Below are 235,377 nucleotides of genomic sequence, written 5' to 3'. Positions count from 1 at the left end.
ATCATAGAATCATAGAATCATAGAATCATAGAATCATAGAATCATAGAGTCATAGAGTCATGGGCAGGGTCACCAACCAGCAGACCAGGCTGCCCAGAGCCACATCCAGCCTGGCCTTGAATGCCTCCAGGGATGGGGCATCCACAACCTCCTTGGGCAACCTGTTCCAGTGCGTCACCACCCTCTGGGTAAAAAACTTCCTCCTAATATCTAACCTAAACCTCCCGTCTCAGTTTAAAACCATTCCCCCTTGTCCTATCACTGTCCACCCTCGTAAACAGTCATTTCCCCTCCTGTTTATATTTTCCCTTCAAGTACCGGAAGGCCACAATGAGGTCTCCCCAGAGCCTTCTCTTTTCCAAGCTGAATAAGCCCAACTCCCTCAACTTTCTTCACAGGAGAGGTGCTCCAGCCCTCTGATCATCTTAGTGTCCCTCCTCTTATGGAGTTCAGACACTACTGCACCAACATGTAACACATATTTACCAATCTGGAGGTAACACAATTATTTAATCGTATTTTGTTACAGCTTTTGATGTTTTAACAGCCAGATGCCAAGAGCACACATTTTGCATTTAGATATGTGAATTGCCATCTTACATGAAGTGATTGAAGGGTGAGATCCAGCACAGCAGCCCAGTGAATTAGTGCCCCTAAACTTAGTTACACAGAACACATCTGGAACTTTTTTCTGTTGACACTCCCAGTGAGGAGACTCAATTGCCTTTTCACAAAAGCAACTGTTTTTCTATGCATGTACAATTAAGTAGAAATTAATCTTAAATGAACAGGCACTGTTGATGAGGCAGAGACACAATGCCATGACCAATATTTAAGGACTCAATCAGCCCAATTATTTTTTTCTGTTACAAATCTGCACCTTCTTACCAGTCGTTACTGCCCCAAAGATCTTGATTTACTGCTGACCTGTGTTTGCCAAAACATAACAACACTGACAGAATTATTACATGCATCCATTAAAACTGTTCAAATTGGTCAAATTTAATTAAACAAAGCTGTTGGTAACAATCCTAGGTTTGCCAAGGAGTAGCTATAAATGCATATTTCTAGAAATACAACATACATTCAATAAGACATTTATACTGATCCTAATTCATTTGTTGCATAATGTTTTCTACCGTGATGATTATAAACTATGTATTATAAATTAACAAGTTTAAAAATGTACTATCCTAGAAGGAAGGGAAGGGAAGGGAAGGGAAGGGAAGGGAAGGATGATGGGTGCAGTGTCTAGCACATGATGGAAGGATAAGGCAGCCTTTAATAGTCATGCAAGACCCTCCACAGCTTGACAGAAAGCTCACACATTGCCACTTCCGCAATATGGTGATGTTTTTGATCGCCCAATTATGAAGACATTTTTTCACTGGATAACAGCTGAGATGATTCAGGCTTTGGATGATGATCGATGTTATTTGGGGCAGCAGGAGAAGACAGCGCATCTTTGAGCAGGAGACTGAAGCAAATCAGTAGGAAAATGATCACTGCTTCTTGGCAGTTTAAACCGAGAAAAAAAATTGAATAGATTTTCATACTAATGCTGAAGTACAGAGCTTTAAGCCACAGGACTTGCAGTGATGTTTGTCAGGATGAATTAAATTTTTACCTGTAGAGGAACTGCCCAGTTTACAAATCAGGTCATCGTAGAATCATAGAATCATAAAGGTTGGAAAAAGATTCCTAAGACCATCTAGTCCAAACGTCAGCCCATCCCTTCCATGTGCACTAATCCATGTCCCACAGAGCCACATCTACCCTCATCAGACCAAAGCATTACACTGACGCAGAACAAGTCAACCTGCCAGCTTCTTTCCAGTAATGCTGAAATGGAGATATCCAAAACCAAATGGGTTTTAGTAAACCAAAGACCTACAGAGGTCTCTGATCATATAAAAGCTATTGTCGGTTGTATAAATAGTCAACATTTACACCTGAGAGAAAGATTAGGAAGAAGAACTTTCAAGCCTTTCTGAAACAAAGCACAGATATTTATAGAGGTTTCTATAAATAAGGTTGCAGAGTTCATTCTTAAAGCATCACAGGCTGTTCATTGCTTCAGCACAAAAACTTAAAGGATGCTTGCCAGTAACATGGCCTTTAGTGGAAAACTGCTTCCACAAAATCAACATTTTATGCAAGAAAAAATTAATTTTGCCCAAGGCATTCAGGTTTCCTTTGGGAATATCAAAGCAAAATATTTTCTCCACTACACTGACTTGACCAAAATCAAATGTTTCACTTTATTTTTTAACTGAACAAGAATATTTGATTTCAATTCAGTTCAATGTGAAACTGCCTCTGGGCTTGCTGCTACAATGGATATAAATCGTCCCAGAGAATAAGGGAATAAGATAATTTGCATCACAGCCAGGTAGCTGGCTCACAAGAAAACATTTTTAATTCAACAATATTAAAATACTACATTTTGTTAAAAAATACTGAAAATATTTGTGTACCTTCAGAAACTGAAGCTCTTCAGAGATTTTCCTCCTGTGGAAAAAAAAAATGATATGAAGAAACTGTTTAAATAGTCAACATTTCACAAGACAGGTGTTTGGTTGTTTTTTTTTTCCCACTGTGATTTCCAGCCCACAAATCATTACACAAGTTTTGTGACACAACAACTTCACTGAGCTGTGCTGGAATCACATCAACATGGAAGTGATATCAGGTGTAGTGATACTGGTCCCAGTGGACATCTCTAGGCAGATATATGCCTTAGAGTGCTGCAGTTTCTTACACTTACCTCCTTGTTGGGACTGTAAGTATGCAGAATGGCCTGGGGATCCTGAAAGAATTACATGCAGTGAGGAAAGAGGATACTGCGTGTCACCAGGAATGCCATACATCCATCCACACCTCATGGATACATGAGCCAGTGAGGCTTTTGAAAGCAGCACACGAGGACATGGTGCTGGTGCCACAGAATTCAGCTTGTTGGGATCTTCACCCATGGACTGCAAGCATGAAGGATGCTGGTCCTGCGTGATTTTTGGAAAGGTGGTGACAGCTGTTTCTACAACAGAATGGGTTGAGAAGATCAAGAGATCCAGCCTGAGCTCAACTGTGGAGCATGTATCATAAAGAATCAGAGCAGCACCATTTAGTTATTTGTTCTGGTTTATAATAACTTGGCTCTGATTCATGTCTCCAGGCACCAGAACATGAACTGCTCCAGCAGCTCCAGTAAATGTAAACAGAGAAACCAGATAACTGCAAGTTCAACCATGATGAAAACTATTCATGCTCCCCTGGCCTGACTTCTAGATATCAGAGTGAATGATTAACCTCTGCAGTTTATACAGTTACTGATTACACTATCTACTGAAAACATCAAAGAAGGCAATAACAAACTCAGAGGCCTGTATACCTTGAATTATCCTAAGTTTGAGTTACGTAAATGAACTGATTTTTAAAAAACCTGTCCCCTATCAGAAGACATTGCTGAAAAGGAATACATTTTCAGGAAGCAGTAACACACCACGCCAATCATAAAAACCCTGCCCAAGTGGGCAGTTTAATGGCCTACAACGTTTCGAAGCAGGGCTGGGGAACAGAGGAGGGGCTCACATGAATGCCATACATTGGTCTCTACCAGAAATTACAAAGCAGTATGTTCCAGTGCCTGCTTTGTTTCTGAAGAATGCTTAATGCCTAGCTGCAGACCACGTTATCACCACTTCAAGCTAAGATTACACTTAATTTACATAGGCTGTAGCAGACTGCAGCTGTCTTTGTTTTCAGTACAGACACTTCCTGGGATTTCAGTTTTCCAGAGCTATTCACCTTTAGGAAAAACAATGGTCAGCATTGGCTTTAGACATTGAAAATAATGCGGGAGTTGTATTCAACTGTTGCTTCAATGCAGAACACTCTCAGTTCTGCGAGGAGATGAAAGCACATGGGAAAGCCCAGGTACCCTCCTTTCACTGAGCTCAGCATGGGAAGGTTGTATGTTTTGGGTTGCTTGACACCTGTAGTGACATTACATGGAAGAAAAGCCATTTTCAGGTTTTCAGGGGGTAGTAGTGTTAAATCTGGAGGTAAATAACAGAATATATTTTCACCCAGTAGAACACCCAGCACACTTTGCTAGAAGACATAGGATCATGAGCTTGTTTCTGACATACTGAGCTACACAGAAGTGTTTTCTTGGCCATCCATGCTTCACATGCAAGGAAGGATTTTTGATGTGACTATGCCTCAGGCTCACATCTAACAAATGGGACAGAAGACTGCTCAGAAGACACTCAGACAAATGTGTCTACGGCAGACAAAAGGAGATGTTGCAATGCTTACCTGAAGATCTTATGACTGTATCTGTAAAGGTCTCCATCATGGAGACATCCAACTTGTTAACATGTACTGTGTATATTTCTGTTGTCCAGAGTTACATTCTCAAAAGAGACTTTGGATCCAAGAAAGGTTTAAGTATCTGGGTGAGAGTTATACTACCAGAGCAAAGAGAAGGTGAAGTTGCTCAGTGTGGACCAGGAAGGTAATAAATTCCTGCCTCTTTCTACACTTCAGGGATCTGCTTCAGGCCTACAAGGAGCTGCAGATGTGAATCTAGGGTTCACAAAACTTTTACACACAGCCTACACACACTATTACACACAGTGCATTCATGCAAGAAACTGGAAGACCTTGTTCCAAATCTCCTTTCTAGTCTTGGAGTGAGAAACAAGTGCACAGACCTGTCTGGTACAACTTTGCTGGTGTAACCAGCCTCTGACCCACAGTTGGGGTATTTACCTCCCAGAAAGTATTTCCCATTGAAACTATTACATCAAAGAATCATTTGAGCTTGGAGGAAGCCCTATGAGAAAACAGCAGAGGATGTCTGGTCTCCTCAGAAAGAACTTACACTTACCCTTAGGCGAGGGGTCTTGGGTCCCTCTTTGCAAGTACAGAATCATAGATTAATGGAATCATCAAGGTCAGAAAAGACTTCTAAGATCATCCAGTCCTACCATCAGCCCATCTCCACCATGCCCACTGACCATGTCCCTCTGTGCCACGTCTACTCATTTCTTGAATACCTCCAGGGATCGTGACTCCATCACCTCCCTAAACAGACTGTTCCAGTGCCTCACCACCCTTTCTAATAATTTATTTTCTAATATTTAACCCACATAGAATCATAGACTCATTAAAAGTTGGAAAAGACCTCTAAGACCACTAGGATTATTTAGCCCACTAAGTAGCTATGTTCAGCAATAGTGGAGCATATCTACAGCAGGTTTGCATTCTCACACCAAGGGCATCTTTATGGGGATAGCTGCTAAAATCTCTGGAGCCGAGATGTTGAATTCCCTTGTTAACTGTAGTAACCCAATTCAGTTATCATGTTAAAGGAGGGAGGGAAAGAGCTTATTTGGGATCTCACGTGTCACTGTTAGGGTTAAAATGTTTCATGCTAAATTCAGCACTATCAGCCTTCTTTACCAGCTTATGCTGTCTGATAGTCTCCTGGGCTATTCTATGGGACTGGGAAGCTTTAGTGTTGAGATGATTCATTTCTGATTTCCAAGTAGGAGCTGCTCTCTGGCTGCTCTGTCCTGCTCTGGTAGCTGCTGGTGTGGGAGTAGATTGCAAAACTGATCCCAAAGTGACTTTACTGTGAGAGGCTTTACCGTAAAAAATGCCTCATAGACATGGAGCATGTGCCCTGGGACTTCCTTTGATAAGTCTTTGACCGCTGATGAGATCAGCACATAGCAGAAAAGTTGTGGCAAGTCTCCACGTACTTGCAGCCCCCTGAGATGTGCAGGAGAGTTAGAGATGCTGCATGCCAACCTGAGCTATGGGAGCACACACCCAACTCCTCTGCTTAGTTTTTGGCAAGAGTAAGTCTTGGGGAATTTCTGAGGAGCATTTCTGCTATGTGGAAAATTTAAGAGTTGCTTACTTCATGCGGCAGAATGGACTGTGAGGGGCTGATTTGTCAGAGAACACAAATCCCCCATCTGCTGTGTGCTACTTTGCTTTAGAGACCTGCTTCATCTGGGATGCTTCTTTGGGACAGGTTGCTGGGGTTCGCTGTAACATCCCCTCCTCACAAATGGGAGGGACGTCAGGCTGACTTCACATTTTTATAAATAGCCACTGCCAGTTTGATAAGCGTGCCAGCATAGACGTGGAGTTAAAACTGAAGGGGACTGATCATTATTTCTTCCTTGTAAGGCTTGCATAATTTCCCCTGTAGATGGAAAAAGCTTTGCACTTATGTTTTTCACTACTATCTACCACTGTGAGCCTTAGATTTCATCTCTTTAAGCCTACATCCTGTGAAACGCTGTAATTGCATGCAGCTGTGTTTGCAAGGCATCCTCTGCAAATGCAACGTGTGCAAAGTGTGTGAAAAAGACCCAAGCTCAGGACCTCCAAAATATGCCATGAAAAACTGCTGGTTTGCAAAAAAAATAAAAAATAAAAAAATCCCCTGCTTGGACTGCCCTCCTCTGCCGTCGCTACCTTGCAGTTTGTGACATCCAAATAGTGGGAGGTCTGACAAACCGAACGAGGCAGCGAGCAAGAAATTCCATTCCTGTCGAAATCTGTAATTCCTCCTTGCTGGCTGCTTTTCCTCGTGTGCGTGCTTTCTTCTGTGTCACTGTGTGCGAAGGGCTTTGCTATTATTATTATTTTAAATATAGCTTGCCCCGGGGCGGGGGAATCGCACAAGGAAAGAGCCGGCGAGCAGCCTATCTCTCAGAAGAAAAGAGAGAGCCTCGCAGCACAGGAGCTGGCTTCACTCGAGTGTGCAGTTTAGAAGTCAAAACAAAACAAAACAAAACAAGCAAACCAAAAGATTTTTTCCAAGTGCCACCGTTTTGGAGGAGGCTGAAGAAAAAGAACCCCAAACTGGCTAAATGCTGAAGGATGCAGGCAGACAGGGGCACAGAGCGAACCCAAACGCAGTTTGAGTGTGGGCTCTGAAGTGCAATGTAAGTCTCTCTTAAATTGTCTTGTTTTGTTTTGTTTTGTTTTTAAAATCATAGTATCTGTTTTTTTCTTTTCCATTTTGAAGCCAGGCTGGGCCAAAAGGTACAGTTAGTGACAAAAATCAGCGTGGAGCAGAACGTGTAATCACTGATCTGGGGCTGAAAATGATCCTGAAATGCAACAGAAGTCAGAAATGCAACAGAATATCAGGCGTATTATGGAAGATGCACTATAAATAAGAGCATATCTAATTATTTCAAGAGAAAGATGCCGGACAGAATCTTTAATCAACTTTCTTAACAGGGAAGCAAGAGTTCTGCTGCTTCGTATGGCAAGCTATTTTAATACTGCTGTGTTCAAAATTGTGTGATTACAGTTACCAATGGCAATAAGATGTAGCTCCAGAGGGGAGTCCTAGTGGCTGCAAAAGTTTTTTCTCTCTTATTTCTACAATATTTTTGCTCTCTCAAGCCTCAAGTCCACGGTCTCTGTCCTCTAGTTTGGCTTTGCTTTTTACCTGGGTTTTCAGTGCCAACTCTGGACTTCCTATGGAACAGAAAACAAAACATTTCGGCATTTGGAGTAATTCTGGTATGTTTTTCTACATCGTGCTAATGGTAAAAATGCAGTTGACAAAGGATTGGGCTCCACCAACTTCTGCCACAGACAGCTGAGGAATGCAAAGCCTGATGGTGACAAAGGGTGACCATTTCCTATTTTTCACCATTTATCTCACCGATTTCAGACTTAGCAATGGATACCCTTTGTGATGAGGAAAGCTCTGTGAACCCAACTGCAAACTCCTTAATGCAAATAAATCATGAGAGGAGACTCTACAGAAACGTTTACGGACCAGGAGAGACTAATGTGTCACATTTCTGTAACTTGACTGCGGACTCCGAAAACCTGACCAATCTTTCATGTGAAAGTCCTCAGTGCTACTCGTCCCTCTTTCAGCTCTCAGAGAAAAACTGGCCAGCTCTGCTGACAGTGATAGTGATTGTTTTAACCATTGCTGGGAATATTCTTGTCATCATGGCTGTGTCACTGGAGAAAAAGCTGCAGAATGCCACTAACTATTTTCTCATGTCACTTGCAATAGCTGATATGCTGCTGGGTTTCCTTGTCATGCCCGTGTCAATGTTAACCATACTGTACGGTGAGTACGAGCTGTGGAATCTGCTGCATGTTGAGGGAAGCTTTAAACATTGCATGCACGTGTTGGCATTGTTCTTATTTCATTCTTACTGTAATGACTCCATGCGGGAAGCATGTAAGTGGTTAATGGACGTAAGAACAGATTGATAGATATTTACTTATTTGCTGATGGAATTGTCTCAAAACATGCATGAAGACGCTTTGTTCTCCTTATTCTTTCATTGTTTTCCCTGGCTTATAAATTTCAGTAATTCTGGTGGGAATATAGGGTCCTGCCAGCTACTCTGCTTTGCAAAAATGTGTGGAAGGACTAATGACTGCCTTTAGAGTAAAAGCTGGCAACCCCTTTAATTTTTTTAATGAAGTAATTCAAACTTTAAAATTCCCTTAGCACCAACATCTTACTTAGACCTTCACTTACAGAGACAGGCTGCAATAAATACTGTGGGAGTTAAAAACTGGATGGGAATTAATTCTGCCTAATTTTTACTAACATTTACAGAAGCAAAGCTAAATATTAGCTACAATTCCATAAGATATTTAAGAATTAAGTGGATTATGACTCACAGTTCAGACCCTTGTAGGTGATTAATATAGCAGACCTTTCTTCTCATTTGTGCCGAAATCATTTGCAGCACAGCTTGCGTAGGAAAAAGCAGCAGCCTGTGTGTTCAGTGTCAATATTGTCAGGCTATTATCATCCCTAAACTTTGAAAAATGAGTTTTCCAGTACCACAAGCAAGTGGCTATATTTGAAAGAGAAGCCGAGGAGGAAAGCGAGGTTGTTTGCAAAGGTTTCTATAGCCGCATGGTTTCAGGAGTAGAGCTCTCTGAGTGCGAGGCTGTAACTTACAAGAGGTTTCATCCAGCACACTAGAAGTTTATTTCCCAGTACCACATTTCTGCATGGTGCTGACACCGCTGAGGGTATGAGGCTGTGATTCATTGCACTAATTGTGCAATCACTCTGGCCGTTGGAGAAGCAGCGTAAAGCTGCAGAAACCGTCCATTGCGTAAGGTGAACAAAAACCCTTCCTGACACTGCCTGCTTCCCTGAGACAAGCAACAGGGACTCCTGCTGGCCAGGCTCTGCTGCCGACGAAACCCCAAAGTGCCCCAAACCCTAACGGCTGAGAGATATCTGGCTGGGAGATGAGGACTGGGATTCCTACAGGCAGCCCTGCAAATCCACAGGCAGCAATCAGACAGGTGGTATCACGTGGTAATAAGATGCAAGAGGATGGCCTTAAGGCATGCCAGAGGGGTTAAAATGGATATTAGGAAGAATTTCTTCATGGAGTGTGTGGTTGAGCATTGGAATGGGCTGCCTGGGGAAGTGGTGCTGTCCCCATTCCTGGATGTATTTAAGAGATGTGTGGATGTGGCACTAAAGGTTATTTAGTGATGGAAGGAAGATGGTTGGACTGGATGATCTCTTCAAGTCTAAATGATTCTATGATTCTATGCCACCTACAATGGTAATCCCCAGTCAGAATTAGGGACCTCTGTAACAAGGGACTTGCAATGAGGTTGCTCCTCCACTCACTCTTTGCAGGGAAATTTTGACAATTTTGCTAGAAACAAAAATGATTTCTTTACCTACACCTTATCACTATTTTGTGCAATTCCCATTGGGATGCCTTGACCAAATGTCCTGCACAACAGAAGCCAGGCAGGCTTTTCTGTCCACCCAGCAGCTCCAGCTTCCCATTGAAAAGACATTCTGCAACACTTTCACAGCATCCAGGAAAGGTGAATGTGCCCACAGATCAGAAAACACCCAGAGTTGAGCAGTACTTTTTCCCACTCAAACATGCACTTAGTTCTGAACATCTCTTGGAGATTTGCCCCATGGCAGCATGGAGATGTTGTTGGGTTTATTGGCAGATGCTTCTTCCCTGCTGCAGCAGAAGGATCAGGTGCTTCAAAGGGCTCCTGAGCAGCCCAGCACTAACTCTGAGGCCTCAGCTCAGGTGCTTCTGACAAGGTACAACAGTATACAAGGCCTTTTCAGCAACCATGCCTGCCTACAGACTCTCCTCTTTCCTTAGCCCTTCATCACTCAGTTTTCGCATATCCCTTGTTACCAATCCTGGTCAGCTTCACTTCTCCACCTCCTCTCCTGAAAGGCCTTGGGAGAAAACACTTCTCTTCTTCATACTATCTAGGTACAACAGGAGAAAAATCTTGTCTCTGTGTTATCTGCTCTCCCTTTCAGCCTCACAACCTGACCATTAGCAGATGTGCAAGCATTACTTGCCTCTTCTTCGGATGGGTCTCCCTCGTGTGAGCTCCTAGACATCAGGAGCTCTCATGAGCCATGTTTTGTTTTACTTTGTTTTGTTTTGCTTTGTTTCCCCTGGATAAGCAGAAGGGTGAATTAGGCAATGGTGAGAAGATGGCACAAGACCAAGGTGCCCCATCTCACATGTCACTTAACATGTCGTAAGGTCAGCCTGGAGGAGGCTGCACCCTTCTTGACTTGCACTGCATCTGCAGTTGGCTCCTCTCATCTGTCTTCCATTTCATGGCCATGTAGTCTCCAAGGTGGTTTATCTGAAGAATGCTGCCTATCCCTGCCATATCCAGGTTTAGAGCAAGGACAAGAAGTCTAGAAGGGTGTGACAAATCTGTTCTGAAAGAGAACAGGCGCATAGTGTTGAGCGCAAAAGTAGTTTCTGCCTTTTCCCTGTGCAAACTGTCCTGGGCTGACATAGAGGCTGCGAGGAAGACATGCTTCAGAAATTCAGCCCTCATTTAGAGCTCTCCAGAGACTGGCTTCCTCTTTGGAAGAGCAGGAAAAAGATAAAACTTATCCATAAATACCGTATGGCTTATTAGAGTCAGTCACATTACAGCCATCCAAGAGCACCAGGAAATAGGTCTCTGCAGTGCTTAGAGAGAGTAAATGTAATTAGGCACAGACCTAATTCCTCTGCCTCTAATCCTTCTGTTGCAAACTTGGTTGTACTGTATTTCCAAAAGAGCCAGGCACACCCTGAAAAACTAATATCTTCTTACAACATCAGCTTTACCATTGTCCTATGCAACACATTCTTGGGCAGCTTGGGTAATTAACGTGGTAAATTAAATCACCAAAAGACAAGGGAAGGTTAACTGCAAAACTTGCCCCAAGAAGACTTACTGGTGGTTCCCTGCAGGACTAGAAGAACCTTGGTATGACGGTTTTGCAGGGCTCTGCTTAGCCTACGCCTGCTTAACAACTTGGATATACTATGAGCTTACACAATTTTCCAAAAGCCTGAAGTGGGAGAGGCTACAAGCACTCAGATGCCCAGAATCAGAATCATCAACCCCAAAAGAGAAAGTCTAAAATGAACAAATGAAATTTAGTGAGGATAAAAGCAAAGTTATCCACTTAGGAAGAGATATCAAACCAACGCCTGCTGGGGAAATTAGTCCAGGCTTCAGAATCTTGAAACAGATCTGACTGTCAAAATGAATCATAAGCTAAGTATGCAGCATAAGTATGATGCTTTCATACCAAAGGCCCTGTTCATTCCAGGTTAGATAAGTAAGAGCATTCCTGCAAGACCCGCGAAGCAGGCTCGTATTTCACTTAGCAGTCAGGAGGCCTTTTCAGCAGCATCAAGAACAGGATCCAGCATTGGTCACTGCAGCAAGATAAATTAAATAGATTCTGGGGCAGAGAAACAAGAGGCATAAAAGTTCTGTAAACATCATCTGCAAGCAAAAGATAAAGGAACTGGCTTTGCTTAGTCTGGAAGAGAAAAAGATAGACAAGACATGATAGCCATCTTCCAATAGCTTTCAGAAAGGACAGTAATCAATTATTCTTCATTACCAGTGGAAAAAACAAGGAAAAAGAAAGGCTTAGTTTGCAGCAAAGAACGTGTAGGATTGATACTGATAAACTCTCATGTATTATCTTCGGATTGCTTTCTCTGTAGTAGCCTGACAATATACACTGATGATATTAGAATATTGTCCCTATCTAAATATGTGGAAATAAGTTATCTAAAGATAGGTGTCATAAACATCACTGATATGCAACTAAATATATTTCTTTCTCCAGCTGCCACCAAATCTGAAGTTTCAGTTTCAGAATTTAGAAGGCTTTGTAGATCAGCAGGTGTTAATAATACAGTAATCACACTAATGATAATTTCTAATGGAAAACTGAGAAATTCCACACGTGCAGTAACAATTTTTTTTCTCCTTCCATAGATGTTGATTACAACATCAAGCATTATTCACATAGAAAAGAAAAACACATACCCACACTGCAGCCTGGGAAAAATAAATAAATAAATAAATAAATAAATAAATAAATAAATAACCCCAAAAAGCAAACAGAGCCTTTGCAAGAAAATTGAAAAAAAAAAAAAAAAAAAAAAAAAAAAAAAGATTTCCTAAAAGAGAAATAGAGAAGCTATCAGACAGCTTCCTTACTACCAGCATTTCCTAGGAATACATGCGCAGTAAGAAAAATGCTTCGCAACAGAAGATGTGACTACGTCACATTATAGCTGATGTCAACTTTCTCTTGCTCAGAATACACGTGGCCTCTGCCTAAGGAGCTGTGTGCCATTTGGATCTACCTGGACGTGCTTTTCTCCACTGCCTCCATCATGCACCTCTGTGCCATCTCATTGGATCGTTACATTGCCATTCGAAATCCCATCTACCACAGCAGGTTTAACTCAAGAACAAAGGCTTTTGCAAAAATAATCGCTGTTTGGACCATATCAGTTGGTAAGTGAGCAATACTTCAGCATGTAATTGCAGATTTCTAGCTTTTGAGATGATGGGACAGATACACATTTCAGTCTAAAACTGTGTTTTCTGACTGCAATACTTTCCTTGCCACAGTCTAAGAAGTGCTGTAATGTAGTAATTAAGCAATACACAATCAACAATGACAACACGAAATGGAGGTGAAGCTGAGCAGCACAGTTATAGAAGGAATACACATTAGCACTAAGACTGTTAGGTTCAGTTTTGTCTTAAAAATGTGTTTATTTCCCATATTGATTATCCATCATTACCGTAACATCTGAAAACAAAAAAATAAAGATACTGACAAAGATATTGACTGAAAACATTTTCCTGTAAGTCAATTGTTCCAGCTTCTCATTAGGGTAGTTTACTTAGAGATCTTCCACATGGTCAGATATTTTCTGTTTTTTCCTGATATCAGGACAGGGTGAGGTTTGTACAATATCCCATTTAGGAGGCATTAGATGCTCTGCCTATACCATAGACGAGAAGTGTTTCCCAATGGAGAGCCCAGAGCTGCAGCCTTAAGGAGGTGCCCCGAATGATTCACCTGAAAAATCTCTCTCTGCATTGGTGTAACCCGGAGACTTGCAACCACATAGCAGTGTCATGTGTTACTGTACATGGTAACAGCACCTTTGGTCCAGAGCTGTTTCATGATGTGGGAGATGGAAAGAGTTTGGTATCTGATGCTATCAGGGTTTTCTTCACAAACTTTAAGCGTTGGTTCCAAGCATACTGAAAGCACCACTCCCTTTGGCTCATCCATTTTTTCAGAGCACCTGTGCATTGGCAGCTCACTTATTCATTCACTGACCTCGTTGCAGCCTTCCAATACCTAAAGGGAGCCTACAAACAGGAGGGGAGTCAACTCTTTGAAAGGGTAGGTAATAGCAAGACAAGGAGAAATGGTTCTAAGTTGAAGGAGGGAAGATTTAGGTTGGATATCAGGGGAAAGTTCTTTTTTTATGAGTAATGAAGTGCTGGAAGAGGCTGCCAGAGAGGTTGAGATGCCCTGTCCCTGGAGGTGTTTAAGACCAGGTTGGATGGGGCCCTGAGCAATATAATCTAGTATTAGATATGGAAGTTGGTGGCCCTGCCTGCAGTAGGGGGGTTGGAGCTTGATGGTCCTTGAGATTCCTGGCATCCCTCTTTCAGCCCAGTCTGCACTCCAGCATATTTGTGGCTTAGAATAGCTGAATCTTCTGCAGAACATCAAGTGATAGTGGTAGCTCTCTCTCTCATCAGACGGGCAGCTGTGCACTCTCCAAAGTACCCCATACCTAGCAAGGTGCAACAGCATCACTTACATGGGGCTCATAGTGTGTCCAGCTGACCAGATGTAGATGTCTAGCACAGGACATGTGAACTCCACCCTAAAAACACCTAGCTCTCTATAAACTATTCAAAAAGCCTAGGCCAACTCATTTTGGTGCAGATGTTCCCCTTTAGATGACATGAATCATACCTTATACCTCTATAGCTATAGAATCATAGAATCACAGAACTGCGTACACCATAGTCCCTTTGCTTATTAATCCAGTACAAAACACATTATTTTGTCTTTTCATTTTTTTTCCCCAGCCTCAGGCACTGCTAAGTGTAAGCATTTTCTCTGCATGACATAAAAAAGTGAAGTATTCATTAAATTTGTCTGTACTGCATTTGTTGGTATTAGTGCGTGGTGCCTGCACTAACAAACTCATAGAAAGTTCAGAATGAGCAAATCAAGGGTCTGTGCACCTCAACAACTTTCCGTAGACAGTGACTTGCTAGCAGAGCTTCCAAATAAGATCACTATTCAAATGAATTTAGAAAAAGAACCCTATTATTTAAGCTCTTCTGGTTAGAATATGGTTTATGTCCTACAGAAGGAGGAGTTTGCTCTTTGATATCTTGAGCCACAGATTTTATTTGTTATCACTGTGGCAAGTGACAGAAGACAGACCTATTTAAATCTGAAAAACACAACTCCTTGCTTTACTGGAAGGCACACAAGTGTGGCATGAGAGAAGGTGGCATCCACTTTTCTGCAGATGGATAAGGACATATGTAAGGCAGTGGTGGATGTTTGAAAGATAGTTGGGCTGATAGGATAAAGCTCCATTTCGTTCACAAATAGCACATCATCAGTAGAACATGTAGGTTATAGATACAAATGAAATCAAAAAAGGACCCTGAGGTACGCATGAATAAAGCACTGCTCAGCTGCTGTTAGTGCCATGGAAGCAAAGGGCATGAGAAGATGAGCTGAAGGAAGACAGTGTCAGTTCCCTGCCTGGGAAATGAGTCAGGAATGATCTATGGAGAATGTGATGTGCTATAAAACAAGCTATAATGGAGTTTCTGAGCTGCCCATTGCCAGTCTGGACTGAGATTGCAGCATGGCATGTTGCTATATTGAGTAAAAAACAAGAAACTATGAGGAAACTTGCTAGATCCCGGATCTTCCATGCAACTTACTGGCAGTTGGTCACTGATCCTGATCCTGTCTTCAGTCATCACAACATGACTCAGAATAGATTGGAAATGATTTCTGAAGAATGAGGTCATTTATAGATCATTTAGTAATAGAAAAGGGTTTCTGAACAGAGGTCTCTATGTATCATTTACCAATCTTCAGGCTCTCAGTGCTACTTAAGAGTGGCAGTGCTATAAATTATTTAACATCTTGCATGTTCACATAGGAACAGCTAACACAGGCAAAAACAGTGCCAGGCACAGCACACTTTCCCCAGCTCACAGTGTGGCTGAAATTTCAGTGACAAATTCAGAGGGACGGGAGTTTCTCAAGGTTTTGCCCTCCAGCCTCAGTTCAGATAACCTTTGGCTCCCCTTGCCTGTACAGTTTGCAGCTCAGCTGGTGTCCTGTGAACTAGCATGATGCATGAGATTGAGAGTAAGAAGGCAAAGAAAGAAATGAAATGCCACATGTTCCCCTGAACAGAGGCTCATTTTGCCTGGAGTAAGCGGGAGAACCTTTCAATCAAAGAGCTTAAATAGCTTCCTCACTGTCAACATTCTTAGTTAACCCTCTTGCATAGCCCTCTCTAATAATTTATTTACCAGGCTGAGTCTCAATCCATTTTGGATCTTTTTGCATGGAAGCATCCCATGTCCAGGTCATCTTTGTATCCGTCTCTGAATCTCTTCTAGCACTTCTAACATTTTCTTTGAGACAGGTGGCCAGACTGTAATATTCAAAGCGTGAACACATCACAAGTTCATCCAATATTACGTTTTCTGTCTTGTTCTCACTTCCCACCTTAATAAGTACTACCATGCTGCTATCCTTTAGGACACACTAAGCTGAATGATTCCAAAGTCTCTTTCCTGAATAATGCACATATGGGAAGTATTCCCCTCCAACTAACGTATAACACTTTTCTTCCTGATGTTGCCTTGCTGCCTGTTGGATGAGACTTATGAGGATCCTCTACCAGTTCTATCCAGCCAACGGCTGCCAGTGTAAACCAGTAAACACTCTGTTCCAGTGTCCACACAAACAGGTCACAGATGAGCTGACTGGCACTGGCCAACACAGAGGGCTGCTGCATGCTAATTTCCACTGCCATCATGGTGGGAATCATTCACCAAATCCTACCGCTTGTTTTCTGTGGTTCAACTCATCCTTTACCTGTGAGAAGATCCTTTTTCCTCTGCAGTCATAGCTTAATTTCCTAAGCAGTTTTGGATCAAGCAGTGTTGTCAGAGCTTTCTGGAAATTCAGAAATGTTATACCAGCTGGGTCACTGTCATACACCTACTTGCTCCTACTTGCTAACTCCCGTGAATGATTCTGTCTGATCTGTGGGTCATGGCATTCTCTCTCTGCAGAAGTTCTCCTCACATTTCCCAATCTACCCATATCTCTTTCATTATGATTTCTAAGTTATGTAAGTAATGAATTTTCCATTCACTAAATTTTTAATTTTCCCTTTATTTTCTAAAAGTACAAATTTGTCCAGTGAATCTCATCCAAAGCCCAGTTGATCTGTGGTCATCCTTCTGTTAGCTGTTAGCTTCAATGAAGTGTGACATATTTAAAGAGCAAATTGCATAAAAAGGGACAGGCAATTTGATTGACTTGACTTCTGAAATCTCAGTTTTCTTAGTAAAAAAAAAAATACTGTGCTAACATTTATTTTTTGCATTAGTAGAAGAGCATTTAGCCAGCAGCCTTTCTTTCACTAGACCATGTAATGCCACAGGCAATTGGTTTAAAATGGATTCTAATTACTGTAACAGATTCTAATCATGTCTTTAATTCTTAAATCATCCAGTACCCAGGGTGGCTAGATAATTAGATTATTTGTAGCTGTTGAAGGCAAAAGCCCATTAAACCCTGAAAATTATTCCATTTGTTTTAAAGCACAGAGGTCATTAGTGAGAACAGGTGTAAAATGCCCAAGTGTTTTCTCTTCCTAGAAAAAAAAAAAAAAGTGAAATGTATTCAAATCTATAGAACTGCAAATAGAGCCTACACTGAAAAAGACAGGTAAAGGACCTTCTAGTCCTAGGTGAGCCTAGGAAATGTGCTATGCAAGAGGCCAAAGTCAGCATCCTCTCCTTTGAAAATTCTTGATAGGGCCACAGGAAAGAAATCATGACTGTTAAGCCCTTATAGATCTCATTCCTCTGCCCTTACTTCCCTCTATCCTTCTGTTAATGATGAAGTCTGATGAAGCTCAAATCCTCTTAGTCTGAGTTTTCTCTTTGCTTATAATTTCTCACTCAGCCTACACATCTGCTCACTGCCTTCAGGCAGTCTCTGCTCTCCCCAGTCATCACAGCTTGGATTTATTCTGTGCTTCTCAGGCAGAAAAAAAAAAAGCATAAAGTTGAGTTGGACAAAGTTGGAGAAATAACCCTCATATATCTCCCTCTTAAAGTTTTCTGCTTTGTTCAAGTCTAGTTTGGGGATGGCTTGATATAGGAAAAGACCGCTTGTTATTACATGGAACATACTCATCCCCTCATATGGATTTTCTTTGTTATATTTTATAGACACACCATGAAGCTTAGTAGTCAGCAACAGTTATGCCAGTAAAGAATTCGTCGCCTTACTAATGACCTCACCAGCAGTGACATCTAACAAATAAATGAGTTCTTCATGTGCATGCTGTCTGAGAAAATCTAACATCAAATGCTGTGATGCCCATTTCTGAGTTGGCTAGCACATATATTCTGGTTATGAGGCACTACTTAAGATGGTTTTGAGATACATAAATATTGTATTTCCCTATTGATGTACATTATTTTACCTTGTGACAGAATCCTTTGATTTATTCCTCCCAGAAAAGTGAACACTTCTCATCCACCAGACCAACACCTTACCTGGTATCTCTCTCTCATAACTGTGTACGTTAGAAAAGCTTGCATTTCAAGTTCCTGCATCTTTTTACATTATTTGGCAAGGAGGTTTTACTAACCCTTTACTTGAAAAAGAAAAAAAAAAAAACAAGTTTGAATAGAGTAGTGTAGAGCAGCATAGAGTAGAGAAGAGTAGAGTAGAGTAGAGTAGAGTAGAGTAGAGTAGAGTAGAGTAGAGTAGAGTAGAGTAGAGTAGGATAGGATAGGATAGGATAGGATAGGATAGGATAGGATAGGATAGGATAGGATAGGATAGGATAGCAGTAGTTCAGTCGGAAGGAACCATCAAAGACCATCTAGTCCAACTGCCTGACTACTTCAGAACAAACCAAAAGTTAAGGTATGCTGCTGAAGACTTTGTCCAAATCCCTCTTGACCATGGCCAGGCATGGGACATCAACCACCTCTCTAGGAAGCCTATTCTAGTGCTTGACCTCTCATACAGGAAAGAAGTGTTTCCTAATGCCAAGTCTGAGCCACCTCTGGTGCAGCTTTGTGCCGTTCCTGCCCTGTAGTTGTTCCCAGGTGCAGAGCCCAGCACCTCTCTCTCTGCTTCCCATCCTCAGAGAGCTGCACAGAGCAATGAGGTTGCCTCTAGGCTTTCTCTTCTCCAGACTGGACAACCAAATATCCTCAGCCTCTTCTCACAGGATGAACTCTCCAACATTTTTGCAAGTTTTGTTGCAATCCCCTGGATGTTCTCGAGGACCTTAATACCCTTTTGATATTGCGGAGCCCAGAATTGCACAAAGCATTTAAAGTGAGGCCACAATAAAGCTAAATTCAGTTGGAAAATCACCTCGTTTGACTGGCTGTCCATGCTGCGTTGATATTAATGTATGTCTTTTTTTTCTGCTTTGGTTTTATTGCTAAGGGCAACTTTTACACAACAGATGTGTATTTTTAATAGCATAGCTATGTGGAAGGAACAGGGTTAATCAGTGTACTGATGACATAATTTGTTAATTGTCCTTTTCTTTATTCTTTTGAACTTTCTTCACTTAGAACATCATGACTACAGTGTTCTTGTCATTGAAGCTACAGGCAAAAAAAAATCCCCATTAAGTTCAATTGGTCCAAGCTGGTCCTATTATCAGGTTTCTTTGGATGAATAAGTAACTGTTCTTGGTTTGCAATAAGCCCTATAATCAGACAGTCTCTCTTCTATAGGACATTTCAGAGTAATTGGAATGTTTTAAGAAAAAGGGCAGTAACATTACAGCTACTATTGTAAGTTATTCCTCCTTCTCTGAAAGGCTATATTTTTCAGCCAGTTCTGTACCCAGCACTGTGAGTAATATGTGGAAGAATCTAGAAAGGATGGAGAGGGAAGAATGGATTTACGTCCTTCCCCAGGCCAACATTTCTGCATGTGGCGCTATGTGAGGTGTTGCAAAATGCAAAAGGGACATGTACAAAGGCTTCTTTGATGGATCTGGTAGATCTCTACAACTGCATACAGCTAAGAGAGGATCCTGGGTTGACCAAAAAATTATTTGAGCATGTCTAAGCAGAAGAACTGGGATTTTTGCATAGCAGAAGGCACTTGCAATATAAATGAGCAGGAGAGAAGTGCAGAAGAAATCATGTCAGGATTTATAAACTCTGTCATCTGTACCCTGTAATTGTATTTAATGACCTTATAAATTAAAAAATGGTGTTAAAGTAACACTCAATAGCATAAAGAGAAAATATCAATAAAAAGAAATTTGAAGTCCTTTTCAAATTGCAGAGCCATTTCACAGCACTTTTTATGCATTTTTAAGAATGAGAATTTATTAAAACCGGATTTTGCATTTTATAATGTTAGGAAAGATAAATGTGTCACAGAATTGTGCTTTAAAATGAAATCTATACATTTACCCCACTTAGCATGAACATCACAAACTACCGCAGACTTGGGCTTCAATTAACCTTCCCCAGCCTGTTCCATTGGCACCATTTCTTAGCAGAAGCCCAGCTAATACATGTCATGTCAGAGCTGAGACAACATATTCCTAATTTCCTGCAACAAAGTTTGAGATTGATTATTCCCAGTGTAAAACAAGCCCTGCTCTTTATGCTACTGCAGGACATGAGGAGGTCCCTCCAGCAAGCAGAGTAGATGTTTTTTGCTACAAGAGTAGTTCACAATTGGTTTTTTTTTCATTATCAAGGTGGTTTGTGACATTTACCAGAAAGATAAGCCTAGGGATTTTTCTCCAACACATACATTGCAACCTGTAGGTGGGAAATACGGGCAGATATCATCTACCACTTTTCTTCTAGTCTCTAACTCTGGTATTTTCCAGATTTGAGGAGAGCACTGCCTGAACTGAGAAAAGAGCAATTCAGACAGTGTGAAGGGCATTACCCATCAGGTGGGCAGTGAAGTGTGAAGTAGAGTACCCTGAATCACTATGTTCAGACCAGTATATGTTGGTAAGCTGCTTTATGCCCCATTTTTCTTTCCAAATTATACACTGTGGTTGGGACAGCTATCCAATAAAGAGTCATTGGTGCAGCCTCTCTGTATAACTAATCGAAAGCCGATCATTTGCTTGGTGAACAGTCTCTGCAAGAAGCCACAGGAGGCTCAAAGAGACGAGACAAAGATTTGTGTTACAGTGGAACCTTGGCACAACAGCTCAGCCAGAACCAGGGCAGTGAGGTACAGATCATGGTCTTAAGGAGGCAGCAGGCAGCAAAAATAAAGTGCCCAAGGCCTAGAAATTTCAGACGAACTACAGTGGTAGTTTTCTATCTCAGTGCAAAAATGCCATTAAAGAAAATAAAATATTAAACAACTTATTTGCCATTCAATAGCTTGCTAAACTACACGAGATCAAGCCAAAGTGCAGGGGAAGTCTCAGGTAGATATCAGCAGAAAGTCTCCAGTCCATTGGAGGGTCAAGCCAGTTAAGCAAATTACCAGCATTTAACAAATTGTACGAAGTAATAATTAAAAGCCCAGAAGTATAAAAACTGGGATAGTGGAGGATCTTGTCACTTAGGCTGCTCCAGGAGCCATCTCATTAGTTGCTTATGATAGTGGAATATCTGAGATCTGACTGTGATTTCTAGCTTATTGCTCCTATATTTTATAAAGCATTACTGCACGCTTAGCATGTAGAGTATAATAAGTTAGCCCTGAGGAGCCTTCAGGAGCTTCACAGCTGAACAGCAGATTGATAACACATGAGCAGGGAAGGTCTTGATAAAAATGTATTATATTAAATGTATATTCATTCCTGAAGTACAATTATACCCAAATCTGTTCTCCTGGGGGGCTGAATAGCAAACATGGCAGGAAGCCACCTGACATGGAAGAAAAAAAGTGATTTGCTAAACAAGAGGAATACCACAAGCAGATTGATTTGATCCCACTTGGAGCCTTTTGTTTTTCAAAGAGTAATGTTCACTAAGCCAGTGAAAACTACAAATTTGTGACTTCTTCCAAGTGAAATTAAGCCATTGCTACAGGGAACTTCAAAACATCAATGTGATTTAAAGAACATTAGATATGCACACAAAAAGGGAAAAGCAGGTTTGACCTGCTCTGCTGTATTTTTCTGGGATAGTCACAATCTCACCCAGAAATTGTTATTGCAAATAATACTGCAGATAAATTACAGGTGGAAGGTCTGAAAAACGTGTTATTGATCATAGAATCATACGATCATACAATCATAGAATGGCTTGGTTTGGAAGGGAGTACAAAGACTCCAACCCTGGAAGACTCCAACCCTACTGCAGGCAGGGTTGCCAGTCACTAAACCAGGCACTAGATCAGACTGCCTATGGCCTCATCCATCCTGGCCTTGAACACTTTCGGGGATGGGACAACCACAAGATAAACTTTACCAACCCATAGATTTTTGGAGCTGCAGTGTGATTTCCCTTAGGCCTTGTGTAATGTGGCAAAGCACTCTCTTTCCCTCCTGGGAAGTTCACCTTGGTTGGAGGCAGGGGCTGAAGCACAGACAGATGTGCAGAATAAACCAAAGTTCATGTAGGAGAACTGGCACATGGGACCACATGCCCTGCCCACCTCACCTGAAATGCAATGCTACTGGAAAGGACAAGAAGACTCCAAGAGATCTCACCAAACCCATACAGAAATACAAGCTTTGTTGTCAAACTGTAGGGCTATCAGTTTTGCAGAAGCTAACCTATACCCTTTCTTCCGCCCTCGTGACAGTTTGAGATAACAGATACAGCAGCACTGATGCATTGCCAATCTTCACGCTAATGGTCTCACAGCACTGGCCCCACTGATCTTCAGGGCTGGTCTTAGAATCACAGAATGGCTTGGGATGGAAGGGACCTCAAAGATCATCTAGCTCCCCTCCACACCACAGGGGCACCACTCCCATTGGTGTGGAGGGGATCTAGATGATCTTTGAGGTCCCTTGCATCCCTCTAGTTCAGGCTGTAGATCAGGTTGCCCACTGGTTACAGTGTTTGTAACTACCTACACACAGAGCTGTCAAAACAAGTCTGATGCAAGTTATAAAAAGCTTTGGATCATGAAAATGCAGCTCGTAGCTCAGTCATTTAGAAAATTCGGCACGCTTGTTCAGCAGGTGTGTGTTCATCTGTAGATGTGTGTGTATCCATGTGAAATTAATGCTTATTTTCAGCCCTACTTCATTTAATGTGATATATTATGGTATCCACATGCCTGTGAGATGAGTAGGAGGTAAAGAATCATCAGCTTTCCACTCCAAGAGATTTGAAAATGCACCTGAGGTCATAGGCAGGTCTCTCTGTCCTCCCCTACCTCAGGCACTTCCCAGTTATAAAGCAGAAGGAAAAAGTAGGTTTAGAGAGAGCTAATGAGAAAGAAAGCCCATTTCCATATGCAAATCTAGGCTGGCCCTGCCCAAAGTCTACCGAGAGAGGCTGTGGGGTTTTCTCCTTGTGGCTCTTGTAGTGTCACCTGGATGTGACCCTGGGCACACTGATCTGGGTGTCCCCACTGGGGCAGGGGCTGCTACAGAGGGACACAGAGGCTTCCAGGCTCAGCTGGGCTGGGGTTCTGTCCACGAGTTCTCAATGTCTGGGAAGATGGGACTGAGCATGGAAAAGTAAGTGTTACTTCATCTGAGATGTGACACAGTAACGGGGTGCCACAACCTCGTGAATCACAAATATTTCTTGTAGACATGGAGTGGGTTCCTGTAAGGATGAGCTAAGGTGTCATCCTGTGAGCAAAGGGATGGTTCTTGTTGAGGTGAACACGTCAATGCTATGTGCCACCATAGAATCATAGAATATCCCAAGTTGGAAGGGACCCAGAAGGATCACAGAGCCATGAACACTCCTTATTGGAGATCAGGTTGAGTAGGTTCCTATGAATCAGTAAAGAAGAATACAATGTTCAGGATCTTTCTTTCTAGTGTTGGTTTTTAAACTTCTATATATCCCTGGAGCCTTCTGCTTCAAAAGCAAAACTCAGATGCATTCTTGCTTCCACTTTCTTCTCTGCAGATGCATTTATAAATACTTGCATTTGCACAGTGATCTGCACAAAACAATGAGATCTACTTTTTATCTAAACATTGTCTCATTCTCTAGTCTAGTCTTGGAGCCTATGACAACTTTTTCCATGACTTAACATCACTAAAATATTCAAAATAACCGTGAGATCTGGCTGAGCGTGGTGAAAGGAGTATCCATCAAATCCATGGGAGACCTGAGGAAGAATCCAGCATGTGGTATATGTTACTCCATTCTTTTGCTGTGTACAAAAATTTACTTACCAGGCAATTTGGCCTTTCCTATTAAGTTACGAAAATTCTGTGCTTGAATTGATATAAATGTTATAGTAAACAAGGAGCTGCAATTGAAGTATATCTGTCATCTAAAAAGGAAATTTTTATATAAATTGATAAATTATCTCAATCTTCTGAGCTTTCCACTGCTCAAGGAGAACATTATTCTCTTTGCTGTCTCTAGAACTTTACACGTAGGTGCCCAGTGCTGCAAGTCACCAGTGTGCTAACTCCATGGAGAAGGGCTTTTACTCTACAAAGACCAGAGATTCAGTTAAAATGGGCCTGAGAGAAGTGAAAAGTGATGGCCTTAAGTTGAACCAGAGGACGTTCAGGTTGGATATTAGGAAAAATTTCTTCTCAGGATGAGTGGTGTGGCATTGGAACAGGCTGCCCAGGGAGGTGGTGGAGTCCCTGACCCTGGAGGTGTTCAAGACTGTGTGTATGTGGCACTGAGGGAGGTGATTAGTGGGCATGGTGGGGATGGGCTGGCATTTGGGACTAGAAAATCTTAGTGGTCTTTTCTAAATGTATGATTTGCAAGCAAGGGCCAAAGAAAGATTAGGAAATAACTAAAAAAAAAAAGTAATGCTGAAATTAGATAACAAGAGTAGCTCTGGGAGACTCCTCTCTTATGTTGAGGCAGCACAGGTTACTCCAGCATTTCCTTTTGCCTTGGAGGCCTCCTTTCTGGCCATCATAGTGAACAGAAAGGGAAGGCCACCCATGCATACCCACCAAGGTAACACGGTTTGGTTGCAACAGCAAGAATCTCTATTTCAACTTGATCAATCAAACTGGGGTTTGTTCCTCATTGCTCCTTGTTGCATGCATGAATGGAATCTGAATCTGAAATCCTCAATCCCTTAATCCTTTCTCACATAGGTTTCTTTAGGACGTTTATAATTCTTTATTTCTTTCTAGTCATTTGACAAGTGTAGGCTTCTGTTAGTCCCCTTAGTGAGTGGATAATCATATTACACAGAAGGATAACAACTTCTCTTTATCTGAGATAGCTGCCGGGAGCCAGTCAGCACCCTGGCAGAAGCTTCTGCCCAAAGCAAAGATAATGTCACTAGATGAAGAGCAAAGAGGACTGGCAAAAGTGGAGAAGCTCAACTGGAAATTATAATGCAAAAATGTGTATCTTTTCCTTATATGCTCAAAAGGATGAGAAAATACAGCAAGGAAATGAGAATGACCAGACATGAAGGACACACAGTTGTCCTGCCACACAGATAGCAAGTGGGTGTGTATGGGGTGTGTAGGGCAGAAATAGCACTTGGAATTGAAAGCAAGGAAAGTGCTTCCCACTGTTTGATTCCTGCTGCATCTAGGAAATAGGATAGCATGTACATTTTGTAAGGGAACAGGATTATATCAAAGCAGTAAGCAACTCCATCAGCAGTTTCCTCTCATAACTCAGCCTACCCTGGAGCCCTTGATTTCTAATCACTGGGGTGATAAAGAGGCAGCTGGCCTTCAATTCTTGTTCTGTACTGCTCTACTAATTCTGTTTCTATTTAAATCATTATCACACTCCTGCAAATTAACTTGGACAGACAGAACTCTGCACTTTAAGAAATAGGCTTCTTTAAGAAATAGGCCTCAAGATCAAAAATACCAACGACAAATATACCAGGAGGACATCGCTACTTTTCTGATTTTATATTTCTAAAGTGAAATAGACCAGTTATGGCATTATATTATTATGAATGATGATTTACAATAATTTTTTTTCACATGAAAAGAATTGAATATATCTCCTACTAGGCTAAATAATATGCTTTCCAAAAGATTTTCTGAGCTCCCATCAGCAAAGCCATTTCAAAATTTATAGAATAATCCAGGTATTAGCTGTTGCCCAACTAGATGAAGTTAAATGTAGCATAGCTTTACTTTTGGTTGTATTAAAGAGAACATGTTACCAAAGACAGTGTTCCAATGGAAAGCTACAGGAAGCCCTCTGCGTGTGTCCTCTAACAAAAAACTAAGCTTGACCTATGGACAAAGATAAGGGAAATGTCTGGACCTGCTCTAATTCCAGCCCTTTGAGGTTGATGTCTCTGGGATGCAGAAAGGAGATGCTCCACCAGCACTGTGAATTGCTTACCTCTCATGGAAATCCATCTGAAATGATTACAGTATGGGGGTTTGTGAGAGAAAGCTCCTCATCCATCCCCATCCCCACCACCATGTGTATCTGCCAAGGAGAAGTTCCTGCTGGAGATTCTGGGAACCCTGACTAAGAAAGGAAGAGATTTCATGCTGAGTTACATGGAGACTCACATGGCGATTCCCAAAATACCCACAGCTTTTCAACATATTCTTTCCCTGGTGAAAATTTCTGCTTCTGTATTGCCACCCACCAGCAAACTGCACAACCATGCTATCAGCAATATGTCTGGGACAATTTGGGCAGCAATGACACTGCAACAGTGAAAGGTTTGTCATGACTTCAGATGAGTCATTTGGGAAACAGCACTTTCAGATGCATGCAGAAATCAGCTAAGTGTTTGCAGGTCTAGGGAAACAATTACCTCCTTGGGTTCCACGTGTCAAGCAGAGACATTAAGCCAGGCTGCGTGGCTCTCCTGTGAATGTGTAAATGGAAGTGCACAGGTAGCTGATATAAGATCCAGACACATTTACATCCTTGATGTGCAGAGGAAGACATGGTTCCCCTACAGTCCCCCCATGAAGTCATTCCCTGGGGTCTGTTCCTGGAGCAAGCAGATACATCCACGCGTAAATCAAAGAAATAAATCTTATTTTGTGTGACTGTTCTGGTCCCAAATATTAAAAGTAATGTGATGACCACATTGCCCCAAAGCAGTGCTGCAGGATTTGGCCCTTGATACGTCTGAATCAACTGGGAAGGTTTCGTATCTTTTTCATGCAGGGGTGAACAAAGGTGCTGACTTTTGTTGAGATCCTGTAGTGACATTTCTAAAGGTATTTCCTACTCCTTGGACAGTTGTTAGAGTGCGTAATAATGCTCATTTATATTCAAATCAATCAAAATGAGACATGCAGCATGATTTACAGTTTCTGCTTGAAGGAGACTTTATGAATGGAACCTTGACATTGTATGTTCACTACCCCTCCTTCTCTTCACCCTAGGTAGCCCAGGTTTGTCAGTTTTCTGGGCATGTTGTATATTCTGGCTTTGATTCATTATAATCTCAGCAGCTCAAGGCAGTGTCAAACCTAGTTTAGCTGTCCACTTAAAGAGGTTTTATGGCTGCTGTGCACCTCTGAAGATTTGCAAGCCAGCAGTGTTTACCACTAAATCAACTTTTGTCAGTTTTACCAGGCTTTTGGAGAGAACAACAGGAAGGATGCTATTGCTTTACTTCTCAACCTTTGGTGTTCTTAAGAGCCTTTTGTCATTCTGAAGTTGTGCCCAAATGGTGGAGTTTTAATACAGGATTTATTACCCTTCTTCACTGTTTTTGTTCTGTCTTGTGGTTTATTAAAGTCTATCGAGTTTGAAACAGCCACCTCTGTATAAATCAAGTTGTATAAATAAATCATCTTATACTGGAGGTACATAATATTTAGGGTTTGTCCACAAAGGAAAATGTTCTGATTTAAGTGGGAGTATTAACTGGAAATGCAGTAGCTAACGTACCTCCAGAGCTTGAATGGATGCTCCCATTCTGTACCAAGAGCTTCCTTGTGCCTTTTATTATGAAGTTAACTGGTGAATCAGCATAAATTTTTCACTTATCAATGAATGCGTGAATAAAGCATAGGCTGGGAGCTTTTATTATCTCTGTCTGCACTATGAGTTCAATCTTGTCCAGACCTCAGTAGTATGTGGCTGACATTCATGGCCACGTGTGATACCTCTTAAAAACCCCCTCAGATTGGTGAACTTGGAATGCACATGGAAGTTTCTTTTTATTTACATTTTAAGAACAACTGCCACTGAATTTTTTGTCCTCACTGGGGCACATTTGCCATTTTCATGCCACTCATCAAAAAGGCACAAACTCTATTTCATTTAGGAGAGAAGAAGCTTAGTCCCCAAAGATATGAAAAAAGTTGGGCTGGAAATTAATTTATTCCACACAAGAATGCCACAATATCACTTGTAGGATCCCTCATCTGGACTAGTAAGTACACAAAAAACAGCTTACAACTGTCAGTGCTCCCTGCTACCAAGCTGTGGCGTCTCTGGTATTTTCAGATTTCACAGTGGCCAACTACCTGTGGCTGTAGGGCTGTAGGGCTATCAGCAACTGCTACAGCTCTGCTGTGAACATCTCTTTTGCACTTGAAGGAATCACAAGGAGACATGAAAACTCCAGCTACAAGCTGAAGCTCATTTCCAATCGGTCACATTTTTAAGCCAGAAATCTGGATGTGAGATTCTAGCTCTTCAGAACATGCTCACAGCAAAACAAAGCAGATGGAGAATTGCTGCCCTAGTGTTTTGGGTGAGGAGTTGTAACTGACTTTGGCCTTTTCCTTGAAAAAACTTTCAATTACACTAAAATATTCCTCTTTCTAGTGCTGCTGACTCTTCTCCCATGACTCTTGATTCAGCTGAACCATAAGGTTCGTAGTAATGAAAGGCATCTTTTTACTCTGCCAATATCGTTGCTTATTTTATCTCTGCAGCTCACACTAGGTCCTTGAATGAACTGTAAAAAAAAAAAAAAAACCAGCCCTGCTGTTATCTGTGTTGGGCAGAAATGGAAGGAAAACCTGTGGTATTGCTCTGAGTAGCATTATATTTCCACACAGCTGAGATGTACTGCTAGGAACATGGTGCTTTCCGTATCCCTTCATCTCCTCCCATAAAATAAATGGGGGATTTGCAGCTTGCCTGAGAGGTGTTCATCACCTTGAACTATTTGGGCAGCGTGGCACCTGCGGGTGACCTCTCCCTTGGTGCCATCAGCCAAAGGGCAACTAATGTAGGGAACCCGCTTTAGCAGGGGTGTTGGACTTGATGATCTCCAGAGGTTCCTTCTAACTGCTACAATTCTGTGTTTCTGTGATTTTGAGACTTCAGCTTTTCTAAGCAAGATGCTTCCCAGAGCTGCTGAAGCTTTCCTCGCCCTGGGAGCGCAAGTTTGCATCTCACATGTTGCCTTCTCAAAGCTCAAGTTCAAGCATGTAAGCTTCTGCAGCCTTGAAACAGAAATAGAAAAAGCAATACCGCAGGCTCTTCGTTGGTTTCTGCCCTGGGCAGATAAGGAGGGTACTCCTGTAAAATGGCCAAAGGCACTGCCATGACTCACTGCAAAACTGTGCAGATAAAATAAGCTACACTGCTTAGAAAAAGAGTGAGCCTTACAGAAGCCCCAGAAGAATGGAACATTTGAAGAGAACAACAGCTTAATATTATTACTATAATTATTGTTTTGTGTTGTGCCTGAACTGCAGAGCCTTCCTGTAGGATTGGAGATCTGTTGGCACTGTTAATGCATGAAATGAAGAGACAGCTCATGCTTTCACAGGACTCTCAGTTTGTGCACTGGGGTTGGAAGAAGAAGAGGAAGGGACGTAGAAGGCAGGTGCCATTTAAGAGCTGGTGGTGTGAAGACGAATGTCAGGACTCATCTGGGAAACAGAAAGGACATTCTGGGACACATAAGGGACAAGGGAGGGCACAGTATCATGCTGTCATGTCAGTCAGATCACAAAATATTTAATTCATTTTTTCCCTAAAAGCCAAACACCCAGGGTTTCTCATGAAGATGCAGAGGGGCTCCTGAATGACACTGACTTTCCACAGGATTTGGACTCCCAGCTGCTTTTGTCCAAGCAGGGCTGTACGATCACAACTTCACTTTTGCTGTCTTCATGTCACATCATCCTTTTGCTGGCTGAATATTGCCTCTCTTGAAGAGACAGCATCCATCTGGGGGGAGGGGAGGAAAGAAAAACACAACCACAAAACAGACGCACAACAAACAGCAGCTGTTCAATTTCAGATGGGCACTAGCAGCATATGCAGAAGTCCCCAAGGAAATGTTTGAGTGGACTTGAGTGAGGAGAAAGGACTTCATCACCTGGCTTTGCTGTTCCTTACAGAGCAGGAACACAGCAAAAACTCCAGGGAAAGATGAGGTTCATGCTGCTGTCGATGCCCCTGGGGCTGTGTTTTCAGAGGGCAGACTGCGGTAGATGGCTGGCAGTACCCAAGAGGGATCCTGACACTCTGCAGGGTGCACTGCTTCTCAGGCTGTCTCATATCCATGTCTCTCAGTGCTTAATTTGTCCCCATCTTTCCTCTGGCTGTTGCCATGGAAAGTTTTTTAGCATTTAGACTGTCAACTGTATGGAGATTACAGGGAGGGAAGAAAATAACCCAGCGGATGATTACATTCAGACCTGCTAAAAATATATATATATCTTTCCTCCTAAAATCAGCATTTTACAGTACTAAGGACACTTTTAATCCTCATTCAAAAATAATAATAATAATGATAATAATAATAATAATAACAATAAAACAGTCCGAGATAAGACAACTCTTAACTCTGACCTTGGAAAAGAAAGACAGGATACCATCTTGATCACAGCTGAGAGAAGCCTTTGCCAAGGCAGTAGGACCAAAGGTCAAGTGTGGAGATTTCTGCAAGGGGACAAGACCAAAGAATAAGAATTTATGCTTTTGTTGCCACCAGGTGTTATGTGACAGTCTGGTGGAAGAGACGTATCTTACTAGTGGATGAGTTTAGGTGTATGGGAGAGGGAATGGAGATTAGAGTAACTGCAGAATCCTGTGTAATGCCATTACTGCTTTTCACCTGCTCTTCTTTGCTGGGGTCCTCGAATGCACAAACCACCAGATTCAGAATCCACAAGATCAACATTTCACACTGCATCCTTTCTTAGCATGGCCCCATTAAAAGTGGCCCAAGGATGGGAGTTGTATCGTGCTGCTACCAAAACTTAAAATACAAAATTTTCCCTGCCCCTGTTTAAAATGAGTTTGCCTTGGGACATCTGTCAATCATGGTTCTACCTGCTAGCAATCATTTATGCTCTGTAACTACTATTTCTTTAATATTATCACTATTACTCTAAGAAATAATCTGTGTACAGTTAAGGTTGTTTTGTTTAATTTTTCTTAAAGATTGGAAAATGGTATTTTTTTGTTTCTGTGTTTAACCTTCCCTTTCTCTTAACCACCTTCAGGTATCTCCATGCCTATCCCTGTCTTTGGACTACAAGATGACTCCAAAGTGTTTAAGAAAGGCCACTGCCTTCTTGCAGATGATAATTTTGTGCTAGTAGGCTCCTTTGCGGCATTCTTCATCCCTCTAACCATCATGGTGGTCACTTATTTTTTAACTATCAAGTCACTGCAGAAAGAAGCCATGCTGTGCGTGAATGACGTTGGCCCGAAGACCAAGTTTGCTTCTTTTAGTTTCCTCCCTCAGAGCTCCCTTTCTTCAGAGAAACTCTTCCAGCGTTCTTTGAACAGGGACATGGGGACCTCTGGGAGGAGAACCATGCAATCCATCAGCAATGAGCAGAAGGCTTCCAAGGTCCTTGGCATTGTCTTTTTTCTGTTTGTTGTGATGTGGTGCCCGTTTTTCATCACCAATGTGATGTCTGTAATCTGTAAGGAGTCGTGCAGTGAAGAAGTCATTGATGGGCTACTTAACATATTTGTTTGGATTGGGTACCTTTCTTCAGCCGTCAACCCACTCGTGTATACGTTGTTCAATAAGACCTACCGCTCAGCTTTCTCTCGTTACATTCAGTGTCGCTACAAGGAGGAGAAGAAACCTTTCCAGCTGATTTTAGTGAATACTATCCCAGCGCTTGCGTATAATTCTAGCCAGCTCCACCTGGCTCAAATGAAGAGTTTGAAAAAAGAGGCAAAATTGATGACCAAGGATTATTCGATGGTCAAGATCGGAATACGCCATATGGATGGTACCTCAAAGGGAAGCATCAGTCCAGGGAACGAAAAGGTCAGCGGCGTGTGAATCTACCAGCTGTTGGCAGCTGCCATGACAACCCCAAGCATACACTGAGAATTTCATCTCGTGGTGAGATGCTCTGAGAGTGCAAGAAAATCAGCCATGTCTGAGAAACCCTCCAGTAACATCACATACGCCTCATGTTATCCTGTTGATGAAAAGCAGGGTGGAATGGTATTAAATGTGCAATTTTTTTTCATACAGTACTTTGGCTGTTTTAAGCACAGGCTTTATTAAAATTATTTTTTTAATAATATAAGGGATATATTTCTTAAAGAAAAAAAAAAATGCAATTTCTGGTATTATAATTATGGGCTGCAAAGAAACCTACGCATTTCTCCTCTCTTTGCAAATGAAAGCTAAGCTGTCCTTTGATTTCCTTGCAGGGTAGGCTCCAGCTAGTTCATCTTCCTGCAGTGGGATTTTCTTATCATTAACTGAACGAGCACTTTATGAAACTTTAAATAAAATGATGGTTAATTTACTAATATATATTTAAAATACGTTTTAAAGCATTAAAGAAAAATCTATTAAAACCTGTATAGATGAATTATATAGAAATTTTGGTAACTGTTTTTATGGCTGTTTTTTTCTTCCAAGTGACCATTCTGAAATGTTAATGGACATTTCCGCCGCTTGTTCTGAGTTCAAATTTGCAGTCTTCAGAAGTAAATTATACTTGAATGATCCCTTGTTTCTATCACCATTCTTAATCTTCTGTTTCACATCTTGCACTTTATTTCCATTCTAAAAAATTCATCTGTTCTAACATAAAACTTGAAAGTAATTTTTTCAAAAGTCATTATTGGACTTGATTCTCTGCTCCTTCCCACTGCTGTTGACAGGGAAGTGAAGTGAGAGAAGAGTGGAAAATCAAGCACAGGACTGCTAAGTAATTTCAAGAATGATTCCATGCCTCTGCTTGATTCCAGCAGAGCTTGATTTAAATAATATCAGTGAAAGTTTTGCATGAGAAAATCCTTTAGTGAAAGGTTTCAGCAGATTCTCTCCCACCATTTCTCTTTGGTTAAAAAGGCCATTATGAAGGTGCCCTTCTAGATTTCTTTTTTGTGCTCATAGAGTCAGAATTATTCAAAACCTTCTACTTGTTCAAATTTTTTTTCCCTGGTTTCGCTGTTTTGCTGTTATGGTAGATTGCTCAGGAATGATAGGTAGCTTGCACTACTAGGACTCAGCCTTAATGAAATACGTTTGGGCAAATTGGGCCCACTTTAAAATACCAGGACTTATCAACAGCACCATATTTCACCCGCACAGCTCCAAGGGCAGAACGCATTACATAAAGAACATCAAATACATTTTCTGGAATAATGTTGTGTGATGACTTTCAGGCATCGTGGACATTTTAATTAAAGTTAGTGGGACTGTGCTGGAGAGCAGAAGCACAAACGTTGCATCAAAACTTCAGTCCAAGCATTTGATTCATTACATGAATTTTACGGTCATAAGTAGGATGCATTCCAGTTTCAGATCCTGTCCAATCTGCAAAAATAGTACTACCTAAAAATAGTACTACCTATCCAGAAGCCAAACTCCAATGCCTTCATCATTGAACAAGTCCTTCTCTTGAAGCTGATCAGTTTCTGTAGAAGAATTAAATATCCACCAGGGTAAAGAAGGGGAGGTAAACGAATCTTATTCATCCGGCAGGGTTTGGCTCAGAAAAGGAAGACCTTCAATTTAAAATATTGAATTCTGTGGTAAAAGAAGACTAAACCTTGAGTGGTTGTTCGGCTGATTTCCAAGCAGCCACTTTTATTATTCTTCTACCTGTTACCAGTAAGTTAACTAAATCTGATGGGGTTTGGGGACAGTTTCCTCCATAGAATATGGATAGGATGGGATAGGTCACAACATGTCATTCATGGGCGTGTGGCCATTAATGGTTATCACCCAAAAACTGGGACCTTTGGATCGCGTGACATATCAACTGGTACACCATACATTGTGCTCACCAAGATGACTGATGCAAACATTCGGACACCAGAATCAAAGCAAAAGAGCTTTAGCAAAAGGAAAAATCAGCTCACTGTTTCTCCCTCTCTATACCCTCCCAATTCCTTCATAGCACATCAAGAGGAGTGCAAGCTCACAGCTCCACACAGGCAGAGAAGGGATTTCATGGGGAATCTGCAAAACATAGCTGAGCACAAGGACAGCTACGAATCAGGTGGGAACAGTGGGTTAAGTTAACCCACTTAACAGTATTTGTTAAGGAGTTTGATACAGACCCTAAATCAGCAGGTTTGAGCCAAGGTCAACCACCAGCTCTTATTACACTATCCAGCCAGCATCACTCCAGGGTACCCCACAGAACACAGTGTTCAGAACCTCCTGGTGCCCAGACATCTCCTCTCTGCAAATGGAAGATGGTTTTGAGAATTCACCCTTGAGAACTCCAGGGGAAAGGTAGGGAGCAATAAAACCTAAGTCCTGTGAGTAGGGAGCTCTGGATCTGGCACTAAACCAGATTGCCTTCAAATGAGGAATACTGATCAAAATACCCCGAGAAGGAGGGGAAAGGAAACACAGGTGCTAGTAAAAGTGGAGGGAAATGCTACCTTTAGTACAATTTTGTTGCATTTCTTTCAAGTCCTTTCAAGAGAAATGAGGGTAAGGGACAGAGAGCCCTTGTCCTGTTGACCATCTGTGTCAGGGAGCAGAGCTGACCTGTGTACCATAAAATGTATACGGGCACCCTGCACTTTTCCACAGCTCAGTTCTTCCATATCTCCTGTTGCTGCTCAGCACAGTCTCCCCTACTCAGCTGCTCTTAATAAGCTGCTGCTGAACATTACACATCCACTGCCGATGCTCTCTGCTTACCATCTGCATTTCACCCACATGGCACTGTAAATCAGCCTGCTGTCTCTCTTTCCTTTTACCTTCTGTTCCTCTTTCACAATGTGAAATTGCTCAGGTTGCAAATACTGACAGGGAATGTTTCAATGCAAACAGAAAGGGTTTCAATTACTTGCTTGATGTTTCATTAGAACTCTGAACATGAAATCCTTTCCCACTTATTAAAACAAAACCTGTGTTTGGGGCCTAAGAGACTTGACAGTTTTTCTTTAATTAACAGCTGGAGGCAACATAACATTTATTTTTGGTTAGAAGCGGGGATATCTGATGCCAGAGATTATAACACTGCTAGCACTCAGATAGATGGCTTTATTGAGAGAGCAGCAGCTTCTGCCCAAGAAACCTCTCTAAGCCAGGAATGTGCAGCAAATGAAAACCACAATCTCCAGCTCCTTATGAAGATATCTGACAGTTTTGGAAGGACCGATTCTGCCACTTCGCACCAAAATTGTAATAGATTTTTTCTCTGTGGTTTGCCTTAGGGATGATGACAGAGTCAAGTCCGAATTTGTAGCACCCACCGTGCCAGTTCTGCAGGAGGCTGTTAATCAGGAGATGGCAATGATAAGTCATCAATGATAAGTCATACTGCTGCCAGATCTCAAAGTTCAGCCATTTTCAACCAGAATTTGTTGACAGGCTTGGGACGAACACTACTGTTTGATATGACCAGCTTCAGAGCAACAACTCCATCTTGTAAAAAAAAGAGTGAGTGTTTTCATTATGCACCAGACCAGAATGGAAATTGTGAAAATTTCCAGGAAAAAAAAAAAAAGAAGAAGAAAAGAAAAGAAAAGAGACATTCACACTGACTAGATCAGAGGTCAGGGCCTTCCCCTGCTGTACAGGAAAAGCATGATGAGTCAGTCTGTCACACCCACATCTAACAGAACTGCTGCATCTGAAAAATGCTTTAACTGACAATTTTTCAAGCAGTTCTACATTTTATTACTGCTGAGACTGCATCTGAGAAATGCCCAAAGACATGAAGCTCACCATGTATCTCCTAAGCTGGTGTGCATACTTTATACACTTCAGGGTAAAGCATCCTAAGTATCGATCCCATCCAGCTGATCATGCACTGTACTTATGTAATTATTGGCAAATGGTGAGATGCATTCTATTTTGAATACTTGTATCTTTGCTTATGTAAATACATAGAGAAAAATGTTTGCTGTATTTTGTAAATGCTAATGTAAAACGGTGTTCTAAAGCTTTATTGTTTTGCCAGATCCCACTGCTCATAAAGCAGATTAAAATATTCAAATTCCATCAGTTGTTTTATAAACTGGAGGTTTGTCTGAAATAGTAATTTTCATAAAATCATAGTATGGCCTGGGTTGAAAAGGACCACAATGATCATCAAGTTTCAACCTCCCTGCTATGTGCAGGGTTGCCAACTACTACATCAGGCTGCTTAGAGCCACATCCAGCCTGGAATTTTAGTTGGGTTTAATCACCCCTTATATGTACATAGTATAATATCTGCTGAAAGTGAAGGTCGTGTTAAAGCACTCACTGAACTGGCAAAGACAAAAAACATGTTGTGAAATTTAATTCCATCCCTGTAGTAGTCTGCAGTCCACAAGGAGCCATTGCAATCATTCTTTTTTTTTTTTCTAAAATAGCACTCCTGATGACAAAGGATGCATTTTTTGTACAAATACATATAGCTTAAAATGTTGAGTCCCAGAAACAGCGTAATAGTAATAAACCAATTATATAAATTTCCCCAAAATGTCACACAGTGAGATTAAAATTAATAAGCATCATATACAAATAGCATTACGACACTTTGCAGACATAAATAACACCTGAGTCATAGAATCACAGTGCCATCTATTGGTAATATTTCCTTTCTCATAGAGAGTATTACAACAAGAACTCAAATTGGACTTTACTGCTACGTGATTTTTTCCATGGTAATCCCAAAAGAAATGTATTCCTCCAACCTGATCTTATGGCACACATGCTCTTGTTCACAACTGCAACATATATCAGACTAGCAAGGCTGGTAATAAAAAGTCTCCTTCAAACCTAGATTAGTCCTAATGATTCATCAAGCTTTAAAATGTGTAAAAGAGAGCATACAAAGACATCTTTTTTTTTTCCAGAAGTTATCTAACAGAGGTAAACACTATTTTTGTTATAAACCTGTGAGGCACCATAGAGTGAAATGCGCCTGGTAAATCCCTGGCACTTTACCACTCATTTGTCTCTGTAATGCTAATCTACTGGACACAGGCTCCAAGATACGATTATTACTCATATTAATTGGAAAACTCACTGCCACATTTACCTGTTCTGACAATACTTTGCACTGATCCTTGAAATAGAACAAATCCACCTTACCCATCTGACACTCCAAGCCCTAAAAGCAAAGAAGATATTTGGAAAAGAGAATATTTGGCTTTCACGTTTACAGTGTGATCATCTGAGGCTGCTTGAAATACAGCAAAAGGCTATTTGTAAATTTTATATCATGCAGTGACATTCCTTGATTTGATCGTATTCTGTTCAGTATTGGCATTTGCAATTTGTACAAAGACGTGCCATGTTATCTGACCCTGAAATAGCTCTAGCAGTGGCTCTGCAAACCACAGTGACTTCCACTGAGCATTATTTAACCACACACACTCACAGTTTTTCAGTTCGACTGCAGTCCAATTTTTAGGATGGAGAAAATCTGTCAAATTCAAAGGTTTCATTCAAATTCTGTGCATCATTTTACGTGCATCAGGTTACTCAGTCTTCACAGGACATAAATTGGAATTAACTCCATCTAAATCACTTGAATTACAGTGCTATGTTTCCAGTACAAAGCAAGGCAAAATGGATGATGGCTCTGCAGGAAAATTAAATACTGAAACAAAGAATTTTAGGTGGCTGTGGAGAAAAACAAGAATGGCCAGGCACCGTGGTTTTACAAGTGTTGGACTTGTTCAAGCTTTATTTAAAACATGTAAGGTAATGTTTTACCAGTCTTGGTGTGAAATAAGTATGGCAAATCAGACCTAAGATCTTTAATTAAGAGATCCTCATACTTTAATAGAAAAATCTTCCTTTTTTTATTAACATCTGTTTTCATGATGGGGACACTTGGGAAGGATCCTATGCCAGCAGGCTTCCTTATGGCCCTACGCCAAAAGATTTCCTTCAAATCAAATCATTAGCAAAGAGATAATGAAGTAGAAGAGCACAGTGTTTATGTAAAGGATGTACATTAATCTATGGACCTATGTACCAAAAAGAGTTGATGTGAATCAACACAGTCCCTCATCTAAAGCTCTTAAATCATCAGTGTTCTCCACAGTGGCAGGACACCAGTCAGTCCTACAGGGGACTAAATTGGGCCTGTGGTATTTTGCCTGTAGAAATCTAAAAACATATGTGTAAAAAGGGAGACTATATATAGCGGAGAAATTCTTGCAAAGATAGTGCAAAGAGGTCATAACGGCTCTGGAAATGGCAGATGGAATTTTAAATAGATAAACCTAAGGTGGTACAACTTAAGGTGATTACTTGAAGGGGAAAAATCAGTTCTAGCTTTACATACAGAATGTTATGCCCCAAACTCATCAGTCTGGAATGAGATTTTTGTGTTATGGAACTGTGTAAAAATTGAGTACAGCTTTAAAAAACAAGAGAAAAGCAACATGGACAATCAATATTAGAGGAGGCGTCCACATTTCTTACCCAATTTAACAGGGATTCTTCAAGGATTGTGTGAATTCATGAAGGAAAAATCTAAAGAGGGCTCTTTATCATACAGGTTATACATACCTCCAGCCAGAGATCTCAGTGTTAGCAGGGTGCTCTCTGAAGCTGCCTGCCAAATGCTTGAGCACATCCTTCTACCAGGTTACAGTACAAAAAAATGGAGTGTTGAGCTGAATGTACCTTTAGTTTTCACCACTACAGTTGCTCACGTTCAGACTTCAAACAAAAAAGGTGATCTGTGTACGTATGTAATGAAGCAATTACCATTTTTCTATTCCTGCTCTTCCATAAATGCTTGTGCATGCGCCTAAAAGATGTCAAGGAGTCAATTCACAGATTCTTAAGTCACAATTCGCTGACAACATAACTATTAGTAGTTCATGAGTTCACTTTTGTTTTTCCTGTTGTATGATGAATGTTCTGCAGTGGCAGAAAGATTGCCAGCTTGACTATCCTTACACACTTTTTCACTCTTTCCAGGAACCCAGAAATAAAATGCATCCAAACAACTGCAGCAGGAAATCAACACAACAAAACAGAAATTAAAATGGCGGTTGCTGAGCTTCAGAGCAACTTTCAGGCTGGAAAGCCTGGAGAAAAGAAGGCCCTGGGGAGATATATGATAGTAGTTTTTCAGCATCTAAATGGGGGCTATGAGAAAGCAGAGGACAGAGTCTTTAGCAGGGTCTGCTGTGATAGGAGAAGGGGAAACAGTTTCAAACTAAAAGAGATGAGATTTAGATTGAATATAAGGTGAAAGTTTTTTACAATAAGGGTGGTGAGACACTGGAACAGGTTGTCAGAGAGCAGTGGATGCTCCATCCCCAGAGACATTCAAGGTGAGGCTGGCTGGTTCTCTGAGCACCTGATTGAGCTGTTGGTGTCTCTTTTCATTGCAAGGTAGTTGAACCAGATGGCCTTTAAGTGTCCCTTCCAACTCAAATGGTTCTATAATTCTATGATTCTAACTTTACAAAAATCCTGTTGTGTAAAGTCATTAAAGTCAGTCATTGAGGCTGGGAACTGCTGGGAGTCTGCTAGTTAAGGGTCCATGTCTAAGCTAGCTGACAGCTCTGAAATGAAATGGGGAAAGGGAGGGAGTCTAAATGGACTATTTACAGCAAATGGAAAGTATCTCCTATTGGAATTGCCAAGAGAAAATCCTTCCCTTCAAATCCAACCAGTAAAAAACAGCTCAATTCACAACAGCTTTGTTGTTTGGTTTTCAGTATTAAATAGCTGTGGCTGATGGGCCTAAGGACAAGCCTGGAGGTGTAGTAGAGGGGATAATTTTCCCGTTGCAAGGGAATGATTAACAGCCACACTTAGGGTCCCCAAGAGAGAACACAGACTATTTCCTGAATGTGTCTATTTAGCAACAGTCACCCAGGAAAGGATGAAAAAATTGAACTGTGCCCTATTCTAATGTATCTAAGTAGGAGGTGGATAATGCAGGTGGGTCAGATGAAGGCAGAAAATCTCAGAATTTGGAAGCACTGTTGTCCAATAGATACTCCACCAGAATATTTTGAATGGTTTCATGTAACTTTGTACAGTGTCACTGACAAAGTTTTCATGTGAGCAGAAGTCCCTGTGGCTGGACTCAGGAAATCTGTCCTTCAGTTCTTCACGTTCTCCTTTTAGTCTTACAGTCAGTGAACTCTTCAAGTCAGAAGGCTAGGCTTTGAACATGGTTTTGCAATTTTGACTTGATCACTGTAACCACAATAAGTTCTTTCCTTTTTTTTTTTCTCATTTTAAATAGTCTATATCATCAGTAGTGCAGAAGAGCATCGCCCTTCTTTACTGCAACTTCAATTTTGTTATTTACTCCAAAATCAATTTCTAAACGAAAGCCTCTTCTTTTCACAAAGGCCTATTATTTTTGTCTCTGTATATTTCCTATTGCAGGAAATACAATAATCTTTTTTTTTTTTTTTTTTTTTTTTTTCCCTTAGCTGTATATTTCAGACTTCACTTCATCCCATCACCCAGGTAATTAATAAAGCCATTAAATAGTCCTGGCTTTCATATCGATCCCTGAGAGGTGTCTCTGCCACCTGGACTCTGTACTGCTGATCAATACACTGAGCTAAGCAAGCCAGCCAAGCTTCCACCCACTGACTGAGCCTGTATCTCACCAGTCTGACTTAAAAAAGACCAAGAGAAGTTGTCGCAAAGTCCTTGCTGAAGGCAAAGTATTCATCAGACATTACTCTTGCTTTGTTTACTGAGGGAGACTTCTCATCACAAAATGTAATTAGACAAGTCAGATATGCGATGCTCTTGGTAGATCCATGCTGGCTGTTCCCAGTCATCTTCTTCATGTACTCAGGAATGGCTTCTGTGAGGATTTGTTCCATAACATTGCAATGGACAGTGGTAAGGATGACGAGTTTTTAGTCCTTTAGTTTGCTGGATTTTCCTTCTTAGAATCATAAAATGATTAAGGCTGGCAAAGGCCTCTATGACTGTCTAGTCCAACTGTCCGCCTACTACAAATATTGTCCACAAAACCATGTTCCTTAATACCACATCTACATGTTCCTTGACCACTTGCAGGGATAGCAGCTCAACCACCTCCCTGGGCAGCCTATTCCAGTGCCTGATCATTCTTTTGGAGAAAAAGTTTTTCCTAATATCCAACCTGAACTTCTCCTGGAGCAACTAGAAGCCATTCCCTCTAGTCCTATCACTAGTTACTTGAGAGAAGAGGCCAACCCCACCTCACTACAATCTCCTTTCAGGTAGTTGTAGAGGGCAATAATGTCTCCCCTGGGTCTCATCTAGACTAAATAATCCCACTTCACTACTCCTCATAAGACTCGTGCTCCAGTCCTCTCACTAGCTTTGGTTCCCTTCTCTGGACACACTTCAGGGCCTCAGTGTCTTCCTGGTAGTGAGGAGCTCAGAACTGAACACAGCACAAGAGATCTGGCCTCACCAGAGCTGAGCACAGGGAGATGATCACCCCCCTGCTCCTGCTGGCTGCGCTATTTGTGATACAAGCCAGGATGCCATTGGCCTTCTTGGCTTCCTGAGCACACTGCTGTTTCATGTTCAGCTGACCAACACCCCCAGGTTCATTTCTTCCACACTGTTTTCCAGTCACTCTGCTCCAAATCTGTAGATTTGCCTGGAATTGTGACCGAAGTACAGGACCTGGCACTTGGTCTTGTTGAACTTCATCCCTTTGGCCTCAGCTAGTGATCCAGCCTATCCAGATCCCTCTGCCATCTTATCCCCATGCAGATCAACACTTTCTGCCAACTTGGCATCATCTGTAAATTTACTGAAAGTGCATTTAATCCCCTTATCCAGGTCATCAATAAAAACACTGAACAGGGAAGGCCCCAATACCAACCCAACACCACTCGTGACCAGTTGCCAGCTGGATCTAACTTCATTCACCACCACTATCCATTCTAAGCCCTCCAGCTGGTTCTTTACCTAGCAAAGAGTGTACCTTCCCAGGACAGGTCTGCCAACTTCCCCAGGTGAATACTGTGGGAGACAGTGTCAAAGGCTTTGCTGAAGTCTAGGTAGACTACATCAACATCTTTTCCCACATCAACATCTTTCCCTCATCCACCAGGCTGGTCACCCAGTAACAGAAAGACATCCGGTTGGTCAAGCAGGACCTGTCTTTCATACATCCATGCTGGCTGGGCCTGATTTTCTCCCTCCACATCCTAACGACTTCTTTGTGTTCTCCTTCCAAGTTTCCCATCCCTTCTTCCACAGGAGGTAGACCCTCTTTTTCTCCTGGAGCCTCAGGAAAAGCTCCCTGTTCATCCATATTGGCCTTCTTCCCCACCAGCTCACCCTGTGGCAGGGGGGACAGCCTCCTCCTACGACTCCCTTCTTGAGGAGCACCCAGCCTTCCCAGGCACCTTTACTCTTCAGGACTGACTCTGGATGAATTCCCCCTAGCAGTACCCTGAATAGTTCCAAGTCCTCTGTCTGGACTACCCACATCACATCCTTCTAAGAACCTGCACCCACCCTGCTTGCTCCGAAGGGACCCAACAACTCTTCTGGAGATGTTTTGCCACATTTTTACCTCTGCTAAGGGTTCGTATGACATCTTTGTTGAAAGGCCTTATTGAAGATTTGGAGTCACGTTTCCCTTCTCTCTCTCAAGAATAAAACTTAAAAATAAAACTTATTTTAAAATAAATATTAATAATAACAATAAACCCGGACTGTTCTGACCTTTTAAACATGATATGAGATGGCTTTGCAGTGACATTGCCAGATCTCCGAGCTCCACACAAGGCATTTGTTTGTTCTTTTCTGTAATTCCACTTAGTCATCATGAATCAAATGGAATGAGGACATTCAGAAGATCAGTCTCTTCTGCCCTAATTTTTCTTGGGACAACACAAGCATCTTATTCCACTTTTTCATCTTAAAACATGGTTGGAATTTTCTAACTCTCTTCATTATCAATACTTTCCTTATGACCCATGCGTGGTATTAAAATAAATTTATTCCTGCTGGGATTCTGTTAGTTGTTCCAAAGCCATGTAGGCATGTTACCATACCCAGTCTTCGATGGCAGTAAAATCCTGTTTTTTACTGAACATTTTTAAAAGCTGTGCACTTCAAAATGACCAATCAGACCAGAGGCAAAGAGTTAAAAAAAAAAACAACACTACATTTTTCCAACTGCTTAACACAATTGGCTTATTTCTGCAACTGCAAATGTTCTGTCTATGCATTTCCTGCAGCCACTCTGCAAAACGATTCATGAATATGCCCAGCTTTACAACAGTTCAGAGCTATAGAAGGGCATTTCAGCTCAACAGTGCAGCACTATAGAAACACCAATACAAAATACGGCTAAATTAGAAAAGTGGGGGAGTTATACTGGTATCGGAGTGACAAAACACAATTGCCAATCTTGAAATCATCTCTGAAAACAGAAGAGATTGTGTAACTTGATCAAAGGCAGATAACAAAGCTGTCCAGTGGAACTCCTCCATTTGCTAATCTGTTTAATCAAACACAGTTCCTTCCAAAGACTGGATGTGTTTTGTTTTTTTTTCTTATAGAATGAGGGAACTTATAAAGAACACAGAAAGAGGAAACAGCACTTACAACACTGTGTGCATTACATTGCAAGCAAGACCAAAAGACTTATGGACTCAACTGCCTTACTAAGTCTCTAATGAACAAAAAAGAAGCGATACAAGCAAGAAATGGATAAAAGAAGAAAAAAACTGTAATAGAAGTAGATAAAATAACTGAGGGTGTTTAGTCTCCAGCCTCTGCAATGGGCTTTGGTGGAGAAGAAACAGCTTGGGCAAGTTAAATAACATCACAAGTTACACCAAGGTGAAATCTTGACAGTATGGAAGGAAAGAGAAGGAAATAAGCTTTAGGAGATCTCACTTCTATTTTAGACAAAAAGTAAGATAGATGGATATGATAGAGAGGGGGAAATTGGAAAACAAATCAATAATAATGAAGTGGCAGATAAATTCTCCCTGTGTAAAGCTTCTGCCTTGAAAAGCTGAATACTTGAAGCAATACTTGAATACGTCAGTACAATCAGCTTGAAATACACTGAGAAGTAATATTGTTAACATACATATACGCTGCTTCAAAATGACCAATAGGATGATATTAATTTAAGGCAATTTAGAAAGTATGGCACTACTATCATAAATTACTAAATTATGAACAACTGCTATATGAGATTGTTATATCTGTGTTGTTGCTTGTTTTCATGGCAGCTATATGCCACAAAAACAGCTCTCTGGAGGGTGTAACACAGCCCTCACACAAAGAGATAATGAGATCACATGCAAAAAAGCTAAGAAAAATATATATATATATGTGAGAAGCCCTAGCAGGAGATGGAATTGACAGCTATTAGGTAAAAGAGATTAGCAACTAACATCCTTAATCCAAACTACCACTACAAAAGCCTCAGAAAAGTATGTACTCAGGTACATGGCAGAGGGAATGGCCATGTGTACTGAAATGAAGATGGAAGAATTGAATTTGGTACTACACACTTATGGCATACAAGTTGCTTGCCTACAATGTGTAAGTTTCTTGCTGGAATCCTTATTGCAAATTTGTTTGATTGGGATGAAGCTGGTGGTAGATTTCATAATAACAGGTACCAAAAGTATGTTTAAAATGTGGTGAAAAGTCAAAATGTGGTGCAAAGTCAGAATTAATCAGTGATTAAATGCTTGAAAGTGCTGACAGAGGGAACATACAGCAAATACATTAAAGTATGTCTTATGCTTGGAATACAGTTGTAATACATAAGGCAAGAGTACATGATCCATGAGAATCTCAACAGCAAATTTCTGACCATCTTTTTAATATTTTTCCTTCTACTATTTGCCATGCTGCACCATATGAAGAAATGATTTATGTGGTTTCACCATTTGACGATGGACAGGATGCCCATTTCACATCTTTTATGGATAGTCTGAAATGAAACACAGAACGATACCAAAATCAGTTCAGTGGTGACAGCTGCAGGCATTGTCAGGCACAGTCTCTAAAGATACAGGAACTGCATTGGGGTTAAACAAATGTGCATAACCTAGGGTACTAACAAGATCTATACAAAGAGCACAGAACAGACTGCACCAGCTTGGCAGCTCTGTTCACCAAATTATCCTGGTGTGTTTTCCACTTTACAAGTTCTCAGACCCAGCACACACTCAGCTGCATGCCATGAGAACGGTCCTCTGGAGGGCTGCAACACATTATTGGCCTAGGGGGTTATTTCTGTCTGAAAAGACATACAAAATAATAAAGTCCTGACGTCAGGGGGATGGGAGAGGTCAGGTAAGCTCATCAGTGGGCTGCCAGTTGGATGCTTCTGAATATATCACTCTGAAATGGGAACAAATTGAATGGAGGTTATCTAAGAGACTTGGATAGGAAATCAAAATCTTATCAGCATCAGTGCTGAAATAGGCAGGTTTTATACTGCCAAGAGAGAAATAGCTAAAAACAACTGCAGATACCATCCAAAATGAGATGTATGTAATGACTGCTGACTATATGTATGGGAAAGAAAATAGCCTGGCTGAAGTTTGGATCAAGTAACAAACTAACTGGGCAATACCTTGGTAACAAGACAAGGGCATTAAAAAACTAACAAAACATGCATAGATAGAGAAGGAAGAAGAAAAGGGGAGAGTGTTGTAGAAAAGCTAATGAAGAACTGTTAATTTCCTTAAAGGCAAGTTAAGTCCAGCTTGCAAAAGAAAAACTGAGAAGGAAGTTCAGACAGTCCAGATACAGATTTGGATGAGATATATCAATGTACAAAGACAGGACTGGAAAAGCAATTGTGAATGCGGAATGAGTAGCCAAGGTCCAAGGTCCAGCAGCTGCAATACAGATGGATTTATCAGCTCTGCTGAGAAGAGCAAAAAGTAATGGGAGGACAAAGTTGGCAGTACTCTGTGCTGTTAAAATGAGGGATTATAAATAGAGAAGAATTGTCACATCGACAAAGTAACAGATGATCAGACTCCAAAGTGCCATGGGCAAAAATAATCACTGCTAATAAAGTCTGTGCTAGAAGACTAAATAGAGCAAGAAGGCTTTCCTGAGGACCTTGTTTTATAGTATCTGACATGCATGTTTAATTGCAAATTAAAAAAAAATAATAACATGACCTATTAACGGTAAGAGGTGGGAATAATTTAGAATAATTTGAAATATGAACAGATAAAAGTAATGTCAAATACCCTCTGTGTGTGTGTGTGTGTGTGTGCGTGCGTGTGATCTCCAAGCTGACAGAAAGCACGATAGAGGTAAAATATTTCAGACTTAATGAAGTTATCTGAGAGATCGAACCCCCCTCCTGAGAGGACAGGCTGAGAGCCGGGGCCGTTCAGCCTGGAGAAGGCTCTGAGATGACCTGAGAGCAGCTTCTCAGTATCTAAAGGGGAGCTACAGGAAAGAAGGGGACAGACAGCGTCTGTTGTGACAGAACAAGGGGGAATGGCTTCAACCTCAAAGAGGGCAGATTTAGCTCGGACATAAGGAATACTTTACAGCGAAGGCGGAGAGACACCGCAACGCGAGCCACATGAGGGGCGTGAACCGGCGTGCAGGCGGGGCAACGGGAGGTCACGCCCGCCCAGGAGCCGCCCCTTCCTTCGCTGGCTGCGCCTCTCGGCCCCCCGCTCCTCTGAGGTAAGGGAGTGGGGCGCGGGGCCGCCAGGGCGGGGGGAGGGTTAGAGGGGGCCGCGGCGGCGCCGTGCGGGCTTTCCAGCTCGGCTACGGAGGGACAGAAGGGAGCGAGTGCTGCCTGCGGCTGTGCTCGGCAGCGGGCCTTGCGGCTTCCTTCGGGAAGTCCAGCCCCTCGGGGCTCGTAAAGGAAAACACACGGGCCTGGCGGGCCGGTTCTCCTGTCGTGGTGCGTTCTGGGGCTGAGCGCTGCCCTTTGGACGCTGAGGACGCGCTCTGGCGTTGCTCAGTTTGTGGTTGCTTTTTTTTGTGGGGCGGTGGGAGCGACCCTCAGTGTAAATAAATAACACGAAAAAAAGGTAAATAAAGCTGGAAATAGGAAGTTATGAGAGGTCGGGGAAGGTTTGTGAGAGAATCTTGGGAAGAGACCGTGGTACTAAAGATGCTTTAAGTTCATGGAAGGATCATAGAGTGGCCCTGGGTTGAAAAGGATCACAATGCTCATCCAGTTTCAACCCCCTGCTACATGCAGGGTCACCAACCAGCAGACCAGGCTGCCCAGAGCCACATCCAGCCTGGCCTTGAATGCCTCCGGGGATGGGGGAGTTATATTCGTTTACTCAGCTCCTGTAACTTTAGTATGAGCCAAGGCCTGGAATGCTTTATTTTCAGATTTAACTTGCTCCTTTTTCTTTTAGCAGTTAAGACCATGGCACTGAAACAGGTTTCTAGCAACAAATGCTTTGAGGGTTTCCAGAAGGTGTTTGAACACGACAGGTAAACATTACAGAAGTAAACCAAGGTGTTCATTAGGGCAGTGAATGGATCTCATTGCTGCCCATGTCCTTGGTCTGCAGGCAAACTGTGTGTTCTCACTAACAGCTGTATTTCAGCAGGGGATGTTGCCTATAGTTTTGTCTGCCTTGCTGTATTCCTCTGCTAATGTTTAACATGTTTACTGTACTGAAATGCTGCCGACCTGAGAAGGGAAATCAGTATATGAAAAACATAATTGCAAAGCCAATGATGTCTTTGACACAGTGAGACATGGTTGTGAACAACTGACTCATCTTCTGTTGAAGTTAACAAACTTGAAAAGCTGAATCCAGACAAAAAACACAGTGACTGCAGCAACATTGGTGAATTGTATTTGCCAGTATGCCAAGGGTTCAAAACTGGGGAGTGAATCCTGATCTTCTAGTAGCTCCTTCAGGAGCATATCAACAGTTGACCTCCTGTAGATGCTCATTCCTATCGCTGCCATGTAGAGCACGATTATAAGGATATCCAGACAATTCCAGAGACTTCTGAAGTAGTGCAGCCTCTGAATGTGGATTTCTAAGATCTCTTCCACCATGTAGTACAGAACAAAAAGGCAAAACACCATTTCACAGGCTGCCAGGAAGAAATCCAAAGTTTGAGCTCCATTACTGGAGTTGTCACTGTACAAAGTTCAGTTCCCTCTGCTGGGTATTTTCCTTCCATGCACTCTTACAGAGTGCTGTGAGCAGAGAGGCAAAAGGGATGCGTTCTCACTGTTTGATGGAGATGAACAGAGAGGCATTCGTTTTTTCATTTCTGTCTTTGAATGAAATGCACTGATTCTGCTTTCTTGATGTTATCAACCTTGCTAATGGCATACTGCTGGTAATAAGGACTGTTTTATTGCTACAGCACAGAGCTAAAATGCAAAATGAGATTTGGAATCTACTTGCCTCCAAAAGCAGAAACTGGAAAGTGTCCTGTGCTGTATTGGCTCTCAGGTAAGTAACATTAGGATTTTAGAGAGATAACCTTCAACATATTTAAGCTACTGTGGCCTGCATGTTTATGGCAATAGGAATTCCTTCTATTTTTTAGAAATTTCTCTAAAGTCAGAAGGATTTTGGAAATTGAAATGCTATGGGCAATCTGTAACAAAACGTATTTTTTCTTTCTTCTAGGGTTAACTTGCACAGAGCAGAATTTTATAACAAAAGCAGGTTTTCAGCAAGCTGCAGCTGAGCATGGCCTTATTGTAGTTGCACCAGACACAAGTCCACGTAAGTTTTCACGAATTACAGGACAGAAGATAATTCAGCCCTCAGAATGAAGTCTGCTGTCTTTATTGTCAAAAGAGTGAAGCACTGCTGTTTGCTACAAAGTTTGTTGCCCACCTGAATGGCAGTTTGATTTCCATTAGCTGGGTTGAGTCGTCAGTGTTCTTAATAGCATGAGTGTCCAGGTGTTTGGTTTGCTTGAGCTGCACTGAGTGAAGAGTTGCCTAGGACTGCATCTGTGAAGGCTGCTCAACATGAATGAGGTGTGACTGTGAAGGGAGGGGTATTTCTCTCTGCTAAGGTAGGGCTTATGAAAGTCTGGTGAGGAGATGTGATCAGATTTTTGATTGCAAGTCATTATATTCCATATGAAAATTCAGAAATAATGCATTTATGTGGACTGCAAATGGGGCCACAAATAAACCAGAAAAATGGTGATTTTTTTTGGCTGTCTTGAAACCCGTTCTCAAATTCCTTTATCACTGTGGAAAGCGTGGCTGCATGGTTTTCTCTGTTCACAGAACTGTGTTCAGCCAATGTCTCAGAACCCTTAAGCTTATCTGCCATGCCTTGAGCTAGCACCATGCTGCACCCCGAGCCCTGGTTCCAGCCTAGATGGGGTTAATACATGCCTGCTTAATAGCATGCTGCTAAAAGCTTTGCATTTGAAACTCTTTTAATTGTTGGCACTAAAACTAGAACAAAGGGGCCATTGAACTGAGCAAAAATGAAGAGAGGGAAAAGATAGACAGCAAAGAGGCATGTGTTACCAGAAGTGCTTGTACTTTGTGGCTTGCTGGGGCTTAAAGAACCAAACAAATGAGAAAACCTACCTGTACTGTCACACAAAGCTATCATATTTACTTGTTATTGTATACTGTCTTCTGTAGGCTATTAAGTAAATGTCTCCTGAGGGTTTTGCTGTCTAGAAAAGTTAAAAGCAAACCAGAGCTTGCTTCTGTGCACCTGCAACAGGCTGCTCGTGAAATGGCTTTTTGAAACGATGTGCTGTTGTGTGTGTAAGGTTGAGCTTGTGTGTGATATGGGAGACATGTGGTGGATCTGCAGTTACTTGAAATCCAGTCTTGTGGGGACACAGCGTGCAATGTTCAGTGTTTATCAGGTTCTGCTCAAGTCTCAGGAGTGCTGTACCAGAAAAGTGCCACCTTTGTTGTCTCCCCAGCGTTAGCATGTCAGATCTCAACGCAGGTGTTAGGGGAAGAGAGTGATGTGCTTTCCAGAGTACATTTTGTACCTTAGTTTTGAAGTTGTGTCAGATCAGAGAAAGCTTTCCAATACAAAAACCTGAGCTACCTGTAGTTACAGCCCCTCTGCCCTGCTCTGTTAGAATGTACCTTCCTTTCTTTGTAGCAATTTGTTTTTCCAGGCAGATTTGCTGAACCAAATGGGCTTTGGTTCCTTTTCTAATTTATTTTTGCAGGGTTTCTCGTAAGTTTCTTTTAGCAGAATCACTGTTGCCTTCATTGAGTGGCAGGACTTGGAATTTCTGACTATTCCTGAGGGACTGAAGATAAGACTTCACATCCAGCAAGTTGTTTGAGCACCCACAGTCCCTGCCACTGCTGGGCTTTTAATTTAGAAAATCACTCAGTGTTCAAGGGCACTTCTCTGGAGCAAACTCAGCTTTGATCCTTGCAAAAATGTGCATGCTGTGGGGAGGTGGCAGGTATCTGCACAAATTGGCAAGGATTGTCACAGGGATTACACGTGGGTTTGTAGTGTGATCTGACAGTGGTAAAAGCCCACATAATGTTGAATTGCAAAAACTGGGAACATCTTTGAGAAAGGGAGGTCATTATTTCCTGTCACATATAGCTTGAAATATTACATTCTGTTCTGAAAACTAGGCTCGAAAATCACAGCTAATCAAAGGGAGAGTTTGAGATAGGGTGTACTGACTTTCAAGGAGACATCTGCAAATTCAGTTTGAAAGTGTAACTTTGGAAAAGAGGATACAGAATCACAGAATGGTTTGGATTGGAAGGGACCTCAAGGATCACGAATCTCCAACCCCCTGCCACATGCAGGGCCACCAGCCTCCATATTTAATACCAGACCAGGCTGCCCAGGGCCCCATCCAACTTGGCCTTGAACACCTTTAGGAATGAGCATCCACAACCTCTCTGGGCAGCCTGTGCCAGCACCTCACCACTCTCATTGTAAAGAACTTCCCCCTGACATCCAACCTCAATCTCCCCTCCCTCAACTTAAAACCATTTCCCCTTGTCCTACAGTTATCTACCCTTTCAAAGAGTTGACTCCCCTAACGCAATCCTGCAGTTATTCAGGGGAGTGACAGAGGTTTGATGGGCAGTTACAGTGTGCAGGGCACTGGAAAAAAGGGGAGTTGTGTGCTTGGGGGGAAAAAAAGGGAGGGTGGGGGAATGGCCAGTGTTGTTATGCTGCAGTCTTAAAAGAGGAGGTGTGCATGCTTCAAAATACTGTATTAATGAGTGAAAATCTGAGTTGTCCTACTGGTTGGAGGGGTAGAGATACGTTGATTGAAAAACTACTGTCCAGGGTTTCTGACTTGGGTGACAGATTCTCTTACTCTGAACATCTGATAGTGGTGACATATTAAGGATAGAATCCGTTTTCATGATAGGTGGCTGCAATATTGAAGGAGAAGATGAAAGCTGGGATTTTGGTACCGGTGCTGGTTTTTATGTGGATGCTACTGAAGATCCTTGGAAAACAAACTATAGGATGTACTCCTACGTGAGAGATGAGGTAACTCTGTTGCTGGGTTATAGTGGTATTGTTGGTGAAGCTGCAGGAAAAAATGCTGGTAGATGAAATGTTTCCTTTTGGTTTTACAGTCTGTCAGACTTGGTTTCAGACCATGATCGTAGATGTTAGACTAGAACCAAAGATGTGCCTTTGGTTTCAGTGTCTTCCTGGCATTAAAATGTGTCAGTTCATCAGATGCTTCTCTGTCTAAAGATACAGAAGTTGCTTTAATGTTTTTATTCCACTCTTCCTTTACAGTTACCTAAGCTGATAAATGCCAATTTTCCAACCAACCCTGAACGGATGTCTGTTTTTGGGCATTCCATGGGAGGTCATGGAGCTCTCATTCTTGCTCTGAAGAATCCTGGAAAGTACAAAGTAAGATATCATACATGCTATACTAGGAATGCTCAGGCTAATACAGATTCTCTACAGGAGTAAAGAAATAAAACATAACACCAAGTTCTGTAACAGTGTTAAACATATACACTTCTTTAGCTGTAGAAGTTCACTGATACCTACTATGAGAATATAGAAAATTGCCAGAAACACTGCTCTGGAATTTGTATTTGATAGCAAAATTAAAAAAGAATATTTTAAAAGGTAGGAAAAGTTTGGTTTCTTTTTGAAAATGCTCAGGTTTTCCAATAAGTAAATATAAACAGGTTCTTTTTAGTCTGCAGTTAATTCCTGCTGCTAATATTGTCTAGAAATCTGATGTGCAATTTGCCATATCTTTTCAAATCCTGTCTTTGGGCATACAGACATCATCAGTGAGTCATCAGCAAAATATATTTACAAAGCTATAATTTCATATGCGTAGAATCATAGAATGGCCTGGGTTGAAAAGGACCACAGTGCTCATCCAGTTTCATCCCCCTGCTATGTGCAGGGTCACCAACCAGCAGACCAGGCTGCCCAGAGCCACATCCAGCCTGGCCTTGAATGCCTCCAGGGATGGGGCATCCACAGCCTCCTTGGCAACATCTCTCTTAAAGATTGATTTTATTTATTTATTTTCAAGTGGACGAGGTATCTGAAGTTGCATTCCTCTTCTACTGTAAGTTAAATCAAATAGACAGGAGCATATTTGCCTTTTATACCCGTGAGGGAAACTTCATTGCTCTCTTTGGAGATATGCTTACCTCGGGTGTTTCTGAAGGAGAATCAGGCATTGCTGTTTGCTGGCAATTTACTGGCTCTGTCTTTATCTTGTGGAGCCAGTAGTTCAGAAATTTGTTTTCACTGTTGGCACTCAAATACTCGTTGTGTTATCGAAAAGAAATAAACACTACTGAAAGTGCCAGAATTCAAGAAACTGCCCATGGCTCAAATAGTTGGTTGCTATTTCTTGCAGGGCATAAGAGTTGAAATATTGATGGGCCCAGGGACAGATCTGAAAGAAGAATGTAAAAAATAGAGGTTGGACTTTTCTCCCTGGCACCTGTGCTCTGAAATGCTTGTTTCCCAACTCCTAATCCTTCAGTTAAGTTAGCTAAATTCAGGAGACGCTGCTGCAGGCTCAGACAGGCTGAGCTCCGTGCCTCAGGCCTTTCCTATGTTCCAGAATGGAGTTGGAGGTGAGATAGTTCCATGCTCTCACCATGCACAACAGGCTTATCAGCTGCTTAAGGAATTCAAGACAACATCCAACATCCAGCATACAATGGAATGGGGTGGCTAACCCTTCATTTTGAAGCTTGGCTCGTGTGCAAAAAGGAAAGTGAGCATTGTGGCTCTAGGGAGAGCAAATAACAGAATCATAGAATGGCCTGGGTTGAAAAGGACCACAGTGATCATCTGGTTTCAACCCCCTGCTATGTGCAGGGTCTCCAACCACCAGACCAGGCTGCCCAGAATAGGGAAATAGGGTAATAGTTATGGCACTTAGATTAAAGGGCTGGTGGCAGAGTCAGAGTTCTGGCAGTGCTTTCTAAAGCTGTTTTGAAACACTGTCAGTTTGATTGTTATCAGAAATTGCTTTTGGTAATTCCTGTTGTGTTTTGTTTTTTCGTGCTCTCTTTCCACACAGTCTGTGTCGGCTTTTTCTCCTATCTGCAACCCTATGCAGTGCCAGTGGGGCAAGAAAGCCCTTGGTGGATATCTGGGATCAGATGTAAGCAAATGGGAGGTATGTGCTGCAACTTGCAGGCCTTCACTAATGCGTGAACGAGTGATCTGTGCTTACATTGCTGCAGATGTCTGGAACAAAACTCTTGAGTTGCCCAGGAGCTGATGGTGTTGTTTTATATCCATGCTTAAGAGAATGCACAGCACACTGCACAGTTCTGCTGGGTGTGTCTTGCTGTTGCCTGGTGGTGCTTGTGACAAACGAGACAGAAAGCTCTCATCAAACTGACTAAATGTTTTATGAAGGTCTTAGAATACAGGCTAAGAAGAATTACGGGCAGTCTGAGACTTTCTGTAATGCATGGAAGTAATGAGAATATTTAACGAGTTTAAGAATTTTAAATGACCCTCTATGGTCTGTCACTCCAAAACACAGTTTTCAGTGTTCAGAACTTCTGTGGTAGCCTGAAAAGAAAGACATTGCTACAGCGTGGTGAGGGTCTGATGAGCCTCGTGGTATCTGCGGGAGCAGCCTGGCAGAGGCAGTTGCAGAGAAGCCCTTTGGTACTTGGAAATTGATATCCCACAGAACATGATTAAACCAGGAGTTTGGTTTTTAGCTCTAGGTCCCTAATTTAGAAATAAAAACAGTCTTATAAGAATTGCTAGGCTACAAGCACACAAATATATTTGTTGCTGCGTTATTTGGGCATACATCGTTATGCTGTCCTGCTGCAGGACCAGATGTTGTAAATCAGGTGCCTAGTTCAGAGGATCTGCTGAAAACACTTCTGTAGTTAGCATAAGCCATAGAATGGACCCATACTACCACTCTGGCTTGTTCTGTCATTGAACACACGTTTTTTGTTTTTGTTCCACCACTGTGTAGTGACAGGGTAGTGCATAAGGGCCTGATTGCTCTTCCAAGTTATAGTTTGATGTCTTGATCAGTGTAACAGCACTCTGCACTTACCATTGTTTTCTCAGTCAGTGAATTCAGTCCATTCTAACACGCATACGTGAGCATTGCCTCCCTTTTACTTCTGCAGGCATACGATGCTACACAGCTTGTGAAGTCCTACCCAGACTCTCGCCTGGACATCCTGATTGATCAAGGCAAAGAAGATCAGTTCCTATCAGCAGGCCAGCTACTGCCAGATAACTTCATCGCCGCCTGCACAGAGAGGAAAATCCCAGTAGTCTTCAGACTGCAGCAGGCAAGTTGCTTCCGCAGACCCTGCTGTTGGGTAGATGCTGTGTGAGTTTGGTGTGTGCACAGCAGGTAGTTTGTCACTGGGCGTGCATTTATTGACCTGTCTGCCCCTGGCTGAGGAAAAGACGTTGCAGTTTCTGCTGCCTTGTACCACTAGGTGGGGTCATAAGCGCACTCTTCTCAAACGGATCTGGTGCTGGTATCGCTGGCTGCGCTTAAACCTGCCAGTGATAAGCTGCAGAGGCAGCATTAATGACTGTACTAAGCACAGTCACTGTAAAAGCAACGCGACAGCTGTGTTTTTGCAGGATTCCTTATTTGTGCTGTGGGTGTTGCGTTCAGCTTTGTGATTTAGCATGCGAGTGTTCGTGTACAACAGGAGAGGTATGGAATTGCTTGAAATATCAAATTCACTTGAAGACCTACAGTGCAGTGACCCAAAACAGCAACGCACTGAGAGCAATGGAGTCTTTGTAAGCAGGCAGCCCCACAGCTTGAAGATTGTCCTCTTTGGTTTATCACCAGGGCTTTTGTACAGCCCTGTGCCACAAGGTCTATTTGGTGCTGACAGAAAGGGAACAGTTTAGAGGTTTCTTTATTATTTTAACATAGCAAAAGAGCTATGTTAGCTCTTCAGACTTAAGATGTGAGGTCACAGCCCGTATTTAGCACTAGGACAATACCAGTGAGGGGAACTGTTCTCTCATATTGCATCCTGCTCTGTAGCTGATGCTGCTGTTCACAGAATGGCTCAGGTTGGAGGGGACCTTAAAGCCCACCCAGTCCCAACCCCTGCCATGGGCAGTGCCACCCAGCAGCTCAGGCTGCCCGGGGCTCCATCCAACCTGACCTTGAGTGCCTCCAGGGATGGAGCACCCACAGCTTCTCTGGGCAAACATACATTTTCAGCCTCATGAGGCGGTCTCAGTTTTGTTCCCCTAACCCTGCCTAGAGGTTCAGGGATGCAGGAGGTGTGGGAAGCCTGTCAGTGACATGTGGGGCAAAGAACGCATTGAATACTTCAGCAGTTTCCATGTCCATTGTTGCCAGCTGTCCCTTCTCACTTACCAGAGGAGGTAGACTCTCCTGGGCCTTCCTCAGCTGGCCATTGTACCTGTAGCAGCCCTTCTTGTTATTTTTCACGTCCCTCACCAAATTCACTTTGGTCTGTGCCTGGGCTTTCCTGATCCTATCCTTACGTATCCAAATGGCATCCCTGTATTTTTCCCAGGCCCACCCATCCTGGCTTTCATTGCCTGTAATTTTCCTTCTTTTCCCTCAGCAGTGCCCATTTCCTTCATCGTCTGCTTGGTTTTCAGGGATGGAAAGCTCCTGCACTCTCAGAAAGGTGTCCCTCAGGAGCTGACAGCTCTGTGCCATTCCTCCATCCCTAAGGACAGTCTCCCATGGAATTCCATCCAGTAATTCCTTAAACAAACAGAATTGCACTCTTCTGAAGTTCAGGGTCCTCGCTCTTATTTTTTTGCCAGGCCCACATTCCTTAAGATCACAAACCCAACCCACCTCTAACTTGCACACCCAGATTAGGGCAGGTGAAGGTGCACACTGTTTGCTCATCTTCCTAGAGCTCTTCTATACTTGACTTGTTAGGTGTGCTTTGCAGAATCACAGAATGGCCAGGGTTGGAAGGGACCTCAAGGCTCGTGAAGCTCCAACTCCTGTGCCACATGCAGGGCCACCAACCTCCACATTTAATACCAGACCAGGCTGCCCAGGGCCCCATCCAACCTGGCCTTGAACACCTCCAGGGACTGGGCATCCACAGCCTCTCTGGGCAGCCTGTGCCAGCACCTCACCACTCTCTCTGTAAAGAACTTCCCCTGACAATTTTACATTTTTCCACCTTTACAATTTTACATTTATGTCTTTTTGATTTCTTAAAACAGATGAAAACACAAGAGATACTAACTTCTTGACAAGACAGCGTAGCACGATTGCTTTGTCGTGAGCTATACGCATTTGCTTATTTCTTTATTGTTGTTCTTCTAGGGCTATGATCACAGCTATTTTTTCATTGCTACGTTTATCAATGACCACATCAAGCACCATGCAAAGTTCCTTAATGCTTGAACTACAGAAATGGGAGTGCTGTCTGACCAGCGGGAGGCAAAGGATCCAGCTGAACAGTACAGAAATCATGTATTGAAGCAGCATCTGTAGAATACAGCTCTTCTGATTACACTGCTAATAAAATAAAAGTCCCACTTAATTTGATGTTCAAAGTATCTTGAATATTCTTGCATGCTTGAAAGTTTAACACCATGTAGGTGAATGTGCATTGTTGGTCAGGAAGAAGATTAGCAGGTGAGTTAATTAGATCTTAATAATACGAACGTAAGTATTTGGGACTCAGGCCTGTTTCTAGCACACCTTAGACAAAGGCAGTGAATAACAGTATGCCTCTTCCATTAATGGAAAACCTGCATTCATTTCATCAATTAGTGCCACAACCAGTCAGGGTGCTTAATTAAGCTGCACACTGTGGTTTCCTGTTCTGTACGCTAACAAACACCACAAGGTTGCTCTAAGAAAGGAAGCAGTCTGTGCTGAAGGAGGTGGTTTGTCTTCCACTCCTTTCTTGCTTAGTAAGAAAAAGGCTTACAGTGTGTTTGTAGGTTTCTTAGGTTTAATAGGATTATTCCTATTCTGGAACAGGATCCTATTCCTAGTTGAGCTCTACAGTGCCTTTATTTGGCTCACACAGTCACCTCCTCCATCACCCACACTGTTCAGCTCTCAGCATCATCTCTTTTACAACAAACTGCCAGCCAGGGGGTAGCCCGTAAGTGGTTTCTACAAATGATAGAGTTTAATTGTAACTACAGTAAGGATTTTCTATATACATTATGTTCACTGCTTAGGGTATGATAGATCCACCATGCATGTTTTATTGCACGTACAAATAGTGTACAAAGACTCATGAAGATCCTCTTTTTAGCCATACAGGTTAAGACTGCATAGAAAAGCCGTATGACAAAATAGGTAGAGCTATTTACAGCCAACTTTGAGCAAATACTGAAAGACACTGTCAGGAGGAAAAACAAAATTTTAATTATGAAAAACCAAGATTTGTCAAAATAATAATTACAAAGCTTCATGGTGCCATATATACATTGTAAAAAAATACTCAGGAAACCTGCATTTTATCCCTCGAGATGCAGAAATCAATATTCCTATTTTATAATCAATCTTTGAATGCTTTTTAAAATGTGATAAACTCTACCTCGAAAACGTATTTCTCTTTACATTGCTCGTGCTTTTTGACAAAACAGATATTTGTGCAGCTCTGTAAAATATTAAAATACATTTTAATTTAGCGGTAAAGTGCACAGTACATTTGATAGGAAACAACATGCTATAGCTGCCGATCCAAATTGCCATTTTAAGTCGCCGTTCCCTCTATAAAATAAATGCTTCTGCTTTGGTTGAAGTAACTGCTATCCTGGGCATACTGTGTGTCTGCAGGCCCACTCTGACAAGCTGCTCTCAGTACAGACGTTGGCAGTCCGTGGCGTTACAGTGCACAGCCTGCATTCAAATACTGCACTATAGACTGAAAGTCTGCGATTGGAGCACAGCTGTTTTGAACTGCAGCACCTGTGCAAACACGCAGGTAACTCAGCCTAGCTGTGCAGCAGCGACAAGTTATGCATCGTGCCTTCAGAAAGTCCTTGCACAACAGTTTTCTCCACAGCTTTCTTCCTGTTTGTTCTCCCACCGCATCGCCTCATTCCCATCATGGTGCGTATTTCCAACCACAGCCCCCGTGCGGCACGGAGCTGGCGGCTCAGCTCACCTTCCCCCACACGCAGCTCTCCCACCCTGCCCACCCAACTCACACCTGCAGCCTCCGTCCAAGCTACAGAAAGTGGAAGTTCCAGACACTGTGATAATGGCTGCGCTGGGACTCGTGGATCTAAAGATGATGTTTTCATAATAAATGATGCTCCTGAAAAGTCTTTTCAAAAAACGTAAAGTAGTAATAAGAAAGAGAAGCTTCTATCCTATTGCTGACATGAATGGGTGTAGGATCGGACCTCCAGTCCCACTACAGAACGCTGTGCTCGATTCAGGGGGAACCCAATGACTTCAGTGAACGGGGAGAAGCACTGCAGCCAGCAGCTGGAAGGTCAGATGTAAGACTGCCCTCGGCAGTGTTAACGATTTTATCACCTCTGGAAGGAATTAATGAAGAAAAACATTTTGGCTACCTGTTAGCGTTCTTGTGCTCTGCTCTATTCGTTCCGTAGTGCCGTAGTCTTTAAAAGAAAATCAAGTTACAGTGCAAAAATCCTATTTCAAGACACACGATCCTAATGCACATCATTCATTTTGTTGTGGCAAAAGTTAAATGTCTTGTGCATAGTAAAATAAGCAATCAAAAATATTCACATTTATTTTTTCAAGTTTACGTCTTTCCTATTTTAAACATCTATATACAAGTCATGGGTGTGCTCTGCTTCAGCCAATTGAATCAAGTGTGTGTGTGTGTGTGTGTGTGTGTGTGTGTGTGTGTGTGTGGGTTGGGGGGAAAAGTGCTGCTGGAATGTAGGAAAGAAACGGAATGCAGACAAACTTTCATCGATGTTCCACACATTGAAAATAAAAGAATGCCATTCCAGCGAGCTGTTCTTCGAACTGAAGCACCTACTTGGTTTGCTTTTGCTCTTAGGAGTTAGAAAATACAATGTATGGAGATCTAGAGCTACTGCACCCCTAGTAGAATAAAAAATAACTAAACATTTATATTAAAATAAAGTGTTTAACCACAAAAAAAGCAGTAATAAAATACAGTTTCCTAATTTACATTTTGCATCCAAAGGATGAATAACAACTCACTAATAAATAACATTTATATAAATATTTTTGTGTCTGGATATTTTTAAAAGGCAATAGCCCGAAGCAACTGCAGAAAAACCTGATGTGGCACAAGTCTGACTTACTCTCCCTCCCTCCAAAAATGATTATGAGGATTCTTAGTTTAATAATACGAAGGTATCTTGCTGCAAGACAGCTGTGTACTCCACACATTTTTACGTGGCAGAGGTGGCTGTTTCAGTAAGTACTGTACAAAGCGAGCTAGAAAAGCAGTGAGGCCCCAATGTGCTCTATAAAATGTTTTCTTTTAGTCTCTGGTTTGTAGTTGGATGCACGTGTACAGTCTCAAAGATGATTTTAAAATCAGAAGTATCAGAATACTCTTGGAGCACTGTTTTTTTTCAATGTAGTCTGTAAAGACGGGCAGTGATTTGATTCTTTGATGGCACAGTGGAGCTGGTAACAGCAGAGAGAGTAGTTTCACGTGAATAAAGCTTGTTTCACTGTGGTTACATCTAGCAATGCTTGAACTGTTATGCTCACTTTTACCAAGCCCTTTTCTTCTAGGATGTGATGTGGTAGGCAGAGCTTCTCCTAGAAAAAGACAAACAAAGGATAAAGATCAGGTTACTCAGCACTCATTGCAAACCCTCGCTTCACATCAACACCCAACAAGCAGGAACCTTTTTCTGTCTGCAGTTCAAAAGAACTTTCCCAGGTTTTGATAAAGTCTCTCAATTTGGCTCTTATTAGATCTATAAACTAGCGTGAAATCTGTTCATGGTCTGGGCCTACCAGGAAAGCAGCATGTTTGGTGGTCATTACGGTACGTCAACATGTTAACTGAGAGTGAAGGCTGCCAGGTACACGCTGAGCTTTTGCCTATGAAGTGAGATAACGAAGCATCTGGCCATTATTTGGGGATGGAAGGCTGGATTTTATCAGTCCAAAAAAGTTTTGCTGTTGAGCTCTAGGAGGGTAGGTCTTGGTCCCAGGATGTGCACCTTGAAGTCATCCATTAGCATTTACAGCACAGGGCGTGTAATGGTGTGCGTGCAACAGATGGAGCATTTTGTTCCGAGTAATCAGATGTTTATTTTGAAATGTCCAGGAATCAACTTCATTTACCATCAGGACACAGCAGTTGTGACCAGGATAAAACCTACTAGCTGTCCACACAGGCTATTCTATCAGCAGGCAGCCAAATAATAAATACTTTATCTCCTACAGGTAAAAGGAAATCCCACAGTGAATAACTGCAGAAAGGCTTGCGTGGAGAGGCAGCTTTGTCATGACTGGCTCCATCGTAAAGTTTCTAACGTAACTGGGTGTTCATGTTAATGAAATACACGAGACTGTGAAATCAGGCACCAGGTTCGTAATAAATGACTACACCACAAACCATAACTACAACTGTGAGACTCACTGTCACAACATGGAAGCCAAAAGTGTAAATGGGATGACAAAAACACAGAGAAAAATAAAATAGTATTAAACACAAACATGTGGATACAGCATCTGCCTCATGAAGCCCCTCCCTGAGCTGCGTGTTAGGCCACTTTAATTTTGAAAAACCAACACGTATGCGATCTACTCTGTTCTTTCTCTAGCATCAACACATGACCATCAGCAGAGTCATATACTGAATTTTTGTTTTTACAAATGTAGGGTTATTTTGATATCCTCAGTACCTAATCTTTCAGCTGTTAATAAACTGCTAGTTCCTAAAATTATGGATCCATCTGAGATCACGTTGTGATTGCTTGCCTGTCTTCTACTGAGTATTCTCACTTCTGGTGACATGAAAGATGTCAGCTAGAGTCTCTTATTTTATCTCCATATAATCCATGATCATCTGCTCCATTTCCTTACATGCACACTCTACAGATATCACCAATGTAGACATCGCTCATCTCTTCAACATCTCTTCTCATGATCTCCTTCATGCACAACCAACACTTGGCTTTCTTAACCTTTTGTCAATTTCACTGCAACCCATTCAAAAGAGAATCTGAAAATATTACCAACTCACTTTTCTCTTCCATTCCCAGACACAACACGGTAACTATGACGACGTGTGAGGCACCCAACTGATGACCATTCTGAGGTGAGGAGCACTGATTACCCTCTACCACAATATCAGCCCAACTCCATTTCACAGCAGTTCTTCATCTCACACATACTGAACTGAAACCACTTTGCCCTGGACTGTGACCATAACAAAATCTCAAAGGGAGATCCATCAACAAAGATTTTTCTTCCTCTAAGAGGAAAATTTTCACAGTAATTGCTAATAAAACCTTCATCAAGAAGAGGGTTTCATTTAAGCCCTATCCAAACTGCATCCATGTTTAGGTTAAGACAGATCTGTTCCAACTCCTGGATGTTGGACAGCTTAAGACAGACAGCCTACTTAATAGACAAAACTGCAAAATTTATTAACTACAGTATCTGAAAAGAAAGAGTCATTTTTTTCCCCACAACTATGGCATCTGCTACTAATAACTAATTTATTTGTATTTTATGCTCATTTTTAAAATGTTTTCTGTATGTTCCAGGTTTTGGGGTTTTTTTTAATGTTCAAAATCCATCTTTTTTGGTTGCTGGGTTTTTCTACTTCTTTTTTTTTTTTTTTTTTTTTTCTCCCTTAAAGAAGTTCATGGGTTAAGGTTCATTGTATCTTGGGGCACATCAAAAGAAGCATGGCAAGCAGGCTGAAGGGTTGGCCCCTTCTCTCATGAGGATCTGCCTGCAGTACTCCAATAAGCTCCAGGGCCCTCAACATAAGAAGGACATGGAGCTGTTGGAGCAGGTCCAGAGGAGGCCCACAAAGATAATCAGAGGAAGTTGGGCTTGCTCAGCTTGGGGAAGAGAAGGCTCTGGGGAGACCTCATAGATGCCTTCCAGTAGCTAATGGGGGTGTACAGGAAAGATGAGGAACAACTTTTTACAAGGGTATGTAGAGATGGAACAAGGAGTAGTGGCTTTAAAACTGAAGGTGGGTAGATTTAGATTGGATATAAGGAAGAATTTTTTCATAAGGGCAGCAAGGCAGTGGCACAGCTGCCCAGAGAAGCTGTGTGTGCTCCATCCTTGGAGGTGCTCAAGGCCAAGTTCGATGGGGCCCTGGGCAGCTTCAGCTGCTGGGTGGCATTGCTATGGCAGGGTGTTGGGACCAGATGGTCTTTAAGGCCCCTTCTACCAAAATCACTTTGTGATTCTACGATGATAGCCTAAAATAGCAAGCAAATACTTTCTGCACATACAGACCAAAAAAACAATGTCAGAGAGGTTAATTTTATAAGAGTTTGGCTAAGTAGGTCTGCAATAGACAGACAAAATTCATTTACCTACATGGAAGATGCAGCACTGTTCTTGGGCTAAACTTCCTAAATGTGTTGGGTTAACACATACATTGATTAGGTTGAGCTTTTGGATTTGGACTTAAATTACCAACCTTCTGTTACCATGCTCCTCTTTGATGGAGCTATTTGTCCTGTCAGCACAAAGGAATGCTCCTATCATGCGCTCATTTGTCTCATTAATCACTCAGATTCCAAACTTTCACTAAATTGATCACTTAAATCAAGAAACTGATTCTGCAGTTCATTTATGCTCACCCTTCTGTGACTGAGATACTGCAAAGCTTGCAAACTCTCAGAGAAGGTTCTTGCCTTCTATTCCTCTGGAAGAAGGTATTTTGTCTGGAGAACTACATAAAGACATTTTAAGACAATATTTTCAGTATGCAAACTCCTAAACTGAAACCTAGCTGGAGTAACTACAGAAGAAGGTAGAAATAATGATATCAAATAAAAGGTAAAATAGATTTCTACTTCAACTGTATAAATTTACTAAAAATATTTTGCCAATCTAATGTCTCAGGGTAAAGTTCTAAGAAAAGCCTAAGATACTCTGGCTCTGATAATTTTCAAAAAATATTTATCATTTATTGAGAATACAAATGACACGTGGAATAAAAAGTTATTCTGTCTACTTCTAGACTTCTTTCAAGTGCCTAAGCACACCAGAGTCGTATTTCACAGATTTGGTGGCACACAGCATGCCAGTATTTCATTAGTTTTCCTCTCTAGATAAAAGGCATTAATATTTAATATCTGCTGAATCAAGCAACAGTTTAGCATTGCAAGGCTGAAGGACAGGGATTTAATCCAAAAACTCAGGACTAATACAACTTACCTTGCTAGTTATTTATGTTTGAGAATATTCTACATTTTTCTACTGAAGTCAATTTTGCTGTAAAGAACAGAATTAAGGATGTTTCCTTCAGAAAGAAAGAAATTCTAAATTTGCCATTTTTTGATACCTTACAGCATCCTAAGAGCTATTCTTTCATCTGTCTGTCATTCTTTCGCATCAGGAACAGACTTCTTTTTTTTGTAATCAATTATATACGTATTTTAACTAAAAGCATGAAAGGAGTTCATGCCTCACTTCATATTAAAAACGACCACAAAACCCCACAACCTGATCCAACACAGGTGTTCCTCCTTTAACAGAGAATGCACTAACTGTGTCTTTTAAATACACTGTAGTAATCCAGTTTGCATAAAAACAACCTCCCTCCCTCTGCCGTATTTACAAGACGTACACTCAAGGGAAACTACTTATAAAGGTCTACAAACAACTAGAACTGCACGACTATGCAGTACGAGTCAGAAGATTCAGGACATGTTACTTCTTACACGATCCATCATTCTGCATTAGTTCTTGAAAGATGTACAAATGACAGCCTTTCCTTTTCTAGGAAGAAGATGAAGTTCAATTTATACTGTATAATTCTGCAGCTATTTAAGCATGTTGCTATGATGAGCTTTCCAAACCTCTCAGTGAAAACCTGTACCATCCACTTCTGAAGAACTACATCTTAGCGTGTCATTAATTAGTTTGCTTGTCTAAGCACTAACCACTATCTTCAAAACTTTGCAAACAGCTTTCACCAACTCTGCCTCGCTTATCTTTTAAATCACTGCCTTATTATATTTAACTTTTCTCAGAGAAGAATCAAATCTTACCAAGGATGAAATTCAGGTAATGAATTCAACTTTCTGCATAACAACGACACTGGGTCAAGATCCCAGTTGTCTGAGACCCTGTATACAACCACTGTCCCTGTGATGTGTTTCCCATGCTTTCTTCTCTCTTACCCTCCACAGTGATACCTTCAACCACTGGAAGCCACTGATGACAGAACTCTCAAAACTTGTCATTCTGAGAAAATAAACCAGCAAAACCAACCCATGTCTCCAAGGATTTCACATGACTCATCTTCACTCATCTCCCACTACCTTTGAAAAGATTTCAGCCTATTTTACAGTAGCACTGAACACATAATTTCAATACAGAAAATGAATCAACTTTCCTAAAAATACCCTCGTTGAAACCATTCCTGAACAAAGCCAGAAGGCAAAAGAATTTGCTACTAATCCTCAATTTAGAAATGCTTAGAAATGATCACAGAGGGAAAGGCTCACAGCCAATCCACTCTCTTCTGTCTAGTATAAAATGTAGACCCAAATTTTTGGTACAAATTTTCTCACTACAAGCACAGAAGAGCTTCATTATTTTCTACAGATACATAACCACTTTAAACAGACACTTTCAAACTCCTAAGTAGCAAAAGAGCAAGCTCATCAAAAGATGGAAAAACAACAAACCATCCAAACACAAAAGGAGGCAGCAGTCAGGTTGAGGCACAAAGCAACACCAAAAGACAGCACAACAAGCATACCCACAGCCATACCAGTGTATGTGTGCTGCCAAGGGGATTTTCTACTCTTGGAACAAAACTTCTGATTTAAGTAGTGTAAAATTGAAAGGGAATATGCAAAGAATACACCACAGGGTACGTGACTCTTTACACATACCCATCTATTTTCTTTGACATCAGATGCCTTGAAAGTCAAGCAACTGTCTGCATTGGATTATGCTAGGGCAAACAGTTGACAGCTAAGAGCAGTTCATTATCAAGAAAGTAACTGCTGCCATTATGTCAGAAGGGCAAGTAGTGAGCTGTTTATACTATGATAACAAATATTCTTGGGCCCTGATGTTAGCAAAAACAGAAATAGAGAAATGGAATCCTACAAATTTGGCAAGAGACATTCTGTTCTTCCTCAGATGTGTAGAATATGTAATTCAGACCAACAGTTAAAAATAAAATACTCACAAAATAATGAAATACTGGAATGTGTAGTTTCTCCAAGTACGCTTTTGTCTTTTTAAATAAAAATAACTCCGTGCAATGCTCACTGATTAATGCTTGAAGCCAACTGCTCTGAAATGGAAAGTCACTGAAAGCCTTACATTTAAGCAAACCTGTCAAACACATAAGCCTTGAATTTCTGTTAGATGAAGGCATATGGATGCCCCATCCCTGGAGGCATTCAAGGCCAGGCTGGATGTGGCTCTGGGCAGCCTGGTCTGGTGGTTGGCAACCCTGCACGTAGCAGGGGGTTGAAACTTAATGATTACTGTGGTCCTTTTCAACCCAGGCCATTCTACGATTCTATGGTTCTATAAGTATGAAATCACATCTTTGTAAATATATTTTCATTAATGTCTCACTGATGATGTCTGCATATGCCCAAATGTCCTGAAGTTACCATTTGAAACACAACAGAAAAGACCAGGAGATCAAAAAGCACAGTAATCCAGGCTGCAGGTATATTTCATCAAGGTTTTCTTTTAATTTCCAAAGGAAAGATTAGGACGTTTTGTTGAATCATACACTTGTGACCAGATTCAAAAACGCAAATGAACCAACAACCCGGAACTTCATTACTGTAGCTGCAATTCTGTACTTAGAATTACAGCCAATGAGATATCTAAATATGTGCATCTTCTGAACATGCAATAAATTGCAAATATTTACAAAACTGCATTTGCAGATGATGGCTTTGGACCCTTTTACAAATTCTGGCCTTCAGCCACACGATTTTAAGGTAGACATAATATTTTGCCAAAATGCCTCATAGCTTTGTTCTAACACATTAAGAAAACACTGACCTGAATCTGGAGGAAACAGAAAGCTCTAGAAGTTTACTAAAGACAAACACACATTAAACAGTAAGAGAAAATGTATACTCACAGGGGAGATGCCAGCTATATCATAACCATATACATTAAAATCTAAGAGATGAAGTGAAGAAATGAGAATGTTTTGTATCATCTGAGTAGAATGGATCATTACCTGATTATTTTTTTTTATATTGCTCTTTTCTGCATTACGCAGATTATGACAATGCGTGACGCTGGAAATGACAATGGAGCACAAAGCCTGGTCTACCACTGTTTCTAAACCTGTAGATAAGAGTGCTTTAATTTTCTGTAGTAACAGGAGTAAGATTATAAAAAGTAGTTCTTTTTGTCAAAAAACAATTACACAGCAATTAGAAAACTTACTTATGGCTATGGAATAGAAGACTGGACTGAATATGTATTTACTTGGGTCTAGTCAAATTCCCACTCACATTAAGTGCAGACTTCCACTGAACTTGTTAGGAACACGGTAGGATCTACAAACAGATCACAGCTGTAAAAGCTTGTTAATAAGTGAAGAAAAAAGGCATTTGAACATCTACTCCACTGCACTTTAACATATTTATCTTTTCTTCTGGATCAAGGAAAAACAAAGCCAAATCCTCACATCAAAATCCCAGCCGTAATCCAGTGCAAACATATTTTACCTGCATGCATATTAATTTTATATATATATATAAATTATATATTATAAAATTACTCCATTATTGTTTGTATTTATTACTTTATTGCACTAAGGATGTGATGATCTCCAGAGGATCAAAAAGTAATTAATACAGTGGGCACAGTACAAATCTGAGCAGATAAACTTAAGATGAAATCACAGTTTGAAAATTTCTGATGACCGTGCTGACTCTGCAAGGAGAAAAAAAACAAACAAACACAACAGAATGGGGAAAACACAAGGTGGAATGTAATTCATGTCAGTGGTGAACGAACGTGATGTTGAACAACAGCCTAGGTTGTTTTAAAGCCCAAAGTTATCCCCTTAGTCATGCGACTGACTGTAAACATCAGCTCTATATAACAACATTTCGATACTGGGATCTCCTAAGAGGTGAAGAATCACCAGCCAGCAGAACTCTTGGTTTCCTGAATATAACCACACAGGAAGAATAGCACAGAAGTAGGACTCTGACTTTATCAAAGAGTCCACTAGACTAGATACCTGCTGTAGCTTCCACCTCCCTGTTTAATACAATTACTGTCTTCAGGGAGGAAAAGACTGGCATTTTTCATACCTTTACTACACTTTAAAATTATTTTGAGAAATAATACTATATTCACTCTTAATGAAATGTGAGGATATATTTTACTGCCTCTTTCCCTTAAAGATCTGTGTATTTTGAAGCGTTATCAATAATGAAAAAAGAAAAAAACACAGAAAACAGATAACCTTCATGTACAGTATGTATGGCTGTGCTTGTCACAGAGCAATGGACATCTTTTCAAGTCAGGTTCAAGATGGCTTCAACTCTGTAACTCCAAATATTGCTTGTAATGATACACTTCAATTGCTGTACATAGTTAAGGCTGAGAAAAGTGAGAAAATGTACTCCAAGTTAAAGACAACTGTCTGCATGGTAAGCATACATATAGTTCAGACTTTGGATAAGTTTGAGAATCATGCATCACAAGCACACAAGCAGTTGACTACGCTGACACACCTCCACAAGACTGATCTGTTATTTTTCTCACCCATCTCCTGAGCACTGTGAATGACCATGTCATACTAGACAGAGACACAGATACGAACCACAGGACAGTAGCAAAAACTTTTGCCACTTTCTCATTCCAAAAAATGTTAAAATACACTCATACGTATGGATTGGTTCTATGTAGGAAATGCACAACGCAAAGCATTTACAGGAGACCTGTTTACCACACAGGGCACAGGTAAAAATCCAGCCCTACAGAAGACATTGAATTTGCCTCAAATACATACACTGGGTTACAAGTAGTCATACATTAATAGCCTCTGAAGTGATTTATGTCACTTTCTCAGTTTCATGAAAAGCAACACTGTTGGAACAAGACAAAACCAAGATCTTCTGAAAGAGGAATTTTAAACATTAATCTCAGACTCTTAACTTAGTGAGTGTCTGCTATTGGAACCACTGAAACTAAGTGCACAGTTAGAAGACAGGTCTGCACAGGATGAGGGCACAAGTCCACAGCTATGCACTCAAAACAACTAGCAAAATTCCTAAAGGAATTAAGAACCTACAGGAATTAACTGAATTTGTGCCAAGTCACAGAAGCCACTAATGGAATCGTTATACGTTTGCACTGAAGCTGCTAGAACTGATTTTATAAAGGGCTTAGTGTCTATCTGTTGTCTGAAAGTAATTTTTCCAACCTACAGAACCTAACTACTTCACCTTTCACACGTGCACACACACACTCTCGTATTAAAGCCAAGAACACTGGAAAAGAACTGCATTTAGAAGCTTTTTAATACATTTTTACAAACATCTAAGGAATTAGAGTATTTATAATGTAGCCTTAAATCATAATCATATTACCAGAATAATCTGTAGCATATCATTTCTTATGCTAATTACCTCCTAAAGGTGAGGTGGTAATTTTTGAATATAATATCCAGTGAGAAATAAATGTATTTATTTCACAGCCACAAAACTGAGATGCTTTGGTTAGCTAGCTTGACACTGAACTCAGAATTTCATCAGTAGCATCTAGCAGTAGTAAATATGGGTCTACACTTGAGGCTTTACAATTTTCAAGTCTCCCTGTGCCTAAACTAGCTTTCCATTTGTGTATTTCATGTTGATACAAAATAAAATTAGTACTTGTCTTATTCAAGTTTTACAAATAAATTAACAGAAAACAGAACTGGAAGGGAAGTGGAAGTCATTCAGTCCAGTGCTCTAACCATAGGCAGAGTTCAAAGATACCAAAAGGCTTCCTGACCAGCGTGTCTAACCTCATTCTTTAAAATCTCCTAGAAGGAAAATCTAAACTCTTCCTAGGCAATCAATTTCCCTATGTACATTGTGTTTACTACACTTGTCAGACAAACAAACATTACCAGCAGGTGATGAAACAGAGACAAGATAAGTGACAAAACTTGCTTGATGTCACACATAAGAATGACAGATAAAGGAATCTAACAGTTTATTCTCCGTCATATTGTATCACACCGTCTTTTGCGATCTTCATTCTAAAATATTGTAAAGTGCCTTGCATATGAGGTGTTCCTCATGCCCAGTACTAATTTAGAGTCATCTTCAAGTGTTTTAAAGCAGATAAATTCTGCTTTGTGAGACAGAGGAAGAAGATTATTCCATGGAATCTGGAGGAAAACAAAATATAAGTAGGAAAATAACTACTCCAGTATGGAATTCAATCAGAACAATAGAGATGACCAATCATCTTTAAAATTACAGTACTCTTTGTTAAGCGAAAGGATTTTAAATAGAGAACTATTATTCAAATTACCGTTAAGTGCTCTTTAATATAATGCATGTTTAGATAATTGGCAGCAGCTCAGAAAATACTATCATCTGCTGAGCTGCCACCTCAGTTGCTTCAGTATCTGTAGCATTCTTGGATTTTCACAAATTCTTCTGAATGCCTTTCACAAAAGCGTACCTGTCTTTTCCTAGAAAGGGTTGGCTCTGTTTAGCTTGATATACACCTATTCAGAAGTGGAATAAGATTTGTTTCAATGCTTTACCACATTCAGTGTACAGTCTAGGCAACATGAACTATGAAGAGGTATGTAAGTTCTTAAACTTGAGCTGGAGTGGGGGAAAGAGATAGGACTTGCCTTCAGATCAGTTCATGATGCTAATCCCTCTCTCCCCTATTTCAAGAGATTAACAGAGATATTACAAGGAAGGGAAGCGAAGGAAAAAGGAGAATTTCGTAAGACAAAGGAAGGAAATTAAGTACCTGTAATTTGTCAGAGACAAAGCAGAAAGTTTGTGTGCACATGCGAACAGGTTATGCTGTTAGCACATTCCAGTGATAAGTTATAAACATCAAGACTACAAAAAGTATGTGGAAAAGACAAAAGCCTAATAGATCCCAGGAGCGAAAGGTAGAAGTTGATTGTGGGGGTTTCTCCCCGAGGGCGAGCAGAGTGTCAACAGTCTTTCGAATGTGACGAATATCCGACTGCAGGATGTCATACGGAGAGCAGAGGTCAGCCTATCCCGAAGGGCAGCCATTAGAACAGAAAAAAACAGTGCATAAAATTAAAAATACAAAAATATAAAGATATTGATAAATTATCACAATATTCTAGCATAAACATGTAGGAATAGTTTCTTCCTAATATTGCCTTAGTTGATAGGCACCCCAGCTTTCTTTGGTTTCTCTATATAATGAAGCTACGGTACAATATCAGAAAGTCAAGTTAGAAGAGCTCAGCCCTCCAGGCTCTTCCAAAGTTATGCCCAGAGGTATGGGAGGGTTTATGTCATCCATTTATTCCAATGGGATCTACAACACCTTTCTCTGTACGCCTTAAATGCTTACATGGAATCAGCTGTAAAATCTCACTTGTACAATAGCAGACAGTGGGTTAGAAAGCTGTTAAAAGAACAAGCAGCAGCAGCAGCATGAAATCTCAGGGGAAAAAAAATACTTAACTGTTAGAAGTATGTAACATTCTCTAACATAACATACAACCTAGAATCTGGTATTCAAATACCACTTTAAAATGATACCCTGGAATGAAAACTGAGAACATCATCGACTGACTATCATTAACTTTACTGAAGTTTCTAAGCTGAAGAATTAGACACTACATTCTTTAACTAGCACTTCGAAAACATATTAGCAGGTTAAACTTCTATATTCTTTTTGCAAAGTACCGTTGACTTCATGAAGTATCTTAAGCTGGCTATACAAAATGAAGCATTATATGCAAAAATAATACTGATACACAAAATACTTAATATTACACCAACCCAAACAACAACTTGTACTTTCAAAATGCAGCAATCTATAATATTATACCATTTTCCAATGCAAAGGAGAATTTACTATCAATGATGGTCAGTATTTATGAAAGATAATACACAGGTAAGGAAAAAGATTATGTTTAGGAGGACTGCTGTGTTTCTGAAGTAGTTTCTCAGTTTCACTTGCTTAATGAACCAACAGTGCATCCAATAAACAAAGGCAGACGTTCCAGTTCAGATGCCTGTTTTCTGTTACTGTGATGTTTCAATGTCTAGCCAGGAAGAAATTAACCTTTAAAATATCTAAAAAGCTTTTCTATCTTGAAAAGTGATTAGTGAAACTGCAAAACTTTAATATTACTTAGGCCAGCTGACACATGGAAGGGGACAAACACTGCCTAGCACAAGGTTGGCATTTCTTAACAGTAATATTATTTAGAGCAATATTAAATGCTGATGCAGTTATATTTGGCTTTTGCTTTGTTTTTTAAGGGTGAAACCTCAAAGATAGAAGAAAACATGACAATCTTGTTTAAAAGTGAGAGAGGTCTAGTACTGCATTCAACATCTATGTCTGTAAGCTGCTTACCAGATTATCAGCTTATTGACCATTACTATTGCTTATCAGCTTAAACAAGTAGCTCATTGACCATGTAATAATGCATTGCACTCCCACTAAAGACACTAATAAGCCCAGTAAATGCTGCTTTCATCCAAAATGACATATGAGACTTATTTCATACTTGCCACAAAGAAGTACCTACTTTAAATTCTTACTTCTGTAAAACCTTCACAAACTTTAAAATGAGGGGCTTTTTTGAGTTTTTGTCAGGAAGGAAAATCAAAAAACCCAACCATATCTGAAAACAGTCTCTACTGCAGTCAAATGAAGTAATTCTGAAGTTAGGGAATGAGAGCTGGTAATGAGTTGATTTTTTATTTTTTAAAACAAAGAGCTAAGAACTTGCTACCCAGAAATTAACACTCTGAGAAATATACAGGAGATGCCAAAGCATACGAAAACAGCCAACACGTGCTGAAAAAACTTCCTATGAAACTGTCATGCGGTGCTTTTGTGAAATTCAATGGCACCTGTGAAAGCCTTAGAAATTTCTGATCATTGTTGGTTATATTTGTGTCCTGCAACAATTAATAATTTGCTGTCACACTCTCACCAAAGCTAAAACATACATGCATTTTAAACTTCTGTAACGCAACTCTAGAAGTTACCACAATTTTACACACGTAGTGAAATGAGAATTACCAAACTAAAATAGATATGAAGAGATAGTGAAAAAATATGCCATATTTACTTCAGTGCAACCCCCACCCAAAGGCAAACAAATAAGCAACCATCCACCCACCTCAAGCATTGTCCTTCTCATTTAAGAGACTGAAATCAACTAGTAAGAACTAAAAAGATTTGTATCACTTATCACCATTACATTTATGGACTGACTTGTCAAGTCCAAGATGCTACATGGTTATAACAGATAGCTGCCAAAATCATGCATGCAGAATAAACACAGAAAGAAAGGAGTGAACAACAAAAGCACAACCAGCTGTTTGTGTGCAGAAAACACTCTCATTCTACGTGCTCCTGCAGTGACCATGATAACAGATGTGCACATTTCAAATATGAAATTTTGACCCAAGATTTTGATCCTAAAAAATAAAAAAAGGGTAAGTTTTCAGAACTAGATGAAAGAACGAAGTCTGTAGTGCCTACACAAAACAGAAATGAAGGAATCTCATAATTAGGATTTAAATATTGCAACTGGAATACTGAGCCACTTAAGCCCATACCATAGGGCAAATAGCATTCGTTACCGAGCAAAGAATGAAAGGGTGGAGAAAGGTATCCTACCTGATAAAACTTACTGTACCGCCATGGATGTCTCATGATGAAACTATGGAAAAGTAACTGATTATGTGGATTGATCAGAAGAGAAACATAAGCAGCAACAAAAACATACCTTGCATTAAAATGAGAGATGTGATTACTAAATGAACTACTAATAGACGAGTAGAAAATAAAGCTCTAGACATTCTGGCTGATTGTTTTACTTTGCTTTGTCAATTTTAGCAAACAAAACAAGCCACTGTTTTTTCCCTGACTGTTTTACTTAATTAGTAATTCCTACACTGACACAAATCGGTCATCTCGAGAAAAATTTTGGCTGACGTAGCAAAGTGGAATTGGTTTTCAGAGGAGGTGAGATGCAGTAATAACCTCACCTGCAGGATTCTGAAGTCCCAAAAATGGTCACACTGAAGTCTTTTGTAACTTGAGTCTTCATGAGGTTCTTTTATATCAAAAAAAGCAATTTCTTACCATCACTCCTATCTGTTCAATATGTGTAGTCCAAATAGCTGACTGAAAACTTGGGAAACAATGCAGAAGACTCCTATTTCCACCTAAGAAATAACTGTATGTCTTACTAAATGCTGCTCACCGCTATTAACATGCTGGAACACAGGAGCTCAGTAAATCTGCTGTAATAGCCAGCTGTGAAAGAATTTATCACCATCTTTTATCAAGAGAAATTACCATTGTAACATTAATCATGATAACCCATGCCTACCTTTGTTTCAAACGACATAAGATTCACAAGCTGCGTATGTGTAAGGAAAGCCTGTCTTACCTTTTCTCAAAAGTAACTCCTCTACTTAATTTCTTTGAAGTGGTCCCATAAAGCATTAAAAGAATCTCAAGTGTCCACACTGTTAAAATATTACAGTGTAAACTGCTGATTGTAAGAAATAATTTGTGTCTACGTAGAAAGATAGCTTCTGCTGCTGGTTCACAAACATTGAAAGTAATTTGTTGAATTTCTTTTTGACAAGATGTTTAGAAAGTCCTACTTCTGATATGCCATACTTGTTCACTAACTGACAATTAGTAAAAATGCATACCAAAACTTGCACAATTTTTGCCTTTCAAATAAGACTTTGTATTTACAGCTTTGTTTTTGTCTATGTTTCACTTGTAGTAAAGCAGTATTCAGCCCACCATAGCTCAGCTCCTCTTTTGCTTTGCATACAAACTTTTGTTAACATCAATGAAAGTGCCTCAGAAAATGGATTAGTATGAATGACATCGAGGAGGAATGAAAACTAATGCTAAACTATATTAATGATATGAAGATTAAAATAGTCTACTTTGCTATCAAAATAAATACAGATTCTAATGTGGAAATGGTCAAAAATGGCACTAAATTTTCAGACTGTGTGTGAACTACTAGGTGAGAATTTCTTCTACTAACTAACAAATGTATATGAATATTGTCATATCGTTGTGACTGTTGCTAGTTTTATATTACAGTATTATTCTCCCAAATAGAGACCTAAATATTTTCATAACATCACATATATACTCATGTTACAGTAATTCAGACTTTCCTGATCACTTTTAATGCCTCTAAGATAAGGTCTCAATAAGAACAGAACTGCATTAGAATTGGGACTTTTGAAACTTCAGAGACCACGCTTATAAATGTGCAAAGATATAAATAAAGCTAAAAAATAGCTTTATTTTTGAACCCCAGAAAGTATGAGATGGTAGGTGCAGTACAGGTGGTCGTAGTAAGCAATACAGCTGGTGTCAACAGTGGGTTCACATGACACTAACAATCCATTCCCAGCACATACAGCACATCATTCGGAAAGGACAGGCACTCCTACTTGCTACATTGCTTCCAATTGCTCATGTAATCAGTATCAGGCAAAAATCAGGAATCTGCCATTCTACGGTTGTTAAAGAAGAGATCAGGCAATTCCACAGTTTTTAGTCAGCAGTGTAAAATATAGTTTTCTTTCATACTTTTCTTAGTAAGTAAGCTTGTAGTTCATGGGCACTGCATAATATATTGTCTTCAGGATTTCAGATGCTTATCTGCCACTAGCACTTCCTCATATCAAGAACAATTTTTTTGTTTCCAAAAATGATAGCTTACAAAGATGTATGATACCTTGGAAATCAAAAAGGCCCTAGAGGAAAAAAGTGGCAAAGTTGGACATATTCTGCTTGTCCTACTTGCTATTCTCACTCTTGGCTGAATTGTGCAGTAAGAGCCACGCTATTTAGTTGCTTATTAAAGTGTCAGTCATACCCTTAAAACATCCCTCTGCATACAATCAGGAGCATCAGATGGTCACTAACAAAGTGATCTTAATGGCCCACTGTACTGAAATTCTCCTCTGGTAATTAACAGATTTGCTGTATCAGCTGGTACAAGTAATTCCAGAATCATCTACATATGAGGTCATTATACAGAGAAGCTCTCATTCCTTTATTCTGTTTTTTTGTGACTTTGGTCAAGATGTCAAGCCCTGAAGCTCATCTGACACACCCGGATTTGGATGCCTACTAAATTTTCTGCCCTTGCAGAAAAGTTTACCAGAATCTTTCTGGAGAAAGCAATTCTGACACAAGAATCAAATGCTGAAAGCAATGGAGCTGGTAAGACACCATGCACATCAGCACAGTAACTACGATTTCTGGTTTGCTTTTTACATGATTTGATAGTACATTATTTTAAAGCTGCAGAGTCCATGAAACTGTGTGCTTTACTCCAATTCCATAGGTAAACAACTGGATCTATGACAATTTTAAATCTTCAAAAAGCAAACAAAAAGTCCAGCAGTATTTTCAAGCTAATTCTCAAGAATTAAACCTCATTAGAATTAAATAAGTATTACAAAAACAAAACAAAACAAACAAACAAAAAAACAACAAAAAACAAAAAACAAAAAACCAAAAAACCTGTCTGTATTAGGATCCATCAGCAAAGCATCTCTCCAATTAAGATACTTTCCAAAAAAGGGGAAGGGTTCGCTAATTCCTTTCGCTGCATTGTTCATAGGTAGCTAGGTGAAGCAGCAGTAAACACACCATCAGCAGCTCTTCAAAAACTTCCTGCCAGCTGGCGTACAACTTTATATTCCTTATTCCCTTCCCTCCAGCACACAGAAACATTCTGTTATCTACCAGCTAGGTCTGGAACACAATGGATTTTCACAACATGTGGCAAACTTATATTTGCCAATTACCAGCACTGAATCAAATACGTCCTCAGAGTACTTACACAACTATCATAAATCTACAATTGCAAGCAGTTCACTTAGCATTTAAGTGAATTAGCTTTTCCCTCAAGAGAAGGTAATGCTTCTTTAGATTCATAAGAATTGATAGTTTATAAATCATATTGATAAGATCTCATCCTTTACTTAAGGTTCTGTGCAACAAAATACTCCCCCAAAATTTCAAAAATGCTACATTAATTTTAATGCAAGTTTTAAAGTAGAGCAATAAATACATGAAAAATGCCTATTTACAGAAAACAAAGGTACATTTCCAAAAAGTTTACTTATAGAGATCCAGAACTGTTAACGAGAGTGAATAGTGATAAGACAAGGAGGAATGGTTTTAAACTGAGACAGGGGAGGTTTAGGTTAGATATTAGGAGGAAGTTCTTCTCTCAGAGGGTGGTGATGCACTGGAACAGGTTGCCCAAGGAGGCTGTGGATGCCCCATCCCTGGAGGCATTCAAGGCCAGGCTGGATGTGGCTCTGGGCAGCCTGGTCTGCTGGTTGGTGACCCTGCACATAGCAGGGGGTTGAAACTGGATGAGCATTTCAACCCGGGCCATTCTATGATTCTATGAACTAATTTAAAAAGAAATTATTGGTGTAGTTGGCTTACTTTTCTATGATACAGGGTGCAAAGATTTTAAAGTGTTCTGTTTTACTTCTGTTTTTGAAAGAACTCTTCACAACAACTGCTCTCGGCCTTTTCTTTCCCAGGAAAAGAACCTGACATGAATTCTAACTCACTGAATAATTTGTAACATATCACAAGACAATAGGGCTGATTAAAAAACACTCCATACCTACTTCGTCCATAAGCCCACAGCACTGAGATTTTGAACTTATTATTGTTCATCTTCTTTGAAACGAAATTTTAGTGAAATTTTAAATAGTTCTAACATCATAAATTACCTAATGACAGCTTAGAGGCCAGCCCGTAACACTGAATTCATCACACTGATTATGAATCATTCCCTAGAGTTGTAAGGTTGCTTCCCCCTCAAAATTCCTACAGATAGCAAAAACGAGCTGTTACTTCTGATTTCCTCCAAATGAAGTGCTAAAATGTAGATAAAATATAAATAAAACTGGAATTCTTTTCCAGTGTGAAATCTTTGCAGTATCATCTGTTCCCAAAGAGATGGTGGAGGAGGAAGACAGACAGAATGTCCTTCTATTCCAGCATTCTTGAAATATAGGCTAAAAAGCATTCAGTCTTAATCATAGTGCCATATGTATGCAAAAAGACAAAGGAACTACATCATGCAATTTTCACATTTTCAATTAAAAAGACGTCGTAAGACACTTCTACAGTATTTTCAGGATCCAATATTTTAAATCCAAGTTTTTTTTAAAGCATGCTTCTAGACCATAAAAGAATCTTCGAACAATTCCCAATGAAACCCATAGTTCACTACATTATTTAGAAGGGCATTTTTCCTTATTAATTTGAGAACAGATTACACAATGAATGCTACTATCCTTGAATGGAAAAGCAGAAAACACCATGCTCTGCAATTTCCCTATTTCCACAACTTATATACAAATAGGACAACCTTACTCACAGGTCCATCCCATCCTTAACACACAGAATGGTTTTCTTCCCATCACTGCAGAAGTATTTCAGTACATGAGTGTATTATTAGTCACTTTCACAATACATACTATTGAGTATGTCACATGGTAAAAAAGGAAAAGTCATCAATTAAAAAAAATGAAGCCCATCTTCTAAAAGCAGTAGGTAAAAATGTAGCTACAGTTGTATACAGAAAAATCAGTAAACTTGTGCTTAATTACAGCCATCTTATTACTCATTTACCATATTCCTTAGTGCAAACATAAGGCTGTGCTGGGGATAATACTAAATTACAAATTCAAGACAAAATTTGCATTCTTAAATGCTGTAGCATCAGTTAAATGCACTAAAGCAACATTAAATCATACAGTTTAAAAATTGAAATCAAGCAAGATGTCTTTATTGTTGAAAATTGCTATTTCATAAAGCTATCCCTCAACTTTAAGAAATTCACGCTTCACATTTTCTATCATCTGGAAATGGTAGACAATTAAATTACCTCTGGTATCCCCAGCTTTCTACATGCATCCAGGAAATTTTCAACATTTCTCCTGCATTTGGCCATGCTAAGTTTAGGCTGCAGAAACAGGAAAAAAAAATACATTATGGCAAAAGAAGTCAACATATTCATTCAGTCAATAAATTTATCTTTTTTGTTACTGTATTGATGCACCATAACAAAGCATATAATTCTATTCAGCCTTGTTTTTTCCTCCCCCTCCAACTTCATAAAAAAAATACAAATACAATCACAGTATGAAAGCTGTGGATACTATGTGCTTTTATTTAGTAAAGTCATCAACGCATTTAAGTCTCTACTTACTTATCTCCAGCTTGTGAGGTTCTAAAACCTCATGCTCTGTGATAGAACACATTCTTCTGGATAGCAATTAAACTCATGACACATTTCAACATACATTAAGGGGAACAGATTTCAATGTAATATAGCTTTCACATTCTTTCATGTTTTACGTACTCGCAAATACAAAGTAGCTATACACAATTTTCATGTCTGAAGAAGAAACTTCCTGTTACCATTTAAAATTTATCTCTCTAGGGACTATCTTCCCAATACTTACAGAAACATCATGTTAGTAAAAAAAAAAAAAAAAGCAAAACACCACCCAAATCATTATTTTACTTGTTCAATAGAAGACATGAAACAAGAGTAACTACTAAATACCTATTTAAACCTAGAATTCACAATAACATCAGGGATTTTAAAGGACTAATTTCCAAGGCTCAAGTCATTTGAAAACTGTTTCTAGCAAGAGAATATCATCAATATAAAGCTGAAAAAGAATGAAAATGGCTTTAAAATATTTACTATTACAGATAATAAGTCAGCAACAGAACTTCAAGATTTTACACCAGGAACTCAGTTTTGTGTATTTTTGCAATATCATACCTTCACCAAAGACTCAGCAGAAGTAATTTAAACCAAGTGACAGTAAAAGAAACTTTATGAGATCATCTCAGAAAATGTTTTTTCTTAACATCTGTCTTCTTAGAAACTCTCATTTTGTGTTACAATTTATGTAACCGAATATCATTTCACATTAAGCTTTGTGAGGGATTGTGGGTTTTTTTTGTTGTTGTTCTTTGTTTGTTTTCAAAACAACTCTCCCCTACAGAAGCAAAGTAAAACACAAGAAACATTCAACTTACTACTGCTGGTGAAGGTACATGAATACTTCCTACTGACCGAGGTCGAATGTGATTTACTAAATGACAAAGAACTACACCATCCATTAGAGCAGACCCCAAGTCCTCAGGCAAACATATCTTTAGTCTTGTTTCAATGTTCTGCAAATAAAGAACATGTACACACTTCAACAGAGAAACAAATAAAGAAAGAGAAAGCACATATCTTCTCCTAATCTCCCATGCTGCTAGATAAGTACGCTGTTTCAGTTTACTGGTAATCCCATTTGTTATGTAATTAATTATTAAACAACTACAAAGCCCCTCTAGCCCATGTTGGTTGCTGAAGTATGTAAACTGCTTTAAAGAAGTCTACATTTCCAATGCTGCTATCATAACTTGCATTTATTTTTATATACATGCATATAAGAACATACATGTACCCAAATAATTAGTAGTGTGATTGCACTATACATAGGTGCTTTCTTCCACCAGGACTTCCACCTAACCATCACAAATTTTATCAGCAGTACTTTGAATTAGAATTACATTGTGAGCAGAGAGCACAAGATAGTTATTCCCCAGTAGTCTGAAAACTACTTACAAAGAGTTAGAGAGATGAAACAATACATAATACAAGACAAAACATTCAGATATAACACATATCCAAGAATTCCTTTTCAAGTCCAAGTCCCATTAAAAACAATCTGATATTGCAAAGTAAAGTAATTTGCAGCAGTTTTAGAAAAACTTTTTAAATTTTTTATGTGCAACTTTCTGCATGTTTCCCATGTACCAAAGATGGTTTCTAAATCCAAAGTCAAACCAAAAGCTATGATTGCACATGACACGTTCCCCTGTCTGGCATTTACGAGAGAACAGGCAAAGCTGCTACAAACAGTTTTATACACATTAATAAATTAAAAATTTCTTCTCTTAAAACACTGATTTGCTTGTTGGGAGACTGTTCCATGAAGTTTAGGGTGCATTTTTATGATGAGTACAGCCCATCTACAACAATTCTATTGCCAGTTTCTAGTTGAAAGAAGCCATGCCTGAAAGTTTTCTAATAGTGAAAAGGTCTTCTTTGCCATCACTGAAAAATACATGTTTCTGTTGAATGGAATTTATGTTTTTTTTATTAGAATTAATTAATTTGAGACTCTGTTAGTACACCAATTCTATCCTGTTTTTTGTCATCATTGAAATTGCACTTGTCCAAAATCAGCTGTACTACAGCAGCAGACTTTTTCCACTTTGCACATCAAAACCATTGTGTGCACCCTTCAAGTGACAAAAACCAACCTTATTTCAAGCATTCGTTATCTGATTCAAAAAAATGCCTGTATTTGTCCAATTTTCATTACGCCTTTTACTTGCCAGATTGAAGACTTCTCCAGTTGTTAAGAAATGCTTTATAGATATCATTCTCTCTCAAGTGATCGCTTCATCTTTTCTGAGGAAGTTACATAAGCTGTTAATTCTACCAGCACATGGAATGCTCTTTAACTGTATGTCACTCAGGCAACACACACGACAATTTCCCATTTACAAAAACCTTTTCTTAAGTACAAATATCAAACCGGAATCAAGCACTTCAAGAATGGCCTCACCCACATTATTTACAAAAGTAATATTGTCTCATCTGTTGGGGTTTTTGTTTTTGTTCTGTTTGTTAATGTTTTCCTAATTATGCATCTTTCCCAAAGAAAACGAAAAACATGACATCAGCACAGTTCTACCAACACTCACGTACCTCACGCAGCTGTTCAACAAGCTCTCTCTCTTCTCTCATCTGCTCCATTTTCCTCCGAATTGTAAACTGTGGGTCTATTGATTCCAAATTTCTTTGTGGTCTTAAGAACACTGTGATTTTTAAAATGACAGATTTTAGTTTAAAACCCAACACTTTGAGTTAATTGTTTCTAAATGAAGTAAAAGCCTTCAGAACCATCTCTGATAAAAATTTTCTCTGCCATGAGGTGAACAGTTCCGAAGAGCACCAAATATTATCAATGGAGTTGTTAATTTTTTAACCAAATCCTAATACTGACAGGCAGCTTCTGTCAGACAGTTAAGCACTAGCATTGTACCTCAGACATTCTGATCTAATTTGACAGGGAGCATTTCATTTAAGCAGAACTCTCCTACAACATGGTAAGCTGTGTAACAAATGGTGACAAGCATCCTCCTAGACTGGACACAACTGCTTACTGGATAAGGTTATATTTAAATAATCTGCCAAACAAAATAATGTGCTAGATTTCTTGAAACTTAACAGCCGTTCAGTAAGTCTGCCTACATTAAGAAGTCATATTGTGAACATAACATTGCATAAACACTCCTCAGTACTCCCTTCCATCAACCCTATGTCTGTGGACTGTATGACTTTCACAATTTAACCTATAGTTCCCTGGAATAATTACATGAAAGTTCTGGATGTATACGCTTGCATACGTTGTCTTTTGATGAAGGACTTTTTGAATGGGTCTGAAGAACAAGATGTATGCTCAATTACAGTTTCACAAAATGCAACTGTCACTGCTCAGACAATTTATGTGCCAGCCTGATTATTACAGCAAATGACAGTGCTTGAGAAGGATTCTGTATGAGCAATTTCCTGCCTCTCTCCTGAATGCAACACCACAGCCTGGGTACCAATTAACAGAATGCAAAGTCCATAAATCTTTTTTCACCTGTTTTACACACAGCTACCATTCAATCTTAATTTTATCAATTTAAGACAGCTAAAGATTCAGATTTCTATCCCACTGAGCCCTTATTAGAGAAGATATACCCACTAAATATAACAGCCAGGTTAGAGAAATTTCTCACAGACTTTGAAGTGGCCTTGGTTTTTGTGAGCTGGCTAAATTTCCTGCAAACAGTGAGTATCAGCACAGACTCTTGCATCAATTTCAGTAACAAGCTTCTCTATTCTCTAAGGAAGTTAACTCACTGAGGACTAAACACATTACAAGCAGTTTTTCCACAATATTATTTTAATGGAATATTATCCCAAGCTCAAAATAATAAGCCCCTTTGCTTTAGCTACATGGCTGTTAAGATTGCACTTAGCAAAACTGATTGCCAGAAGCTAAGGAGAACACAGCCTTCCCCTGATTAGTCTCTTCCTCCTCTATTATGTAGTCAACAAGAGGATGGAAAGGAAGGAAGCCGCATCTGGGATGACTGCAGCTTGCTGAATTTGCAGAAGAAAAGAGAGGATAATCACTGAGTCAATCAGTAACACAATAGAACAGTCTTTTATTTCCCTAAAGGGTAAATCAGCAAATTTTACCCCTACAGTAAGAAAAAAGATGAATTAGTCAAACTGTAGGGTAGGTGCTCGTAAGTGTAACCACAGTAATTCCACTGAAAACTATGGCATCTCAATTTTTATTTTGGTTGCAGTTCAATTGATAGTTTTCAAAATCAGTCCCTAAAATATATAATGAAATAAGAAATTGAGATCTTGATAGAGGGAAATTTCACCTACATTCTGACAAAGAAAAATGTTAATGAAGTCCCAAACTCAGTAGAGAGACAACACATGAAATTGCATTCTCTAGCACCTAGGACTCCTGATACACAAAACAAAGTTTGTGTGTAAGAAATATTTTGAAATCCCAGATAAATTCACTGACTTGACATCTCATCTAATTTTAGGCAAGTGAAATAAGTAAAAATAATCTAAGCTACTTCTCTAGCCAAAGGGAAACAGACACCATCTAAGGTAGCTCAGCAAACAGGAAGCAATTGTTGCTTGCTTATTAAAGATGAGCTGCTGACATAGCCATAAGTTACTTACTAAAGGCACCAAGACACAATAAGTTATCATACTTGATTTCTTCCATTACTGGACTTGCAGAGTCTTTATTTAACTTTAAAAAGATAAAGGGCAACTGAAATCTGTTATTCTACTGTTAAATCAGTGACTATAGGAAATGCCATACTGCAGGCCACTTGCTAAACAAAACTGCTTTTAATCTGAGCACTCGTACATTACAGAGTTACTAATCTTTATCCTTAATCCCACAGGCGTAGTGAAGGAGTTTCCTGGGAGAAGATGCAGGATAGAACTACAGATAATGCCTACAGCGTGCTACATAGCTTCACCAACCTCACCACCAAATAGCATCTGTGCACTGGCACATGAACGTGTCAACTAAAATCATTTCTTGTGCTGACCTCTCAGAAATAATGTGAATAACATAACCATGCCTTGAGATGCAGCATTTTCACAACTGTAGTGGCATTTAATCCACGCCTTTCCATAAGGGCAAACTGCCACCTTGGAATAGACTTCTGTTTACAAAGCACTCTGTGCCAGATACATGCTTCCTAACATTTTGTAGAGGTATATGTACAGCTATGACTTCTGTATATACACATATCCAAAAACAGGCTGTCAAAAATAACTGCTGTAGCAACTGTTGTCATGAAGCATAACAATCTATAGACTTAACTAAGACATTTCAAAAGCATTACCTATTAATTTAGATAACTTTAAACACTAGCAGTTAGCAGATACATGAAAGCATGCATGGTGAAAATTCAACCTTTAGAAATAACTTAAATGTTATTTAATGAAGCATATGATTTTTTTTCAGTCCTAAAGTAACTCCCGGGTTCTCAACGTGCAGAAACTCTCGCCACATTTATTAAAAAAGCAGCAATTTTAAGTAAAGACTTTCATGTTAGAAATAGTGCACTACACAAGTCTAAAAATTCTTTCTCCCACATATTACATACTTAAACAAATGCTCAAAGAGTAATACCATATTTAAAAGGTATTTGAATACCACTGTAGTTTTAGTAGCAGCAGCAGCATGTCAGATTCTCTATTAAAGTATCATTTAATATTTATATCCAATTTTGAAAGTCAAATGGCATTTTAATATGGTCTTCATTTAGTTTGGCTCTAGCTGTCCTTTGTTCAGGCCTTTGCTAAGTCAGTATGAATGTCCCAAACATAGTTCAGATTTCAGACTACAAACATCTGCTAATGAAATGCAAATATCAAACTTAGTTATTCAATACTATTCATGAATGCACTAAGAGGAAAACTAAGGCTAATCTCCTGGCTATGAGAAACTGCAATTAGAAGTTTATGAATAAAATGAAATAAGATTAACTAATTTATATTTAAAAAAAAATTGAAAGTATTAGTTATAACATTTTCAGCTACTTACTGAATTTAAAGAAAAAATATTCTAATATAGGAGGTTTTGGCAGTCTTAAGTATTGCTTGCTTCTCTGCATTACACGTGTTTTCCAGCAAGGGGAGCCCATACATCACAACATGCCTTTCTCTTTTAGACAGTAAAACAGAATTTTTGCTTTCTGAATCCATAGTTAAGTAGTTACGAAGTTATATATTATGTAGTTTCAACAAGCTCAAGGTTAGTAAGTGCAAAGTATGTATTTTGTGTATTACAGTAAAGGAGAAATTTCCTTGTGAAAATTTTCATTTTTGTACTTCTTTGCAATGCATGTAAGTATATTTAATGTACTTAAAGCTCATCAAGGATTGAGTATCCTAAATACTTAGCAGACAACATTATCCATCAGAAAAGCACCTTAACTATTTAACCTGCCTCTACTAATATATCTGACAAGAAGGGGTTAGACTGACTAGTGACAGGAAAAGCTGAAGTAAAGCTGAAAGTTTACAATCAGATACATCTTTGCTTGTTTTATTCAGTCCAAATTTGTTTAAGTAACAGTGAAGTTATTACACTGTTATTTGCTAGATTAAAAACACCCCAGTGTTATGGATATTGGTTTTATGAGACCTGTCTGTTGCATGCTTTATAATCTGCCAGAAATTCTGCACTCCTCCTCCTCCATTACAGATCAGTAGCTAGAAACTACACCACAGAAGAAATTACACTGAGTAAAGTATTAAGATGCTACTGTGATGGCATTTCTATATCAAATGCTACATCTAGTATTACATTATACAATACATGTTACTCTATATACATCTAGTATTAGATATGGAAGTTGGCAGCCCTGCCTGCAGCTGGGGGGTTGGAGCTAGATGATTCTTGAGGACCCTTTCAACCCAAGCCATTCTATGACTTTATGATCTATACTAGCAAGCTGCACAGCAATGGTGAACAGGTCTGAGGACTGGCCTATGAACATCCAATGCCATTAAGTTATTGCTTCCTGGCACAGTTTTGGTCTGTGCAATCCCAGCTCTCTCCTACGTCACATGTCTTGGTACAGTTGGGAATATCCTTTGCACAGGCAAAAGGTAAATTGAATGAAGCCATCCTGTTTTGGAAAGCGAAAGTGTTTGTTTTGGTATGGATTTGAATCATGCTGTGCCAATTAACCTCAGTGCTGCAGAATGATTTCTGGTTCATTTTACTTCCTAGCAGAGTAAGATATACCCAAGACAATAAACAGCCTTTGAAAAACTCTAAATAGAAAGGCAACAGTCCTGATTTTAAAATAACACGAAAGACTGCAAAAGCAGTTTTCTGTTGTAACTGCCAACGGTAATAAAAACTAATATTTGCATTTGTCTTCAGATTTGGATAACACAAGAAATGTACCTCCCCTAAACATATATGCACAAAGTAGTCTATACTGCTCACATCATTCTAAAGAATAAAACAAAAACAAATCTAGATTAATATAGATTATATTATTTACTGAACTCTTAAAAATATCAACAAGATTAAGACTGAATCATAACTGGTAGAAACTGGTAAATGACAACTGGAATTTATAGTAGTTTATGTCAACATACAGAAGTAAAAAGTGAGCGTAAAAGCTCAGATTACACTGGGATATATTATACCACCATACTCTGCAAATGTAAAATGACTACACAACCTGCAAGTCATGCAGAGAAAACCCTTCATGTTACCGAGTCCTTAGCCACTGCCAGCCTGCCATGACAGAAAATTCTTTAGCATACATAGAGATATATATAATCTTGAAGAGGTGTAACACATTTATTCTCTATAATAAACCTAAGCAACACCAAGAAAAAATAATCTGATGGAGATTGTTATCTTGTTAATTAAAGTTTACTTCAAAAACGGCTTTCCAGCACAATTTTCCATCTGTGTGCCCTTAATTTGCTTATAACAAAAGCTCCACTAATTCCTTATCTCTTAACCAGTTTTTAAAACTGCATCATTTGTAGTATTGTCAAAGCTTCCTAACTGACGAAAGTACATTATTGATAAGATTTTTCTTGCAAAAACTAAGTGTGTAAACAACATAATGAAGTTTAGCAGCTTAATGTTATAGAATTTTATTTCCAATCACAGACTTCTGCATGTGACACCGAAACTGAAGTTAGCAGTAGCAATTACAAAACAAAGAATTTGAGTAGTTGAGTATTGGGTTAGCAAGGGCAAATATTGTTTATTTCCTGAAAAACAAAGAATTCTGGAAAAAAAAGAAATCTAAGATTTACTTATTAAACAGAAAAGTAACTCAAGAAAGTTATTTCTGAATTAAAAGCAGTTCATAAGGAGGGAATAATACAGCTTAGAAGGTGTAGCATGCCTGAAGAGACAATATTACAAAGAAGAATCAACTGGGGAAAAAATGCTTATTGTAAGAAATCATTTACTACAGCAACAACCTTGTTTATCTTTGGTAACAAACAGCTGGAGATTCCACCCTGACTAGGTTTCTGTTGGATGGATGTCAGTGGTCTCTTGCTTGTCTGACTCTTTCAGCTTTGTTTCTTCTTGGATTCCTTCTCTAATTAAGTTAGTTACACACCTGCATCAACAACTGCAGATGGGAACTAGATATTTTTAAGTCAGCTTTTACTTACAAAGTCATAAACCCAGAAAAGACAGCAGCAAAACTAATTGCTGCTTGAATGCAACTTTTATAAACTTGAAAACAGAAGTATATTCCAATCTGTACTGGAAATAGCTCTGGGAATAGGTATCACAGGAAAAGTTGGTTTGCCAGACTTGAACACAGTGACACTCTCCACTCATTTCCTTTTGATACCACATATTTTACAGAAAGTTAACATGCATCCCCTGAGGCATTTGGTGTTATTAAACATTTGCTTAACAGTACTAGCTTTCATCCTTAGCCACATGGGACATTTGCTGCATACTGAGTTTTCTGAAAGCATAAAATCAAGTAAATGATGTATGGAACACCTACCATTGTCACTGTCTCCTTCAGATGGTATACTGTAGCTAAAGCTGTCCCATGTTTGTGCCTGTGTAAGTGTGTTGAAGGAGACAGGAGGAAGACTGAGGGATGGGTCTGCTGAAGGGGAGTGACAGCCAGTCCATGGTGGTGTAAGGACCGGGGTGGGGAAAGAGGGCAGGCAGCAGCATTGCATATATGGCGTTAGGGTTGCATGGCAATGAAGATGCAATTCAAAGGTGATTAATACAAAATGCATAATTTTTGAAGAAAAGAATGAAGGAAAGGTGGTGCAGAATAAAAAGAACGAAAGGTTATATGTTAGTACTTTCAAATCAGACATTATATGTGCAGTTAAAGCTGTTAAGCTTAACAAGATCATTGTAACCATAGCATTTCACAGAAATTGTTTACAATCACGTTTTAAGAAAAAGTACCCATAGATTTTATGTTACAGTCTGACAAAAACCTTGAGCCTGTGAATCAAATGGTAAATGCATCTCTGTGAAGTTTCAGCGTTCTAAATTAAGTAGTTTGGAAAAGAAGAACTCAGTTATTTTTGCAACTGTTAAATGTATATGTACATATAAATAAATTGTTACACTAACTTCCCAGCTAATTTCAAGAGGTAGCAAATACAGGAATTCTCATTTACTCCCCTGAATTCTTGTCCTGTTGAAATATGTCTTGTAAGAACGTGCAGTAGAGATGTTTTCCTTTTGCTTTAATCACTTCATAGTTTATGCAGCACTACTTAGGTTTCTTGCTAATTCCCACAACGTTAAGACCAAGTTTACAACAGGCTCTAGGAAAGTTCTGGCAGACTTTCCAGTAGTAGAGATGTGCAACACCTCCAAAGGAGGATCCAGAGTCTGTACCACAAACCCTGGCAGACCTGCTCTGTATACAGCATTATAACAAGCACAAAATCACTGATAATGCAACTGGGCTCGCTACAGCACACCAGACTTCATCTGTCCAGGGAGGCTGCAACAACACAGCCTCTCCATCCTTTCTGCCTTCTGTCTTCCTACTAGTCATGACAACACCTCCTTTTCTCCCCTCAAATCCTCCAGTGGACCTTCTCATTCTTTCCCTCCCATATCTTACTTCATGCTTGTCTTCTGATCTGATTGTGGAAAAGCTTTCCTCAAATCTCCACTCCATGGTGTTTCAGAAATGAACAATGACATCCTTAAAATATCTCATCCCTGTTCATCTTTTCCACACCATTCATCCTTTCAAAGCTTTCTACTGGCTTGCAACCTTTCATCACGTAATTTGCATCTCACCTTCCTTACCCTTCACAAAGATGTCACTCCTTAAAGAGTTCTTCCTGTATCTGATCCCAGTTCTCTACCATTTCTACCACCAAAATGAGTTCTTTCCTCACTTCCTGCTTTTCTGTGTACGTACTTCCATGTCTCATTTACTGCACACACAAGTCACATCCATTCTCCTCAAACTAAACTGGAGATTACATGCTACCTCTGCTCTGAACGCTAAACTCTAAGCCTGAATCAACTGAAAACCACTACATAGATCAAAAAACTGCAAAAACTCATAACAGAAGATAGTCCAAGGTAAAGCCCAGTTCTCAATTTATGTAATTCCAAATTAGCAACAGGGAACTTAATTGCGTACTTTCTCCTTCTCTCAAAACTCCGGAATCCGCATTAACAAGATGATAATTGAGACAATGTTGTATAAAATTTCACCTTAGACTTTCCTCCACATTTACCTGTTCAAGAGTTCTCCCTTTTCAGATATGCACTTTTTAAAAGCCTCTTTATTGCTTCTGACTACAGAGACAATAGGTCAGCCAAACCTGAATAACAACAGCACCACTCAAACTCCACGCAGAATTCAACATGAGGTAACAGAACACTGATCTCTGGAAAATAATAAGCAGCCTTTAATTATACTGGCAACTAGGATTCAGATGATTTTCCAAGGTACACAGATAATGTATTAGGAACAAGATGTTTATATCTCATTTTAATGATTACAGCAAGGACTTTGCAAAACTCCATTTCTACAATTGGTATCACTTGATATTTTAATTAATTCATGAATCAAGTGCAGAAGATTTAAGTTTAGTAGCTATTTTGAGTGGCTCCATTTCAGAGCAAAAGCACATCCCAAGAACAAAACTTCTAATTGAATTTATAATTATTTATTCCTTTCAAGAATGATTTTTAAGGTTTTCAACTGAATATGAATTTGAGAAGCCCATTCACTGTAAAATATTTATAAGGATAAAATTATCTGATTTTTTTTTTTTTTTTTTAAAGATCTTATTACTTTCTGAGTAAACAACCGATCCTTAAAAAGACTCCATCAAGAAGTCAAACACTATTATCTTTCAAAACATTTTCTTTGGATACCAAGTCAACCATCAGATATGAATTTTCCCAGTATTTTGGCTAGCTTTGAAATAAGAGATCTTCAGTCCTGTAAACATGCCAGAATGTACTAGTACAGCACATACTAACACAGAAGCTTAAGCCACAGTGGTTTATCTTCTGGAAGCACTTTACTTTGTGCGTGTGATTCTATTTTTATTTTAATTTTTTTTTTTTTTTTAAGCATAACCAGAAATCTAGAATATTTTACTTTCAGATTTGGAAGAGACATAAGTCAAGTCATTAAGAAACAATGAGGGAAACAAAATCAAATAGAAAGCAACATTCATTAAAAATAGATGAAAACAAACTGAAAATAAGCTCTCCAATTTCAGAAAGGTATGTTTGCATACATTTTCATGGAAAAACTGTTTCCAATGACCTCTACTAAATTTTTGCCCAAGGTAATGAAGAACTTGAATGAAAAAGTTATAAAGTTAAACTATATACTAAGCTGAAAAACTTTTCTGGATCACAGAACTGCTGGAACTCAGCTCAGCTTTGGGGCACTGAAGCAGTATGTAGTTAAGAAGCGCGAATTAAGACAGTGAGAGAATGGTTCAAACTCACTCAAGACTTGTACAAAAAGCTGTAACAGAAGGACAGTGAAGGAACTAGTTGTGGCAAACTGGAAGGAAAGATGTGCAGGATTCACAAATGTGCCAGTATCTTGAGCTACAAACTACTTCTATCTGTATTTTTTTCTTAGGCGCTGGCAAAACAAATTTAAATACTATTTCTACTGCAGTTACAGAGCAGCAAGATGGAAGGAAACAATATGCAGCATCCCTGCTCCATTGTAAGGTTTTATTTTGTCACACTGTGTTACATAGCTAATGTACTGCTGTTTTACCTGATGCTGGACTTCAGGTTTTGCTATTATCAAATTCAACTGCCTAACTGCAGTACAAAACTAAGGCAACACCACTGAAACTGCAAGCAATGAGGTAAAAGACTGCAGAAATGGCTCTCAGCTGGTGGTTCTGTAGTGTACGATAATGGAAAGGAAAACAAATTCAGATAAATGGGTTTTCTATATCCCACAGCTGTGGCCAAACAACATTATAGTATTGGCATAGTCAGTGATTCAAATATATACATTTGTATTGGTACAAAGCAGCAAAACAGCAGATTATAATCAACTGACATTAGTATTCAATGAGGTTACACTATTTCAGTATACATGGGGGAAGTGGAGGAGTTGTGCAGGTCTGGATCTCCCATCACTAGTCTTGTAGGAACGTTGCAGAACACTGCAATCCCTGCAATCCAATCCTTCTGGAAACTCTCTAAGAAAGATTAGCTATGCTAATTAGCTATGCTTTTGGAAAGTGTCTTTTTCTCTTTATGTATTACTGTCATTGGATATAGAATGTCTTGAGACAACTGGCATGCCAAGACTAGGAAACGTGTGTTAAACTAACTTGAATCCAAAATCACAGTCTTGCATTCATTCAGTTCTCCTACAATACTGCTTCCAGTTCCTGGCAGCAGATTTCACTGGCAGTTCAGCAGAGCACAGCCTACCTCCTATGAAAGTCTGTATTCTGACATTGTCTTTGCATGTCTCTCTCCTAGCAGTTGCCACTGGACTGAACAACATTACTCAAATTATGTTTTTTCAAATCCTGAAAGGTCCCATTTGCTCATCATTTGATCCATTACTTTGTACATTAAGAAATAATTCTTCTTCTGAAGCATCAGGAACAAAATAATAGTCAGAGTTTAGCAACAAACTATGAAATTGAAATGAACAGATCTGCCCAACTTCTATATCATAACATTGCAGGAAATTTAAAACGCTTTCTTTATGAAACAAGGTTTGTTCAATAACACTTTCTTTGCTCTACAAACCTTCTTAAAAACAAATCTATGGGTACAATTTCCTAAAATACATTCAAATATGAAACTGCTGCCATTATTGCCAAGATATTTTGTTATGGAAGCTACAAGCTTATAGTGGTTTACCAGCAATTGACTAAAAGCATTTGTGGTAAATGTGAGAAAACAGAATTATAGCCATCGAATGCTGAAGCATACCTAAAATATTAAGGTTATTCTTTAGAGGTGATGTGACTTAACAGCACTGACAATCAATGCTGACCACCTTAGTCCAGAGAAGATAAGAACAGAGTTTACCTGTAACTTATCCTGCTTTCAAGGGAAGCCCTCAAATACATTACAGTTTATTTCGTTGACTTCCTCCCACTTTTTTCCCTCCCCTCCAATAAAGTGCTGCATGTTAATGAAGGTAATACAGATTTGGCACATTGCAAATTCGTTAAACTCAGCTGCAGGCTGAAGAAAACATCTCATCTTCCTCAAACCACTTCTCCTTGCACAATTATAACTACTGAGACTCATGCATAAGCATTTTCTAAACAAATCTGATTATTCACATATTATTTACCAACACATTTTATCATCCTGTATACTTACACATGTATATTACTTATATGTATATTATACATGTGTATTAGCATGTGCTTAATTTTAAATATGTGTGTGTGTATAATTAATAAAACACCTGATTTATCAGTAAGGGGTAAAAACTAATGCACATAAAATACATTAAACAGAGGTATTACAAATTTGATCTCAAGTCAAGCATATAGACAATGTTCTAGCCTTCGGAATACAGAAAGTGTTTTCATCACTGAATTGTAAGAGAAAATGAAAATACAGATATCTATTAATAGCACAGATGTGAAAAAGTACAAAAATTGATTGATGTTCTTTCCTACAATACCTGATCGTGGCTTCAGGCCAAAAGGGATTGTGTTGTTTGTAGTAGGAGACAGTGTTGGACTTTTATCTTTGTTCTGTGTAATTTAAGAACATAAATTCAAATAAGAGCAGCGTCCAGAATATCACAGGGAAACTGACTGAATAAAATACAAAAATTAGCAATACTGCATGCTACAACTATTTCACCACAATCTCATCACATAGCTTTGAACTTGTAACAATCTCTCGGTTTTATTCAATACCACTCCTTTACTGGAAAAAAACTTTCTGACTGAAGTCTGCAGCACATTGGCCCTAGCTATAAGTGTGATTGTTTCTCAGTTTTCTCCCACAAAACCATTTGGCTCCGTTCAACATACACTTTTGTGGCAGAGTACATTTAGAAGAACAAAACAGAGACAATTTTTTTTCCTTAGATGTGTTTCTTACACTGAATCAGAATTACCATTCTGCTTAACTATTTCTCCTGAATTCTGCCTAAAATGCAGAAAGGTGGAAGTTAATCATAGACCTCACAGTAGAACCATGATGGTTATACCATGATAAGAAAGGAGAAGTCTTATAACCAACCTCCAGAAAACAAGTCCTATTTAAAAAACGATTCATGAGAATGGAATCTGTGGGAGTACCATCACCAACACCGGGTGCTCACGAGTCTGTGAGGTGCTCATATACAGTGTAAAGTAGAGGAAGAAACACTGGTTTTGCACAGAAAGTAGGAAGGTTCCATAAAGAGCCCACTGACCATCCACATGCTGAAGACAAACAAAATGCACTATCATCTTACCTCATTGTGAGAGGGTTGGCCACTTGTATTCCAAACAATTACATCATTCTGCACGATTGACAGAAAGAAAAAAGAAAGATCTTTTCAGCAAATGCATTGGTCATACACAGTCATACAGTATTCTAATCACGGCAGTCAGAGACTCATTAATATTCAATACTTTTCATCTTTACATTTTTCAGCATTGTATTGGTTTTGTTTTCTTTACCACAACTTTCACGATTTATATAAACTTTGATGCTAGACTAACTGAAATACCACTTAAAAATTCTCCCGTGGAAATTATTTGCACAAATTTGTCTTTAATTTCTTATCTGCAGCCTCTCAACTGATTCATAAGTGTGTTTGTAAGACTTGAATCTTTGTTCATTCAAGTGCATTATCTAACCTTGTTTCACAGATTTTAACTGTTACCAGGAGTTTAATAGGGGAGTAAAAATTTTAAATATAGGTTTGAAGAGAGAAGCATTCTGCAAGCAATTCCTTTTGTAATTGCCATATAACACACCTTTTGTTACCATTTTTGCTATAGCTAACCTGGAAACACGGAAATCATGTCAATAAAATATCAAACGATTGTTAATTCTGTATAAGTCATAACTCAGTAGAAATAGGATTGGCGTAGGTAAAATAGATTATAAATTCATTTAAAACCCTTTCATTAGGGCAAATTTTTTAATGGAGAAAAACGTGGAGATTAAAAATACAGCCCTCAAGATATTGGTCCCAGCACCCTAAGAATTTTCTGGAAGTTACTAAGATGGGAAGGAAGATTACACACGCATTTTGATAAATGACCTTTCCTGGCCACTACTTTAGCTTGAAAAATAAAATATGATCCTCAGCTACCAACTTCTTTCATAATCTTACCTCATCAACTGTATTACCTAGAATTAATAGAAGGAAATTTTAGTAATCTCATCCCTGCCAATTTCTACCTGGAGATTAGCATGTTTAAGCACTCCTATGCTCAGCGGTTGTCCTTGTGACAGACAAGCTAGTTAAATCTACACTGCAGGTCAAAACTCTCTCACAACACACAAGTCAACAGTCAGAGCTCCAAATTTACATTCAACCTGAAAACTACAAGTGCTTACTGTATGCAGAATGATTAAATTTGCTCTTGCAAGACACATTTCTACTGAATGGAACATATCTTGTGCTTCCACCTGCATGCAGGACTAGATTAGGCCCTCTACAAGTTTTTAGGAAATTTCCTCATTTAAAAGGTTCTTAAAATGAATCAGCAGCATTCTTGTTGAAGAGATTTATTAAAATACAGAATGTGCACGTTGTGCATTCTGACATCAAATTAACTTTTTGTGTAACTCATTAGCAATGCAGTTAAGAATCAATCCCAAATAAAGTATGTTCACTCCCATGTACAATACAAGAAAACTGTGGAGATACAAACTTTCCTTCTTTAAAAAAAAAACAAAAAAAAACCAAAAGATAAAATTGAGTCACAAAGAGATCACAGGAGTATTTGCTAGTAATGATATTTGAAAAGCATGAAGATATACCAGTAGGTTTATGTCTGCATAAGATACACTGTACTAAAGTATTGTGAATGCAGGCAGAACTTTCACAGGTCATTTTGTTCTCAGAATTCTCTTGCAAGAACATTCACAAACAACTAAGTCCTGAGGTAAGAAAGTATGAACCAAATATTTAAGCTTGAATTTTTCACAGTTCTTCATTTCTGGATCACTGAAATACAATACTGACAATATTTTTGATACTTTAGAAGTATCATCTCAACACACAGAGTCTTCTTTGTAATACAAAGCACGTTAAATTCATTGCTGCATACAAAACCTTAACTGCATGAGCTGCGGTATTTGGATTAAGGGTGGGAAGAGAAACCAGATCACTGAAGATCCAACTCTGATAATACTTATTTTTGCTAATAATGTTTATTAGAAGAAAATACATCAATTTCAGCCTTTTCCTTGATAGGTCTTAATTAACATCCCATTTATATTCAGGTAAGGGAAAAACATAAATAAACAAAAAAAAGAAATACCACCACCAAAAATCTGAAAGGGCTTTAACTTCCCTACCAGTGAATGGAAGACAGTGACTCATTCCAAATGTTTCCATATTTATTGTATCTAGACACCTACGTACCTGATTCAATGACCATTTTTCACCCTGTTCACATGTTTTCATTTCATTCTTGGCTTTCTCCATAATTAATTCCCTCCTCCTATGAAATTCTAGTTCCTCTTCAGCATTTTCCTTCTGAAAGATATATTACTCTTTAGACTGTGAATCACTGGGAATAGAATTGTATCTTTTTTTACATAACATTTTTATATCAGAAGTATTTCCAACAAGTACTGTGATGAAAAGCAAACTGTAAAGTAAGCAGACACTACATCATTGCAGTTCCAGTGCTAAAAGATGGTCGTTATGTCAATCTAAATAAACTTGGAGTATACTGAAAGGATTTAAAGAACAAAGCTAATATGAGGCATACTCAACATGGTCTCATGAAGGGAAAGTCCTGCCTTGATAATTTGATCTCCTTCCATAAGATCACCTGCTAGGTGAACAAAGGGAAGGCAGCAGATGTAGTCTCCCTGTATTTCACTAAGGCTTTTGATACCACTCCTGACAGTGCATCCTTCTGGACATGTTGACCAACTTTGAGATAAAGAGGTTCATGCTATGCTAGGCAATGAAATGGCTCAGAGGGTTGTAGTAAGTGGAGGGCTACAACTGGCTAGCAGAAATCACTGGTGGTGTTTTCTAGGGCTCAATCCTAGGGCCATTCCTGTTCAATGTTTTTACCAACGATCTGAATGCAGGATTGGAATGCATCCTCATCGAGATGATTAGTGATGCTGTACTGGGAGGTGCTGTTGTCCAAGATAGATATGAGGCCTTGCAGTGATTTAGATGGATCAGACCATTGGGCAATCATCAACGCCATGAAGTTCAACAAAGGTAAATGCCAGTTTCTGCATCTGGGACAGAGCAATGTTAGACACAGCTACAGACTGGGAGACATATGGCTGGAAAGCAGCCCTGCAGAAAGGATCTGGGACTGGTGGCAACAGCAGGCTCACCTTGAGCCACCAGTGTGCCCTGGAAGCCAAGTGGGCTCTGTAATATGGAAAGGATGCTAAGATTCTTGAGAGCATCTGGATGAGGGTGACAAAGCTAGAAAAGAGCTAGAGGGTTTGTCCTATTAGAAGGAATTGAGGTCGCGTTGTCCAGTCTGGAGAATAGAAGACCAAGAAGTGATCTCATTGCACTGTGCAGTTCTCTGAGGAGGGGAATTGGAGAAGTGGTGCCAGGCTCTGCTCTTGTGAACCTATGGCAGGAGCCATGGAACAGCACAAAGCTGTGCTAGGGAGCTTCAGACTGGATATTAGAAAAAATCATTTACTTATGAGAAACATAAAAAACTGGAACCGGCTTCCAAGAGAGGCAGTTGATGTCCCACGCTTGGCCTCGGTCAAGAGACATTTGGACACTGCTTCGTTCATATGCTTTAACTTTTGGGTAGCCTCAAAAGAAAAGGCAGTTTGACTAGATGATATTTCTAGGTCCCTTCCAACTGAACTATTGCATTCTATAAAGAATACTAATTTGCCAGTCAAGATACATTTCAAATAACAAGCAATACATAACATACTATAAATTCCAAATCATACTTCATATACTCCTTCCATAACTGGTGACAGCGCATTAGGAAAAGTGTAATCATTAATTTACAAAATATTTTGGAGTTATCCTTAATGAATACTGCTTCCTTACACTAGAATAGGGATATTGGAAGAGAACAAGAATACACATAGCTGAGCTGCGAACAGTAGCAATTGATTCTCATAGCCAACACAACACATGAAAAAGATGGCTGTATGGAAAGATGACTATCTTCCTACAAACTGAGTGGAAAAAAAGGAAAAAAATAACATGCAAAAGTAACTGATAAACCCAGAAAATGAAGTTATTTGTGCGTGTGTGTATATGTATGTCTATACACACACATATATTATATCCATAAATATATATATAAATAAATATATAGTTTCTCTCTATATATACACATATATAAACAACAATTACATTTAAATTTTGAAGAACTAGTTGTGTCCTCCAGTCTACCATAGTTTTCCTTTACTTACTCGGTAGATTAAAAATAGATGAAATAATTGGCTCGTTTCCTGTCTTACCCCTCAAATATCTTATAATATGTTCATTAACATACCTGGCCAAGGGAGGACATCTCCATCTGCATTTGACTGCTATGTATAAAAAAACAAATGCGAATATGTAATTTATTTTGTAGAAACTCAAGATTCTAACAAATGCTTTTTTTTTTTTTTTAGAAAAAAAAAAAGTAGATAAACACACTTTACTGTAGATTCCTGAAATTCTAAAGCTGCTGCTGGTTCCATGGGATACAGATTCACATCACTGCTTTCTGAAATATCCATGCTTAATCTGTAAGGTTTGAAATAAAAACATGGCACTGGGGTATAGAGTTGATAATCATTATGTTCAGTATTCAGTTTCAAACAAATGGATATATAAAATATTTTTAATCGTGGTATCAATCTGCTCTATTTTATTTCTTATAGAAGTGTCACCACCTTGGTCAAACCAACATTAACATCTGCAAAGTACCACTCTAAGCAATAAGTTGTATCAAAACAAAGGGATCTGTTTACTATTAACAGTCACATGACATTATATATAACACTGAAGACATCTATATTCAACCTCTAGCATTCTGTGTTTTAACAAGATCCAAAACCCTGGTTAAATATCCAAATTTAATTTACAATGCATGAAAATAAAGCAGATCAGCAACACACTCCCAGTAGCCAACAATTTGAAATTAAGCTATGAAGACAGGAAAGAGAGTAAAGCAAGAAAATACTGGAATAGATTGAGCCTGAAATCCTTTTCCATACCTGAACTGAATTGCTGTTAACGTGCACAGAAGATGTGCAGAACATTAAATTGTCAAGTCATTGTGGTCCTATTCCACAATTTAGTCATGTTTGTAAATGATAATAACACTAATTGATATATTCTACATGGAGCTCTAATCAGTGTGTGTGAGGTATGCTTCAGCATCACCTCATGCTTCAGCCTGTTGCTGCAAGCAACGATGAGGCATCCACAACAGAATGCAAAATCAAGCTTCATTTGATATGTACCAGACACCCAGGAGTGTCATGCTGGACAAATCTGTTTGTTAGCATAAAACAAACAGACATTTGAATGGCCTGTTTAGCACTCAACAAAGCAAAAATAAATACATGCATGACATATTTATAGTCATCTTTAAAAGCTGTATTTCATATACTATTGTGCTATTGAAAACACAACTAAACACGCATGGAGAAATGGAGACTGTCTGTATTTCACTGCCTTTTGAAATTTCGTAAGCAAAAAAACCATAGGAAATGTCAAAGCATTATCTGACTAACAAAAAAGCAACAAATTTTGTAAGGCTGAGAGATTTTTTACTGCCACTTTCCTTCTAACCAGACTATTTTTCAATCTTATCTGCAACACTTCTGCTAACTAATAAGTTACAGATGAGATACAGAAGCAACAGAATTTTATCTCACAGAAACCACAGGACTGCTCTTCATTTAAATGTTTTTTGTTTTTTTTTTGTTAACTATTTAGTACTCAGTTCAAGAATTCAACTATTCTCTGTATGATTCAAAATAAAGCCAGATAATTCCTTTGCCAGAAAAAGTGATATGAGTGAACTTCAGTCCTAAAAAGCAGAAAGATATGCTAAGTGAAAAAACAATATCAAAACAGACTTTTAAGCTACAGAGCAGTGTAGTCATAAGAAGAAATGGCTATATGAACTGGCCAAGGAAGGAGAAACAAGGACGTTTTAGACTGGGAATGATAAGGAGGTGTCTACTGTTCAGAGAATTAAAGCTCCAGAAAGCTCTACATCATAGAATCAATGATGAAAAATTAGCTTCTTACTTTTAAAATGAGCTTAATTTTTGAAAGGGATTACACAACGAAAAGCAATAGCAAGCACAGGGACAGAAGTACCTGCAACACCCATCAGTTCTTTCAAGCATGACAAGCTTCTGTTTGTTTTCCTTTTATATATTTAATCCTTTGCTTATTCACAGACCCAGAGTAATTCCACCTGACTTCAGACACTTAAAAGATGCATATAAATTAGACAGCCTTGCCTTCTATAGCCAGGAGAAACACCTTCACTAGTAGCATCTTCCCTTTTCTCCTTTTGACCTCAGAGAAAGACTACCAGAACTTCAGCACTACTTCAAGTATCTTCTTTATGCATCCCAGAAAGATGGGATGAAGCACAGAGAAAACCTTCTCCAATTCCAATTCAAGTATTAACAAGAAGAGGAGTTTGTACAGACTAAAAGAGGTAAGACTATTCTACAGGAAACTCAACAGAAGTTATAAATACATAAGATGCCTGCTATTTTAAGCATACCTGTTGGGATCTTGTAACAAATCTACTGCTTCTCTTAGTTGTTCTATCATTTCTATATCAATAGTTTGTTCTTCTGACATATTTATTCTATAATAGAAAAAAAAAGCATTCAAAAAAAGAAAAAAAAAAGAGGTAAAACAGCAATTATCAGGGGTTGTCTCAATTTCAATTTGTGAACTCTACCTTCTAACTAAGCATGCAGCTAATACAGAGGGAAGGTAAAAACAGCCTCTGTGCAAACTAATAAGTGCTGAAATTTATGTAAAGAGTGTCTTCAGAAAAAAATCACCAGCACCTTGCCTTCAACAAAACTTCCCAAACTAATACACACATACGAAAAAAAATGTAATGAACTAAGAAACTAGGATCTTTGCATATCCATTAAACAGACCAACTTCAAAAGCTGACTCCTGTTAACCACATTCACCACATACATTATTACAGAATGTGACAATTCTTTTTAATGGACCACAGCATGCTTTCTTTTGCTTTTCAAGATTTGGTTGTTGTTGCTGTTGGTTGTTTTTTCTTTTTTTTCTTTTTTAATTTATTAAAAAAATCATCTGGTAGTTCTGCCAACAGTGTTCTTTTGGAACATGCTTATTTTTCCCTCTTTTCAATTTTTATTTCTAATCACATAGGACTCCACTGTTCTGAGGTGAGAACTTCACAGTGCACTGTCATGCTAGAGCTGTTTTTCTTATGAACACTCTTCACTGACTGAGGTTCACTTACACTGCACTTGAGCTAATACCTATGAACTATTGATCGTTTCAGGGTTAAAATTATGACAAAGCAAGAAAAAAATTTTGAAAAGAAATCCTGTGCATTAGATTTTACAAGTTAAATTTAATTTTTAAAAACAATAGCATAAGCAGACTACATATGAAAATACCTCATTTTAAAATCCGGGCTCTACATTGGCTAAAAAATGCCAAATTACAGCTTTATTAGCACATACACATTAGTTGCAAGCTAAGACCCACTTGATTAATCAATAACATACAACACACCACATTCACGCACAGAAAGCTGCACTGCTGTATGCTTTTACGTCTACAAAATTCTTAACTGAGAATAAAACACCAGATTTGGTCATCTAATGAAATGATGCAGTTAATTACTTACAGACAAAGCAATACTTACATTTCTTCTGTTTGCCATTGTGCGTCCTCTTCAATTCTCAGTAATTCATCACACTCTGCTGCTCTGCTCTGTAAGCAGACAAAGTGATATTAAGAATTGAACTTTGCAATTAAGCAAGCAGATAAGTTTTCCTTTCAGACTCAGCAGTGACCTATTTTATTTAACAGTTTAGGGTGGCTTCATATCTCACTCTATCCCCTTTTAAGATACTCATTACATGATCTTATTTTCATTGTTGAGATTTTATTGAGGTCAACAGTCCTTACCCTCCTTTAACTGTAAAAAGAAAGTCAAGTAGCATGAGAATTCTTCATTCTATGCCCCAGATTTCATTTGTGCCTTTCTCGTGTACGCCAACAATGGTTCAATTGAGTGCGACTCTAGCTCTCATCTTATTTACTCTCCTCCCACATAAAGCTACATTTACAGAGCAAGGAAATTCCAAATAGACAAACTAACAATTATGCACTTAATCCATAACTATTAATAGGATTCCTACTTGGTAATTTTAACAGCTCTGTTTAAAAAAATCAAATCAAATCAAAACAAAACTGACATGCTACAGTTCAAATCAGTTGGCCTGTTATTTGGGATTCAGTGTAGGAATAAATCACAGCCTCCATTCTATTCATAACTGTGAAATGCTACATGTTAGAAAATTGAAGTCCCTTACTTATGCTTTCATTTACAATCTTAACAAGAAAGAAACTTTGAAAATTTCTCTTTCTTGGATGAATTACTGAAATAATTCAGCTGTCACTAAAGACAGAAGCTCTATGAGTAGAAGTGTAGTAGTTATAGAAATAGAGAATAAACAGCAGAAAACAAGCCTATCCTTCTTTTGTGTCATGGGCTTGGCACATCTGTCGCATCAGCCTGTACCAATAAACACTATCCAGTTCTGACAGATGTGTCACTGAAGGGTATACCAGCTCCTTTAACATTCCCCAAGGATGACACATTTTCCAGTAACAATCCTTAGTAGAACAAATAAAGCCATTCTTCACTCTTTTTTTTCAAGTTACTGATATAGAAATGAATCATATGATTTTTCCCATAACAAGGACACATTAAAAAAACTAGCAATTTTTTTAGAAGGCAAATCTCAGCCTCTGGCATATTTATATAAATAGATATTGCCTTAAAAATCAGGAATAACTTATGAAAACCACAGATTTACCAAGCCTGAACTCTTCTCCACTGCCTCTGGTATTGATTTAACGTATTCACAGAATCACAGAATGGCCAGGGTTGGAAGGGACCTCAAAGATCGTGAAGCTCCAACCACCTGCCACATGCAGGGCCACCAACCTCCACATTTAATACCAGACCAGGCTGCCCAGGGCCCTATCCAACCTGGCCTTGAACACCTCCAGGGACGGGGCATCCACAGCTTCTCTGGGCAGCCTGTTCCAGCACCTCACCACTCTCTCTGTAAAGAATTTCCCCCTGACATCCAACCTCAATCTTCCCTCCCTCAACTTAAAACCATTTCCCCTTGTCCTGCTGTTATCTACCCTTTCAAAGAGTTGATTCCCCTCCTGTTTGTAGGCTCCCTTTAGGTACTGAAAGGCTGCAATGAGGTCACCCTGTGGCCTTCTTTTCTGCAGGCTGAACAAGCCCAGCTCCCTCAGCCTGTCTTCACAGGGGAGGTGCTCCAGTCCCCTGATCACCTTCGTGGCTCTCCTGTGGACACTCTCCATCTGCTCCCTGTCTTTCTTGTACTGGAGGCTCCAGTCCTGGACACAGTACTCCAGATGGGGCCTCACAAGAGCAGAGTAGAGAGGGACAATCGCCTCTCTCCCCCTGCTGGCCACCCCTCTTCTGATGGAGCCCAGGATACCATTTGCTTTGCTATTTTTTTGTTAACCAGAAATTCAGTTTCAGAAGTCTCAAAATGCATGCTAGTACATGAGCACATATAAACCAAAGAATTGACTCAAATCTCCAAAAGAAAATGCCTGAGGTTCAAAATCCTCTGGAAAAAAAAAAAAAAATGCACTTATCTGTTCAAGTCATCAACTACTGCTCTCAACTGCCATAATGTTAAGAAGATAACAGAAAAAATCCAAGAGCTTGCTTTGGCAATATTGTCATACTGACATTCAATACAGTAGCTTCCCTTACTGAACCACTGTCCGCTACACATTATTTCATATCATACTATTTTATTACATGACAGAGGTTATTCCCAAGGGAACAGTATTTGCTAAGGAAAATCAAGATGATGAACGTACAAGAACAAGCAAATAACAAGCACATACAGAATATAATCAGTCAACTTCAGATGTCCGTACTTCTACCTTTGCAAAAGAAGATAAAAACATTCTAATCCCCTTCTGTCTAGTTTATTCACCTCAAATGTGCACATTTGTTGAAAATCTTTATGCAGAAAACTTACGTGTTAACCTTTTTACAGCAAGCTTTTAGTAAAGAAATCACTAAAGAACAAGCCAATAGAAGGTAACTCATTATATCCTAAACACTCAGCATAAATAATTCTTACAGTCAGTGAAGTTTTAGACAATAAATCATTATGTTTTTAATAATAAATAAATCTTTTAGCAGTTCTTGCTACATAATAAAGTATATTTCTTGAGTTCCCACACAGTGGTAATCACTACTGATTCACTGTTCATTTCTATGGGTCTTATTTTAGCTTTGCATTACATCAATTATAATTTTAAATCTATTTTTGCATTCTGCATCTTTTATGACAATGAATATTAACTGTGGTGTTTTATACATTAAAATGTCTGCAGTTCCTCACTCCTGATTGCTCTACGCTTAGGAAAGCAGTGAAAATATTTTCTGCCACTAAGAACTGAACACACACTCGCCTTAATGTAGCTCATGAATTCTGTAGTAAGAGCATCTGATTCATCAAGCCGGATTCCTGTCTCTCTTGATTTATCATTGACAATCAAGTGAGAAGATCCCTGATGGAATTCCACTGAAAACAACAACAAAAGAAGACAAAATTATTTCCGGTTCAGCTGAAAATTTGCTACTCACGAGAACACTAAAATTATGAGCTGAAAACCAAATGAACTCAAGTTTAAGTTCAAACCATATTTAAAAACCTCAAAAAAGTGCAGACTGCTGCATTCAAGGGAGAGATGTCCATTCATTGCAATGTTTTAATAAATCAATATCCTTGGCTCAATACAGCTGTAGATCAAAAACAGCACAACAAGCACTGATTGCATCAGTTTTTAACTACATGAAACATGCCTTGCCAGTACTGGTACGAGAACACAGTTGGAAAGCTACAGAATTATTTCAGGACAGTCGTGTCTCAGTCACTGACCAGCAGTTTTTTATGCAACTTAGAAGTTATGATGTGCAACAAACATCCAAAACTCTCAGCAGAACTCGGTCACAATGATTCAGCCTTGCAAACAAGGCAAATCTACTGTTTAACTACACTGTTTCTAGGACTGTATACGCCTTTAATTCTCCTGCTTGAAACAGTTTGATCCCTTAAGCTCTCTGATGGGGTGATAAACATTGCAGGATGCAAGTCTTACTATATCAGTTGCATATTACCACATTCTGATGAGAATCTCAACTGAAATTCATTTAATCCAGCATGAAGCATTCATGAAATGCTGATTTCTATTTCCATGGTGTCCAGCTCACTGATATTATCCTGCAACTTATCATTAGTATGTGCAGATCATGAGGAATCACTTTCATCAGTACGTAAGTAACATTAATGAAGGTATAACTTCAATAAAATATAGATATAACTACACACACTGTCACTCCACTTTTATACACTGCTAATTCAGAATCTGAGCTGGTACTTGACAAAGTTATTAGACACTGAGATTACTGACTTGGAAGCGTGTTTTAAAATCATAGAATGATTTGAGTTGAAAGGGACCTTTAAGATCATCTAGTTCCAACCCCCTGCTATAGGCAGGGACACCTCCCTCTAGACCGGATTGATTCTCACTTTTTTTCCCCTGATGAGAAACAGAATTTATTAACCCTTGAGACAAGGTGCAAGAAGTTCATTGAAACCATCACCAAAAATGACTATACTCAATTCAGTATAGTTTAAAACTGGTGTAAGTAAAACATTTTTCTGTTTTAAATGACTGCACAGGCATACTTGAAAGCCTCTTGGATAAGAAGGCATTTACTACGAAGAAATTAATTGTAAAAATTCTTACTGATTGATTATAATATCAGCAAGAAAAGCAACTTAAGGTATTTATCCAGAGCAAAATCAAACACTGAATATTCCAGTGAAAAACAGTGGTAACCACAATGGTTCTAAGTTAAAGTTCCTGTTTTTAGACAGAAGACTAGAAAGACTAATCAGTACTTGCTGTGCTGTGACATTTTCAGACTCCACTTACAGTCTTATACAGTTATCAACAGAAATTTCCTGTTTTTAACCTCCACAGTTTTGACATTCCAACCTTTTCTTGAGTTGGCATGGTGACCTGAATCTTCCTTTACAACCTGATCTTCTTCCACGATGTCTGACATTGGAACATTAAAGCTGATAGTATCTTCATCAGACGGCTAAGAAGAAGTCAGAGAAACAATATTTTCATGCTAAATCCAAGGTTGATTAAAATACGTGCTTTCACTAAAAAGCTAACAACTTCAGGAACTGCAATAACAGCAGAATAGTTTCTAAGCCTCTTTGAATGGACTGCACGTTCATACAGTTATGTAAAGGCTTTCCCAAATAATTGGCAACCACTGTGTTTATATGTGTTCCTGTATTTAACAGAGTATAACCGGATTCATTTTCTATTTGCTTTGGCAGTATCGCTAATTCAGTATCTAAGCTTGATTCTTTCCAAACAAGTGTCAAAAGCAACAGACTTTTCCTCAAAAAAAGAGAAAAATACATGAAAATTATTGCTTTTTTTTTCTTTTTTTTAAAGTAGGAAGAAAACTATTCTTTTATACTCATTGAGTCAGACCACAAATTCTTTTGATTATACATTTCAGAAAGATTCTTACTGAAGTACAAGTTATTTACTTATTTATAATTATTATGAAGTCCAACTAACTGCTCATTTGAATACCTAAGAAAAGACTTCCCAGGAATTAGTGCTCTGTTCAGCTGAGTAGAGCCTCAGAAAGAAATTCTAGGAAACGTGTAACTGTAGCTATAACTGCTTAGTACAACATCACTCTCAGGAAGTCAACCTTTTTCTTTGCCCACTCACACAAAATAGCTCAAGAAAAATTCAGAAGGCTTATTTCCAGCACTGCCTAACTGCCAGAGAACAGAAAGACACAGCATAGATGCACATGAAGATGTGCAAAAATTCTGAAGCTCTTGCTCTCCAGAAAACTTCCATAACCACAACACCACAGAACATATCAGGACTGAGAATACAAACTCAAGTTAATCTCCTACATGAAAAATTTGGAAGAGGAAACTAGGAGCCAGACGTATAACATTTGTATAACATTTATTTGGTTGGAACGAGTAGACAGCATTCTGGTTTGGACTCCATTTTCTAGATTATCACTTAAAACTGGCTGAAAATTGTACTGAATTTTTTCTACTGGTGTTAGTAATTTGTGATCAAGTATCTCACTGCTATCTCCCAAAAAAATGGATACAAACTGGAAAAAAATCCCAATCTTCTTTTATCTTTGTTTTAAAGTTTTATAAGTGATAAATTCATGCCATTGGATGTGGCTGCACAGTTTTCATAGCTAAAAATGTAGCTATACATATTAAGAAATAAGAGTGTGGAGAAAGGGGCAACTTACCTCTGTTGCTGACAAACGCTTATCACCATTGTCACTACCAACACCTGAATCCGAGTCCTTTTTACTTGGGTAGAGGTCATCAATGCTAGATGTGAACAGAAAACAACTGAAAGGTATCACAGCATGTACAGTTAGAATTCTGTCCCATTTTCACTTTGAGAAAAATTCCAACAATTATCAATGTCAGTGAAGAAATCATAGAATCATAGAATCCTTTGAGTCGGAAGAGACCTCTGAAGGATGTCTAGTCCAATTCCCCTACAGTGAACAGGAACACCACCACTAGATCAGTTTGCCCAGGGCCTGATCCAGCCTCACCTTGAAAGTCTTCAGGGATGGGGCATCAACCACATCACTGGGCAACCTGTTGCGGTGCCTCACCACCCTCACTTTAAAAGACTTTTTCCTTATGTTCAACCTAAATCTGCCCTCTTTAAGCTTGAAGCCATTTCCACTTGTTCTAACACCACAGACCCTGCTAAAGAGTCTGTCCCCTTCTTTACTGTAGCTCCCCTTTAGATACTGAAAGGCCTCACTCAGGTCACCTCACAGCCTTCTCTTCTCCATGCTGAACAGCCCCAGCTCTCTCAGCCCGTCCTCATAAGAGAGGTGTTCCATCCCTTCAATCATTTTTGTGGCCCTCCTCTGGACACACTCCAACAGGTCCATGTCCCTCCTGTGCTGAGGACTCCACATTTGGATGCAGTACTCCAGGTGAGGTCTAACCAGTGCAGAGGGGCAGGATCACCTCCCTCACCCTGCTTGGCCACACTGCTTTGGATGCAGTCCAGGACACGATTGGCCTTCTAGGTTGTGAGAGCATATTGCTGTCTCACGACCAGCTAACCATCTATCAGTACCCCCAGGTCTTTTTCGGCAGGGCTGCACTCAATCCTTTCTTTCCCTGTTTTGTATTGGTAGCAGAGGATGCCTTGAGGCAGGTGCAAGATCTTGCAATTGGCTTTGTTGAACCTCATGAGATTCACCCGGGCTCACTGTTCAAAGCTCTCCAGGTCCCTGTGGATGACATCTCATCCCTCTGGTGTATTGACTGCATCGCACAGCTTGGTGTCATCTGCAAACTTGCTGAGTGTGCACGCGGCCCCACTGTCAACGTCATTGATGAAGACACTAAAGAGTATTGGTCCCAGCACTGACTCCTGCAGGACACTACTCATCACTGATCTCCATCCAGACATTCAGCAATTGACCGCCACTCTCTGGACTTGATCCACTGCAAGCAAGTTCTTTGTCTATCAAACAGCCTACCCATCAAATCCACACATTCCCAATCTGGAGAGCTGAATGTTGTGGGGTGCCATTTCAAAGGCCTTACTGAAGTTGAGATAGATGATATCAAGGGCTCCAACCTTGTCCACTGATGCAGTGACACCATTGTAAAAAGCCTCTAGGTTGGTCAAACAGAATTTGCCCTCAGTGAAGACATGCTGGTTTTCTTGTATCACCTCCCTGCCTTTCATGTGCCTTAGCACAGCTTCCAGGAGGATCTACTCCATGATCTTTCAGGGCAGAGGTGAGACTGACAGGTCTGTAGTTCCCAGTCATCCTTTTTCCCTTCTTAAAAATGAATGTGATGCTGCCTTTTTTCCAGTCACCATCAGGGTCTTCATCTGATTGCCATAACTTTTCAAATATCATGGAGAGTGGCTCGGCAACTACATCAGCTAATTCCCTCAGGACTCTAGAATGCATTTCATCAGGACCCACAAACTAGCTTAGTATGGATACAAACTACACATCTGCAGTCTGCTGGTAGTAAAGTAGGATGATGGAATGGTTCATTAGCTTATGGATTAATGAAAACAACAGAATAATCCATCATAAAGGTCGTTGCTTTTGTCTGTGCGCTGGACAAAAATATTTAGCTAATAGCCAAGTAGCACAGGATTCTGACTGAAGTAATTTAGCCATGTCACAGAAAACTACACTAGCTGAACTCAAACTGGAGTCAACTAATTTAAAAGTAACCATCAATCCATTAAAAACGAACTGTTAACTCCCTAGAGCTTGGAGTAATTATTAACATAGAAACCTCCTTTGGAGGCTTTAAAATAGATTTTGAAGTTTAATATTTCCAGAAAATGACTATAATAATTGCAACTGCCATCTCTTCAGGATTTTTATTATTGACTAATATGACCTCCGCTCATTTTAAAGTACACCAATAGATGAATACACTCATCAGTTAACTATTTTTTTTTTCCTTTACTTCCTTCTCATTTGCAATTCTGAATGTTGCAAACCTAAATTGAGATTAACACAGCGATTTTGAAAAGTACTTTAACAATCTTCACATTTGATTTGATTCCGCTTAATCTCTGATTATCTGTTATTAGTAAACTCAAAAGATTGGAGACATTCAATAACCATCTGGATGTAAACCTCCAGCTGTTCTTGCTTGGGGCAGGGTGGGTGGGCAGATAGATATAGGGGGAAGGGTGATGTGTTAGACTATTTGAATCTAAGTATACTGTGATTTTTATCAGTACTATGGAAATCTTAACCAGGTTGTTTTTTTCCTTTTGAAGTGTGAAATAATTCTCTAAAGCAAAGGATCATATTTTCCAACTAAACAAAATATACACACATTCAAATCATTAACTGAATAAAATATATCATAAGAAAATTAAAGGTTAAACAGTAAGAATACATCCTCAAGCATCTATTTTAGCTTCAATACTTTCTCTGTGACAGAACACTGAACTGCTAGTTATCAGCTGGTATCCTCTCTGTACTAGCCCTTTACCAGAATATTGACAGGGAGACTCTAAAGCAGCTTTTTTTTTTTATCCCTCAGAGTGCTAGCAACATCTCTGTATTTTCATCAACATTTTGTTTTTACTGGGCATCCCCATAATTTTTCCATGGTTGTTTAATATAAACTTCTCACACTGGCAAAGAAAGAGCTGGCTATGATTTGATTTCCAATTAGCTTCAAAGATTCCCATAAAAAGGATCTCCCTCTCTTGGTCTAAGAAATTGAAGACACTGTCTTTCATTTTGCCAAATAAATTATTAATAAAATTTAATTTCACTTCAAAAGAATATCAACACCCATTCAATTCTCTTTGTTGGATGCATTAGATTAGATGTTAGGAGGAATTTATTTACCCAGAGGTGAGTGAGGCACTGGCACAGCTGCCCAGAGAAGCTGTGGGTGCTTCACCCCTGGAGGCATTCAAGTCCAGATTGGATGGAGTTTTGGGCAACCCCATCTAGTGGGTGGTAACCATACCTACTGTGGAGGAGTTGGAATTGGATGGCTAAGATCCCTTCTAACTCAAGACATTCTGTGATTCTATGAAGAAAAAAAGCTCAACAGAATTACACAACTCTAATAACACATATCACAAAATGAAGCAAGAAGTGAATTTCTTTTTAGTATATTAATAGATTTACAATGAAGATCCAACACCAGGTTATACTACCTTCTTAATTACTTTCAATATATTCCAGTAGTATACTAGCAGAAGGTTAAATTTAAGCAATGGCTTACTTCCAAGCTCTTTCCTAACACGCTGCTGACTTTAATCAGAATCAGTTGTTAAAAATACTTTATTTTATTCTAAATCCTTCTAAGGGTTTCATAAGAATAAAATAAAGCAAAAGAAAGTTCTGCTTGGAAAAGAGCTGTCTAAATGGAACCTAAACAACAAAAACTGTAGAAGCTAAGGATAAAACCATTTTTCACTTTGTTCCAAGATAATAAATATTACACGCAAAAAATAAGATTGATCTTTATTCGTACCTTTCTTCCACAGGTTGTGGCAAATGTGGCTGTTCTATGGCATTAAGATACAGTGAGTCTGCTGTTTTAATCTGACAGGCCTGTACTGTCAGATATTTGAATATATGCACCTTCCCCTTTGTACAAATCTGTTAGGAAAAAAAGATGGGTTTATACGTAGAAAAAAGGAAACGTATTCCAAATTTCGCTTAGTGTAAAACTACTTGAAAACCAACTCATGAGGTCGCAATAGGAATAACTCAAGGAAAACAGGATTGTATTTTTAAAGAAATGATTAAGAACAACTTGAACAAGCAAATCAATTGAGTGCATCAGTGTGGATACTCTAAGAGAGAAAACAGCAAAAGAATGTATTATATTTTAGAAAATCCAAATTCTCTCATAAAGGATTATGATTAATAAAACATATTTAGGCCTATTGCCAACTGTAAACTAAGTCATTATTTTACAAAATTAGTCAGCAGTAACATTTAATTAACCAATACATCCTTTACACACTGTCATACTGGTTTCATGGTGTTCAAGCATCTTTATGATGCATTTCACTTGCCTTTACATTCTTTTCTTTGACTGCACTCTAACTCATATGCTTCCTGGGTGACAGGACGAGGGGAAATCGCCTCAAGTTGCACAAGGGAAAGTTTAGGTTGGATATCAGGAAACAATTCCTTACAGAAAGGATTGTTAAGCACTGGAATAGGCTGCCCAGGGAGGTGGTTGATTCACCATCCCTAGATGTGTTTGGATGTGGTGCTCAGGGACACGATTTAGTGGAGGGTTGTTAGAGTTAGGGTAGTATGATTAGGTTGTGGTTGGACTTGATCCTTAAGGTCTTTTCCAACCTGAGCAATTCTATGATTCCATGTTTTGAGCTTAGTAATCGCATCACCACAATTAGTTACAGAAAGGAGCTTCTCTAATGTAATAAAAACTCTCAAAAAAAATTAAAAAATTAAGTCATGTAGATTATGTTCTAGGCTGTCAGAATATGTATGTATTATGTATAGTAAATAAAAGCAAAAAACTTTCTAGAAATGGGCTTTTATTAACCCAGAACAGCAAATTGGAAGACCATGACCAGGGAAACAAAATCCCAGGCAGCTCTGAACACCTGCAGGATTTGCTGCTTCAGCTGGTCTTCAGGACCCAACAAAATTTTTCTCCTTCAAGGACAAAGAGGCCACCCAGAGAGATCTTGATAAACTGGGCTGGGCAATCACTAACCACATGAAATTCAACAAGAGCAATTCTTTATCTGGGACAAGACAGTCCTGGATATGTATAGAGAGCGGGAAACAAGTTGGAGAGCAGTCCCACAGAAAGGGATCTTGAGGTTCTGGTTGTTGGAAACCAGAATCAGCAGTGTGCACTGGCAATCAAAAGAGCCAACCATGTCATGGACTACTAGGCAGGTGATGGAACGGACCACACCACTCTGCTCTCTGTCCGTGCAGCCTCACCTCAAGTCCTGTGTACAATTTAGGGCACAACAAAAGAAGAACATAAAACTGTTTTAAAGTGTCCAAAGGAGGGCTATGAAGATGGTGAAGGGTTTAGATAAGAAAACCTATGAGAAGCTGCTGAAATCCTATGGTTTGTTCAGCTTAGAGAAGAGGGACTGAAGAGAGGCCTCATGGAAGCCTACAACTTCCTCACTAGAGAAAGGGAAAGGCAGGAGCTGATCTCTTCTCTCTGGTGACAGTGGCAGGACCCACAGAAAAGGCATAGAACTGCATCAGAGGATGCTCATGCTGGATTATCAGGAAAACGTTCTTCACCAGAGGGTGGGCTGGGCATTGGAACAGGCTTCCCAGGGCAGAGGGCACGATCCCAATCTGCCAGAGTTCAAGTACTGACTGTAAATGCTCTCAGGTTTGAATTTTGGGTGGTCCTGCATGGAGACAGTAGTTAGACCTTGTGGATCCCTTCCAACCTGTGATACTCTATGATTCCATGATTTATCAAGGAAGTTTCCCAACAACCTTCTTTTTTGAAATTATACACATATACATTAAGCTTCAGATGGAGATAGGAGCAACAAAATGAATAGGTAGCTAACAGTGGAAATCTTCCAAAACAGCATTGGTTCAAGTAGTGTACAGACACAGAGAATATAGGACACTTTGTCTTGTTTATATAGTCACAACTAATGTCTGTCATTACTCGAATTCAGATACATGCAATTGCAGAAGCTGACATTTTATAGACTAAGTCATCATCCACCCAACATTAAGGCCAATTTAAATGACAGATGTTACTTACTTGTGCTGGTGGAGATTGCAAAGGATTGTTCTCAAGCAGCAGTACTTGTAACTGTGCCATCTTTCTAAAACAAATGGGAATCACAAGCACCTTATTGCAGGAAAAGTCAAACTTCACCAAGGGAAGCTGTACTAGTTCTAAAAACAATAGAAAAGACAAAAGGTATTATAGCTGTCGTGATTTTTTGTAATTAAATAATTTTTCTAAATAAACTTTTTTATTTGCGTCATCAGAAAAGAAAAAGAAGGACTATTATTCCTCAGGTAATAAAATACAGGACATAATATCCTCTTTCCTCCCCTCCCCCCTCTTTCTAAAAAATACAAATTCTGACAGGAATGTTTTGTTTTTCTGTATAGAACAGAGGAAAAGAATGTTAATGAAACACAAGTGACAACAGATTTTAAAACACTTAGAAGCAGCTGACAGTTATCTGCATTCACAGGTAAGCATCTGTGCAGCTTAAGATACCTAGAATCATAAAGATAATTAATTGAAGTCTTCAATGCTATTGTTTCCAGACACACAGTGAACTCAAATAGAAAACATTTCAACACCAGGTAGTTATTTTCTATTATTGCTTGCTCACACGATTAAAGACTTCCAAAATACCAAAAATCCTAATGCCTTTATTATAGATTTTTCAAAACTCATACCTTGGGGTAAAACTTCGAGGTAATTTCTTCTGACATTCAGTTCTTTTAAAGATTTCAGCAGGCCTATCTGTTGTGGCAAAGTTGTGATTTCATTGCAGCTGACATCCTACAGCAAAAGAAACAGAAATAATGAACTTTTGTCTGCAAAGTGAGAAATTGTAGCTTGTATGTTATTATCAGGGTAACATTTTATTGAACTGAAAACACACAACTATCAGCAGCTTGCCTTCAGTGGGCAAAGTGAGACATGAGAAAATATTTACATGTTATTCACAGCCCAGAGCAAATATTTATTCAGAAGTGAATTTTGAAAGTTAATTCTGTACAAACATTCAGAACAATTTGTTTAACACATTCTACCTCTTTGCTCACATATGTATTTCAGCAACATGATCATATAAACTGAAAACCGTTTGGATGATGTATAAAACTGTTACTGTGTGAATTTGAGTTTTAAAAAGATTCTTATAGAGAAAACACTAAAACAAAAGTTAAAAATAAATAGAAAACAGAAAAATGTCCAGAGAAGGCATGTATTCAATCAAATAGCAGGCCACACTAAAATAGAGCAGGCCTTGCTTGTAATTACAAGGTATTTAACATATTACTGTAACAGCTCATTCTTACAAGCCTAGACAGGTTCTAAGCAGGTCTGATTTTGAGGTCTAAATTCAGCTGGTTTTAGAGTGTTGGAACCAGTGGTCATTTTAGCATTTCCAAAGGAATAACCACTGTAAAGTTGAGCTAAGCTTAAGGTGTTGAATGTTGCTAAGCAAGTGAATATTATTTTAAGGAAGCAATTCCTATACACCAGCATTACTGTGAAGTATGATATTTTTATGATACTATCGCTATTAAGTTATCACAAAAAACTGCCATTAATCAGTTCTAAAAAAATAAAAATCAACTTATTGGATTAAGTCAGTCTAAAACAAGATAGTTATCACATATTAGCTATCCCTTTTACTGCCAAACTGTCTAAACCCAGTATGGAATCAGAAGGGCATTGAAACCTGTGGCTAAATGCCAGGTAATCTGTCAGTTTCAGTCACATTACTTTCTGAATAGAAAATAGAGAAAGCCCTGTATCATAAGAGAGCCAAGTGGGGTGTAATGCCAAATTTTCCCCAACAGATTAAGGGTAAAATCCTTATAAACCCCTTTCAGAGGGTTCATGGCCATTCTTGATTGTTTCAGACGATGGATTTGTACAGCACATGGGAGCTCTTCAACTACAGAATTCCTCAAAGTCAGTCAGACTTCCAAGTCATCTCCTTGAAGATGGCTGCTTTAATACTAGTGAAAAGCATTACATTAACTCTGTACCTTCGATTCTAAAAACTAGTTAATGCAAAACAACAGTAATAGCAAGATCTGATCTGGCAATGTCATTCTTTTTATCAGATGTGTTTCTTCTCATCATCTCACTGTTGCCAAAATTTCCTTCCCTTGTCAAAACAGAGTCAGGAAATTTTAGCTTTAAGACTAAAGGAAATTAAAAACACCAGTTAACGAGTGCTTCTTTTATCCAAACTATGGTGCTGTTAATTGCAATGTCCCCAGATCATTTATTTTTAAAGCTTTACTGTCCTATTTTCAATTTACGAACTTTAAGTGAGTTTATTATTAGACACTCATCTTTAGAGCAAAAAATTGAAATTCAAAGTCACCTTGTGGTAGAGAAACTCTAGATCAAGTACACTTACATGCACATCAGAACAAGTAAGGGAAAAAGAGTTTTAAAGGAAGTGCAAAAGGAATGTCTGACAGTGCGGAGCCTCAAAGCATCCACTAAAAGACTAATCTCTTATGACAGCCATGTCAGTGTTCACCAGAGCTCTGCAGACAGCTGTATCCTACTAATCTAACTTCAGATATATATTTTTTACTACTATGCATAACTAGAGAGACCTACTATATTATTTCTAGTTATACTTACTATACTTTATGAGTATATATGTGACAGTTTTTACCTTAAACTTTCCAATTACTTTGGTTATATTGCTTTCATTATTGCCAAAGTCAAATGCCTGTGTCTTTCAAGCCAATTACATTTTTGGAGAAATGTGGCAATTAGCAGTTTGGAACTTCATTTGATGGGCATCCACAGGCAGTTGAAATCAAGTCCAAACTACTATTCAGGTTACAGGGCTAGTCTTTGCTGGAGGTCAGACTTCTTGCATTAACATCATTATGTCCTCATTGGTTATTTGCTAGCATGACAACATGGATAATTTCTCACAATTAGAGAAAAGTAAGGCTCCCTGAAATTTAACAGCAACTTCTGTGGCACGCAGCTCAATGCCTTTAAGACAACTATCGGACTACACAGAAGAACCCTACCCTACAATTTAAAAGAAAATGTAAAAATTAACATTACTTAATGTACCAGTCATTCAATGTCACAGCTACTAAATACTTCTAAACATAAAAATGTAATAAAAAAAGAGAAGGAAGAAAACAATTATTTGGGAAGACCTGACTTAACCTGCAGCATAACTGCTGTTACCTTTCCAGAGTGACCACAGAAGTAAAACCTGTTTCAAAAGTTAGATTGAAAAAGAAAAACCATTTGCTATGTACATTCAGATTTATTGCAAGCAGCCCAGGAAAAGATGTAAAACACTGAAAATCTGATGCTTCCCAAAGTGCTGGAAAACCAAGAACCAAATGCAGGCAGTTGGTGTCTGCTACCTCTCAGGACTGATCCCTTGGGCCAGGCCAGCATCAGCATTGTGTGTGTCCCAAAACAAGAGCATGCCCTGCCAAGGAGCTGCCTGGTAGTGTCACCTGCATGTTATTCAGGCTGGCATTGCTCTCACACAGCTGAACATTTCATGCAACAACAACTGCAGCATGATCTAATCTTTTTTTTCCCCTCTATTCGTTCTAGAATAACAACCACTTTATTATCTAAGCTGCATGATGGTAAATATAACTATCCAGATACAGCTCTCAATTCAGTGCTTCATCCCAGTCATTTCGAGCTCAATAATGCAACTTATTTCATTGGAAATGTTCAAAGTACTCACGGTAGAACCAACCTAAATAATGAGGGCATCTGAACCAAAGTACACCTAATCTAACAAGAATTATTATTCACTCCTTCAGTTTAACAGTTTAAGAGTTCTGTCCAGTCATTCTATGCCCTAAGTTAGGATGTGTTTAGTACTGCTCAGCCATAAATAAGACTGGACCTATAATTTCTTACTGAACCTATTTTAAGCACAATAGAAGCAATACTACAGCCTGACATGTTTTTGAAGGTAATTCAATCAAAACAATTTCAGTAACCTGATTAAATCCCTTAAGAAAAGTACTTCAAACTGCTAGAAAAATTATTAATACTTACTAAGAATCAGTAAACAGTAATAGAACAAAACTGGCAGTGTTTAACTTGGGCATAAAAGGTAACTTCTTCCCTCCCCAAACCAGATTCATTACAATAAATAGTATAAGCCTGATACAACAAAGTGTTGTACTGGAAAAAAATGGAAGAAAGGAGAAAGCCCCATAGTTGTTGCTTCACATATGAGGACTCAGGACCAGCACTGGCTCCTAAAGCAAGGTTAGCTCAAAAGAATTCAGTGGAGAAATCATTATTATAAAAATGTCAATATGATAAGCAGGTACTTTCTGATAGCAACAAGATGCACAAGATAAGTGCAGCCAATGGTGATATCAGCAGCTGGGAGAAAGTTCACATTTCATTGTTTTGCTCTGCATAAACTGGCAGTTTGTTTATGAGAAATTGTTTGTTTTCCAATTGAGAGGTCAAGGTGAACAGAAACAATCACAAGGCATTACACATGTGCCAGAGAGAGTTCAGGAAGCATACAACATAAAAAGATGTAGATAAAAGGAGGAGGAAAGGGAAGCACTCATATACATAATTTCATACACATAATTTTAGAAAGCATATATAGCTAAATAAATTTTAAGTTATGTATCAAATAATTTCTGCACTTCCTGATTCTCATTTGTTAGACAATGTATTGTAGATGCAAAACTACTGCATGCAGAAATAGTAGTCATCCAGTCAGCTTTGAAAAACTGAGAGGAATATAGCCTGTAAATCTGTTTAGACAGATGTTTGAGCAAAGTTGCATGACAAAAATAGTGAAACAAAATGCAAACAGACTGCTAAGATCAGTTTCATTAGCAGAATGCAGCGTGGTAAGCAGACAGCACTGGGAGAAGGGAAGAAGAGAGGTGGTATTGGATGACAGTACAGCTTTGCAGAACCTGATGCCAGAACCAGAAACACAGCAAAACAAGGTGCCAGAGCATGTATTCAGCACAACAGGTAAAGAAATTAAACATACAAGCTGAGTTTTGAATGAACAAAGGCAACAATGTTACTTAGAATAGTCCTGAAGAGCAAAAAAAGGGAATTACTGTTACTACTCAATACACTTCAGAAGTCAAATTATATTATATGGCATTATAGGAGGCATTTGTTCCAACACCTCTGCAAAGAGTATTTTATTGATTCTAGTTAGATACAAATAAAAACAAAATAGCAAAATTAGTAACATACCAGTTCCATTAACTGCTTTAGCTGACCTATCTCTTCTGGAAGGGAACCTAGCTTATTGTTGCTTGCAATTAAGACTTTCAGAGGAAGACCACACAGGCAAGCTGGCAAAGAAGAAAGTTGATTTCGACTGCAACAAAACAAAGAAAGAAAACAACCATTAAGAACACCAATGACATTCTACTGCACACTTGCATGAAGTTTTAGTTGTATGACTCCTACATTCTGATGGGTCAGACTTCTTGCAGATAACATGCAAGTTTTGGAATTGCAATCTTTAGGAAAACATTTGTAGATCATAAATACCTGCAATTACTGACTAAACAGTCAGTGGAGAATCACCACTCTGGAAAAAAAAAATGTATCACTTCAACAACAATTTAAAAGTGATTTTCATCTACAATAGCTGCTTCCCCTCCTAACGGACACCACAAACTCAGTTGAGGCAGTACTTAGCAGGTATTTCAATATTCCTATGTTTTCTCTACAGTCTACTCTATATGGCTTTTGGTTAAACTGAAAACCAACAAAAAAGAATTCCAGATTAACTGGCTATTTTCCCAATTCCTTTTATAGTACATTCAGAGTTGAAGATCACTTTGCACTTGTTGCTATTCCTCCAACCTCACAGACATCCCAAACTTAGTGGTGAACATTTTTGTAAGGAATCAAAGTCTGGAAGAAAAAAAAATATACTCTTTTTAAATGCATCCTTTTTGCTTCTGATCTGCTTCCTATTCACTGGTTAATGAATATAAGCCACAACATTATTCCTCTCTTAATTTGATAGAAGGCAGCCAGGCAACAATTCAATTTAGCATCAATTCATAAAAATTGCTATTACATATCACCGTATTCTGACTATCTAACAAACATTTCACTCTACTGGGAACAACTTAATTTTTCATCTTGAAAATGGGAAAACCAAAGAACAAGAAAAACGTACATCTTTAGTATCTCACAAAGTTCATTGAAGTGTTAAAAGAACAAGTAAAAACACCTACTTCCCAGCCCTGTAACCTATAGACAACATACTTCAAAATATTTTCCTTCATCATTTGAAAACAAACAAACAAACAAACAAACAAACAAAAAAGGGTAGATTGCAACAATCTTACGCTACAAGACAGTGCAAAATGGTGCAAAAGAACTTCTTCATGGTAAAGGTGACAGAGCACTGGAATAAGTTGCCCAGAGAGGTTGTAGAGCCTCCTTCTATGGAGATATTCAAGAAATGTATGGATGCCTACCTGTGTGACCTATTGTAGGGTACCTGCTTTAGCAGGAGGGTCAGACTCTATGATTTCTTGAGGTCACTTCCAACCCTTGCATTTCTATGATTCTGTGACACTAAAAATGATTTATTTTAACTGCATGGGAAAACATTTCAGATGATTACTCCCAGATGTTGATTAAGTCATACAACAAAAATAAGACTTTCATAGGGAGCTTTTTCATCAGCGATATTTTGGGACTCACAGGAGAGTATGAGGAACAGCATTCTGTAACAAGGAGAATACAGGACCTAATCTCTAAGAATCACAGAATCACAGAATCACCCGGGTTGGAAGGGACCTCAAGGATCATGTAGTTCCAACCCCCCTGCCTAGCAGGGCCACCAAACATACACATTCAGATCAGGTTGCCCAGGACCCCGTCCAACCTGGCCTTAAACACATCCAAGGACGGGGCATCCACAACCTCCCTGGGCAGCCCGTTCCAGGGCCTAACCACTCTCCTTGTATAGAACTTCCCCCTAACATCCAACCTAAATCTTCCCTCCTTCAACTTGGATCCATTTCCCCTAGTCCTGCTGTTGTCAGCCCTTTGGAAGAGTTTACTCCCCTCGTGGGTGTAGGTTCCCTTCAGGTATTGATAGGCTGCAATGAGGTCACCCCGCAGCCTTCTCTTCTCCAGGCTGAACAAGCCCAACTCCCTCAGCCTGTCCTCATAGGGGAGGTGCTCCAGCCCCCTGATCATCTTAGTCGCCCTCCTCTGGACCCTTTCCAAAATCTCCATGTCTTTCTTGTACTGAGGGCTCCACACCTGGACAGAGTACGGTCATGCCATATATTTCTTTATTCAAATTAGAGCCTAACAAAACAAGATCAGCTCCAAATCACTCACAGGCTTTCCTGAACACCAGTGAGACACCTCTGCCAAGCACATTGCTTAAAAACAATTTCCTTAAATAAAACTCGTATATAGTTTTGGTGCTTTTGTGGATACCACTCATCTCTTGGCATTACTTTCTAACTCGGTTTAACATCTGAGCTTTCCTGGTACGAGACACAAAAATACTCATTTTAGATTGGCTGCCTTTTTCTTGCCAGGAAGAAACATGGCTACAAAATCAATCTCTCTTCTACAGATTGCTTGCTGTGTTCAACTTGTATTGAGGAAGGTCATATCCAAGCAAAGAGAAAATTATTTCAGGAGATTTTAAGCTGAGGGAAATATCTTTAATTAGTAAAACTTGTAAATTTTCCATTTGTTTAGAATGCCCAACCTTAATGTGATATCTGATAGCAACTTTTGAGTATTCTGGGTTTGCAATGACTCACATTCCATCACTACACTGAGATAATTCATTCTAACTCATAAATTCATGAAGATGTTCTATGCAAATTTGATTTCACCCCATCTTAATTTCTTTATGCAGATCTAACTGTAACACTACTTCAAATTTACAAGTCCTACTCCTGACGTGTGTGCATGTAGCAGGGTAGTATGTGTAGGGTAGTATGGTTAGGTCGTGGTTGGACTGAATGATCTTTAAGGTCTTTTCCAACCTGAGTGATTCTGTGATTCTATGTACTCAGGACACGCTATTCTGTTTCAGTTTTTAAAACCAAAATTAGAATTCCATTGTACATGAACCTCATTCTTAAATCCCATATTATTATATGTTCATCATTACAGTTTCTACATATACTCAACTGCAAATATACCTCCGTGCCTTGTCCCAGATGAAAAAGTGCTGACATATATCCTCTCAAAAGCAAAAAAAACCCCATTCAGTTGCACTTTAACCAATAGACATTCTCAATATTGATTAGTATTCATGAACAGTTTTCCTGGAAAAGAGACAGAAGTGTCTAATTCTCTGTCACTTCTTCCTAAAAAAGGTAGCAATTACAAGTGTGTCATAAGAGGAGGATATTAGTGATAAAAATCACACTTTTCCTGTCCATTTCCCTTGAGGAAAGCCTTGATCCTCTGTCCCTACAATAAGCACACCTAACTTCACAAAATTTATTAAGTCGCAATGAAAAGAATCCAACCATGCTGTTTCAATTAGCATTCTTAATTTGTTCAAAGAATAAGCGAAAGGATACATGTTACTTAGTCCATCCTTAAATAACTAAGTTTTTCATTTTAGCCTTTACAATGTCTTCATATAGAGAGCTGCATCTACAAGCAATGACTTTTTTTGCATTACAGTTTGCAATGAAAAGAAAAATGTAGTCAACTGTGCCAAGAACACAAAGTACAGACAAAAACTCCTGACACGTTTGCAATTAAACAGAAAACATAGTAGACAAACTTACCTCAAATTTAAGTAAGTTAGCATTCGTAAGTTCACTATGGCATCTGGAATAATTTTAATACAGTTGTGGTATAGATTTAGTGTTTCCAGTGACACAAAATGGCACAACTCCGTAGGAATCTCTGTTAATCTGTTCTTTGATAGATCTGAAAAGAGAAAGAGAGAAAACATTTTTTTAACCATCAGAAATACACATATTGAAAAACCATGCTTATTTATTAATATAAGGAAATAAATATAATCCTAAAGCCAGACAACAAATAAAGCCAATATTTTATTAAACAAAATAAAACTAGCCCTAACCTTTAGAACTTTGAAATGGAACAGAGTGTATATAAAAGAGCAAACATTCAATTAAAATTTATTTGGTCTAATAAAAAGTAATTATTTGCAGGATTCAATATGCTGAGAAAATGCTTGAAACCACAACCCAGTAAATACTCCAAAGCTCAAATATTATGTCTCAAGACTGATGCACAAATTTGCAAGAACCACCATGTTCTATCATCAGAAACAACACAAAAGTCATTCATACAATCAGACTGATCTGGAGAATGATCATCTCTTTAAGTGGAAGGAACAGGAATATGCCTGAGCAAAGCAAACAAACAACAACAACAACAACAACAACAAAAGGTGTCTGATAGAAAGGATACAAGGAAAACGGATCTTGTTGATCCCCTCGTATCTTGCCACTAGCTCAAGCTTCCTCCCTGCTCCTTCAGTGCTTCTTCTGAAGCTTACTTTCTTTAACTGCAAGAAGGTGAAGGATCCAAAGTTTAGCAGACACACCTCTAGAGCATCTCATCTTTTCAGGACCATAAAAATAATTTTGCTTTTGTGAACAAACTGGCAGAAGCTTGAAAATCTTCTTAATAATTTTGCCATGTTGGGCTCAGTTTGCTGTACAAAGGTACAGTTTCAGCTCAAAACTATTGCCACTAGGAAAGTGTTACCACTTTTGGCGTTGTTCCTGTTTCCTGCAACACAAGCTGCAGTTCATCACTCTTCATTCCCCCCGTCAGCCTCCACTTTGCTTCACTTCCATCAATAACCAGTCTCACTACTCCAAACTTGACCAAGATAACAGCAACGGCCAACAAGTGCACGAAGGGAGAGCAGTCCTGCTAACTCAAATGGTAAATGGATGAATTGAGCACCTCTGTCAAAATTATTCATCTGTAAGTTCCTATACAACAGCAATGCTTGAAATGCTCTGCTTTGTCTTAGGAGACTGATGGTGGTTAGATGCAGCATTACCTCTGTTTCTACTTTCCTTCGCTGCTGCAATCAAAGAGATAGGAAATCTGTGAATGCCACCCTTTCTTTAAAGTGGAAGAAAGGTCTTCAGTGATCCTCTGTTTCAGTGCTTAATCCTCTCGTGTTGTCCGTTTGCCAAGTAGCATGGCATTCCAAAAAGAAACTGAACGCAGGTTCCCTACCCTGCTGCCATAATAGCTGATAATAAATACAGCTAACAACAGAAGACTGACATGTTATGACTAAGAATTGTGCAACAGATCTTCCTACTGTACAATCTGGTCTCAAAGAAAATCTTCCCCGTTTTTAAGCCACACTTTCCGTAGTGACATCCCCACACCATTGCTATCATTTAATCCAGAGCAGGGATGGAGCAGGGTGGTTCTGAAGAGTCAACTGGAACTCAGCCCTAGGCTGAAGAGTACCTCTAGGAACCTGGGTGGCACGCGAGGAGTGGCCTCTCACCTTTGCTTTGATCCTCTGGAAGTAATACACATAGCTAAGACTGGGAACACAACAGTGTTACTTCTCTCTGTGCTACTAAAGCTGCAGCCTACCATCCAGGCCCCAGCTTCAATTCTGTTCTCATTTCCTTTCACATCAGATAAAATGATCTGTTGACACTACTTTTCCCTTATCCCAGAAAAAATCTTGGACTTCCAAGAAATGGAAGAGCATCTAGATTGATCCCATTCCTCTGACAGACATTAAAGACATTAAAGTCAAATTATTTATTATTATTTTTATTACAATTTTTACATTTTAAAAATTGTTCTTAATGCTATCCTTTGTTCTCAAGGGCTTCAAGACTGTTAATGTGAAGAAGGATAAAACAAAATACCCACAGATGATAGCAAACAAAATCCTCCCTGTTATCCCTCAGGACACTAGGGTGTTGGACACAATGTGTATACAACAAAGGAATTCAATTAACTTACAACAAAGGAAGTCCATTATTTATTATTGTCAAGTTATCACAGGTTTTAGTTCATTTCAACAGTATTATATCTCCTGTTGCTTCCTAAACAATAATAAGAAAAGAATTATATTTGCTGAGTAAGGTGGAGAGGTTGTGGTCTCCTCTGGAGAGATGCAAAACCTGCCTGTGTGATTTCCTGTGGAACATACTGTAGGAAACATGGGGCTGGATTCTCTGATTTCCAGAGGTCCTTTCCAAGCCCTACGACTCCGACTCTGTGAAAAGCTGTATGTTTTATTTATTACTCTTACTTAATACTCGGTTAGCTTTATTCAATCAAAAATGGAGCCTCTGTACATGATACAGGTGAGAAGAAAGCCTGGCAACTTCTAGGTACCTTTAAAAATTCCAAGAAGAAAAGCACATCTTTTCAATGCTGAAAAGTAAAGGAAACATTCTGCAAATAAACTCGATACTGTATCTCAGCATTAACATATGTATACATTTACACAAACTTCTGAAAGTTACATAATTAGTTTGATGTTACTTACACCAAGGTACTTCTGATTCTTTTGATAGTAATAGGACAAGGGGGAATCATAGAATCACGAGGTTGGAAAGGACCTACAAAATCATGTAGTCCAACCATCCTCCCATCACCTCTGCTACCACAAGCACTAAACCAAATCTCACAGCTCCTCATCCAGGCACCTCTTGAACACTGCCAGGGACGGCGCCTCCACCACCTCCCTGGGCAGCCATTGCAGTGCCTGACCACTCTGAGAGAAAAAGTTCTTCTTTAAGTCTAAGAATGGTTTTAAGCTGAGACGGGAGATTTGGTTAGATATTAGAAGGAAGTTTTTCACACAGAGGGTGGTGATGCACTGGAACAGGTTGCCCAAGGAGGCTGTGGATGCCCCATCCCTGGAGGCATTCAAGGCCAGGCTGGATGTGGCTCTGGGCAGCCTGGTCTGCTGGTTGGTGACCCTGCACACAGCAGGGGGTTGAAACTGGATGAGCACTGTGGTCTTTTTCAACCCAGGCCATTCTGTGATTCTATGATTCTCTAAGTATTGCACCTGACAGTTAGTCTTAACATATTTCAGGTATGTTCTGATACTTAAGATTTAAATTATAATAGAAATGATTTGTCATTGCTGAGCCTGAACAAAACTGCACAGTCCTTGGAACTGTATGAGAAAAAACAGTGTTTGCATTTTGTTTCTGTCACAATTCAAAACATTTTCAGAAAGTTTTTGAAAATGTTTTATTGGGTTCATTAACTCCAGGAAAGAGAAGAATGCAGAAACTATTATACAACAGCTTTTGAAAACATTTTTAAAATACAGAAGTAGTTGGCAAATCTGTGTTTTTGGGTTTTTTTTCACTGTATATTTTTTTCAACTGCATATTTCCAAATCACGAAGCTGCACAACACCCTTGCTTCATTAATTAAAAAACCACCTCAGGGCAACTAAAAATAATGCCATTATTGCAGAGACTTGCTTTTGCTACAGAAATAGAACGAAACAGACAAATAGGACTTGGGAGACTTTAAAGGAGTTTTGACTAAGCTGATTCCAGCTTCTAATCCACAAAGTAATGAATCCACTGTGGTACATTAATGGTCACTAAAACTACACATGGGTTTAGCTCGAGGTGACTACTTCCTGTTATTCCAGTATGGAACAGGCAACACAAACACAGACAAATAGCCCAGCAGTGGTAAGGGCACCAGAGCAAGCTTTGTGTGTTTCACATGGAATACACTATTCATTCAGTATTTTATTTCAAACACCATTTGGCTTTATTTCATCTCTTCCTGCCAAAAACAAGTTTGTTAAAACTCTCAAATAAAAGAATGGAACACAAAAAAATAAGCAAATAAGCTAAGAAAAATATCAAACGGATTCGTGATCTTTAAAAAAAAAAATCACTCCAATTTTGGAGCAACGACACTGCTTTTGTACAAAGAAATGTTACTATGTTGGAAGCTGGACAGGAACTACACGAAACGAGCACTTCCTCAGCTGGAAGCAAACAATGAAAAGCAAAATTTGAGGCCAGTAAGGAGCAACTCACAGCTGGCTCCAAGCCATGTTTGGGGACTGGGCACGAGGCTCCAGGCTGTCAGCAGAGCAGAGATTGCTGAGCCCACCTTCAGGACATAAGCTTGCAGTTCTTGGAGCCCCAGTGAAATCCCACTGCTGGCCACAACCTTTGCAACTGATTTGTTGAGTAGCCAGTAGATCATACAGAGCTATAAGGCTAGTTATCCATTAAATACATATGCCTGTGCACTTCTACGTCACAAATCTTTGCTTAGTTTTTTAAAGAACGCAGTTTCTTAAAAAACAGTGATTTAAAATGTTCAGATTATAGAAAAATACATTATAAAACTGTATTTATTAAAAAAAAAAAAAAAAAAAAAAACAACCTTCCAAAGGCCCAAGTTGGAATTGAGAATCTGTCCACAACTGAGCACGAAAAAAATAGACATTTATTTGAAATAGAAGAAGACACTTAGATATGGAGTTTTAAAATTGAGAAATTGAATGGTAAAAAATAAAAAATAGAAATAAAAAAAAATCACCCAAACAACCTTTACTAGAGCCCACCAAGTTCCTTTTTTTGTAGTCTTCAGCTCTTGCCAAACAAACAACAGGAATTATTTTGAAGAAGGTATTTGCATTTGTACTAAGATGCCATTCAAGGTATTCGAATGAGATGTCTGAACTGGATTGACAAAAAAAAAAAAAAAAAAAAAAAAGATTGACAAAAAATGTAAGTAATACATTGCATGAGCTTTAAAAAAAACACCAACACAGTAAATTCAACTCCAACTTCAGAGGAAAGTTATGCAAGAAAAAACACTGGGAAATGCATTTTAAAAAGGCATATATAACACACAATACAACCATATGGAGCCTTATCATTTTTACCATTCCCATGTTTTCAGCTGTCTTTTAGGAGGCCTGCATTTCCATATGAGCCAAGTGTACCTTCACTGATAATTAAAGCCACAAACTGATGGTACTGCATCTCAGACGACTGAAATCAGTACTTAAATGCACTTTAGGCCTTCAGCAAGTTGGCATCCCACCCATACTTGCTGTGGCAAAGGCAAATGGTCTATTATTAGAAAAACTGTGCCTATTTTCCACCTAAATGGCAGGAGAATGCATTATTCTGTAGACAAATGCCATATGCTAACTGTGAAAACATTGCAGCATGACTATAAGATGTTGCAGGCTTCTGAGATACACTCTAAAACTTGGTGTTATTGAGCAGAGCAGCACATCTTATCCCCACTACTTCCCATTCCTAGCTGGCAGTGTCACTGAGTAATGCCCTGGAGATGCACCAGCTCCTACTGTCACCAGCCACTTCTACTGCCAGAGATGCTATACACACAACAAAGTGAGTGCAAAGACTTCCGCCAAGCCTTGTGTCCAATGCACTCTGGTGGAAAAATACTCTGAACAGATTATGAAGTGACACTGCTGTTTCACGCACAAAACCTAAGCATTACTTTGCAGAGCTCTATGAATTCTATGCATTACTGCCAACTGCCATAGCAGTCATACATTGGCCGCAGTTATCAGAAAGGCTCTTAATTCAGGAGTTCAGAGGGAGAACTGAGGGAGGCTGTAGGAAAGCAACACCGAGAGCAGCACAGTGCAAAGCCTGGTGGAGATGTTACCACAAGAGGGAGTCCCGCCCTCACAGACCCGGCCAACCCTTGCAGCAGCGCTGCCCAGACCATCTGTAAGGAACGGAAAGCACAGAAATAGCAAGGCAAACCTACGCAAAAACAAGTGCCTCCTCCAGTCTTCTTTCAGGTGTAACACCAAAACCTCTCTCATCTGTCTGCAGTTGCAGCCAAAGCAGTGCTAAGCCTAGGGAAGCCAGAAGTAGCATGAGATGATGCACTTGATAAAGACCTTGCATACAAATTCGTCCCTCCCCAGAGACCTTCACTTGTTCTGCTATATTTCATTTCCCACTCCATTAGAGAATATGTGGTTTACTTTTCCAGAGTGCAATGTAACCTTCCAATAGTCTATTCATTGCTGGTGTAAACAATGTGCAACCCACATTTATTCTCAAGTAGGGCTCTAACTATCCTGAAGCAACCCAAAGTCGTAAACCACCTCTCTGAAGCTACAACTGAGCGAACTTCAAGGGTGAGCAAGAGGAGAACAGAATAAGGGAAGTGCTAACTCACTAATGGTTACATGGAAACATTCTCGTGGTTAACTCAAGCACACTCCAGCTCCTCAGAGACAAAGGAAAGGTCCCTGCAAGTAACATGCTCAACCTAAGGTCACAAGCCTGGACAAAGAAAGGGGATGCTAATGCAGCAGTTTGCCTCTACTGCTCCATCCTACTGCCTAGCTTTAGATGGTGACATAAAACATTTACGTTTTCTCCTTCACCCGCCATCTATTCCTAGGACAACAGCAGTTTGGGGTTAAGGCTAGCAGAAAATAAGGCTTTTGACACACCTTTGTTTCCATAAAAAAAAAAAAAGAACGAACAGCCTAGTGTGGAAGGTTGTGGAGCTCCCTAAAAACACACTGAAAACCACTGCAATTCTTCCTGCAGAACACTATGGAGGTATTAAGAGTTTTGGAAGCCAAACACCTATATATTGAGATAGAAAAAAATACTGGAAAGCAAACACCTTTCATCACCAGAATCTTTAATATGTGATATGAAACTCTGTTCACACACCATGAAGCGTTCCTCCCTCTCCCATGCCTTCTGCACCACAGAGAAAATACAAACCATTAACTTTCACACTCCTGCCAGACCTGAGAAGCATCACTGGATTGCAGTTTTGTTCTAATTAGCATCAGTTGGAATAAACCTTCAAGGGTTTTCTCTAACAGTAGCAGTAATAGGAAATATTCTCTCAGTTCAAATACTAGAAACTTGTTCTTTGTTGTTTTCAGCCTTCAAAGTAGGTTGGTTCATGGAGAGTAATTGAGTAAGTGTTAAAATTACATACTGGCCAGCTGATCACCTTTATTGTACCAAAATATCTTAGTTGTCTGCCTAAACTGTTAGCAATGGCACATATAAGAAAATTTAATAGTGAACAGACAACTGCTACAGAAGCCGGATCTTCCCTGATTCCTCTACAGAAACAAAAAGGATAACTTGATCCTGAAAAGTCCTCCACATTTGCTTCAGCCATCAAGGGCACTTCAGTTATTAGCACAGAACACTGAAATCATAGTTTGCCCACACAGTTTACCTAAAGGGACTTTCAGGTACCTTACAGTCTTCTCAAATGAATAACACTCACATGAATTAAGAAGCTCTTTCCTGAAAGAAGAATGACCACAGCTTTCACTAAGTTCAAAAGAAAAGTTCAAAAGCTGTAAACTGTATGCAAACACACAACCCATTACAGACAAGCTGCTTACTGCAGGGAAGAGGGAAAGATCAAGTAAAAACATGCATTACATTCTATCCTAAGGATGGTAGTAGATCCCTGTAGGGATACACTCTGTTGCCTTCTGTTAAGCATCTCTTGTCTCAGCCGTAGAGATCTCCTTTCTTCGGGTGGTTTCCTTTGGAAACTAACACTTTCCACTGGGGAATTCCCAATGATGCACTCATACACAGCAAAGATCCAACCTAGTGGTCTACAACCTTTCCAGCCCACAGACAGAATGCTACCAGAAAGAACAAGCTGAATACAATGCCACAGATTTCATTCTCAGCTGTAAAGCCTATTACTATTTTTCCTCAAGCTGTAAAGAGAGGTTATCATTTATGTTCTGCATTATCTGCCTTGGTGACTACTCAAAGAAGGGTTACCTCATATTTCCCACTTTGTAGAAGCTAGAACATAACTGATTTCTGAGAAGAAACTCACCTGCCCACACTTTGAAGATGGTTATTTTTCATGTCTGACAGACTAAAATACAGATATGCTCATTTTTAATTCATCTTTACACTTGAACTGTGTCACATTCTGTAACAGATTCTCCTACAAACAAGGAAATTAACAGAAGTTATTTGATCTTTGGGCACATCAAAGGCGTGTAGACAAATATACGGTCGAGCGATCCGATGCCAATTTACAGCAACAGGGGAAGTAGAGATTTCTCATGTAATTACTTCCTTTTCTGCCTGTACATCTCACACAGATGCTGGGGTTAATCAACCTTACTTGCATTATTCACATACCCCCCCCCACAGCCATTCTTGAAACTTAACAGTGACATTTTACCAACACAAAGCTGCTCTGTACTATGAAAGTTTACTTACTCTATTTTGCACACCCTTAAACAATGAGCTAATTATGTGACTATTAGAAAGGAGGTATATTTGAAAACTCTGAAAGATAAAGCTGAGAAATGCTTCAGCTACCGAATCCAAGCAGGAATCGACAGAGACATTACCAGAGATTGAAGTTCCAAGAAAGAAAGAAGAAAGAAAAAAAAAAAAAAAAAAAAAGGAAGAATAATAAGCATAGTCCATACTGTCTCTACCCTTAAAACACAAGCAAACTATTAATCTGGAATCACTAAACCTGTCAATTTTGTACCAAGAGCCCCATTCCATTTAACTGCTTCTATGGTTCTTTTAACATTTATTACAATCTCTGTCAATTTCTGCTTTAAAAAAAAAAAATAAAAAATAATAAAAAAAAAATAATCAAACAACTTTGTTTTCTTAAGGGAAAAGAAAACCATAGGATCGCTAAGGTGGGTAAAGATCTTCAAGATCATCAAGTCCAACCACAACCTGACCATTCTACCTTAACTCTAACAACTCACTGTCCCTGAGCACCACATCCAAACACATTCAGGGACTCAACCACCTGGGGAGCCTATTCCAGTGCTTAACAACCCTTTCAGTAAATAAATCTTTTCCTGATATCCAACCTGAACCTTCCCTGGTTGAACTTGAGGCCATTTCCCCCCATCCTGTCACCAGTGAGAAGAGATCAGACCTGCTCTCGCTGTAAGCACCTTTCAGGTATTGGAAGAGAGCAATAAGGTCCCCCCTCAGCCTCCTTTTCCCCAGACTAAACTAAACAAACCCTTCAGTCATACAGTAGTGATGTTCGTCAGTAAGAAGATGGGTTGGGACTATGGATTACATTATTTTTTTTAACCATTTTAACAAGTCACAGTTTATAACAGAAATGTAACCAAATCTCTAATCCAACATCAGACACACAGATGCAAAAAGACTGTAAAGGAAGAAAAAACACATGCACAATCTCTTTCTAGTTATAAACAATTTGATGCCTGTAAGAGGGTAGGCAATTTATGCACATTATGCTTGCCACTGAATTTGCTTGGGTACCTAGGTGGAAATAAGCCAGCAAAAATTAATACTAGCTGTAGGCTTGTTTCCAGCCACAGGTAAGTATCAGTGTTCTTGGCACATGACAACTGCATGGCAGTGTATGCCCCACACCATCCAGCATCAGGCTCACCAATTAAAGCCGGGGTAAAGAAGGAGTGATAGCATTTGTCTTTCAAATAAACACATGATGAACCTTGCTTGCCTGGATGTGGCTGAACACCTGCCTGCTGATGGCAAGCAGTGAATTAACTCACTGTTCTGCTTTGCTTGCTTTATTCAGTAACCCGTCTTCATGAGTTCTCACACTTCTACCTTCCTGATTCTGTCCACCATTCCACCTGGGGAGCGTAAGCAAGTGACTTTGTGGTACTGAGCTGCCCCTGGGTTAACTCACAATACTAAGGATAATAAGGTCCTAAGAAGGGCAGATGGAGAGCATTATTTCCCTACAGCTACCATAACCCAGAAGGGAGGAGAAAAGCACAAGTTAAGATCTGCCTACTCTAGCTTTCAGAAGTCCAGTAACTGCAGTGTACACTGCTGTTACTTAAAATAAGAAATCTTATTATTCATCCTGCTTTCTTCCTGCTGATTTGATTACGTGCCATGAAATAGCTGGGGTTAAATTACTTTGAGAAAACAAAAGCCTTTGCTGCATAAGCTGTGAACCTGGTCAAACCTCCATGTCAGTCAGGTTCTGTGCAAAGAGGAAATGGACTAAAAACTTCATGACTGCAACTTGGACATCTGGGGACCTCATTATCAACTGTGGCAGCAGAAAGTGAAAAGATTTGAAGCACAGAACTTGTTGGCTTCTTTATTCAGGATATATATTTTAAAATCATTACCATCATAGAATCATGGTACGACTTGGGTTGAAAAGGACCACAATGATCATCTAGTTTCAACCCCCTGCTATGTGGAGGGTTGCCATCCACTAAACCAGGCTGAACTATGAGAGGAACTGCCCATTTTCAGCAGTTCTCCCATCAGTGAGGAAGCAGACAGTAGTTATATCATCACTGCCACTACTTGGGGCCTATTTTCCCACTCAGATCTTGAACTTTACATTCACAGTTGTGCGTTGATTCAATTTTGGAGTCATTAATGCACACCAACATTGAATAACTGATACTTTCCACCGTAACCCCACAACAAGATGACTCAACAAGTAGTATTTTTGTCCCCCTAAATCAGGGAGCTGATTAATATGAAGGCAGATAAGAATGATCCACAGGTGATTAAGTTATTTTGTCACCTTTCAGACAGCATAATTACTCCTACAAGCTCACTGCTTTTATACGCTTTCTCCTGGTTCAGTATTTAAGTGTCAAGTCATTTAGTCATGCCCCCTAAGAATAGGATGTAACAAATGAGAGAACAAGTCTTTTTTTTTTTAAAGCTATTCAAGGCACTACGTCCAGATTACAATTTTCTGAATAACAAAAGCACTCCTATATAGCTCACTCCCAACCTGCCACTGTTTTTTACTCTAAGAAAATAAATGCCTAGAAGTTTACAAGGACTCTCTCAAATTTTAATCAGTATTTACTCCAAAACAAGGTACTTCTCAACTTGAGTACATAGCTCTCTGGGACTGAACAGTGCACACATTCACAGAATCACAGAATGGCCTGGGTTGGAAGGGACCTCAAGGATCATCAAGCTCCAACCCCCCTGCCACATGCAGGGCCACCAACCTCCACATTTAATACCAGACCAGGCTGCCCAGGGCCCCATCCAACCTGGCCTTGAACGCCTCCAGGGACGGGGCATCCACACCCTCTCTGCGCAGCCTGTGCCAGCACCTCACCACTCTCTCTGTAAAGAACTTCCCCCTGACATCCAACCTAAGTCTCCCCTCCCTCAACTTAAAACTATTTCCCTTGTCCTGCTGTTATCTACCCTTTCAAAGAGTTGATTTCCCCCCTGCTGATACAGATAGCAGAAAATGAACTGGAACGTAAAGAGCTCCTAATGTGCCTTGTGCTGAGCCCTCTGCTAGCATCACCTGCAGATACATTGAAGCCTTACTCAAAAGGCTACATTATCAGAAGGTGTATGGGCAATCTAAGATCCTACACAGCTGCAGTGCTATAAATTATCTGCATTTGACATGTTTTCTGCATGCAACAGTGTTTGATTTCACAGAAAGCTAATTTTAGCTATTGACTGAGTACAGAAAAGCCTATCATATGTTACGCTTTTTAACTAATGGAGAATGTTAAAAGGTTGGTAAAACTCTGGTACAGCGTTAGCTGAGGCTTGTGAGACAAGCATCCCAATATTAAAAAATGCCAGAATTAAATATATTTAAGAAACTCAAGAAGCTACCACAGCCAAGCACACGTTGCACCTGAAACCTTCTGCCAGAATCATTTGAAGATACCAAATCCTTCTACACTCTCTCCTGTGCCTTACATGCAGGAGGCGTTTACAGTGTAACTGTTTGGGAATAAGCAAGATCAAGGGCATACCATGGGACTCCCTTAGAAAGTAAATCAAGTGAATACACATTACCTGATCATGGAATTAAGGTAGGAAAAGACCACTGAGGCCATCTCATCCAACCGCCAGCCCTTCCCTCCCCAAGCCAACTAACCACATCCGTCCTCTTGCAAATGTTCCCAAATTAACAAGCATCATTACAGCATGCCTGGCATTTTTCAAAGGGAATATTAAATCACACTAACTTTCTGCAACAATTACCAACAGTACATAGACTAAAAAATAAAAAAAAAAAAATGAGGAGGACAAGTGTAGGAGCAGAAAAGGCTGATAAGAGACCTGGAACAAAGTTCGGGGCTTGTTTAGCTTGGAGAAGAGAAGGCTCCAGGGAGACCTCATTGTGGCCTTCCAGTACTTGAAGGAACCATATAAACAAGGAAGGGGAACAGCTGTTTACGAGGGCAGATTGAGACAGGACAAGGGGGAATGATTTTGAACTGACAGGGGAGGTTCAGGTTAGATATTAGATGGAAGTTTTTCACACAGGGGGTGGTGAGGCACTGGAACAGGTTGCCCAAGGAGGCTGTGGATGCCCCATCCCTGGAGGCATTCAAGGCCAGGCTGGATGTGGCTCTGGGCAGCCTGGTCTGCTGGTTGGTGACCCTGCACATAGCAGGGGGTTGAAACTACATGATCATTGTGGTCCTTTTCAATCCTGGCCATTCTACGATTCTGTGAATCCCTTTGCCATGCAATTGCACAGCTTGCTGCACAACACAGCACATAATAGCAAAAAAATACAGTGAAGTCCTGCTGCAATTTCACACTTAGCCGTTTCAAAGACAGAAGTAGGAAAAGGGAATAACACCTCTTACTGAGCGCTGGAAAACCTGCTTGGTGACTAACATCATTAATGACCTCGAGCAGGATATATGACATAACACTTCCAACCTTAAAGATACTGAAGAGAAAATAACTGAGAATCACCCTGTCCATCCATATTCTGAATGCTGATAGAGTCTCAAAACTAGAAGTAGTATTTTCTTCTAACGGATTATTAGTATGGTTGCTTAGGATCACACCCATGGTTGTTTTAAGGAAAACCTGATCAAATAAAGTTTACAATATACAGATATGCTTTAGCAAAAACAGAACTCCTACAAATAAGGAAATATCATCTTTAATAGCAATAAAAGAAGAAAACGCCAAACATTAATGTTTAAGAACTTATACATACAGTACAACAAAGAATTGATAGTGTACTAACATCAGTCATTCCAAGCTGATCTTTTTAAAGTCACTTCATTATATTTTCCCATGTCTCTAAGTGCACATGCATCCAAAACGCTTTGTTGTTCCTTAAAAGAAAATTAATTTCAATTCAAATGTGTGTTTATGCAGTCATATAACAGTTCTTCACTAAAAAGAACCAAAAACAGAGGGGAAGAAATTCCCAGTCCTTGCTTATAAGCACAGAGGCAAAAAAAGCCCTGAAAATCACCAGTCTTGCTAACGTACTATCATTTTTAACACACTAAAGAACCTTATTACACATGGAATATTAAATGCATTGAAATGATTGCGTGAAGACGTTGTTTAAACAGAAATAATTCCTTGATATCTACACTGATATCAATTTCATTTATTTCTCTTCTGGCACTTGAACATAAATCAACTGATAAAACGCTTATCACTGAGCCGCCTCACGCTGCTTTTAGTTGGAGACAAGAGAATTTATTGCCAGCAGGAACAGTCTACATTTTCAGAATTGTTTCTGCATTCCTTGTGTACAGACGATCACATTATTTGCACGTGCTGTACTCATGGCATTTCCAGCTGTTCTGTGGGCCTGTTTTGCACCAATTCACAACAGCTTTCAGTGCAGCCTGATACTCGGCCACTGAGCAGTGTCTTCCAAAAGCACAACTGAACACAAAAACGCAATCTCCCTGTCATTAAAAGGTGGAAAAAATAAGCACAGCTTTTCCTTGGCAGCCAAAAAAACAAACAACTCCTTAGCCTTCATTCATTGCTCAGCAGCAAAGTCCCATTTTAAGCTTTTAAGTGCAATTTAGCTAATTGAGCAGTATCACCATGTGGCTTTGAAATAACTCTTATGAATTCTTCATATATTTTAATCAAATCACATACAGATTTTAAGAACTCATAAGCAAAAAAATTGTAACTGATAAGACAAAATGTAGTGTTCGCTGTAAAGGCAGCTGGGGAAAGTACTGCAGACCCCTTCAATATTTATCTCTACATTTTACATAAACTTTTAGGTTTTCTAGAAGCTTTTGAGTGTTAAGTGCTTCCAAGAAAATCCAGCTGAAGAATGACCTACTTATAACCTTTGCTTTCACACGGGTTTCCAACATTCACTTTTCAACAAGAACTCTTGCTCTGAACTGTGAAAATAATATTTGAGTCACTTGCATATAGCTTAGAAATCATAGAATGGTTTGGGTTGGAAGGGACTTTTAAGTCCCAACCCCCTGCTATACACAGGAACACCTCCCTGGCCTTGAATGCTTCCAGGAAGGGGGCATCCACAACATCTCTGAGCAACCTGTTCCAAGTAAAGAATTTCTTCCTAATATCTAGTCTAAATCTATCCTCTCCGTGTTTAAATCCACTTTCCCTTATCCTGTCGATGCATTCCCTTAAAAAAAAGTCCCTCCCCAGCTTTCCTGTAGGCCCCCTTCAGGTACTGGAAGGTACCACTATCAGGTTCCCCCTGGAGCCTTCTCTTCACCAGACTGAACAGCCCCAGCTCTCTCAGCCTGTCCTCATAGTGGAGGTGCTCCAGCCCTCTGATCATCTTCGTAGCCCTCCTCTGGCCCTGCTCCAACAGCTCCATGCCCTTCTTGTGTTGGGAGCCCAGATCTGGACTCAGTACTCCAGGTGGGGTCTGATGAGAGCAGAGTAGAGGGGCAGAATCCCCTTCCTCGACCTGCTGGTCACATTTCTTTTGTTGCAACTCAGGATATGGTCAGCATTTGGGGCTGCAAGTGCACACTGCCAGCTCATGTGGAGTGTTTCATCCACTGGCACCCCCCAAAAATCCTTCTCCCTAGGGCTATTCTCAAGCCATTCTCCATCCAACCTGAATCTGCGTTTGGGATTGCCCAAACCCAGAAGCAAGTCTTTGTAGAACTTCATGAGGTTGGCACTGGCCCGCCTTCCAAACCTGTCCAGGTCCCTCTGGACAGCATCCCTTCCCTCTAGCAAAAAATAAGTTTCTGTTGCCCAAAGTTTAACGATCTACACAGTCCACCAACACCATAATGAAGCTTAGTAAACTGGAAGTGCATTAAAACATCTGTCAAATCACCAACTGAGCAGCCTGAATCTGGAAAGTATCTCAGAGGTTAAGCTGTAGCCCACATAATACTTAGACTAATAGTTTAAATCAAAAACCCATGAAGCATAAGGAAAAAAATACTCTCCCAGTTAACTTTGTAGAGTCACAGAATGGCCTGTGTTGGAAAGGACCTCAAGGATCATGAATCTCCAAACCCCATGCCACATGCAGGGCCACCAACCTCCCCATTCAATACTGGACCAGGCTGCCCAGGGCCCCATCCAACCTGGCCTTGAACACCTCCAGGGATGGGGCATCCACAACCTCTCTGGGCAGCCTGTGCCAGCACCTCACCACTCTCATAGTAAAGAACTTGCAGACAGGACTCTAAATTGTTATTCTTTTCAGGAAACACAGATGAAGTTAAGAAACACAAGAATCCAGAACAGTTTCAGAAGTTGGAGAAACTGCTGTGACTCTGCACTTTCAGAATTAAAAAAAGGCTTCTTCCCAAATTCAGTTGCACTGTCCAGACATCCACTCATACACATTTCCAGCACAAATTCTCTCCAGTTTGCTTTGGCTACGTTTCTTGGCTGCACCCTCTTGACTGAGGTTACGTGACCCCTGCCATAGCAACTTCCAAATATGCTAAGCCAGAGACTCCTAATTCCCTAGGTTTTTCTTACCAGTTACCATGCTGTTATTAATACTATGAATGAATTCAGATCAAATTCCATTTGCCCTCTTTTCTGAGAATTAATATTTTTATTACGTATATGATGGATATACATGTTGCTTTAGTGAACAAGAGATTGAAGGATTATTTGTTTTTAAACTTCTTAAAGGAAGTTTTAAGGATGCATGTTAACTTAAACAACAACAACAATACAACCACAGTCATTCACAGAGGCCTCTGGTATGAAGTGATTATAAAGATGCATGTAACATCAAGCCCAGTATGTAAGGCTTTCAAGGTTTACTTCTCACATTTGCTTTGTTATTTGGTTGGCAACCCCAATATCCCAATAATGCAGAGATACAGAGGCCAGGGCAAGAGGTTAAGGGATTTTAGTTCCACTCCGAGCCTAAGCAAGACCTTCATTTAGATATATACATGACTGCAAACTACAGCACTGTTTTCCATTTCATCCCAAAATTCAAGTACATCCAGCACAGTGACCCATTCATTTACAGAATAGATTTCTAATTCACCAGCAATCACTCAAGTATTTTCAGTAGAGTAAAAGAGTCCATTAACACAATTCTCAAAGCATCGTAAACTACTCTAAGCCTGAAGACTGTGGAAATTGCCTAAAATTCAAGCCTTCTTCACTGTAGATCAGAATGAGAAGCTCTGATGTACAAGAAGGAGAATAAGACTGTTGTCATATACAGTTGTCAACTATAAAATTCCTGAACTTCCTGTGCAATCCATTCAAAGCAGTGAGTTTGTGAGGAAAAAGAAGTTAACAATGCTATTATTAGTAATATTGTGAATAAAGGTATTTACAGGCAACAGAATTATCTCAGATGTTGTTTCAAATGTTCAAGCACGTAACCCATAGGAAACATGGAAAATCAAATACTCAAGAAGCCTCAAGAAGTCCTGACACTACAATTCAGTTTGTTACTCCAAATATAAACAAAAACGATGTCTGGAGCTCAGGAACATACCAGATGCAACAGAGGTTTAAATTCACTTTTATAGCGCTGTTTGCACTGTTTGCAAGTTCACCGACTGAAGTGCATTGTGTAGATGCACAACGTACTGCTTTTCCACACTGAACACACAACTTTCTAAATAAAACCTGTTAACCACTACGTATTTCCTACAGAGAATTAACTTGAGTGTCTCTATGCTTACTGGCAAGAGGTATGAAATCATTTAGTACACGTTACCAGTGATCCCAGTACTATGAATCCAAACTATTGGCATCAAATGTGTTCAACCATCTAAAAAATTGTTTTAATTGAGAGTTCCAAAATTAATATTTGCATTACTGCATGTAAAACTGAAACTATTTATACAGTGTTAAAATTAAAAATATTACAGATCTAATACAAACTACTCCGTAAACATTTTAAAATTTAACAAAACACAAGAAGAAACTGCATGTAAAATTGCTTTGGCACATCAATCCAGTTCACTCTAATCTTATAATGGAAAGGTTCCCAGCTCCATCATTTACAGCTACTTTTTTATCACTAGATGAGAAAGACTGTGTTTACCCACCTTGAATTTAGATCTTTCACAAGAGTGAAAGGTTAGGGCTATCTCAACACTCCACTTATTTGAAACCGTTCAACATGGTGCAAGGATTTCGTGTGCACATACGTGTGCATGAACACGAGTCAGCAGGAGAGCAGGTTATAAGGCTGTCTGCTTTACTGCTCTGGAAATAAAAGCTCATAACAGGTAGCAGATGAATGAGAAAGTATGATAAAGTTACCACTGTATGATTGAAAAGTCTTTAGAAAACTTCACCTTTCAAAATGAGCTCTGGTTTAATGTTTATCTTGTAAGCTGTTAAGTAATTCTATCCTCATCAAAGGGAGAACTTAAAAGCAGCTGTTCAACTGTACCTATATATATAGCCTTGGTAAGTCAATAACGTTGTCTGCATTCTTCAAGTCAAATAGTGGCCTGCTAGATCAGAACCCAGTAAAGCATTACAACCCTTCAGTTGATAATATTACACTTCTTATGGCTGTAGAAACAAAGGCCAGTGTAACTGTTGTCAACTGACCCTGCGACACTGAGCAGCTACTGCTACATAGAAGATGAATGAAGTATTAAAATAATGCATAAGGTGGATGAGAATGTAAATTGACATATCAAATAATGGGTTCTAAAACACTGACATTAAAAGTTTTCATCTAACAAAAAAGGAGACAAGAGTGGAATATGAAGTTCCCAGAGAAATAAAATGTATTTGCACAGTTTGCAATGTGCCTGGTGCTTTATACTGTCACCTAAAAAGAGGCACTCAGTAAACCAAACTAGAGGATGTGCAGCCCTTCTGAACTCTCAATTACTGCAGAAGATAAGGACTTTTAGGTTATACTAGACAGGTTTATGAAAAAGACACCACAGTGCTCAATGTCAATCATAAGAGTAAATAAGATTTAGAACATACAACAAGGGATGGAGCATTAACACGCCACAACAGAAACACTTATACCATCATGTAAGTCCCTACAGCATCCTATTTTGAAGACTGCATGTACTGTTAGCAGTTCTGCTAGAAAAAGGATGCTCAACATAAAAAGATGAACTAAGAGTAAAAATAATAAAAGCTTTGCAACAATTTCTATGCAAAGCAAGTTCAAATAGATTTTCTTCAGGCTTTAGATAACCTGGTGGAAGGGATATGAGAACAAAAGTCAAGAGTGAATCACAGAATGGCTTGGGTTGAAAAGGACCACAATGATCATCCAGTTTCAAACCCCCTGCTATGTGCAGGGTCGCCAACCACCAGACCAGGCTGCCCAGAGCCACATCCAGCCTGGCCTTGAATGCCTGCAGGGATGGGGCATCCACAACCTGAATGTGATGCAGCCAGCAAGGAAAGGTAACTTGACTGTCTTTTGCAATACAGGGAAAAAAGAACACATGGAACTTCTTAAAAGAGCATACGGGGATTCAAGAGAAGTTGAACAGATTTCATGGAAGAAATACTAAGCCAGGCTACTGGAGTATGCAGTAGTTACCATTAAAATCTTCTTTCATCAGGGTATAAAAAAAACTCACACAAGGACTCTGAGATTAAGCCTACAACAATTCAGAGCACTGGCTCCGTTAAAACTGCCAATAGATAGCAGTAAATTACAACTACTGAACAAAGTTCATTCAGTTACCACATTCCTTTAGCCACACACCAATAGAAAGCTAAACAACAGCTTGCCTATTCATTATGCAGATCATTTTTACCTATTCTCCATGCACTTGCACATCAAAGCTGGGATACAGCACTTAATTCAAAGTCAGAATGATTTCTGAGACTAAAGTAGATATTTAATATACCACAAAACAGTTCTTCAAGACTTAACAAAGTAACTTTAGTGTGCATGACAGCCTGGTATTTTAAGATGATGGATAAATTAAAAGAAACAGAACTAATCACAGAAAATGGTTGCAGTCACTCTGTCAATGTCATGATAACTCTGGGTTTGGACTGAATACAGAACTGAACATATCTGCAGTCTCCTAAGAAGAGATCAGAAAGAGCTTCTTTATCACCATCAATATGCTCATTTAATTAGATAATAAAGAGTACTGTTTTGAAGCACAACAGCATAAAAAGGCTTGACCCACATATATATATGAACTGATAGCTTGTTATGAAAAGCCAATGTTTGTGTTTTGCAAAACAAAAAACTGTCTCTTCTCTGAAAAATCCTTTAAATTTAGAGGTGAGCAATGGAGATGTACAGCATGCAGAACTCTGCAGGCATCATTCTCTAGCCTGAACTTCTGCACAAGGGTTGTTGAGGTACCCTCTCTGAAGGTCTTTTATTTTCCATGCAGAAGTAAACATGTTTTATTCAATTAAACCAGGAGCTGTAGCTATGAAGATGAGGAACCTGCATCTCCTAATTCAGGGAAGACAGGATTTCAAGCAAATTGCTGGAGAAAAGAAAAAAAAAAAGAAAAAAAAAAACAGAAGATCTGAGTTTCTATGAAGATAGAAAAGTGCACTGATTTCATTACATCGGGGATTTGACACTCAATGACTACATTTCACTGGGACCACTTGACTACTTACATTCACCATTCTGCAGAAATGACAAGAGCTCAACAATCACCACTGACATTTGCTTCCTCCTTTGGATCTAATGTTATGGTAATTTAGTCACACAGTGCTTTGCTGTCAGAGGGAATCATGACCTAGGGAGAAGAAATTGGCTTGACAGAGGAATATTCCCTTGGCAAATTTCAGCACAGTCAATCAATTCCCTGCAGCAACTTTTTCTGCAACAAGAGACAAAATCAAACCTTACAATAGCCTTGTGAGGGCTGATGAATTCTAGAGGAAAAGAACATTACAGGTAAAGCGTTGGTAAAACTTTAAAACATTAAAATCAGAAACAGTTTTCAGCAACATCACTTGCTGATAAGGGCTCAAATAACTTAAGTTCTGTTGTTCTCAAATCCATTTTTAGGTGAAATGGTACTTACTGTATAAATACACATACTAATATTTTTTAAAACACAACAACTTCATTACAGATTAACAGAAGACATCAATTAATAGAGTAAAACTCAGGCTACCTGGCATGCAATTTGGTCAACCTGCAAAAGAAACAGTAACTATAAGCCAGATGCCAATTGCCTCTCCACTCACGAAACACATGGTGCTCATTACAAGTTGTCAAAAGACAACATATCACAAATGAAGACAGTAAAAATATATTTATTTTTATAACAATAAGTAAACTAGGGGCTTAGATGAAATACAACCTTTTCAAACTCACTTAAATGTGGCCTACTTTATACAGAAACAGACTTTGTGTCTGTCACACCCATGTGTTGCATGAAATCATGGACTGATTTCCATTGGAAAGGATCTCTAGAGTCCAGGCTCCAAGTTCCAGCTTAAAGCAAAGCAAGCTGTGCCACACTGCCCAGGGCCCTGAACCAGCCTTGCATCTTCAAGGATGGAGATGTGCAGTACCACTGGGCTGCCTGCTCCAACAACTGACTGTCCTCATAGCTGCTCTTTTCTCTTCCCCCCCCATACACTTCTGAAAAGAGCATGGTTCCATCCTCTTCTCTCGTGTAACTGGTATAGGACTAGAGGGAATGGCTTCAAGCTGCACCAAGGGAGATTCAGGCTGGACATTAGGAAATAAGATTTCTCTAGAAGAGTGGCCAGGCACTGAATGGGCTGCCCAGGGAGGTGGTGGAGTCACCAACCCTGGAGGTGTTCAAGGAACATTTGGATTTTGTGTTGAGGGACATGGCTTAGTGAGAACTGTTGGTGATGGGTGGATGGTCAGACTGAGGGATTCTGCAGATCTTTTCCAACCCTTGGTGATTCTATGATTCTTTGTGGCCATTAGGTAGGTAAAGACAGCAGCAAGACTTCCCCACACCAACCTTCTCTTGTCTGCTGCCTGTTCTACCAGGCATGGACTCAAGCCCCTCAACCATTCTGGTAGTCCTCAAAACTCTTTATACTCACCCAAATTGAATAAGTCAAGAAGCAGCCTCCTACGTGCCAAATACGAACATGTCCCAAGTGTCTGTCTAGTACCTGGGGGCAAGGAGCCTCATCACTGGCCTTCATCAGGGATTAGCAGACTGCAGAGAATGGCCTTGGCATGAAGCTGAAGCATTTACATCTCCAATAGATGATTGCTACAAATTAGGGAACTCGCTCAGAGCCCATCCTTCCCTCCATGCAGGTGGGAAGGGGAGGGATTAGAACTTTCTATGTTTAGTTATGAAGAGCATTTAGATATTTGTAGACGTTAAACCTTTTTTTATTATTGTTATTATCATCATCACCCGGGACTCTGGCTTAACTGTAACATGGCTGCTATCACTCCCGAGCAGTTCCCTAATTCCCACTTAATTACATCACATTAATAAATTAATAAACTCTGTGGTTTTGTTTTTTGTTGTTGTGTTTTTTGTTTGTTTGTTTTTTGTTTTTTTTTTTTTTTCAGAAGTTGCATGAAATGAACTGCTTTCCATGCAACAGACAACAATATGAGCCTTTGAATATATCAGTCTTCACATTCAATTCTAACAATCCTTAACAGATTTGTACAGATAATACAGAACAACCTTTTTTTTTTGTCCCTTAGAAAGAAAAAAAACATAAATAGAACATTTTCTTGGAGAAGATTCACTCTTCAGTTGCATCCAGTTAACTCAAAAACATACACCTTTCAACAAGACTTCGATTGAGGAATATTCACCTAAAGAGTCACCCTGTGCCTTCACAAAATCCAAATGCCTTCATTGCTAGTCACACTCAAAGCAAACCTTTCTATCCTCCATGTTTTAAAAATCTTACACTAGCCTGCTTTCATGGGATCTGCCATTATATCCAGCATAATCACAAATCCCACGCACATGCATTTTAATTAAAAGCAGATCTAAAAAGAAAGAATTAACATTGACATTAACTAGACAATAGCTGTATAGCTTTGCTTAACACAGCAGTTCATAGATACAAATGAAGAAAGAGGCACAGATAAAACTCTTGCATACTAACGAGTTCTAATCTCCTTTTACAGCTGCAAATGTTCAGGTTTGTTGTGCACTAATGAGTAAGGTATAAGAATTTTTACCTCTAGGGAAACCAAACCTAAAGTTAGTTCCAGGCAGACAGACATACAGGTCTTGCCTGAGCAAGTTTACCTCAGCAAAACCAAAATACCTCATCTATGCTGTGTTTTGCCAGCACTGCCCACGCACAGTTACCATGGTTAAAGAAATCCAAACGCATGCAACTCCTGATACTATTTTCTTCCTTAATTGTGAAAATGCCTCAGCCTGGCCAGATGACTTCAGGTCTTCTGAATCAACATTTCTCTTCCTTGAAGAGCTTCTCTACAGACATAATGGCAGAAGAAAACCAAGCATGAAAAAAGTTTAATTACGTTGAAAAATGTTACACGATTCCTAGCATCATCTTGACCCAATGAGCGCCTTCAAAAATGGAAACTTGGCTGGGTGAACAAGGCAGACCTTGAACATTGCTCACACCCCAAAACCTCCCAGGGATTTGCTTCTGTCTGCTGCCTCTTCCAGAAATGCCTGGCAGGAACAGCCAGAGTTCTGAGTTGCACCAAAATTACAGGAGAAAAAAAAAATATAACCTCACTTGAAGAAAAAAACATTGCGAGTTACCCTACTGTTACTGAAGCACTGATCAATATTCTCCGTAATCTGCACTATGCGATCCATCTTAAAAGAAAAATCAGATTCAAAAGCCATACTCCATTAACAAGAAGCTCTCAATTTCTCTGCTAGAAAAAGTATTTGAGTTTCATGCACTTAATAGGCCCAACTTCTTTCTGAATTCAGGATTCCTCCATGGCACTTCTAACACTACAATCCTACAGACTCAGTTTCAAAATCCTCTCAGAGGAAGAAAAGGCACTTTTAGACTTTTTAGACTTTAATTTCTAGCATGAAGACTGGAAGGAGAGATGGAATGAAATCATTCAAGGCGAAAGAATGTACTTGAGAGCTCTATCGTAGATTGGTTAAACTAAAGAAACAAGAGAAAGCTAGCAGCGTTAAGCTATTAACAGATTACAGAATCAGATTGTGAAGCAATTCCTGGAATAAGCAATTGAGAGAAAACACGAAGTCAATACAAATTACACACAAACTACAATATTTGATTTGGCAACATGCTACCACTTCGCAAATCTGAAAGAAAGACATCAAAACTAGGCACATAATCCTTTAAAACACACATCACATAAACACAGAATGGCCTGGGTTGAAAAGGACCACAATGCTCATCCAGTTTCAACCCCCTGCTATGTGCAGGGTCACCAACCAGCAGACCAGGCTGCCCAGAGCCACATCCAGCCTGGCCTTGAATGCCTGCAGGGATGGGGCATCCACAGCCTCCTTGGGCAACCTGTTCCAGTGCGTCACCACCCTCTGAGTGAAAAGCTTCCTCCTAATATCTAACCTAAACCTCCCCTGTCTCAGTTTAAAACCATTCCCCCTTGTGCTATCACTGTGCACACTTGTAAACAGCTGTTCCCCCTCCTGTTTATAAGCTCTCTTTGGAGAACAACTTGAACACTTGAAAATCTTGTCTTTGTCCTCCAACTGGTACAACTGGCTCCCTGCAAACTCGGTCAGAGCATAAACCAACCTCAGTGCTACTTCAAAACAAACAAAAAAAAAAACATCCAAACACACACATTAAGCAAAAATTGAAGAAACATACATTTGTGTTCAACAAAACACAAAACAAGCACAACAAACATATTTAAAGCAGTGGAATTCTAGGATTTGTGTAAGAAAAAGGACGAAATTGATGAACGTCAAGACTTGATACTTACAACGATGTCAGATACAAAAGAACCAGATTTCCTGAGGAATGCAATTAAGTTGTGGAATTCTCTAGCATAGCAGAATAACTTTAGTTAAGAGAACTATAAACAAAAATTGAATACATGATACATATATATATACACATATATACATGTGTGTGTAGCACTTTAAATATTCACAGGTACGTTTTCAAATAGGTTAAAAACATCTGTGGCAAATACAAAAATGGGTGTCACATTCAGTAGTAGTATCCATTTGAGGCTTTGAAGCTGATGACAAACTGCATTTGTCAGTTGCAGAAGATACAGATCCTGGAGTTTCCATAGGGAAAAAATAAACACAAAAAAGCAGAAACAAAACCCAGAAGATTTACTGTACGAGGGGCTCTTAACAACCACTATACATTACAAAGCAGTCCTGAAGGCTGAAACTTTGTGTATGGTACGAATAAACTTCTTCAAAACAAATTTCATAAGATCTGAGATGATTTTCAGAGAGAAAAGTCACAAAGAATCTGTGGTATGCTACAGAAATGTACTATTTACATAGCATAAAAAAGACAAGCCTGTTCTTTCCAGAATGCCCTATGGACTGTGAATGACCTTTTCTTCTAATGAAAAAGTCTTTTGTTCAAATTAAAACAAAATTTTCAAGTTATGGGGCATGCAAAAGTAAAAAGTTATATTCCAGCTCAATGAAATCTATATTTTCTTGCCACTAAATTCTGACTCTAAATTTCCAACAGACTTCTATTTTGCAAGGTAAAAAAGACATAACATGCTAACAACATCACTATTCCAAAACTGTGGGGAATATCACACAAGAGCAGCACTGGCTCAAAGGCAGAGCTACTCATTCATCAAAAGTTTATGTGGTTCCAGAGGACAACTAAACAAGCTAACACTAAAACCACAACATTTATTTCAGAGGTCCACAGCGCTGTTCCTTCTATTACTGATTGTCTTCACTAAGTAGTCAATAAAGAAAATGCAGAGAAGCCATTAATTGTATGCAGCAGGTAATAACACCCCAACATTTGTGCCCCACAGAATACCCAAGCAAAACTAATTGCCTTTTGTATTTTGCAAATGTAACATCACTCAGAGGCAAACATACAGAAAGGTTCATGAAATCAACACTCAATCTCCCTCAGTTACCTTCACAGACTTGCATTTCACTTCTTTGTAATAGCTTGTAATCACTGCACCCATAATTTAGCTGTACTGTATTTGCTAATCTTGTAAAAGCAGCAGCATACTCAGCTAAGGATACCCAGACTTTGACATACAGTGTTCATTTGTTATGCTGTCTTTCATCTGGTAAAACACTCATTTACATTCTAGAAATGTCTTTTTTCTTCCTGTTTTACAATTCTTAAAACCTTTGGAAGATCTGACACAGGGCCTTAAAGCAATGTTGACATTCAGCACTGGACTTCAAGAAAAACCCAAATAAAAAACAGGAATGCATTAAAAAGTAACCAATCATTTTTGAACTTGTTTGCTCATGAACACACAAGCATCATCTGTGTCTCTCCATTTATCTGTAGTGTTGTATGAACGCCTAATTCCTTTCACCATCTCAAAATGAGGCACTAATGGGAGAAAACATTCTGAAAAATGTCCAGCCTTTGCCTCAGTGGCAAAACAAAGTAATGAATAAAAACAAACACCACCTCCCTTTGAAGCAGCAGCACACGTGGTGCTTTTGATATGCCAAAATTATTTTGTTTGGTGGCTGCGGTTCCAACAAACCACCAAACAAAATTACCTTGTGTCTGGATGGCTAAATCTAACACAACTCTAACTCTCTTACACATCAACCATTCTGAAACCACCAGAGATCATGCAGTTGAATGTAGAAGCATTATGAAAAACTCACCCCATTATGAACGACTGTAATTATTTTCCTTAAAGTAAATTCATTAACTTGCATTCTCAACTCAAACAAAAGCTAAGAGAAAGGGGAGGCGGGGAGAAAAGAACACTAGTATTAAATAAGAAAGGACAACTCACTAAAAATCATCTCTGAAAGTGCAAAAGCAAAAAATGAGAAACAGTATTTTGCCTAAATTCACAAATGCAGGTCAGAAAATAACTTGGGATACCCATAAGGAGAAGCTTGTCATAGTACTGAGACATTAAAACCGTAATAGTGATAAAGCTACATAATAATCACACACACATACAGAAAACACCTGCAGTCTCATAAGGAGTCTGTCAAACTCTTTCCTGGCACTGGATATCCCAAGCACAGGCTGGGAGGAGAATGGCATGGAAGCAGCCCTAGGGGAAAAGGATTTAGGGATATCAGTGGATGAAACACTCCACATGAGCTGGCAGTGTGCACTTGCAGCCCCAAATGCTGACCATATCCTGAGTTGCAACAAAAGAAGTGTGACCAGCAGGTCAAGGAAGGTGATTCTGCCCTCTACTCTGCTCTCATCAGACCCCACCTGGAGTACTGAGTCCAGATCTGGGCTCCCAACACAAGAAGGACATGGAGCTGTTGGAGCAGGGCCAGAGGAGGACCACAAAGATGATCAGAGGGCTGGAGCACCTCCACTATGAGGACAGGCTGAGAGAGCTGGGGCTGTTCAGTCTGGAGAAGAGAAGGCTCCAGGGGGAACCTGATAGTGGCCTTCCAGTACCTGAAGGGGGCCTACAGGAAAGCTGGGGAGGGACTTTTTTTTAAGGGCACGGAGCAAGAGGATAAGGGGAAATGGATTTAAACAGGAAGAGGATAGATTAGGCTAGATATTAGGAAGAAATTCTTTACTGTGAGGGTGGTGAGACACTGGAACAGGTTGCCCAGTGAGGTTGTGGGTATCTTCCCCAGCCTAGAAGCATTCAAGGCCAGGCTGGATGGGGCTTTGAGCAACCTGGTCTAGAGGGAGGTGTCCCTGCCTATAGCAGGGGGTTGGAACTACATGATCTTCAAGGTCACTTCCAACCCAAACCATTCTATGATTCTATGATAACATACCTTTAATTTCACATAAGAGCCAAGTACAGAAGATAAGTCTATGTAAATGCTTATTATTGGTGCACAGTACCCAAGTAGTGAAGCTACACCTCACAACTGTAGCAACACAGGTAAGTTCAATTTCCTTGATACTAACAGCAAGAATTTATTGTTCATAAAAAATATCCACAACAAAAACTTACTACTGCTTCAAGACTACAGGATACTCCCAGGGATACAAAGCAGAGCACAAAAGTCAATCATGAGTGGCTCCAAAAAAGTTTTGGAAAGCCTTAGCTTTGCTGTAAAATATGCCATCCCTGTTATAAGGAGTTGCCTTAAATCAGTAAGGTACAAGGACAAGATTATGTATTTTGGCAGTGAGATACTCCTGTAATGTTTATAGTTCATTTTTATGGTCTGTGTCAAAATCATAACAAACTATGCTTTATGTCTTAACTAGAGCTGGTAAAACTCACGTAACTCGCAATATTACTTGGCAAACATTCCATCACTGTTTATTATGGAGTCCCTAAACTAGAGGAAGCAATCTGATAGTGTCCATATTACGCAATTACACAATACAAAAAAAACGTTACTTAACAAATCTGGTAGTGACAAATAGAAGCTAATCTCCCTCCATTGAAGCGTGATAACCCAACACTCAGTCAACACAGAAAAAGTAAACAGAAAAACAAAGCAGGAGAGCATTACATTTTAAGCCAGAGAAGGAGCAGATGACTATGAAGCATGTCATCTAGGAATTGAAAATCAGCCTTCTAAGAATACTGATTTACATAAAGAATAAAACAAACCATCTGTGCTTCTGAGATAGAAATCACGGTACAGAGCTCCCCACTTCAGTTGCTGCCTTTACTAGCAAAACTAATCACGATCTTAATCAACCACATAAGCTTTATTAAAATAAAATCAGAAAATAATAAGCATCAATGCCTTCTGAAATTCACATCACATGTAATTACAACTTCCATTCTGGAGGCAGCTTCTCTCACACAAAGAATTTCTCATGTTTTCAATGCTTACAATGACATAAACTTAACAATCGCTGCTACTTCCTCCTCAGAGGAACCTGGATTCTTCAGGGGCAATGCTGAAAACCAACTAATTATAGAACCATTAAAAAACCTCATATCCAATTACATCTTGCAGATTTCTCTTTTCTCCTCACATACACAGTGCTTCATACATCAGCTGCACAACAGCTTGGTCCCTTTGGATAGCTGAGTTCATGAGCTGGCCTCTTTACAGTGAGGAGACAACAGAAGTGGGATGATAAGAAAGCCAGACACACCTTGACTCACCTACACTTTTCAAATAAAATTTCGTGTTAACAGCACTTGTGGAAGCAGTATGGCAATAAGGCCTAGGAAAAGGAGAAACCTGAAGGCACACTTCTTACCTAGTTCTAAATGTTTATACGTTTACCACGGTTTGTTTTAAATCACTTTTGCAAAAGCTTCTCATGCTTACATCTAGAAATCACCTGACCTCTCTCCCCTTCCATTTTCAGTTTATTGAGCAATTTTAAGGCAAAAAAAAAAATATATTAATACCTATGCTACAGTAAATGTACACTTAAATCAGTAACACTGTTTATTGTCTGTTATAGAGAGAAAGTTATTAGGACTCTGAAAGCACTAAAATCCAAAAGTGAAAGCAGTTTTAACTCCCAGAGGTGATGATCACCAGAAGCACATATCAGCTTCCAACAGAGCTAAGGGTGTCAACCTTTTTTTGAATATCAGGCCTTTTAAAGAGTAAATTTTGTTCTGTACAATCTTGATACAGAAAAGCTCACAGGCAGCATCTAGCACCAAGCAAAAGTAGTAAACTGGTCACAGAATCAAAGATGGGAAGCAAAGAGTTTATTTCCAATGGAGAGCCAAAAATGATGCACCAAGGGACTCAGGGATTCTCTCCTAGCAGGAGCAGCTGCTCCCTAGCAACTTCCCAAGTCCAAGACATCAGTCGCACAGCAGAACGGTATTTCCAAAGGGACAAACGCACACGGTAGGAAACACTGCTCCCTGCAGGGAGATGCACAGAGGGAACAGTCCTGCTACAAACACCCACAGCAGCACAGACAGCCCTGTTTCCAAAGAGCAACACTCAGAAAGGAAAAAAGTAGAAGAGTTCAGTAAGATAGGCTAAGCCTTGTTGATCAGGTACAGGGCACAACCAGCCCTTCTCATGACATTCCTTTCATCCTTTTTCCCATTCCCCCCCTCGCCCACTTGGATTTCTATTCTGCTGTGTAAAAGTTTAACTTAATAAAAAACATTTAAGGATGATTAAATAAAATTTCAGTATATTATTAAGGAGCTAAGAAGAATTTTATGACAGATGAATGCAGCTGCAAATTATACTGAACTCTTAAGACAACTGTGGGCTCAGAGCAGTGTTACTCTCCTACCACAGCACAACTCTTCTTTCCTCCACTCCCATCCTTTTTCTATCCATTCCAGCATTTGTTCACGTACTGTGCTGACATTTTCACGTGTCTTGAGATGTCAGTGTGTCCTCCTTTATCTTGATCTCATCATACTTCTAGCAACAAGCGTCTGCTCTGTGTATTCTACAGACAGGGACTGAATGCACAGCAGTGAGGACTGAGCCAAGCCCACACAGGAAACCTGTGACAGGAAGAGGAGCTAAGATGGTCTCTTCAGTAACTCAGGCTAATGTCACAATTGCAAGACCATTCCTTTCAACTCCATACAAACACAGAGCTAGTAAACAGCACTCAAGCTTCCTTCTTCTACATGCATCACTACATCACAGCATTACAATGAAAAGGCCACAAGTAAGACGCGGTTGAAAAAAGGAACAGCTGGCTCTCTGTTTCCAATTCTGTAATTGGAAAGCTTTTCCCAAAAGAACTATTTTATCTGAAATGGATATTTCTTTTTAATTTCAAGTGATGAAATCAATGGTTCAGCATGCTGTGGAATGCCCCTAATTAACAAGCAATTGAGTTTATAAGCAGTATCAGCTCATTTAAAACAGTAGAAAAGTATCTTTGATACTTTATATGGTGTGCCACTACATTGTTTTAAAGACAATCAAGATAAAGTCTCAAGTTACATGTACTCATCAATTACATCATCTAAAACAAAATCAAGTTCTCTGGAGTTTTTATCTGTGCTGATTTCTATGGTACTTCTACACAACTCCTGGCAGGTGTTACAGTTCTCTACTACAATTAACAAAAAGCTGCTCTGTGAAGAAAACAACAATTTTCTGAGGCCAAGATTCAATCGGTATTATTTACTCCTCCTAAAATCCTTCAGTATTTTTGGGCTTTAGGATAGATACTTGGCATCCCACAGCACACAAAAGTCTGACCTTGAGGTGAAATTTTATGGGTTTGTTCAGCCAAAAGTACTTGGGATTAGTTTTTCAAAGATACCACACTTTTGATTATTTGCTTCAAGTGCAGAAAACGTTCTGTTACCCATATTCAATTCGTAATGCAGGGCCAAGAAGGCTAGATTTATAGGGGAAAGACTGATTTGTCTGTCTCATCCCAGATGTCTGCTCTCTGATGACATTATTTTCCTAAGGGAGGGTTATCAAATAAAGAGACTAGAAAAGGAATCAGAAAAGGAAAAAAGTGCATGGCAATGCTACTGAAAGTGGCAGGGAAGGGATAAAGAAAAGAGAGAGACAGAAAATCACTCCCTTCTTTATCGTAGACATGCGCCATTCCAAAAACCAGGACAGGAAGCCAGCTTCAGTGTGAGGAATTCAACACACTCTGTTTATTTTTGGTTTTGCTGCAGTCTGAAAAATAACATTGCCTAACACTTACAAAACCTAAGAGCAAAAGCTAAAATTCAGAAAACATGCCTACACTGGCAGAGCTCAGACACACACTCTTCACTGGTGGAGGTCTTCTGTAAGTGAAGTGTGGGCCACAGGCTGGTACCAGCACACTTTTGCTGTATCTGATCACACACAAAGTTTACTTAGCTTCCACTATTAGTCCAAACAGACAATTCTCACCTCAGTACAAAATGTCTTAAGGCAACCATCTTTTACTTAAAACTTCTTTCACAATTCAAAAGTGATTGCTTTGTTTACAAGTAAAGGCTGGGCTTTCATTTCATTAGTCAAAGCATCTATTCCCTGCATTCCTGATGTGCTTACAGACAGGATACATATCTAGTAATGAAAGAGGCTCAAGTCTGCTGAGAATTTGGAGATCACCAAAAATAATGCTGTGCCCAAAAAATGGGTTTACTTTAGCCTTGGCAATCAACATCATCCAGAAACTGTTTCTATACTGTGGTTAAGTCTATTCATTATGGCCAGCCACAGGATACTAATTTGCTATGTTGTTCGAACGTTTTGTTGCCTTTTTTAATGTAGACCTCTATTTGCTTTTTCCTCTCTCCCCAGTGTCCCATCTTCATTCTCATTCATTTCACAAACAGTCCCACAAGGAAACCACAAGCACTGCCACAGCCATAGCCTCAGCATAACCCCTATGAACCTGCCTTTTCTGCCTCACAAGCTTTGGAAACTAAGCATCTCAACTATCAAGGCACGGACCCATTTCCAATTCCCAAATTAAAAGGCCATCAGGAATATTCCCAAACGTATTTATAAATATACTCTCCATCTAAGTTAAGAGTTAGTTTGGAACTTGACTGTAAGGCAGGTATGTAAATCAAGTGCCTCTTGGGGGAGACTAAAACATTCATATAATGAGTTAAAGAATTACCCACATGGATAAAAGCTATCACTGCCACCAAGACACTCCTCTCTTCATACACTGTCACTCTAAATGCAAAGATCTCCAGTAATACAAATAAAGCCTTTTAGGTGAATATTCTACTCAGATTAATGTGCTTTATTAATATCACCAGCCATAAATCCAACACCTTACTTAGGTTTTGAATTAAGCATATTTATCTACCATTACCTCTTTAAAAATATAAATAAAAAAATATAAAAACAGTTTACTGCTCAACTTACAGAGCATTACAAAAAAAACTCTCTGGTGACAACAAGATGAAAGATCACTTATGTATTTCAGAAACAACATCTCACAGTCCTGGCTAGCCTGTTCCATTTGCTTATCTCCCCCTTCAAAAGATAATGCATGTTCCTCTACTTAACAGATATCCTTGCTTAAACCACTCTGGTTATGTCCAGCTTCCAAGTTCCTTTTGGGTCTCTCACAAGAGCCACGAGCCTTCCTCAACCTTCTTTGTCCCTTCAAGCTTGCCTGCTGCTATGTAAACAATTCTGAGAAAGTTACTATTAGAGTTATCCACTGATGTTATTGGGAATAATTATAAACAAGCTACATGTGAGTCCAGAGATTAATGGAAAGTTCTCTCAACTCTCAGGCCCAGCTAAGACCCAACTGTCATCATACATAGAAGTGTAGATAATGGCAGGACAAGCAGAAATGGTTTTAAAGTTGAAGGAGGGAGGGAGGGAAGATTTAGGTCGGATATCGGGGGAAGTTCCTTGCTATGAGAGTGGTGAGGTGCTGGCACAGGCTGCCCAGAGAGGTTGTGGATGCCCCGTCCCTGGAGGTGTTCAAGGCCAGGTTGGAGGGGGCCCTGGGCAGCCTGATCCAGTATTAAATGGGGAGGTTGGTGGCCCTGCTTGTGGCACAGGGTTGGAGATTCGTGATCCTGGGGGTCCCTTCACACCCTGGCCATTCTATGATTCTCCGACTCTGCTGATTTTTAGCCATTTATTAGGAACTGTAAGGAAGCAACAACATTCTAACATTAGCAAAACTTTATCTGTAGTATCCCAAACAAAAATCCACCCAACATTTATCATTTACCACTACACACAAAGTACATCAGTTATTGGTGTGGTAGCAGACCACAAAGCCACTGCAGCAAAACAAGCTCCAGATTTTCTGAAGTTGCCACCACCAGAGACTGGAAGCATTTTCAGGCAGGTTCAACCACCATCGCTGTTAGGAGCAACTTTCAAAACCAAATCTTCACAGGACTTTTCTTTTTGTGAGCAACACAACACACTGCCTCGTGTCACGTTCCTCATCTGTGGAACACGGCGGGCCCACAGTGCTACCCCTCACCTTCCAATTGATAACTGCCTCACACTTCCTACAACATTTGCTTATTACCTTTCCCATGTCCATGCCTTCCACATGCTTACTGTGTTGGACGCTCCGTTGCAATTCTGAGAGAAGCAAGTCTTGCAGAGCCCCACAGCAATAACCAGTAAGAAAGAAAAGTGCAATTCTCGATACGTACAGAGAAGTTTTCCTGCTCAGCTGGCCTCACTTCAGCCAGAAGTGATACATCTTTGTTGCTTGCTGTGGAGAGTCAAGGAGTGACGTTTTTCAGCCATTCTAAAACAAGCACAAGTTTCCTGAACATGATATGCATATTTAAGCAGTAGTCTGCAGAGTTCTTAACAAACCTTTTCTTGAAAAACAGCAGAGTTGACATCCTTACTGTTTGCCTGTGTAACTTTCACAACAGCATCGTTCTTCTACATCTTTTCAATTCTGTCAGGATAAATTTAACCCTCCTCTGCCCAGGGCTTACATTCATCTGTGAAGATCATCTGAAACTGGCAGGACTGAAAACAGAAGTCTTATTCTTAACCAGTTTTCATCTTTGAATGCCTGTATCAGTCAGTCCAGCCCTCCTTTTAAGAGCTGCTTAACATTCAGTTTGGTTTTGTTTCTGGCTATTGCTTGTATTTTTAGTAGTTATAAAGGAAAGAGGATGTTCTTCCAGGAAATCCTCAGTTTCGTGTCACAGTTTTGTAAACAGTTTGATTAGAATAGCATTCCCAAGCTTTTAAGCAATTAGTATTTTTCAGTTTGGAAGTTGTTGTGTTGATTTTTCACTTGAGAGAGTTTCTCTAGAACAACATTTCTTGTCCTTCAATTGCAATGGATCTAAAACACAGCGAGTCCCTCCGATACAGAAGGCCCAACAACACAAGTTCAGTGAGAAAGGTTTCCTACACCTTTGTTTTAATACAAGCTTATAAGGAATACTTGAGCAAAATCTTAAACAGTTACATATAAATAATATTAACACATGTTAAAATACTTTGCCTAACACTAAAATACACCAAAGTTTTTCTTTCAAGATGTATTGTGTACACATATTTTGACTATATGAAGCCACTGCTGGTTACTGCAGTGGTCCTTATCCCCACAGCTCCTTTAGGCTGTCTAAGGAGATTTTCAAGCACGTATATCCAGCACAGCCAGGCATACACTCACTTGCGTGAGCATTACATTACTCTGATTTTAAGTAAATAAGTGATTTGCAGGACAAGGGGAAATGGTTTTAAGTCGAGGGAGGGAAGACTTAGGTTGGATGTCAGGAGGAAGTTCTTTACTATGAGAGAGTGCTGAGGTGCTGGCACAGGCTGCTCAGAGAGGTTGTGGATGCCCCGTCCCTAGAGGTGTTCAAGGCCAGGTTGGATGGGGCCCTGGGCAGCCTGGTCTAGTATTAAATGGGGAGTTCTGGTGGCCCTGCATGTGGCAGGGGGTTGGAGATTCATGATTCTTGAGGTCCTTTCCAACACAGGCCATTCTGTGATTCTGTAAAGTACCCAATATTATACTCTGTGAAATGAGGCTTAAGAAAAACCTGGAAGTTACATAACTAAGGGACAGCCCTGGAATGGCAGAACTTTTCCTCAGGAATACTGCTTTGCAAATAAACCAATTTTTAAAACATCATGGTGCTGATGGAAAGGATGTCACATTCGAGTAGCACTGTTTTTTTCTCCAGCTTCACAACACAGCAGTGAATTCATGCTGATGCTCCCTGCTCACTCAAAGAAAACCGCGCCATGTAACTGCAGACTGAACACCATTTTTTTGTTAATAAATTGAATAACTTCAAAATGAATAGGTAGCAAGTCAGAAAAATGAAATGAATTGACACTAATCCATTGGAATTCAAGAGCAAAACATCTGATTTCTACACAGCGAAGACTTAAGGACTTAGTATTCCCCATCACATACAGGCATAGGATATAATCAAATATCCAAAATACAAAGACACTTCCTTTGTTTAAGAAAGGGAAAACATTACGACGATCATTAAGAAGGAATCAGCAACTAGCTAACAGGATGGTCATAAATACCTTGGCACTCTCTCTTGGATCCTAAACTGTTTTGGAAATATCTCTTTACCTAACATTAAAGCATAAAAGGAAATGCTGATAGATTTCATAAAATTGTAAGTGGAGGGGAAAAAAAAAAAAAAAAAAAATCAGTGTTTTTTGCTATACTTTAGCTAGAATACTTATCCAACTGCACATGGATGCATACAAAATCTAAAAGATTAGATTAGGTTAGGATTTTGAGACTCTCATTCCCTCAGTTTTTACTTTTTCTGTGAAAAGAAATAATAGGGATTTTAATTGAGTTGCCAATGGCCTATTTCAAATAAGATTACTATGTAACAAAACATACTACACTGTTACATAACTACATGAAACTGTGGCCATGTAGAAGTTGCTGCAAAAATAGCACACTTCCTTAAGTGTGTGCTCCAAGTAGCAACCAAGCTCAAAATGAAATTTGCACAACTGCTTTGAATCAACTGCACATCAATCACAAAATCTTTGCTCTTAGAATTGATTCTGAAAACCTCCCATGACTGCACTAGGAAGACCTCCAATTTAGATTACTGATGTGACAACTCTTTTTTTCCTTCCAGCTACAAGAAAATCCAAATTTCAAACCCACGTGACCAAAGAGTGTATGCACAATTCTCTCAAATGCCTACATACAGGTGTTTGCAAACCCTTGCAAATGAGAGAATGCAACACACAGTGACTGAGGAAGCTCTTTATACAAGAGCATTCTTGTTTGAGAAGCTGCTTTACACAAGACTCTGGTAAACAGTAATTTCAACAGTCAGTACAGTTTGAAATATTTTGCCTGCATATAATTGTAAAACTAAAAACAAATGTGTTTTTTTCATGTGAATAGTTACCCCAGGGAGCATCTGTTAAGGCAATGCATTCTCATGGCTTGACTGAGGCTTCATCTGGCACATCAGCACACCACCACACTACACACACTTAGAGAGGCCTGTGCTCAAGTAAAACATAGATACACAAACAAGGATAAAAAGTAACAGTGTTCCCTACATTATTTCTTCTCGAAGTCTTACAATGATTATGATGCATGTCTATTGGCCAGGCAATCTCACCAAAACAGGGGAAGCTGATCTGGCAACGTCATGACACACAAGTAAACTCTGGGCTGTCAGATGATAACATACACGCTGAATTAATTTTTTTTTGATGTTGTAGAACATTGATCAGGTTGATAGGAGCTCTCTCTCTACTTGTATTTACTTTGTTAACTTACATATAAAAATCAAAGATGAACTAATTCATCTCATTCACTTGAAACGTACCAGTGAGGCAATTAGACATTGTTTGGCTCCCTTAATATAAATAAGGCACATACAAGCAGCAAAAGATTTTTCCATACAGCCATAAATTACTAAACTCGGTTACAAACAAGAAGGTACTTCCAAGTGCAGTGCCCTTCTATTAGGAGCTGAAAGCTACTGTTTGCTATTAGAAAAATCTTTTTTGCCAAGTTAAATGTCTAACTACTTAAAAAGAAAGCGGCAAAAAAACTTAATCATGCATTCATTTTCATAACCTTTCTCTCACTAAACAGAACATCCTAGATTACAGAACCATTTTCCTGCACAGCTAGAAAAGAAAGCAGAATATCTAGAGAAGCTTTTCACCTTTAAAACAGTTCCCTTTTCAAAGGGTTATGCCCCAGAACTTCTTTTTCTCCAAATAGATCATATGAGTTCATAATACTCAATTTCTCTTCATTTTTCCTTACTGCCAGAGGAAGGATATCAGATATTCACATCAATACTCAACAATTCTGTTAATTAATTGGTTTCCTTGCTGTAAAATGAAGATTAAAGCAAAAGAGAAGAGGAACATATTCCCAACAGGTGCCCTAAGATTTAGCTTTGGCATCTGACTCCTGATTCACTTACAGTACAGATACACTCATTAAGCTGTCCCAAGTTAACTGCTAAAACACTGCACAAAGCAAATTCCTGCTATGTAAATGACAAACTGTGCTGCAGGTTAGTAAACTGCAGTAAAACCAGATAGGAGTACACCAGTAATACAGTGTTTACATTGCAGTGTTCTGAAAGACCAAGAAGACAAAGCTTCTTTAATAAAAGACATAACTTTTACCACAGTGGAAATCCAGTGGAAAGTCCCTAAAAACATTTCAGATAAAGCAGTGAAAGGCTATTTAAGTATTGACTTTCTCCAGTTAATTCACCGCCAGCTACGTGGACTGACAAATATTTTAAATGAAAATTAAGGAACGCAGAGTAGTCATAGAGTCACAGAACCCTTAGATATGGAAGGGACCTCTGAAAGCCACCTAGTCCAAATGCCCTGCAGTGAACAGGGACAGCACAGCTACACCAAGTTGCCCAAGGCCTGATCCAGACACACCTTGATAGTCTCCAGGGACGAGGCATCCACCACAGCTCCGGACAACCTGTTCCAGTGCCTCACCACCCTCACTGTAAAAGATTTTTTCCTTACAGCCTACCTAAGTCCATCCTCTTTGAGTCTGAAGTCATTTCCCCTTGTTCTATCACCACACATCCTGCTAAAGATCCTATCCCCTTCTTCCCTGTAGCCTCCCTTCAGACACTGTAAGGCCACTCTCAGGTCTCCAAGGAGCCTTCTCTTCTTTGGGCTGAACAGCCCCAGCTCTCTCAGCCTGTCCTTCTAGGAGAGGATCAATTCTGCAGATCACTTTTGTGGCCCTCCTCTAGACACAGTCCAGCAGCTCCATGTCTCTCCTGTACTGAGGACTCCACATCTGGATGCAGCACTCCAGGTGAGGTCTCACAGCACAGAGCAGAGGGGCAGGATCATCTCCCTTGCCCTGTTGGCAACACTGCTTTTGTTGCAGTCCATCATACAGTTGGCTTTCTGGGCTGTGAGGGCACAATGCTGGCTCATATCCAGCCTCCCATCCACCAGTACCCTCAGGTCAAGCAGGAATGGTTTTAAACTGAGACAGGGGAGGTTTAGATTAGATATTATTAGGAAGAAGTTTTTCACCCAGAGGGTGGTGATGCACTGGAACAGGTTGCCCAAGGAGGCTGTGGATGCCCCATCCCTGGAGGCATTCAAGGCCAGGCTGGATGTGGCTCTGGGCAGCCTGGTCTGCTGGTTGGCAACCCTGCACATAGCAGGGGGTTGAAACTGGATGAGCATTGTGGTCCTTTTCAGCCTAGGCCATTCTATGATTCTGTGATGACTCTGTAATTCTAAATGGCCCACTACCCATCATTTGCATGATTTCATGATACGCAGGAGTGGCTAAGGTAAATTAGATGTGCTTCAGCCAGTAAAACTACATTAAACAGGCTCACATTTGAATTCCCTTTGCACAGGTGGTTGCAGCAGATGACCCCTGGGAATCCTTCTTAATCCAGGTTATCCTATGATCCCATGAAAGTCAGACCAAGTCAGAATAAGCCTGTAATACACTTTACTACATGTTTGTTTGTTTGTTTTTAATCTGATACTTGCCTTTTGATTTACAAAGCTTATTTTTAAAGGAGCTGATTTTGTGAAGATGGAGCTAGATTTTAATCAAAAGTTTCCAAAGAGAAAAGTTACTGCTAACAACAAATGCCAAAATTATCACAAGTGGGAGAACACTAAAGATAAGAGATGCAGATGAAAAGAAGGAAGCACAGCTCTGCCACCCAAGAAAGGCAATAGGAGAGGTATGTTTTTAAGATCACACAGTGATCTATAGTGAAACTAGAGCAACAACACAATAACAAGGCACCTTTCATAACCTATATACCTTTTCTGACACAGATGTTTGGACCCTTTTCCTTTTGCCCTCAATCCTTCCTTAACTAATCATCCAGCCCTATTTTTATTGCTGTAGGTAAGACCACCTGGACACCCATAACACCAATTCACCTTAAAAAGCAAGGCTGCTTAGCATTCAATTCATTTTATGTCTCTAACATTTCTAAACCTGTCTTTATGTACAGGCTGGAGCACCAGCACATAAGAAAAACTGATGTCATCTGCATTCCACCAAGGGTGGAGGTAAACAAACACTTTCTTAAATCGAGTTCCCAAGAAATCCACATTTCATGAAACCAAAACATCCTGTTTCTATAAACAGAATTGCCAAGCAATAACGTTCTAGAAGAGATGCTCAAAAAGGAATTTTTAATTTAATTAAATAACTTCTAGTGTATCTAAGGTGTTTTTAGCAGTAGAAAAAAAATCCCTCAGTTTTATGTGCCTAAAAAAATTAACCAAGGTTGGAATAGACCCACAGGATCACCCAGTCCAACCATCCACCCATCACCAACAGTTCTCACTAAAAAATGTCCCTCAACACAAAATCCAAACGTTCCTTGAACACCTCCAGGGTCGGTGACTCCACCACCTCCCTGGGCAGCCCATTCAGTGCCTGGCCACTCTTTCAGAGAAGTAGTATTTCCTAACGTCCAGCCTAAATCTCCCCTGGCACAGCTTGAAGCCATTCCCTCTGGTCCTATCACCAGTTACACGAGAGTAGAAGCTGACTCCCAGCTCACTACAACCTCCCTTCAGGCAGTTATAGAGAGCAGTGAGGTCTCCCTGAGCCTCCTCTTCTCCATACTGAAAACAATTGATATAACAAAGCACCAAACGGATATACAAATGGTTGCTGAAGCAAGGAGAACTCCTCAAATCACAGCACTCAAAGAAACAAATCACGGACTACATTTGTTCTAACACAAATGGTTCTTTGAATCAGGTGGTCCACCAAGTTTTAACCAAGAAGCAAAGGGAGTTAAGGTCTTGGCACCAACCATGGTCTCATTTATCTTAACTGATGATTTTGAAATAATGGATCGTATGGAGTTCAGCAAATTAAATTACACTGTGATTACTAGATGGGTTCATGCACTGCATCAGATACCCATCCTGGAAGTCCTTTGCACCTTAGAGTCAGTGGGAGCTGTGACCATCATCATTCCAAGCTTGCACTGCCATTTTCCAAGCCTATGATTGCATGCTTCATGTTGTATTTTTCAGTTTTCTTCTGACAGGGTTACACGTGAGTTTGTATCTAACCTGCTACACAGTCCTCAGATATCTAGAACTTGGTCCTAGAATTTCTTACTGTACCATTAACATCTGTCACTGCAGATTTTATCAAAAATAATTTTGAATTCTAGAGGAAAATGCCTAGAAAATCCTGAATGATGTTGGATTGAGAAGAAATACATCTAAAAATTTGTTATTATAAGCTAAATTGTTTTCTTGATGAAATTGTTCACTTCCTCTGACTGGTGGCAGATGGACACTGCAACCAAACCTATACGACTGGTGTTCTGGTAGGAACAAATCAGAAAGGCTCTTCTTGAAGACTGTATGCTCAGGTAAGATTAGTGGTGTTTTTAATATATACCCAAGCTTGTTTTTTTTTCATGCAGTAGTTTTACATCCTTACTTCAAATTAGTGCATGTACCCATCTTGTAGTAGAATAAAAACAACAAATGATTATAAGTTGAAGCTAAAATAAAAAATAGTCTTATTTCTCTTATTTACTTCTAAATAAACTATTAACCTTACTATTACCACTAGTGTACTTTAGGATCAACACTGTATACAGAAGCCATACATTTTTGGTCTAGACACAAAGATTCAATCTTGGTAATTTATGGCCAGCATTAGGCAGAGGGTCAAACTGCATCAACATAAATGTCTCTTAGTATTAAGACACGTCAGTTACTCCATTCTTCAACAAATATGACCCCGCTGACCCCAGAATGAAAACAGCAGCAGGTGAAATAATGCAAAGAATGACAAATTATGAAATATGAATGCAGTATTATATTTATTTATTTAAAGAAGGCAAAAAAAACTTTACCAATTTATTGTCCCCTGCCGTTTTCTTCTACAAAAAAAGTGCTTCCTGTGGAATTAATTACACAGCTTTATGGTAAAGAGAGCACTCAGGCTTGCATATCCTTCGCTGAATAACTACTAAATAGGAAGCATGAAAGAACTTGAGACATAAGGAAAAATACATTCATCATCCTATCCTCAAACTGTACGTATTTAATGAATCAATCATGTATTTAGACATGACAAAATAGAACTGTATCACGCCTAAAGTAGAGCAGACAAAAACTTATAGTTCTAATGTAACACATTTAATACACACGCACAGTAAAAGGACTAAGCTTGTGAGTTATCACAGAATCATAGCATGGCTTGGGTTGAAAGGGACCTCCAGGATCACCCAGCTCCAACACCCCTGCCACAGGCAGGCCTGCCAACCTCCATATTTAATACTAGACCAGGCTATCTCTACAGTAAACCCGAGCTTTTTTTTCCAACCCTTTCACTGATGTCAGATTTCTCAGATTTAAATAGCTGGCCTCTCATCATTCTCCTGACTATTCCAAACTCTTAGTGATACAATCACCCAAAGTCTCCAGCAAACATTCAGAACACTGCATGTAATACATGCACACATACATATACTGTAATTGCTTGGGTTTGGGCTTGTTTTGATTTTCTAGTTAAATCCTATTATACTGGATAGAAGCACAGGGAAACTTCAAAGATTAATCCAATTCCCCACACACAGAGTCTGAAATGCAATGCTTGTGTTTCACCATTCCCATAGCAACAGCATTTCAATTCTTTATTTTAGAGCCTTACCCTGTAGGAGCTAAACCATACATTCATTCCTACTCTCCTTTAAAGTGTACTTGTAGAAAAGTCTCTCTTTCTTCAGGCTACCGTTGCTTCCCAGACAAACACGACTTACATTTTTGTGATAAACTTGTTGTTGGAGGTACCACGTGGCCACCTCTCCCACAGCTTAACATTTAAGTGCATAACTGAAATGCTTCTGTGGGACTACCAATTACTGCAGTTCTTTTACTACCACACAAAACTGTTCAACACCAAACTGAGCTACAAGATTCCAGAATCCATTTTTAGCCTGGGGCTCTAGGCCAAGAATAACCTTTTCAGTTCTCTAGGAAGCCAAACACACAAAGATACAAAAACCAACAGAGGGAATACAGCACTTCTTGCCAAAACAGTTATTACTGTAAAATATGTTTTTAAAGATCATACTCTTTCATATTACCTGATTCTTAGCCTAGAGCAAATCTACAATGATGCCCTTTTAGAGACTAAATAGCTCTGAACCACACTACCATCCTTCTGTAAGAAATGCTACTATAGAACAACCTCTCCATTCTTACACTGCATTAATATATTTAAAGTCACACCCAGGGCTCAGGATCATAATGAAAGCTTCAAAGTTTCAACCTTTACTACAACACCTTCCAGAAGACCTCAAGTAAAATGACTCAACACCCATTCTTACAATAGCTTATATTGTGTTCACTGAGCTGTAAAAACAGAAGCCGGGATACCAAAACTGGTTTTCTTTTTAGAGTTTTGTTTGTTTCTGCTCCTCATTCTCCCTGTTGGTGTAAACACAGATAAGCTGCATCTTTACAGAACATTGCTTCTGTAAGAGCAAAGTTTGTAAGGTAATTTTTAAACAGAAACACAGCACAAGGTCTATGCTAGGGCCAACTGAAACCAACTAAAATCATCTCTTAAAAGATCATTAGATTAGCATTTCATGTAATTACATAAAAGGCTTTTAAAATGTATCAATACACAAGACATTCAACATACTTTGTCCACCCTTAAGAAGCTCCTGATTGGTTAGAAGTTTAATTCAGCATACTTTAACATGCCAGTATATTGATATACAATATGACATACACAAACAGAGTAGCTATCTTGTCTCTAAAATCCCTTATTACAATTTTAACATGCTGAAGCTCATTTTGGATATGTTATCCTATAGCACTTGCATAAAATATTTTCTTTGAAGAGCTAGCAAAAGATCTCCAGTTTTCATGTTGCATTTGAATAAAAATATGGAGAAGAAAAAGAAAGAAAAGATGTGGAAGAAATATGCCATTTTTCTTTAAAGAAAAAAGAACAGGACTAAAGGAAATCAAGCCTTTACCATGATAGTTTTCCACTACATTTTAAAGTTCAGCTGAGTAGAGAGACACATTATAGTACAGTCACAATTCAGCAGCTTCTGCATATTTTGACTAAGAAAATGCATCACCTGCTCAGAAGACATTTAAAAAAGAAATCAAGAACTACAAGCAATCACAGAATCACAGAAACACTCAGGTTGGAAAAGACCTTAAAGATCATCAAGTCCAATCATGATCTGACCATCCTACCCTAACTCTAACAACCCTCTGCTAAATCATGTCCCTGAGCACCACACCCAAACGGTATTTGAACGCATCCAGGGATGGAGACTCAACCACCTCCCTGGGCAGCCTGTTCCAGTGCTTAACAGCCCTTTCTGTAAAGAAGTGTTTCCTGATATCCAACCTAAACTTACTGTGATTCAACTTGAGGCCATTTCCCCTCATCCTGTCACCTGTCAGCAGTAAGAAACCAACCCTGCTCTTGCAGGTATTGGAAGAGAGCAATAAGGTCCCCCCTCAACCTCTTTTTCCCTAGACTGGACAGCCTCAGTTCCTTCAGCCTCTCCTCGTAGACCATATTCTATGCACAAATTCTATGGGGCCATAGAATTTAGGCCATATTCTATCACAAATTCAATAATGAACTATGTTGAAGCTGGACGGAACTTAGGTACTGGTACCCATAGGTCTTCAAGTAAGTTGCAGTGAGGCAACACAATATTTTGTAGGGATTTCACAAGCAAATTCTTGTACATATACCTTTCTGCAAAAACACTAAAGAGGAGAAAATAGCACCTCTGGTATAATGACTGAGTGACACAAAGAGCATAAGCATGAAATGAAGACATTAGTATAGAACGGTCCAAACTGCCTGGTAAATGGAACACAGGCAAAGAGCAGGCATTCAGCCAGGCCAAAATTTAAGTCTTGGAACAGGGATGGCAGGCGACACTCACCGAGTAGGAGAACAACACCATACATAGTGGGAGGCAGTAAGACAGTTTTCTTGAACTTGGATGAACTCAGTAAATAAATAAATAAGCCTCAGAATCACAACATCCAGCAAACATGGGAAACCTGAGTGTAAGTTCCTTCCCCTAAGCTATCACAGCAGCTGCTTAACAACCAGGGCAGCCTTCAACCCCAGCTGCTGAGAAGGCTTCTTTCATCTTTGATCGGAAATCCCATCCCAGAAGTCTTCATCCCAGCCAGTATTCTGTAGTTATATAACATGTGCATGACACAATGCTCCTCTTCTCCCACTGAATAAGTAGACAGCATTGTTGTTACTACATCTGCTGCGTCTTAAAGTGGTTGAATTGAATAAACTCAGTGAGGCTTTGCTGTACACAGAATCGTAGAATGGCCAGGGTTGGAAGGGACCTCAAGGATCATGAAGCTCCAACCCCCTGCCACATGCAGGGCCAACAACCTCCCCATTTAATACCAGACCAGGTTGCCCAGGGCCCCATCCAACCTGGCCTTGAACACCTCCAGGGACGGGGCATCCACAACCTCTCTGGGCAGCCTGTGCCAGCACCTCACCACTCTCTCTGTAAAGAACTTCCCCGACATCCAACCTCAATCTTCCCTTCCTCAACTTAAAACAATTTCCCCCTGTCCTGCTGTTATCTACCCTCTCAAAGAGTTGACTCCCCTTCTGTTTTTAGGCTCCCTGTAGGTACTGAAAGGCTGCAATGAGGTCACCCCACAGCCTTCTTTTCTCCAGGCTGAACAAGCCCAGCTCCCTCAGTCTGTCTTTGCAGGGGAGGTGCTCCAGCCCCCTGATCATCTTTGTGGCTCTCCTCTGGACCCTCTCCAACAGCTCCCTGTCTTTCTTGTACTGGGATCTCCAGACCTGGACACAGTACTCCAGAAAAAAGGGTTACAGCAAGGGCACTACACATCAAGCATGAATTGTTTTATCTACCATTTCTCCTATCGTGATATTTATAAACAACTGAAGTTTAAAAATAAAAAAAAACACGTCATTTTAATAATTCTGCTTGTCATTGCAACAATTTCACTACCTTTAAATCTTCAGACAAGGCTAGAAATGAACTGCCATGTTTATATTTTTGGTATCTTGCCTCACTTCCAGTAAACCTCATCTGAGTGCATGTTCTGCTCCACTTCTTTCCTTAAAAGATTCATCTCCAATTCAGTTTTCTTTTTCTATCCTATTTCTTGCCAGTTTTCCACAACTCCTCCACCAGTTTCAGTGATTACCAGCGTATTTCTGCATACACGTTTTATGAACCTGTTCCTCATCATCAACAACAGATCCAACTTGGCACTTGTACTTTTCACATTGAATGCCTTGCATTTCACAGCACTGCAATTTAAAAACAGAAGTTTGATTTCATCCCTGAAGCAGGAGTCTCAAGCCCACCTTGCTGTTTGGATGCAGTGTTCAGGGACATGATTTAGCAGAGGGTTGTTAGTTAGGGTAGTGTGGTCAGGTTGTGGTTGGACTCTGTGATCTTTAAGGTCTTTTCCAACCTGAGCAATTCTATGGTTCTATGATCTGAAAATGATTTCAGAAGGGTTATCAAGAAAGGTAAGTATGGTAACAGATAACAAGCACCTTCTGACATACTTCCCTGTTTGTTCAGTACAAATAATTCCCTCCATTCAACCAGGAATACAAGTTTTCAGGCTCCGGCCTCAATATGTAACTACTGCAACTTGCACAAAGGAATGAAATCATCCATCTACAGAAAGCCAACAGAAACACCTTACCCATTCAGCAGCACAAGTCACTTAAGTGTGCTCTACTTTCATATTCAAAACCCCCAGCTACTTTTAGTGACTTCTCTACCCATACCCAGAAAAAGCTACCTTACAGCAGCACCATAAAATTCTCAGCAAGCTTCTAACTAAGAGGGTCAGAATTCCCACAAGTTCAGCAGAACATGAAACATTTTGTGCGTCTTCAGAAGTGAGTGCAAATCTCAAGCTTCAAATTAAATGCAGAACTAACCCTCACTTGGCTCTGCCAAGATCATCTTCTCACTCTTAAGTTTTGACTTCTTTCTTCTTCTTTAAAAACTATTTCTCATACGGAGCAGGACAGAAGGAAGAGAGACTGTTATTGTTATTTCTATTTTTAAATAGTTAGGAGGTTTACAGATATTATGGTGCTCTGTACCATACAAGGAAAAAAAGGGATAAAACAGCAAGCTGGCCAGCAAGATGCCCTTGGGGAAAAAGGGTGGGGAGAAGCACTGGCATTTTAGAACTGTTCCCACAGCGATGCATCTCCCCACAAATTTAGTAGAAAGCAATTATTCCTTCAGAAGCTTAACTCTCCAGTACCTTTGCAAAGATCACTTTACAGGGACTGGAACTACTCTGTTGCATGGGTTTTCTGTCTAACAAAATACAGCCTGTAGAGTGCCATCAGAAATCAGGAGACAGGCCATCCATCTCCACTTTGCTACTGATCTGCACCCTGAATACAGTGAAGGCACTTCTGGCTCTTTCAATTTTGCATATTATTCAATTAAAAAAATAAACAGGTATGTTGTTTTCATAATTCTGGTCTCACAAGAAAACAGTAACGATACTTCTCTCTCCTGTTTCAGAAGCGCCATTTAAATTCTTAAGTCATTCTGATTTTAGCTGTGGTTTTGGTATCTAACCAGTCTGGGAATTTTCTCCAATCTGGCAGATGCCTCACAAGCAGAGCCAGCACAGCTCGCTGCCAGAGGAAGCTGCTCATCCCATCCTTCCCAGAATGGTCATTCTGACATGCAAAACACAAGTACCAAAGCCTTGGCTGCTCTTGCAACATTGTAGGCAGCGCCACTGCTGAAAGCCACTGGCCTTCTCTCCTGCAGGCAAATGAATGTTAAGCTTTCTAAATTTAAATTCAACAGTTAGCCTTTTAAAGTATGAATTTTCAACTATTACTTGCAGCACAAGATCTGTAAATGTCATCTATTAGTCAAATCATTTCCTCCACGCTTTTCTAATCTCTGTTCACAAAATTCTGATGGCTAAGTTAACTGCTCAGAAAATCTGTTTTTCCTCAATTTTGCCAACACAAAGTATTCAAAGCTATTTCATTCAGTCAAGAATGTACAGCTCATCTGCTTGCTTGCAGTCCCATTCCATTTGCAGTCCAGAAGGCCAACCATATCCTACCTGGCAACAAAAGAAATGTGACCAGCAGGGAAAGGGAGGTGTTTCTGCCCCTCTACTCTGCTCTCATGAGATCCCACCTGGAGTACTGCATCCAGCTCTGGGGCTGCCAGCACAAGAAGGACATGGAGCTGTCGGAGCAGGGCCAAAGGAGAGCCACAAAGATGATCAGAGGGCTGGAGCACCTCCACTATGAGGACAGGCTGAAAGAGCTGGGGATGTTCAGCCTGGAGAAGAGAAGGCTCCAGGAGAACCTTATAGCGGCCTTTCAGTACCTGAAGGGGGTCCACAGGAAAGTTGGGGATGGACTTTATAAGCGAGTGCTGCAACAAGATGAGGGGAAATGTTTTTAAATAGGAAGAGTGTAGATTTAAAGTAAATACTAGGAAGAACTGCTTTACTGTGAGGGTGGTGAGGTTGTTCAGTGAGGTTGTGGATTCAAGGCCAGGATGGGGCTTTGAATAATCTGTTCTATAGGAAGGTGTCCCTGCCTATAGCAGGGGGTTGTAACTGTGTGATATTAAAGGTCCCTTCCAACCCAAACCACTTAATGATTCTTTCACTTCCACCACTTCATACAATTCCACTCAGTATTTCACACATTTTTTCTCCTCATTTCTTACCTTCTGCCTCTGAATAATATCCTCTTTACACCTTTTTTTCCTAGTATTTTCTGATATTCATTCTACTTTGGCCCAGTTGATTCTGCCCTGGTCTCTTCCTCTCACTCAAGTATTTCATACCTTCAAAACTCTTACATAGTAACTGTAGTCAGATTCACACTGCCTTTCCTGCTGTACAGATGTCTAAACCAAAACATCTTTTGCATGAAAGACACAAAAGAAACAGACCAGAGGAATGAGGAAGAGGAGACACACAAACCACACAAGGCTACTCTGCCTCTACCTCCCAACAAGGCTTGTGACCACATGAACGTCTTTCATTAAAAACACAGCAGTTCCACTAAAAGCACACGAGAAGTGTAGCACTTCTACCACCACAACAGCACTTGTGGAGCTCCGAGTCAGTCATCTCCAAGGCAAATGGGCCAAGGACACACAGTGACAACTCCATAAGAGCAATCAATTTCCATCCGTGAGCATGCAGTGTGGTCACACACACTTTGCCAGTTCTAAGTAGGGCTGTTTAAAAAACAGCCACCCTAAACTGAAAGTTAACATTAAGGGCAAGGGTTTGGTGAAGACCTAGCTGAGCTTGCTGCAGCTGGAATTCAGATGTTCCACTCTCCTTCCAGCTCTGATTTCTACACTGTCAATATCTTCTACTCTCAGCTGTTGTACGTTTGGAGCTTCCCTGATGACAAAGGAAGTCAGACAAAAATTTAAAAGATAATAATAATTATAAAAAAAAAAAAAAAAACAACGCCACACTGGGGAAGGAGGTGAATACACAGCCCCTGCAGAGTCACCGGTGGAAAGCCATTAATCTGCCCAAGCCGCATTCTGAAAGGGTAACCAGGCAATTGAGTACTTCTAATTTGCTTTCATGTAACAAAAGCCACCCCGAGCTAGTTCACTTTATTCAGTGCTGAGAAATGCCTACCGGCACCTGCAAAGTCACTGACCGCAGTTCAGCCGTGAGTATAAATCTCCTGACAAAGGAGGTAACTTCCAAAAGCACAACTCGCTACATTCTACACAGCAAAAGAGCTAACGGACTCTTTTCAACAGGAGTCAATAGTCTTAATGCTTACATGATCCACAAACCAAGCGGCACACACTGCCTTGGGGAAGTAAAAACAGAACCAAATGGCTTCAGAGTGGCACACAGCAGCTCTAAGTGCCTATGTTTATGGTCCTTCAAATCCATTTAATTTGATAAAGCTTCTTCACTTCCATTTAATTTGATTCAGCTTCCTGCCCAAGGAGGTGGTGGAGTCACCGAGCCTGGGGGTGTTCAAGGAAAGGCTGGATGTTGTGTTGGGGGACATGGTTTAGTGGGAGCTATTGGGAATAGGTGAACGGTTGGACTGGGTGATCTTTTAGGTCTTTTCCAACCTTGGTGATTCTATGATTCTATGATTCACGAAGGGAGCATATAAACAGCTGTTTATGGGGGTGGATAGTGATAGGACAAGCAGGAATGGTTTTAAACTGAGACAGGGGAGGTTTAGGTTAGATATTAGGAGGAAGCTTTTCCACTTCCTCTGGAACAGGTTGCCCAAGGAGGCTGTGGATGCCCCATCCCTGGAGGCATTCAAGGCCAGGCTGGATGTGGCTCTGGGCAGCCTGGTCTGCTGGTTGGTGACCCTGCACATAGCAGGGGGTTGAAACTGGATGAGCATTGTGGTCCTTTTCAACCCAGGCCATTCTATGAAATATCTCAGCATTAACCTTATGAAATATCTAGGGAACACTAGATAGTTGGTTAAAACAGATGTCCAGACAGACCACGTTATGAAGGTAAAGTCTGAAAACTGCATTTATGCTGCTAGATAAATAGTATCAAAATTATGCTCAGTTTTTAGCCTTGATATAAACACAATAATCTCAAAAGAGAATTGCATCCCATAAGTTTTGGCTGCAGAGTAACATTCAACTCACTTATGAGAATAAAGAAGCACACTGCCTCCTCTTCACTTAATACACAAATAACATCTTAAGTGTAAGGGAGTAAGTAAAAATAAAAATCTTCAAATAAATACAGGAAGGTTGTAGAAAGGGACCGGCTGTTGAATATAAGAAGAAATAACTTTGGGGGCTTTTTTTTTTTTCCAGCTGCCTAGTTAGTTTTACAGTGCTGTTTTATTGACAGGAATTTTGGATAAGATAATCAAAACATAAAATCCAGCTATCCTTTTAAGGAAAGCAACATATTCGAACCTCATATCCAAATAATAACCAAATACTAGGTTCTGTTTGATAGCTACTGTGGGCTCATGAAAGTGCCCAGTAGCACAAATGAACAGGTCTGCATTGGTGACATCCTTCCCAGTGTAAAGAAGCCAAAGAACATTTAGAGGAATCGCAAGCTTCTCTCTCTTATGTGCCTAACCCTGCAAAGGATGGAACAGGGACCTGGGAGAAAAAGTTCAGCGGATCTATCCTCAAACAAGCTGCCAAAGCCTACAGACAGAGGTTGGAGTGATACAGGCAGCCCTGGATACACGTTTAAATATCAACTTTGAGGCTTTTTCTTCTTCTTTTATAAACTAACATGCTTATAGCATTCCCAGTGGTTCTGAGGAATATAATTGCATACTATTACTTAAGAACTATGTGATTATTGCACCGCGGTCTTCTGCACAAGCTACCCTGTAATAAAAGTGATAAGAATAGCATTTATTGTTTTGGAAATGGTTTTTTGCAATGCATCCACACTGATGTGGTTTAAAACATCTGACTACACTCAAGATCCTCTACAGAAAGGATGTACTTTCTTCTAACCATATTGCACACCACGCAAACTCTCTCCTGCATTCACGATACTGCCAGATGATTCAGCAGAGTGGGTCGTGCTCAGCTCTTGAGAAAAACTTTCAGAAACAAGAAGGAAGAAAATTTGAAGCATGGAGAAGGCTCCAGGGAAATCTCATTGCGGCTTTCAAGTACTTGAAAGGAGCATGTAAACTGGGGGGGGGGGGAATGGCTGTTTATGAGAGTGGACAGTGATAGGACAAGCAGGAATGGTTTTAAACTGAGACAGGGGAGGTTTAGGTTAGATATTAGGAAGAAGTTTTTCACTCACAGGGTGGTGATGCACTGGAACAGGCTGCCCAAGGAGGTTGTGGATGCCCTGGAGGCATTCAAGGCCAGGCTGGATGTGGCTCTGGGCAGCCTGGTCTGCTGGTTGGCAACCCTGCACAGAGCAGGGGGTTCAAACTGGATGAGCATTGTGGTCCTTTTCAACCCAGGCCATTCTGTGATTAGAAAGCCACACGCACAATCACAGCAAGATGTATTCAATGCAAAGGAAAGTTACAGAAGAAAAAGACATTCCAAAAAACTGCATTAACAGAAACTGACAAGTGACAAGCCTCTGCAGTTGCTGCAGAATGTAACTACTGTAAGAACTAGAAAAGTCAAGTGAATCGCTCCCAGCTATTAAAGCAAACAGCATAAATTCCTTTTGCAAATCTACCAGTTGCTACATAAAGTCTGACTCCTAACCTCAAGAAAACAAAAACAACATTAACAGAGAATTTCAAGTTTAAGACCTCAATCTTCCTCAGACTTTTTTTTAAAGCACTAAAAACATTTGCAGAAGACAAGCTTGATAACATTTTATTAAAGTCTGGAGACCATCATTTTCTCAACCCATGAACTCTCTGAGTACCTAAGGCTAAGACACTGTCAAGATGCAGACAGGCTTTCATTCTTTTCAAAATCCCCTTCTCCTCAGAGAACTCAATCCCCTATGCTTGTCTTCTCTCAATCTTGGATTGGCTTCATTTTTCTGTGAGATTGGCCCTCTTTAGCAATCAGAATGACTATTCCCACCCCAAACATGACTTCAGAGACTTAACAGTACATCAAATCCAAAAGTAAAAGTCACTCACTGTAGGGACATATCGCAAGTAGTACAAGAAAGCACCGTTTTTGTATCATGCACATTTATGGAGAGGAAGTGAGAGAGAAAATTCCCATCAAGAGTTTGTCCTGAGAGTTACAGAAAGCTGGACTTAAGCCAAGCGTCTCTTCTGTTTATATATTCTACTTATGTAATGTAACAAGCGAAAAGGAACACAGATTTTTTCAGAAGGTTTCAACACAGGACTGAACTGACAAGGCAAACAATTCCCACTAATCAGTAACAACATGCTGTTACAAACAGAAACATAAAGTAACCATAGATTAGCACGTGGCTTTCCAAAACGGGAACAAGGAATGAAGGACAGCTGTTACAGAACTGAGCCATGGGCCACTTCACACAGCCACTTACACAAAGCAAAAAGAAAAGGAAACACCCATTTGACATTCAGTTACGTATTCAGTATTGTTTGTGTAAATTCTGATGAAAGCACATTAATGCTTGAAGGCAAAAACTACTTTTCTGAGAATAAAACTCTATCCTCAACAGAAAACAGAATACAGAAGTATGTAACAGACACGTGCTACCTACACATACAACACACAGCTCATACTTGCAAAGAACATACCTGTGCAATATGCAAACATGCATTCATTACCAATCAAAACTTTTTTTTCAGTAAGTACTTCGTTTTACCAACAACTTGGCTTGAGGTAGCGCTGACCCAAACAAGCTTACCTTTCTGAATTTCCAAACTACTTATCTTACATCACAGCATGCCTTCACTAGACCACAGCTTAAAAAATAACAGAGATAAAACATCTTGCTTTGGGAGACAAGCTGATGGTCATTTTTTTCTGCCTGTATGCAGTTCTATTACCGTGCATCTTACCGCTTTAACTACTGCATTTGTCATCGAGTTACTTGTCAGCATGGCAATTAATGCTACCAATTAATAAGTTTCATTGATAAATGAAATGAAGTTTCCCTCATGTTTCTCTTTTCTCTATAGGAGTGCCCACACAAACTGTGAAATCCATTCAGCAACAAGTGACAGAGCTGAAGAAGAACTAAATGTGAAGTACTGGAGACACTACTCTGCTCCCTACAGCTGAGATAAACACCAGCAGGCAGTAAGCAGCTGTTTCCACAGAGAGAAACACACAGATATCCTCATGTGCAGGGGTGAGAGCTGAGGTTCATGTTATCACATGCTTGCATGCAGGTATAGCACCTGCTATTCTGTGGGACAGGAACAAGTGATTACTTGTCTGCTCCTTTACTGTTACAACACAACTATCTTCAGCAGGCAAATGGGGACACAAAAGGGCACGTGGAGGAGGTACAGTAAATATCTTCAGAGCATACCAACATTCTTCTTGTGTGGGTTTGTACAGTTCTACCAAGTGACGCTATGCAAAGAACGAATTAGGTTCCAGCCCCTTGCACAAACAGGGGCAGAAAACCAGATTATGGTCCTCTGTTGGGAACTGCTCCTAGAGATGTGAAACAAGTGGGCATTTTCCACATTGGAAGGAGGCACAAGGACAAGGTGAACACAGACAGCAAACGCTTCCCCTCCTTACACCTTTCTGCAAGGCTGTTAGGCCTATCTCTTCTGGGAATGTATGTAATGAAGGTGTCCCCCACTGTAAAATGAGTACACGTAAAGATGATTTTTGCCTTGAAAGACAGCATTACATACAGAGGTGGAAATACTGCTATCTGACTTTGTATAATCCTACTTACATGGTCGGATAGTAATAGGATAAGAAGGGATGGCTTGAAACGAAGAGGGGAAAATTTAGGTGAGATGTTAGGTGGAAATTCTGTACTCAGAATGGTGAGACACCGGAACATGCTGCTCAGTGAAGCTGTGAGTGTCCCATCCCTAGAGATGCTCAGGGCCAGGTTGGCTGTGAATCCAGGCAGCCTGATCTCATAGATGACAACCCTGCCACAGCAAGTGGTTAGTGTTAGATGACCTTTAGGGTCTTTTCCAACCCAAGCCATTCTATGACTTTAACCATACAAGACTGGCTATCAACCCTGCTGCCTGACAAGAACCATTTGTGGAAGGCAGCTCCCTGAAGAGCAAAAGTGCTCCTATTGCCACCTCCACGTGTAGCGAGACATATTAAGAAGCATTTGAGTGCATCTTCGCGTGGTTACACACAGACCTGTGCCCCTCCACGACAGGTGAGACACGGTGAGAAAGTATCCAACCAAACACAAACGTGTTCATCGCACAGCCACATCCAAAGGCGGGCTCTGGGGAGGCACGGAGACCTGCAGTCCTCAAGGTTAGTGCAGAAACCAGGCGTGAGCCTGAACCTCCCCCCCCCCTCCCCACACACACATTCTCACAGCTCTGCCTCGCTCGATGCAAAAGCAGCCTACAAGTACATGAGTGTGCGTGTGGGGAGGTGGGGGGTGGCTGCAGCCATCTGGGAGCCGACACCTCCCTCAGGCAGCGCGCTGAGCTGGGGGCGAAGATAAGGAATAAGCTCCACGCACAGCGATAAGGTCCACGCAGAGCTGTTCGCCCCAGAGGTCGAGGTGGGAATGGAAGCAATGCGCCCGAGGGGGCGAGGGCGGGGAGAGAGGGATCCCCCGGAGATTTAATCTCCTTTCCTCGCCTCCTAAAGGTGGGACCCCGGCCGCCCCGTCCCCTCGGGTCTCACCTGCCCGCACCGTGTCGGAGAGGTCGTGAGTGAGGGCGGAGGCGCTGCGCGGGAACTCCTTCAGTTTCCTGCCGCTCAGGTTGAGCCCCCCGGAGTGAGCCGCTTCCTCCAATGCCCGCTCCAGACCGCGGGTCAGAGGCTGCAGACCCAACGCACCGCCGCCGCCACAGCCGCCGCCGCCCACCCCGCCCGCTGCCACCGCCAGGGCAGCGGCGGGGAAGGGCTGCGGCTCGCTTCCCAGCGTCGCCATCTTTCCCCTCGCCGAGGGGAACGCCAGGGGCCGCCGGAGCTGCCTCTCTCTCCCTGTTTCCTCCTCCTCCTCCTCCCGCTCGCTCCCCGTGGTAGTGAGGGGGAAGGGGGGGGGAGCGGCGGCGAGAGCAGAAGGCGGAGGCGAACGGGGCGGGCGAGGCGCACGCACTACGCATGCTCCGCCTCGCCCCCTCCGCTTTCCCTTTCCCCAAAGGCGACGCGCAGGGCGGGGCACTGTGGCGCCACCTGCCGGCGGTGCGCGGAGCAGTCCGTAGTGAAAGCGCTGTGCAGACGCCGTGAGTGTGCTGAGGCGGGGAGCCTCATTTGAAAATTAAAAGCTGTGGAGGCTCCTGCTGCTGCACCTGGTAGGCCCTGGGGAGCTCCTGCCCTGAAGAAGGACTTTCTGAGGTTCGCTCCAGCCACAGGCACAGCCTTGTACGTGTGCATGGCTCCTGGGTTCTGGTATGTCACCACTGTGGGTGACAGATCTGCTGATCTCTTCAGCTCAGCTTTCAGTGGAATGACTTTTCTGAGATTGTTTTTTTGTTGGGTTTTTTTTTTTTCAGCTTTGCAAGAGTGGGAGAGCAGTGAGTCCTCGTGCTTTCACAGCACTTGGAGATTTCAGTGCGAAGAGGGAGCCTTGGACACCATCATGCATGACTTGTGCTTTGCAGCTGCTACGCTTCCCTCAGTTCCCTGCACTGTGATGAAGGATCAGTGTTAAACCAAAGCCTCCTGGCTCCAGGAAGTTCAACAGCAAGAGCTATGGGACAAAAGGAGGCAGGACTTCCACAAGAGAACTCCTCTGGAAAACAGAGATCACCACAAGCTTGACAACAACATGAAACAGCCCTGGTTAAATGAGGAAGAATGGGTGCTGGGGGTGGACCTGTTCAAATAGCAGCATTAAAATACCCATCAAAAATTGTGCCTTATAACCACTTAGCTCTGAGCGTCAGCATTTTTCTTTTATATTGGGTGTACGTTACAGAAGCACTTCAGGCTTTTTCAAATAGGGTAGTCTCACAGTAAGGAAAGAGCTGTAAGGTTAGATGGGTAGGATTATTTTACTGTGAATACTTTTACACTGCACATATATTAGCAGCCCCTCACTAAATTCAAGTCCAAACTGCCCTCACTGCAATTCTTTGGGTGTGATAAAGAGATTTTGGGTTACAGAATAACAAATGCAGTCTCCTGCTAGTTCAAGGAAGTTTGGGGTGCACCAGAGATCAGTTCTTAACACTGTTACTTACAACAGCCTCTAGCTGAAGAAGAGACCTTCCCCAAGGAGCACAACTGTCACCTCATCCACAGTTGTGTCCGGATATCACATTGCTTTTGACAAAGCTTGGTGGTGGCTTATTAAGATAACATTTCCCACAGATTTCCATTAGTCACAGCATATTTTGGCTTTGTTCCAGCTTTGCGTTGCTACTGGAAGAAATAAGGAAGCAGATGAATAGCTACATCTTCTCAGTGGTTTGAAGAGAAGCGTTGAAGAACAGTAGATTGTGCTGAATAAGCTGTGAATAAAAGCAACTGCCAGGCTTCCTCTATAATGGAATTTTTTTTTTTTTTAATTTAAATTTAATAAACTAGGTAGTGAATTCTTTTACAGTTAGAGATGCAGATCATAGAATCATAGAATCACCAAGGTCAGAAACAACCTCCAAGACCATCCAGTCCAACCGTCCACCTATCACCAACATTTCCCACTAAACCACATCCTGTAGTACAACATCTAAATGTTTCTTAAATACAAATGACCTTGTACAGGAGACTTCCTGTATATTAAATCCCCCAACACACAGAACTTGCTTTTAAAATTAGTAATATGAAGCTATGCAGTCAGCTACATTTCCTGGAGGTGTTCAGTGCCAGGCTGGATGGGGTCCTGGACAACCTGGTCTAGTGAGTGGTTGGAACTGGATGGTCTTTAAGGTCTCTTCCACCCAAGCCATAGTATGATTCTATAATTATCAATGTAATGGTGGAAAATAATATAGCACTGAAACTTCTATATCTGTTTCTGACTGTTGTGTCAGATCTCAGTCCATTCCTGCAGATGAAAAGCATCAGAAATAGCAAAAAAAAGGTCAGTCACAGCAGCACTGATTTCTTGTCCCCATACAGATGTCCATGTAAACTCTGTGTATTGCCTTGGGTTGGACTGCAACGTCAGCGCAGTCTGACATGGCAACAAAGCTGAACTGGTGGTAACTGCCATTGTAGGCAGCCCTTACATCCCTCACCCCCGCTGTGTGATCCTATATGACAATGTTTGTGTTTGTCTAACCCTTCAGTGAGCAAACCTGGAGATTGAGAGCAGCTTAAAAATTCAGTCTAGAAGAACAAGAAAGCAATGAGTGCCCTTCAACGAACATTGCAATTGTAGCAGAGGACAGAAAGATTCAGAAGAAAGACTACACGGGTGTAGCAGAGGAAGCTGACTTCAGAGGTGACTGTTCTTCTAACTGGGTCACACATGATGGCTGTGATAGGAAAAATCCAACTGGAGATGAGCAGAAAGTACTGTAGCTGAGGAAGGCCATGTGCCATGAATCTTTGAATTTTTTCTGCCTAGACTCCTAAATTGGCAGAAAGAAACAAAGGTCCATGTGGCTAAAGAAGATCAGAGATGCCTCACAAAGTAATGTGTGAACTCAGTAACTTCAGCATGCACATGTCCCACTCACAGTCAATGTTATTTAGAGGTGTTAACATGGGGTAGCTCACACACAGTTGGGTTACAAGGCTTTCTTCATGTGAATATCCCAGGCAGACAATTTGCCTGGAGCACAAGCAGCAGCAGCACACAAACATGAGGCCAAGCAGAGAACGGGCATCACTCAAAACATGAGGCCACATCAGTTTGGAGAGACACAGAAGTCATAGCTAAGAAAACCCCATTTATACATCCTTGACAGCATAACTGAAATGGCACTGGGACTAAGAAAATGATCATTTGAATCCCGAAAGAAAGAGAATGCAGGCTGACACTTCGAGTGGCACAGGTAAAAATGTGCCTTTCAACTGAAGCACAAGTACTGATCCTGCTTACAGTACGCCTAAGGCAATTGCTTCACAGCAGACACACCAGCAAAATGAATAGCTAACCCAGAGCACACCTTGCATGGCAGTTTCCTTGCAACAAAGCTGCTAAAGAGAGTTGGAAGGGAGAGGAAACTGTGCCAGGAGACAGCTCAGACAAATCCATCTCTACAGCACATGCCTCACAGAACATTCAGAGTAAAAAAAAAAAGGAGGGGAGGGAAGGAAAGAGTGCAATGAATTGACAGACATAAGAGATAAAGGCAATGGTATTGATGCTGCTATACATTTATGGGTACAACAGGGAAGAAAGGTGGGAGAAATCACAAAATCACCAAAAGCTCTGCTCTCAGCTATGAGGTCATGCAAACAGACCTAAGGGTAAAATAAAACCAAGATGAAACTGTCTTAATATCCCTGAAATATCTGATTTGAATAAACATTTAAAGGCAACACAATAACATGCCCACACCTGAAGTATTAATTTAGTTCAAAGACTATTAGCGGCTGTAAACTAGCAGAGTTTCTTCCAAGTTTCCCAGATGACTTTGAAACATGCGGTGTGATAGAGAGGTAATGCGTCCACAGTTACGTTGAATACACTGCAGAAACATAACTTCAGCAGAGATTCAGTATAGAGTGATTTGGATGCAGGGGATTTTATTGATGCACAGGATTGTAACCCGGGTGGGAGGCTTCCAAACAGGAAGAGCCATCACACTGTTGCACCACAATCAAAAGACACACCTAAGATGGGAAAGGAACACCTTGCAGGAGATTGCCTTCACAAAAAAATTTGAAACAGTGTCTGGTAGGAGTGGAAGCCGTCCAAGTAAGAAATAACCTGTCTTCTAATAAAAATAGAGGAGATAATTAGTTATTGTCATTTGACAATGAGACAGCATTCACAGGAAGGCTCTGTTGGCAGTTTCACAATGCCTTCAGTGTGTGTTGTTGAAACACGCAGTTTATATATCTGTTGCAAGAAAACGATGCAAACCTGATTTCCTACCCAGAACAGCTTGTTAGCACAGATACATGGAATTAAAACAGAAATACAGACTTCAGTCTTCTGCAAAATCTAGAAAATGCAAGGAGACAGAAGATGCCAGCTGAACTCTAGTTTCCAGGTAGAATCTAGGAAGTGTCAGGGGCACATAAGGCAGGGATTCTGTAAGATCCATGTTCACAGCTGTCGGCAAGACAGAAGGTAAAGTGCTTTGTGAGACCCTCATAAGAGCAGAAACATGGAAATCAAAGATTGCTAGGTAGGAATTGTGATATACATGGGGGAAGCAAAGGCCTAAAAGACAAAAGCAGCAATACAAATGAAAAACTGACTACTTGAACATCAGCTCAAGTCATATAATCGTATAATCATTAAGTTTGGAAAAGATCTCTAAGAGCGTCCAGTCCAACCATCCACCTGCCACCAGCACTGCCTACCAAACCACATCCCTAAATACTACATCTACCCTTTCCTTAAACACCTCCACATGCGGTGAATCCACCACTCCCTGGGCATCCTGTTCCAGTGCCTCACCACTCTTTCTGGGAAGGAACTTTTCCTAATTCCTCCCCTGGTGCATCCTGAGGCCATTCCCTCTTGTCCTATCACTGTCACCTGAGAGAAGAGGCCGACCCCCACCTCATCACAACCTTCTTTCAGAGTGTTATAGAGAGCAATGAGGTCTCCTCAAGCGTCCTTTTCTCCAGACTAAACAATCCCAGTTCCCTCAGATGCTCCCCATAAGACTTGTGCTCCAGATCCTTTACAACTTCCTTGCTATTCCCTGGACACAGCCTCAAAGCTTTTTCCCTGCAAACCACAAAAACCACCTCACTGGTATAAACAAGTTCTTCAGACACCTGGGAGCTCAGTAAGAGCCATGCACTAGTACCAGCCCAATGGTCGCAAACCACTCACCTGACTTGGGTCAGGTAACTAGTTTTATTTTATTTTTGATGCTGTATTTGTGCATTTTCACTACTCAGCCCAATCATGTTGCTGATACCACTCAACTGGCCACAGTAAGGTAAATTTGCAGAAAGGGTGTTCAAATACCTGCCATTGAGAGGAAAAGCAAGCATGCATGAAAGTCCTGAATGGGAAATTTCCTGTTCCCTGAACAGGACACTGGGCTCTCTGTTTTAATCAATCAATTTTTTAATTGCTTTTCATGCTTGTGCATCACTTGTTATATTCATTCATATATATATATATATATAGTCAAGCTGTATGGTGTAATACAGAAGCAGATTTTAGCCCATGGGGAAATGCTGCTTTTGTTCACAGTCAAGGAAGGTGCTGGGTGAAGGAGAGGATACCCAGTATACTCTGTTTCAAGAACTATAGGCTGCATTACACTTGAAGAACATGCATGTCTAAGAGTAGCCTCAAAATATTCCCTAATTTACATGATGCTAAAGTAGTCTTGCAGATTCTGGAGCACTCAAAAGTAACTTCAACCCATATTTGCCCCGTGTCTGCTCTCCTGTAGGTGTTATGGTATAGCTTTTGGAAAACAGCAGCAAGGAATCAAGATTAAATTTTCCAATTTTAACTGCAATTTCTGTCCACAGCCCTTCTATAAAAATCAAGGCATCGAGCAATTCATGCTGAACATCCCAATGGCAATAGTTTTGACATAACTACAAAGAAACATAATATCTTCTTGTAGTTTAACCTGGCAGGTGTCTGAGCACCATGCAGTCATTCACTCCCTCCCTCTGTCCCAGGGGAATAGGGAAGAGAACTGGGGAAAAGAAAAAAAAAAAGTAGAATTAATGGGCTGAGACGCAACTATTCACTAAGAGAAAAGGAAAAGGATAACAGTTATGACCATACATATATATATATGAATGTATGTAACAAGTGATTCACAAGCTCACCACCTCCTGACCAATGCCCAGCTCTCCCCCAAGCAGTGGAAGAGAGATGAACTCCTATCCCCTTCAAGACTCCTTCTGCTTGATGTCATACGGTATGGAATATCCCTTTAAGTCAGATGTCCTAATTCTGCTCCTTCCCAGCTCCCTTTGCTGAGAATGGCCCTGGCTCTGTAAAACACTTCTTACCAGCAAACACCAGTGTGTGATCACTTATTTTTCTCCTAGAACCAAAAACATCGTACAAGACACTGAAGAAAAATTGCATCCCAGATGAAACTGGGTAGGTGTGTCTTAACACCTACTCGTCTGAAAGAAACAAAGACTCAGCTTGTTTCAGTGAAAACCACTAACACGTCTAAACTATAATAACCCCATACCTACTAAGCATATAAGAAACCTTTAAAGGCATTTAATCCCATTTAGCTAGAGAATACAACACATTATTTAGAGAAATCTTCTCTTCTTCAAGAGCGTAAAAAACTGTCCATCCTGACAACAGTCACTTAGCTTTGGACATTATCAGTGAAAGTGAGACCAGAAACCCAAATATTCCCTGTGCTGACACAGAATTACAGAATCTTCAAGACTGGAAAAGACCTCAGAGATCATACAGTCCAACTGTCCACCTAACACCAATATTTCCCCACTAAACCCCGTCCCTTAATACAACATCTAAACATTTCTTAAACACCTCAACATGGTGCCTGTCTGCTGAACAGGCCAGGATCTGAGTAGACTTCCAACTGTTGAAAGGATGTTGTCCAATTATTGAGCGTCTCTGTGCCTGCTGTTCATGCTGTCCCACCAGCACAGCTTCTCCTATGATGGCGTTGCACATCCCACCACCTCACACCAGGTGCTGCCCCCATGAAATCCCCAGCAGCTGCTCAGCAATGTGTTTCCCACAGCCCCTGCCCCAGCTAGTGCACTGGAGCCCTGGAGACTGCCTACTCAGGCTGGAGAGCAGAGGATAACCTGAGGGTGTCTGAGAAGAGGAGGTGAGACCTCATTAAACAAAGACCTCATTGCACTACATGGTGCAAAAAGGCAGCTACTGGCCAGAATATCTTGAATTGTTAGTATTGAATCGTTTTTAATCCACACTGGCGTACATGTTTGGTTTCTGAGTGTATACAGGGAATAGGCATAATATCAAGGAGCACAATGGAAATATTAAGTTCTTCTTGGGAGAAAATATCATGCAGTTCACCTACTGACTGCAAAAGACAGCTCAAAATTTGTTTACATGGAATAAATCCAGGCTCTTGCTGGGCAGGCAGCACTCCTTCCTTTAACTTCTCCTCTTTCTTCGGATAAACACTGTGGGACTGGGCAATGCACACCCAGCAGGAGAGTTTTCCTTCCTGGCAGATGGAGTTACAGCTTGCTTTTTGGCATGGTGAAATAAAAGTGATCCAGCTAGCTGCAGAGCTTCATTAACCTGCATGTGATGGAGGCCAGGATGGCCTCCAGGGTGGACATCAGTTGCCTGTAATGAGTGCTCTGCCATCTCCTCCTCTTTGTGTCTTCAGGTGTTTCCTTCAAATCAATGTCTTACACTTTTAACAATAGGAGCTGAAAGCTGAAATGGAATAGCTTAGTGAAGCGTACAAGGAGAGAAGGAGAGAATTTTCTACCCATCCCCCAATCTGTGATCTGTACATCTCTGTTAATATGTGAAACACAGAGCAGCCTGTATTGTCTACATTAGATGTAGCAGTTAGAATAGAGATGTTTTTACCATGTGTTGCTAATAGCCCTGAAAATATTTACTAAAAAACACCAAAGTAGTAATGCACACTGATAGTCCTCAGTGATTCTAGCAGATGAAAGAGAAACAGATTAAATCCCTGAGATAAAGCTTTCAGGGGTCTTGCTGTTCTTCCCTGAGTTAATCTGCGCATGGGAAGAGTACATTGTTCATCTGTTTCACAAGAGCCTGTAGAGCTGCTCAGAAATGATGAAAACAGCTAGAAAACAAACTGAAAATAAGAAGTAAGACTATGCTAGTAGAGTAAAATAAGAAGTAAGAATATGGAAGTAGAATTAGAGATTGTAATCAACGTTTTACTGATTGTTTTTTTCCCAAAACACCTTGTGTTCTCATTGCTTGCAAAGAAGCAACTGATTGTTCTAACACATTACACTGGGAAATTGTTAGAGTGATTGCAACTGTAATGCAAATGCCTTCTGCTCTGCAGACATTCCCTTCTCTTTAATTAGAGCTAATATTAATGTGGCATGGTTTAATAAACCATTACAGAAGTTTTGTTTTGAAGTCATAAACCACATTTCTTTGTTTCTATACAATACAAAGCAATGGCAAGCTACTTGCTTTTCCTCTATGGCACCTTAATAGGTGCCTTCAGTCCAGTAAGTCCTTAAAGCTGTTTGCTTTCAAAGCCTTGTTCTGCTTTTGAGCCAGAGGACTCCATCTCTGAGAGTGTACCTTCCTAGAGCGCGTGGGCAGTGGAGACCAGAGGAACATCATCCACCTGAGCTGATCCAGCTGTCACCTTATGTGACATTATAGAATCATAGAGTGTTTTAAGTTGGAAGGGACCTTTAAGATCGTCTATTTCCAAAGCCCTGCTGTAGGCAGGGACACCTTCCTCTAGACCATGTTATTCACAGCCACATCCAGCCTGGCCTTGAATGCTACCAGGGAGGGGGCATCCACAGCCTCTCTGGGCAACCTGTTCCAGTGTCTCACCACCCTCACAGTAAAGAATTTCTTCCTAATATCTAGTCTAAATCTGTCCTCTTCCAGTTTAAAGCCATCTCTCCTCATTCTGTCTCTACCTGCCCTTATAAAAAGTTCCTCCCCATCTTTCCTGTAGGCCCCCTTCAGGTACTGGAAGGCCACTATAAGGTCCCTCTGGAGCCTTCTCTTCTCCAGCCTGAAGCTCTCGCAGTTTGTCCTCTCAGCCTGTCTTCATAGAAGAGGTGCTCCAGCCCTCTGATAATCTTTGTGGTCCTCCTCTGAGACCCACTCCAACAGCTCTGCATTTCTCTCAGCATGCCCCTGTTAGCACTGGGTGTGCTTGGCTTGTATTGGGCAAACATTACACCCCCACAGGACATCTTTGGGATGCATATGAACGGCTACACCAAGAGCATGCCTGCTTTCAGGCACTTCAATTTGGTAAAACTGAGATTCAGAAAGGATGAAAAATACAAAGAAAATTTTAAAAATCTATTTCCTGATCTGTATTTACTTATCTACGTATGTTAGGAACTTTTTGACAGCAACGCTTCTTGTTTTACCTACAGCACCTCCAAATGACCCAGTGCCTCTCACACACACACTGACTTCTGTCAGGCCACAACTATCTAATCAAATAAATGAGTAAGACTGATTTCAAAACAAGCATGTTTTTAAAGTCTAATTATCAGATGTGCATCACGTTTGCAACTCCACAGCAATAAAACCTTTGCAAATTGGCTGCTACTCATGCCTTCAACAGAACACCACCTAGTATTAAGTCAAAAGTCTTAACAAATCTAAAGACATTGCAGCACTTTTATAAGCCATATATATAATCCTCCAAAGTGGAAGGCAGGCTTGATTTACAAGAATTCATTTTCATTAATCTGCACTGATGGGTGATAATTATATGCATATATCAGCTCCTTTGAAACTTCATGACATTTTTCTGTCATTTTGCCTACAACTTATATGGGGCTAAAAACTCTATAATTAAGGAATTGCTGAATCTGAATTATGGCATGGCTTCAGTGTCTTTCCAGTCTTCTGGAATTTATTTTCACTGTCAAGGCTTTTTCTTAATAACTTTAATTGTGAATGTGTTGTAATTTCTATGTTATTCTCCTGTGATGCAAATGCAAATCCTGCTCCATTCAAAATAAAAATGCACATTTGAAATATATTTTTCCTATATGGTATCACTGACATCAGTTTTGCTCGCTGTTTCCAGGGATGAGACTGGAAAACATTGTCATTGCTCCTAATAACTGAATGCTTTCACATTATCCTTAGCTGTCATTTGCAAGTTTTGGGTTTTTTTTCTGAAATCTTTACTGACTCTTTTAAACACTTAATAATTTCCTGCCTGTATGAATTTCTCTTTCTCTTTTTTTTTTGTTCATGTAAAAATGATGTCTTTCCAACAGCTGATTTCCTTCTGCCACTGAATCAGGATTAATGTTTAGCCAAGCAGTCCTTCCCTGAATAAGAAGGAAATTGGATTTTTTTTTTCCATTTAAATAAAATTCTCTGAAATGCACTCATGGATTTATTATCATTTTTCTACCTGTGTTTTATACCCCCATTCAATTTTCTTGTAATTTACCCATGCTTCAGGAAATTAGTTTTCAGAATAACCAATACATGCACTATTGGTGGCCAGTGTTCAGCACTTGCCCTACTGAATATAATCAGATAGTGATCATTGTCCCTGAGGCAACTGAAGCTTTCCAGTGTAGCCATTAATTTTTTTAATTTTAATAAACAGAGACTGTAATATCATGCCTGAGCCAACAGCTAAATTAAAGCCACATAGATGACATTAACTCCAGAAGTTCCTACCTTTGGATTTCACAACAGACAGGAGTTCTAAAATAAGGCTTGAGGGAGGAGGTTGGAGAGCATAGAAATTGTTTCTCTACTTATCCTTTGTTCAAAAACCCTGGGCATCCTTCTTCCCTGCCCCTCATTTTGCTTTCCAAGGCAAGGCTCAGCACCAGGACTGGAGCCAATAGACTCACCAAGTGACAGAGGTCTGCAGGACACTGGGAGTGTTTGGCAGACGGCCTTCTTCTCAGTGACCCTGTGGTCCTGGAGAGGAAGAGCACCTTTCAGTGCCAAAAGTCTGAAGAGTTTGTGGACTACACAGAAACTTTACAAAATCTCTTGGATTTCTTTTGATCCAGGAGAGCAGCCACACGTTTGCCTCCCCAGCTCTCCTCAGATGTGTGATCTCTTCTGCTCCCAGCCTTCCCACCCAGCTTCACTTCTTCATGCTTGTGGCTCTTTGTCCAGTACCAGCCTCCTACAGTTCCTCACCCAGCCCAAAGCCATTTCCCTCATTTTTCCCCTTCCTCTCTCATAGTCCCAAATTGCTCACACGTGTCCTCAAGAGCAGTCTTGTATCTTTCCTGTACTTAAACCTCATTGCCATAAAAAGAGAGACATGGAGAGGCAGGGAAAGACAGGATCTGAGGCCACGGTAGCATGGAGCTATCATAACAGCAATGTCCAGAATGAATTGTGTCCAGGCAGATAGGCTCCCTAAGGTATTCAGCTCACAGCTGCAGCAGAGATCTACAGAGCATATGCTAACTGCATTCTTTCCACTGAAAGGCCTATAACTTGGCCATATTTGGGTTCATTTTTCTGGAGAATACACAAAAGTTGTCTACTGTTCAGTTTCATGTTTCTCTTTTAAATCACAGGGGCCAACTAGAGTTCCCAAATGAAAGACAGAAATTAACACCATCAAAACAATACATTTTTTCTACCCACATTCTTGGAAGTGACTGAACTGTTTTATTTATGCACTTAAATTTCAGCTAAATGAGCAGATGCCCAGCAGGGAAATCCTCATTTCCAATTGTTACAGTTTGGCAAAGTTATAAGCAGAAGAGAACAGGAGCTCATCGTGAAAAACATGAGATGAACAACAGTAGACAGTGCCATTATTAACACAGATCTTTTTATTTTTAGATTTCATAGAAAATCTTTATTAAATATGCAGAGAATTTGTTTTACTTCCAGTTTCCACTGCGTTTACATGGAACCTCTGAAAGCTCTGGGGAATCAATGGGAGCTAAAGCACCAATGAAAGTGCAAACCAATTTCTGAGATGAATACAAGCTGAGTAACTTTTGGAGCTAGCTTTATTTATAATAACAAAGAGGATGTTGTGAAATTAGATGTACTGGTTAAAAATATTTTAGGAAAATATAAAATGCACCAGAAAGCTAAGGGAACTAAAACCTCAGCATCTTCTAGTTGAGCCTATATAACAGTACCCACCATGGTAACAGCGAATCTATTTTAATGCTTAGAAGAAAATGAATAACAATGAGAATACTTTAGGAATATGAATAAAAGAAGAGCAATCGGGGAATAGGCAATTGGAAGAAAAACCCATAGAAATGAGCAACTTAGGACAAAGCATGATACCCTCAGATTTATATCAATTACACTGATAGACAGAAATCCAACAGTGAGGAATAGGAATGTGAAGCTCACATTCTCTGTTTCAGTAATCAATAAATAATAGAATATTAAGTCCTAGTGGATGTGCACCAATGCAGTTCTTAAGCAGTTGGGGTCCTCCAGCCAACTGAGACTTGCAAAAAAAAAAAACCACCAAAAACCTCTCATACAATGTTCTTAATTTTTTTTCCATCTCTATGGTAACATTTTTTACTTCTTTCAAACCTTCTCTTCCCTTAAAGGCTCAGTTACCTTTCCAGAAAAGCATTGGCAATTTTAGCAGCTTCTTTCAACAGTCTGAAAGTGAACTATTGATCAAGCTCTCTTGCATTTTTTTTTCTTTCTGAAAATGTCTGGATAAACCTACGGAAATGAAATCCACCAATAGTAAGGAAATATACATATATATTTTTAAATTCTACTGTGCATATAATACATCAAACTTCTGTCTCAGGAAGTCTCTGAAGGGGAAATAGCCAAAAGGTGAGAAGTATCCTTTATGTTTGTCTGGTTCTTACTTTCTCTTCCAGGCATCTGCTGGTAAACACCGGTGGGGACATGGCAGTGACCCAGATGGACCTCAGGTATAATCCAGTAAGGCCAGTCTTCTGTTCTGATCAGAACTGGGAAACAAGAAACTCCTGCTAAGCAGCAGCCTTGTAACAAGAGTGTCTCCTCTGCTTCTCAGAAACAAGGAACAAGCAGTGTGGCTCGTCCTTGTATGTATGAAGAACCTTGGTCTCCTAAGCAAGGATTTGTAAAGATTTCAGGAATATTTCACAGAATCACAGAATCACAGAATCACAGAAACACCAAGGTTGGAAAAGTCCCACAGGATCACCCAGTCCAACCATCCATCCATCACCAACAGTTCTCACTAAGCCATATCCCACAACACAAAATCCAAACATTCCTTGAACACCTCCAGGGTCGGTGACTCCACCACCTCCCTGGGCAGCCCATCCAGTGCCTGGCCACTCTTTCAGAGAAGTAGTATTTCCTAATGTTCAGCCTGAATCTCCCCTGGCACAGCTTGAAGCCATTCCCTCTGGTCCTATCACCAGTTACACGAGAGAAGAGACCGACCCCCAGCTCACTGCAACCTCCCTTCAGGCAGTTACAGAGAGCAATGAGGTCTCCTCTGAACCTCCTCTTCTCCAGGCTGAGAAGGGTGCACAGTCATATTTCCACTAAGTTGTACATGGGACTGTAGGTTGATTCTGCTGTTCGTTTGTTTTTGTTGTAGTTTCCCCCAAAAAAGCATCAATCAATGCTCCCTGTTTCCTTCCATGTTCGGAACCATCAGTGAGTACTGATCTACATTGGCTGTTCAAAAGTATCAGATTCTGTACATGCTGCTGTGTATCCCTTGTAAAATTACTTCCTAGGTGAAATACGAACCCAGGTTTAGCATTGAAGTATCTTCCCAGGCAGCCACAATCTGAGTAATACTTATCAGATTCCTCTTGTCCTGATTTTATTTACTATATTTACATACCTTAGGAAGGTAAATACACCTACCTATGAGCTACTTTTTTGCCTTCACCTCACACCATAACATTCAAGTTCTTGACACCAGCCCAGTGAAGATGGAATATCTCATTTTACAGAGTGGAATCTGAATGAGCAACACCAAAATACTGCAATCTGAGGCCTTAAACAGGGATAAGACAGGGATTGTGCACCTGGGATATGGCAACCCTAGATTCAGGTATGGACTGGAAGAAAAGAAGCTGGAGAACAGCCCTGCAGAAAGGGAATTAGGGGTTCTGGCTGATGGTGAAGGGCCTGGAGAGGAAGATGTATGAGGAACAGCTAAGGCCCCCTGGTTTGCTCAGCTTAGAGCAGAGATGTGGGGAGGCCTCATGGCAGCCTGCAGGGACCTCACAGATCAAGGTAATTTGGCTTTGCCTGCTACTGTCACCAGATGACCGCAGGCGTCTACACTATTCTTAGCACTTCAGCACTTCTATTCAAGGTCAATGCAGTGCATTTGCATTGCACGCATGGCTCTGAATGTAGTGGAGGAATATGCTTCAAAAGTGGGTCAGATTAAGATGTTGAGAGCTAAATCAATCTGCAGTTATGCTTATAGCTAACCTGTCGAGCTAAGACTCTCCGTGTACTTTGAATATTTAAGCTCTAAGAGGAGGCATTCAAGTATAATAGCAAAGACTAATTTGAAAAGATTTCTGCAGGTGTCTTTGTTTGAGTGGGGGTTGGACCAGGTGACCTCCGGAGGCTCCTTCCAACCTCAGTCACTCTGTGATTCTATGCTGAGTAGTTCCACAGCTACGTTTAGACAAAACTTTAAGAAACCATTAAATCAAGCTATTAACAAAGGTATTGTTGGTAAGTACACTTCGATGGTAAATGTCTAGTTTGAAAAATAAAAATAGGGGACAAGTCTGCAGTGATGGCTTGTTTTGCTGAAGCCATCTCTAAAGAGATCAGGCTTCTTGCAGAGCCAACTTGTTAACAGCATAACAAATATCACCTGGTCTTGGGCAACGCTGTTAATACAACAACGTAGGGATGTGATGATCCATATCATCCCTCCCTGCAACAGTAACTCCATTTTCATTGCATTTTCACTTTCTTCCTTCTGGAGGTCTGGAAGCATTTCAGCAGCACTGATGTCCATGAGCAGAACCCTTCTGCAGAGCACAGAGGTTGGAGAGCAGCACATTTAACACAGCAGAACTACATGGCACAGTTTATAGGATATAAGCAGGCAGGCATCTACTGATAACATTTTTGCTCTGAGTCACTACAGCCAAACGCATGCAAACAGTGTTTAACATTTGCATTCCCATAATATTTATTTCCACCGTCTGGGCCTTTTATCAGTAATGCAGATTATGAATACAGATAGGTTCAGAACAATAGAGGTGTGAGACTGAATACTGACAATCTCTTGTTAATTTTTAATAGGAAAGGCAACGTAGCATTTCATTCCAATGAACTCAGAACCCATTTGTTTCCAGTGAGGCAGCTTAAAAGATCTAATAGAAATAGATGTTCCATTGCTCAGCATCTTGCAAAAGCTGGATTATGTACATGCTTGGTTATAGCTGAATGCAGTAGAATTCGCAGACAATGGCAGAAATTTGGCAGTTTAAAAGCAGTTATCTCCTATCATCCTTCGAGTTTTTGGATCTACATATTTTTAATGTGTTATTGCAAAGAGATGTGATGCGACAGATAAAGCTATTCTTTAGACATTGCTATTGATAAAAATTTCCTTTGAGTCCTAGCTGCCAGGTGCTTGGAGAGGATACCCCAGGTTGTTTTTTCTCCAGTGGTAGACACAGGCAAGTAAATGGAGAAAATAACATCATAGAATGGGTTGAAAAGTCAAAGATGACCTTGTCCCAACCCCCCTGAATGCGTAGGGTCACCAACCACTAGACCAGCCTGCCCAGACAACATTGCCCAGATGCAACATCAATGTTGTTGGCTGGAATCAACACTATTACCTCTAACATTGAGACTTACAACATCGTTCCATATTCTTTTCTGTTAAGAAGGTTACAGTGGTTTGAGAACTATCAACGAGAAAGAATACAGTTCCATTTTTATTTTTTTATATGGCAGCCTGTAGGATGGGAGAAGGCCAGAAAAGGGTCATTTCTATTATTGCTCAGCACATTTTTCAAGGTCCAAGATAGCAATAAACTTGCTTTTTGTAATGATATCCATATTGCACACACACACAAAAAAGGATTAGCTTGAAACTTAAGCTAAAGGCATCCCAGAAGGAATAGTTTCAGTAGTATGGGGACCTTCAAAACCTTAAGCTTAGCAGACACGCAAGGCACATGAAAGTATTAAAATACCTACCTACTGGGATCAGATGCAAGTAGTAAGGAGCTTTAAAGAAGGAAATGATAAATTTAAAGAGAACTTAAGGGCTTAGTCATAAAGTAGAAATTTTGGTAATGTTCCACTAGAAAACAATGCATCTGTGGAAAATTTGCCACACACCATATGAATCAAGTAATGCTGGAAAGGAATTGAGAGGTTTTGAGTCCTTCTGCCTCCCTACATCTCATAGCTGAATGCAGATTTCTAAACCTTTATCTTTCTTACCCAGGCACCTTATACCAACCTTGCTTGAGCAACAAGTGGCAACAAATCAATCTTTTATTACATTTTGAGTGTCTTAATGCAATACAGCTGTAGGGAGAAGAGGGTACTTTGTCCTCTGAGCCTTTGGGGCTGAGGGTGCTCAGGGCAGCTTCCAGGACAGGAGTTATGGTAACTGAGAAGCAAATGGAATGTCCTTGTGAGACGGGGTCCTGCCCTCCTTCAGTTTTACAGCAACTGCTACAGAGCTCTGGCAATACAAAGGGTGGATGGAGTTTAAATGAAGCTTTTCCCCAAGTATTCCTCCCCTACAGCCTCTCAAGGCTAATTTAATAGCCTGTGAGGAGGAAGAGCAGCAAGGTAGGATGTTCAACACTCAGGTAGGCCTACAGTGAGGCTGCAGCCATACAGTGCCATCTGTATTTAAAGCAAGGCATGGTAAGCAACAGCAAGACACAGAGGATTTCCAATTATGTTGAAGCCTTAAAAGCCTGTAATGCTTTCAGCTGTGGTGCTGAAGGAGCTGTCATAGGGGCAAAGTCACTTGAAGAGCAGCTCCTTTCTGTGTCAGTGACAGCTCAAGCAGGCCTATTTGCTCTGCCTGCCTCAAAGTTATCTCTGCAGTCAGCCAGGCGAGAAAATGGACTGCAGTTTAAAGCAATGTTGATTTTCTGGGTTGTTTTGTTTTCGTGGGGTTTCTGTTCTTTGCTTGTTTTGCTTTGCTTGAAGTGTAGAAGTTGGGCTCAGTGTTTGGACTGGGAGAAAAAGAGAGCGAAATGGTTTAGAGGGGAGCAAAGAGCTAACAAGCTGCCACTTGCGTAGCATGTCCTTATGCACCTTATGTAGGATATTGCAACACTGTGGGGTGGAAAGCCTTGTAGCCCTTCTAACTAATTCATTTTATCATCTGAGTTTGAATCTTTTTTAATCTAAATTTTCATAACACATTAACCTTTCCAAATACATACTTAAAGCTGCCTTAACTTAGCGTTATATTTATAGGATAGAGAGAACAAGAGGAACAGTCTGTTTTGATTAACAACTGGTTTAATGTTTCTTGGACCAGAGGCATTTCTCTGTAGTAAACATTGGTGCATTTATAATTCATAAGCACAGGGACTGCCAAGTCCCACAACGAGGACAAAGGTAAGATTGATTATGTGCCTTGGCTGTCATTTCCATATGGCACCATGTTTTGTTTAGGCTGTTTTCTGATACATTGATTATTTGCTCTGTACATTTATACAGTCAGGAAATTATTTCCGTATTTCATTTTCACTCTTTGTATATGATTTTTGTTCCCAGCTATTGCCTCAGATGTACCTATTTGTTAGTTTTCTCTTTGACTTGTTGAATTCTTGCTGGATTTTTGTTAAGGATGTGCCTCAGCTGGCCACTGCCCTGCAAACACACGCTAGCAGCCAGCAGAAAGCAGTACCTCCCCTGCAGTAAAGATACTGAATATAAGGAAAAAGTCTTTTACAGTGAGAGTGGTGAGGCAATGGAATGGATTGCCCAGAGATGTGGTGGATGCCCTAACCCTAGAGACACCCAAGGTCAGGCTGGATGGGGCTCTGAACACCTGATAGAGCTGTAGGTGTTCCTGTCCATTGCAGGGGAGTTGGACCAGATGGCCTTTAAAGGTCCCTTTCAACACTACGGATTTTATGATTCTATGATTTTACACCCAGACAAGCCATGAAAGACTTTTTGAGTCTTCTTCACTGTTTGTTCCTTATTAAAAAATAAAAAAATAAAAATGCAGAAGTAACAAAAGAAAACAAGTTGCTTTGTTTTACCAAAACATTTCTGAACTCTAGGAGGTTTACAATTACATGTGGAGCTACTGCCAGCCACCCACTCGACCTCCTCCCCAGGACTTTGGATGCATGGGGTTAGCAGTGATGACAGAGGTCAGAGCAACTCCCACTGGGTGATTTCTCACCAGAAATCAGCCTGTTTCCAGCTCCAAGCACCAAGACCATTTCCAGCAGCAAGATTCAACTGTAGAAGATATGGATGACTCATCCCCGGAGGTGTTCAAGGCCAGGCTCAATGGGGCCCTGGGCAAACTGGTCTAATGCCTGATACAGTGGCTGGCAACCCTGCCCATGGCAGCGAGGTGGAACTGCATGTCCTTTGAGGACCCTTCCAACCCAAGACTTTCTGTGATTCTATGATTCTGTAGGCTGGGAAGTCAAAGCTGTTTTTCCTTGTCATACGCTGGTATTACCAAAAAGAGGATCCTTCTCACTGTGTGCTTGGCATATATAAAAATAAGCTATTTTAGCTTATTTATCTGTCATAGAAATAAATGCTCTGGTCTGAGAAACTTGAACCATTATTTGAACCAACATACAGCTTTTTTTTTCTCAGGCTGCATGTGCACTTTTGGTCTTCAGTGCTTCAGTCTAAGTCTTTTTTTGAATCAAAATTGAAACCATGACTAAAAAAAATTGTATCTAGATATTGGTTTAAAGTCGTGGTTCAGTGAAGAGTGATGTGATATGACAGGTAAATTTGCCTCTTCCTTGCCCTTTGCCCTGCCTCTCTACAGCCAACCACAAGTTAATTCAACACACTGAGATGTACTGATCTGCTGATTAAATCATTACATGCCCATGTCGAAACATCATCAGTCACAGCTGAAATTGGATCAGAAACAAACTGGAAAATACAAGGGTGCATACCTAAATTTTGCAGGCTGCTATGGGAACATGTTCTCCTCTGCTTGGCAAACATAAGAAGTGAGATTCTGCCATGATATTATTATGCCTCTATCAGATGTAAGGACTATCTAGATGTAGAGTACTTAAAGGGTTCAGTTCTTCCCTTGCTTCTACCAAGTGAATTCTATGAATTTACATTTAGATGTAAACTAAATTGGATTTTAGCAGAGCTGGTTACAACAGATCAAGTCCCAGGTCAGCTATTTTCCTGACAGTCTGCACTGCTCACCAGGACCCACTTTGAAAGCTCCTGTGCTGATACTTGCAAGTTTAGAGACCACCAACATCATGCTCCAGGCTTTAAGATACAGTTAAGATACAGGTTGAATCATAAATCATAGAATCATAGAATGGCCCAGGTTGAAAAGGACCACAATGCTCATCCAGTTTCAACCCCCTGCTATGTGTCACCAGCCACCAGACCAGGCTGCCCAGAGCCACATCCAGCCTGGCCTTGAATGCCTCCAGGCATGGGGCATCCACAACCTTTCTGGGCAACCTGTTCCAGCAAAGAAGAGAGAAGTTCCAGATCACAATGATAAAATTAGTCATTGTCCAACCTTTTCTTTTAAACCCCTGTGCCTTTGGTTGCTCTCCTTGGGACTGGCTTATTTTATAATAAAGTATTGCTTATTTGCACTCAAGAGTTCCTCTTTTTTTTTTTTTTTTCCCACCGTTAGCTACACAGGGGTTAAGAAATCTCAAGAATTTGGGGCTTTATTTACATTTGATGAATGACAGAACAGCACAAACCTAATTCTTCCTAATCTTAGCTCAGTACAAGTTAAAATTTGTTTGATGAATGTCCCTAGACTTTGCAAGCTACTGTCAAAGCTTATTTTCATCTGTTTGGCAAACATACAAAAAGTGAAAACTGGGCTAGTGCTGAAGAATATGAGCAGAACCCAAGGCTGGGGTCTCTCTCACTATATTATTATTTGTCTGCCAAGTGGCAGACACAGAGGACACACAGGTGCCTGAAGCAGGCCTTTGGCAGAATTTGTCACCCAAATACAGAGCAGCAGTGCTGGAAACAACTGTTCAGTCCCCACTGCTTCTGGTGGATTGTCTGCAATTTCAGAACTGAAAGGTTTATGTCCACCCACAAGCAGCAGCAGTGGTTTGGGCTGTTCTGATCACATGTAGGAGAGCACCCATGAGCACTGCAAGCAGTTGGGGCTGGAAACCTTCCTAGTGCCATTGGGACAGCCCTCCACACTGAACTCAATAGAGATGTCACTTGCCTTAATACCTGGTGAACTAGTTCTATTGGTCCTTATTGGCCTGGATGCCAGGTTAGCACCCCCTTAATGGCACTTGCCCTCCACTTTCCATGCTTAGTGAGTACCATAGATGGATGGACTGCCTGTGACATCATCCCATAACACAATTCAGCTGAAAAAAAAGCTGATTTCACTTAGAAAAATACAACAGACTTTTCCTATTTAGGTCTGATATGCTCCACCTGGGAAGAACTTGGGAGAGAATGCACAAGCAAATAAACCATCTGTCCAACAATGGCAGAGAGGCAGCAGCAGCCAGAAGCCTGTGTCTACACTGGGAGAAAGGCAGAATCTTTTGGTGGATCTTTAGTACATGATCAGGGCCACATCTACCTTAACAACAAGGAGCGTGTGAACGATTTGGGACAAACCCTTGCTGTCTAATTTGAGATCTACACAGAGAGATGTCTATACCTGAATTGGCACCTCTATAAGCAAAGGAGAGAAAAAGGCACTTCTAAGACACAGATTGTCTTATTTTATATGCTGCCATCTGCCTCGTCCCAGTTTTCTTCCTCTCTCTAGCTTTCAATGTCCTTTTAAGCTCTGTCAGTCAGGGTAGCCAGAGCTTCAATTCTTCCCCGCTTATTTAGGGGACCAATATTGATCACAGTAAGAACACGAAATGCATCCTGCAACATCATCCTCATACCTGCTGCCTTTCAGAAAGGTCTAAACAATTTCAGAAAGCTTCCAGTGCCACCCATGATGCCTCACCATCCATTGCCATTTTCAGTTTTTGCTCTTGTTGGGTTTTGTCCCTTCTTCAATTACCAGTGTTTTCTGAGAGCCTGCTGTGCTCTAAATGCTTGCTGACAGCCCATTCTTAATCTTTTTGAGGGCGTCTTTTGTCACTCCCTTTGTAGATTATCCTTCTCCACCTTGTATTTATATTGCTTTTCTTGAGCAATGTCTTAGATGAAGTTGCAGGAAAAGTTGTTTCCTTTGCATCTTAACCCCACCACACCTATTGAAGGTCATTTGTAAGTGAGAAGTAGGAGATGAGAAGGGTTTGGTGCTCTCTGAAGACCAAGTTACTGTCAGGCTGCTTGTAAAGTGGCCTGGAAAATCACCAGTGTGTATGTGTATGTGTAGCAAGGGTTTGCCCTGGTGTGCCCATGTTGGCTCACTCTTCCAAATGGTAAGTAATGTTAAGACCCCAGCAGGGAATTGTCAAGAACTCCAAATGGAGTTTGTTTTCCCAGTCACCCAGCACTCTTGTCCCAGTATAGAGTCTGCCCTCCAAACCCTCCTCAGCCCACTCTCCCCGTTGTCCAGTGCCATGCACCCACCTCTATGCCCCAGCTCCCATTCTGCCAGCAGATCAGTACAAGGTTTTTGTCTCTGTGTGAACTCTACCTCCTGCTGACCACTAAATGATCTTCAGAGCTATTTCAGCATTTTATCTTCTCCTGCTCTGAGTCCATGGATCACACAGCAAAAATTACTTTTGCAGCTGGAAATAGATGGGAAGAGCTGGGGTTTTCTCAGTGGCAATTATGCTGGATACCACAAATGTCCCATGACAACAGGTGGGAGATGTGACCTTGGAGTCTCAGGTACGCAGGATGCATCCAGTACCACAGAGGCAAGGTTTGCCCTTGGGGCAGGGGATGAAATCTGGGAACTTCCTTGCTCTCCTGCCCTTGCCCTCTCTGTATGTTCACTCCCTCCCAAGCCACTTCTCCCCTGCTGTAGGCTCCCAGAGGCACTGAATGATTTTGATCTGGCTGTTCCAGTTTTGTTGCATTCCTGTCAGAAGCACAACAATCACAGCAGATCCTCTGGCGTGATCTGTCGCATAAGAAGGCGAGCCATGGGTCTGAGCAACTGCTGCATCTGTAACAGAGAAGGAGAAAGCCATTCCAGGTCTGAGGGCTGCTATGCAGTTCTTCTGCATATAACTTTGATTTGCTTTGGATTGTATCTTGGTGGCTACATTTAAATAAAACTGCCTGAGACCGATGAGTGCTTTTCCTGTAGAAAATGAAAGTTTTCCATAGTTTTCCAACCCATTTCAAAGCAAACCTCTATCAGGTCCAGGAGGAACCAGACTGGTCTGGTTAGGGAAGTCTTGACTGTTCATCTCTCTGAAGAGCATTCCTGCCTGCCTTTTCATCCCAGAAAAAAAAAAGTGCTTCCTTCACTTCTGGGGATGACAAAACAATCTGAAACCAATAGTGAAAAAAATGTCACTTTTCTCCTTTTCTCCTCCCTTCCCATAAATAAAGTAGGACAGACTTGCTAGCAATCGTGGGGTTTCCCGGACAAAACCACCAGAACTCCAAGCATGTCCTCACTGCCCCATAGTTGCAAAACCTGCTTCTCTGATCAGATTAGGGCTGTGCTGGGATGGAGGAGAGCCTGGAAGGCTTCCAGGCAATTTTCTCTTCTTGGAGACAGGCTGCCGTGACTACGGTGCTGCTCATTTGTCAGAAAGGATCAGCTCTGCAGGTGTCATCCCACAGCAGCACAGACCTTCCACCAAAGGGATGAGGACAAAATGACCTATTTAATCAATCAAATCGAAGAAACTGCTTGTAGCTGCATTACCATGAGCCCTCCACCTCAAGAAAGGACACGACGTTTCAAAAAGTAGCCCAGGAATATCCTGACTGCACCTGCACTGAGGGTGGTTGCTCTCCATGGCACAGCCTTCAGACTCACCGTGGTTCAGCCCAACTTGAGCCTTGCATCCTCTATGTGCGTGCCAGTGGAAATCAGTTTGTGATGGTGCACGCAGCAGGTGCATGATTGCACAAGATTCTGCCATGCTGTTAGACTGATAGATTGCAAGCGTGAATTCTGGGAGGTGATGCACAAAGAAAACGATCTTGTGCCATTTTGCTACAAGACAATCACAGAATCATGGAATATCCCAAGTTGGAAGAGATCCACAAGGATCACCAAGTGCAACTCCTGGCTCTACACAGGACTACCCCAAAATCAGACCCTGTATCTGGGAGTGTTGTTCAAATTTTCCATGAACTCCAGGACCTTGGGGCCATGACCACTGCCCTGGTGATCCTATTTGCCACGAACCGCTGCCCATCCCTACCGCCCTCCGGTGAAGAAACTTTTCCTAACACCCAACCTGACAGTCCCATGACATCTCCGTGCTGTTCCCTTGGGTCCTGTCACTGTCACCGGAGAGCAGAGATGCCTCTCTGCTCCTTCTGCCCCTACCCAACACACATACTTCTGTGGGCTCAGGAGTAACAGCTTTGCTCCTTCCTGTTCAAGGCTAGAGAAAAGACTACTGCTGACTTTTAAGGAAGGGCTTTTGGCTCTCTGTCCTGGTGAATCCATGATGATGCCATTTACGAGCTTCTGATTCTCCAGCCAGTAATCATAGTTGTCTCCATCAACCCACCGGTGCCTCAAAAGCTCTCCTGCTGCACAGCTCAGGGATCCTTGGGTATATGCCCACACAACTGCCTCCCCCCACCATTGCAGAGATCTCCCGACTCACTCACTCACAAGTGGATTCATGTTTTCCTGCTATTTATACACACAGCAGTCATCCCGGCTGTGCACTAGGGTACATGATGCACACTATCATGACCTGACATCTTTCCCCATATATGTGCATACTTGACTAGACCATGAGTCAAGGCAAGCAAAATCGCGTGGGATGCTCTTTTGAGTGCTAGGCGTGCATTCAAAACTGCCATCTGTTGGGACCTATGTAGTGATTCACAAGCTATTATGTGACGCTCTATCATATCTGAATGAACCAGACATTCAAATGAATTCAGATGAATTTATCCATACAGTGCTGCAAACCTTTGTCACAGGAAGAAAATAAAGCACAGAAAGAAAGTGATTAGTCCAAATCTTTGGTGCTTACATGCCAGGTTTTTCTCTTGTGTTTGAAATTTGTTTTCCTGTATGGCTTGCATTCGCTGGATTCATGAGGATTTCGCTGTTTGCTGGATTTATCACAAAAAGTCCCAGCTAATGTCAGTAGAAGTTCCATTTGCAGATAAGGGATGAATGGTAAATAGATCTGCAGTGCATAGAAAGATAATATTCTATCTCCTTTTCAGCATTTGAGTTAAAAAATAATTCTCTATTGGCTGGTACCTAAATTCTGGGTATTTCAAAGTACTCTGCTCAATACCCAGGCAGAAGACTTCTACCACTGATCTGATGCTCCTTTTGGTGGGATGTCAGCAGCTAAATGACAACCTGTTTTTCAGGAAAAGACATTGGAAAGAAAAACTACCACAATATAGGTGAGTTAGAGTCTTACCCAGCTACCAAGATCTGCCCAGCCTAGGTGAAGCAGGTAGAACTATTCAGAGCCAGTACCCCAAGCAGGGCTGAGGGCCTTGAGCTGAAGGCACAAGATCAGTGCCATAGTCCAATGTCTCCTCAGTTGCCAAAAGAGTCCTTTTATCTGCTTCCAAGACCAGGGACCAGCCTGACCTATCAGACTTACCAAGAGCACTAAACACTAACCATCCAAGCCAAGCCACTGCAAAAAAATTTGTAATCATCCAAAAGATGACTTCTCATTTGGCAGAGATTTATCAGCACTGACTGAAGAGTATCAGATCTCTAGGCTACAAAGCAAACACATCTCTCAGGATTTATGTGATAGAGCAGCATCAAAATAACCTCTTGCTCTTCCTACCAGCTGTCTGCAAGATCTATGAAGATGATCAGACATTTTTACATTTCCCTCTTTTGAAGAGGACAGCAGTTCCTCTCCAATGAATGTTTGTAGAGAAGATCAAATGTTTTTTATTGCCAGTATGGGCAATACTGGCATGGGAGCATTTACCAAATTTCTCTTATAGATTTCTAGTGTACCACTCTGAACGCACTGGGGAGTAATTCAGATGTTTTTCAAGTGCTGAAATGGAAATAGCAGTGGACTTGTTCAAGTAAAAGATGACTGTGCATTGCCAACCTCCCTTACTGCCAACTGCTGGGGCAGTGTAATTTGTTAGAACTGGACTTTGTCAGAAGTGGTGGAGATGGATGTGATTTAAACAGCATCACCATAATGCTACTTCTGCCTTGGCTTTACAAAGTGTTTAGTCACAGACACCTTGGGCTCAGAAACCAGCTCCCCTGTAATAAGTAGTCAGATGTGGCTTTGTCCTCAAATCTCATTTCAGGAAGTAATCTGGGGTTTTCATACATACTCCCATTCACAGCAGGACATTCTTTCTCTCCTTTGAAGAGCAGAAAATCAGAGGAAAGCAGAATTGGGGTGATAAGCATGTGCTGGAAGGAACGCTGCTGCAAAACTTGCAACAAAGGCTTTCCAAAACCATTGCAGTACCATAGCAATTATTTTCACAGCATCTATCAAATTATAATTCTCGTCACACCTCCTCCCACCTGCCTGAAGGTTTATTGCCAGTGTGGTTTGACTGGTTACAGAAAAGGGCCTCGATATAGCCAAAGTCACTCCCTCAGCTAAAGCAAATATTTACAGGAGGTTTGTTGTTAGTTTCCTACATCTGTCCATCTCAGGATGTCCATCTCTGGTCCATTTGAGGCTGGATGGGACTCTGAGTAACTTGATATAGCTATAGGCTTCCCTGTGCATTGCAAACATTTAAGGTCCCTTCCAACTCAAATGATTCTATGATTCTGTGATCTAAATTGTTATTCTCTTTGAACAAACATAGGAAATCAAAGGTTGGCAGCAAGGACAAGGAGAGATGGCGCTGTGGGTGTAGAAAGAGGGAGAGCAACCAAGGCTGTGCAGGAGGCTGGATGTCCTTAAATGGCAACGCTGGAGGGACATCCACCAGTACTGCTTTCCAGGAGAACATCAATGACCTTCTCCACAACACCACATCTCCTTCAGCACTCTAATGGGACCAAGAAAAGTTGTCCACCTTGCCCCTAAGCGCCAATGAAGAGGTGACAGTGCAAACTGCTGAAGAAAAGGAAGCAGAAGCTGTGGCAGTAGCAGGCAGGGGGAGAAGAGGAGCTGCTAGAGATGCTGGGGATTGCCCACAGTCTCACATCATCCCTGAGAATTTGTGGGCTGGCAATTTCCCTTCTTCTTTGGGGCTGCCTTGATGTAATTCCGCATCTAGATATTAATTTGCAGCTACGCCCTAAGGACACAAGAGAAGTCCAAGCAAACAGCAGTTGAAACCAAAAAGCAAAAGAGCAAACGGGAAGGGGGTAGAAGCAGCATGAGCAAAAGCAAAAAGAGCACAGGGGGTTGTGACACTTCTTGAGAAAGGCTCTCAATGAAGGGAGCTTTGAGGTTTCTACTACTGAGAAGCACTATGTGTGTAGCAATGATGTCAGGCCCAGGGTTATAAACCATATGCATCAGACCCTCAAGTAGTAGGAAATCAGGTTGAAAACCATAACAGATTTTCCTCTTTTGTTTGTTTGTTTGTTTGCCTTTTGTTTGCTCTTTGTTAGTTTGTTTGTTTAAGAAATGGCAGCTTGTTTCATTTTGCCTTCTGGTTGCTGAGCCTGTAGGACTAATTCAATTTGCAATGTAAAGCCTTGTTTTATAACAGCTTTTGAAATCATAGAATTTTAGATTGATTTGTGTTGGAAGGGACCCTTAAAGACCATGTAGTCCAACCCCCTGGCATGAGCAGAGACATATTACATTAGACCAGGTTGCTTAAAGTCTTTTTCACATAAAAGGTTTGATTTTTTTTCAGAATCAAACCCTCCCGGTAGCGGCGCAGTGACAAGCAGTGCAACGGCAAGGATCAACTGGCAAACAGGGAAAATTTGCATTAGTACTGATAAAGATTTCTGATAAAGAGCATGCAATTAACAGAGTGATGACATCAATCATTTAAATACTATCGATCACACTGCTATTTTAAGTGCTGAATTGATGCTGTAAGTATGGTCTTGTAGAGCTGCAGATATGGTATGTATCAAGAAAATCAACTGTATTAGAGCATTGACTGAACTCTATTATTCTGGAAATTGGGGTTTAACAACATGCTGAGGAATGGATATACTGACATGATAAAATTCAGTCAGCCCTTGGGAAGAAGAAGGCTGGTCAATCCTAAAATGTGGGAGGCACTGAGAGACCAGGGCAGGTACACATATTTATGGAGGGATGCTCTGGGAGGAGAAGTGAATGGGACTGAAAGTCACGCCTGGAAGTGTGCAATTCTGCCTGTACCTTCCTTAAAGATGGGCTGGCAGGGAAGGATGGAGCTGAGGGATGCGGTTTGCTTGCAAAATGAGTGAGATGAATGAGTGCGAATAGAAATTCATGAGACAAAGATAAAACAGGGCCTAGTGCTAGGAGAAAGGCAGCCATCCATCTGAGCTGCTGCCCAGTGGAGATTCTTCAGTGTTGGTGGGAAAAAAACTTTTTCTGCTCTTTTCTTTGCAGGTTTTGTTTGTCCGTTTGCTTGTTTGTGCGAAAATAAGGAAATTTTTATAGACTTTATTCTTCACTGATGTTTTTTGGTATCACACAGGAACATATGCAAAATCTAATCCAAGAATACTGTCGATCAAAGTGCTGCCCTGCTGCTGCACCAGATTGGATACAGCTCTTGCAGCAGGACTCAGCTTGGTTTTCCCTTTTTAGATAAAGCTGTTTCAATAAAAAACAGAGAAAGAAAAAAGAAGAGAAATGTGCAATTATTCAAATGAAAGCTTCCCTTCTGGGCTCACATGCCAAGAGACCCCTAGGTGTCAGAATAGAGGGGTGGACTGTCTCTTTGCCTTCAGAGAAATGAAAGCAGTGCTGTCTCTCCTTGATAGCTCCTCACATGCCTCACTCTGACTTCAAGAGCTACCTGGGTACCTGTTTTACAGTGCCTCTACCCATCAGTGTAACAGCAATGGGAATTTTGGGGGTAGAAAAACAAGACTGTGAGAAGTGGCCCACATCATGTTTGATTCATTGGGGAGCATCTCTGAGCCACTGAGCTGTCTGAAAACTTTGCTGAGAGCAGCTGTGCATCTCAGACATTCTTTCCCATTTTGCTGCAGCCAGCTTAAATCTGGTGTTGCTAGGATATGTCATCTTAGAGAACATAAACCCCACAAAGTCCTCCTGACAAGAGGATTAGAAGAGCCTGTCTACCAGCGGATTATGTATATGAATGAAGAAAAAAATTAAGCATAAGTCGCTATCTTTCTGCTGAAAATGATGCAGTTCTGTGGGTGCAAGCATGAAATGATTATCTGTTGCTCACCCCTAAACAATAATGCTCTGCTCCAGCTCTTCTCCAAAGGCACGTTTCTGCAGAAAGCCAATGTGGTTGTTCAGACACCACTACAGACTTCTCCATCATATAATTAAATGTAGACAAACCCAAAATACATGTAACAAGTCACCACTTGAGGTAGTCACCCTCACTTCCCGTTTATTCCACATCCTTTTGGAGATGAGTCATCTTGCCTTGGGATGGGTCAGAAATCGTGCCATCGGAGGGCACATTTCTCTCCACAAACCAAACAGATGAGGCTTTGACCCACTTGCTCTTGTAGATGGATCTCCACCAGGAGTGATGTAGCATCATGAGCAGGGCACTTTGCCAACCCCATGTACTCACAGCATGTCAACGTGCATCTGTGACCCAACAAAACAGGACCTGTTTTATTTGTGTATGTGTATACACGTTGTGTATATATACATATATATATGGTCAGGTTGGATATTATGAAATATTTCCTCTCAGAAAGAGTGGTAAGGCATCAGAGAACAGGCTGCCCAGGGAGGTGGCGTCCCTGGAGGTGTTCAAGAAGTGTGGAATGTGGTACTGAGGGGCACAGTCAGTAAACATGGTGGGGATGGGTAGGCAGTTGGACTAGGTGATCACAGTGATCTCTTCCAACATTAATGATCCTAACAATTCTACATACTGGCCTATATTGTTTTATCCATCAGCTTCAGGAATCTCCAATTCTAAGCAGATTTCCTCTCTAAGCATTAAATGAGAGCTATCAGAGGAACCCACACCCAATGGGCCTTTTGTCTGTTTCCTAACTTCTCAAACAATAAAATGTTGGCTTCCAGCAAGCAGCCTTGGACTTTGGATGTGCATGTAGATTGATGTGACTCAAGCAACCAGCAGGAGTTGAAGCAGATGCTCATTAGAATGTGAAGGAATCAAGGAATCACGGAATCTGACTGATATTCACCTCTTGCTGTAATCTATGTGCCCTACTTGTTTGCTGCTACACTGATGGTCACATGCCTATGCATAGGCACTCTCCCATAAGACCATGTGTTGGTTCCCTGTGAACATTCAGGGCATCTCAGAGTCTCTAAGATCCCAGATGGCATTTCTTTTTTTCTTTTTTTTTTCAGTCTGTGAACTAAAAAAAAAAAAGAAATACATTAAAAAAAAAAAAAACTACTAGACACAGAATTCTAGTTCTTGACTTCTGTTGGTTTTTTTTTCCTTGACCCAGCCATTTCTATAGAACAATCCTCCTACATTTGACAACTCCCTCACTCAGATTTTCCCAAGGACCGTATACTCTCTAGGCCCTCACAGAGAGACAGTTTTGGCAAAGACGATCTGAGGTGATTCTGTCTCTACTGAAGTAGGGTTCTCCAAGGCTTGCTAGACAGAGAGCTCTTCCATCAGATCCATGTCCTATATCACCTGGAGTTTTTATTCAGGACAGCACTGAAGGCAGTTGATGAACAACAGTTCTCTTTCAGATAGGTCAAGTCAGAGATAGGATGCCTTGCAACACTTCAGAGCCCTTGCTCTTGTTCAGGAAAATCATAGAATCATAGAATGGCTTGGGTTGGAAGGGATCTCACGGATCATCAGGTTCCAACCTCTCTGCCAAAGGCAGAGCCACCAGCCTCCAGATCTGGCACTAGACCAGGTTGCTCAGGATCCCATCCAATCTGGCCTTGAACACCTCCAGGGATGGAGCATCCACAACATCCCTGGGCAGCCTGTTGCAGCACCTCACCACTCTCTCTGTAGAGATATTCCCCCTGACACTCATTCTAAATCCTCCCTTGAGCTTAAAACCACACTCCCTTGTCCTATCACTGTCTACCCAAACAAAAAGTTGAATTGCCTCCTTTTTATAATCCCCTTATAAATTCTGGAAGACTGCAATGAGATGTCCTCAAAACCCTCTCTTCTTCAGGTCAAACAAGCCCAGCTCCCTCAGCCTGTCCTCATAGCAGAGGTGCTCCAGCCCTCTCACCATTTTTGTGGCCCTCCTCTGGACCCTCTCCAAAATGACAAACAGGCCACTGTGCTACTGTACAAACTGGCTCGAGGGCTGCTCATTCCTGTCTGTCTAGCTCTGCTCAGCACAGTAAAGGACTATGCTAATTTTAGATTCATAAGTAGATGTCCTTGAGGTGTTTGAGGCAGATGCCTTAAGACAAAGGAAAAGGCTTGCAGATCAAAGCAGAGCTTTGATCACCCAGGACATTATTTTTACGAGGTGAACTAAAACAAACCACCAAGAATTTCACAGATTCAAGCATAATAAATAGGGCATGGAACTATAGGTGGCATGCATAGCTTGAGACTGAATTTCTGGATTTGGAGCTGGCTTTCTCAGCTTGAAAGCTGTTGAGCTGCACAATTTGTGGCTTTGCCTAAGCAAGGTAACCCTACTGTTAATAAGAAGTGACCTACTGGCTAAAGAGAAAAGGGTGCATGTGTCCCATGGCATTGCTTCTAGTGCTGTTACTGGGTATAGATATCTCTTCATTAGACAGATGCAAACGTATGAATTGACACACTCTCTTTTGACTTATTTACGCAAGAAGTTGCTGGGTCAGCTTCATCCTTTGGTGATTGCTCTGCCTTATGAACATTGCCCATCTTGCTTGGGGTGCAATGAGCCCAAAGAGTTTTAACAGGAAAGATCACAATATCAGCAGGCAAATAGGTACAGACACTGATGGGCAGAAAAACTACTATTTTTGTTCAGAGCCATGATAGCAAAAGTTTCTCAGCTGCAGTGGGATGCAGGATTCCCATAATGCTCCATCAGTGTACACCAAGATCACCGTGAGACAAAACCTATCAGCTGAAAGAGACTTCAGTGTTTTGTTCTGACCCTTCAGGGGGTTCTGGAAGTACTCATCATCCAGCACTCATAGCTTCGAATATCTATATTTTAAATCACCTTGACAGATGTGAAGACCGGAGGCCAAGATTTCTGCCATGTCTCAGCAAGAGAAGCTCAATCAAAGCCATCGCAATAGCTGCTGGGATGGTTGTGTTGGTGATGCAGTTGCTGCTGGAGGTGGTGGGGCTGTGCAGGGCTGATGTGACGTGGCTTTTTCCCTTGAAGGTAATGAGGGATGTTGAAAAGGCTGTCAGACAGCCAGGAGCTGCAAACATGAGTTGAAAAGGGTAGAAACCACTGACCCAGTTTTTTGTATGTCCAGATAACCACTCACAGGAAAAATTCACATTGAGAACAAGCTTTTTTTTTGCTTTTCTTTTTTTTCTTTTCCAAGCTCACGTTACTCTGGTAAACAATAAAACTGAGCGGAGCTGGATTTCTTTTCCTGGCACTCTCAAAAACAATCACTGTTTTTCCTCTTCCTGCTCTGCTAAATCACGTCATGAGTCTTATCAGACCGCTTGATTGGACAAGTCACATGTCAGCAGCAAGGCAACGTCATACTGGAAGTAGCAGAGCCTTTGTAGACATACCTGTGTGTGCAGCAATGCCAACAAGCTACAGACTCTGCTAAAATATCCATGGTAGCTGCTTCTTGTCCCTGCAGCCCTGAGAGTACTTCCTAAGCCAGGAAAATCATGTAAGTATTCTGCAGATCACAGAACTGTCTTTCAAAGCAGAAAGAATCTGCTGCAGAGCTCCCCTTCCCACAAACATGGAGAAAAATAAGATGTTTTCAGTTGTTTCTATGGAGCCAATATATGTGTTTCAGGGGTCATTAATTTGAAATCCAACCTTTTGGAAAAAAGATTAAGAGCAGCACTGTACCTTATCCCGAATCTCCTGCCAAGCTTTGTTTAGAAATAGCATTTTACTGATTTCCCAGGCACCATGGAAGCTGATTACGCATAGCTAAGAGCCTGACTGCATACTAAATGCCATCCTATACTTGCATAAGCACACTGAAAAAGCCTGGCTTCTCTTTATTTTAGGATCTGCTGAAGCAGTGGCAAGCAGTTTAATTCCTGAAGCTCAGCATGCAGTACCACATAGGAAGTGAGCTGTGTTCTGGGCAGCCACCTTTGGTGTGGCTGAGGTCCCACATCAGCATCTAGTGGCCTTGGGCCACCCACATCCTGCCAGAGAAATTCACCCAGCTCTTCTCCTTTAACCCTTTTCAATGAGAAACTACCAGCCTCATGCAAATGACATTTTTTGCCAATTACTAAGGAAAAGTCAACTGGGAATGAAGCTGACAGAGAGGCAAGAGATGGCTGGGCACCATGGCTGGGTGGGGAGCTATGGTTGAAGTGTTGCTTCTGGGGAATAAGGGACAGAAGCAGGGAGGTGTGGGAGCTATGGGAAGCTGTGGTGCCATTTCAGCATGGGTGAGGCTGAGAGAGACCACCAGAGATTATTTGTCCGGAGCAGGGTGCCCAAGACTACGTCCAGGTGGCTTGGAAGATCCCAGAGAAGGAGAACACACAACCTCTATGCTCTGATGTTCAGAGGAAACCCCTCGTGCTGCAGTTTGTGCCCATGGCCTCTGGTCCTGGCACCAGGCACCACTGACAGAGCCTGGCTCCAGCCTCAGGTACCATCCCTTCATGATCTCTGGACATTGATGAGATTCTCCTGCACCTCCTCTTCTTGAGCAGCAGTCCCAGATCCTTCAGCCTCATAACATGGGAGAGGTACTCCAGGCCTGTGTCATCTTGGTGGCCCTCTGTTGGACTCTCTCTAGGTCTCTCTTGCATTGTGAAGTCCACATTTGGACCTGGCACTTCAAGTGCTGCCTCACCAGAGCACAGGGGAAAAGATCACCTCCCTTGACCTGCTGGCAACACTTTGCTCTATGCAGTCAAAGATGCCATTAGCCTACACTCTGCAGGGCATACTGCTGGCTTACATTTGATGTGTATCAGGACATCCAGGATATGTACCAAGACGGTTGCTTTTCAGCTGGGTGCCCACAGCATACACTGAAGACTGGGGGCTGTTCCTCCTCAGGAGCAAGACTTTGCATTCTTTCTTCATTCCTGTCAGCCCGCCTCTCCAGCCTGTCGAGGTCCCTCTGGACAGCAGCACAGCCCTCTGGTAGCTCAGCCACTTCTCCTGATTTTGTGTCATCTGAAAATTTGATGAGGGCACACTGCCCCATCATCTAGATCGTTAATGAAGTTGTGAAACAGGACTGGACCCAAGAGAGACCCTTCCTCCTCCTCTCACAGAACTGTGCTGAGTTTGCCGCTGCTTGCCACAGGGTGCCTCTCACAGGGGAAGGACAGGGCAGGGCAGAACTGAGCTACCCTGGACCTTTCCAGCTTGCCATAAGAAATGCATAAGGTCTTGCAGGGAGGGCAAATGTGTGCAGGTGTTCACTTCTTGTGAGCAAATCATGCCTGATATCAGGTACTGTGGGGAATTCTGTCCCGTCTGTGTCTCTCAAGTGTTCATTTTACTTACCTTTCCATATCCAAGTAAATTGCAAAGAGTTTCAGGGCATTATTTCATAGAATCACAGAATGGTTTGAGCTGGAAGGGAGCATAAGATCACCTAGTTCCAACCCCATGCTACAGGCAGGAACACCTCCCTCCAGACCAGGTTGCTCAAAGCCCCATCCATCCTGGCCTTGAACGCTTCCAGCCTGGGAAGACACATCCAGAACCTCACTGGGCAACCTATTCCAATGACAATTAAGATTTACATTGTCATTATGGACAACAACCTGTCCAGAGACATTTTTTATTCATCATTTGTGACTTGAAACTGGTTAGTATAATTATTTCCAGAACAACTGGAATTATTCTGTTTTCATCCTAGTTTAAATACAGTCAATTTCAACTGGTTCACAAGTGGTAAATATTCTGTATAGCACTGCATACGAAGCAAGAATGGAACAATAAGTTCTGACAGCTTTGAGATTATGAGAGGAGCAGGATTCAGCCTATTTCCTAATACAAAGCTCCTGAAACACATTCAAACAGTTGTGCTGAGTCTCTTGCTATAAAACAAAATAATGCAAACACTCTGTGTTCATCTTTCTGTCAGTGTGAGGTCACCTGGGAGAATTTACAGTGTCCTGAAAGTCAGTGTGTTTTCAGAGAAGCACCTGAGACCAAGGATTTCTCTTTTCTGAAGTTAAAATATGAAGTCAACTTCTTGGGTATGTGACCAAATATATATACATATTTTTCTGCTTCACCAAGGAGTTTTTTAGATAAAATCTATATTTCTGACTGAGGAACTATCAATCCTGTCTTGTGACTGAACTCTCAATGAATGCATAATTAACTTCAGCACATGCACCATAATGCTCTTAATTTTAAGGTTATCATAAAATAAAATCTTGTGGTCCATTGCAGAAGAAATCCAAGTAACATTAATCTCCTGATAATACCCTTCTGTCAACCATATCTGAGTGATCATTCAAAAACTTGAAAGTGCAATTGGAAAAGCTGTATCTCATGTTCCATCAGACACAGAACTGCTTTATTTGTTTGTTTATTGGTTCCAGATCTATTGGGCTAGAAAACATTTTAAAAATTGTTTTAATATAACATTATGGAGATAATCATAGAATCATAGAATCACAGAATCATAGAATGGCCTGGGTTGAAAAGGACCACAATGCTCATCCAGTTTCAACCCCCTGCTATGTGCAGGGTCACCAACCAGCAGACCAGGCTGCCCAGAGCCACATCCAGCCTGGCCTTGAATGCCTGCAGGGATGGGGCATCCACAGCCTCCTTGGGCAACCTGTTCCAGTGCATCACCACCCTCTGTGTGAAAAACTTCCTCCTAATATCTAACCTAAACCTCCCCTGTCTAAGTTTAAAACCTTTCTCCCTTGTCCTATCACTATGCACACTTGTAAACAGCTGTTCCCCCTCCTGTTTTTCCCCTGTCATTTTTAGTAGAAAACACAGAGAAAAATAAGCTGTTTTCATCCACATCTTCACTGTTTTTTCAACTGAAATTGAACTTCATGCCTGTGGACAAAACAAAACATTTTCTTCCTATCAAAAGATATCATATTAGCTCCAGGCCAACCTTACAATCAATATCAACTATTTTGCAGTCATGACAGCTTGAGCTACATGATTAACTATGGCCAATGCTGTAATAGCAGCAGGTACTTTCCTATTAGCAACAAATGTAAAAGGAGGAACAGCACTTCATCTTACCAGGCAATGCCCCCATCAGGCTGCCTCATCCATGGCTTCCTTTTCATGTTTCATCCCATACTGCCATAATACGACAGAAGGAAATTTTGTAGTTGCTTTCGTATGGCTGACTTTTATTGGGGCAAATCCCAGCCCGTAATATGGCTCCGACAGCAGATATAAATACAAGATATATTCATATATTTACAAAGGATACAGCCCAGTGTCAAGGAAGCTCAGTGGATGCAGTGAGCTTTCTTCTTTTACAGGCAACATAAGAATGAAGTCTGGAGTGGTCTCTTGGTGGATGGATGCTCTTAAGGGATGTGTACAGCTGTCCAACCAACCTCAGAAGTGTCAGGGTGTGCTCTGCTGGTCACAAATGCCACTACACTACAGGAATTGCAACTGGCTGGATGTACAGGCTCCAGCCAGATGTATGCCTCCAGCCTTATGTGTTCTGCTCTTGGAGAGGGGGCTTGACCTGACAGACCCCCAGAGTGAAGATGTGAGGCCCTTGACAGCTGTCAATGGTACAATCTCTAGGAGAAGGAGGAATAGGTTTGTTCTGCGAGAAACCAGATGCTTGGATGTAATGTGCAAACTATAGGACACACTCCAGAGAAAATACATATAACTTGGATGTCTGCCCCCAGAAAATCAGCAGGGATTTTTTTGGCTCATCAGCAACAGAGGGTTACACACAAGGCTTGCTGACCAAGTGGTGTGCTGCCTTCCTGAGATTGTAGGCACAGGCTTATTCACACAGAACCTCCTCAGATCACTTCAGTGCATGAAATTCCAATATTCCTCATGATTGTAGCAATGTAGAATCATAGAATCGTAGATTCATAGAATCATAGAATCATAGAATCATAGAATGGTTTGTGTTGGAAGAGACCTCAAAGCCCATCCAGTCCCAGTCTTGCTGCCATTGGCAGTGTGACCCAGTAGTTCAGGCTGCCCAGGGCCCCATGCAATCTGGCTTTGAGTGCCTCCAGGATGGGGCACCCACAGCTTCTCTGGGCAGGCTGTGCAATATACAGTCAGTAACTATTCAAATAACTCTCCAGCTCTTTCACTGAGCTGAAATATTAATCTGACTAACATGATGCTAAAATCATTTTATCTAGGGGTGTTTTTAATTTATTAGAGGCGTGTATCTTTCAACTTGTGCATATTTTGTTCCAGGGCTATATGCATTGCTAACTATAGCAGCATTAATGCATAGTCACAAGCAAGATGGTTGATGTACTCGGTCTGCTTTCACAGAAAAGGCTGTGAAGAGTGTCAGCAGCATCCTGATTAGCGTAAGATTCTCATAGAAAGTGACCTTTTCATACATTTTATTTCTCATTGTTTCTTATATATCTTAATGGTAGGTTGTGATACTAGAATAATAGAATCATAGTATTATTAAGGTCTGAAAAGACCACTAAGATCATCTAGTCCAACCACCATATTAGACAGGCTTGCCAGCATTAGAATCATTTGTATCTCATTTTATTTTCATAGCACCCTGGTTGTATCCTACCGTATCAGCCAAATTTAGACAAGAGGTGAGGAAAACCACATCCTGATCGAGAGAGTTACAGAAAGAGACGTCATGATTATAAATGGAATGAGAGATGTCAGGAAGGTTTTTATTGTATCACTGAGATGTGAGGCTTTAATCAGGTTTGATCGTTTAACCTGCCTGAGGCAAAGGACATTTGTAAATATCCAGGCAGGCATTACCTAGGAGGTAGAGGAATATTCTTATGGTAGAACACCAGCATTAACATCAGGATGACAGAACTGTTTAATACCATGCCCAATGGGAGAACCAGTTTCTTTTGCTTTGACTCACTTCTGATGGGCCCATTTCAGCCTTCAGTTTACATAGCCACATCTCTGCTGAGGGAAACAGGAATACATAAATGTACCTTGAGGAACAGACCAGAGGTCATCATCTCATTGTGAAACAACCCAGTGAGATCACCTTGTCTGCAGACACATTTGGAAGAGTTGAAAGAAGGCACAGAATCCTCTTCTCAAATCCATTCTGAAAGGACCATCACTGTAATGACCAAGTGCCTGCAACAGTTCAACAGTTTCTGGTTGATGAAAATCTTAATCAGCAACATGCCCTTGCAGCCCAGAAGGTCAATGGTGTCCTGGGTTCCAAAAGAAAAGGGATGGCCAGCAGGGACAGGGAGGTGATTGTCCCCCTCTACTCTGCCCTCATAATGCCCCATTTGGAGTACTGTGTCCAGGTCTGGGGCCTCCAATACAAGGGAGATGTTGGAGAGGGTCCAGAGGAGGGCCACAAAGATGAGAGGCTGGTGCACCTCTACTATGAAGATAGACTGAAGGAGCTGGGCTTGTTCATCCTAGAAAAGAAGGTTGTAGGGAAACCTCATTGAGGCCTTCCAGTATTTAAAGGGAGTTAATAAACATGAGGGAAATCAACTTTTTACAGGGGTAGATAGTGGCAGGACAAGGGGAAATGGTTTCAAACTAAAAGAAGGGAAATTTAGATTAGATGTCAGGGGAAAGTTTTTTACTGAGAAAGTGGTGAGGCACTGGAACAGGCTGCCCAGAGATGCTGTGGATGCCCCTGGAGGTGTTCAAGACCAAGTAGGTTGGGGCCCTGGGCAATCTGATCTAGTACCAGATCTAGTGCCTGGTTACCTTGCCCATGGCACGGGGGTTGTAACTTGATGATCCTTATGGTCCCTTTCAATCCAATGACTTGGATTGATACCTTTGTCTTTTTCTGGCTCCCACCTGCAGCATCATCCTCTGGTTGAAGAGAAATTAGAGAGTTTCTTAGTTCTTAAAGGGCAAAGATATAAGGAATTTTCTCAGGAAAATATTTAACTTAGACTCTCTCCCTTTATTGGGCAAAATTAGAGTACTGTTTTCTTTTAATTGCTTTCAGAATGAAGGAGGGACCTGCGGAGGAGTTGCCTGGGGAGTTTGTCCTGATGTGAAGATAAACTCTTATCACCCCTGCTGTCAGAAGGGCTGCTCTGCTCTGAGCAGCCCACCGGAGGTGATTTATATCTGAAAATTTATGGCCACCAAGCCACCTATTATATGTGTGTTGCCTCCTTTCAGTCAGGGAGGACAATTACAACATGCTTCTGACACCATCCTCATCTTGCTCATCCACTTACTAAAATAATTGACACAGTCGTGGTATGATTAAAAATTTCCTCCTGGGTCTTTTTTTTTTTTAGCCCACGTAATTTGTAACCTTTTGTCCTGCCTCTTAGCGCTGTGTACATAGGAGCATTGCATGGCCTTTCCCCAGCCATGCAGAATGAGCCAGCCCACCACAGCGGTGAGGCTTTGGGAAGATGCCTGCACAGCGCAGGGCTGTGCTGTGGCACTAGCTTTCCCAAAGTGACACCACAAACATGCAGGAGGATGCACCGTGGTCACAGTTTATCATCACCCAGCTGTGGTGGCATTTAGGACCATTCTGACCATTTGTTCTGCAGGATATGGTGTTCCCTGTGCAGACTTGGATCAAAAAGGACTGTGCAAGCACTTGAAGTACAAACCCTGGGGTCTGGGGACAAACCCTGCTTGTCCCCAAAGCTTCCTCTAGTTGAAACAACATTTACTAGCTATGAAAATTGAGACTTGTTGCTATTCAGAACTGGGTCTTACAACTTAGTCCCAATTTACCTTTTACTTGTCAGACCAAACGAAACATGGCAGTGGTCACAGCAGGATCAGCTCATGGGAAAACAAGCTCCCTGCTCCCATACAACACAGCCTGAAAGTGAATGCACTGCATACACACACCAGCTTTTTAATTCACAGAACTACACTTCAGCTGCATACTACCCATGGTTCCTAGAGTATTTTCGTTTGGACATGTGCCTGTGGGCTGTTTGTTCTGTCATTTCTGGTGCTTGGCCCCTGTGTGACTTCAGAGGTCAGAGGCTGGTGAGAATCCATTTCTCTCTCTTCAGACAAGCTAAAGAGCAGGGCTGATCAGTAGGGCCATGTAGGAAAGGGCCTATCCATAAAAACATAACAAACTGATGGATTACTGCAATCTGAGCCACCTGCCAGCTGCACAGACTACACAGCCTTGCCCTTGCAGCTGCTGAGGAGCAATGCTCCTCCTACAAACATTGCCTGTTACCCAATAAAGTCTCCTCTAACAGACTTCATCACCTTTCTGCCCCTTAGCATTCTCCTTCCATACTGCCTTTCTGAACAGCAGGACTTTTTTCTGTATGTCATAAGGGTAAGCAAAAATGTTTCATATTCTTCCTGAAGTACATTCTGCGAGAAGGAAAGTAAGCATAAGCTGAACTTCCACATTCATGCTCTGGAGAGCTCATAGAATCATAGAATCATTGATGAAAAGACCACTATGGTCATCCAATCTAACCAGACCATCTCCACCATGCCTGCTAATTATGTCCCTCAGTGCCACACCTACATGGTCCTTGAAGACCTCCGTGGATGATGACTCCACCACCTCCCTGGGCAGCCTGTTCCAATGCCTCATCACTATTTCTGAGAAGAATTTTTTCCTAAGAGCCAACCTGAACTTCCCCAGGCACAACTTAAGGCCATTCCCTCTTGTCCTATCACCGTTACATGGGAGAGGAGGCTGACCCCCACCTCATCACAACCTCCCTTCAGGCAGTTCTAGAGGCTGACAAGGTCACTCCTGAGCCTTCTCTTCTTCAGTCTCAATAATCCCAGTTCTCTCAGCTGCTCCCCATAAGATTTGTGCTCCACATCCCTCACAGCTTCGTTGCCCTTCCCTGGACAACTCCAGGGCCTCAATGTCTTTCTTATAGGGACCCAAAACTGAACGCAGTACTCAAGGCACAGCTTCACCAGAGCTGATTACAGAGGGACGGTCACATCTCTGCTCCTGCTTACCACACTATTTCTGATACAAGCCAGGTTTCCATTGGCTTTCTTGATGGCCTGAGCACACTGCTGGATTGTGTTCAGCTGGCTGTTGACTAACAGCCCAATATCCTCTCTTCTATGAAACTTTCCAGCCACTCCATCCTTCTGCCTATCTGTAATGATGCATATGGGGCTTCTGTGACCAAACTAGCAGGAGCTTCAAACTTAAATCAACCAGCTTCAGTCAATCAAGTCAAGCAGTTGAATATAGCTCAGAGACACAATGGGATAAATCCAGATATTATTTAGGACGTAAATAGTCCTTCATGGTAGTAGGAAAACACATACAAATTATGATAAAATCTTCACTGTGTTTCTTGACCGAAAATCCAAGGTGTTGAAATAGAATAATTTCATTAGAGCTTGCTGTGGACTTCTCAGTGAAGTTTTTTTTGTTGTTGTTTTGTTTTGTTGTTTTTTTTTTTTAATGAAAAAATATCAATTTGTCTAATATTTTCAGAAAAAAAAAAAATTGTTTCAGTGTAACTATAACTAGGAAGGCTTTGATTTCTAGAAAGGTTTTTGTGGGCAAACCAGGCAAGAGCTTCTACTATAAAACAACTCACAGATCTATGGATCAGTGCACAGAACTATAACACCTCTTGTTAGAATCCATTTTCAGCTTTATGTTTGAAATCCTGGAAAGTCGGTTAGGAGTCATAAAAGACCAATGGAATCACACTTTATGCTTTACTTCGAGACCCTAGAGAGGAAGCATCCAGCTTTTTCCTTCATGTCTTGAGATAGTAAGAGACTCCAGTGTAAAAATTCCTGCCTCATTCTTAAAATTAATGTTAGCTTAAATGAGCTGAGTTACAACCATTTGTTTCCATTAACTCTTGCCCTCCTGAAGAGTCCTGCACTTTCTCTCATTTGAGGCACTTAGGCATTGCAAGGCTGTCATCTCCCCATTTCATTCTTGCAATCCTAAAAGAAAGGACTCTCCAGTTTGCCTTAAGTCCTTCAGTATTTGCATGGCTCTCCTCTCTGCAGTTTTTAACAGCCTTTTTTGTATAAGCACTGCAGCTCAGAAGCCAGGCTGCCCTGCTGGGGCCCTCATCTCCTGGCCCCAGAAGCTCCCAGTGAGCTGCCTCTGTCCCTGGCCACGGTCTGCAGTCTTCATTCTTACTTGGATGTCCTCTTGTATGGCTGGGCCAAAGCAAATCAAAGACTACAATGAGACCTTTCAACAAAATTGTTATTAATATGTACTACAGCAGTGCCCAGAGCTTCAGTTGAGACGCAGACTGAATGTGCTGTCTTGCTAGACATTGTCTCTGCCCTCAAGTGGAGACGACTTCTTGGTAAAGTCTGCCACGCTCCCCTGGAGTATTGTGTTGCTCAACTTCCATAGCTCCGCTGAATTCAGTGGCACTGACTGTGCATCACAGGACTATTTTTCATGAACGACAGCAGCAGCAAATAGATGAAGTGATCTGGTTAAGTCTAGAATTACCCTGCTCCCTGTAAGTGTGATATTTCTGTAATCGGTTACAAAATACAGCGTGAAAGAGAAATAACAGAAAAATCAATGGAGTTGCTTGCAAGTCCTTCATAAAAATCTTATTTCTTCAATGAAGAAAGTAAAAGTCATTTTAAAACTAGGATTTTGGAGTGGCAATTTATTAAACTGGTAGATGAGGACATACTGTGTGCCCATATGTATGTGTCTAGCGAGACTTTGTTAATGCATAATTTAACTGATTAAAAACTTTGCTGCAAGATGAGTAAATCAGAATGATACCTGGATACTCTGTTTCTGCTTTACTGAGCTCTATTATTAACATGTTCTGGCTGCTACTGCAGTTATATCGCTGCAGAGGAGCTTGCTGTCCTATCAAAGCTCTCAGAATTTAATTAATGATAATAAACTGCTGAATATAAGTCTTTCAGATTGAGTAGTAAATTGTCTTTGAAACTGTGCATGAATAAATGATGGATTTATTTTCATTGGTGCTATACCTTCTCTGACCTTGGTCTGCAGTCAGGGCACTTCTGTTCTGTCTCAGAAATGTGGATGGGAGTGCATGGTGCTGGGAGCAAACATCCAAAATGAGAGAAAGATCATAGCATGCCACATAGAACCCCTTGGTTTATAGTTCCTTTGTCTCTGCATTCAGTCTCATTCAAAACAGGTTGATAATACCGAGGATAAATGAGCCATTAATTTTAATTTACGCTCATTTTCAGAAGTGGGCTTCTCTAAGCATTGCAGAATTCCAAGCTTCTTAACCCTGAGCCTAATAAAAATAATTTATACATGAACTTTAAATGTAGACAAAATTATAAATATAGAACAATAACGTCTGTCTGTTTCGAGACAATGACACATTAAATCTTTCTTGTAGAAACTTGCTCAACTTTGGATTAGGTTGGAACATTGGATACTTTAGCCTAAAAATATTCAGTTCCTTTGTGCTTTGTCTTCTTTCCTTCTACATAAAAAGGCTAAATTACAGAGCAGATTTTCTAGGACTGTGTCTTCAAGTACTGGGGAAATCAGTGCAATTACTTAACAGCTGAAAAAGACTCCTGTGCCACTGGATATTTCAGGTATTAACTCAGAGGAGAAGGTGAGGATGCCAAAGCCACTGTTAACATGGACAAGACCAACTACGGCTCTTGGGTGCTGAGATGCTCAGTGCCACAATGCTTTGTCCATAGGAACCTTGGAAAAGAAAGCACAGCCCTGAGTTCAGAGCCCAATCTCCTTCCAACAGAAGCAGAGCCAGAGAGTTTCAAGCCCACACTTCCCTGCCACAGCTGATAGGATGGCTCTGCTTAGCCCCCAGGAAGCTGTCCTACTTTGCAGTGAAGCTTGAAGGTGACAGCAACAGAGGGTATAGAAGAAAGAGCATCACTGTAGTCCACAGATCAAGGGACTCACTGAGGGGGGAAGAAAACTAGTTTAATCCCTACTTCAAGGGCTGCTTATGCAAATGAATGCAAAACAGGTAAGCTGCCTGTGGAAAAGGCTGGAATGCAAGCACAACTCTCCAATGAGATGTGAACCCCGATGGGGTCAGGGGGAGCAAGGAGGTGACTTTGGAGGGATGTCCACTTGGTGATGCCAGGTAGCCTGAGGTCTGCAGGGTGATCGAGAGTCAGGCTTAATTTCAGCACTGATTGCAGTGACAACGAGCCAGGGCCCAGAGATTTGGGTATATTTGAGGATGAAAGCTGCCACGCACAGCTAAACGACTGTGTAATAAGGCATCACTTTAATCCAGTAAATCTCCATTACGAGCTAAGTATGTTTCCCTAATTAATGAGAGGGTGACTTTGGAGAGTGGATTAACCACATGATCCTCACTATATGAAAGAGACATTCACTGCTGCATCCTGGACTTTGTCTCATATCTTTGTTTCCCCTCAGAGCTGTGTCTGCAGGCAGCAGTTAGATGAGATCCATTTAAGGAGAAATGTTTTTACTATTGGCGTTTAGGATTTAGTGTGTACGGCCTGATCCTCTTGTTATTTGTAATTCCCTGCTCAGTCATTTCACTCTCTGCTGCGAGAGCATCCCATGGTGCTCAGACCAGGCCAGCTGAGCAGTAACACAGAGCAGTTACAGCACTTTCCTGGAGATGAAGAATGTGATCGCAGGACTTCCTGGGCCTGTCCATTTTCTAAAATCAGACTGTCGTGCACAGAACAAAGTGCAGGGAACAGACAGGGCTTTTAAGCCCCTTTTTCTGCTCCCTTGGGCTGCCTTCCCTATTATCAGGGCAAAAATCTCCTTTCTCCTACGGTTTATGTTCAGCTGCCACGAGCTGCTGCCTCCCTCCTCCCTGCAGCCCCTCAGGGGTTTTGCAACAGCTGAGAATAACAGGAATGCAGCAGCTCAGGTCACCTTCCCCTCTCCCCCCTTCAAAACACTTCCAACAGGAAAGACACAGCCTGTACTGCTATTGCTGCATCATTTGGGAAATCTCCTGAAATTCACAATAACCAAGGTTGGGGGGGGGGGTGAATTTAGAGGTGTCACTGCAGAGCAGACATCCCTGCCACTGACTGAAGTAGCTGAAAAAAAGCTGCTGTTCCCCATTGCCACCCACAGGCAGCAGCCCATGCTCCCCCCGGCTATGCAAAGGCAGCTGGCTTGGAGACTGCACTGTAAACACGATCAGCTAACCGATCTTGGTTTAAAAATAAACCTTTTCCTTAGTCCCTCACTTCAATTATTTCAATAATCCACTTCATGGCCCAGCCACACAGGCTGCTGCAGTGCTCAGTGTGGGGGTTTCTGTTCCATTTCAGCACAGACCCCCTGTCCCAGCAGGCTGCTTTAGCACAGCCTGGCTATTCCGACTCCCAATGGGCTCCTTGGTCATTGGGTTGGATATTAGGAAATATTTCCTCTCAGAAAGATTGGTGAGGCACTGGCACAAGCTGCCCAGGGAGGTGGTGGAGTCACCATCACTGGAGGTGTCCAAGAAACACAGAGCTGTGGCACTGAAGGACATAGTTTAGGGGCACGGTGGTGATGGGCTGACAGTTGGAATAGATGTCTTAGTGGTGTTTTTCAACCTTAGTGATTCTATGATTCTGAGATTAATACTGATCAGTACATTACCTGGTCAGGCAGTGGTATGATTGTATGTTCAGACATGGACACACTGCTGCGTATCTGCTGAATCTGTGAGATGAGGCACTACACACTGTTAATTTCTTATGCTAGTCTTATCTTGGAATCATAGAATGGCTTGGGTGGGAAGTGACCTTAAAGATTACTTACTTCCACACCAACCCTTCCCTTTCTATTGGAAGCTAAGTGAACATCTTCTGCATGTAAACACTGCAAGTACAAGGTTACCTTATCAACCTTCCCACAAGTCTGAAATTAAGTTCAGTAAGCTGAATTAAGCACCTAATTTAAGGCCCTAATTTAAGAAATGCTCCTACTGTTCTTTAAGGAGACTCTACTGGAAGACTCATGGCTATTCAGCTCTGATGGCTTTCATGTCAGTGCAGCTAAAGGTGGAGGATCCAGTGTTGACAGTGCCAGTGCTCAGAAGTACTGATGAGACTTTGTTGTATCTGCAGCAGCATGTGGAAATGGCTAAGAAGGCAAAGCAGCACTCCCTCAAACCTCACCTATGTAACACCAAACCCAGAAGTACTCTGTCAGGGTTGATATCGGGTGTTGGGACACAGACTGGAAGAGCAGGCTGAGGCAGGAACTGCTTGACAGACCAGTGGGATGTAAATCCAGTTCATTTAGGTTACAGCTGTAAGGCAATGGGCTCACTGGATGTGTTGACTGAATGGTGTGTGGTGCAGAAGGCACTAGTGGAGATCAAAGCTTGAGAGTGAAAACAAGATGAACTACAGGAGTGAATATGCTGGGAGTTGGCACTGGCAGTACACAGCTGCTGTGCATCCCCAGGTGATTTGTTTGCTTCAAGGATTAGCTGCTCTCAATTGTGTCACATCCACAGGTCAGTCACTACTTGGCACAAGAAGATGGAGGTGTATCACCATACACACACACGTCATCTTATGGAACCACAGGATGTTTTCTAATTTCTTAGTGGAGAAAATAGGTGTGACTTGAAGCAGTGAAGTGAAATTAAAAATTGGAACATTTACATTAAATAGGAACAATAAAGTGTGCTGGATTATGGACATGGGGAGTAACCTGAACTTCTTGTATGCAACAAAAATTGGACTAAAAATTCAGAATGCATCACAGGGAATAATTTGTCATAGAGGATGAGACAGACAGTGATAAACTCGTTGGTCTTTTTCCCTGTCAACTTTCTATGATTCTGAAAATGATTAATGGACTTATTTACCACATATTTGGGGAAAAAAAAAAAAAAAAAAAAAAAAAAAAGAAAATACCCAAAAATGCCATTGCAGCCACTGCCTTTGCATCGGAGTCTGAGCCAAGGCAAACTTTTAAGCTGAATCTACAGCACAGCCTGCTCCACACATGGTGTTTATACTGATTCTAGCTATGTTGACTCTGAGGAAGCTACGGGGCACTGCCGTGGTGCAGATGCTTCAGCTATATTTCTACTGGAACTCGCAGCTACCCTATGGAGAGTGGTAGTGTTTTGACTACAGCCCTGTCCAACCCAAGCAAGGGCCTTAAATTATCTGACCAGAAGCCAAAATTTCTCTGGTCTTTTTCAGCCAAGGGATGAGAACTTGGTTGCTTTGCCCTGCTGAGAGGGACAGCAGCATTAACATGAACATTAGCAGACTTCTGTAGGCACTCATTTAAGGAAGGCAACTTGTTAAAATGGAGGTTGACTCTTCAGCTGGTCAGACAGCATCTTCAGTTGACACCTACATCTATTTATCTCCCTGATTTGTTTTCAGCTTGTTTCTTACATTGGAGAAAGGGATGTGAAGAGTGCTTCCTACCTGTTCTTGCTTCCCTTTGGATCTCACCTGCACACTGATCTCCCAAATGCCACTTTACAGGCACCAGACATCCTCCACTAATAGTAAAAGGGAATCATTAAGTCTAAAGAAGGAGTTACAGATCTCCCTATTGAGGACAGGTACACTGTTGAATATTAAGAAAGATTTCTTCTTTGAAAGAGAAGTGAGGTCCTGGAACGGGCTGCCCAGGGGAGTCATCATCCCTGAAGGTGTTCAAGAAATGTTCAAATGTTGTACTAAGGGAAAAATGTTCAGTGGGAAAGTACTTTAGGTGGACAGTTGGACTGGATGATCTTAGAAGTGTTTTCCAACCTTAATGGTTCTATAATTCTAATAATGGAATCACCAGTGTTGGAAACGACCTCTGAATATCATCTAACCCAACCACTGGCCCATTCCCACCAAGCCCACTAACCACGTCCCTCAGTGCCACATCTCCAGTTATTGGACACCTCCAGGACTGGTGACTCCAACACCCCCCTGGGCAGCCCGTGCCACTGCCCCACCATTCCTTCTGAGAAGAAGTTTTTCCTAATACCCAACCTGAAGGCCCCTTGCCTTTGAGATTAATGGAGGCATCTGATACAGGAGATCTGAATGCTGCATATTGAGTTTGTCCTTATAACTCTCCATGAGCCGGGGAAATAATCTCCTTCTCTCACAGCATATATGATTATGCCATTGTCAGCTCAGAAAAGTATTTCCCTGTTATTTACCTCTGGATATTCTCCTTTACTCCATCTCAATTCTTCCTTAACAAATTTTCCCCTTAAATTCAGGATTTATAAAACTGATATCATGAGGCAGCATAATATTTTTGTGACTGAACCACAATTTCCTACACATTTTGGAAAGTTACACAATTTAAATGCAGAGTTGCATTTACTGCAACTGTAAATGTCAATGGCAGCTTTCACTGAGACCAGGCCCTGACACCAGCAAACCGTGCCAGGCCAGGTGGAAGCAAGACAAACAGCTTACCTCACTCATTTTGTACCTGCCAGCAATATCAGCACAAAGGTTCACTGTTCCTCTGCCTACTTACGGGATCTGCACATTCAGCCTTGCAATATCTGATCATGTTGGTAACAAATGTTGGCTTCCTGGTTTCCTTTTCAAAAGTGGAAAAAGGCCTTCAAAAGGTGCAGGCATTATGTCTACCTTCTCTTCTCTTGCTTGAATTCGACACGAAGACATCATTTCATATAGATCTTTGAAGGGAAATAAGCTGGCACCGGATAAAGTAGTATAGATACAATACTGAGTGGTAAATCTGAGATGACACAGATATGTACCTTAGGTTTCATACCACTCTTTCTCTCGTACTAGATTTGGAAAAAGTCTCTGGAATTGTTCAAAGAGACTCAAGGATCGTGGCCCAGCACGGGGATGTTTCAAGCCTTTACATTTTTGGGGACAGGTTGGCTTGCAGGACGTGCTGGAGCATCATCAATCCGCACCTCCACACACTGACTCCACGTAGGTTACTTTTAAGAGCGGAGGATGTGCCTTAAAATGCTGATGGAGACTGTGTTTTTTGGACTGCCTTTGAGGAGCTGGCGTTGTTCTCCCAAGCTCCTGGGGTGCTCCGTGGAGTGAACGGCGGGCTCTGCCTCCCTCTGCTGGGCGCTGGAGCCCCGCAATCTGCCTGCAGCTGCACAGCAAGGCTCCGGGAGAGGGAGGGAACCTCTATTCGTGGCTGTTTCGTGCGATAAGAACGGGGCAATGTCCTTTAACGGCAGCCTCCAGAGGTAGTGTGTCACCTGAGAGAGCCTGTCCTTAGGGTTTGTTTTGCTCCAGCCGTTAATTTGGCGTGAGGAAAGTAAGGTTTATACTCCAGCTATAAGCAATTCAGAGCATTTAAGCAGGGAGCCTGGAAAACACAAGTCCACTCCTTTCTAATAGATGCAGCGATGCCACATGGATTTCAGAGCAAAATGAGTTGTTTTTACCAGAGGCACAGGTTGTAGAACTGCCTTTGATTCCTAAAATAAATCTAACAACTGCAATCTCAAACATTCCAGCACAGGCTCAGCCTTGCATTCACCAGCCACAGGTTATGCAGCAGTATCAAAAGTAAAATCCTGATCATAGAAGCACAGAATTGTTAAGGTTGGAAAAGATAATCTAGTCCAACCATCAGCCTATCCCCACCATGCCCACTAACCGCGTCCCTCAGTGCCACATCTACACCGTTCTTGAACACCTCCATGGATGATGACTCCACCACCTCCCTGGGCAGCCTGTGCCACTGCATCACCACTCTTCCTGAGAACAAATTATTCTTAATATCCAACCAGTACCTCCCGTAGTGAAACTTGGGGCTGGTAACTCTCATCCTATCTCTGTTACTTGGGAGAAGAAGCTGACCCCCCACCTCACCATAACCTCCCTTCAGGCAGTTCTAGAGGCTGACAAGGTCACTTCTGAGGCTCCTCTTCTTCAGTATGAACAATCCCAGTTCCCTCAGCTGTTCTCCATAAGATTTGTGCTCTAGACCCCCCACAGCTTCGTTGCCCTTCTCTGGACACACGTCTCCTCAATGTCTTTCTTGTAATGAGGAGCCCAAAACTGAACACAGTACTCAAAGTGGGGCCTCACCAGTGCCAAGTATAGGGGGACAATCTCTCCCTGCTCCTGCTGCCTGCTTTATTTCTGATATGTCAAGGTGCCACTGGCTTTCTTGGCCACCTGGCCACATTGCCGGCTCATGTTTAGCTGACTGTTCACTAACATCCCAAACTCCCTTTTCTCCATGCAGCTTTCCAGCCCCTCAGTACCTGTAGCAATGGATGGGGTTGCTGTGACCAAATTGCAGGACCTGGCACTTGGCCTTGTTGAAACTCATACCACTGGTCCCAACCCATCTAGACTCCTCTGCAGAGTTTTCCTTCCCTCGGGCAGATGAACATTTTCTCCACTTCCTTAACTCCAGCAACCATCCCAGGGAAAATTATTAAAAATGTTCACTTTTTTGAAAAGACAGAAGCTGGTATCTTTGAGTCAAAAATAAAGTTGTCCTTGTGCAACATTAGATATGAAATGTAACACAGCAAATATGTTTGGTTAAGTACCAGACAGTCAGCAATATTTGAAGGCTATACTCTGCATGGGCTGCTGGAACTGAAAGCACTTGACATTATTTAATAACCTATAAGCAAAGATGCCTGTATGATGATTTCTCCATGGACATTTCTCCTTTCTCAGACTTGAAACTCCAACTTTGGGAAGTATGTGCATAGATGTGGCACAGGGCCAGATCCCACAGCTGTGCTTTCTCAGCCATCAAAGCAAGCAGACAGCATGAAATAAGAAGCAACCACTTTGTGATGCCTTAAACCCATCTCATCCGAGGCTAACATGGTCATCTCCCTCTCTTTCTTCCCTCTCTTCTCAAAATTTGGCATCATTGCCTTCAAAAGAGACATTCATCCCTGTAGCTGAGTCTGAGGAAGATGTAAGTTTAGTTTAGAGATATGCCTGGAACAATTTCTGGTATAATGAATATTGTATTGCTGCTGTTCCCCCTGCCTTCCAACAGCAGGCTGAAGTTATTTCAGACAGCTTATCAAATTGGGAGACTGAAGAAATACAGCAGAGAAATTCTACATACATCAATTCTGTTTCTCTCATGAGCTACCTCTAGCTTTTGAGTAGACCTAGAAACTGTATTCTTGATACCAAAAGAAACTGGATTGGACTGGGAGTTACTCAAAAGCAAACATCCTTCTTCAACATGACACACAAACAATAAGGAAAAAAGCTCATGTACACTGCTTTTTTTACAAGCATGGTCTAATGATTTCATTCTTATCTGTTGGGCATCAAGCATTCCTACAGCCACAACCAACTTATTCCCGGATTAAGCATGGAACAACATCAAGACCTTCCATCTCTCTACAGAAGACAGAGCATCTAGACTCATGAAGACTGAGAGAGGATCTGATTCATGCTTATACATATCTAAAAGGAGGTGGGAGGCAAATGGATGAGGCCAGGCTCTTTTTGGTGGTGCACAGTGACAGGACAAGGAGTAACGGCCTAAAACCTGAACACAGGAAGTTCCACATTAACATGCAGAAGAACTTCTTTACGGTAAGGGTCAGAGAGGCTGAAGAATCTCATTCTATGGTGAGACCTTTCTAGATGTCTACTTGTGTGACCCATTGTAGGGTACCTGCTTTAGCGGGGGGCCTTGTCACATTGATCTCCTGAGGTCCCTTCCAACCCCTGCAATTCTGTGATTTCTGGTTAAGTTATACTTTTCCTAAATAAACCTGGAAACACTGGCATATTTTCTATTCTCAGGATACCAGCATTTTATTCCACACATTGATCAGCTCACCTAAGTCAACTGACCTGAGTTTTGTCAAGAAATGGAACAAAGCATTTTGGAGAACTCATCAGCACTTCCCATCTTTCCCCATGCCCCAGAAAAGCAGTAATTGGAAATCTTATTTTGAAAAGCTATCTTTTTTTTTTTTTTTTTTTAACAACATTCAACTCTTTAATAACATTCAACTCTTTCACTACTATAAATGCATCAAACACCTTAATTATCAACTCATTAAATCTAGTACATTCTTCTCAGCTCAACTATTGACACGTCTCACTACTGCTAAGCAATGCTGAGAATTGAAGAAGGCTTCTGTGCTCATTTACCTCCAAAACAAGAAGCCTGCATTGCTGCCAGTGCTTTCGTTATTAATTATTCTCAGTCATTTCCTTCATTCAAGGTCTCACTTTATGTTATAAACAGTTCTTATGAATCCTATGAGCTATGCTTTTCAGTGACAACTATCTGAGTTTCAGCTGGAAAAACCAGCTTCTTACCAGACTAGACAAGAAAAAATAAATAGTTCTATGGTTCTGGAAGAGAGGGTCCTCTGCACATGAAATGAACCAATCTGGGACTATCCCCAGTAGCTGGAAGATAACTACCACTGAAGTGGCTGTATTTACTGGATAGATCCCCTGGTAGGTGATATGGATTAACCACATCTGATTACTACTAAAGCTCTGCCAGGATCCCACTGTGTGGCTGGGGGAGCTACGATGGCTTCACAAGGGAGATTAAGGAGCTGTCAGGGCTCTTGGCTGCTCTGCAAGCTGGCCATAGCCTCCTGTATGGTTTGGGCCCCATCTTGTGCTGTGGAAGAACTGGATGGGGGGCTGATTCTCCATACATCAGGGCCACATTCCATGGCACTTGATCTAGGGCTTAAGATATTCTGAGGTAGCTGTCATGGAGCCACAAGAGAGCGGCTTTACCATGGAGGATGAGCCAGAGGATAACCATGGCCCAAGATGCACAGCCATGGCCCAGGACAAGCCCCACGGCACACAGCAAGGAGCTGAGCACGTTTGGTGTAATCAGTGGTGTAGCAATCTTTGGACAAATGCAAGGTGATAAGTGTGGTTCAAGGCCAACCTTGGGGGCTGGAAGTTCCCAATAGTGCCAGTCAAGACACCTAAGGACCCCAGGAGGTGGAAAAATCCTGCACCTCCACACAACCCCTTTGCCCTTGAAGACCTCCTGGATGAATTCAAGACCAGGCTGGATGTGGCTCTGGGCAGCCTGGTCTGCTGGTTGGCAACCCTGCACATAGCAGGGGGGTTGAAACCAGATGACCACTGTGGTCCTTTTCAATCCAGGACATTCTATGATTCTATGATCTCAATGTATATCAGCTTCATTCCCTGAGATGTTGGTATATAGTGACTGGTTTACCAAAGCAGAAATAGTGACATAGTGGAGAGATTTAGCCAATAACATGGTTGCCAGATGGCCCTCCAATGCTGGCCTCACCAGTGCTCTGCAGAATAGTCATCTCATTCAGCACGGAAGGACTCGGCACCCAAGGCTCCAATCCCATGAAGTCAGAGCTATGTCATTAGCTTTTATAAAAAGGAATCAAAATGTCAAGCAAAGGGAAGAAAGGAAACAAATATAATTCACTTAAATAGAGAACAGAAAGTGAATGGAAGAAACAAAAAAAAAAAAAAGAGCAAAGGAGGAAGTATAAGGAACACTGCATGCCTGAAGCAAAAGAACAAATCTTGCATTTACTTGTGGCATTCACATAGAGAAAAAAATTTCTACTGATTTCACTGAGAACAGAATCACACCTTGGCTTGATGCCTGCAAGACTGCTAAATAGGCTATCTATGTTTTCCATTTGGAATAACCCCTGCATATAGAAGTGATTTCCAAAGATTCAGTTCTACTCTCCTTTCCAGGTCCTCCTGCCTGTTGACAACTTTCATCATCATCACTCATGCATTTAGGAGGGTTGGTGGTTTCTGAGTTGTACTTCAGGGATGTTACCCATGCAGTCTCCATACACTTCTAACAAACACCACGACACTCATCTTTTTAGAGAGCACAGTCACTTGCCAGTGCTTTATCCATCTTCAAGGACTTCATTGGCCACTAAAGTCAACAAAACCCAGTGCCTTCACTCTTTACAGCTAAGTCACATCTCTGGGGTCATCTACAAACGTCAACATCTCTGCCTTCAAACTAGAACATTGAGTTTCTTTTGAGGGACTTCTGAGCTACTGCAGTTTTGAAAACCAAGAAAAGCAGTGGTATGGACAGCAGACTTGTACTGATCATTTAAACTTACTACTCCTTTGGAAAAAAAGCTTAGGATATCTGCACATCATAAAAGTTCAAAAGCACTGCAGACATAATCAGAAAGAAAAAAATCAGAACTGGAATGAGACAGAGGGAAAGATATAATAGGAAAAGCTGCTGTTCTAACAACTCACCATTAAGAAGAAGGCAGAATAGAAAGATACCACCTAGCAGGTCCTATCGTTGGTTTCACCAAATCTGTTATTGACTGTTGGATTCTTTGTTGTCAGACTAATACCAAGGATATCTGGTGTCTCTTGTTCAGCTGTCTCTCTTGTTCAGTCACAAAACACAGCTCAAAACACAGTAGGCGAACACATCCCTGAGAGTGGATTTCTTGGTCAACAGACTCTATGCTGAATGGGGTTCGAAGCAAGGACTAGCTCCCTGTATCCTCTCCCCTTATGTGAATGTCCTGGCAAGTCATTTACAGACTCAACTTACTCTCTTCTGGGGCTTTCAATTAATTTTTGTTTCATGTTGCATCTTCAGCTAAAATAAGCCTGAGCATACACAGGTTCAAGCAGCCCAAAAGATGGTGCCTGGACCCTCACAGCTAATTTCCATGTATAATTGCCACTCCTCACAATGAGGAAGAAATTGAATCATAGAATCATATAATAGAATCATAGAATGGCTTGGGTTGGAAAGGACATCAAGGATCACCAAGCTCCAACCCCCCTGCCGAGGCAGGGCCACCAATCTCTGTATCTAATGCCAAACCTGCAGCTTTTTCAGTAAGAATGAGATGCAAGAACACTGCTTTTTTCAGAGCACTGCTCTTTGCCTCCCCGTCAGTGAAATGTAACATTTTCTCCAATTTCCACTGTGTTCTCTGTAAGATTGAACTAAATAACTCATGCTTACAATTTTAAGAAAAGGTTGTGCTTGTTACTCCTGTTTTTTCAGCTGTCCAGATAGGCAGTAAAATTAAAATAAGACTTTTGCAAATAGTCCTAGCCATGTGTTAATAATCTGCAAAGTTGTAAATTCAAAGGTTTCCAGTACTGACACAAAACCACTTGTGGTTACTGTAGCCATTGCATGGTTCAAAATACTTCTGAGAGCTGATAAAAGACTGCAAATCCAAAAGATTGTTTTTTCACCTGTTAATGCCACTTGACCTGAGGGTCAAAGAAAGTTATCCCTTCCTAGAACCTTGTTCACTCCAAAATTTGGAGCTTCTAAGCAGCTGTTAACAGCTCAATTTAGGGAATACTTACTAAGTTTCAAATACAGCTGCACCCTTGCTATTGGGACTGCACAGAGAGGGTGATGTTTCTTTCCACATTGGTAAACAGTTTAATGTTAGTTAGTGCAATAATTTTCCTTCATTATGAACTGATTGTTAAGAACTATGCAAAAACTTCACATAACTTGATGGCAGCCATAGAAAGACTACCAGTAGCCCAAAGTTCAACATAATTCACATGCCCTGCGTGTTAGATGCTCTAAAAATATCATAACCTCAAGCTCTCCTTCACAGAGCTCCCTTCCTTATTTAGTCGTTCTACTTTGCAGTACTACAACACCTATAAGTCTGGTTTCCTCAGTTAAAACCATCCAAGTACTAAACTAGTGCAAGTATGTAGGGGCATTCTGAATGAAGTTGGTCCCTGCAGAGCTGTCAGATGCTCCTTATACATATTTATTCACATGTGTTCCCCAGGCCCCATAAGATGAAACTCCGTAAGATGAATCTAGCTGCTGGTTGATGCTGTGAAATGAAGAGCTGATTCGGTTTGGCTTTTGGCCATTTGCGTAGATCTTATTAATGAGAGTTGGGATCCAATGAAACCCTGTTTCCAGGAGACTCCAGAGCTTCTATTAACTCTGTGCTTGTGCACACACAGAGAAGTTCAGTAACAAGTCCATACTTGAGAGCAACTCCAAACTCAAGCTCATCAGGCAATATGGGCACACCCTGCACTTCACTATACCAGCTTCTGCTGTCCACTGTGGATTTACAAATTGGTGTCTAACTGACAAATAATTGGAAAACTGTATTGTCTCCACTATATTGTAAAAGAAACTGCTTTTCTCATAACCGGTTATCCTGTGCCTTGCAGATAATTTAGATACTATCTGAACTGAAGGGCTTTGCCAGCTAGCCCTGCTAGCACAGGTTTCTGCTGGTGGCTTTGAGCAGCTGCCAGAAATGCACTTGAATAAGCCGTGGAGTGTGGTAGGAGGGACTGAGGTACCCTAAGACTCACCATGTTCAACAGAGAAAAATTACATAGGGACACTGAAATGAAAGATGCTTTTCACATTTCCTCCCCTACACCTTTCCCCCAGGCAACGCTCTGTCCCATTTTCACTGTGCCAGGTCTCAGATGTGTACCTCTGCGGGTTCATTTCCCTAACCTGAGAGCTATTTATTATTGGGGGAGATGGTTTCCCTTTCACAGCAGTGAGCTGTTAGATGATATCAGGCTGAAAAGTGAGAACATGCACATTTAGTCACCTTGTTTGGTCAGATATGCTCTTGCAACTGATATGTCACTTCACATGAACCTTAACCAAAACCTTCACAAAAGCTCACACTATCAGAAAAACATCATTAATTTAAACGCCAGAGCAGGACACAGTGACTCACCAAAGAGCTTCTTCTTTAATGACAGGTGATTGAAATACAGCTTTTTGGATTTGTAGGAGATTCTGAAATTTAGTTTGCTGCAGGTCAGCATGTAAACAGTTCAGTAACTTCTGGCACCCAAAATAGGGGGTGTGTGCTAGGATTCAGTTTGGTTTTACTGTTATAATTTGTAGGATTATATTTTTTTCCAGTTTAACTGTACCCCTATAATATTTCAGCAAAATTTTTCAGCTATGGAACTGACCTGAAAGCAGCTGGTTTTAATATCTTGGAAAAGTAATGCAGTCCTGTTGGATGGTATTAGAAACATGTGATATTCTCATTTACATAGTCACAGAAATAATAAAATAACTTGAAGCGTTCCTAAATCTGTTAGTACTTAATTTTCTGTCTCAGAAGAATGAAATAGAAATTCTGACACTTGTCTTGTTCTTTTTTTCAACCATCAACAAAAAAAGGCAACTCATTTGTTAGCAAAATTACAGAGGGCATTTCTGAAAGAAAAAAAAAATACAGATGGAAAATTATTCTGAATTGCTCAAAGTAGCAACAAAATGATACAGATGTTTGAGGGATGGTGATGGGCATCTCAGGGAGGAAGCAGAGGGCTGTGTTGCTGATAAATACTGCTCTTTAGCTCTGAACTTAAGAGAAAGGATCCACGATGCATAAAAATAAGCTATCTACCTTTTACAGGCCATGTGATGATACTGAGGTACAGCTCAGCCCTCTAATGGATTTAATGCGTTTAACCAAGACTGATACTGAGATAACAGTTAGAAACTCTGGCCATGGTAGAAGCCTTGGAAATAATAAAGGCTAAGGCACAGAGCTGCCTACTCAAGTCTGCTGCAAAGTCCATTGGCTTCACCACAGCACACAAAGCAGCCAAGAATGGTTTTGCACCACGCTACCTGGTGACCAACTCATTTACATTAACTGATGGGCTCTGAGGACGCCAACTTTTTTTTTTAATTAGCTTTGGAGTTCCAACTCCCCCCACCAAATTCTCCTCTCCACCCCATCCCTTGGCTGAGGCAAAACAGCTGCGTGGCAAAACAGGCCAAGGTATTGAGCTGGTTGGTAAACAACCTCAGTGCCGACTGCTGTGTTGGAACAGGGCTGGGTTGGTGATAAAGGGAGTAAGCACTCATGAAGAAAGAGCTGAGCTGGGAGAGCAGCTTCAGCAGCACTAGCACCAAATTGAAGCTGAGGTCTGACACTGCATGTGTTGCAAGGAAACGAAGGGAGCCAATGTAGCGTGCAAACAAGCGCTGGCTTGCGACCCACTGGCACGAGCTCAACCATGTGCAGGATGACTTACAGCCAGAGCCCAAGCCTCTCACAGAGCTGCTACAGAAGTATTTTGGGCCACACAAAGAAAAGTGGGAGGAAATTAGAATTTTAACTAAATTTGGTGAAGTGAGGTCACTCACTGTCACCATATGAGTGAATTCAAAAATAGATGTTTTCATGATGTATTTTGGTGAGGGAGAGACAGCATAAAGCCTGCAGCTGGCACACTTTGTGATTAGCTCTATCCATGCCTCAATGAACCAGGCCTGTTTCTGCTTTCCCATCCAGCAATGTGTTTTAAACAACATATTCATTCTCCGAAGCCTGGAGCTCGGACCCTAATTTAGATGTCTGCAGCATTCATTTCAGATCTCTTTTGGAAGCCTCCTCCTTGGAGGTTTGAACCACAGCCTGACATGCATGAGCACCAGTCTGCCTTAGGACTGTGGCTTAGAAGTGGAGCAAGTGCCAGGTGAAATGTGTGGGTCCTCACCTGCAAGATAGGGGCAATGCACCAGGATGGGTGACAGCAGCTGGCATGACATGAAGATGTGGGAAAAGTGTGAGTTAACAGAATCCCTGAAGCCACCTGGGAGGATATTTGCCCCACAGTGGGTCATGCTGAGGAGGAAACAAACAATAATGGAGTTTGCTTAAGAGATGGCCATCAGCTGGATTAAATAGTAACCTGGCAATTACTTAGACTTGTAAGCGGGAAAGAAAAAAAAAAAAAGGAAGAAAAGAAAGAAAAGACAAGTCAGCATCAAAAGAAGGATAAACATAGCATCCAGATTCTTGATGAGGGTAGAGAGGAGAAAGGAGAGCAGCAGTCTTGCCTGACCTGATGGTGTGAGAAACCACTCCATTAGCACAGGATGGGTCGGTTATGGGTGCCAGTGTACGTG

At 40.6% G+C, this 235,377-nt stretch overlaps 3 protein-coding genes across 13 annotated transcripts; 2 read left to right on the top strand and 1 right to left on the bottom strand.

The window, feature by feature from the left end:
- The first annotated feature begins 6,754 nt into the window (after positions 1–6,754).
- Positions 6,755–36,051, top strand: HTR2A (5-hydroxytryptamine receptor 2A). 4 transcript variants are annotated; one of them, XR_006171985.1, is made up of 5 exons: positions 6,755–6,971; positions 7,055–8,128; positions 12,664–12,864; positions 31,179–32,146; positions 35,338–36,051. XR_006171985.1 is itself a non-coding variant. In XM_042838920.1 (4 exons), the coding sequence occupies exons 2-4, from the start codon at positions 7,723–7,725 to the stop codon at positions 31,976–31,978; spliced, it is 1,407 nt and encodes a 468-aa protein (XP_042694854.1). In that variant the 5' UTR covers positions 6,755–6,971; positions 7,059–7,722; the 3' UTR covers positions 31,979–32,437. The 4 variants fall into 4 exon arrangements, 3 of the variants coding, with proteins under 3 accessions (XP_042694854.1, XP_042694852.1, XP_042694853.1); XM_042838920.1 differs by lacking the exon at positions 35,338–36,051 and having other exon boundaries at positions 7,059–8,128; positions 31,179–32,437; XM_042838918.1 differs by lacking the exon at positions 35,338–36,051 and having other exon boundaries at positions 31,179–32,437.
- A 10,625-nt stretch (positions 36,052–46,676) lies between these two features.
- On the top strand, positions 46,677–57,061 carry ESD (esterase D). 3 transcript variants are annotated; one of them, XM_042839374.1, is made up of 9 exons: positions 46,677–46,759; positions 47,455–47,530; positions 48,428–48,516; positions 48,697–48,795; positions 51,419–51,543; positions 51,802–51,921; positions 53,576–53,674; positions 54,663–54,830; positions 56,837–57,061. In XM_042839374.1, the coding sequence occupies exons 2-9, from the start codon at positions 47,463–47,465 to the stop codon at positions 56,915–56,917; spliced, it is 849 nt and encodes a 282-aa protein (XP_042695308.1). In that variant the 5' UTR covers positions 46,677–46,759; positions 47,455–47,462; the 3' UTR covers positions 56,918–57,061. The 3 variants fall into 3 exon arrangements, with proteins under 3 accessions (XP_042695308.1, XP_042695309.1, XP_042695310.1); XM_042839375.1 differs by having other exon boundaries at positions 46,678–46,759; positions 47,452–47,530; XM_042839376.1 differs by lacking the exon at positions 46,677–46,759 and adding an exon at positions 47,090–47,112.
- A 649-nt stretch (positions 57,062–57,710) lies between these two features.
- LRCH1 (leucine rich repeats and calponin homology domain containing 1) lies at positions 57,711–177,118 on the bottom strand. Of its 6 annotated transcripts, XM_042839373.1 has the most exons (21): positions 176,869–177,118; positions 122,196–122,340; positions 118,648–118,774; positions 114,108–114,213; positions 113,452–113,588; positions 111,190–111,317; positions 107,421–107,505; positions 106,100–106,205; positions 104,507–104,619; positions 101,667–101,734; positions 100,521–100,607; positions 98,423–98,512; positions 98,277–98,313; positions 96,185–96,298; positions 94,055–94,102; positions 93,269–93,341; positions 88,127–88,231; positions 81,723–81,832; positions 79,991–80,128; positions 78,822–78,899; positions 69,004–70,900 (listed from the first exon to the last, which is right to left on the bottom strand). In XM_042839373.1, the coding sequence occupies exons 1-21, from the start codon at positions 177,116–177,118 to the stop codon at positions 70,694–70,696; spliced, it is 2,352 nt and encodes a 783-aa protein (XP_042695307.1). In that variant the 3' UTR covers positions 69,004–70,693. The 6 variants fall into 6 exon arrangements, with proteins under 6 accessions (XP_042695302.1, XP_042695303.1, XP_042695304.1 ...); XM_042839368.1 differs by lacking the exons at positions 69,004–70,900; positions 88,127–88,231 and adding an exon at positions 57,711–60,259; XM_042839369.1 differs by lacking the exons at positions 69,004–70,900; positions 88,127–88,231 and adding an exon at positions 57,711–60,259 and having other exon boundaries at positions 98,277–98,310.
- Between the last annotated feature and the right edge of the window lie 58,259 nt (positions 177,119–235,377).

The sequence above is a fragment of the Centrocercus urophasianus genome, unplaced genomic scaffold (genome assembly GCF_019232065.1).
Source record: "Centrocercus urophasianus isolate 14NV4802_14NV808 unplaced genomic scaffold, USGS_Curo_1.0 seq_9, whole genome shotgun sequence".
NCBI classification, from domain to species: domain Eukaryota; kingdom Metazoa; phylum Chordata; class Aves; order Galliformes; family Phasianidae; genus Centrocercus; species Centrocercus urophasianus.
Note: the sequence above shows the minus strand (reverse complement) of the source record. Positions and strands in the feature narration are given on the sequence as shown.

Coding starts and splice junctions, on each gene's coding strand:
- LRCH1 (XM_042839373.1), bottom strand. CDS start 177,118: ATGGCGACGCTGGGAAGCGAGCCGCAGCCCTTCCCCGCCGCTGCCCTG. Junction 104,620..106,099: donor CCATGCCAACTCAAGAAAAG/GTTGGAATGTCA, acceptor TGTTGTTTTCAG/TGGAATTCCATCAGGGATCT. Junction 94,103..96,184: donor AAAAATGGTCATTGAATCAG/GTACGTAGGTGT, acceptor TCAATCGTGCAG/AATGATGTAATTGTTTGGAA.
- ESD (XM_042839374.1), top strand. CDS start 47,463: ATGGCACTGAAACAGGTTTCTAGCAACAAATGCTTTGAGGGTTTCCAG. Junction 51,922..53,575: donor AGAATCCTGGAAAGTACAAA/GTAAGATATCAT, acceptor CTTTCCACACAG/TCTGTGTCGGCTTTTTCTCC. Junction 54,831..56,836: donor TAGTCTTCAGACTGCAGCAG/GCAAGTTGCTTC, acceptor TTGTTCTTCTAG/GGCTATGATCACAGCTATTT.
- HTR2A (XM_042838920.1), top strand. CDS start 7,723: ATGGATACCCTTTGTGATGAGGAAAGCTCTGTGAACCCAACTGCAAAC. Junction 8,129..12,663: donor AATGTTAACCATACTGTACG/GTGAGTACGAGC, acceptor TCTCTTGCTCAG/AATACACGTGGCCTCTGCCT. Junction 12,865..31,178: donor TGTTTGGACCATATCAGTTG/GTAAGTGAGCAA, acceptor AACCACCTTCAG/GTATCTCCATGCCTATCCCT.